This window comes from Castanea sativa, chromosome 1 (assembly GCF_040712315.1).
Source record: "Castanea sativa cultivar Marrone di Chiusa Pesio chromosome 1, ASM4071231v1".
Classification (NCBI taxonomy): domain Eukaryota; kingdom Viridiplantae; phylum Streptophyta; class Magnoliopsida; order Fagales; family Fagaceae; genus Castanea; species Castanea sativa.
Window position 1 is genome coordinate 5434111 of NC_134013.1, and position 251451 is coordinate 5685561.

Genomic DNA, 251451 nt, shown 5'->3' on the forward strand with positions numbered 1-251451 from the left:
AGTGTTCCATTTCCACAAATATATTCTGGCATCAACCTGTAGAGTAACATGAGTACATATAAGCACCAAGAAAATAGAAAATAACAATAATAACAATAATAGTGTGTGTGTGTGTGTGTGTGTGTGGAGTAAACTACAGCTAGAAAAAGAGATTTCCAAGCAAAAGATGCAAAAAAACCTGCTGTTTCCCCAGCATTGCAGTGGAGAATGTGAAGGTTACTGTGTTCTTCCCATCCTTCAAATTCAAGGATGCCAGTTGCTCAGATGTTGGAGTGAGTGCCCTCGACATCCTTTTTAGCACCTTTGGTTTAAGCACATTTTTGTCTCCATCCCTCCAGGTGGTGCTCTCTGAAGCATTCTCAGCACCAGAAACTCTGACATCATTCGGAGCTGGCTGCATACCATTCCTGGATTTTGATCTCCTTAAAGAAAAGGGCCAAATCCTCCAGCTTCCACCAGGGGATACTCTGAATTTTGATGGATCTCCTGAAAGAGGTTTTTCAACTTGGTCAACAGCTATCATGCCTTTTGGTTCAAATATTTGTTCATTTCCAAATAAAACCACCCCTAACACAGTATAACCAGCCACATCCCATGGGAAATATCAGCCACCAAATTTGACTACAAGCCTATCATCCTTAACAACCCCAGGACCTAGAGAGGTAAATTTATTTATATCCAATTTTATAGCATCAATTGCTTGAGAAGCAGCATCAGCCCCCCATCCCTTCATACAAGAAGTGCTTGCAAAGAGATCTCTCTGCATGAAGCACAATACATGTGACTTTCTCTAATCTTCTGCTTATGAAACATACAAAAAAACAAATGAAATCATTCAATTTGTTTTCCATTGCAATTATAGCAATAAGTCTTTATTTGGAGTGAATTAATCTGTAAATCGAAATTAAGTTGTTTCAATATGGACTTTGGATACAATGATATCACGGAAAGGAGATAATATCTTTCTTTTTTTTTACACCATAATGTCACCTTGAACACACTATGAGTGATAAGATGGAATAAGTTCTATTACATTTTTAAAAGGGGAAAAATTAAACTTTCATTACTCTTTGGGGAATTTGGACAAAGCACTGAAATGAAGTCATTTGTTTATTTTTTTCTCAAAATATGTCATGCAAGTGCACATTCAATCTGTCTTACCAACTGCAGGAATGGCAAGAACATTTATAGGCTCCCCTGAAATCTCGGTGTTCTCAGTAGTTGATTGTTCCCCAGCCAATTGTGAATCTTTGTCTGACCTCATACAGCTTGAATCATCTTTACCCTGCATCTTTGAATTCAAGGATATGGATCTCGAGTCCAGTGAGTGTCTGAGTGGACACTGAACATCATGTGCATCTGGATTTTCAGTGTGAGACCACAAATTGGGCAATGATTCTACCAGCCGCCCAACTTCCTTACCAGAAACCTTATGACTTCTAGGTATTATAATGGGGCTTGATGTTACCTTTGATTTTTCTATCTCAAGATCAGTCTGTGGATTCTCTTGAACAAAATTTTCAGAAGACGAATATGACTCATTGTTTTCATTGACTTGCCCATTCACTTCTTCAATGATTTCATGAGAATCAGAACCAAATGAGGGGCTTTCTTTATCTATATTCTCTGGAGATATTGACTCCATGTATTGTACCTCACTGATTTGAAATTCTTCAAGGTCATTGAAGGGAAACTGACCTTCCTCTGAACTTGCTGATGACAATGTACTTATTGCTTTTGGAGGGAGACAGTCACCAATAGACTCCAAAGAAGATTGGAACTTGCTAGTTAATTCTTCATCCTTCTTCTCTACTTCATCTTGAACTTGATGACCTGAGTTACTAAAACTAGAAATGGTGCATATGGTCTGTGACTCAACTTTTTCAGCTGGGCCAAGTGTTTGGTCTGGGGTGACCATTTGGGCATAGGTTTCTGGAACTGTCAGTGGCTCTTCAAGATCCATCACATTGCATTGATGTATGCAAGAATGAGAAGGATTAAGTTGTTGAGAATGATTCTCAGGAACCTCCACTGTTTCTGTCTGCAATTCTTCATCTTCAGCAACTTGAAGAGTAACTGTATCCTGATAAAGAACTTCTAAGACCTCAGTGTCAACAACTTATAAGTCTATAACAATTCAAGAAACAAAATTAGTTGATATGTAATTTCTATTTTAGTTCATAGCAGTTTTTCACTGTCAACTATTTTTGTACCATTCGATAATTTGCAATGAGGCTTACATGCTAAAAAGTCTAGTCTTGTTCAAATACTACTTTATTAATTATAAACCAGATGTTGGTTAAAACAGTACCTTGGATGCTAGTTCAGTTGTTGGATGCAACATTTCAGCATCAATGTGGACTTCCCCATCTTCTTCGCTAACAAGGTACATCGTTTCAGAAGTTTGTTCACTGGTACCATTCATTGCCACTATTAATCTCTCTGATGCTTCACAATAGATAAAGGATTGAGCCCTATCTGTTTCACTCTCCTCCTGGGAAAGTTCAAAGCCTGTTAAAACATCCCCTAAAACCTGTTCCTCATCAATATGCTTTCCAGGGTGTTCTTCAAGCTGAATCGAACATTGAACTTTTGCATTTTCATCATGTTCGATATCCCCATCAATCTTTCTTGATACCATAGAGACCATCTCACATTTCTCTTCCAAAACATTTTCATCTGCCATAGAATTTTCAGTAACTTGTTCTGGAGAGCTAAAGCAGGGCACTTCCATTCTAGCTTCATCAACAAATCTCTGTGTATTCTCAAAGCTGGAGACAGAAATGTCCCCCTTTTGCTCATTGTGGGAACCAGTTTCTTCATGTAACACACATTGGTCCAAACCATTTTCCACGTTATTATCTACAGATGAGTTCACCTGACCTTTTCCATCATTAATCTGCACATCTTTCTCAGCTTTATCTTTCCTCGGTTTATTACCACCAAGATTAGTAGACCACCTCACCTCCAAGAGGTCAGCCGCAATCTCAGCACGCGCTAATGAGTCAGCCCTTGCCGCACCAGCATCCCCATCTTCCTCCTTCATTGATCTCCGTCCAAAAACAAGCCCAAACATCCGTGACCGCCGCGAACCAGACCTTGTCATAACCTTCCCATTCCTCACATCAATCTTATCAACTGAATTTTCAAAATTGTAACTTTTGGACTTCAATGGCTGCCTATTATTCTTGGTCTTGGATTCCCCATCTATCTCATCCCCGGAGGACAATGAGAATGGCACAATTTCCCCTTCTTCTACATCTACCTCACTAAGAAAGTAAGCCTCCCCTTTATGATCCAAATACATGTGGAAATTAGCTTCCACTCCATTGACACCAATGTTGACCACTTTCTCCTTAGACTTCAAAACCCCTTGAAATTTCCCAAACCTGATATACCAAGGTGAGGACTTAAAGCTCCCATCTTGCTGTTCAACTACAATGATATCCACAGCTCCACCAAATGGATGAAATGGGCCAGACACTTTGGTTATGTAGCTACCAAGCCTCCCCACCGCATACATCTTTTCAATACTCAGGATTTCTCAAACAAACCCAAGTAACAAAATCTCAAAATTCAATCATACTTCAAATCTATCTGATTGCACCCCCACAAAAATATGTGAGGCTTTAAAATAAAAATAAATAAATAAATCAGGAACCCACCTTTATTCAATAAAGTATCCTAGGATTCAAAATTACAACGTACCCAGATCACAAAATCAAAAAATTTTGAAAACCCAATTGATAACAACTCAAAAATTTCACAACTTTAGGCTAAAAATCAATTAATACTTACGATTAAAGATATATAAGAGACTAAGATCGTGGATTATAATACAACAACCAGACGTAATTAATTAAGTAAAGAATAATTAAACCTGGTTCAGACTCTGTCTCTCTCTCTAACTTTTTAAAAAGATGACCCTGTGAAAAAGAAGAAAGGCTCACAACTAACAAAACCCAAATAGTTAAAACGAACCGCCAAGAAGAAGACAGCAGTTGGGGCAAGCAAGCAAAAAAAAAAAAAGCATATTCTCTTTTATTTATTCGAATGTGCTAAACCCATCATCATTGAGATAGAAGTGTCCCAGCTTATCAAAATAAATGACAACGCATTTTTCAGTAGACTGGTATTATTCCTTTTATATTTTTCTCATTCAAATTTCAAAGTATAATAATTAAGATTAAGAATAGGAAAAAAAAAATTAAAAAAAGAAAAATGAATGGGAAAATGGGTGTGAGAGACTGAGAATCACGAAACTGACCTGGAGAGAAGAAGAAGCCTATGGCTTATAGATTCGTGAGGATCTATAAGAAGAGAGAGAGAGAGCGTGTGTGTGTTGGATTTGGAAAAGTCTTGCAATGCAATGCATGGTGGGAGTAACACGTCAGCACAGGATGTTTGAGATTTTTGAAGTTATACAAACTACAAAGTTAGGTGGGTGGAACTCTGAAATGGTTTGAATTAGGTGGGACCAACAAAATGTGCCATCCAATTAAGTTCTTTGATGACGTTGCGATGTCTTTGATATTTATTTGTTTGGAGAACGATTTGCGGCTAAAAAGTAAGTCCGTCATTTGTTACTGTTGTTTAATCAACTGTTCTAAGAATTTAAATAATATTACAAGTTTTTTTATTTATATTTATTTTTTAAAAATATAAACAATGTTACAAAAAATTTCTTACCAAACAGGACCTAAGCTGTAGTAGCTCCTATAAAAATACACGTATCAGTGTTTCATATAGATATTTGTCCACACTTATATTTAAATGAAAAATTTTGTGTCAAAATTGAATTTTTCACCAAATAACCACTTTACATATGTACATTTTCTAAGAGTTGCTAAAACTTTCCAAGTGTGAAGGTGTAACATGTACTTAGCTTTTTCTTTTCTTTTCTTTTTTAGGAAATAACATGCGTGTTATGATTCATGAATGGATGAGAAGTTATATTGTTCTCGTGATGAACCACGTCACTTATCTACGATAAGGACTGACTCAATAATTTTTATAAAGTTGAATTTTTTTAGTAGAATGGTAAATAAATGACGTGATCCACGAGAATTATATAATTTCTTTGAATAAATGACTAAAATTTCCTAATTTTTAGGATGAAATTTGGAAAACATAGATTATTACTTTTTTATGGAGTAATTACAATGGAAAATTCTTAGGTACTCCCGGAGTATAGTGAAATGGTGCTCCCTCCTCTCACATTCATAGTGGACCCCACCATGAATTTAATATGCCGACCCCACCATGAATGTGAGAGGAGGGAGCACCATTCTCCGTGTTCCAGAAATACCTAAGAATTACTCACTTACAATAACTTGCTGTTTAGACTCTTAAAATCTGACAGATTTTTCTTTTCTTATAAAAATTTTGTAAAAATATTTCTTTAAGCTAATATCTTTAGGATATTTATTAACTTTTCCCTTCTTTTAATCATCTTTAACATGTGAAATGTTTTAGAACCCTTACTAAGAAAAATGTGAAATGTTTAAAAACAATGTTTCAATAAATCTGAAAATTTTAATGTCAAATACTCCATATATCATATCACATTGCTAATGTCAAAAATTGTAGGCTTTTAAAACTTATATGCAACAGAATATGAGTTATTTCTCTATAGTAAGTTGAAGATACCTTGTTCCAAGGGATTGAACTAAGGCTCCGTTTGGGAGTTCATAAAGAAATGGAATGATCATAGAAGAATGGAATGGAATGTATTTAAGTAAGGGAATGGAATGGAATGGAATTAAGTAAACTTGATTGGATGTTTTAAAATAAAGGAATGAAAATGAATGGATGTAAGTAATCTTGTTTGGGAGTAATATGGAAGGAATGAAGTGGAATCATTTTATAACAATATTACTATTAGACCCCTATTTTAAAAAATGTTGAACATATAGGGGTATATTGGGAGTTTTAGAAAAAAAATCATTAAATTTAATTCTATTCCCTCCCATTCCTCCCAATTTCGGGGGAGAATTAAAATTTGAAGTTTTAAGGGAATAGAGAGGAATGAGTATTCCCTCCTACTCATTCTATTCCCTCCTACTTAAACTCCCAAACAAGAGAATGGACTTTCCATTCTCTCCATTAAAACTCCCAAACAAGGGAAGGGAAGAATATTCTAAAATTATTTTTTTCATTCATTTCCATTCTATTCCATTCCCTCCTCCCAAACGAGGCCTAAAGCTCATCCCTGGAAAGAGCCGGGAAGTATCATTGCACCAAAAGATTCTTGATATATGATTCCATATCATTCTTATCAGTAATTAACTTGTGGATGCACAACAAATTTTATAATAAAAATATATATGAATGGTACATAATCAAATATATATATATATATATATATATATATATATATATAAGATGCAAAAAAATATGTATATATATATATATATATTTATTTATTTATTTATTTATGTAGTAGAGTGAATATTAGGCATTAATATAACGGGATTAAACCCAAACGGAGGAAGCAAATCCAACATAGACTGACCTATTATAATATTAAGTATATGTCCATGGATTATTGGTCAGGCCCAACGCCTTTCCATGCCTAGTGCCAATGTCATGTCCGAGTTACTGAGGTAAATCCCAGAGAAGATAAATTTCTCCAAGGTAGCTTTCTAAAATTTCTAGATGATTCCACAACAAGCTCAGCATTAATGAAAGTCATCTGCCAATCACCACCGCATTTAATACAGAAGGACAAGCCTCAACAGTAAAAAAAAGGCCCCAAAAGTATTCGTTCATAATGTATAACCAGAAAAGGAAAGCCTAACAAGACTAGAAGTTATCTAGGTGAACGCCTGAATAGTAAGAAGAAGCCCTAAAACACTCCATTCATGTTGAAAAACCAAAAAGGAATAGCCCAATAAGGTCAGAAGTTATTCGGGTGGACAAGGACAAAACGTGAAGAAGAAGGAGAAGGCTCATATAAAAGGAAAGAAAGAAGAAAAAGTAAGACAACATATAATATAGAAATAGAGAGAGAGAAAGACATTGTAAACACTTTTGAGAGTCTTATCCTTGTAACAGCATACCAAAAGAAATTAAGAATAGTTCAATTTGATGATTTTGCATGTTCTTTTCTGAATTTCACATTGTGGATCAATATTAGCCCATAATATAAATTAGTTGTATCACGTGTCTTGCTTAGTATCCTGAATCACAAAATTAAGGAACATGTTCCTACAATATATATATAAAATAACATAATCAAATTTATTAAAATTTTCCTCGAAAATACCAAAATATTTAATTATAATTAGTTTCATGTTAGGTTACTTTATTTTATTAAATAAAGCTCATATTCTTCGGTCATTAATATAAAACTAGCTTGTAACTCCATGCATATGCATTAATATATTTAAAAGATATACATTAAGATATATAATATAATAATCTTACGTACATAATTTAAATATTAATGATAGTCATTCTTATTTTTTTTAACTATTTAAAAAGTCATGTAAGAATGTTATTAGGTAGAAAATGTAAATTGTCCATTTTTAAAATATTTTTATGTTCATTAATTCTAGACTCTTTGGTTTTTGTACACAATAACTCACTTGAATGGATATTTATGATATAGTCTCACATTTAATTCCAAAATTAAGAAATAAAACCCTCTCTAAAAATAAATAATTTAGGACATATGGCGCAAAATTGGAGTTCAATTGTAGAATCTAATTGGATTTTTTTCTAAACTTTACCTATTAATATATATATATATATAATTTTTGTGTCAAATGAATTGTTTTTAGTTATAAAAAAAGGCTCATAAATATAAAATCATTCAAATTCTCTCTTCCTCTAATTTTATATTTATTGTTAGATATATGATTATGTTTTTTTTATAATTTATTTATATTTGACTCCTTGTTTTCTACTCTAAAATAACTTATTTTGCACAAAAATTACAAAACTTTGATTAAATGGAACACATGCCGTAAAATTAAAATCTAATTGAAATCCAAATTTTCAACTGAACTAACTAACTTGGTTCAAAATTTTAAAAATTTTGATTAGATGGAACATGTGGCGCAAAATTAGACTCTAATTGAATTCCAATTTAAAATTTAATTGGATTGTCTCTCAGGTTTACTTATTAATATATATATATATATATATATATATGACTTATAAACTTGAATTGCTTTTAGTTATACAAAAAAAGGCTCATAAATATAAAATCATTCAAAAATTATATTTTTTATGGTTTACTTATATTGGACTTCTCATTTTACACTATATTAACTCATTTGGTACAAAAATTAAAAAAATTAGATTAGATAGGACACATGTCACAAAATTAAACTCTAATTAAAATCTAATTTTTACATTGAATTAACTCACTTGGCACAAAAATTTAAAAACTTAAAGATGGGACACATGACGCAAAATTAGACTTTAATTGAATTCTAATTTGAAATCTAATTGAATTTTCTCTTAGCTTTAATTATTATTATTATTATTATATAGATATAGATATGTTGAAAAATACTCAACGCAATTAACACAAAATATATAGATTTTGAAATCAATACCATAATTAAGTAAACGTTTCTTTTGAATATTAATTTCTAATTCCCAATTAACAACAGGTAGATCCATAAGGCAAATGAGTTCTAATTGATTTTAACTAATGAATAAAGAATCAAATTAAAAAATATATAGAATAATGATGATTTGTAAAACTATGGATATTATAGGAAAGAGTAAACAAAAAAGTAAAAGACTTCTAAATAGATTTGTATAGGTTGCTTTATTCCAATAAAATATTAAGTTATAATTGATCTCAACTAACAAAAATCAAATTAAAATAATTTAGAATATATATTCTATAATGATAATGTATACAAATATGAGAACTCCTAATAATTTCTCTTACATCATAAATAATTGACTAATCGACTACACATCAATTATATGACAAAATTTTGAATTTTTTGGAAGCATTATCTTTTTATTCTTTTGATTAGATGGGAGTGGTATCCTTTATCCTCACATGAATGACAAATTTTATCATACATTCATACAACAATAAAATATACCATCATGTGATGAGTAAAGATCATTTCTCTTCTTTTTAATAAGGTTGTTGTCTTTTCATTAAAAAAAGAAAAAAAGAATTATACTTTCATAATCTATACTTACTATATATAAAAGGATTCCCTTCTTTCAACTGGACTTTTATGCGATTCAAAAATACCATCATTAATGAAGAGTAACTTCTTTTAGAAATAGGGTCATAAATGTCAAATAATAAATTTCATTCTGAATTTAAAAAGAGAACTCCTAAATTTAGGATTATTTTCCCTTCACGTATAAAAAAAGAAATTACAGTTACAGCTTATTTCTAAAATTTATTATTTTTATTTGTTTGAAAAATAAAAATATATATTTCTAAATTATAATAAATGCAAATTATTAACATTTACAAAAGAAATAAATAAATAAATAAAAGGGTCTCTGAGCACGCATGTGAGTGTGTGCTCAAAGGCTAATATCTATATAAATATATCCCACATGTATCCTTTTAGTTTCTTTACATAGATTTTTTTTTTTTTTTTGGATTTTTTACTCATTTCATCACCGTCTCCAATTTCAAAAAGGTTTGTTTCCTTTCACAAATTGAAATTATTATTGTAAGGGTTTAGGCTAGATATAGGCAGGTTGTTATCTTCCTTTTTTTTGGTTATATTTCATTTTATTAGGGTTTTTTTAGAAGTCATTTTATTAGTTGTTTTGGTTTGAAAGTGTATATTTGTCTTCTACACAATTTTAAAGTTAAATGTAGAAGAGAAATCATAACTAGCAATGTGATTGTGTTTATATTTAGGAGAGGAATCATTACCATCAATGTGATTGTGTTTATATTTAGGTATGTGTTGATTTGGTTTGGCATATTCATTTCTTTCCTTTCAAGAACTCAGTTTATACACCTTTAAAATTTGGGTGGAACTTAGGGATGGCAATGGGGCGGGGCGGGGCGGGGCCGAAGGATGGGGTCTTCGTCCCCGCCCTGCATGGTTTTGTCTTGCCCCATCCCCACCCCGCCCCGCATGACGGGGAATACTTTCTCACCTCATCCCCTCTCCTTGGGGCCCTGCGAAGCCCCGCTCCACCCCGTAAAACTCTACTTTTTGTTAAATTGCCCTACAACTAGTACAATTTTTTTTAATGAAACCTATTTCATTAATAATAATATACTTGAAATTACAACTAAATTTATCCTATCAAATCAAATCAATTTTTAGAAAAAATTGAATAATATATCCAAGTGTTTAACAAGACAATCATAAATAAAAATAAAATAAAAATAAAAATCTCATAGTATAACACATAACAAAATAAAGGCAGAGAATTACATTGGGTAAAATAAAATATGCTAATATTAATATGTTTGTTTAAATAGTAGGGTTTTAGGGTATGAAAAATTTACAATTATAACCCTTAGTAACGTGGGGCGGGGACGAAGGGGGGCGGGGCGGGATGGGTCTAAAAAGTCTAAATCCATCCCCACCCCGCCCCATGATGCGGGGCTAAAATCTTGACCCATTCTCGCCCCACCGTCTTTGCGGGGCAGGGAAAACCCACGCGGGGCGAAGCGGGGAGGCGCGGGTTAAGCGAGGCGGGAAAAAATTGCCATCCCTAGGTGGAACCATGGGAGAGTGTTATTTTCGCAATAAATGGTTAATGTGGATTTTGCATTGAATTAAAAGAGAAAAATGAATATAAAATTATAACACTAAACCAAAAAATAAAAATAAAAAGTCTCATCACATGCACGAAGCGCATTTGATAAGGCTAGTACTATATATAAGAAGATTCCCCTCTTTCAACAAAACTTTTATGTGGATCAAAAATACTCTCATTAATGAATAATAACTTATTTAGAAATAGAATCATAAATGTCAAATAACAAATTTCATTTTGAATTCAAAAAGAGAACTCCTAAAATTTAGGATTTTTTCCCTTCACGTTAAAAAAAATTACAATTACTGCTTATCTTTGAAGTTTATCATTTTTATTTGTTTAAAAAATTAAAAAAAATCTAAATTATAATAGATGCAAATTATTAACATTTATCCAAAAAAATAAAAGAGCCTCTGAGCACGCACACGAGCGCGTGTTTAGAGGCTAGTATTTAATAATCACTCACAAAAAACCCGGCCTAATTGGTCACTTGTATAATGATGAGTTGCTTCTTTCATTAAAGTCAAAATTGATATTATTTCCCGGTCCCCTTGACACAATTATAATTTGGAAAAAGTATGTTACTTACTTTTAAATACTAAATGAGAAGAGAAATCAACATCATGAGCAAAAGTTTAGTCTTTGACTTTTAGCAATTGACAAATACATAGTCAGCCAAAATGAAAGAAAAACAAAATAATATATGGAAACAATTTTTGCAGTATTTCCAATTTCACATGTAGAAATATGGAGTGTTTTAGAGGTTAAAATATCTTTACATGTCTACAGAATCAACATATATATATATATATATATATATATATATATATATATATATATATATATATATATATGTATGTATGTATACTTTCATTCTTCTCTCATTAGATTAGTGACTAATTGGCTGTCGGGGGCTAGAAGTGGAATGGCGACTGTGTTTGGATTTGAGTTTTGGGAGAAAGCCAAAAAAAACTTTTGTGCATGTTAAAATATATAAAGAAATTATATATTATGTGAAATTTTCATAAATATGTAGACTGTAGACTATGATTTTGTAGAACATCATGAATTACCAAAATTTTACAATATCACGGGCTACCATTGGGGTTACATACTAAATTTAGTAAATTAAATGCATTTTTGCGTCAAAATGTGTATAATAGAAAACTGTGTCAAATTTACAAATTCAAATCTCAAAAGCACTCACATCACTTAAGCAAAAAATGTGTAAATTTGCAATATTATTACAATAACCTTGTAAATACATGGTATATCTTTGTATATCATTATTTTAAATTTTTTTTTTTCCCTCTCCTCTTGTCTCATCAATTTCCTCTCTCTCTCTCTCTCTCTAAGATAATAATAAACAAAAAATGAAAAATGAATACTTAAATAAAATAGAAAGTATAATAAATAATTTGATATGAGTGTTTTTAAAAAGTAGGTTTTTATACTAAAATAGGCAAGAATATTTGCACAAACTTATGCAAATGCTTTTAATGTTGAGTCATACACAATTTAAAATAGTAAAAATTATACTGCAAGCAATGTTTTTTAGTTAAAGCATTAATAGGTCGAACCAAGTCAAAATTTGTTCTCTCTCTCACATATTGATTTTTCTACTTTCTATTTTAACATAGTATTAAAGCCACGATTTTATTCCTAGAAGAAGCTAGAAGAAGGGGAAAAAACCATGTTTCTATGATCTTTAATAGCCTACTTCAATCATTCTACATGTTAAAGTGTTTTCTATGCCTAAGTGCCTTTTGAGATCGTTCTTGCACTTCCCCATCAAATCAAGGTCCTTCTGCTAGCAATACCAAAGCCCACACTTGAAATTTACATCCATGGAAATTCCATCTCTACCTAAACAGGCTAGACTCCCTTATATGCTTTTGGATCATCTCATAAATGATAAATGCCATTTCAACATCACACTGACACACACTAACTTGGTTCCGATTACGTGCTTTCCTTATAATTGCACACATCGTTTTCTACTCTAAAGACGACATCCACTTGTCTCACATGAGTTCTTGTGTCAAAGTCCTTTCCATATTTTTACGTGCATCACGTACTTTTAGTAGCTTCTTCCTCTTTTAATGATTATATTTTTCAAATAGTGATATTTTTAAATTAAACTTTAATATCAAAGTTTTAAGAAATTTAAAATATTACTGTGGTTCAAAAAACTTGATAACCATAAGTTATAAGGACTTTAAAAAACTATTATTTATTTTACATGATTAAAGGAAATTATTATAATTTTGAATTTTTTTTATAAAAAATAGGTTTCACGAAGCGTACGTTCACCACTTTACATAAAATAATTTTTATTCTTCTATATTATCAGGAAAAAAAAAGCTATTCCTATATTTTACTCTCTATTATATTATTTCATTGCAATTATATCATTACTTTACGTATAATTTTTCATTAAACTATGAATTGCAAAAGCATATTGCCTGTATAGCTAGAACAATAATATGTATATTTAACATATTTAAAATTGGGATAAAACCTAGGTACAATATTGCATATTTAACAATAATATGTATATTTGAACTTGGGTCTGATTGGTAGGAGGATTTTTTTTTTCTTCAAAACAGTATAAATAAATAAAAAATTTCAAAAAATTGAACTTGAAGCTAATTTTTATATTATACGTGTTTGGCTCCGACATTTAAGAACAATTTTCAAAATACTAAAAAACAAAAGATAATTGTTTTGGAGATCATTTCTATTTTTGAGATTTTAAAAAATATATGTTTATAAAAAGTAACGTGTAAAATCTGTAAATTACTTTTTTTGTGAATAATGATAAGGGAATAAGCTTACTATGTACTTCTTTTTTTTAATGATATGTTTTAAATTTGAAATGTGGAAATTTTTTTGTGATAAAAATAAGCTTATAAATTTAAGAGATAAAAGAATTTGGACAAATATGTGAAGTTCACCATTTTCAATTTAATTACAACTATGTTATTAAAAATATTTAAAATATCTTAAATCAGAAAATAGGATATAGTTTTTTGAAAACTGTATTTAGAAAATATTAACCAAATAATAAATTCAAATATGAGACCCACCATTTTATGAATTGCAAAACAAAAAACTATATTTAAATACTCTTACCAAACTACCCCTTAAATTCCTTAATTGAATTCAAATACTGAGTTGTTTTGAATTTGATTGTTCTTAGAAAAATAACATTATTTGTGTCTTATTGTTTAAGACAGCCAAATGTTTGAATTCAATTGAAAACCTATGTTCTGTGTTCTGTGTTCTATGTTCTATGTTCTGTATCTACATTTTTTTTCCCTGCCATGTAGGTTGTGAATTCAAAATAGATTTTAATTATGCTTTCATCGTTTGAAGCATGGATAAACTTGTGAATGGGATGTTCGGCTTGGGCCAACTAATCCCGGCCTGAAGTCCCCTACCAACTTTAGTTAGAAAGGCCTGGTCATTGACAAACATGGGGCTAAGCCCAACTGGGACATATTGTTCCCTCTGCACTGGGCCCTTTCATTCAAATGCCAGAGCAATTTCTTAACTTGTTCATTTTGCTAGAGTAAATCTTTATTTTGAAGAAGCTAGAATATATCTTTAAAGCTTTAATTTCAATTTTTTTTGAGTAACATTGTTTTGCATATTCAATATGCTAAGAAAATTTTTTTTTCCAGTCATCAATTTCTATTTTCTTGCTGTCATGGTAGTAGGAAGCTAACTAAGTAATACTAGAAACAAAATTGTTTACAACTTTGAAGATAATAAGTTGTGATTGGAGTATATTATATTCACATGGCCTCACCACTAACATCTACAGTATTTTATTAAAATCATTCACAAAGCATATCATCTTAACAATTGTGTGTGCATATCTATTTTCTATACTATTAATAACAGGATTCTTTATTTGGGTTTTAATATTTTGCGTACTAAAATACTCTCACACAAATTTTTAAACTCTCTAAAATACCCTTATCTTTTAGTTAACTAATTTTAAATTAAAAAACACAAATGGGTTCAAAGAGTAACTTACTGTTCCTAAGTTTTAGACTTTTTTCTTTATCTTTTTCATTTAGCCTAAAACTAAGGCTGTCTACGGGTCGGGCTGGGTTGATTTTGGACCCAACCCGGACCCGACCCGCCGGCGTCAGGTGGAAGGTGGAGAGACTCAAAACCGACCGCTAGTGTCAATCGGTCGAGTCGGTTTCGGGTTTAGGTGATGCTCGAGTCGATTCGGTTGGTGGAGAAAGTCGCCGGATCCTGCAAACTTCGCCGGAATCTGCAAAAGCTTCGCCAGAATCTACAAAAGCTATGCCGGAATCTACAAAAACTCTCTTCATTTGCATTGAAAATTGCCAAAATCAGCTTGGATGTCCTTGAATCTCGCTAGATCTAACCAAATATGATCGAGATCTCGCCGAAATCAACTTGGATCTCACCAAATATGGTTGAGATCTCGCTGAAATTAGCTTGGATGTCCTTGAATATCACCGGATCTCACCAAATATGGTTGTTATCTCGCCAGATCTCCTCGAATTTGAGATTGATCTCTCGGAGGTTGCTGCATTTGTATATATCATCGATCGGGTCAGGTGGCTCGGGTTTTGGAGAAGAAAACCCGCCACTCGACCTGTAGGCGTCGGGTCTTGGGTGTGAACACCCTTCACCGACAGACGAGAGTGTCAGTTCGGGCTGAAATCGGGTGGGGATCAAGCGGATTCTTTGGGCCGGCGGGTCTAAATCGGGTCTGGACACCCCTACATAAAACTTAGGACACTATCTCTATCTCATTTTTAAACATTATTTCACATTATCTTATATCTTTCTTTTTAAAAAATCATACAATTATTTATATTTCACTTTTTTTTTTTAAATAAATAAATTAATAAAAAGCGTTATTGTACGTGCAAATAACGTATGATGAGCATGTGTGTGTGTGTGTGTGTGTGTGTGTGTGTGTATTAGCATTCATACCATTTAGAATGGTGTCCAAACTTCCTCGGCAGGTACTTTTAAATGACTTCTCTAACTAAATTGGAATTTTGTTTGGTTCCTTAGTAATTATCACATATTTTCTGCAAACATGGACTATATAAGCAGTGATTGGAGATAAATTGAAACTCCACAATTTAAACCAAAGATGGCCTTGTTCTTATCTAATGCAATACGCACATTGGCAATCTAGTTTCTTCTCTGATCACTTTTCCGGCATTGGTCCATCCATGGATTCAAAAATGCTAATCGTTGGATTCTGCCTGCTGTGACACAACATGTGAACTTGTTTTGGGGAAAGGACAGTAACAGAAAATCTCCTAAGAATTACATGGAAGGTGTTGAAGGCAACATCTACTATGTGCTCACTGTGGTCAGGGACGGAGCTAGGATTTCGAATGAGGGGGAGGCAAGATACACTCAAACCTAAATGCTTAAAAAAATTGTTATAATCCAAAGACAACCATGTGTTTTATCCAAGCAACTTATAAAAGAAGTTGGTAAACCACGAGGACTTGCTCTAACATACGTTGTAACAATTTGGTCTCCTTCTATATGCTCTATAGAATCAAAGAAAAGCAAGTGAGGAGCTTCGCAAGGATTGTTGGAAGGCCACCTAGTGTTGAACATGTAGAGTGGTGGCCTTGAATTTCTCTTCCATGGCCTAAATGTCTCAAGGGGTCTCCATAAAATGCTTCGAGGGATTATACTTTCATAAATATAAGTTGAGTAGCCCCATGAGATAGAGAGAGACCAGTTGCTTTGCCTGTGATAGCATATGGTTTGTTGAAGAAAGCTTCTTTGGGGAACTTCATCAAACACTTAAACTACAATTATCCTATGCTAATACTTTAAGATAAATTTCATAAATCATTTAAAATCTAGATAAAAACCCACAAAAAGAATCAAAATTTAATGAAAATTTGAATAAAGAAAGTGTAATTTTCGTGAAAACATGGAAGTATTGAACAAAAATAGAACATAAAAATTATAAATAAATAAAAACAAGTTTTATATATTATATAATTTTGCTTTTTTTCATTGGGCTGGGGGGGGGCATTGGCCCCCTGGTCCAAGCATAGTTCCGTCCATGACTGTGGTAGCTTTCTTATTATTGACTGGACAAAATGTAGGAACTAGGAATTACATGGAAGGTGTTGAAGGTAACTTCACCATGTGACTGTATTTGCTAATGAGTCACATGGTTGAACTTGTTTGTTTTTAGGGGATTATAACACATCTCATGGTGCATTAGTAAGTGCAATCACATGGTTGAATTATTTAGAAAACATAAGTACAACACTTAGTGTGTGTTTGGCTCCAAATTAAAAAACCAACTTATTTTACTTTTCAGCTTATATTTGCTACTATTCATGAGTCTCACTGCACTTTTTGGTACTATTCATGAGTTTTACTGTACTATTTCAGCTAACTTTTATCTTTATCTACAGTAAGGGTGTCCAACCAAACCTGCCACCCACCCAACTCGCCCTACACGGCCGACCCGGCCCGAAAACCATTCGACTCGACGCCCGCAATGGTCGGCAGCAAGTCTTCACCCATAAAACCTGAGACCAGCAAGTCGGTTGACAGGTTTGAGCATGAAAAACCAATGTTCAACTGACCCGACCGGAAAACACATCATAATTAAGTTCTCCACCGATTGGAGTGGTTAGCCGGCCTCATTTTGTTCGATCTGTCGAGATCTTGCCTGATTTCTTCGACTTACATTGAGATCTTGCCGGACTTTTTGAGATCCGGCCTGTTCTCGTTGAGATCTGCCGAGATCTCTTCAAGATTCGACCTAATCTCATTGAGATTCGCCAAGATCACTTTAAGATTCGCCAAGATCTCTTTGAGATCCGGTCAGATCTAGCAAAAACTAGAGATTTTGGCAAAATCTGGCAACGATTTATGCAAAATTCGGCGACGATCCACACAGTTTGAAACTGCCCAATACCCGACCGAAAACCAATGACATCTGACCACCCAAACTGCTACCTCCGGCGGGTCGGCAGTGGGTCCAGGTTTAGGAGACCGGAAGTGATCGGGTCGGTTCTAGGTTGGGCACAAATTCGACCTGTGGACAGGCTCAATCTACAGTACTTTGAGTAAAAAAATTTCAATTTCAGTAAAATAAGCATATTCTAAATAGACTCTTAAGTAATTGTACTGAAGTTTTGCAATTTTTAACTTGTCATAAGATAAGAATATAATAATTTATGTTACAGGAAATGGAACTGTTTATATCGTTATCATGAAGCTTTAATCATGAGAAAAGTTTCGGCATTGAGCCCAACAGCCATCACACTTTTGTAGGGGGGCTTCCTCGATGGTTGTGAAGAAGAAACTTGTTAAGTTGTAATTGTCAAGTCCAATGCTTCTGATAAAGAATATGCATCTGTAGCTCATGCAATAAAGTTCAATACAAGTGTGTATCCACGCATGCACAAGCACAAGCACTTGCACTGTTGCACAATGTGCCTTCAGTTCACCAAGGATGAATGGTTTGATGTGCACTTTTTGTGTTCTTTTTTTTTTTAATAGTTGAGTGCACTTTTTGTCTTATTGTAGCTTTAGAATGGTGGTTCAAATATCAAAGAAAGCACTTTCATGTGGGTGGGGTTTTGATAGTAATCATAAAGATGGACCTCAAAAGAGCAAATAGGCACTCAGTCGATTTCACCCATCATCAATATCATGATTAAAATCACAACCATAGCACTACATAAATTTTATGTCTTTCATATGTCAAAGTAGTTTTTGCATTATTTGTAATCACCTATAATTGTTGTACTTGATACTTTTTGTGAATTCTGCAGCTAACGACTCATGAGATGAGTCCCACTGTCCTTGATCCCAATATAGTGAAATACCATCTGTTTTCAAAGCACCAACCACCGTGTTTAATGATCAGGAAAGGTTTCAGTTCCCCTTTTTTTCTTTTCCCCTTTCTTGTGGGGACGAGGACTTGAGGTCAATTAATTCTCTATTTAACTTTATTTATCCATCCTTATGTATGTTGATTCATTAAGCTTATATTACATTACAGTTTCTTGTAATAGTTCGAACTTAGAATGGCATATGTGATACCTAGGATGGTTTGGATTGATTAGAGTATAAAAATGTGTATTGTGAGGACATGCATTAACTCTCATATTAGATATGTACTAGGTTGATTTGAATTGTATGAAAGATTACAAAGAATTCCAATTGCACCTTTACTAGTTCTTTTGAGATATCGGGCAAATATGATTGATGATTTATTTGTATAGTGATAAATGATATCATATTGCGGAAATATGATGAACCTGCTCACTCCCTTTTTAACAATGCAAAGGATTGTGGAACTAGGATCTCATGGGGAGTTCTCAAGAATATTTTAAAAGAAGCATATGTGCTAGAAAAGAGACTGGGCCTGATCAATGATGAATGGGTGTTGGTTAGACTTAACAAGCTTAGATATGATTTGAATACAAGCCCACAGCCAAACACTTGCGAATGTACCTATGTACGTCTTAACTTTAATCTGAAAAGTGCAAAAGTTGCTGTGGCCCATCAATCAATCAATCAATCAATCATATATATATATATATATATATATACACACACACACACACACACACACACACATATATAATGAGAGACCCTATTTGAAAGAGCATGAGGTTTTGCCAAGTGGTGCTCTCCTTGAAGATTCTCTTGCAATAAATGATGTGAACTTTTTATTTTCTTTGGTTCATCATTTCAAGACTATTCATCTATCTCTCACCAAGATAAGTACACTTTGTTAACTAAATAAACACCAATTAAAAGATAATGACTTTTTATTTTCTTAGGTACATCGATTCAAGACTATTTTTTTCCTCTTTAGGTTTTCACCTCTTGCACTTCTACTCCTTTATATACCCATGCCCATAGTCTTTTACATCATCCTAACTCAAATGCACATATGAGATTCTTTACCTAGGAAGGATGTAAACGACTCGTGGTTTTGATGCGGAGGTTAGAGGTCATTGTGGGTTTTGTGAGGGTTGTGATTGGATATGGGTCTTTGATCGTTTGAGATTTTTGGAGCTAGAGCTTTTGTGTTGGATTTATGATGATATGTGACTGGGTTTTTGCCAACAAGCTGAAGCCATGAAGAACCTTTTATGGGTTTTGAGACTTTTGATTTGATAGATATATATGTCATTGTATACTATTTTTTCAAATCTTCAAGCCTTATTTCACTTTTTTTTTTTTATTCTCTACGCTAGTCTTTTTGTTTTTTTTTTAATATTTATTCTCTACAATAGTCTTTTTGTATTTTTTTTTTACTTTTACTTTGATACTAATGTATTGTATTGCACACGCATAAATGAAATAATTTTTTTCCCTTATTAGTGTGAACTATTAGAATTGTATTTAAAATTATGAATGAGGTTTATAAATTAATAGATTTGAGAAAATTTGATAATAGTTAATTTGAAGTTATTTTATATGAATTTAAAAAATTGTACAAAATCTTTCAGATTTCATAATTTGAGACATCACTATATGAATTTTATATGAATTGATTCTGTAAAATTGAGACATCACTATAATTTCAAGATAAGTAAGAGGTTGGTCATATTATTTAAAATCATGATCCTATGTGTCCAATTGTGCAGGAAATTAATAAAGAATTCATAAGAATGCCTTACGAATAAGTAACAAATTCATTTTTTTATTGTACACAAAGAGCAATGGAATAGTTTAATTTCTGTGGAGATTTTCCAGACCCGTGTAACTTTTGAACACGGATTTGATTCCTTAAATAATTTAAGATATTTTAAAATAACCATCAAACCCAATACTGTCTTGCAAACATCAGAGAAAAGAAATCACCTTGATTATCTTTTAAACTGTTTAATCATTTTCAAACTAATCTCATATTTACTTCTATTATATACCATTTTCTACATAGGAATACAAATAAAATATGCAAATTAATAATAAAACTTATATGAAAAAATTTCACTTCATCTGTCTAATTGTCTTAACATGTGATTTTCTCTTCTTTTGCAATTGAATTCTTGCAATGAGCAATTGCAGCTTGAATTGCAGCCTGCAACTCTTCCATAGTGCTGTCACTAGTAGAAGAAGGAAGAGTTGCAGTAGCTAGAAGAAGGCCACTATTTGTTGGAGATGTCCTCATTGAGGCTGGTGCTGAGAATTCTCCTCTTCTTCCTCTCAACTCTTGCTTACTTTTCATAGTTAAATTACCTGAAAACGAATAAGGTTGCTGGCGTAATTGGATATTCTCTCCTCTCCTTCTGAAGAACCATAGAGGCCTGACCAGTCTCACATACCTCTTTAGTACATGACTCACATCAAACCTCAGCTTACTCTTGTGCTTCTCCTTATCATCTTCCTTCTCTCTATTCTCACACTCTTTTCGCCATCTTTTAAAGCCAAATAATGAGAAAGTCTTGGACTTGTTTCTTGCCTTTGTGTCACTAATATTGCTGCTTTGAAGGTGGTTACTATTGTTATTGCTGGTGCTGGTGCTGCAGTTGCTGTTAGTGCTATCTGTATTGGGTGTTTGCTGCTCATCTAATAAGTCTGTGATTGGGATGGTGAAGCTGTCCAAAGAGTTGGTAGAGGAGCGAGGAGAGACAGGAAGGTGAGAGAGGAGGTGGAGGGGAAGCAAATGACCATGGAAGAAAATGTCATCTGCAGGAGTTAAATCAACTGCAAATGAAGGTGGTGCATTGCTTTTACCAGGGATTGTTGTTGTTGAGGAAGAGTGAACAGAGATTGTGAAGCTGAATTCATGAGATGGAGAGGAGGATGCTGAAGGTGGCTTTGGTGCTACTGCTAGGCCTTCTTTTCCTTCTTGTTTCGACTTCCTATCTTCTTGCTGATTGTTTGCTACTTTCTCTCTGGTCTTTTGGTGATGATGGCTGTCCATAACTCAAAGATGATGAAGACAAATCCTAAGATCTGCAAGTGTCTGAAAGTCTCTTACTTTTAAATTTTGGGTTCAATGGATGTTACCAAACCGAGGGAGGGATAAGGCGATCAGGAAGCAGTGGAGAGAGAGAGAGAGAGAGAGAGAGAGGGTATGTCTTGCACTTAGGCTTAGAATGTCTTTTGTGCACAATAGGTACATACATTCACTTATTATTAGTGCATTATTGTTCATGTAGTGAAAGGGTGTGGTGGCCATGACACAACGGAATGAGATGAGAAAATTAGCTTGTATGAGTTAAAAGTTGCTATGTCCTTGTCCAATCTAACAGCTATTGGGGTCCTGATTTGGAAAATAAGATCACAAAGTTCCAAATTTGCCACAAAAAAGGTAGAATAGATAAGCAAGGAAGAATTCATATTGGGTATGCGTCTTTGTATTTGAGTTGTTTTGCCAGTGAAAAGGGTCCCTAGAGAATGTCCTGTTCATAATTCATACACACACAGAAAGTGGCACACACCCATTTCAAGAGGAATCTTTGAATTGAACCAAGGGCTTGTATACTCTTTTGACTGTTATTATGTTCTCTATTTGCACGCAACTACATTGGGGAAAGTGTTCTAAGTTTTTGCGCTTTGTGCCATAATTTTTGTAGGAGAAAGTAGTAATGTGAAGGAGGTTGCACATCTTAACATAGAGGTGATGTCACTTGAGGTTGAGGGTTTGAAATTTGAATAACTTTCGAGAAGATAATTCCAAGGCTGCAATGCAAGTAGTCATTTCTCTCAATCCAAATTGTTAAAATATGGTTTTAAAAGGGTGGATGCTGACATGTCTTTTTCTTGAATGAGTTGTTATATTGGCAAACCAAATTTGATTTTTGAGCTCATCCTCAACATCGGTTCGGTTGCTAGTATCACATGTTCCATTGAACATCAAAATCCATTAAAGAAAACATAAACATAACAAAATGTTGTTGTACATCTCGCTCACTGTCCATGACACCATAAGAAAATTTGTGGCATAAGCATAACATCAACATAATTGCAAATGATTATTTGTTAGGAGGAGAAGATGACCCCACACTGATTTATGATCATAAAGGCAGCTTGAATGACCTCAAACGTGACACACAAGCCAATATTGGGATTTATATACTTCACCGGTCAAACAATCAATGTATAAGAAGAACAATATGTCCAAAAACACATTAATTTTTACAATTTTTTTCACAACTATTGTGCCGTGACTTAATTGGTGTACGATAAAAGTTCTATAACTCTAAATCACAATATATCATATTAGGACTTAGAAGTAGTAAAAAATACTTCTTCTTTTTTTAGTATTAATAGTTTATTATTGTTAGAGTCATATTTTTATGTATCGGCATAATTGGGACGATAAGTTTTAACCCCTCTAATATTAGATCCTACTTTTATGAACATACTATTGCCAGACATAGGCGATAGACATGAAAAGAAGTTTCAGAGTTTGGTGGGAAAGGTAGACCCACACACACGTGTACAAGGTGGTCCTTCACTATAGAGGAATTTTGTTCGTATAGTTAAGGTCAACATCACAATCAGGGATGCATTATTTTTGTGGACTGACTCACCTTCACCACTAAGCCACTCAAAATCCATATATTCATTTAAATCTGTGAAGATAAAGAGTGAAAGACATAGAGGGTATAACAAACATGGTATAAAACAAAGATTTCGCATTCAACCAACCCATATAGACATCTCTCAAACCTTATTAGCGTGGGAAAACTATATCCCTTTGCTGCTTTTCCCACTAGCCACTCAATATTTTATACTTTCTCCAGTGACTTACATACTCATACTCAGTCATAGGAACGAAAACCAAGAATCAAAGTTGGTACATTAGACAAACTTCCTTACTTTTACTCTAAATGTGCGTGCGTGCACTGGGGCCAAGACCATGAAATGGGGCCCCAAGGACAAAAAAAAAAGTAGCCATTAATGGAGCACTGCAACCATTAGTTTCAAACTAGCACTGTTTTTGTTATATTACTGCCCAAAATATGTGATAACAATGACACAAACTATTTTGTATTATATGCTTAACAAAGAAGAAGTCACTGACCATGACTAAGGCAAATAGTTCTTGGCTCCCAATTGGTGTAATTTTATTACTCAACAACTTTAAAACATATTTATACGGAAGAAAGTGAACCACTAACCACAAAGCACTCTGTGTCTTTCCTCTAATATCTATTAAATATGTTCAGTGACTCAGTCCCTTCCTTTCATCTCATAGGGCTAGAATAAATCTTTTCCTTTAATTCTTGCAATGACAGTTCATGTTTGATTTTGACGTGATTAGTGAAGAAAGAGATTTTGTAAATTTATTATGTGAATTCCTAATTGAATGCTTCTTTCTTTTGTTCAAAAAATTATTAAATATTCTGAAAATACTATAAATACACACTTCTCTTTTCCACATGAATTATAAATCTTACCATAAATTTAATTAACGAATTCTACTATAATGTGAGGAGAAAAAATATACATTTATAATACTCCAAGAACATTTTATAATTACTCCATACGTACGTCTCAACCAACCAAGCAAAGCATGAAAACTGAAAACACTAGAGAGGTACCACTGTACCGAAAAGCAAATTAGCAATTTTACACGGAACGTTCTCCTAACAAAACCTCCAGCAGAGCATGTCTACGTTTGGTCCCCACCAAAATCTAGTACCAATGTTATGATTAAGAACCAAAGCTGTGCTCTAGCAACTTAATTATAGGCAAATTCTACTTTTCCATCTTAAACTTTAGCCTCACTCTTAATGTCCCTCAAACTATCAGTTTGTCCGATTAACACCCTAATTTAAGAGAATTGTATCAATACCTCTTGTCTAAATTGGATGGTAAATGAGACGTATTAGTGATTTTTCATTGCAACATGAGATTGGTGGGTGGCATGAGTGGATCATGTATATCCATTTTCATCTCATTTCACGCCCAATTTAGATGGCAAAGGATACATCGATACAATCCTCTCAAACTGGTGTGTCAATCGAGAAAATTAATAGTTTGGAAGAACATTGTACATCTGAAAGTTTATGGTGAAAATGTGTTATTTACCAGAAACAATATATCAAATGCGAGAGAGATTATCAATGGACTGAATTTGTGTTCCTAACTGGTGTCAATTAAAACTGGTCAATGATTGCGATAATTATTTTCATATATAAATTAGAATTACAGAAGGCAGCTCACCATGAATTTCGACATGGCCAGAAACCAAAGAAACAAGTAAAGGTAATTAGCAAAAAAGAAAATAGGGACGCATCTGTTGTAACAGCCTAACAGGGTGAAGTTAGCTATTGATTTATCAAAAACTGAGAAAGGAGACACAGCTTAGCAAAAAATAAGACGTTTATCTTCCAAGAAAAAAAAATCAATGGCAATTTCCTATTCCACACGTTCACCTTCCTACTAGTCAAAGGAAGGATTTACTTTTATGCTACATGACCATATTCATCAGCAAGCAGGTCAAACAAGTTCTCCAAATTTGGAATGAATCTATAAGTGGTCTCATCAAACTCCCTATATGATAATATTACAACAAAGGCCGCTCTAATTGAATGTCAGCTCAATTGAAATGGCAGAACCGGTATACTGTGGAATGGATCCAGAAGGAAATGAATGTCCTCCAATGCGTCATTATGCATTGGTGAATTTATCAAAGCCTTCCACAACTCTTTTTAGGGAGGCAGGCACAGGCACAGTTGTAATATAACTGTGGAAGTCAGAAAACAGGTTTTTAAAAAAGCAAGCACCTCTAACTGTGATCTTCTGACTTGAAGCAACGAAACATTAGAAAAGATATCCGAAAGACCCTGAAGTGAATGCCAAATTGGATCCAATGCTGGACGCCCTCCATGGGAAATTGAAGGGAAACAATATTTTGTAGGAAGATCCAACTTCCCATTTATGATCAAATTTGAAACAATTGTTAGTGCTCTCAAAATATGAATATAGTTGAGGAGCATTGGCTAGTCACTTCCACTACTGTGTCTATCTGGAAAAAAGAAAAGGGAACAAGAATAAAATTAAGACGCTTCACTGCTATAGAATATTAAAGCAGTGCATAGGGGAGAAGAGAGTCAGAGTAAGAGATGCTACACCTGATAATCTTTTGCCTTCCATGGCTTCTTTCTTCTCTTGGCAACTTGAGCAAAGGAAAGGGCCATCCCATGGACGCAATTTTCCTGGGTTTAATGAGCCAGAATGTATTGAAATACCCTCTCCAGGCTTCATCTCTATTTGACAGACTGCACACATGAACAACTTAAACATGTTGCAAAGTGGGTACTTCGTATCTAACCTGCATTCCACAAAGACAATTCCCATGTCAAAAAGTTATTAAGCTACGTTGATTGCTCACACATAGGTAGCGATGCCACCATATTATACAGTAAGACAAAAGCCAAAATGAAAAGAATGCATTAGTCCCATCACGCCATACTTAGAGATCAAAGTATTTTCAGATTAAAAAATACAGTTTTCACAGCACAAACCTTTCAGAAAGCATAGCAGATCCTTCCTCATACATTTCCTCCACAATATCTGGCTCAATGAATTCTTTATCAATTTGAGAAGATGATTCTGAGGACTTTCTACGAAACATGGACTTAAACACGCCTATTCCTTGCTTCTTTGGAGGTGCCAAAGGAGCAGCTGGCTTCTCTGGTGGTAATATATCAATTACAATGCAGGTTGTATCATCTCGTAGTCCTTTAGCTTGTAATGCTTCCTGAAAATAGAACAGATAAGAGTAAGACAAGCAATAATAGATCAGGAGGAATGGAATCTAAATAGCGCATTGGAGTCAGGGCTGTAGATATTGTAATTAATAAGGAATAATATTTAACATCATTCTTTGAAAAAAAGGGTTCCATTTTAGTTGTAGCATACTTTAACAATTTGTGCAGCTGCAGCATCAGCAGGCATCCCGCGACAACAATCAAGAGCTGTTTCTGCAGATAAAGCATCCCAAACACCATCGCTTGCAATAATAAGCCTACCACCCGCTGTAGACAGCTGTAGAAATATGATTTATAGATATTAAAAATAAAAAAAGGTTTGTTAAAAATGAGCATCTTGAGAATTTTCTAACAGAATTGAACTGGGTTCATACTGTAACAACCAAAAGGAATCCGATCAAGGAAGGAAGCATGCACACACAAACACATGAAGCACATCAAAATGAAATCCACGGATCCAAAGGTCCAAACATATGCCTTAAATATCAGCCAATAACCCCCCTGGGAATAAAAATCACAAGGAAACAGTTTCTTCCTAAGTTTCCAGGCAATACGTGTAACATTATACACTACTTAACTAGAAACATGGTAAAATGCGGCTTAGATAACATACAGTTTATCTATGGACCTTCAATCGGAATTTGAATGTTATATGGTAATCTTAATTTAAGATTTTGATATTCTCATTCTACCCTAAAATTTCCTTATTTAAACAAGATTCTAAATATTCTATTGCCTTTCAAAAAGAAGAATTGAGGGAATGCAGGGAAGAAAATTTCCAAATAGCAACAATTATGGTACTGGAACAGAAATTCAGAAGTGCGATGTTTCGGATTGAGTAATACTAAATCCAGTTACTTCTTTTCCTTGGAGAATGGTGTGGCAGTCGAAGGTTCCTCCAAGGGTAGTTTTTTTCTCATAGTCTGCTTCCTTAGGTAAAATTCTTACAACAGATAACCTTTGCAAAGGGCGTATTATTGTTCTTGATTGATATATGTGTAAGAGGTGTGGAGAATCGGTAGATCATCTTCTTCTTCATTGCCCCATAGCATTTGAGTCGTGGTCTTGTTTCGTTTGTTTGGAATTCACTGGGTTATGCCAACAAAAAGGTAATTGAGTTGTTTGAGTCTTGGCAAGGTAAGTTTGGACATCATCGCAATATAGGCTTTTGGAAACTTGTGCCATATTGTTTGATGTGGTGTATTTGGAGTGAGAGGAATGCTAGATGTTTTGAGGGATGTGAACGGTTCTTGCTAGAGATTAAGTCTTTCTTCTGTGATACTCACCTTGTTTGCAGTGTGGCTTTGTCACATTTTACTTGTTTTTTCCATTCATGTTTTACTTGATCATTGTAATTTTGGTTCTTTATTTTTTCCCCCACAGTACATCCCCAATGTACTCGGGTTGGTTTCTTTATTAATAAAAATTTTCGTTACCTATCAAAAAAAAAAAAAAAACCTAAATCCAGTTCACTAGGGTAGTACAGAATTGTGGTAAGGTTGGGTCTTGGTGTGATGGCAAATGCCTTCCAACAAAAGCAATAGGTTGCAGATTTGAGTACGGGAATCATCCTCTCCAAAACAATTGGGGGTAAGGCTAACTACTATGACCTGTACTAGACCCGGCAAAAGTGAGAGCTTTGTGCACTAGGTACGAACTTTTATCTATTCTTTCTCTTGTTGTGGCAAACTACAAGAGATTTTCTCTCCATCAGGATTTTTGTGTCTGCTCAAACTGAGAAAATTTAATCGGCAATTAAAAATATAAATCTAATGACTTCAGCCCATTCTATAAAGCTCTATTCAAATGCGGTCTTACAAAAAGTAAAGTACCAGTTGATCTGCAACCAAAAGGGAAAACAGAAATATCAACATGAATTATGGCAATGAACTAGTCATGAACCTCTCTATAAGCATATGAAAAAACAAATTTCTGAGTGAACCAGATTTCAAAGTACTGGATTTTTTTTTGGGGGGGAAAAGTGATTTCTAAGTGTTACCGATGTAACACATGCAGACAAGGGAATCAATCATGGAGTTCTCTCCTTGAGCTGAAGAATTAACAACCCTGTTAGAAAGTAGAATTAGCATCAAGATTGGTCGAGTAGTCTCAGTTGGAGATGAGACTGCACATGTTTATGGAATGAACAAGAATCAATCTTAGAAAATGGAAAGCAAATAACTCCAACAATTAAAAATGTAAGTCGTCAGCAAAATCAAACCTCAACCATTCTTCTCTAAGCACCTCCAGAGAAGATTAGGTGCATTATTTAGCCAGTAGTCCAACAAAACCTAGTTCATTTTATTTTACCTCTCTCATTTGTCCTGCCCAAACCCCCCCCCCCCCCTTTTGGTAAATAGTCCCAACGATTAAAATCTGGAGCTGTATATCATATATCAAAATGAAATAAAATAAACAGGAGATGTATGTTGCAATAAGGAGGAGTTCCATAAAAAGGTTGCTCACAAGTTGCAACAAAATATAAATAAAAGAGGAGAACCACTACATTTGAATGTTTTATCTAATTCTTTTAGGCATCAATTTCATAATACTTGGAGTTACAAGTGATGCACAATAAAATTTTCAAATAACATAATAATTTTTATTTTCTATAAGAAAGAATAATTTTATTAAATAGAGGCTACTTCATAACATAACGTAATAATTAACATTATCCTTGAAGTTGAATAATACGATTGAAAGCTACCAAAAGTAAAGAGAAAACATATTAGTTAAACCTACAATGGGATGTAAGCATATTGTAACTGATAAACAGAAGTGGAAATGGGAATGTAAAATTGTGATGAACACTGTAGCAAAATTAAAACATAAACATACATACAAAGAAAAAAGAGGGAGAGGGATAGAGAGGATAAGAACACAAACCTTCACTTGCTTTACATAAGGAACAGGAACAATGAACTCGCCAACATCCATATCACCAATTGATCGTGAAAGACACAAACCACCAGGCCAACACCTCAAAGGACCAATCTACAAAAAAATGCATTAGACTAGTTAGACAACCAGCCTTATTCTATGAAGTTAAATCATATATAGAATTCTTCAAATGTGAATGTTCATAGATTCCAAAGAATTTAACAGGAAGATAATCAATCTATCATAATATATGGGCAGATTGATATCATGGATTTCATCTAAACAGCATCATCCATTCAGAAGCCAGTTGAAGATTCTACGATCTTATTTGCTTAAATATCTACACACGTGGTCCTACATCTTAAATATATTTAAACCAAAAATAATATGATCCTTTGGGTTCTATTGCCCGTGTTTTCACCAATGAGTTTAACTTGACTAGGTTTATATTTAAACTTTGAAGTCTGGAAATGAAATCAAGGACAATGAAAACATGGTAGCATTACTTAGCCAGCTTCATATAAATACAAGTATATTACTACTGAATAACATAAAGAATTAATGAAAAAGTGAAGATACCTCTGCACCACCACCAGTATTAAGCCGACCCACCTCACCTCCACTTGCAGTGATACGGTCCCTCCTAATAAGACACAGAAGAGTTAAGCCTAAATAGGGTGGTTGTTAAGTGAGTCACCAAATATGGTATGTTAGTAACTTACTCCTCTTCATTGCATTCAAGTCTGTGATCTGCTGACAAGTAATAAACACCACCCTCAGCAGGTTCAAGAATGCAACGGGAATCACCAACAGATGCAACGGTTACAACCCATCCTTCTATAATCACAAAGGTGACAGTTGTTCCTGATGTTTGTGCTGAGGCACAAAAGAAATACATAAACATCATGGATGCAAATATTAGTCCAAAATAAACAAAACACAGATATTATAGTTAAGAGACTTAGAACTACATAAAAAAATGTCCAACACACACACACACACATACAAAATGTTCTTTTTTTTTTTTTTTTGAAAAAAACATTGTTATTGATATCATACATGCTGAGAAATAGAAGGCAAAACAAAACCAAAATGCATCACAGTCCAAAAACCAAAATACATCAATTTTTCAGGCAAATGATATGAAAAAGCTAAAAGCCAACAAAACCTAAGCCAGTAAATAACACACAAGTAGAAACACAGAACTCCAGAGCTTTTAATGAGAGGATGTACATTATAATTGTATGCTACTTAAAAAACTCCAAAAAAAATGTATCTGGCAAAACTTGAATTCGTGAACGTGCCAAGAATGAAAAAGGTGTTGATTAATAGTGTATATAAGTTGAGTTAGAAACATGGAAGCCAACTTTATTATATCCAGGTTGATCTCACGTAACCTTTTAATATATCTCTATAAAAATGTGCATAATATGCACACATACAACAACAAAAATTGCATTTTATACAATGTAACTCATACCTTTCTCTTGAAAGTCTTTATCCGTTTTAACAAATCCAGCAACCAAAGCCCTTGGAAGTGCTGCTACCCATTCATCTCTGTTAAGATCCGAAGGAATGGCACTTAACACATTACTGAGGAGATTCTCCTTAGAGTATATAGCAGCAGCAGATCCATTGTGTCCATCAAATAGCTGCAAAACAGGTTTTAGTAAGAGCAAGCTACAAAGATAAATAGAAACCATGAAAAATATAAATTTACCAATTATGTAGATGGAATGCAGCCACCTGCTTAACTAATTTTCAATTTTTTTTTTCTCATTAGCGGTGTTCAAACTTTTAAATAAATGTGTTAGTAGTGAAAGACACAAATAATCCAAGAATAAGCCAGATGACAACGAATCACCAAAATACAGATGAACCATGAACAAGTCATATAAAGCTAACTGATGACTTCTTTGAAATACCCAATAATGAATCCTTGAAATGCCTATCTGGATTAAGACACTGTGAAGACCAAGTCAATCTTTTGCCCAAAAAAAAAAAATCCCAAGTACAGGAAATTATCCATGTTCGGCTAATAGCCTACTCGAGAAGATCCACCTTAGCTTTCCCACAAAGCATTCCCTATTGTTGAACACTTACATATTCTGATTCGTCTCAGATATCAACTTGTATTCAAACAGATCTAAATAGACATGCAAAAAATGGATATCACCACTAAGTGACTAAGTATGCACCAAAACTAGACAAACAACAGGATAAAACTCAAACACTCCAGAAAAAACATAGCTTTCCTTGTTTTCGACTCATCGCAAAAGTACCCCCCAGTACTTTGTTTTCACAAGTCTTTAGTTAGTTACTACTCTTGCCAGTGTATCAACCATAAATCCATTCAAATTGCTAAAAAGATCGAGCCTTGACATTCTACAAAACATAACCACATCTCAAACGTAGTCAATCACACCCATAGGTCCCATACCCGTTGGGTACAACTTATTTTTCAGCTTCTTGAAAATGGGATTGTAAGGATTGAAAACCATATAACAAAGATAACTAAGGCAAAACTCAATCAACATATCAAAACAAAACTAGATGCAAATGCAATCCATCACAATGTAACCATCCAAAGTTTACATCGATATCTAATAAATAAACGAATCAAAAAAAAAAAACCATACCCCGAAAACTGAGTAGGTAGACACTCCATCTCCAAGCACCCTCTGTCGCTCTGTCTTTATTAATGTAAAGTCCTCCCCTTTCTTGCTCTGGTAAGCCTGACCATGCACAAGTTCCGGACACTCAATCCTCTCATTCACCAGTTCACGCTTCAGCAGAACCGAAAGCGGCACCGTTTGATGCTCACTCCTTGTTGCCATTGTTCCTCTCCTTCAAAATCCACCACCCCCCAAAATACACCAAAAACGTTGATTTTACTTTCTTAAACAACTAAATAAATTTCAACACCACCTCTCTAATCCTCCCTGAAACCAAAAAACAAAAAAAAAAAAAACCAATCAAAATCTCAACATTTTTTCCCCGATCCCTAAATCATTGATTCTAATAGCTGTATCAAGATCTTCTACAACAACAACAATATTTGTGATCAGAAAAAAAAAAAAAAAAAAAAATTGTTTTCCAAAACGAGAAAACTATTACAGGAAAAAGCACAGCAAATGTACGTGGAAAACAAACAATAAATCTTTTATTAAAAAAAAAAAAAACATGGATTAAGGAAAAACGAAGATTACGAGAAAGAGTATTGAAAATGAAAGAAGCGATTGGAGGCTACGCGCGGCGAAGAAGACGAGATGCGTTTGAGAAATGGGAATGTGGTAATGATCGAGAATTGTGGATCCCGTCGAAGTCGAGTTCCCAAAATTCCATAATTCTTTCTTTCCAAAAACCAAAGTTCCAAAACGAGAAAACCAAACAACCTCAAAACGAACTAATAATACTAATAACTAATAAGCTGTGTTTTTTTTTCTTCGACTCTCTGTTTTTGTTTTTGTTTTTGTTTTTTTTTTTAATTAAATTTAATTGGTGCTGACATGGCAGAGAGCGAGCCGTTTTTGGTTGGAGCCGACGTGTTCGGTGGGTATTGGCGGGACTCAACGACATCAAGATCTGCTTGCGGCGCTTTCTGAACCGTTTGATTTGGGATTGACTTATCTGATGCGATCTGGGCCCACCATTAAATATATTGTAAATAAATGTGGGACCCAGACCCTATAATATTTTATATTTTTTATTATAGGCTGGCGCCGGTTCATATAAGCAACGCGGGTTTTTTTTTTTTTTTTTTGGACCAAAAACGCGGAAACAACAATAAAGGAATCTGGAAGGTCAAATTGACTTAGTCAATTTTAAAAATACAAATTCTTACACTAAGTTCATCTTTAATCTAGATAAAAATTGAATTTTAGTGCTTAAAAGTGACAATTAATGTTTGTTTAAACGGTAATGAATAGATAAAATTTAATCCACAGATTTCACAATAAAATTATGGTAAATTAAGTTTTATATTTAAGGGGAGTTTTCAAAATCAATCTTATATTTTTCATAATAAAAACCTAAAATATAATTTTGTTAATTTGTTACAAATTAAATCAATGGTTTTAAATCATAGGAAAAGTTATTGATTTAGAAAATATTTTTAGAAACTTTTTATAGGAAAAATAAAAAAATAGTTGACTTTTTTAACTGCTTTTTATATCCCTATGAAAGTAGCATTAAAACTTTCCTAAAATGATTTATTAACAAATAACCTAAAACATTTATTAATAGAGTCCTTAAATCAAACTATAAACTTTTAAAATCGTACCAATTTATACTCTAGACATTTGGGTTTAATTTGGGCGCTTAATTACGAATTTCAAATAACAAAATTAAAGTTCAGGTTTGATTTAATCCAATGAAATTTCAGAATTTAATTAAAAACTATCCCTAAAGTACAAAATTTAAAGCATTAATTTCCCTAAACACCAAAAAGGAAATTCAAACATTTCATTCGGTTACTATTATTATTTTTGGGTAAATTCAACTAACATATACTGAGATTTGAACTAATGCCAATAAAGTTTAAGACTTTTCAAAACTAGCCAAATTATTCCCTAAAACCAACTTAATCTCTAAACAGTTAGTTATTTTTTTCTCAATAGTTTTTGGGACTAAATTAGCTTTAAGAACCAAATTCGTTAAGTTTAAAGTCTTGTACCTGGTTAGAATTAGCTCAAACTTCAAAAGATGTGAATGAAATTTATCCTTCTTTTCTTTTTTCTTTTTTTGATTGGTTGGTGCTTGTATTCAAGTACTATTTTTCATCATAATAACAACCGGCTTAAACACTTGTTTCTATTAGGTATTTAATGCCAATTGTGTGTCACGTAGTTGTTTTTGTGAGCCTGTAGAACTTTGGCGCCTAGTACTAACTGGACACCCTTATATTCCACTCTTTTTCAACCACCCCTTTGGCTTCCACTTGGGAGGTCCCGAAATTACCGGCGCCTATTATCAGTGAACAAAATTTCTAACAATCTCACTTGCACCAAAATTGTACCTTTAAATAATTAAAAGTTCATCATATAAGGGAACAAATGTGCTGTAAACAAAAAAAAAAAAGGTTCTTTCTCTTAAAACTTAAAAGGAGGTCAAATTAGATTAGATTAATAGATTTTTTTCAGATTGAGACGTGTTGTCACGAAGCTTAAGCAACGCGTTGGGCTTTAAAAATTAAAATCTATTAAATGTTTTTTATTGGACAATCAAACACCGCGTGAAAGAAAGTTGGAATTTTTATTATTATTTGGGGCTCATCACTTTGAAGAATCAGCAGCTTTTATAGCTCAATGGATGGCTCGGGCCACTGAAACTAGACCACATTACATTATTAGGACCCACAAAAGCTGAATAATAAACAGGGTTTCAGGACAAAATGTTGGGGGGATAATAGTAGTAATTACTAAATAGTTTCTAGGCAATGCCATTGGTATAAAGTCAGAAGCATGTTCCAATCTTTTGCGTTGGGAGCTTTGTTTCCAGCCTTTTTCAATGAAATGTTGCTATCAATTTGTGCCCCATCAAACAGTTGCCCCCACTGTTTTGTTGTCTACCATTTTGCTCTATCAAAGTCTCAATTACAGCTCATAAATGAACAGTCTTCTTGTTGTTTCATTGGCATTGCACCCATTTGCTAACAGGTTGAATTTTGTGTGTGTTTGTGTGTGACTTTCTTTTTTTGAGCGTGACTTATATTCAAGGGAAAAGAAAAAAAAAAATTGCCTAGAGACCTCGTCAACTCATTTATGATTTGTATCTGCCCTGGACTTGTGTTTTGGTTTCTGACTTTACTTCTGAAAGCACATGATTATGAGGTTTTGCACCATACAATAAGTTCTAACCCCCATTTGGCAACTGGGTCAAAGTTTCAATAAGGGGTTAAGCCTGATTTTTATATTATTTTTCGGATAGGGAACGAGATATTTTTGGATTATTGCAAGTTTTCACATCATGATGTAAATTTCGTAACTGCTAAATTGACATATTGTGACTGGTATATCGTGTGAAATTGTGTAATTAATGTTGTACCAATAGGTGTTTAGCATTTTTTTTGCTTCATATTTATTCCCACAAGAAATTCCAAACAGCATGCAATTAGCTGTCTCCACTATAGAGAATGAAATTTAAAACAAAGTTATAAAGAATGAGGAACAAAACAAAAGACTAGTTCATCAATTGACTAGTAGATAGCTCATTGTCTCCTACAAATCCATATTAACAGGAGAATAAACATTAGAAAAACTACCTTGATAAGAGCTGAAACTAAACAGCTTTAGTGGACCAAGTTACATGTACTGTTTCTATAGACACCATGAGTATGGAGGTCCACAAAAAACTCATGACAAAATGGAAAACAGACCATGTCAAGACCCTTTTACCTGCAACCAACAACAGAAAGAATAAAAATACAAGTGGAAGGTTCCAGAGTATAAGCTCAAAACGATACTAAAAAATTAGGAATAATATCATACTTATCTACCACATTTTAGGGGGACACAAGAAAATAGGCCTTTTAATTTTATTTCCTCTTTAGCCCAGATATATATTTATATCACTTGTGGAGAGAGTACGAATTGCAATCAAAAAGTTTAATACAGTTGGTGGGGGAAGGTTGCAATATGCCATATCCACTTGTGTTCAATGTTCTTTAAGGAGACTATTCAAACTTTGTTGGCTCAACTGACACACACACACACATATATATATATATATATGTCAGTTGAGCCAACAAAGTTTGAATAGTCTCCTTAAAGAACATTGAACACAAGTGGATATGGCATATTGCCCATGCCCTTGTGTGGGAACATTGCTATTGCATGCATATGCAAATATATATCTGTCATATATCAGCAACCACATTTCTATATGATGGCTTTATAATTCCCTAACCTTACATACAGTGCCTGTAACAATCTTTGTCCTCCTTTCACTTAAAGACATGACAAAAAGAAAACCAAAACTTCTGTATAGGTTTTAATATATGTTTCCGTAAGTAACAAAAAGGAATATCAGAGAACAATAAGGATAAGTAAAGTGCCTTTCATATAAACTTTTATGCAAAAAAATTTAGGTCACTCCCTCCTTTTGATCTGATACTAAGAGAGTCAAGATAAGTCCTGTGGTTTAATGGTTAAAAAACAGGTTATAGCTGCCAAACACAAATGCCAGTGGAAATGGAAATTGGTTAGTTTGGAAGGAATCAATTGTCTGGTTCATAAATACGTACAAAGACAACTAAAATCCAGTGATTTACAGCATCATCAAAAACAACAAATAGACCTTTCTTGGTCCCATTGGACACAAGGTCTGAACTCCAAACCGATAGGTCTAACATTGTGCAATTGCAATTTAGCCAACATCCAAAATAGATTTCGTCATTAATATTTCATTGCAAGTGTATAGCTAATGATGAGGAAGCAGCTGTATACAAAATTCTAACATATTTATGGATTATACTATTACTAAAACTCAGAGGACCAACAATGGATACAATCTCATACCTGTACTAATTCAATTGGCTCCATCATCCAAGAAAGTAAGACTCAAAGCTTATTACCCTCTTCAGAAACATTCACCCTGATGATGTACACCTACAAAGAAAATAGTACATTTAGTACATATACACATAAGAAGACATAAAATGTAAAAATCCCCCTCGATGACAAGGAGAAGCACAAAGGAAAATCCCTACGAGTTTATTGACAAGGGATAAATTACATAGGTTACAAATATACATTAGTTTGTATAAAAGAAAAAGGAAAGTGATAGTATTATACGTAACAATCTAAGATAGTACATGCCCGTGCGCACACACACATATATAAATGCCCATCATGAAAATTTGGAAGACCATAAACAAATGTTATCACAGCCTAATTCAAACATGAAACTTCACAACAACAACAACAAAATAATTTGATGATTGAGAGGAATAACAATAAGAACAAGGTGCTTAGTTAAATGCCATAGATAAATGATCAATCACCTTAAATGCTGTTCGCCCGATTAATTGAAATACTAATGCATCCCCATATGCCAAATGATGAGCAATGGCGAACCCTTTCCATCCACCACTCAGTCCACTTTTTTTGGCTAGATATTTTGTTGGATATTCATTACCATCTTCGTCTATCAAAGTCATAACAGCATCATGACTTGGAAGGTTCCGCTCGGAGAAATTAGATGGAAGACCCTGTTATCAAATTTTACCAGAATCATTATGAATATCACTCCAAATTCCAGGTATTGTATGGATCAAGGATGACATATTTATGATTATATATACTGTATAAAATCATTATGACCCTGTTATTTTTACTACTTCTACTAATGTTATTTATATACTAATAACAAATCAATACATATCAGAGAAAAAGAAAAGCTTTTTAGTTCCAGTGTCTTAGTTAGATAACATACTAATGAACTTTGAGAAGTTGTTAAATAAGTTAAGTAGAAAAACCAACTCTCTTACCAGCCAAAATCCACCAGCGACATGGGATGGCTGCATTGACTTTTTAAATATTGGACAACCAGGTGGTAGACCCCATAGTAATTTTTCCGCTTTCTCTTTAGCTTCTGCTACGGCTTCAGACGAGGCAAGTACCAGGTTCGATAAACTCCTTTTCCTACCAAAAATCCTACACATCTCAGACAAAAAAATTAAACCTAATCATCTTATTATGTGAAATAGATCATTCTATTTTTGCTAACACATTAACATTTAAATCATATATACCTTCTGGGTATTGCCACGCGGTCCAGAGCAACCTATCAGCAATAACATAATGTTGTAACATAAAATCTTGATATATTGTTGGTCCAAATATTTTAGAATACTGGGCGTTTTTAGTCCTTAAGTTTAAAGTGACCGCTTTTAGTCCAAAAAAAAAAAAAACCATAAAGTGATCGATTTTTAATTCTTGAAAAATTTTAGTTGGGACTAAAAGCGATAACTTTGAGGGCTAAACTGGTTCGTCAGGGACTAGTGTTTGAGGAAATGAACAAAGTGATTCATTGACTCACTTCTTTGTATATAGGTGCAGGCTTGTTGGCAAAGCGAGTGGACCTCCTGACCTCGGCCACTTGTTTCTGTACCACACGGGGTTTGGCCTGCTTCGTCTATGTGAATGTGGGCATCAAAAAGACCAAATGAGTACGGAAGAGAAACACGTAAAACTTACAGAAGAGAGAGAGAGAGAGAGATACAGGAGAGGGTTTGAAAGCTTGAGAAAGCAGAGGGAGATTGAGAGATTCCATTCTCTTCTTATTCTCTTCCACTCTCTTGCGACGGCTATCCTCGTATGATTTCTTCGCCACCACCATTTTCGTTTCTCTCTCTCTCTTTTTGTGCTTTTCTGCGTGTGTGTGTGTGAGAGAAAGAGAGATGGGTTTGTGGTTAAATAGTTAGATTGAAGAACCCTAGCCTCAAGGACCGTTGGGTTGGTTCCCACGAATCCCACTTCAAATTTTGAACGATGAACGCGTAACCGATATGGAAGCAAGCTACCTCACACCCACATTCACAGCTAGAATCTGACTGTACTAGTTTAAATTCCTAAGGTAAAACTTACATTTTTCTTTATATTAGTGAAATATAAAAAATGTAAGGAATTACTTGAAGAAATAAATAAATAGTCGCATGATGGAGAATTTTACCTGTTATGTTAATAACAATTCTGGATTTTTTTTTCCTACCTTTCCAAAGCTCTTGATTGAAGGTCTTACCATATTTGATATATACTATATTTTTATCAATATTCAATAATTACATGGGAGGAAAATTTGAATCCTAATTCCCTTAATAAAATCGAGCAAGAGTGTATTTGAATATCGCTTATTTGTTAAAAGTATGCATTTGCATACTGCTTCTTCAACGTTTGCGTTTGCATTTGGCTGGTCCCATGGCACTGTTCATGGACCAGCCAAGTTGCACAAAACGCGTGAATAGTGTTTGAGTTGTTTAAAAAATATTTTGCTATAGTATTTTCAATGATAAGTTTTTAGCGAATAAGCGGTATTCAAACACACCCTAAGTGTGCATTTGTGTACTGCTCCTTCAGCGTTTGCATTTGCGTTTACGTTTGGCAGGTCCCATGGCACTGTTCATGGACCAACCAAGTTGCACAAAACGCGTAAATAGTGTTTTGATTTTTTAAAAAATATTTTGCTACAGTGTTTTCTGCAATAAATTTTCAGTTTTCAGCAAATAAGTGATATCCAAACACACCATAAATTATAGATATGTATTAAATTATAGATATGTATCCAAACACACCCTAAATTATAGATAAGTGTGTGTTTGTGTACTGCTCCTTCAGCATTTGCATTTGCGTCTACATTTGGCTGGTCCCATGGCACTGTTCATGGAGTCCAAATCTTCTGTCTCACTTTTTCTGCTCCATTCTATACTCCACCAATAAAAACTTGCCACGTGTTCATCTAATTAATTAAATACTACTATTAATTAATAACGGTAGCATTAATAAGTCAATAATGATAGTATTTAATTACTTAGGTGAACACGTGGCAAGTTTTTATTGGTGGAGTATAGAGTGGAGCAGGAAAAGTGGGACAGAAAATTTGGACTCCTGTTCATGGACCAGCCAAGTTGCACAAAACGCGTGAATAGTATTTTGGTTGTTTAAAAAATATTTTGCTACAGTGTTTTCGGCAATAAGTTTTCAGTTTTCAGCAAATAAGTGATATCCAAACACATCCTAAATTATAGATATATATTAAAATTTTCCCACTCTTATCTCTTCTTACCAAGATTTTAAATTATGTCCTACCAACCAAAAAATCATATTTATGGTTTGTTTCCAACTTTCCCAATTATTTTTTTAATCCCATATCTTTTTAAATAATTTAACACAAAACTAAGAATTTACCCTAATTTTAATTTACCTAATTTTTTATAATTTACCTAATTTTTAAAAAAATAGGTAAATTAAAATTAGGGTAAATTCTAGATAACTACCCTAAAGTTTGGGCTAATGTCAAACACAAGACAATTAAAAAGCAACCATTTTAGTGTTTAAACACAAATGGTGTTACAAGCCGTTTGTTCACGTACTCCACCTACACAAAATCTGCACGGCTTTTTTTTTTTCATTTCAAAGACTGCATGTTCAGAAAGGATACCCCACACTCATCTGTTCCCGCCAGCCTAAATGCATTTTGCAAATGCAAAATGCTTTCTAGTTTAGTTCATTTTAGTCCAGCAAGGAACCCATTTGTAGATAATAAATAAATGAAATTTTATTCCAAACAAACTCAAGTGAAATGCAAATGGTCTAGCAAATCACGTGTGATGAATTACTTGGATATATACAAGATTCCGAAGGTCTATATAAAGCAAACTTCTATTTCATGGTATTACATGTGTATATGAGAGATTTAAGGAGATATGTTTTCCTTTGATGAGGTTGTTGTGAACAAGTGTATTGTATTTCCTTGATAGTGGTAATCTATGAGTTGTCCAATTGATTAGCCATGGACTTTGTGTGAGGAGAGGATTCTCCAATCAAGTTCTTAGTTGATCCTAATTTCTTTTCAGTGTTTATTATTTAATTTTCATAAGATCGAGTTCTTTACATACCAAAAACTATAACTCTGAGAAAAAAAAATCTAAGATTACATATCAAAAGGGTCAAAATGACCAAGCAAAAGAGCCAAATTGCTAAAAGTGCAACCTACAAAAGAAACCAAAACAAAAACTAAATCAACTATTTTTCAAGTAATTAATACTTCTTCCATCACAAGAATTTTAGCTATATTTTGATATCAAAAACTAATTTGTACCTCTCTTCAGAATAGAAGTCCTCTTTCTCTTTGTTCAGTCTAAAATCTTTTTTTGAGCGAAAGTCTAAATTCTAACTCTCATGAAACCAACCATGACTTGGCTTACTTTCTTTTGGTTTATATTAAGAGCTCTTGTTACTCTTGGGAAGAGCAAAAAACGATGTAAACCTGTTGGAGAGTTGGACTAAAATGTGATGATTTTGGGCTGGCGGGAACAAATGAGTGTGAGGTATATACCTTTCTAAACATGCAATCTTGAAAATGAAAAAAAAAAAAGCTACGCAGATTTTGTTTTATGTGGAGTTTATGTTTAAGGACCAAAATGGTTGCTTTTTAATTGTATTAGATGTATTTGAAATTAAACCAAACCTCATGGTAGTTATATGGAATTTACCCTTAAAATTATGACCATCTTAATATGTAAGTACATGGAGTTATTTTGTGTTTTATTTTGTAATTCTTTATCTCCTATGTGGTTAGCTAAGCTCTATGAAGGATCTCTTGAGAAGGATGTCCCCCTAAGTTTATTGTCAATTGTACTTCTAATTTTTGTTCATGCAATTAAGAGTGAGTTAGCTTGACAAGAGATCATTAAATGAGATGGTTGGAAGTTGGTACTGTTCGAAGTTTGTTAGTGAGTTATTGAGTTGGTTGTTTCCTTCGAATCAATTTTTTTCCTTTTTGGTAAATAGGAGAAGTTCATTAACTAATAAAAAAAAAACAGGGAGGTGGGGGGGGGGTGGGGGAGAAGAAAAAACAACAAAATCTTGGGGGAGGAGGGCACCTCTCCACAATGGCAAGATTCATATTAATGCACATATTGATTCCATCCCTCAACGCCCACAATTCTGCCACTATGCCGATCATGAATCCAACATCTCTAGCATATCCACAAACATAATTCCCATTGCAATTTGAATTTCTAATGATGCCACCCCCCCCCCCCCCCCCAACTAGTGCGACCCAAGTTTCCTAAAGAAGACCCATTCGAATTCAATTCAAACCAATTGTCAAGGGGGGACTCCATCTCACTTGGATGGTGATCAGAGTGCGTCTCATTTTTTCATTAAAAACAAGGAAATCAACCTCAAAAGTTTTAGGGCATGTTTGGTAGACTGTAACAGTAATTACATAAGAATAGAAATAGGTATTATAAGAAATACAAAACGATGTAATGTAATGTTTATTACTATTCATTTATTTGGTGACAACATAATAATAAAACTCTGAAGACAATGGAATGAAAGCACATTTGAAAGAGAGGGTAGTTATTTTTTTATGATTTTTTATTTTCAAATCTGTTATGTGCATATGGAAAGTTTATTTATTTGAAAATATATTAATTTAAAAATTAATACACCTACTAAGGAATAAGTATTACATCTATGTTAGAGATGAATAGTTATTTCTCATTTTCAAGAATAGTTATTTATAAGGAATGACTATAGCTAAACCCGGTAATAAAAACATAACCAAATTATTAAATAGCTAAACCAAAAGAATAACTATTATATTACGGTGCCTATTACAGTCTACCAAGCATACCCTTCGTCATGGCTTTCAATTGAAGAGGTTTCTGGGTAGATCCATCTCTAAAAATCACCATGTTTCATTCAAATCAATTACGCTTTTGGGGGGATCCAACTTTGAAAATCACCAAGTTTAATTCAAATCAATTACGCTTAAGTAATGAACATCAACATGAAATAAGCCACACAATTTTCCTCTTTCCTTTCCTCATACTTCTTTCCCTCATTCTCTACTACCTCGAATCAGTCAAGTTACCACCCTAAGAACCCAAGAATGCAAATTATTCATTACATCTATATAATATTTAAAAACTAAAACAAAATATTTATTATTGCTAGTTTGCTACACCCTTATTAAGTCACATTAAAATAGGATTTTGGTTCAATTCAGTTTACTTCGATCCATTTCAATTGTAAAATCTATTAGTAAATAATTAAATGAATTAATTTAATTATTTTGTTCAAATCTATTAGTACATCAAGTCATTTAAGCTTTTTAAAATAATGAATGTTACAAATCATTTAAAAAAATTTAATAATAATAAATAATTTAAACGATATCATTTACTAACTAAAAAATTTACAAAATGCCATGATTCGTCAACTCATTTATGATTTGTATTTTCCCTAGACAAATGTTTAGGTTTCTGAGGTGTTGCACCATGCAATAAGGTCTAACCACGTTGGAGCAATATGGGGTTAAGCCTGTTTTTTATTTTATTTTCAAGATAGCGAGCGAGATATTCTTGGATTACTGCAAGTTTCTGCAACATGATATAAATTTCACAACTGCTAAATTGACATGGATTGGTGTATCGTGTGAAATGGTGTAACTAATATATTGTACCAATAGGTGTTTAGCATTTTGCTTTCATATTTTATTCCCACCAAACATTCCAAACAGCATGCAATTAGCTGTCTCCACTATAGAGAATGAAATTTTAAAACAAAGTTAAAGAATGAGAGGATAGAACAAAAGACTAGTTCATCAATTGATCATTAGATAGCTCATTGTCTCCTACAAACCCATTTTAACAGGAGAATAAACATTAGAAAAACTACCTTGATTAGAGCTAAAACTAAACAGCTTTAGTGGAGCAAGTTACATCTAGTGTTTCTATAGACAACATGAGTATGGAGAACAAAAAACTCATGACAAAATGGAAAACAAAATATGCCTCCCTTTTACCTGCAACCAACAACAGAAGTTTGATAAATATTTCAATTGAACAAAATAAATTAATACAAGTGGAAGACTCCAGAGTATAAGCTCAAAATGATACTAAAAAATTAGGAATAATGTCATACTTATCTACCACATTTTAGAGGCACACAAGAAAATAGGCCTTTTAATTTTATTTCCTCTTTAGACCAGATATATATTTATATCACTTGTGGAGTGAGTATTAACATGAATTGCAATCAAAAAGTTTAATACAGTTGGTGGGAAAAGGCTGCATATTGATATATATGTCAGTCGAGCCAACGAAAACAAAATTTGAATAGTCTCTTTAAAGAACATTGAACACAAGTGGATATGGCATACTGCCCATGCCCTTGTGTGGGAACATTGCTATTGCATGCATATGCAAATAGATGTGTCATATAGCAGCAACCACATTTCTACATTTGATGTTGCAATCATATGAGATCATGTCATATGAAGTTACACGATGGCTTTATAATTCCAAACCCATACATACAGTGCCTATAACAATCTTTTTCCTCCATTCACTTAAGACAAGACAAAAGAAAACCAAAACCTTTACATAGGTTTTAATATATGTTTCCATGAGTAACAAAAAGTAAAATCAGAGAACTATAAGGATTAAGGAAAGTGCCTTTCATATAAACTTCTATGTAAAAAAATTTAGGCTACTCCCTCCCTTTGATCTGATACTAAGAGAATCAAGATATGTAGTTTAATGGTTAAAAAACAGGTTAAAGCTGCCAAACTCAAATGCCAGTGGAAATGGCAATTGGTTTGGAAGGAATCACATGTCTGGTTCATGAATAAGTACAAAGACAACTAAAATCCATTGATTTACAGCATCATAAAAAAAATGAATAGACCTTTCTTGGTCCCATTGGACACAAGGTATGAACTCCAAGCGATAAGGTCTAACACTATGCAATTACAATTTAGCCAACATCCTATATAGATGTTGTCATTATTTCATTGCAAGTATTATAGCTAATGATGAGAAAGCAGATGTATACAAAATTATAACATATTTATGGATTATACTAAAACTCAGGGAACCAACAATGAGTATAATCCAATATCTAGAGCTATCATTTCAAAAAAGGTTACCTGTATTAATTCAATTGGCTCCATTATTTCCCTCCTCAGAACCATTCACCCTAATGATGTACACCTAGAAAGAACATAGAAGTACATTTAGTATATACATATAAGAAGACATAAAATGTAAAAATTCCCCTCGATGACAGGGAGTAGCAGAAAGGAAAAGCCCTACCGAGTTTATTGAAAAGGGATAACTTACATAGGTTACAGATACACATTAGTTTGTATAAAAGAAAAAGGAAAGTGATAGTATCATGCATAACAATCTATAATAGCATGCATATATATGCGCATGCACCATGCCCATCAACAAAATTTGGAATACCATAAAAAAAATGTTAGCATAGCCTTAATTCGAACATGAAACTTCACAACAACAATAATTTGGGGGTGTTTGGTAGGATTATTTAAACAACAGTTTTCACCACAACACGTAGTTCCACAACACTTGATGATTGAGAGGAAGAACAAGAAGAACAAGGTGCTTAGTTAAATGCCGTTGATAAATGATCAATCACCTTAAATGTTGTTCGCCCAATTAATTGATATACTACTGCATCCCCATGTACCAAATGATGAGCAACAGCAAACCCCTTCCATCCACCACTCAGTCCTCTTTTACGGGCTAGATATATTGTTGGATACTCATCACCATCCTCATCTATCAAAGTCATAACATCATCGCGACTTGGAAGGTTCAGCTTGCAGAAATCAACTGGAAGACCCTGTTATCAAATTTTACCAGAATCATTATGACTGTTACTCCAAATTTTACCAGAATCAGTATCGATCAAGGATGACATATTTATCATTATATATATATATATATATATATATAGTTCCAAGTCTTCTATGTTCTCAAGAACAGATGGTAACTTGTCCATCTTCATTACTAAAACATCCAGGTGCCCCCAATCCAAGTGAGGGTTAATCTGCCATATGTCAACTTTCACCCTCTAGTCCCTAATTAGTGGATTTCTACTCTGGCGGAACTATTTATACAATTAAATTTTGCTTTAGACAAGAAAATGCAATCAGATTATAAGTTATTCATGGATCAGGTATGTGATTTTACTTACAGGCTAAATCACATAACTTAGTGCTTTCCAAGCCACTGTAAATTAATCCAGAACAACAAACAAGCCTTTAGTTCCCAAATTTTGGGGAACTATAATCCTCAACAGAATAATCATGGTAGCCACATATATTCCTTTCCACCATTCTATTTTATCCAAAGTCATACACGTAAGACACGTTATTTTTACTACTACTAATGTTATTTATATACCAATAACCCATCAATACATATCAGAGAAAAAGAAAAGCCTGAGTTCCAACATCTTAGATAGATAACACATTGATGTACTTTGAGAAGTTGTTAAATAAGTTGAAGCAGAAAAACCAATTCTCTTACCAGCCAAAATCCACCAGCGACATGGGATGGCTGCATTGACTTTGTTAATATTGGATAACTAGGTGGTAGACCCGATACTAATTTGTCCGCTTTCTCATCAGCTTCTGCTATGGCTTCAGGCGAGGCAAGTACCAGGTTCGTCAAACTCCTTTGCCTACCAAAAATCCTACACATCCCCCATATATAAATAAATAAACCTATACATCTAAAATATTATGTGAAATAGATCATTCTATTTGCAAACACATTAACATTTGAATCAAAAATACCTTCTGGGTATTGCCACGCGGTCCACAGCAACCTGTCAGCAATAACAACTGAAAATCTTGACATAAATGAAAGGCCAATATATATTGTTGGTCCTAAACTTTAGAACATGAGCGGTTTTAGTCCCTGAAGTTTAAAGCAATCACTTTTAAGGACTAAGATGGTTCATTAGGGACTAGTAGTGTTTGAGGAAATGAACAAAACGATTCACAGACTCACTTCTTTGTAAATAGGTGCAGGCTTGTTGGCAAAGCGAGTGGACCTCCTGACCACGACCAATTGCTTCTGCACCACACGGGGTTTGGCCTGCTTCGTCTATGTGAATGTGGGCATCAAAGAGAGTAAATGAGTATGGAATAGAAACACATAAAAATGAAAGATTTTTTAGTGGAAAAAAAAAAAACAGAGAGAAAGAGAGAAATACAGGAGAGGGTTTGGGAGAAGAGGAAGTTTTGAGAGCTTGAGAAAGCAGAGGGAGGTTGAGGGCTTCCATTCTCTTCTTATTCTCTTCCACTCTCTTGCGACGGCTATCCTCGTATGATTGCTTCGCCACCACCATTTTCGTTTTCTTTCTCTTTCTTTTTGTGCTTTTGTGTGTGTGTGAGAGAGAGAGAGAGAGAGAGAGAGAGAGTGATGGGTTTTGGGGTTAAATAGTTAAATTGAAGAACCCTGAACCCTAGCCTTAAGGACCGTTGGGTTCCCACTTCAAATTTTGAATGATGGACGCGTCATCATCGATACGGAAGCTAGCTACCTCACATTCACTGCTAGACCAGAATCTGACTGTACAAGTTTAAATTCTTAAGGTAAAATTTACATTTTTCTTGTTCTTTTTAAACAAAAAAAAAAAATGAAATATAAAAACTATGAGGAATTACTTGGAGAAAAAAATAAATAAATAGAGGCATGATGGAGAATTTTATTTTTTTTATGTTGATAACTATTTTGGATTTTTTCCCCTACCTTTCCAAAGCACTTGATTCAAGGTCTTACCATATTGATATATATACTATATTTTTATCAATACTCGATAATTACAGAGGAGGTGAATTCCAAAATAATAATAATAATAATAATTACATAGGAGGGAAATTTAAATCCCGATTTCTTTAATAAAATAGAGCAATTTGTGCCACTAAATTAGAGATATGTATCCAATTCATCTTATCTCTTCTTGACAAGATTTTTTTAAATTATGGCCTACAAACCAAAAAATCATATTTAAGGTGTTTATCCAACTTTTCCAATAAATTTTTTCAATAATTAAACACAAAATTGAGTATTTAAAAATTGGGTAAATTAAAATTATGACCATCTTAATATGTAAATACATGGAGTTATATTGTACTAATACTATATTAGTAATACTTTATCTCCTATGTGTAGGTTTGTACAACCAACTCACAAACCCCCTTAGCCCAACCTGACTCATCTATATATTTAAAATTTAAATTATATTATTAAATATACATTTAAAAATATATTATGTAATTAATAATTTTTTATTTAATTTTTTTCCTCATGTTCGACTATTCTAATATAAAACCCAATTACCTCACAAACCCTAGCAATCTTACCTCTCTCTCTACCACCTCTCACTCCACTCTCTCACTCCATTCATATTTATTTATAACTGAGTTGGGTTTATAATTGAGTTGGGATATTACATTTTTTTTTTTATCAACTCAGGTGATAAGTGAGATATATTTTTTTCGGCTCAATCTAACTATAATAGTAATAAATAAAAAAATTGTCCAATCCATGTGGGTTCAACCCAATCTATGTGGGTAGCAATTGGGGTTACTGATTTTCAGTTTATGGGGGGTAGTATGGGCTCCATAGTTGGCAAGAAGATCACTCGTTTGATCGAGTATGCTATCAATCAGTTTTTGCCTCTTATTCTAGTGTGTGCTTCTGGAGGAACACACATGCAAGAAGGAAGTTTTAGCTTGATGCAGATGGCTAAAATAGCTTCCGCTTCATATGATTATCAATCAAAGAAAAAGTTATTCTATGTATCAATCCTTACATCTCTTACTACTGGTGGGGTGACAACCAGTTTTGGTATGTTGGGCGATACCATATTGTCGAACCCTTATGATAGGTTGGGTTGAGTTGGATTTTTTTAACTCACCATGATGGGTTGGGTCGAAAAATCTCATCATCCCGACCCATGCACACCCTACCTATGTAGTTAGCTAAGCTCTATGAAATTGTCTATTGTACTTATAATTGTTCTACATGCATTTAAGAGTGAGTTAGCTTGACGACACAAGAGACTGTTAAATGAGATGATTGGGAGTTAGTACGATTCGAAGTTTGAGGAAATGAAATTTTATTTTAACCAACCTACTGCAAATTACTCATTACATTTATTTAAAACCAAAGCATAATATTTATTGTTACTAATTTGCTATGCCACATTATAATAGGATTTTGGTCCATTTCAATTGTAAAATCTATTTGTAAATAACTAAATTAATTAATTAAATTCTTTTTGTAAGCGCACAATTGCACCTGGTCCCAAGAACAGTTATGGGCTCAGGCCCAATGAGCCTTAAACAATATGAATTTGTAGAGGGTGGGCTTGAAACTCAGGTTAGAAGTGTTCGTGGATTAAATGACAAGCCAAAGATTGTTAACACTTTGGAAACAACAAGGAATATTACAAATCAACCTGCTCGGACGTAAGCCAAGGGCTGTTCTTATATTATCTCTTTCTCTTTGTTTTCTTTGTCTTTTTAGATTACAAAAAAGTGAGTCCCCCTTCCTGTTCTAGATTGCTCCTTAAATACTCCTCTTTTTGATAATTTGTACACGTGTTGCCCCAACTCCCCCTTAGCCTAGATATTTCTTTTCTCAGTGCCTTTGAATAGTAACCAGAAGTTTCTCTTCCACTGTTCAGGTGTCACTTCCCCATTAATGCGGCCAGGGTGGTAGGTGCAGGGTCTTTAATGTGGAGGTGGCAGCCTTTATCTTTGGTATTTCTCTAACATCGGTGCTTCCAAGACATTCAAGGGTTCACCCCTTTTAACCATTGGTCTTGACCGTGTCATTCCCTAACCTTTACCATGAAGTCCCTGGTTCTCCGGTGTCCATCCGAAGGAAAATTCACCCTCGGTTGGATCCTCGGGTCCTCGGCGTATGGGCCGACCCGTAGTACTGACAAGTTCTAAACCCAAGAGCAGGTCGGCCTTCCTTAGCATGGCCCAACGGCCCATATTCCCATCAGGGTCTTTTTACTCCCCACACTTTTATTTAAGCTATTTTTTAAAATAAATATTAATCAAACAATAAGATTTTTTTAAATAATGCATGTTATGAATGTTTTCATTTAAATTTTTAATAATAACATTCAATTGTTATGAATGTTATAATTGGTTAGTTTCACATCCACAACATAATCAACAAATTTTCAATTATTTTTTTAGTGATTAAGATTTCAATTAAGGATTAAGCCTGATTTATTTTATTTTTAGTGATATATTTTCTGCGACTTGATATAAATTTCAAAACTGCTAAATTGACATGTTATAATAGGCCTATCGTGCGAAATGGTGTAACTAATGTTATATCATGCGAAATGGTGTAACTAATATTTTCAATAGAGAAATGATATGTCCACAACATTTTCACAACATTTTTACAACAAATCCTAAGTGGCAGAATGTTACTGGTTGTTATTGTTGGGGCAAAAAAGTAATCTTAGTGTTAAGTTCAAATTTGAACCAATAACAACTAACCACCTATGATTTGTTGTAAAAATGTTGTGGACGTAGCACCTCTCTTTTCAATAATAGGATTTATTTTTGTATTCATATTTATTCCCACCAGACATTCCAAACAGCACGCAATTAGCTGTCTCTACTGCAGAGAATGAAATTTTAAAACAAAGTTAAAGAATGAGGAATAAAACAAAAGACTAGTTCATCAATTGACCATTAGATAGCTCATTGTCTCCTACAAATCCATATTAACAGGAGAATAAGCATTAGAAAAACTACCATGATTAGAGCTAAAACTAAACATCTTTAGTGGAGCAAGTTACATGTAGTGTTTCTATAGACAACATGAGTATGGAGGTCCACAAAAAACTCATGACAAAATGGAAAACAGAACATGTCAAGGCCCTTCCACCTGCAACCAACAACAAGAGTTTGAAATATTTCAATTGAACAGAATAAATAAATTCAAGTGGAAGGTTCAAGAGTATAAGCTCAAAACGATAGTAAAAATTAGGAATTATGCATGCTTATCTACCACATTTTAGAGGCACACAAGAAAATAAGAAGTGGTTGATCCACAATATTTTCACAACAAATCATAAATGGCAAGTTGTTATTGGTTCTAATTTGAATCCACGACTTAAATTACTTTTTTGCCCACCCATAATAACAAATTACTTATCACCTAAGATTTGTTATGAAAAATTTGTGAACATAGAATTTTTTCAAGAAAATAGGCCTTTTAATTTTAATTCCTCTTTAGACTAGACATATATATATGTATATATAGACACACACATATATATACATATATATATCACTTGTGGAGAGAGTGGTACTAACATGAATTGCAATCAAACAGTTTAATACAGTTGGTGGGGGAAGGTTGCATATTGATATATATGTTAGTTGAGCGAACAGAGTTCGAATAGTCTCTTTAAAAAAAAAAAATTAAACACAAGTGGATATGGCATACTGCGTGGGATCATGCCCATGCCCTTGTGTGGGAACACTGCTATTGCATGCATATGCAAGCAAAAATGTGTCATTTATCAGTAACCACATTTCATGTCATATGAAGTTACATGATGGCCTTATAATTTCCCTATTCGTACATACAGTGCCTGCAACTTCTGTATAGGTTTATGGATGCTTCCATGAGTAACAAAAAGGAATATCAGAAGACTATAAGGATAATAAGGAAAGTTCCTTTCATATAAACTTTTATGTAAAAATTTAGGTTACTCCCTCCTTTTGATCTGATAACAAGAGAGTCAAGATAAGTCCTGTGGTTCAACAGTTAAAAAACAGGTTATAGCTGCCAAACACAAATGCCGGTGGAAGTGGCAATTGGTTAGTTTGGAAGGAATCAAATGTCTGGTTCATGAATAAGTACAAAGACAACTAAAATCCAGTGATTTACAGCATCATCAAAAACAACGAATAGACCTTTCTTGGTCCCATTGGACACAAGGTCTGAACTCCAACCCATTAGGTCTAACATTGTGCAATTGCAATTTAGCCAACATCCAAAATAGATGCCGTCATTATTTCATTGCAAGTACACAAAATTCTAACATATTTATGGATTATACTAAAACTAAAAGGACGAACAATGAATATAATCCCATATCTAGAGCTATCATTTCAAAAACAGTTACCTGTATTAATTCAATTGGCTCCATCATCCAAGCAAGTAAGACTTAAAGCTAATTACCCTCTTCAGAACCTTTCACCCTGATGATGTACACCTAAAAAGAAAATAGAAGTACATTTAGTACATATACACACAAGAAGCCATAAAATGTAAAAATTTCCTTCAGTGACAGGGAGTAGCAAAAAGGAAAAGGCCTACAAGTTATTGACAAGGGATAACTTGCATAGGTTACAGATTCACATTAGTTTGCATAGTAGCTGAAAGGAAAGTGATAGTATTATATACAATAACAATCTATGATCGCACACACATGCCGCATGCCCATCAAGAGTATTTGGAAGACCATAAACAAATGTTAGCACAGCCTAATTCAAACATGAAACTTCACAACAACAACAACAAAACAAGTTGATGATTGAGAAGAATAACAAGAAGAACAAGGTGCTTAGTTAAATTCCATTGATAAATGATCAATCACCTTAAATGTTGTTGGCCGGATTAATTGAAATACTACTGCATCCCCAACTACCAAATGATGAGCAACAGCGAACCCTTTCCATCCACCAGTCAGTCCTATTTTATGAACCAAGTATATTGTTGGATACTCATCACCATCCTCATCTATCAAAGTCATAACAGCATTACGCTTTGGAAGGTTCCGAAAGCAGAATTGGATTGGAAGACCCTGTTATCAAATTTAACCAGAATCATTATGAATGTTACTCCAAAGGTAAATCAGCTTCAATCCATTATAGGTATAAGGATGACATATTTATCATTTTAAATATACATATTCCAAGTCTTCAACGTTCTCAGAACAGATAGTGACTAGTCCATCTTCATTACTGAAACATGCAGGTGCCCCCAAACCAAGTGAGAGTAATCTGCCACATTATTCATCTATAATGCAACCCCATGTCAACTTTCACCCTCTAGTCCCCATTTAATGGATTTCTACTCTGGCAGAACTAGTAATACAATTATATTTTGCTTTGGAAAAGCAAATGCAATCAGTTTTTAAGTGATTCATGGATCAGGTATGTGATTATACTTCCAGGCTAAATGATATAACTTCGTCCTTTCGAAGCCACTATAAATTAAAACACAACAGAAACCAAGCCTTTAGTTCCAAAATTTTGGGGAACTATAAATACTCAACATAATAATCATGGTTGGCCACATATATTCTTTTCCACCATTCTATTTTATCTCTTACCCGTTGTTACCTCCTTAATTGACATGTTATTTTTTACTAATTCTATTAATGTTATTTGTATGCTAATAAACTCATCAATACATGTCAGAGAAAAAGAAAGGCCTGAGTTCCAACATCTTAGTTAGATAACACACTAATTTACTTCGAGAATTTTTGAAGTAAGTTAAGCAGAAAAACCAATTCTCTTACCAGCCAGAATCCACCAGTGACATGGGGTCGCAGTATTGACTTTGTAAATGTTGGATAAACAGGTTCTAGACCCAATTCTAATTTTTCCGCCTTCTCTTGAGCTTCTGCTTGGGCTTCAGGCGAGGCATATACTCGGTTGGACAACTCCCTTTGCCTACCAAAAATCCTACACAAACCCCCCCAAAAAAAATTAAAAAAATTAAAACTATACGTCTAAAACATTATATGAAATATATCATTCTATTTGCTAACAATTAACATTTGAATCAAATATACCTTCTGGGTATTGCCACGCGGTCCACAGCAACCTGTCAGCAACAGCAATAGCATGATGTTGTAACGTAAAATCCTAATATAAATGAAAGGCCAAAATATATAGCTTGTCCTAAACTTTAGAACATGAGCGGTTTTATTCAGTTTAAAGTGACCACTTTTAGTCTAAAAAACACTAAAAGCGATCGATTTTTAGTCCTTCAAAAAATTTAGTTGGGACTAAAAGCGATCACTTTTTATTTTATTTTATAAATGAAGACTAAAATTGAGCACTTTAAGGACTAGAATGGTTCATTAGGGACTAGTATATGAGGAAATGAACAAAAAGATTCACCCGCTTGTTGGAAAAGTGAGTGGACTTCCTGACCACGACCAATTGCTTCAGCACCACACGGGGTTTGGCCTGCTTCGTCTATGTGAATGTGGGCATCAAAAAGTGTAAATGAGTATGTAAAAGAAAGACATAAAGATGACAGCTTTTAGTATAAAAAAAAAACAAAGAGAGAGAGAGAGAGAGAGAGAGAGAGAGAGAGAGATACAGAAGAGGGTTTGGGAGAAGAGGAAGATTTGAGAGCTTGAGAAAGCAGAGGGAGATTGAGGGCTTCCATTCTCTTCTTATTCACTTCCACTTTGTTGCCACGGCTTTCCTCGCATGATTGCTTCGCCACCATCATTTTCGTTTCTTTCACTCTCTACTCTTTTTGTGCTTTTCTCTCTACTCTTTTTGTGCTTTTCTCTGTATGTGTGAGTGAGAGAGAGAGATGGGTTTGGGGTTAAATAGTTAAATTGAAGAACCGTAGCATTAAGGACCGTTGGGTTACCACAAATCCCACTTCGAATTTTGAATGATGAACGCGTCATCATCGATATTCACAGCTAAAATCGGACTGTACAAGTTTAAATTCTTAGGTAAAACTTATGTTCTCTCTTTTTCTTTTCTTTTTTAATAAGAACTATGAGGAAATACTTGGAGAAAAAAAATAAATAAATAGATGCATGATGGAGAATTTTATTTGTTACGTTGATAACTATTTTGGATTTTTTCCCCCAAAGCTCTTGATTCAAGGTCTTACCATATTTATATATACTATATTTTTATCAATACTCAACAATTATATAGGAGGGAAATTTAAATCCTGATTTCCTTTGTAAAATAGAGCAATTTGTGCCATTAAATTCGAGAGAGTCTTTTGGCTAAATATTACAAAAAATGAAGTTTTTTGTTGTTATAGGCACTGTTCAAAGTTATTTGGTAAAATGAGGAAAGAGAATGAATTTCGGCAACAGCGTTGCCGAAATTGCATAAAAAAGTATGAGAGAGAAATAAAATTGCAGGTGATGGCAGGATTTGAATTTCGGTAATCCCATTACCGAAATTCCTGCTGCCCAAACCATTACCCGAGTGAGTGCCCAAATAAAAACAATTGTGGCAATGCCATTGACGAAAATGAAAAAAAAAAAAAAAAAAAAAACCAATTGAGGTGCCATTGCCGAAAATGAGAGAAAAGAAAAAAAAAAAAGAAAAAGAAAAAAAAAAACCAATTGAAGTGCCATTGCCGAAAATGGGAGAAAAGTACAAAAAAAAAAAAAAAAAAAAAAATCTATTGTGGCAGTGGCATTGCCGAAAATGGGTGAGAAAAAAAAATTGTGGCAACCAAGTCGCCGAAAATGGAGGGAAAAAAAATGCTTCGTCCACAACATTTTTCACAACAAATTACAAGTGGTTAGTTGTTATTGGTTTAAATTTAAACTTAAGACTAAGATAACTTTTGTGCCCCAATAATAACAATCAGTAACAACCTGCCAGTTAGGATTTGTTGTAAAAATATTGTGAAAATATTGTAGACGTATCATTTCTCAAAAAAATCGTGGTGCCGAAATAGAAGGAAAAAAAAAGTGGCAAATTGTTTTTTTTTTTCCCTCTATTTCGGCAATGCAATTGCCACAAAACAATTTGCCACTTTTTTTTTTTTTTTTCTATTTTGACACTACGATTTTTTTTAGAAATGATACATCCACAACATTTTTACAACAAATCCTAACTGGCAGGTTGTTACTGATTGTTATTATTGGGGCACAAAAGTTATCTTAGTATTAGGTTTAAATTTAAACCAATAACAATTAACCACTTGTAATTTGTTGTGAAAAATATTGTGGACGAAGCATTTTTTTTTCCCTCCATTTTCGGCGACTTGGTTGCCACAATTTTTTTTTTCTCACCCATTTTCGGCAATGCCATTGCCACAATAGATTTTTTTTTTTTTTTTACTTTTTTCCCATTTTCGGCAATGCTATTGCCACAATTGATTTTTTTTTTTATATATATATTTTCCCCCATTTTCGGCAATGCCATTGCCACAATTGATTTTTTTTTTTTTTTAAAACTTTTCTCCCATTTTCGGCAATGGCACTTCAATTGATTTTTTTTTTTTTTTCCTCCCATTTTCGGCAATGGCACCTCAATTGGTTTTTTTTTTTTTTCTTTTTCCCCCATTTTCGTCAATGGCATTGCCACAATTGTTTTTATTTGGGCACTCACTCGGGTAATGGTTTGGGCAGCAGGAATTTCGGTAATGGGATTACCGAAATTCAAATCCTGCCATCACCTGCAAATTTATTTCTCTCTCATACTTTTTTATGCAATTTCGGCAACGCTGTTGCCGAAATTCATTCTCTTTCTTCATTTTGCCAAATAACTTTGAACAGTGGCTATAACAACAAAAAACTTCATTTTTTGCAATATTTAGCCAAAAGACTCAAATTAGAGATATGTATCCAATTCTTCTTATCTCTTCTTGACAAGATTTTAAATTATGGCCTACAAACCAAGGGAATCATATTTATGGTGTTCTTCCAACTTTTCCAATAATTGTTTTTAATCTCATTTTTTAATAATTAAACACAAAATTGAGTATTTAAAAATTGGGTAAATTAAAATTATAACCGTCTTTTTTTCTTTTCTTTTTTTGATACAAAATTTTAACCGTCTTAATATGTATATAGATGGAGTTATTTTGTACTAATACAGTATTAGTAATACTTTAAAAAGGCATGAGATATGAGTTTCAACATTTAAGTCATTAAAATTGAGCGATAAAAATTAAATTAGAGTGATAGGTGAAATCAAAGCATCTCTCCTAGGTGGTTGGTTGAGCTCTACAAAGGATCTCTTAAAAAGCATGCCCCTTGAGTGTATTGTCAATTGTACTTCCCATTGTTGTACATGCAATTAAGAGTGGGTTAGCTTGACAAGATATTGTTAAATGAGTTGGTTGCTTCATTCAAATCAGTAACACTTAATAATTGTCACAACTCATAAGTGATTAACATCAAAAAGAAATAAGCCTCACAAGTTGCGTCTTTCCTTTGGTCACTCTCTTTTCTACCTCGAATCAGTCCAGTTACTACCCTTAGAACCCAAGATTGCAAATTATTCATTACATCTATATAATATTTAAAAATAAAGTGAAATATTTATTATTGCTAGTTTACTACGCTCTTGTTGAGCTATATTAGAATAGGAATTTGGTCAATTTCAGTTTACTTTGGTCTATTTCAATTGTAAAACCTATTAGTAAATAATTGAATGAATTATTTTAATTATTTTGTTCAAATTTATTAGTACATGAAGTCATTTGTGCCTTTTTTAAATTAATATTAATTAAACAATAAGATTTTTTAAATAATGCATGTTATGAATGTTTCATTTAAAATTTTAAGAATAAAAAGAGCATTGAAATGATGACGTTTACTAAGCATAAAATTTTCAAAGTGCCATGATTGGTTAGTTTCACATCCACAACATAATTTAAAAAAATTTAATTATTATTTTAGTGATACTAACATTGAAGCTAGTAGCATTTTTGACCAATTCGGCTAATTCAGTCCAATTCGGTCCACTTCCATTTATTCGGTCCATTATGGTGCAATTCAATCCATTCGGTCCCTTGGTCCACTTTGGTCTTTTTGGACTAATTTCCTAATTGGGCCTTCTTCTTCTTTTTTGTAGGCAGCCTTATCAATTTTGGGCTCAATTTTTTTGTTTTCATTTTTTTTTCCTTAATTTTTAGGTTCAAAAGCATATTTTATTTTGGCCAAACTATTTAAATTTGAGCTAAAAAATACAAACAAAATTGACATTAAAAATTAGAGATAAAAGCCCTAAAAAAGTAACAAAAATAATAAAATTAAATTAAAAATATTACCTTAAACTTTTCGTTTCGATAATATAGGTATTATATTTATATTTGGAAAGAAAAAAAATGCTACAATTTTAAACTTATATAATAATTCAAACTTAATGTAACATGTTACATATGTTCCATGGAATATAGGTGTACTTTTTTTTTTAATATTCTTGGATATGTTTAAATTAGTCAATTGATTGTAGGTTCCAATTAACTCAGCTGGTAAAATCTCTGATGGTTATATAAGAGATTTGGGGTTCATAGGTTGAAACTCTCTTAAAAAAAAAATTAGTCAATTGATTATAGTATATTTTAAAAAGTCACTTTAATAACATCTTTTCAATTTATATAAAAAATTTATAATTATGTAATTAAATATATTTATTAAATTATGTTTTTCATATATATATATATATATATATATATATATATATATATATATATATATATATATATATTGTAAGTGCACAATTGCACCTGAACCCAAAGACAATCACGGGCTCAGGCCCAATGAGCCTTAAACAATGTAATTTGTAGAGTGTGGATTTGAAATCTAGATTAGAAGTACTGCGAACTTGATAACAGACTAAAAGTTACAAACACTTGTAAATAATAAACGATAATGGCAAATAGACCTCCTCGGACGTGAGCCGAGGATTACTTCTGTATTATTTCTCTTTCTTTCTTAAAGGCTACAATTCTTCTTCTTTTTTCTTCTGTTTTTTGATCCCCCCTCCCTTTGGCCTTCACCCCCTTTAAATACTTCCTTCCTTGATGCCTTTTGGCTAGTGACTAGAAGTTTCAGTCCTACTGTTCAGAGGTCACTTCCCCATTAATGCGGCTAGGAAGGTAGATGCAGAGTCTTTAATGCGAAGGTGGCAGCCTTTGCTCTTGATATTTTCTTTAACACTAGTGCATCAAGAAGGTTCAGGGTTTCCCCCTTTAACCATTAGTCTTTCTAGAGTTGTGCTTTGACCTTCATAATGAAACTTTGAATTCTCTTGGGCTTGTCCGAGGAGAAGCTCGTCCTCGCCTGCACCCTCGGACCCTCGGCTGCACCCTCGAACCCTCGGCATATGGGCCAATTCGTAAAGTTCAATTCTGGAGCAGGTCGGCCCTCCATGCTACAGTCCAAAGGCCCATATGGCCACTTGGGCCATTTTTCACCTCACATATATATATATATATATATATATATATATATATATATATATATATATATATATTCCATTACATAAAACTTATAAAAATAGAAAATACTTTTAAATAACAAGTACACCATTTAACCTACAAATTTTGCATTATATTCATATAAAATGATTACATTACATTACATGAGTTTGTGACTAGTTTAGTATTAAAGCATTGACTCAGAATGACTACAAGAACTTGATTCTCTCAATTAACTGAATCCATGATTTGCATCAAACAAAAACAAAGATTATCAACAAAGGGCCTTTTAGCACAACAAATTAACCAACTCTTCAAAATTCTTAAATTCCTAATTGAAACACAAGGTCAAGAAGCTTAGAACGTCACAAGTGATGAACTTCAAAAAAGAAATAAGTCTCAGACTTTTTCTCTTTCCTTTCTCTAATTCTCTTTTCTTGGAGAGTGACTTATCTCCATTCAGTCAAGTTACCACGAATTTTCCCAAAGAACCCATTTGTGCAAATTATTTATTACATTCTCTCAGACTTGACCAATTCTTGAATAACTAACAAGTTTTAATATAAACTCCATCTCTCCTTAATTGCCCAAAAGAAAATAGCAATCAAGTTTTAGAGTAAAAGAATACTAATATGTAATGATTTAAATTAACATGAATGAAATCTCATCTGAGAATCAATAGAAAAAACAAATTGAGTCTAAATTTGCTGGGTACATCTTGCATTAGAAAATTATACAGATATTAGCTTGTATCCTAACCAAATCATATTAACACCAGGAGATCTATAAATAAAGCAGTAGCAATAATGCACAACATCAATACCAAACAGAAAAAGAAAAAGAAAAAAAAAAGGGTGAACTTATTCTCATTAGAATTTTATCAGGCCCAAATTCTTCAGCCAGGGTAACATCTCTGCTAGTCCATCTTTCAAGCTTCTAGGGTTATAATCCAACTCTACTTTAGCCTTCTCACAGGAATATGCCCACTGATGTTTTAGAACTTTCACTGCCTGCTCCAAAATTGAACAAAGAGTAGTCAGACTGTGTTGCAGACTATGATATAAATGAAGAAAAGTATAGTAAAGAGGAAAAAAGGAAGGAGGCCATTTGGGCCAAATGACACATCACACATTTACTCAAATAAGAACAAGGTGATGGATAAGCTGATAGGTTGAAGTCCAATGAGATGTGTGAGTAGCTTACCAATCAATTGAGAAAGAGAGATGTGCCTAAGGTAAAAAATTCCATTTGCAGTACCTACTTCAAGTGGCGTGAGGAATTGATGTAGTGCAGACAAATAGTTGTTACCAGAGAAGACATATATCCTTGATTAAGTAAATGTCATAATTGATGAATTTGAGCAATTCCTAAAAATCATTTGATTTTGGGATTTAAGATGTTAAAAGGTTATGCGTGGTTCAAAACATTAGGTATTTTCTTTACTATTGTCCATTATATAAAATATTGATAATAATTTTCAAAAGGCTTAATTACCAATCATTCTTTTTCTTCAAAAGGCTTAATTATTACTGAGAACTTATACTTTGATATTAGGTGGTAGATTTGAATATCAAGAAGAATTCTTTTAATTAATGGTCTACTAATGATTGATACACTATATAAGACTAAAAGGCAACTTCAAAAACCATGGTGCATACCGGGGGACTGATCAGAGGAAGCTTTCCTGTAATTCGTGAGATCAAAACTGAGGCCCATCCATATGCATCAATTGCCCAAAAAGGGATATTAAACATAGGCTTTTTTGTCTCAGTGATGATAGCAGCTAAATCAAAAACATGCCTAAATGATGCATTTTCTCCTGTCAGTAGATATCTTTCACCAAGTCGGCCTTTGTTCATTGCTGCAATATGCCCCTCTACTACATCATCAACATGGCTAAAAGAAAATTTGTCGTTTCCAGACCCTATATAGCCAGGTAATCGCCAATTAAAGCGTTCAATAATCTGAAAGGAGAAATATAACATCATCAAATGAAGCTATAAATAAGAATGTGCATCTTGTAGGTGAACATCCAATAGTACTCACCTGACAAAATCCCATATTAAAAGATAATTCCCATACATCTGTAAGTAATATTCTTCCCAACTTACACCAAAGACTGGAAACAAATAAGAATAACAACTCAAGCCATTTTTTTCCAAGTAATTAAGGAGAATGAGAGGAGTAGATAAAGACCTTATAGGTGTAACCCCAAGCCCACCCCAATAGGAGTACTCTCATGACTCAAGCAATTAACATGTCACTTCCAGGGGATGTTTTATAGTAAATTCAACAGATTTTATTTATGAGAATAGAAAAGGCTTAGAGTGTGGATTCCACCAAGAGGGGGATCTGAGATTAGGGCTTGGATAGAGACCTAACCTCTAGGCCATAGCATTTTAAGAATGAAGTGTTAGCACCTAGACTTAATCTAATGCACTTCCACTAGAGCCCTTGATAATCCAATACCTTTTATAATTGTACCAGGCCATGGCATTTGATGCAATTAAATGTTAATTGCATTTTATTGTAAGTTCCACAGAGTGATGACTTGAAAGGCTTAATTAAGGCGCACAATTTTCAAATTCAACATAGTCATTCAAAGCCTCTCCACATGCGAATCTCTTCGGTCATCCAAAGAAAGCAATGGTTGGGAAAGATGAAAATGAGAATAATATTAAAAACATGTCAAGAGCAAATCACCTTGGTAACATGTTCAACCAACTTTCTTCTGTCACCACAAAAACACACCCCCACGATTAGAAATCTCCCAAGGATAATAAAAACCATCCTAACCAACTTCATCGGCCTCATTATATGTCTCGAGGTCTACTACTTAAGTAACAAACATAATAAAAAGAGTGACACAAAGGATACAACAAATTTTACTGCATTAACCTTACAAACTGATATGTCAACTTTTAAACGCAAGACCAAAAATGTAATTCAAAATTATATATTATGTTGTTGACATAACACCAACATAATCATTTTTACGTCTGTTTGTAAGCATTTTGTAGTAAAACAGGTAGTACCTTTCACATTTTCCAGATCATATAATTCAGAAAGTCACAAATGCAGTTACAGGTCAAGTGAAGAATTTGTAATAATATCTCCATATGGAAACCAAAATCATGCCAGCAAGCATCTACTTCCTCTGGATGACAACAAAAAAGGCCCAAAACTAAATTCCACTGAATTGTATTGCATATCTCTAACTCAATGATTTATACACAAAGTGCTACTAATTTCAAGTTTGAACAACATCTATCATTCTATTGCTACAACAAAAGAAACTAGACAGAAGAAAAGGCAACAGTATTAATACCATTTTAGCAACAATATTTCCAGAAGTGACCTTGCCAGTCCCATAAATAACTCCGGGGTAAACCAGCACTATCGGAACCCCCTCCGATGCAGCTTGTATGGCAATCTTATCAGCAATCACCTTCGATTTCTCATATTCTGTACAGAAATACTTCTCATGATGAACCTACCACATCACATCACAATTTTTGTTATTCTAAGAAGAAAATACAAACAAATAACAAAATCAAAAGGCCAATATATCTCCCTACTTGATTCTCATCAGCAACATTTCCACCATCAGTTGGTCCAAGTGCGAAAAACGAAGACGTGTATATAAGCTTTTCAATAGTATTTGTCTCTCTCACTGCTTGTAACACATTCCTCAATCCTCCAACATTCACCTATTAGCCAAAATCAAATTATTCAACTTATAAATAAATAAAAAGCCTCTTTAACTTTCATAATCATATATACTTACATTATAGAAGAGTCCGAATTTGATAAGATGTCATCCAATACACTATTGTCACATCAACTTTTTACTTAAAACGCCTATCGCAACTCATACCATCTCAATAAACTATGAGTTGGGTTGGATTTTTAGATGGGTGTAAGAATTTATTGAGGGTAATTGTGTCGATTCTTTAATATGTGTCGCAATTGGAGGGTGACTAAGTTCTTATAGAATCCAATCATGGGTCTAATGTAATTTTCTTAATTTTGGTGTAAAAATGACACATTCATAGTATTCAACCCGAGAACCACCGAGTTTTTTTTTTTATTATTTATACAAAGTAGAATTTTTAGTCTAGTCTAATCTAATTTAAGTGTACATTTACGTAAAACTTCCTCCTGAGACTTAATCCCGGCTCTCACCCTTACGCCACGCCCATTTATAGGTGTGGAGTGACTATTGCACCAAGAATGTGCAGTATTACCACCGAGTACTGTTGAATGTTTGTTTAGATATAATAAAAAGAAGAATCTTGAAGAAATTGAAAATGAGCTTACGGAGAAGAATTTAGAAGGATCAGGAAGCCAGGGCTCGACGATGGCAGCCACGTGGAAGATGACGTGGCAGCCGGAGCAGGCAGCGAGGAGGGACTGGTAGTCGGTGACATCACCGTAGACGATTTCGATGGCGGCGGCGTCGGCGTCAGTGGGCGGAGGAGGGAGGGAGGAGAGGTTGCTGGTGCGTCGGACCAACACTCGGACAGGGTGGCCTTGTTGGAATAGGGTGTGGCATAGCTTTCCACCTAAGGAACCTGTTGCTCCGGTCACCAGTATCTTCTTCATGCACCCCCTTTTTCAATCCCTTTTTTTTTTTTTTTGCCTGAATAACCTTTTTCAATCTTTCTAGTCAACAAATGTCTTCCTAAACATTATTACATTTAAATAACTTGGAAGGGTAAAGTATAGTAAATACTGCCGAGATTTTAACTAACATCAGTCTTGGTTTAAGACTTTTCTAATCGGACTTATTTAGTCCTTATTTGACTAATGCCATGTCGATTTTAAAATGTCTTAAGCTTAATTGATATTATTTTAAGGTTCATTTTAAAGAGTGTCCTTATAGTATTGGTTAACAATTCATGTTATAAAAATTTTGACATCACTTTTATAAGAAATGTAAAAAAGTTATTTAAACATTAATTACTTTTTTTTTTCTTTTCCCTTAAGAACTTTCTTTAAATAGACTATTAACCAATGCCTTAAGAGCATTCGTTAGCATTTCTCTTATTTTAAATCTCCAAGTGTTAGTGAGTTTAACAAAGAGTGTTATTGATAAAATAAGTGGAAAGTAACTTCCCTCTCTCCTTAGTCCTTATATAGGTAAGAATTTCACACCTTCCACATAATTTTTTTTTCTTATAATTCAATAGTAATAATAATGGAAAAATATGAATTTAACATTGATTTTTTTTATTTAAAAATATTGGAAGGTGCTAATTACTCTATGCATAAGTGCTGCAAATCAATAAGAAATAAGTCATAAACTTTTCCTCTCTCCTTTCCTCATATCTTTTTCTCTCATTCTCTTTCTTGGAAGAATGACTATCTCGAATCAGTCAAGTTACTATTTTACCCTCTTTCCATCCTAGGAACCCAAGACTAGTCCATTCCTATTCGGTCACTTTGGTCCATTCAGTCCAATTCAGCCCACTTGATCTATTGCAATCCCCTTCAATCCATTCAGTCCAATTGGTCAATTTTAGACTAATTGGGCATTAAATTGATTTTTTTGTAAGTTGCCTTTTTTAGTATTTGGCTCAAAAACTTATTTATTTATTTATTCTTAATTTTTTATTTGAAAAGTATAAAATTTTATTCTATTTGGACCAAACTCTTTAGTTTTGGGCTAAAAAATTCACAAAAAAAAAAACTTGGCATTAGAAATTAGAGATACATGTCCTAGAAAAGCAATATAAATATTATTCTTATATTTGGAAAGGAAAAAAAAATGTACAATTCTAAAATTAATACAATAATTTAAACTTAATATAACATGTTAGACGTGTTTTATGGAATGTGGGTGTACATTTTTTTTATATAATATTCTTAGATATGTTCACATTAGTCAATCAATTATGGTGTGTATCTATATATATAGTCATTTTAATATCATTTTCTTCATTTATATAAAACAATATTATAATTATGTAATTTAAATATTTTATTAAATTACATTTTTCATATAAATATATTGTAATTGAATGCAAAAATACATAATATATCCCATTACATTAATTTATAAAAAATAGAAAATATTTTTAAATAATATACGCATTATTTAACCTACAAATTTTACATTACATAATTATAAAATAATTAAATTATATTTTTCCATGCATTGTGTGAGTTTGTGACTACTTTAGTATTAAAGCATCAACTCAAAATGACTACAAGAACTTGATTCTTTTCCATCAATAAATTACAAAAAAAAATAAAAAAAAGAACTTGATTCTTTCTATTAACTAAATCCATGATTTGCAATAAACAAAAACAAGATTATCAACAAGGTCTTTTAGCAAAACAGATTAACCAACACTTCGAAATTCTAAAATTCCTAATTGAAACACAACACAAGGTTAAGAAGCTTAATACGTCTGAGACTTTTTCTCTTACCTTTCCTTGTATTTCCTTTCTCTAGTTCTCTTTTCTTGGAGAGTAACTATCTCAAATCAGTCATGTTACCACTAATTTCTCTATGAGCCCATGTCTGCAAATTGTTCATTACACTCTCTCAGGCTTGACCAATTCATGAACAACTAACAAGTTTTAATATAAACTCCATCTCACTTTAATTAGCCCAAAGAAAAAAGCAATCAAGTTTTAGAATGAAACAATACTAAGTGTATTGATTTAAATTGACATGAATGAAATCTTATCAGAGAATTAATTGAGTCCACAAACTCAAAGTGGGTCTAAATTTTCTGGGTACATCTTCTGTAGAAAGCCACCACTTGGTCATAATGGCTACCATGATTAGAAAATCTTACAGAAATTAGCTTGTATCCCAACCGAATTATATTGCCACTAGGAGATCTATAAATAATATATAGCAGTAGCAATAATGCACAACATCAATACCAAAAAGAAAAAGGGAAAAAAAGAAAAGAAAGAAAAAGGTGAACTTATTCTCATTAGAATTTTATCAAGCCCAAGTTCTTCAGCCAGTGCAGCTCCTCTGCTAGTCCTTCTTTCAAGCTTCTAGGGTTATAATCCAACTCTACTTTAGCCTTCTCACAGGAATATGCCCACTGATGTTTTAGAACATTCACTGTCTGCTCCAAAATTGAACAAAGAGTAGTAAGACTGTTGTAGACTATGAGATGAACTAAAAAAAGTAGAGTGAAGAGAATAACAGGAAGGAGGCCAGTTAGGCCAAATGACACATTCGCTCAAATAAGAACAGGTTATGGACAAGCTCATAGGTTGAAGTCTAATGAAATGTGTGATTTGCTTACCAATCGAGAGAGAGAGAGATGTGCCTAAGGTAAAAAAATCCATTTGCAGTACCTACTTCAAGTGGTGTGAGGTATTGATGTAGTGCAGACAAATAGTTGTTACCAGAGAAGGCATATATCCTGGTTTAAGTAAATGTCATAATTGTTCAATTTGAGCAATTCCTAAAAATCATATGATTTTGGGATTTAAGATGTTAAAAACATTTATGTTTAGTTCAAAACATTTGGCATGTTCTTTCTATTTTCCATTATATAACATATTGATAATAATTTTCAAAAGTCTTAAATACCTATCTTTTTTTCTTTTTCTTTTTTTCGAAAGGTTTAATTATTAACTGAGAACTTATACTTTGATATTTGGTGGATATCAAGAAGAATTCATTTAATTAATGGTCTACTAATGATTGATACACTATATAGGACTAAAAGGCAATTTTTTTTTTTTTTATAACTGAAGCATACCGGGGGGCTGATCAGAGGAAGCTTTCCCGTAATTCGTGAGAACATAACTGAGGCCCAGCCATATGCATCAATTGCCCAAAACGGGATATTAAACATAGGCTTTTTTGTCTCGGTGATGCTAGCAGCTATATCAAAAACATGCCTAAATGATGCATTTTCTCCTGTCAGAAGATATCTTTCACCAGGTTGTGCTTTGTTCATTGCTGCAATATGCCCCTCTACTACATCATCAACATGGCTAAAAGAAAATTTATCGTTTCCAGACCCTATATAGCCAGGTAACCGCCAATTAAAGCGTTCAACAATCTGAAAGGAGAAATATAACATCATCAAATGGAGCTATAAATAAGAAATGTGCATCTTGTAGGTGAACATCCAATAGTGCTCACTTGACAAAAACCCATATTAAAAGATTATTACCATAAATCTGTAAGTAATATTCTCCCCAGCTTACACCAAAGGCTGGAAACAAGTAAAAAGCATGACTCAACCTTTTTTTTCCCAAGTAATTAAGGAGAATGAGAGGAGTAGATGAAGACCTTATAGGTCTAACCCCAAGCCCACCCCAATCAGAATACTCTCATGACTCAACCAATTAACATGTCACTTCCGGGAGAGGTTTTATAGTAAATTCAACAGATTTCATTTATGAGGATAGAAAAGTCTCAAAGGTCCGTTTGGATAGAATTTATTGTTGAAAACTAAAAATACTGTAGAAAAATAATTTTTAAATGTCTAAAAAATTACTGTTTACTTTTTTTACTGTTCATATGCCTTAGTACACTGTTCATGGGACATGTCCATGAACAGTGCACTAAGAGCTGATCTTTAAAAAATAAAAAAAACGCGGAAAGCTTGGACGCAGACGCAGACGTGCTATCCAAACCCTCTCACTCAAAGTGTGGTTTTGACCAAGAGGGGGAGCTGGGACTGGGGATTTGAATAGAGACCTAACCTCTAGGCCCTACCATTTTAACTTTTTAAGAATGAAGCGTTAGCACCTAGACTTAAACCTCACGCAGTTCCACCAGAGCCCTTGATAATCCAATACCTTTAATAATTTGTACCATGCCATGGCATTTGAAGCAATGAAATATGTTGGTTGGTAAGCATTTTGTAGTCAAACTGGTAGTACCTTTCGCATTTTCCAAAATATTATAATTCAGAAAGTCACAACTGCAATCATAGGTCAAGCGAAGAGTTTGCAATAACATCTCTTTAGAAAGAAACCACAATCATGGCGGCAAAAATGTACTTCCTCTCATGAGTTATTGGATGACAACAACAAAGTCGCACAACTAACTTCCACTGAATGGCTTAGATATAAAGTGCTACTAATTTCAAGTTTCAACATCATCACAAGAAACTAGACAGAAGAAAAGGCGATAGTATTAATACCATTCTAGCAACAACATTTCCAGCAGTGACCTTGCCAGGCCCGTAAATAACTCCGGGGTAAACCGCCACTATTGGAACCCCCTCTGATGCAGCTTGTATAGCAATCTTATCGGCATAGGCCTTCGATTTCTCATACTCTGTACAAAAATACTTCTCATGATGAACCTACCACATCACATCACAATTTTTGTTATTCTAAGAAGAAAATACAAGTAAAAGAACAAAATCAAAAGGCAATATATCTCCCTACTTGATTCTCATCAGCAACACATCCATCATCAGTTGGTCCAAGAGCAAAAAACGACGAAGTGTATATAAGCTTTTCAATTGTCTCTGTCTCTCTCACTGCTTGTAACACATTCTTCAATCCTCCAACATTCACCTATTAGCAAAAACCCAAAAAAAAACAAAAAAAAACACTTTAACTATTCATAATCATATATATTATAGAATCCAAATCATGGGTCTAGTACAGTTGAATGTTTAGATATAAAAAAGAAGAATCTTGGAGAAGTTGAAAATGAGCTTACGGAGAAGAACTTAGAAGGATCAGGAAGCCAGGGCTCGACGACGGCAGCCACGTGGAAGATGACGTGGCAGTCGGAGCAGGCAGAGAGGAGAGACCGGTAGTCGGTGACATCACCGTAGACGATTTCGATGGCGGCGGAGTCAGTGGGCGGAGGAGGGAGGGAGGAGAGGTCGCTGGTGGGTCGAACCAACACTCGGACAGGGTGGCCTTGTTGGAGCAGAGCGTGGCATAGCCTTCCACCTAAGTAACCGGTTGCTCCGGTCACTAGTATCATCTTCATTGTAATCACTTTCCAATGTTTTTAGTCAACGAGGGTGAGAACAGTTCAATGGCAAACCACCAAGACTAGCAGTTCACTGTAGCAAAAAGACATTAAAAAATTACTATTATTTTATTGCTTAATTGGGTTTTGTGGCAGAGACGAAGAGAGAGAGAGAGAGAGAGAGAGAGAGAGGAAGTGAGAAAGAAATTAATAAAAAAGTAAACAGTATTTAGCTGATGAGAAAAATTTTTAAATTTAAAATAAATAAAATAGTTTTTTGAGATATTAAATCGTCGTTTGGTACATGTGTTTAAAAACTGAAAATTGTTATTTGAAAATATTTGTGAAAATACGTGTGGGTGAAAAAATATGTTGAAATACGTATAATATTGTTTAAAAACTGAAAATTGTTGTTTGAAAATACAAACCAAACTCCTCCTAAATGCTAAAAATTTTAGCTCTATCAATGTAGATGCTTTTACTACCATTTTAAATAAATGTGTGTTACTGTACTCCATTTTCTCACTTATATGATAAACTCTGCAATGAATTTAATTAGTAGAACATGATTTATTATGAATGTAAGGGAATGGAGCATCATACTCCTAAATTACACCGAATAAAAAATATTATTGAAAAAGTAAGTGGGAAGTGTCTTTCTTGTCCAAGAGTGAAATCAAGTACAATTTCACACATTCTCTGTAAATTGTTTTATTTTATTTTTTATTTTATATGGTTCGATTGTAATAATAGGATAAAATGAATGTGAATTATAGATCTCTCCGTTAGAGATATTAAAAAGTGTCAATCAATTTTTTGCATAATTTATTGTAATGAGTTGGGTCACTTGATATTTAAAACATTTCTAAACATTAGGAAATTATTTTTAACTTTTTTTAAGGTAGTATCTTATGTATTATTTGTGGGGAGTAAAAGGACCTGAGCAAGTATTTGAGCATTGGGCTTTATTGACAGGTGTCAATCCGTTTTTGACTAAAGGCCTTTAAGACTACAAGTTGGCCCACAGGGCGAAGGTCTGAGGATTCGTCCGAGGACGAATCTCCCCTCGGACAGACTCGCGATGACTTTGGGATTCACCAGGAAGATTAGAGGTAGAGTTCTGGAAAAACTGTTGATTAAGAGGAGGATCTAAGTACCCTCTAGATGCAACGGTGTGAGAGAAATATCTCAGAAAAAGGCTGCTACCTCCACATTTAAGATCCTTTACCTACCTCCCTAGCCGCATTAATGGGGAAGTGACCCCTGAACAGTAGAATTGACCTTCTTGCCATTGTTTAAAGACTTCAGGAAGGTGGTGGAAAGTGGAGGAGAGGATCTAAGGATAAAATTTGTGTGACACGTGGACAAAGAGGGAAGAAGAAGATGTATTTAAGAAGAGAAGAGAGTAAAGAATAAGGGGTCGGTCAGTTAGCTAGACATGGACTAAGAAGTGTAATCTTTGAAAGAGAAAGAGAGATAATACATAAATCGTCATCGGCTTACGTCCGAGGAGGTTCCTTTGTCATATTTGTTTATTGTTTGCAAATACTGTAACATTTTAGTCTGTTTATCAAGCTTCCAACACCACTAAACTAGATTTCGAATCCACACTCTACAAATTTTATTGTTTAAGGCTCATTGGGCCTGAGCTCACGTTTGTTTTTGGGTCCAGGCGCAATTGTGCACTTACATTATCTATATGTAGCATCTCTCTCACATTATATAGAACCAAACATGTCAAATAATTATCACATATCTACATCTCAGCAGATCTAGTGGACAGAGCGTTGGAATCAACGCTTGCCCTTGAAAGAGGTGTGGCATGCAGTGACACATATATAAGATATGTTTATATTCAAAATTTCTCTTTATATAACCCAATAAGATTCATTGTATTTTGAGGATAAATTTGCAATAAACTATTAGAAATATTTGTGCAGGACCAAATATTACCTAAGGAAAAATAACCTATAAATTTAAGAAACTTTTTTTTTTGAGAGGGAAATTTAAGAAACTTAAATTAAACTAATATTAATATCATTTAAACTAAATTAAAGAAAAGTAGATGTAAACTCTAGGATTCCCACTTGTAAAAATATAAAAGTAATAAAGCATTTGATAATTTAGCCACAATGCCAACTACCACCACTACCATTTAAAAATGATTTTCTTTTGTTTCACAATTAGCATGCCAATTATAAAATAATGACCCATCAAGCTCAAGATACAATTTTTTGTTAGGAGTACAATATTATATGATGATACTGATATAAAATTAGAGAGGACAATTTTGCCTACTTGTTTGTTGCTGGTTCCCTAGCTTCTTATTAGTGCTTACTTAAACAAATGATTTGGCACATCGTCCATTGAGTGTTTGTTTGGCAAGAGTAGGACTATTTATATGTCAATTGATGTTGACAGAACCGATCAAAATTGCATGTGCCGATCGGTTCTGGCAGTGCCGGCTAGTTCTACTTCTAGCAACTAGTTTTTTGGAAAACCGCTTTCGAGCTGTCAATTTGTTTAAGAGTGAGACAAAAAATGTGACTTAAAACAAATAAATTGGCATATATGAAAAAAATAAAAAATAAAAATAAAACTTTATCAAATACATATTTCATATACATTAATCCTGACAGGGTTGATATACATCGAAACTTCCTCGGTAGAAAAAATTTTTGTATGTCATCTATGTCCGAGAGTAAATTATCTACATTGTTGTTAAAAAGAGGCCATCAGCTCAAAATTATGCAAAATTCTTATTGCCTACAAAAACAGCACATCATACACTTCACATGTCATGGACATACTGCTTTGGACCAAATATTAATCCAACAAATTTTTCATAGACATGCACCGAGAAAGCGAGAACTAGTGCATGAGAGATTATAGTCTAGAGCGGCGTATGCATTTGATGGGATTAAATGGAGTATGCCTCCTTGTGGAAGTAAATAGGCGTCCATTTGAAGAACTTGATTTGATATCCCAATCTTCCACATTCTTGGGTACACACACATCAAAAAGGATTTGACCAAGAACACCATGAGCATTAATGCTTGGTAGATTTTGAAGGTGGATCAAACCTTCCTTACGATCATCTTGCACCGACCCAACGTCTCTCCCATCATAGTACTCCATCGAACTGGGCAAGTAATGGTCACTTGGTCCTAAAGCAAGCCCCTGAAAACTACTTGAGTTTGTTGTTGCTTTCCTCAAGTCGTCAATTGGCTCAAGGATCTCGTCACGTGTTCCCTCTATGCCCATCCTTTCCCCTTCAAGTCGACGAATTCTTTGAGAATAAACTTTAGCTGCTTTACCAAGGAGCTCAGTCACAGCAGCCTTATAGTCAATCGGATAATGCCGATAATGACCTGTGACAGGATAGAGTCACACAATAATCTTTTGAAAATATCACAGCATGGTCTATAGGAGTAAATGGAAACAAAATTAAGATCGATCAAACAATGTCATTTGAATGTACAATATTGACTTATGAGTCTTTTTCTTTTCTTTTTTCAAACATTAATTAATGAAGTGGGCTATTGATCAGAGTAGAGGTATGCTTTAAGGGGTGGTAATCTGTGTATTTGGCATTTCTTTACCACAATTGAAAACAATTGGAGCAATTTTGATTGTGTATTTGAGTGCAGTCAGTATGCAACTAGGATAGTTTCTGTAGTGTTAATTAATACACTTACTAAGGTTAATAGAGTGATGCTATGGCTGCTATGAATTTTACCACACAAATACAAAAAACTAATGTGTTAACTTTCAAACATTAAACAAAAAAGTAATTCAAGGTTTTATTTATTATGTTGTCGATGTAGCACTAATCGCATTCATGCCACGTTAGTTTGTAAAACTTTTATAGTTTAATCGGTAGTAGTTTTAACATTTTCCATGGTTGATATTAACATAGTCAGTAAGTTTAGAAGCAGACCTACGTGAGGAGAGTCATTCCATTTCACTAGCTTAATGTCACCCCCAAGATCTTGTAGTCGTTGAGCAAAATTGCAGATAGTTTCATAATTAGCAAGATCATCATTTTCAGAGCATAAAATGAGATATGGGGCCCGCATGTTCTGCAGAAAACAAAGTTGTATAAAAACAGAAGAAAAGGAAGTGAATACTTTGAATGGTACTAAGTCCTCATATATACTTACAACAGAGGAGTACAGAGTCTGCCAATACTCGGCACGCTGTGATTCAAGTCGGCTGAGGAAGAGGGCATCAAGACTAGAAGCAATGCTGTGGACTATCCATGATGCTATTCTTGGTGGTTGGGACATGTTGAGAATAGTTGGGTGAAGAAGAAATCTTGTACCCACATCGCTGGTAAAGTCTGCTGGACTGGAATCATAGATATGGCCAGATATACAGTCTCTAACCAGTTGGAAGTCATCCTTCATGAGAAAAAAATAATAGTAACAATAGTTAAATTTGGACACCGAAATTCTTAAACTATATGAGCTTTGCAAATATGAGAAAAAAATTATTTTGCCCCCACCATATAGAGACTGCGGGAAATTAAACATAATGAGTTTCACCTTGGAATGTATTTTATTGCTTTTATGCAATAAAATTGGATTAATATATAATGCTATCTGCTTAATTGCAAAAGGGAAGTGGGAGGAGGGAGAAAAAAAGAAGAGCATACCAGATTTTCCAGTCCTTCACACTTTCCTTCAATTATCTGCTAAAAAAGGAAAATCTATTTACATATCTATCACCAAAAGAGAAAGCTTTCTGATACCTGCAATGGTACCGTGTAAAGGGAAACCCTTAAAAAATCACATACTCAGGTCACTTGAAACTTTAGAAGAAATTACCTGAAGGACCTTGTACATGCAAGCTTTAGGACCACCCGAAAAAGAAGCAAGGACTACAGGGCGTGGCCTAATTTTTAGCTCCTAATCAAAATATAAAACAAGGCAATTATTAGCTAACCCTTTCACAAACTTGAGCATGAGTATTCAGTTTTACTTGTGGAAGAGGAACATATAAAGTGCTATAGTACTTTTAAGGAAGGGAAAAACATAGGTATAGTTCCTTAGGTTGCCTAATTAAATTTAACCACATGGTTGCTTTGACAAATGTAGTGTAAACAATGTTATTGTTCCCAAGTACAATTAATTTAATCATGTGACTTATTGATCAATGCAACCACATTTTTTAATTTAGTTGATGAACCTCAGGTACCGCACCAAAGGAACTATACCTAAATTTTACCCTTTAAGTAAATCATTTGAAACCAGAGGAAGACATATGGATGCAAAAGGTAAACAGATACTGCAACTCTTTTCTTTCTATTTGTAATTACGAATACCCCACCCAAATCAATGGCAATACAACTCAAGCAGGATTTCCAATGCATCGAAGTTCCATAAAAATTTCAATAGGAATAGGTTAAAGGAGTAACTGAATAAAAGCTTTTCACCAATGGTAGTTGCAACTAATTTTAGCACTGACCTGAACAAGTTCATTGACAATGTCAGCTGCCAGAGTTGCGGCTTTCTCCGGGAAAAACCTGGGCGGATTAAACATAAAGTCCAAATCAACATATGTGCACAAAAAAGAGGAATTATATAGTGCAACTTTTATTCTGATAGTAGCAATTGAATAAGACCCAGTAGTCATTCTAACAAATACTAATCTTATTATAAGCCTGCAACTGTAAATTGCAAAACAGCCCATTAATTTGTGATTTGTGTTATCTTACCAAAAATACAGTGATTTTGAAACAGTTGAAGATTGATTGTTCAAAGAGACATTAATAAACTACCATTAATACTTATCAAAATAAATAAATAAATAAACTACCTTTAACAAAATCATGGACCAAAATAGCAACAAACTTATCCTAAAAATACAAAAACACACATACATTTGATAGAACAAATTTGGAGCCAATAAAGTAGTAGCACATAAACTTCCATAAAACTAAAGATGCCAACTTTCACTTTATTGGTGCACACAATTCGCAAATCTAAACCAAACCCAGATAGCCGATTTTGTTTAGCCATGATTTCATATATCTCAACCTCGCAAACTCAGTAAAAATTAAATAAATAAAAAAAAACCAATAGAATCAAGAAAAGCTAAACACACATTAAAGACAACAACTTTAAGAAAAATAAATAGACCCAATTCAGATTAATTAAGAACAAAATTGGAACTCACGAATTGAGAAACTCAGGGTGACAGATGAGTGAATTCCAACCCAAACACGAGTAGAGCTGCACGTAGTTCTTCAAGTGCCTCTCCTGGCTAGACAACCAAGCAAACACCACCACTATCCCTTCTATTTTCCCACCCCTTTCCCTTCTTCCCCAATAATATTTACCCCCAAATCCCCACATTTTTTCCTTTCCCAAGAATTCAAATTCCCGGAAAAACAAATATATATATATATATATATATATATATATATATAATTTTTTTTTTCCACCAATACTTGTAAAAATCCTTAAACTTTACGAAAATTTTCAGAAAAGTGACCTCGGATTTGCCTATGACGGAAACTGGACTTTAAATCATCGTAACAAATCGAGAGAAACTCGGGTAGTGGTTGAGCTTAGAGAGAGAGAGAGAGATGATATCATATGTGAGCTTCTGTCTTTTTGTTTTTTCTGTCTTTAAAAATTTTGGAGCTGTTTAAATATTCTTATATCAAAGAAACAAAAATACAAAAGTAAGGATAAGAGGGCCTAAGAACAAGGATTTTGATTCTCTGCAGTCATGAGTCCTCTGATTTCTGTGTTATACTAATACTAATTTGCCACGTGGTTTATGAGCTGCACTTACTGTTTGTGCCCACATTACAAAAGTACCCTGGATTGTGCGGTGGCAACATGTCATTGGCTGTTAAATCGCATCTAATGCGGCGAATCGATTCGTTTGGACGGCATGGATAGAACGTCAAACGCTGTTAAAATTACTGTTTTTTTTTTTTTTTTTTTAATTTTGAGGGTTTGTTAAAATTACCGTTGTGTGTACAATTAAAAGGAAAAATAAAATGGAGTAACACATAAAATTTCTTAATTTTTGCTACAAACATCTTCCGTAAATTGTGACAACTTGTTCGTCACATTTATACAATTTGTTATTTTTTCTTCACCATTCACCATTTATTAAGTGAATAATTATGGTACAAATTGTGACATTTTATGTGGTTTTATAATTTTTTATAAAAATTTTAGTAATACGTAAGAAAACACAATTTTTATCATAACTCAAATAGTGAAAGTCAAATAATGGGTCCATAACTTCATTACTTATAACTCATCACATTATAATACGTGAGTGACGAAAAAAAAGTGATAAGTCCATGTTACTTTTACATATAGCTAGTCATATAAATGTAGAAAAAAATTATAACTTTTTTATATAGTATTAAAATTAAAATTAATAAATAACAATTAATTAATATAAAAGTAACATCCATATATCCTATCGCGTAAGGTAGTTATGATAAAAATGGTAACTTTTTTTTATGTGTTAATAGAATTAGTGAAGATAATGAAATACTAGATTTGTATTTCCTGTCTTTGCAAATTACAAATTAAGGGTCTATCATCGTTATCGTTTATATCTATTTGAGGTTCATCCAATGGTGACACAGCGTGGCAAGTCAGTACACAGTTCCAATAATTGACGTAACGCAACAAAACTGAATTTGTCGAGTCTTTGAAGATAAGATGAGAATGGGTCTTTGAAATCTTCTTAAGACTTCTAACCAGAAATATTAGACTTTCCTTAATTTGCTTTATTAAAGCCGAAGATATATCCTTCAAAAACAAAAACTAGAAAAAGATGTTTCACACGGTTACGAGTTTCACAAGACGAGGAAATGTGTAAACAAATAAATGTAGTGACTAGTCATAGAGATGTTGTGATACAAGTACAACATCGAATATAAACATTAAATGTATATAAATGTTATTTGAGTATATATATGTCATTTGATATCATTTTATTGGTATATGTGTTTCAGTCAACTATATATTAGTATTTTATCGTTAAATGATTATAAAAAAAAGTATTTTATTGTTAAATAAAAAATTTGTAATTCAAACTCTACCTACACCATAAACTAATTGTAGTGACTAGTCATAGAGATGTTGTAATACAAGTACAACGTCCAATTATATGAATGTTATTTGAGTATATGTATATTATTTGATATCATTTTATTGGTACGTGAGTTTCAATTAACTTAACTAATATATCAGTATTTTGTTATCAAATAAAAAACTACGAACTCTACTTATACTTATAAATCGATTGGTACTTTAACCTAATAATAAAAATAATTATTATATAAAAGTTATAGATTAAAATTTTATTGTATCAATAATTTAAAAAAATATATATATAAAAAAAAAGATATATAAGTTTCTCAATAAAGTGTGTGCTATAAAATATATATTCAACTTATATACTATGGTTCTATTCACCTTTAATGATTATCATTTCTTTTTTTTTCTTTTTTTTTTTTAGACGTAAGAGAGAGAATTTCATTGAAACAATATTGTGTTACATCCAGGGGCGGAGCCAAGGGGGGGCGAGAGGGGGCAGCTGCCCCCCTACCTGCCCCATAATTTGTATATAGTAGTTTTTTTTTTTTTTTTTTAGAAGCTTATATAATAATATAGTGATAGAGTTTGATGTTAGAAAGCCTAAATTGCCCCTACACATATCAGAAAGCATGTTACTATAAGAGAAAAAAACAATCACTATACTAGTTTTCGTCTTTTCCTAGTGGACCATTTAAATAGTTAAATTCACTATTATAGAATTTCTTTACTTCTCACAGGGTCACAGTATATAATACAAACTACAAATTACAAATTGGTATTTTTTAGACATAAAAAAGGTCAATGATGAAAAAATTGAAATCACCTTCTTTTTGTGTATAGAGCATTAAAAAAATATACTTTGTGTTCTTTCCATTCAGGATGTAAATCACAATATATGATTTAATTTTTTTTCTAATAACCCACATGTATGAGATGATGTGCTAAGTTGAGGAATGTTGTGAAATTGCTGTGAATTTTTATTGTATCCTTGACATGACTTATATTTTCTTCTAATTTTTTCATAGTTTCATACCCTTTCTATAAATCTTAATTTTAACTACTTAAACAAATAAAGAAACATATGCTTAATTCTACAATTTTTTTTAAAAGAATGCAAGGCACTGAAAAATTAATACAACTTTATAGGTATATTATTATATTCCTAACACTCCTACATTAATTTATTTTCTCAATTTATTTTAATTTCAACATTATGTATTTAGATTTTTTTATTTATTTACTATAATTTGATTATTTTTGTTTTCTTTATTTTAATAATATAAAATACATACACACACATGTAGTTAATTGAGCTTATGAAGAAACATTATCATAATAATGAGTATCGAAATGTCATTTAATCTTGCCCCCCTGAGTTGAAATCCTGACTCTGACACTGGTTACATCGCCACTAGTTACATCACATCCTTTGGACATTGGCTAGACATGTATAGCCAATCCAATCAAATAGCCAGCAAGTCTTGGTCTCATTTCAAAAAAAAAAAAAAAATATTGGTCTCATTTTTTTATATACTATGGTTCTATTCACCTTTAATGATTATCTTTTCATATAACCAAGTCTTGGTCCCATTTTTTTTAACTCGACTATAGATTCTCATTTAATTAGATATGCTCAATCATATTAATAATTAGTTTCTTTAAAAAATTATATATATTAACAACTAGTTTTTTTCTTTGATTTTTATCTCTATTGGGAATTATTTTAGTATTTTCATAATATAATAACATTAATTGAAAAGGTACGATATTTGGATAAACCATAAAATAATTATTTTTGTATCGCATGGGTTAATGTTACTCTATTATTTAATATTTTTGATTTTTTTTTTGAGAAATAGTATCTTTGACTTAATTCACAACTTATGTTATTTTTATCATTAAAGTGATACCACCGCACACTCTTGGTGCGATAGTCACTTCACAAGTATAAATGCTTGTGAGGTGTGGGAGGTAAGGGCCGGAGTTCAATTCTCCAAAAAAGGACTTCACACACATATACATTTAGATTAAGTTAAAATAGAATTATATTTTGTATCAAAAAAAAATCATTAAAGTGACAATGTATTTATAAAACTAAAGATGTTTGGAGAAAATGAGTAATTTATATAGATTTTTTAGGATTATACTAAACATAAGAATCTCACACTCTCAATAATTTAATCATATTCCTAATCAAATCAAAATGACATACTTACATCCCAATTGTCCAAATTCCCAGGTACCACATTTCTAAGAACATATTAGACTCTTAAATGCTATGTTATAGTGGAGTTTTATTTTTATTTTCAAGGTTCAGTTAAATGGCCAGAAATTAATAAATAAATAAAAACCAACAAATTGGATCTTTTTTTTAATTTTGTTTTAAAAAAACAAAGAAATGTTTTTTTTTTTTAATTTTGTTTTAAACAAAGAACTGTTTTTTGATCATAAGAACAAAAATCTATTGATTTCTGCATTAAAATGCGTTTGGAAAAACACCATCCAAGAGGAGATTTTCTTTTGGTCTGAGAGAAGGAAATTCAATCTTAAATTTTTTTTTTTTTCCAAGAGGATTATATAAACACAAATAGGACATGAAAAAGTTATTGATTAATCTCCATTAATAGTTTTTCAAGTGCCTCAGTCATGAGAGGGATGTACAAGCAATCCTGGCCGTCCGAATGCCTTCTGGTCTTGACCAATTCATGATCTTTAAATTCTGTCAAATGGGAGTTCAATGTAACCTGGCTGCTGACCAGGAAACGCTCTCTACAGACTGTGTACAAATTGTTAATTGGCATCCCTGAAAACGAAAGAAAGAAAGAAAAAAAAGACTAAATATATAAAAACTAAAATTCACAGCAAAATTCCTTAAAAGTACGGAGAGCTTCTTGCCTTCTTCATCAGGATGAGACAGCTGATATTCTGCAAGAACTCTGAAAACGCTTTGGGCATTGGGTGTCAAACTCTGCAAAACTATTGCAGCAGTTTTGGCACTTTGAGCGGTACTGCCATGTGCGAGAATTAAAGGAAAGAACATTCCTTCAACCTTGTATGGTGCAAAGGTCGGAACATGATACCAACACCAGTTGAACTGTGTGTGAACCATCTTCTTGTCCCACACTGTCAACCAAATTAGGATATGGTAATTAGGCTCAAAGACCACACAAAAAAAAAACAGTAATATCCAGAATATTCTATCTCTGAAATGCTTCAAATTGGCATATTCTTTCCATGCAGACACTTTGTTACAATGAAGATACGAACATACAAATATACACTACCAAATAGTCAACATGGAAATATTTTGTTATCCACTTGCAGTTGCAGGGAAGGATGACAAATTGGCCAATACCTTTTTGTGGCTTACCACGAGAAAAGTCAGATCCCAAACTAGCCTAAATGAATGACCAATCCCTTCATTTAGACCTTTCCTCTTTCAATGAAGAAATTCAAAACTTTGAAGAATAAGAGAATCGAATGCATATCAAATCCTTCACACCCAACATCAAAATTCTCACTTGCAAAAGACATATTTACCTAAAATAATTGAACAATTTAACTTCAACCACACTAATAGAATTAACAACAAAAATTTGATTGAGATAGTTGAACAATGCAAAAGCACAATGAAGAAAAAAATGTCCTGTGGTATGAAATCATAATACTATTGCTAGTAATTAGACAAGAAATTAACATGCACACTGCTAAGTGCTAACTTAATCTCTCTGAAATAATTATTATAATAACAAAAATACTTACAAAGAGGTGCATTCACATGGTCAATTGAAGCAACAATACGGATGCAAGAACAAGCAGTTATTTGCGCAAGATACTGTTGAGTTTCAGAGTCTCTTAATGCAGGTCCATCAATGTTGTGAATAACAACACATATGAAACAATCTTTATCCTCTGCTTCTGATCCATTCAAAAATGCAAGAAGATCATCCATGGACCGAGAATTAAATGGCTGTTGAGCTTTAGGCAGGTTCCCTGAAGAAGTCGCTCGTTTGCTTTTCAATTGATCCCATAGAACTTCAGCTAAGGCTATCACAACCTACATTTCAAACAGCAGAGATCAGTAATGGAGCATGGGGAGAACAAAAGGTCAATAAACAGTACATAGCCTCCTTAATTTTTTATAGTGTATATTGTGTTCCATTTGCAATTCAGTAGTGGAAACAATTTTTGTTAAATCTATGTCTGCTAATAGATTTTTTTTATTTTTTTTTGGTGAAGGACTAACAGATTTTTTGATTGGTAAGTTATACATGCACTCAATGGGTCATGAACCCATGACCTCACCCTCCATCCATAAAAATGGAAGGAAGAAATACTGATTGAGTTATAGCTCATTGGTTTATTTCTAAAAATAGATACATCAATATAAATAGCAAGCAGTGAAGTAAGCACTTATCACCTTCAAATTGTGTTTGAGCAAATGATACCTGTTTAATATTAATTGCTTGAAGATAGCCATTGATTACAACTACAGAATAGTCAGTCAACGCGGTTGAAGCAAAATCTTCAATCAAAGCTTTCTTAGATCCAAATCCATACATCAGAAGGCCAAAACCACATCTGCTAAATTGAAAAGAACAGCTAAAACACATGAAGAGATTTCCAATAACATACAATATTAGTTACATAACTTTCCAAGCATGACAATAAAAAAGAGAAAACAAGTACACCAACAATAATACATAGTTAACCTGTTAATCAATTCCTCAAAGTCATCTAAGATTCTAAGCAATGTGCAGTTATGCATGAACTAAGTCTCTGCTAGGTGCAAAATTTTTAAAAGTACAAAGTTGGGTTTGCAATGACAAGTGCCTTCCACCAAAAGCACAAGCACAAGGTTGTGGGTTTGAGTCCGGGAATCAGCCTCTCCAATAAATTGGAGGTATGGCTGCCTACCATAACCTCTCTCAGACCTTGCAAAAGTGGGAGCCTTGTGCGCTAGGTACAACCTTAAGTTGCATTTGCTAAGTATGGATGAAGTATCACCTAGAATTATAAATAGAGTACCTATCTTTAAGGGCAACGTAAAATAACATAAAAATAAAGATACTGTCTACTGTGAATACAGCAGAGACACATACCTCAAAAGAAGCAATGTCTCAAACTGAAACTAACCCTTGTGCCAAAGAACCTTTGGAAAAGTCCCTGTACCACATAAAGGTGCAGTAAGGATGCTTATCCTCTCATATAACCATAAATGCTTGGCAGAAGCTTCTCTACTGGTATGCTATTCTTCCCAAAGATAGTCCATTACTTTGGTACCACTGCCAACTTAGTTCAAGCGTTTCTGTTTCCCAGTAGCTTCCATGGTTTTTCGGGAAAACACTTTACCTTCTCTACCCTTCCAGATAATATTTGGTTAATGAGTTAAAAGTTTCCCTCTGTAGTTTTGCTCAGAATAGGCAGGTAAATTCCTTCCCTTAGAACTGTACTTGAGAGTTTCCTACGTCATACAGCTCAGTGGTTAACTCTTTCGGTGTTCCATTTTTTAATACCATTTCTAATTGAATGAGATTTCTCATCTTCCCATGTTGAGCTGGTCAATCAGGGCTAAGCTCAAATAAAAGGTTTACACTTCAGCCTATTGGTAGCCCATCCAATGTTAGAATTCAGATTGATTCTCACCCCTCACCCTGAGACCTTGACACTCGCCGCCTTGCTTGGGCTTTGGAAACCCATTCAAAGTAGAATTCCCATTCCAGACCGTCTTGTTTGCTATATAAGTGAGTCCTAGCCTGGGGCATTGATTTTGTTCCTCATAAGATCAATATCACAACCTATGAGTTCTGCAAGTTTCACATTTAAGTAATAACCTATCCGGCAGTTAAAGATATAAATAGATACATACTTCACAACAACATTTTAAGAAAGAGTATTTTCAGATGTCAGCAGTTGTCTGGTCCTATCAAACAGTAAATATCCAACGCCAAGCAAGAGAAGGGCAGCACATGAGCTATAAAGTCATGCATTTCTCTGAAAGTGAGGACAATGCCCCTGTTATCCTCAATTCTCAAAGGTGCCGGGTTTACTAGGGTAAGGTGACTATGAAATCATAGTTAACAGGTTTCCCTCCAGTACCATCTTGCTTTCCTGAGTAACTATTCAAAGATGAAACCCCTCAATTTTCTTCTTAAAGTATATTTCGTTTTGGGTTGGACCAAGATTATTCTCTAGGTTGAAAATCTACAAATACATGAATCTTCTTGATTTTCAAGTTGAGGTTGCTTCTTTGACACCCCTGCTGTAGCATTATAAACATTATTGTTACTCTTGCTACCATCAAGATAAATATGACTCCTTCCCTTGTTCTTGCCAATGCATATGGGATATTTTAAGTGAGCATCTTTTTTAGTAGTGGGGGATACTACTAGGAAGAAATTTATAGAAGATTGGCACTAAAAGCTAGCCAAAATCAAAATTAATCGGAAGCTTGGTCTAAAATTCCTGAGAAATTAGCTTTTTTCCACAGCTAGTTCTAATCCAATAAGCAAGGCTTCATGGTCAGTTCCATTGTTCATGCGGGGGAAAAAAAGCTGATATAAATGGTGAGAAACTAGACCAATAAGAGAGATAAAAATACACTTGCTCCTGCACCACCTTGCTCCAAGCCCATCAAATTCTTTTCAGTCTATTACTGTTCCATTACTCTGGCTGCTGCTACTATTCTTTTTTAGCAGCAAGACATCAACATCTGATATCATGCCATGCCAGGATAATTATAATCATTTTTCAGCATAAATTTTGTTCTATGCTGATTATTTTCATCCTTCATCTTATCCATTGATTCTATTTTGATTTACTCAATTGTGCTGATCAGTACGCCTCTTCCAGCCTACAGTATTCATCCTCATCGACCAGGACCTCTGGAGTCCGTATTTTAGTCCCATCAGTCATCCAGAAAGAGGGTTCAACCCTTCCCAGCTCATCACGAGGCCTGTAATTCTTTCTCCAAATTCTTTCACACCATCTTCGTTCCATCACCGTAAACACCATACAAGCCCATCTAATATCAATTAACTAAACGTGCACAACTGGCTCCCTAACATAGGTACCAATCATTTGCACAGTTCACGCTATGCAAACTAAAAACCACAAAATAACACACCCATCACAGATTAACAAAAACAAATACTATCCCAATACTAAATCTAGGTATCCATATGAATGAAACAATCTAGGTACTCATACACACACAAACAATTGTAACAATGCTTACCCTAAATTTGTCACAATTGAAGTGATTTCAGCTCAATATCACTCTCAACAAAACAAAACAAATCACTACACACCAAACTATTTCAAACACCACAACTAAACAAACGCACCTCTATTCCATAACATATATATATATATAAAGAACAACTCCTTCATTTCTTGATTAAATAAAGCAGAGCACACACCTTAGCTCGAAAACCCATTTGGAGTACAAACTCTTGTAGCTGTTCGTCAAAGCCACGACCTCTTTCTCGTGCTTTGGCTCAATATTAGACGCCGCTGCCCTCAGTTCCTAAACATAAATTTCACAAAAATAAACTAAATTGAAATTTTTTTGATATTTTTGTGAAGATTAATAACCCTAGATTTTAAGAGCGAGTACCTGTTCGTCGACGAGGTTAATTTCAGAGAGCTTGCGAGTGGATTTCTTTCCCGAGCTTCCCAATTCTTTCGCGAGAAAATAGTTTCTCGAGAATCCGAATTCCTCCTCTTCCTCCATATCTTCAATGTCATTGTTGGCCTCCATTGTCAACGATTTTCTCAAGCTGATTGAAATGCAAGAAATGGCGGTGAAGTCGCAATGAGTGAAGTGAAGAAAATTTGGCTTCTTTTTGTTTGTGCCCTAGAAGCGAATTTTCCCGCGTTTTTTTCCTCACATTCGGGTCGAGAAGTTTAAGTGACATACGGGCCGGGTTGAATAAGGTCCATTGGGCGCTTTCCCATTTTAACTTGTAGGTTGTACGGCAATTACACTCAATAGGACCGCAGAGTTTGCCGTTTGAGGATTCTCATTAAATCTACTAATAAATTTATTTTTATTTTTCAAATTTAAATCACATGCACCCATGACTATATAGTAGAATTATATTTTCCTCCTCAAAATTAATATGAAAATAATCTCTTTACATAAGTTCTTAAAGGCACTTTACATCCCTGACCATGGTTTCCTCCATGTTTAACTTGGACAAAAACCCTCCTATGCTTGGAAAAGTATAATGTCTGCACAGGACATTGATAAAACCGGACATAAATGGCGGGTGGGTGATGGCACTTTGATACAGATTTGGAGAGATAAATGGTTCCCAAAGCCTTCTACATTCCAAGTCATCTCTCATCAAAACACTCTGTCTGCTACTGCAACTGTTTCGGAGCTTATCGATGAAGTCACAAGAGAGTGGAAAATCGACCTGGTCAAATGTGTCTTCCTCCCTAATGATGCTCAAGCCATACTCGACATCCCACGTAGCAATAGATGCACCAAAGACTGCATGATACAGGCTTACACACCTAAGGGCACTTTCACTGTAATCAGCGCCTACAAAGTTGCCTTATCTCTAATCCCGTCAAAGACAATGGAGGGAGCCTCAAATACCAACAACCAAGGTCAGTTCTGGAAAAAAATATGGAGCCTCAATGTCCCGAACAAGTTGAAAACCTTTACATAGAGAGCGAGCCGTAATATTCTCCCTACCAAGTCGAACCTCTACTCTCGCCAAGTGCTAGACGATCCCACATGCAAAGCATGCAGATTGGTGTCTAAAACTAGCGGACATCTCTTTTGGGAATGCACATACGCACGTGATGTGTGGGATGCCACGGGTATCCCCTTTGACAATAAAGGTGTACACTACAGGGACTTCATTGACATTCTATGGTATCTCATTTTCATGCAACAAGTTGGCCAGGATGTGCTTGAGCTAGTCGTCATTGTTGCATGGGGTATATGGTAAACCGAAACAAAGCACAACATGGCTTTCCGAGACAGTCCACCAACGAGATCTTACACAAGGCTCGCACCATTCTTGAGGATTTCCAGGCAGCCTACTTCAGCACCCTCAATTCATGAGCCCACTAGATGCTTGTTGGATCCCACCCTCATACTCGTGGTTCAAGATCAACATCGACACAACACTCTTCAAGGGTCTCGAAACAGTGGGCATCAATTCTGTCATCCATGACCATGAGGGAGTAGTCATTGCCGCCTACACCTACCTCTGGGTCCCTTGGAAGCGAAAGCAAAAGCCTTGGACGTGGTGGTCTCGTTTGCATGGGATGTAGGCGTACGTGACGTGATTTTTGAGACTGACTCCAACATGGTTTTCACTATTCTATCAGGCTCCACCACACCACCAGCTGCAAGACGTCATGGAAGGTATTCAGCTTAAGTTGCATGATTTTAGACGCTCTTAAGTTCAACACGTGCGACGGCAAGGCAACAAACCGACACATGCTTTAGCACAACATGCCAAGGGTATTCAGAGCTTTGTAACTTGGATAAAGGAATGTCCATTTTTGATTGAATCTTTGGTGTTTCATGATGCTGTGTACTTATCCTCTTCATAATAAAAGTTGCAGTATTTCTCAAAAAAAAAAAAAAGAGTTCTTAGAGGCATTTTTTAATAATATATATATATATATATATATTTTTTTTTTTTAATTCACATAAATCTAAACCTCTAGCTAAGACCTTGTAACTTAATTGACATCATTCATAAATTCAAATCCTCCCACAATAGCTATTGAATATAAAAATAATAATAATAATTCTAACCTTCAGATATTTAAAATCCATTTTTAAATAAAAGTATAACAAGTTTAAGATGTTAAAACTTTAACCCTTATTTTTTAAATAAAAAATGGTTGACAAACAAACACTTCTTCACCTATTATCACCCATCTATCTTTTAATTATAAAAATATACAAGTAATTTTTTTTTAAAAGAAATATTAATGATACAACATTTTTCACATCATTTTTTATAATGCAAGTTTTTTGGTCAATGCCCAAAGCATATTTATCAAACACACTCATGGTATATAACAAACTAATGAACTATACAAAATAATAAATTCAATTTTTTTTTTTTTTGTTTAGTATCATAATTTTCTATTTATTCATTTCTTTTTGTGTACAGAAAATTTGTGGTGAGTTTGATTTTACTGAATGCTTAGAAATTTTTTTGTTCAAAATAAAAGAAAAGGTAGAAGAAACAAGAAAAGAAAATAGAGTGTGTTGTTTAAATTTAAAAAATTATAAGAGATGAGGAGGAAAACAGTGCATTTATTTAAATTTCAAAATGGATGAGAGATAAAGAAATTGTAAATTGCTGAGAACATGGGTTTAGTGGGAGGTTTTAAATTGTGAGCTTTCATTTTATGAATTTGCTCCCCTTAGTTAAAAGCCTATAAGTGAGCTAAGAAGGGATATTTTGGGATATCCAAGGGGGTGTTTGGTAGATTAATTCTAACACATCATTTCACATTTTAAACAACATTACATAGAGTTTCACACACTATTTTACCCACACGTATATCAAAAACACTCAAACAATATAACTCAAACTCTTCTTCCAAACACCCCCTACTATTTAGAGTTAACGGCTTAAATAGCTTGAAAGCCCCTTAAATAGTAGTGAAAATATAGATTACTACAATATCACTGGCGATTTCTCATCTATAGAATTCTCTCGTGCATCATAATTATGCAAATCACAATCATGCAATGCGTTTGTTTGTAAATTTTTCCATGGAAAAAGGCAAAACATATTATCATATTGTTGGCTTACTTGATTTGGATTTTTTTTCAAAGTCAATGATGCACTTGGATAATAATGTTTGGGTATGTGGATATGGACTAAGGTGATTAAAATCCAAATATATTGTTCATATAATTTAAATAAGTTAAGGATTTGAATTTGGACTCTGAACTCGCTGAGGACTAAATGTAACTCGTAAAACCTATGTCATGTTGTCGTGTACATGGATTGTATCAAACATTGATACCCCTAAATTTGGTCAAATTCACAAAGGATCTTAAAACTTGAAATTATTGGATTTAAAATAACATTTAATCCTACATAGAATCTCAAATTATTTCAATATTTTAAAAAATTGATGATTTCAAATCCCCCTTTGTTTCAAACTTATCAAAAAAAAATATAATAAAAATTAATTTATTAAAAATATAAATTCAAGTATCCAAATCCAACCTTTGGTTTTTATCTTTGAGAACTAGCTTCTCATGCATCCATTTGTTGATTTGTTCAATATAAAATATGTTTCTTATCATTGCATTGACCCTAAGGCCTCATTTGGGAGGAGTGAATGGAATGAAATGGAAATGAATGAAAAAAATAATTTTAGAATATACTTCCCTTCTCTTATTTGGGAGTTTTAATGAAGGGAATGAATTTTCATTCCCTTATTTGGGAGTTTAAGTGGGAGAGAATGGAATAGGTAGGAGGGAACACTCGATCCTCTCTATTCTCTTAAAACCTCAAAATTTTCATCGAAATTGAGAGGAATGAGAGGGAATGAAATTAGATTTAATGAATTTTTTACTAAAACTTCCAAAATATCCTTATATATTCAACTATTTATTTTAAAATATGGGTCTAATTGTAATATTGTCATAAAATGATTCCATTCCATTCCATTCCCTTCATGTTACTCCCAAACAAGATTACTTACATTCCATTCATTTTCATTCTTTTCCATTCTTTTATTTTAAAACATCCAATCAAGGTTACTTAATTTCATTACCTTTTTTTTTTCATTCCTCCTCCTTACTTAAATACATTATATTTTATTCAATTCATTTCCATTCCCTTATGATCATTGTATTCCATTCCATTCTCTTATGAAATTCCAAACGAAGCCTAACTCTAAAAAAAGAGGAGATAAAAATTAATTCTCAGAAAATACATTTGAAAAAATTCAAACCAATTGTTAGACGAGGGGGAAGGAGAAGATGTTATGTTTCACCAAGAATTGTGAATTTATTGGTGGTTATTACCTTTCAGGTGATTAGATAGGATAAGAATTTGGATGCCATTCTTTCATGTTCAACTTCAAAATGACGCTTGCATTAATTATAAGGAAAACTGATTGATCGCGTTATCATTCAATTAATTTATTATTAAGTATTTAATATTTTGCCACTTGTCAAAATAGTTTTTTTTTTTTTTTTTGAGAAAGAGCCAAATAGTAAAGTTGTAATTCTTTTTTTGATACAAGATAAAAATTATCTTCTAACCTAATCTAAGTGTATATGTGTGTGAAGCTCCCTTCTAGAGACTTAAATCTCGGCCCTTACCCCTTACACCCCAAGCACTTATACTTGTATTTCTAAACATGCAAATTAACTTGCACCTTAATCACATTGCTTTAAATACATAAATATAATTAGTATTTCATTTTGGTGGGATATGTACAATTAGTATATATATAATTTTGGTTGGAGTATTGTAATCCAGTGAAATATGATTGAACAGACCCAACTAGAACTGCTCAACATCAAGCCAAATTGGCCTCACGCTACTATTTCCGATGATTCACGATTTGCAAATCAATGTTTTTTTAATAAATATCAATGTTAAGAGGTGAAATAGTCAATTTTGGTCCTAGAATTTTGACAAATATTTGTACCACATTGTCTATTAGGGGTCTTCATAATTGGACACTATTTCGTGTTTTATTAAGGATTAAACAAAAGCCTCTCCTCCTGCCTTATTGTCAAATTTTCATTATTATTAGCTCTCTCTCTCTCTCTCTCTCTCTCTCTCTCTCTCATACATGTTTCAATGAGGTTCGCATGCCCTAGATTGAGGACCTCTCAACATAGCCCAGCCCTCCATGCGGACCAATCGATTGAGGACCTCTCTCACCTACTTCACCACTTCATGCTTAGGATCTGATCGACAAGATAACTAAATTTTTTTAAAGGGTTTTGATTTTTAGACTTTGTGTTGTCAACATATGTTTGTCTCGCTTACAAAAACAAACAATGATGTCGTATGAATGTTGATCCATGCAATGCAATGACATTCAATTTTTAAGGAAGTCGATCCACGTCGATGTGGCCCAAAAACTTCTCTCAAAAGAGATTGTACATTTGTACTAAACATTGTACACTCTAATTTTTTTTATTTTTTTTTACTGGGCATTGTACACTCTAATTGATACAACTTCAACAACGCATAATTAATAAAGGCTTTTGTTAATGGTTACATGACTTACATTTATGCATTGTTAAGGAATAATTTAATAAGGATTTTGCTAATGTGTGCCTTTAGGGCACACAATAATTAATTATTTTTTGAAAAAATTTCACAGGAATTGAAAAAGTATTGACTGCTTTTTTAATTCTCGAAAAAATATTTTCAAAAATAAATATTTTAATGTATGCTCTTAGGACACACATTAACCAGACTATTTAATAATAGGCTGCATTGTATTGGAAAGCAACAAGAACCATTAAACACATATACTATTTTGACTTTTAACTCATGTGTGACTCCCCAAAAAAGCTGATTAATTTCAATTAAAAAAAATTAACTTTAACCAATGTCTTTAGACACTTAATAATATAACCCATAAATAAATTCATTATTTATTTTAACCCATTTGTTAATGGGTGCGTTTGTACATTCCAAACATTCCTTAATGAAGAATTTAATATGCTGCATTGTATTATAAAAAGACTAAACGATCATAATATAAAGTATAATCTTAATTAATAACTAAAGTCACTCGTTAGTTAGACCCTATATTTAATTGTGAAAAAAATCCACTTCATACCAATAATATCTTCATTAATGTGCACAACTAGACTGCAATAGGGGCATTAATTGCAAGATGTTTATAGATCCAATAAGGTGGAATAAGTAATCATTCGGCTAAAATCATGACCCCTTTTAACAACCAAATGACAGCCTTTTACCTCGTGATGATACATAGATACTTACTACAATAACACAATCGATTAAACAACAAGCAATAAAAACGAATATCAATTACACACGTTTCATCTTGATAAGCAAAACAAGCAAAGTAAAAGAAAAAGCCCAAAAACTCAAGGTTACTTTTTAGCACAGCACAACCACCACCACCTACAATCACGGGAATCACAGATGATTATCTGTGATTATCAGTGGTATTAGCAGAAGTTAACAAAAAAGTGCATGCACTTAAATTATGGTTTAAGTTTAAGAACACAATATTTTGTTTTTTAAGGAAAAAAAGAAAAAGAAAAAGAAAAAGAAAAGCACAATAGGAAAAACAAGGACCAAAAAAAGACACTTTTTTAGAGCACAAGCAATGCGCGTGGGTTGTCAAAGAAAGCAACTTCTAATTCCTGCGATCTAATCTGAAAACTGATCCAGTAGTTGATAGAAGAGGGAAAAGAATCTGAGACTATCTGTGTGCAAATTTCTAGAGAGAGAGAGAGAGATGGTGGGATGAGAGTAAAGAAGAAAGGAGAGAGAGAGGGACATGGCGGAAGGAAGATTAAGGAGGGGGTGTTCGTACAAGAAAACCACTTGGGTTGTTTGCTCTATTAACATTGTAATCGCACTTTATGTTCTTCGTTCTCTATATTCTTCTCTGTACATCTACTCCGGTAACGTTTCTAGAAACAGTAAGTCTCTTTTTTTTTTTTTTTTTCTCAATCCAATTCCATCTCTTGAGCTTGTTTCTATGGCTTTTGGAATACCCACTTGATAGTTTTGTAACTTATGTTGATGTGTTGAGATTCCCAGTTCCAATTTTTGTTTTTGTTCAAGGCTGGTAATTCAAGGATTATTCTTTTTTTGGTTAGAAATTTCAGTTCCAATAGAGTTTGGGGATTTTGTGAGAAACCCAGTCCCAATTTTCTTTATGTTCAATGCTGGTTTAAGAAAAAGATCAAATTTTGGGAATCCCACTTGATAGTTTGGGGGATTTTGTGAGAAACCCAGTTCCGATTTTCGTTTATGTTCAATGCTGGTGTGATAAAAGGATCAATTTTTAGAATACGCTTGGTAGATTTTGTGGGAAACCCAGTTCCAATTTTCATTTATGTTCAATGAACGTTATGATTTTTTTTTCATTGTTCAAAATTTCAGTTCCAATTCAAATTGAGTTTGGGAGTTTTGTGAGAAGTCCAGTTGCAGTTTTCCTTTATGTTCAATGCTGGTTTAATCTGTTCAAAAAAAAAAAAAAAATGCTGGTTTAAAAAATGATAAATTTTTTTTAATAAACATTTTCAGTTGTTAAATATACCCCGGACCAGATGAGGAAAATGGAAGAATCGATTCGGATTCGGAGAGCATCGGAACCCTTGGAGCTTGTTAAATTGGTAAGATCCATTTTTTCACATAGATGTAACTATTTGTGTATTAGTGTCTTTGCTTTGAAATTTGAAACTCAAATTTTTATGGGGCCAAAAGGTGAAGGTAATTAAGGAGGAGATTTCTAGAGTAGAAGACGTGGTTCAATTGCCAGGTCCTTTGAAGCAGAAGATCACAGATGAGATTTTGGTGAGGTTGAAAAGCTTGAATGGGAGTGCCAACATTACTCAACAGCAAGGTGGGTGCACCTTAATTTCACTGAAATTTTGGTTGGTAGTCATAAAGGATTCATTTACATTGCTGAAGCATTTTATTGGTGATGTTATAAATTGTGGTTATATGTGCTTTTTTGAAGCAATAAATATCTTGAGGTGTGAGTAATGCGGTTATATTTTGAGGTGTGAGTAATGCGGTTGTCCAATGCTTTAGTATTCAGATTAAATCCTAAACTCATTTCCTTGTGGGCTTTTGTTGTTTGGTTTTTCCTGAGATATTATGTTGTGCTGGCATATATGATCATGCTTTGCTACCGGTCCACATCTCTTCCCAGTGGTTTCTATGGAGTTACAGAATCATGAGAAATGACACATTAATTGTATCTCTAAAAAACCTTTTTGACTGTATAAATTTCTATTGTCATTCTGTAGGCGCACCTGAAATTAGAAATAAATGGTAATTAAATAATAAGTACATGATCCAAATTCTTACCCTCGTAGATTGAGGGCATTTAGGGTCTTGTTGCTGAACATTTTTGTCATTAATCATCTAAGACAATAAGTAGCCCTTCATTTGCTGAATTCCTGGGAGCTATTCGTGCTTATTCATAGGCTGTTGACAAAATCAGATTATTCTTTCTTTTCTGGGCTTAATATGATCACTTTACTTAGTAGTTGATGGTGTCATGTCTAAAATTTGTAATTTTGTAATTAATTAGATGAGTTGGGATGTGGTGGATAATGTGCATTACTTACATTCTTTAATTCTTCTCCTCCTTTCTCTTCTTGCAGTAACTTGTATTTTGTCTCTCCAGATTTCATAACAACCCAGATTAATTAACGGTGGGAATTTTTTATGGGGGTACATAAGGGAGGGATTTAGGTGTGAAAGGAATTGCTGTTGGTTTATAATTTCTCTTTCTCTATTCTGAAACAATTCAGTATTGTGTTCTGGAATTTGAGGATAAATTGTAAGTGTATAAGATAAGGTTGTGTTGATGCCACTTGGGAAGTTGGAGAAAAAGGGAGGAGGAAAGTCTGTGAAAATGCTTTGTCGATTCCATTAGGAATTAGTATATTACTGATACTATTTAAGTTGTCTTGTTTTCTATGGCCCAATGAGCTCATTCATAGATAGATAAATTATTTTCTTCAATGTCCTCAGGGGCTTTACCCCAATACTGACCCACATGTTTTACCATCCGGTACAGTTACATGGTATAATTCTAAGGATGATATGCTAGAAACGAATTTGTAAGTAATTGCAATACGGGTTGAAGATTGTATTCTACTTGTATTTTGTCTGAGATCAGTTAAGCCAGGTGTAGTAAAATTCACTTTTATTCTTAAATGTAAGCATAAGTGCAACTTAATTATCATTCAATACAGCAAAAGTTGGTCTCATTTCGGTAATGGAGGCTTCACATTCGGGTTCAAGTTTTACCTATCTCCACCACCACTAATTCTTGCAATCCCCTTGGGCACCAGCTCTCTGCCTTTACTGCTGTCTCATCTATCGTGGCCTTTGCTATTGCTACTATCTTTATCTGTACCTCCACAGCTACAACCAAGTCTGCAACTCATGATGCCATTGTTGTTGCTACCATCAATCTTAACGCTATAATGCCAGTTGTAATTATCACCATAAATCCATCAAGACATTGCTGCTAATATGGACGACACTGTTACCACATCCTTGAGACTACCATTGCTCCTACTCCAGTATTTATATTTCCGATGCTATTACCACCAGCAACTGCACTATCACCAAGTTCTATTGTCATATTGTTACTGCCACTACTGTCACACCATTGCCATTTCCTTAGGAGCCCCATTTATGTTGCTGCCACTTCATGACCTGCAGTGGCGGTTCCATGGAGTCTGATAGTAAGTTTATCTTTTGACAAGTGGCTTTAATAACCAGCCTCAGAATTTCTTTCTTCTCTGTCATTGATAAAAGCAATTTCCGTTGACAATTATGAATTTTAATGGGAAATCACTGCCCTTTAGGAATGGAATGGAACATCATTGATTGGTTAGATTGTTGAATGAATGGTATAAACTGACAAAATAATGGATTGACTGCAAAAGAAAGAAGCAAGTGAGATTAGCTGCTGAAATGCAATTTGGTTTCATTTTGTTTCAATGAAAGTTTCTGATGTGATTTTATTTTGATCCCTTTCTGAATTTACTTTGCTTGAGTACCTCTAACCCAAACAGCGTATAAAATTATGGTCAAATGTTCCTTTTTGAAGCGTGATTGATCTATGAAAAATTCAATGTGATGTTGCACCTGTCAAACATGGCGTTTATTAGTTTTCTGCTTACTGGCTCTAAACTTTATGTGCGAGTGTAAACATCACAACATTAGATTTTCCTAGTGTAAACATTATATTTTCTTAGTGAAATTTAGTGCATGATATGCAAATGCGAGAGTGAAATGAACTTGGGACTGGGTTCTGGTGTATAATTGCACCAAACAAGAAGGAACTTGTGATTCAGAGCAACAATTTGTGGAACAATGCAACTGGTTCCTCTTATTCCTAATGATTTTTCTTTGTATAGGTGTTGTGTGGGTCATATGGATAAAGGAGAATCAATGTTCAAAATTTGTATGTAAAAGTGGGATTGTTTTAATGAGATAATTTGTGGTGCAATGTCTAGTGCTCTCTCTTTTAAATTGGTCCAATATGAAATTTGTTCTGGTGGCTGGTCCTACCTTTCCGGTCACAAGTGCTGGTGACTCACAACTACTGTTGGTGGATGTCACCATCTCATGGAAAATCCACGTTCAAAAGCTTATACGTTTCTATGTAAGTGTGAGGTTGTTTAATTGCATATTTAGTGGTATAGTGTTAAGTGCCCTCTTTTTTAAATTGGCCCAATATAAAATTTGCTCTAGTGGCTGGTGCTCCCTTTCCAGTCACCGCTGCTGTTTTCTGTTGATAGACGTCATCAACTCATGGAGACCAGGGAGCCTTTCAGTACTTAATTTTTTAACGTCCATTAATGTTGCACTATGATGCCAGAAAAAGCTGAAAAAAGGAAAAAAGAAAAGTATATTGCTAAAGCAACTGGAACTTTTTTTTCCTCCTCTGTTTCGTCCAGCAATGCCACTGGATTGAAAAAGCCAGTAGTATGTAATAACTTCATGATAATATGATAATAATTTGTATTGTATTAAATAATTTAAATTGTATAATTTATATCCAGTATATTTTTCATCATTATATGAGGCAATCACGTGATTTTCTAATGATTCAAAGGAAACCCTGGGCGTGAAAATTCAAAAGAATGCTAAATGTAGTCATAAAAAGCGTCAAAGCTAATGTTTCTTATGATTAAGTGTGAAAATCACCTGTATGTTACCTTTATATCACAGCATTTGCAGTTAAACAATGAAGTTCAGACCTGCATAGGGAACCCTACTTTTACCAAATTATAACTACATTGCTTCCCCCTCTATCTCAATAACTTTTTCCCCCAAGAGTGCACCGTTTTGATCCCTTGTAAAACTATAACCTAAGGAACATACAGATTTTTACATTTACCAAAGGGTGGTCCTACTTTCTCTTGGAAGAACTTTGTAGCTGCTGGTAATGTAGATAACCAAAATTCATTATGTAATAAGCTAAATAATATGTTTCTTAAATTCCTCAGAGTTCTGTGATGATTAATTATTTGAGTCTGTCTATTATTGGCTCATTCTTGCTATTTATCTTGTCAATATTGTTTTTTTAAATAAACAGAAGCAGTTGAAAGTTGGCGGAGGGAAAAACTAGAAGAAGCTAAGCAGTTAACCCTTAACAAAGGGACTTTGAATCCAACCATCCAATATGAGGAAGCGGGTATTGTCTTTGCTTTCAAAGGCTGTATTCTTTGGTATTTGATTCTATTTGTATGGAAAAAACATTAAAAGATCCCCCATGCTTGAGCCTTTAAACACTGGTAAATCATTGTTTGACTGATGGTTAATAGTCTGCACTGCTTTTTCATAGGGATGATAGTAAGAGCCTTGGAGTCTGATTGGGCAGTGCTATCTGAAGGAATTGGCCTTTGGATACCTGGTGAAGTTATTAACAAGGAGCATGATGATAAACCTGAGGGTGTAGAAGATTTAGGTAATTTATTCTGTTCCTCTCAATCCCCCCATTCCCTCTCTCACACACCAAAAAAACCCAGTTTTCATTGTATGCTAGATTTAAGAAGTGTATTGTACACATTTTTTGTCGGGTGGAGATCTATAATATCATTCACAAAGGTATACTTTCTTCTCCAGAGGATCAAATTTTACCTGGCAGGCCAATACCAACGGAATGCCATGCTGAACTTCATACAGATTATGATGGTGCAGCTGTTAGATGGGGCCTTACCCACCATAAAGAAAGTGCAGCTGACTGCTGTCAAGCCTGCTTGGACCATGCTAAACGTGCCAAGCCAGGTGAAAAGAAATGTAACATTTGGGTTTATTGCCCATCTGAGGCTGGTTGTCATTCTCCAGATATCTATCAACATAAACATCAAGAGTGCTGGCTCAAATCTGTGAGTATTGGGCTATTTCTTTGTTATTTTGGCACTTATTTGCTCAGTGATATTGAGTTTCTTCCTGATTCAGTCTAGTCTAATATTCTTGTTTGTACTTATCAAAACGCAGGCGGAAAAGCCCAGACTGAATTTTAAGGACAAGTATCCTGACTCATATAGAAATTCACACCCAAATGCACCCTTTGTTGTACCATGGGTTTCTGGTGTCATCACTGCCTGATTGGATTGACCAACATTATTTGGCTGACATGGTATGAAATGCGAGCTGCAGCTTAACTTTGTTGTGTTACTATAACATACACGCAAGAAGCTATCCGCTCCTTATTTGTTGTATTTGCGGAACAAAAGAGGAAATAGGGAGAAGAGATGAGGGCAGTGTGGGTGGAGATGGTATAGTCTCATTTTTGTTTCATCAGTCAATTTTGTAACAATTGAGTGTGTTCGTCTTCTGGTGCTAAAGGCAAGGTGACATCAGTTAGACGGTGAAAAACGCTTGCTTTGTGGATTCCATTGATCTGCAAAATGATTCATTGTAGTTGGAATGTGAAGTAATCTATGGAAATAATTTACCTTCATGGGCATGTGAATATCTAGTCAGTGTTTAATGCTGTTTCTCTGTGTGTGACTCACAAGAGTAATCACTTGCTACATAGTACAGGCTATTGAATCAAAGATAGGTAAGCCACTGTAGTATACAAATATCAGATGAGGACTGTCGGCTGCAATTCAAGTGTGTTTGGCTGGCTTTTCTTCTGGGAGTTGGTTTGCTTAAATATGAGGTTGTTATGATAAAAACTACATGAACTTACCTAAATTATATAGATGAAAAGTCTTTAGACCAAAAAGTAAAATGATTTAAGTATTTAGCAGAATTTAATTAGGTGCATATACAGAGCAATATGATAATAATCATTTACGAAGTTTAGTATTAAAAAAAAAAAGAATAATGTTAGAAATACAAACTATTTTATAAATTTTTTTATAAATTGCTGATGTGGTAAGTGATAATTGGTAAATAAAAAAGTAATATTGATAGTGGATCTAGATAAAACCAATAAGAAGTTGGTCACATTAACATGTTGTAAAATAGTTTGTGCATGTAGCATTACTCTTAAAAAAAAAAAAAACATTTAGGGTGGTCTAAATCTGTTGTTTACAAAGAAAGCAAGTTATTAAGGTTATTGCCTTATTATTGTTACATGAAAAAAAAAAAAAAGGAGAGTTAAAATGCTGAAATCCATAAATAGGACCATCCTAAAAGGTTGGGTGAAATGGGTGCATAATGTTTTTGACTTTTTGGAATCACTTGGCTTTCATATACATACCTATTTGGCTATTTTGGAATCAAATGTCTTGGTAAATAATAAAAGCTAAAACAATGTCTATTTTACATAAGGAAAAAGTTAACGAATGTCTTAAGGGCAATGATTTAGAAAATATTTTTTTAGACACTTTTTAAGGGAAAAGAAAAAAGTAATTAAAATTTGAAGTTATTAAGCAAAAAATTAATTGTGAATATAAAGTGTTGTTTATCAAGCAAAAAAAAAAAAAAGTTTGTACTTATAGCATTACTAAAATAAATAAAAATAAAAATTAGAGTGGTCTAAATCTGGTGTTTACAAAGAAAGCAAGTTATTAAGGTTATTGCCTAATTATTGTTACATGAAAAAAAAAAAAAAAAAGAAGAGTTAAAATGCTAAAGTCCATAAATAGGACCAACCTAAAAGGTTGGGTGAAATGGGTGCATAATGTTTTTGACTTTTTGGAATCACCTAGGTTTTCATATAGGTATTTGGCTATTTTGGAATCACAATAATGTCTTGGTAAATAATAAAAGCTAAAACAATGTCTATTTTACCTAAGGAAAAAGTTAACAGATGTTCTAAGGACATTGGTTTAGAAAATATTTTTATAAACTTTTAAGGGAAAAGAAAAAAGTAATTAAAATTTTATGTTATTAAACAAAAAAAAATTTTAATTGTGAATATAAAATGTTGTTTATTAAGCCAAAAAAAAAACTCATAATGATCCTCTAGGAGACTAGGTGTAAATTAGATTTATTGTTTACAAAGTTATTAAGTTTGATAAAATTGAAATATTATTGTCAATTGTGTACATCATAATAATTTATCAAACAATCAACTTTAATATGAAAATCCAATATTTTATTAGACATGATAAAATAGCCTCAATCGGACCACTAGACTCAACTTAAACCCCTTTTTTTTTTTTCGTTTCTTTAAGAATCAACCCAACTCGAACCTATGGCTTGGTTTGTTAGTTTAAAAATAAATAAATAAATATTGGATTATTTTTAAAGTTATCATGAACTGTGTTGAATTAGAGAATTTTCAATCAATCCACCTTGTTAGATTGGATTAAAAAAAACACCTTTAACATAACCAAAACCAATCCATTAACACACCCAAATATACCCACATTTTCCAATCAAAAAAATATACCCACATCTAAATATTTTATCAAACTCTTTTCGTAACTCTTTTTAATTTCTAGTCCCTCAAGTTTCGAGTATGTTTTTCTCTTAACCGTTAGCGTTATAGCCAAGAACAATAAAATGACTTCTTCTTTTTTTTTTTGTGGTTAACTGACGTGGCAAACAAACTGACCCGCTCCAAATTCAAATCTTAATCCCAACCCGGTTCCAAATCAAATTGCAATCTGATTTTGGATTCACAAACGCACAAGAGAGAGAGAGAGAGAGAGTGCGTGAACGGACCCTAGCCCTAGCCGCCGCGACGCCGCCATCCTCCGCTGGAGACGGTGGCCTCCTGCCTCACGCCGCTCGTACAGCCTCGCCGTTCCTTCCTCGTCCCCTCTCAGGTATTACACTTTTCCCCTCTGGTTGTGCAACCCAGTTATATATATATATATATATATATATATATATATATATATATATATATATATAGTTTGTACCCTGTAGGCCTAATCTGCTATTGATTTTTTTTAGGATGCTACTTGTGCTAGGATCTATATGAGAATTTAAATTATGCAATGGTTAGAAATCTTGAGTCTTGGAATATTTTTGTTATGTGGAAATCTTTGAAAAGAGGAAATGGGGTTTTAGGATTAGAAAGAAAGTATGTTGCCTTTCAATGACACTGTATAATAGGCAAAAGCTTAGGTACAGATTTTAGATGTGGTGTTGTAAAACAAAGTGGTTTATTGATCAATACTCAATACTACCGCATGGTTGAATTTAATTGGGAACTTAATGGCCTGTTTGGAAGTTTAGAGAGGGAGGAGAGTAGAAGAGAGTAGTGGAGATGAGAGTAGAGGGGAATGGTTACCCTTCACCTTGTTTGGATATTTTTAAAATTAGTAAGGAGGAAAGAAGTAATTAATCCTTCGTTTTGTTTGGATATTTTAAAAAATAAGATACAAATGAGATGAAATGATTTAAATAGACAAATTTACCCCTATTTAAAAATAGACTTACAACATTTGTCTATGAATTTTTTTTTGAGAAAATATTGGTATTAATTTGTTAAATTAAATAATTATTTAATCAACATTCTCGTTACATCAAATACCACTAACTAATAAAATAATAAAACTACTATTAATTATTATAAAATAATTTTTATTACCTTAAAAAAAATTATAATAAAAATAAATAAACCTTCATAAATTTCTACACTTTCCTCACATTTCCCATCAATCAAACATAAAGCTAGCTCCACCTCAGTCTATCATATGACATCCAAAAAGTAAAGTTGAATTCAAAATTTTCTGAGCAACCAAACAAAGACCAAGAGAGAGAGATTGAGACCTCCGGACCAATCCTTCTCGGTAATTCAACATCTCCGGCTTCCAAAACCCTAGCACCACCAGCTGAATCCTCGCGAGCAATCGAATTCGGCGCCAAATCGAGCTTGACGGCTTCGCGAACAGGCTCCTTAAGGCGCAGTGGAATTAGAGTGAGGAGCTCCGAAAACGATCCCATCGTCATCGTTTCTACTCTTTAGATTGAGATCGATCGGACTGTGGAGAGACGGTGGCGCAGGCGACGGTTGGTGAGGCTGCGAAGCAGAGGATAACGACGACGAAGAAGCAAAAGGTCTGAGCACGTCCGTGTACAGATCTCCGAACTCGCCGTCATCTTCCATGAGAGAGAGAGAGAGAGAGAGAGAGGTGCGTTTCTTTCTTCTTCTCTTTCTAGAGAGAGAAATAGAAAAAGGGTTGTTTAGCTTCAGTGTTGAAATAGTGAGATTATTTATTTATTTTTCATTCAAACTTAAATTTTCTCGGGAAACAAACAAAGGTTATTTATATAATCTATTTGTAATTTTGTTAATTTAGAAAGGATAAATTAGAGATTTTATTTGGTCAATAATGTATGTATTTTACTCTCCCTCCAAATCTCTCCAATTTAGAGGAATTAAAAATGAGGAGTTAGAGCAGGGTAATTGAATCACTCTCCCTTCCTTTACTCTACTCCCCTCCTTTTTTGAACTCCCAAACAGGCTATAAATGTACAATGGTATCGAAAGAACTGTATCTATGTTTTGCTCTTGCGTAATTGGTGTGTTTTCGATGTTGCCCTTTGCATAAGTTTGGGGTATCTATTGTATTAGATATTGAGAGAAGTTGTGGATTGCAACTTTTATGAACTTTGCTGATTTAAGCTGCGTGGATCATTATGTTAAAAGACCCTTGTTTACATCTATGTGACTAGATTAATTAAGTTACTTGTATAAGGATCAGTTGAAGCCTTTATCTGGGACCACTTTGCATGCAAGTGGCTGCTTCAGTGATGAGACTTGAGAGTATTTAAACAAAGGAGGAGGATGAATTGTACAAAAATGATAGAAAAGTCTTGTAAATAATCATCATACCAGCAGTAATAGTAATGAAGTGTAGCTTAAAATGGCATCTCCTCTCTTTGTAAGAACAAGGTGTAGGTGAGTGTAGGTTCAAAATCCACTGGGTGCGTGTGTAATTATCGATAAAATTTTAATCATTATGCCTGCAGTTGGGTAGTAACATCTTTCTTAACTGTGTAAACCAGAATATTTCACCCAATGTTATGTTAGGCTTATGGCTTTCAGTCTTGGTTGTACAAAATTACCATGCTTTATGATCAATAAGTTGGACTTTGTGGTACTCTCGTATAGAAGATACTATGGTTGATAGCTGAAGCCCCTCATTAAACTGAAGTGGTTGGGGAAATAATTGAAAACCTTGCTAAGGCAAAACTCCCTGAATTTCAGAAGATTCCCATTTCCCAAGCTTGTATGGAATTTCTTTTGGCCACTGAGTAGTGCATAAATTTCTGAATTCAGCTACTCTTATTAGTGCTTGATATAGAAACCATTTGCTATTGCTATGCTTCTTATATCACAAATAAATATAATTTAATAAAATCTTTTCATTGCAGTTGCAGTGAAAGATATCTGATAGCAAGCAAGTTCCAACCATGCTTCTTGGTGAGAACTCCATTCTGGAAACTCACTACGATGTTCTATCTGTGAAGGAGGATGCAAGCTATGAAGAAATTCGCACAAGCTATCGATCTGCCATCCTAAATTACCATCCTGATAAATTACAGAAGAAATCTGAGACAGCCAGTCCTGACCATGAGTTAAGGGAAAGATTTTTGAAGGTACAGAGAGCTTGGGAAATCCTCAGCAATTCGAACTCACGAGCTATTTATGATAGTGAGTTGCGAGCTTCAAGACAGGATACTGTAGTTGCAGATGATATCAGCTTGGAGGATATGACAGTTGAAGATACTGGTGAAGCGATGGAGCTCTTTTACCAATGTCAATGTGGTGATTACTTCTTTGTTGATTCCCTGGAATTGGGTAAAATGGGATATTCATTGTTGAGAGATGGGAATAAGATTTTATTACAGACACTGGATGCTTCACCGGCATCAGTGATTCTTCCTTGTGGGTCTTGTTCTTTGAAAGTTCGTGCATTGATCAATTCAGATATTATTCTTTCAGTTGATGATCATCTATGATAGTTATTGTCATTGGCACTTTGTTTGATTGTGTAGTGCTTGATATCCATGTCATAATTTCCTTCAATGTCTTCTAGGCAATCAGTTGGAGGGTAAGATACACTAAAATTGCCACTGTATGCTGTTAAGAAGACAATGAAAATTTTCCAGAATCTTGACATTATTTTCTGGACATGGTTGTTGTCTTGTTGACATGATAGAGTATGTTATTGGCCAAGAGCCTTGTAACCTAACCGGTTGGCACCTAACCGGTTGGCACTTAACGGCGTCTTCAACAGTGACATCAAGAGTTCAAAATAAAAAGAGAGTATGTTATTGTTATTTACTTATGCACATAATGTATACCATCAGTTATACATGTGCATATACCTGTAAGATCCGCTTGTTGACATTTTTTCCCCCACTGAACTATTATTTGGTGATGCTGTTATTTTTTGGTTAATCTACAAGGCCCAAAAATGCAGCCTTAGAAGTATACGTTTTTTGCAGTTCAGTTAGACTAAATTGGCTAACTAGTTATTTACCATAGAAAACCATAGTCTCAAATGTGCGTGGCACTATCCCACCCTGACCGGAACAGTATTGTTGATCCCCTAGAGTGGCTATTTTTTGCGGGGACGGATTTTGCTTGCCCTACCCCTTTATACATATCTTATTACCTTTCCCAAAAAGACTAGTTTCTCTCTCACATTCTTTTGAGAAAGCTCTCTCGCTTCGTTAAGAATGATCATATATATTGTTGATCTAATCTTGGTTTTTCTTATGATATTTTTTTATTATAAAAATGGGATGAAAATAGGACACCCATAAAACAAAGGAAAAGGTGAATGGATCTTCTAAAGACATTAGTTTAAAAATTATTTTTAGAAACATTTTAGGTGAAAAAAAAGTAACGAACTTTTTTAAAGGAGAATCTAAGAAACTGTAGTTAAGGTATAGTACTTAAGTTTTGCTCTTTTATAAAAGTAGTATTAAAATTTCTTTAAATGATTCATTTACAAATGAACTAAGGGTCTTCATTAATCCAACCCTAAAACAAAACTAATTATGGTGGTATTTTATCTAAATTGACTTGGTCAATTGGGCTCACTAGACAGACCTTGCCCATTTATATTAGAACTAGTATTAGTGCTAAAAGTCATATTGCTATTTTTAACACCATAAATACTAAAAGGTATGCTACAATGGTGGAGGAAAGCCAAAAAAATTGGCTTTTGAGCTATAGTGCACAGCAAAAGATGGCGGTGCATCGTAGCTAAGAAGGTAAAAAATATATATATTTATTGTGTTGATGGTGGTAGTTGTTATTTATTGTAGTAAATATATTATTTTATTATATTAAAAACTAAAACAAAATCACTTATGTTAGGCGTTTGGTAAAATAAGATAGTAATATAGATAAAGTAGTTTTTTTAGTCCAAATTACTAAATTTATGGCTTTACCCCCCTTAAAAAAAAAAACTTATTTTTCTGTCCAATACTCCAAAATCCAAGTAGAATTGTCTATCAGACTTTTTTTTTTCGTTTTCTTTTTTTTACTGATAAGAGATCATAGGAGTCTGGATAGAGATCTTAATAGTAGTATGTTGAAGAATGGACTAACAAATACGTACTTAGAGCATCCACACCAGCTCAGTTAAAAATTTGTAAAATAAAAGAAAATACAATTTTTACACATTTTATGCAAAAAAAATACCCACATCAGTGGGTGTATACATAGCCAAAAATGTGGAAATCCATACACGAGCTACAGTACCGTGTAAATATACACGAGTACTGTAGCTCGTGTATGGATTATTTTATTCATTTCCGTTCGCTCCATTTTTCCTCTCTCTTCTCCGTTCTCAATGAACTCAACAAACTCAGTATCATCCACAGAGAAATTAACACAGATACACAGTAACAAACTCAGACATACACTTACTCCAAAAAAAAAACACACACACACAGATACGCAAACACACTCATGATGCTTTGGTCGGTGGAGCTGCGGATCGGAGCTGGGATCGGTGGTGCTGGGGATTGGAGAACGCGGCTGGGCTCGGCGATGCGTGGATTGGAGATCGCGGCTGGGCTCGGCGGTGCGAGGATCGGAGATCGCGGCTGGGCTCGGCGTGGATCGGAGATCGGTGCTGTAGATCGAAGATCGGAGCTGAAAAATGGGTAGAGAGAGAGAGAGAGAGAGAGAAAGAGAAATGAAGAGAAGGAGAGAGAGAGAGAGAGAGACATGAATCAGCAATGAAGAGAATAAATGAAGAGAAGGAGAGAGAGAGAGAGAGAGAGAAATTACCAAAAAATAAAGAGAAGGCGCGCGGTAATTGGAGAGATATAATTTAAAAAAGTGAGAAAATTATTATTTAATTAATAGAGGTGGTAGGATAGATGAACTGAGGGTAATTTATAAAAATAAAAGTGTAAAATTTTAAAAAGAGATTTTTTGCGTAAAATATATGAAAATTTTACACGAATGTGGTTGCTCTTACGAGCTTATCCTATCTTTCAATGATAATCAATTTAAGCGATCGACAAAGCACAGAGCCAGGATATTTGCATATGCTTCCGCATGTATTCATGAAACCTTGGACGCTTGCTTGCTGTAACTCCTGAGGTAACACTTGTTCTTATTCATCTATTTCAATGAAACACAGGATTAGAGTTCATTCTATATTTTTCTAATTAGGAATTGAATGCCAAGGTTGGATCAGAGACTGAGAGAGAGAGAGAGAGTTATCTTTTCTGGGTAACAAATAAATTGGGACCATTTCCAATCTTTCGTTTGCTTCATACATTTTGATTTTGTTCCCTCTCAACTCAAAGGCCATGAAAATCTGTAGTTTTTTAATTAATAGAGTGCGATTCTCTGTTCAAAATTGAAGCTTTCAGGGCTGATATTGGTGATTATCTTTAGGTTTGATTTGGGTTTGTGTCACATACATCTGGGTATTCATTGGGAACAAGTTCTGGGTCTAGTTTGCTTAAGCTCAAATTTTTTCTATTCACATCAAAATATACCAAGACGGATAGTCAAATTATTTTGTGCTAATATGTTAGGAGTATTGTAATTCATTCTTTGAATACATGTGGCTGACTCTAACTAGTCTGTTGAGGATTTATAGCCAACCCCTAAATTTTGGGACTTGGGATTGGTTGTGGTTGTTGTTGTTGTAGTATTGGCAATCATAGTCAAGAAAAAAAAATTGAGATGGGTTCTGGAGAACAAAACCACAGGTGGAGTGTTTTTGATGGAGTTAAGGTTATTCCAGCAGCACCTGAGGCTCTCATGGCAGAGATTGATATAGCCATTTCTAAGCTTGAGTATGCTCGTGCTACTGCTAGGCTTGAGTCACCAACTTCTTCTTCTTCTTCTTCTTCTTCTTCTGTAATAAAGAATATGAGCTCGGATTCAAGTCCAAGTCCTCAATATGATGCCCGACTGGCGGATGAAGCTTACAGAGCAGGATGTGCAGCCTTGGCTGCAGGCAAGCTTGATGAGGCTTTTTTCTCTTTGAACATTTCTCTCTCTAGATGCCCACCTGATAAGACTAATGCCGTTGCTAAGCTTCAGTCTCTCATTGCTCTTACATCTCAGCAACTCTACAAGTCTCCCATTTGAACTGCTAGGTACCTTTTTTTTATGCTTTAAATTTCTGATTTTTATACATTTTTTTTGTTATTTTAATGATGTTGTATGACATATCTCTTTGAACTAGTAATGAGTACAAGAACTAAAAGTTTATTTTTTTTGCTTGATTGTTCTGATTTTTTCTTCATGTCTCACGGTGATGTTTACGCTCTATTTGCATATTAGGAAAGGTGAAGGAAGTGGAAAGAAAAAGTAAAGAAAAGCTTAAGCAAGGAATCTATTTTCTTAAGCAATTCAACAATTTCCTTTTCTTTTACTTACCCTTTACAAGAGCTAATCAGGTCCAAACGTTTTATACTTTCCACTGCCTCTATAACCTTCCTGTATTAAGTTAAAAACAAGGAAAGCAGTGCACAGAAATATAGGTTTGCATCCATTAATCTTATGTATTATTGTATAATCTCGCAAATCTAGGTCTTTAATATGCTTCCATAATTCTAAAATAGTGAGGTTTATAAAACAATTTGAACGTTAATAATTCAGTGAATCAATGTGCTTGAAATTAAAATGGAGAAAACTTTAAGAGGCACTTTTGATCTCCCAATATTAATAATTAACCTGGACTTCGGTTGTTATTAAGCTAAAGGCATTGTCTCTATCATTTTAGGAACTCAAGAAATATTCTAACCGGATTATTTATTGAACTTTATACTACAAATTCTGGTATAAGGTTTTTATTTTTCAAAGTTACTTTGATCGGAAGACTGCTTGATGTTATATGAGATGTTTCTCTAATCTAACTATTATTAACACTTCAGCATTTTAATTGTTTCTCATTTCCTTGTTTCTTGAATTTGTGTGGTTGTCAACCTTTGCCCTTTTTCCAATTTGTCTCTGCCTGGAGTGACTGTTTTTGTTTTTGTTTTTATGAACTTGATAAATTGCAGATGTTGGCTGCAGATCTTTTTATTAAAAACCTGTGCAATTGATTGGAGACCACTTTCTGGTTCAATAATGGAAGAAACATGAGGGAGTGCTCATAAAAAAATGCTGCAGGATCTAATTGCTTGTGGATATGGTTTGTTCAGTTGCGTTTAAGTCACTAGTGGGCACTGGGAAAGCAGGTTTTGCTGCTTTGGTGGACATCAGAATCAGACAGCATGTCAGCTTGACAAAATTTTCTATATGTGGCCATGTATTGTCAGTAAGGTGTGTAAAAAATTTGTATGTTATGTGATTGTGTACAAATTCCCACATATATACGTGGTCGTTGTACTGAAACAATTTGGCAACTCAGATTTTTGTTTTTTTTGATAGGTAACTTGGCAACTCAGATTATATTGTACGGCTCCTTGCATTCTTTTGTTTTGAACCTTTGATACATCTTTCACAACAGTACCCAATCTCCAGAAAAACAATAAGAATAGGGACACGACGTTTTTTCATAACTATTGACATGGTTTGTTGTGATTTGTGCATAATAAAAGTGATGTCAATGTTACATCCATATGAAAGTGATGTTATTTAAAGCATACCTCCAAAAAAAAAAATTTATGTTCCTAAAATTGCTTTCTGAAAAGAATGATGCAGTGAAGCTGTTTAAGGTGCATAGTAGATATAATGGATGGTAGGCTTAATTTCAGGCCTCACACTTTGTTTCTATGCAAGCAGTTCAATCATTTTAATCGTATGGTAGAGCTGAATAATATCCTGGAAAAAGTGAATATTAGACTGCGTTGAGGAAGTTCAGCTATCTTTAGAGGCTTGAAAGTTGAAAGTTGAAAGATGAAAGTGAAAGAGATTACCTCTTCTACCAAAGAAAGAGATGACCTCAATTGATCCATGTATATGAGTTTGATTTGCTGATAGTTCTAAGATCACAAATTATTTCACTATTTTTTTGTCACAACTTTAACGTGGCAGAATGTGAGTAGTTAACTATCGCTTACATATGGATCTACTATTTTTTCTTTACCAATCACATTTGGTTAAGTTACAGTTGTGATAAGAAGTTGTAAAAAATTATGTGGTGATAAACTTTTCCTGATTTGCTAGTCCTACTGGGTCACTGGCCCTCTCAATTTTCACTCTTCCCAAAATCCTGGAAATCAGTTCTGCGTAGATTAAAAGATAAGAAATTAAAGCAATCAGTAAGATTTGGTCAAGGATGGCTGTTTCAGTAACTGGAAAATTTGGGTCTATTGACAATAGAATGATGCCTCTAGTCTATCTAATTGGCAGTTTACTAGATCTCGACCACTGTTTTAGATTGTCTTCTCTCTCTCTCTCTCTCTCTAAGTGGGAAGTTCTAAATGTGCTTTCGAAAATGCACCCTCCCTCATTTTTTTTTGCCAAAGTAGTTTTGACATCATTTCTATATTGATATTTGTATTTTAGAAATTACAATTTACATCCTTAAACTATCAAAAGGATATCAATGTGTCTCTTCCATTATGATCTCTCACATTTTCAACTTTTCACTATTAGCTTACTTTAAAACTTATATCAATTTTTTTTCTTTTTTTAAATCCAAAATTACAATACTGTGTGTGGGGATAATATCCAGATTTAACAAATTATTCTGCCTCAATATTTTTGGGATACATCGATAATTGGAAGTGGGGAAATTTGAATATTGAATGTCTCTATTGAAATACCAGAACATGCCAACTAGTTGAGTTAAAGTGTCTTTATTTATTTTGCCTCAAATTTGAATATTGTAAATAGTATTTTAGCATTTTTTACAAGTTTTACAAATTGTAAGTATTTTACAATTTACACCCTTTAACTATTAAAGGATATCAACGTGTCTCTTCTATTATAATATGACTACTAAAGCATATCAATGTGTCTCTACCATTATAGTAGAACTACTAAAGGACCTACCTAAAGCTTATATCAATTTTCTATTTTAACTTTTCGCTAATAACCTTAAACATCAGATTTAACAAATTATTCTACCTCAATTTATTTTTTTGGATATTGAGAGAGAGAGAGAGAGAGAGAGTGAGAGATTTAAACATTGGATGTCTGTATTGAAAATATCAAGATATGTGAGGTTAGATGGTCTTAAACTACTCTGCCTCAAATTTGAATAGTGTAAATAGTATTTTAGCATTTTGGTCTCCCAACAAAAAAGTCCCACCATAGGATATGGTCACTTATTAATACATTTCCATCGACATCTTGGTGGGTGGTGCGTGTTTTCCCATCCCGCTAGGCTTCTTCCATAATAAGGTTTGAAATGGGAAAACCCAAAAAAAGAAGTCACACAAAATGGCCGTTAGAAATAAATTTTCTGTTAAAATGTTGTTGAAATAAATTTGGGTCTTCTCTCTCTCTCTCTCTCTCTCCTTTCTTTTTTTTTTTTTAAGTGGGAAGTTCTAATGTGCTTTTGAAAATGCACCCTCCCTCAATTTTTTTGCCAAAGTAGTTTTGACATCATTTCTATATTGATATTTATAATTTGGAAATTACAATTTACATCCTTTAACTATCAAAAGGATATCAATGTGTCTCTTCCATTATGATCTCTCACATTTTCAACTTTTCACTATTAACTTACTTAAAACTTATATCAATTTTTTTTCTTTTTTAAATCCAAAATTACAATATTGTGTGTGGGGGATAATATCCAGATTTAACAAATTATTCTGCCTCAATTTTTTTGGGATACATCGATAGTTGGAAGTGAGGAAATTTGAATATTGAATGTCTCTACTGAAATACCAGAATGTGTCAACTAGTTGAGTAAAAGTGTCTTTATCTATTTTGCCTCAAATTTGAATACTGTAAATAGTAAAGTTAGCATTTTGGTCTCCCAAAAAAAGCCCTACCACAGGATATGGCCACTTATTAATACCTTTCCATTGTCAAATTGGTGGTTTACCAGACCATTGATTTAGGTTGTCTTTTAGAGTGAAAAGTTCTAAATGTGTTTTTTAAAACGCACCCTCACTTTTTTGCCAAAGAAGGTATTTTTGGCATCATTTCACGGTATCTTATGTGTTGACACATATAATACAAGAATTATGCTTTAAATTTATATTTGTAAAACTTACAAGTTACACCCTTTAACTATTAAAGGATATCGACGTGTTTCTTCCATTATAATGACTACTAAAGCATATCAATGTGTCTCTTCTATTATAATAGAACTACTAAAGGACCTACCTAAAGCTTATATCAATTTTCTATTTAACTTTTCACTAATAACCTTAAGCATCAGATTTAACAAATTATTCTACCTCAATTTATTTTTTTGGATATTGAGAGAGATGAGCGATTTGAACATTGGATGTCTGTATTGAAAATACCAAGATGTGCCAGCTTAGATAGTCTTAGCTACTCTGCCTCAAATTTGAATAGTGTAAATAGTATTTTGGTCTCCCAAAAACAAAAGTGCTACCATAGGATATGGCCACTTATTAATACCTTTCCATCGACATCTTGGTGGGTGGTGCGTGTTTTCCCATCCCACTCGGCTTCTTCCATAATAAGGTTTGAAATGGGAAAACCCAAAAAAAAAAGTCACACAAAATGGCCGTTAGAAATAAATTTTCTGTTACAATGTTGTTGAAATAAATTCTGTTCATTTGGTTTATCAAACCTACCCTGATTATAATGTTGTGTCGCATTAATGACATGATTTTGAAAGTCTGAACGTTATAGATGGAGCAATAAATAATGCTGTTAAATCAGATTAGTTGCCAAATGGTTTCGATGTGACCAGATCTTGGTCTTGATCCACGAAATTTCTCAATAAAAAGTGTCGCTTTTATATCCAATTCTTGAGGATTTGATTGTAAGTTTTTACTATAGTATTTTCTTTTTCTCATTATGTATAATTGGATTTCTTCTAAAGTCAGGTAATTATTTTTGGTTGGAATGTGATACTGAGATGGGGGTCCCTAATGCCCAATAATTTGTTTCTTTGTTATTATTCACTTTTTGCCCCCTAAAACAAGTTACATGGGAGTGTCATTCTTAGCAAATTTGTTCAACAGCTTTTGTGTTTAGGTATCATGTCCTAGTTGATCACTAGGTCTTAAGGTTAAATTGAAACATCAAAAACTATGATTGTATATATATATTTTTTAAAAGAATTCTGGGGTCCTTAATTTTTGAGATAATAGTAATAGTCACAGCAGCATGCTTGAATCTCAAATGGGACTCTGTAGTGTGTTTTGTTAGAATGTCCTATGCTTGTTTACCCTTTGTGACTTTGTCTTTACCCCAAAGGATGCAAAGCAGTATTTTCAATAAGCTGCAAGGCCACTATCAGAAAAGCATTGTCAACTTGAAACTCAATGCGTGTGTGGATTAAATAAAGCTTTAGTTCTGTATATATTTTTATGTCCACAAAAATTCTACCCAACTAGTCCTCCACCATGAGTGTCTTTTATCATGACTCTTCACCACCAAACTCTTCCAAGGGATGCAAATTCCTCACTGCAACTTTGAAGGACAAATTTTCCAACTGCCATATTTTTGGTAAACGGCTTTCGACTTCAAGCTTGGAAGAGGAGTATGCAACAATTGATTTTAATGAAGAACATGAAGTAAATACCATTAACATATGCATATGTATATTTTGTACCAACTATTGCTAATTTCTTTCCTACCAAACTAACTTGTTCTTGGGTTATTGTTATTATGTTTGATCTTTCCTCAGGTTGTTGTTTCGGCTATTAGAAGCCAAGCCATGGAAAAGTTGAAGCGCAAGCCTAGCACCTTGAAAGATAGCCTTTCCTGGGTTTACTCTCCTATGACTGGAGAATTGTACATGACTCCAGAGGGAGGACAAAGAAAGGAGGGTTTTGATGATGAAGATGATGACATGGAAGAATTTGTGACTGTTGGAAGTTGTTTCTCTTGCTGCTCAAGTGCTATGAGTAGGGAAGCATATTATTCCATCAAGTCCCACTTTTCCCGCAGTTCCAGCTTGAATGACCTTGATTTTCAAGAATTTTGGAGGCGATCAATAATCAGAGAGTTGTGCCACTGTGAGGGGTGGCCATTTGGTCTGTGCCGTAAGGCTGTGTTACTTCCTCCCCTGCCTAAATCTCCATCTGAATCCTGGAAATGGCGTAAAGGCTCCAGAATAGTTAAGATGCCTTGAAAGGTTCTAAGTTAATCTATACGTCTCTCTTCTTTTTCTTTAGTCCATGGATTTAATAAAGTGATAAAATAAAAGAGAAGATTTACACTTTAAATGTTGCTACTCTCTTTAAGTAGATTTCATACTGTATTAGCAGTGCTTCAATCCAGAGGGAAGCATTTGATAGTCATTACTTCAAGAGTTTTCAGCCGCCCATCCCCGGGGGCAAGAGGTGGCTATTTATGTATAATAATGTGAGAGATCAATAGGCCAACCAAGCACCGGCCATTAGTTATGGAAGACAACAATTTCAGAAGAATAAATTTTGTTTTCAACCTCGAATCTCATTGCTTTCCTAACTTAAGAAGTGAGCATGCCATTTTTTGGTTTTTCCACCATACATACGTGTTTGGAAATTAGATAAGCCGCTCAAGTCCATAAATGAGGCAAAATAACATCATAATTTCTGCATTCAAGATAAAATGTATCAATCAAAATGTATCAACTTTTCGGCTTTGGCTTGTCCTTTTATGTAAGGTAGAAAACATGTAGAAATTTTCTTTAAGAATTAGGTAGCTTATGATTCTGCAGCACTACCTTTTAAAGCTAAATGACTATAAGATCAAACCATGAAATGACAAAAGATTTATTGCTGTGGATGGTATCATGCTATTCATTTTGTCGCACCAGGAAATCAGAGCCCGAAGAACCTTTGTGACAGATTAACAAGGATCATTGAATATTACAGATGGCCGTGTATACATTAAGGATGGATTGAACATTTCAAAAAATCATAGAGCTTATTTTTCTGAACAATTTTCCTATTTTTTTAATTGACTTGAAGATGTACAACATCATAGAAAGGCCTCAGATTTTTTTTTTTTAAATTTTCCTATTTTAAGTCATGGGAAAAATGTGGAGTAAGTCCCTAATTTAATTAGTGTTGTCAGAAGAAGCAAAATGAAATAGATCAAACTCATTTCAGTCAAAATAAATAGAACTGACAGCATCATGGGGTCGACTCAAAAGCATAAACATTACAAACTTAGTGCCACAATGTTCCTTTCCTTGTAGTTGACAAATAGCACTCTTATTTAACTGCCATTAAACCCTAACCATAAAGATTTTCAAGAAGAGAATATACCAGCCTGTCTCCAAATCTTTAAAAAAAAAAATTCCAAACATAACGCTCACAATTACATTAAACCTCTCAGAAACTAAGGGTCTAAGCTCTTTGTTCAACGTATGATCCAGAGAGTCCTGAAGTTCCAAGAACTGTAACCTGCAGTCAGAGCCAAATTGTATTAGTAACTCATTTATAGGACAAGAGCCACACTAGAGTTTTGACGTGTTATGTATATGAGCTAAATATTTGTTATGGAGCTCGACTGATATATGCCAATGCCACATCCCGCAGATGCAAAGTAGAAAAGCTAGAAATCTCATGGCTGATGAATCATTTATATGCACTTTCTTCTTTGAAAAGAGAAAGGAAAGGGGGTGTTTATCAGTTAAATAAATAATTTTTCTTCAGACAGGTCAATCCTTGGCCACGAATACTCCTCCTAGGTTAGCCCAAATAGTTAGGAGAAAATTTTATTTATGCTACAAGACTACAATGAACCAAAATTAAATAGTATATGTTACTTCACATAGGCCTTTTTGTTTGTTTTTGGATGCATTTCTCAAAAGTTAGAAACTTAGAATGATACATGATTCATCAATGTTCTAAATTTAAGAAATTGGTCAGGTGTTGCAATAAAGTGTTTTATGGCACACCCACTGAGTTCCATGAAGTATGTAAGTCAGTAGTATCTACTCTAAGCATTGCCTAACTAAAATAGTTTAGAAAACTCTCAAAGGTATTTGTAAAAATTATGATTACCTTTCCCCACTCGGAATCCAGGCCACTGCATCTCATCTTTAAGTGTATCATCTTTGTTCCCAATTCTGTCTCTACTTTCTTCCGCAAATAGGTCTCATCAGGCCCAAATGCATCCAAATAAGCAGTGTAGCGATTGAAAGCTGCCTGAAGGGCATTCTTAAGCTCATCTGGCATGGGCTTTACATCCTACAGAAAATCTCAGATCATCAAACTACAGGAACTGGAGAGACAGAAGGATAAAAAGTCCTCAATTTCACAGACAGACTACATTACCTCCCCACTTATCCCAACACTGTCATCAATTTCCATCTTCAAACTTACAAGAATACCAGAAAATTCCTCAACTGCTTCAGCGGCACGGAAAACATTGGCCAGAATCTCTTTGCCAGTTGTGTCATCAGTGGTTTTAGACAATGCTGCCTTTGCGTCATGGATGAGAGCATCAGGAAGATGATCCCAATTTCCAGCCAAGAAATCCTTGAAAACATTATGAAGCTCAGGGTCTTTTATGGTGGGCATGTGAGTTACATCTTCACTATACAGTCTCTTGCTTCCAATACCCATTGAAAAAGGAGACACGCAATCTGTGGAGTTGCACCACGAGAAGTTCAGTACAAAAGAGCCATCCAATAGCAATCATATATCACACATCTAAGCCCAACTAAAAGTTAACCCACTAAGCTAACTGTGTGGAAACACTGCTGCTAACTGTCCACTTGCTGAGAAGGAAGCACAAGCACAATCAAGACAAAATTACTTACACATCATAAAATATTGTTCGAGTCTGGCACATATGATACAATCTATAACCATTTATTGTGCAGTTTAATAAAGTACTATCATGTTTTGGCCAAACTCCAATCATAGAGCTTTCACAGGGCACACCTCAGCCCTAGCCCATGAAGTTCATAGATTTTCTCATGCCTTGGAGACCATTTTTATGGCACACTCTCATTAATACATATTGTTTTTACTGTCTAAAAACATATTATTGTTGACCTTAACATAACCAAAACAGCGTAAGGCTGATTACAAACTATCTACCCTAATATCTCAAACTCTTATTGAAATACTTAGCATTGTACATACAATTATAACAATAACTCTAGTGAAAACTATTTTCACAAATTACAGAAATGTCATGTTCTGACTGGTGCCAATGGTGTTGATCACAACTTACCACTTCAACAAGTGGTGAAATGTGTTGTCCCTCTGGCACTACTGATATTATGGATGCAAAGTGCCCACAATGAACTCATGGTTAGGAATCCAACCACAACATTAGAAATGTTAAATTACATAACAATGCTCAGGTGCTTAACACCATGTACCGAGGACAAAATTCTAAGATATATAACTGATCCACCACTTGAAGATAGACACTCATTACGTAGCCTGTGTTACTTCCTGCCTACCTAAATCTCCATCTAAATCCTGGCCATGGTGTAAAGGCTCTAGAATAGTTAAGATGCCTTAAAAGTTCAAAGCTACTCTATGTCTCTATCTGTCTCTCTTCTTTTCTTTTCTTTTTTGATAAGTATAGGATTTTAGTTATATAGATTATCTTACTCTCTTTAAATAGATTTCATACCCTATAATCAGTAATTGTTTTGCCACTATACACTCATGTTTGTGAATTAGATACGCCGCTAAAGTCCAGCAAGAATAACATCACAATGATCGCAACTTTCAACCTCAATAAGTCTCTGTGTCCCTAGCATTACTGAAATCATAAATGCAAAGGAAGGAACCACCATGACCTCATGATCAGGTTTCGAAACACAACATATCAACATTAAGCATTTCAAATTACACAAACATGCTTTTCACTAAGCTCAAGTGCTTGCCTTGCATAACACCATGTACTAAGGACAACATTTTAAGACATACAACGGATCATGTATCACATAATACCAGGTACAACACATCTGTTTACCAAATCCTAAGACCCCAAAGACAAGATAAAAAGATTCCACCTAAAAAACAAAAGACCCAAGTTTTGACTAATTCTTAAAGTTTGCGATTTCATCGAAAAATAAATAAAAATTGATGAAAAGTGAGAAATGGGTTTTGGGATTGATAGGAAGTAGATCAAAAATAGAAAAAGAGAAGAGTAGTACCTGAGAGGAGGCGATTGGGAGATGGGGATGAGAGATTGAAGAGGCTTCGAGAAGGAGAAGCCAAGTGGTGTTGGTGGTGGTGGCGGAGGAGGGTGTGGCTGACGGCGGCGACATGATAAGATCTGGAGCAAAGTGAGCGATACAGTGATCGAACAATCAATTTTTTATCCATTTTCAACTCTCTCTCTCTCTCCCTCTCCCTCTCTCTCTATCTGCGTATCTCTGTAAAGAAGAAGAAAAGTGTGAGAGAGTAACGAGCGCAGAGGTGTATTTTTTTTTTTGGTCTTGTTTGAGGTGAGCACGTGGCATTTGTCGTCAAAACTTGGTTTTATTTAATTATTTATTTAGCTAAATTGCAAACTTTACAATTTTAGAATTTGAATTTTATTCCAAAAATTTTGGGTAATTGAATTTTACACTTTTAGAATTTGTTTGATTTCAAATCTGTTTTTCATTTTCTTTATTTTATATTCAGATATTGAATTTAAATATAGAAAAAATACTTATTTTTACATTTGGTAGTGTTTAGTAAATTGTTTTGAATACATAATATATGTATAGAATATATTATACTGAGTTTGGTCATTGTTTTATATTTTAATAAAAAGTAACTTTTTTTCACTCACACACTTCACATTACCTAAAAAAAAAGTAACCTTATATTTTCAAAAAATTTACGAATATGCTAATGTATTCATAGAAAACAAAAATACTGAAAATTTGTATTTATTTTTTGTATTCAAATCCAACTCTTAGGATTCTGAAAATGAAAACTAAATACAAATGCTAAAACCCAACTAGTTTTTAGTGGTGAGACCCACTAAAAACTGAAAATGAATACAAAAAAACAGTGCTTTTTTTTTTTCAACTAACTAAATACACCTATAAATTCTAAAAAATTTTGTTGTAAAATCTAATTACCTTCGAAATTTAGGTTATAACATCTAAATACCCTCAAATTTTAGAGGATAAAATTCAAATTATGAAATATCAAGGTATAAAATTTAAATACTCTCAAATTTTAAAAAGTAAAATTTAAATTCTGAAATTTTAAGGTGTAAAATCTAAGGGGTATTTGGTTTGTGTTTTCAAACAATAATTTTTAATTTTTAAATAACATTACACATATTTCCACATACTTTTTCACATACACGTATTTTCACAAATATTTTTAAACAACAATTTTTAGTTTTTAAACACATGTATCAAACGGGCCTAAATCACCTGCCGTAATTTACAATAGAGCCTATTTAATTTTAAATATCGTTGGGCTTGATTTTCTTTTTCGGGTAAGGATAAAAAGAAGAAAATGGGCTTAAGCTGGACGTGGCTGAAGGCCCGGCAGTTGGAGAATTAAGCAAGTTCTTCAGAGCTTCTCTCTCCCTTTTTTATTTTTTATTTTTATTTTTTATGGATTTGTAAAGCTAAAGAAAACGGTTCATAAAAATATCAGACACAAGCAGGAAGAAGTGATTTAACAAACACTTCTCCATCAGCTCTAGATAAGATTTTAGCCTTCCAATTCTATGTTCTTGTGTCAATTATTCTTACCTCAACCTCCCACAATGGGAATACACAAGTTTGGATTAAAAACCATGTGCTTTTTTTATGGCTAATAATTTTGTAATAGCAACTTGCTGTCAAAGTTGGTTCAATTTTCATGTGAGTGTTTCTACTTTACCTCTAATTCCAATTTTTTTTAAATGTTTAGAAATTTATATTGTTTTTAATCAATTAATTTAGAGTTTCTTTTGTATGTATGTGTGTGTTGCAGTGAATTTTGCTTTCATTTTTTTTAATGTTTATAGATGTGGATAGTTCTTAATTTGTAAATTCAAGAAGGTTTCTTGGGGTTAAAGTAAAAATATTATTGCAATTTTAATCGTAATTCATGCAATAGTAGGGTGTTAATTTTAGGGTTAGACTTAGATCTAGTATCTAGTAGTACTGGACTCGCTGAGATGATGACATGTGTTTACTTTTATACACATGTCACCATCTGACTAAGTTTAGTGCACTGGACCTAAGTCAAATCCTTAATTTTATGTTTGCATACATTAATTAACACAATCATCTTATCTTTTTTATGGGAAAAAGAGAGAGAACATCTTAGCATGGTAAGTGTTGATATTAGTTTGACAAATAAAAATGTCATTATGTCAATATGTTATAATTATTATTCATTGTTCTTGACCCCACTTCACCTTAAGGCTTCATTTCATTTGGGAGTTTAAAAGGGAATTGAATGGAATGGAAATGAATGATCATAAGAGAATGAAAATTAATGTATTTAAGCAATAGAAATGAATGAAATGGAATTAAGTAACCTTAATTGGATGTTTTTAAATAAATGAATGAAAATGAATAAAAATAAATGGAATGTAAGTAATCCTATTTGAGAGTAATAGAGAATGAATGGAATGGAAACATTTTATGACAATATTACTATTAGACCCCTATTTTAAACTAAAATGTTAAATATATAGTGGTATTTTGGAAGTTTTAGTAAAAAATTCAATAAATCTAATTTCATTTCCTCTCATTCATGCAATTTCAGAGGGAATTAAAATTTGAGATTTTAAGAGAAATGAGTGTTCCCTTCTACCTATTCCATTTCATTATCTAGTTTGGGAGTTTAAATGTGAGGGAATGAACTTTTTATTCTTTCCATTAAAACTCAAAAACAAGAGAATGGAAGAATATTATAAAATTATTATTATTATTATTATTTTTCATTCCATTATATTCTCTCGTTCCAAACGAGGGCTAATTGTTATTTGAACACGTACAATATATGACTTAGTTAGACCATGTATTGCATTTCTCTTTAATCATTAATTAGTGTTTTTCAATAAAATTATAAGTGCTATAAGTTTAGGACTAAAATCGTGCAAGGCACAGGATTTGAACTAATGTTGGGCTTAAAAGTAAGGGCTTTGCTCTATCTCACACGGCCTATTTTTCTAAACATTATCTCAAAAAATCACTCATTGATGTCTTGAACACTATTTTTCTTTTTAGTTTTCTTGGATTAACTTTAAAAAAAAAAAAAAAAACACACAATTTAAAGTGGTGGTTCTAGTTTGATATTAGTAACAATTTGTTGTCAAAATATTGTGAATGTAAAAAATAGGGTAAAATATTATTGAAAATATCATATTTCGTCCCTAAACTATTAAAAATGTTATATTTTTGTTCTTAAACTTCACTAAAAGTTTGTTTTTCATCTCTAAACTATTGAAAAAGTTTTTTTTTTAATCACTATTTTTGTCTCTATACTATTCAAAAAAACTCTTTACAAAGTTTATGGATGAAAAAAAAAACATTTTAAAATTTAGGGATGAAAAACAAACTTTTAATAAAGTTTAGGAACAAAAATAATATTTTACCCTAAAAAATAATATAATAAAATATAAGACTGAGACTGTGGGGAGTAAAATGACCTAAATGGGCATATGGGCCTTTGGACTGTAGCATGAAGGGCCGACCTGCTCCAAAATTAAACTCTACGAGTTGGCCAATACGCCGAGGGTCCAAGGGTGCAGCCGAGGACGAGCTTATCCTCGGACAAGCCCAAGATAATTCAAAGCTTCATTATGAAGGTCAAAGCTCAACTCTAGAAAGACTAATGGTTAAAGGGGGAAACCCTGAACCTTCTCGATACACCAGTGTTAAGGAAAATATCTAGAGCAAAGGCTGCCACCTCTGCATTAAAGACTCTGCACCTACCTCCCTGGCCGCATTAATAGGGAAGTGACCCCTGAACAGTAGGGCAGAAACTTCTAGTCAGGGTCCCAAAAGGCATCTAAAAAAGGGGTATTTAAGGGGGAGGAATGCAAAAGAATGGGGGACTCTCTCTTTCTCTCTCTCGCTTACTCTCTCTCTCTAAAGAAAAAGAAAAGAAATTAAGGATTGTAACCTGTAAGAAAAAAAGAGAAATAATAAAGAAGTAGTCTTCGGCTCGAGTCCGAGGAGATCCATTTGCAATTATCGTTCGTTATTTACCTGTATTTGTTTATAAAAGCCTGTTATCAAGCTCCCAACACTTCTAACCTAGATTTCAAGCCCACACTCTACAAATTTTATTGTTTAAGACTCATTGGGCCTGAGCCCATAATCTTCTTTGGGTCCAGGTGCAATTGTGCACTTACAGAGACCTAACACAATTGAAAATAAAATGTCTTGTGAAAAATGTGGTGATATTTTGTTGTGTTTGTAGACTTCTTTTTTGGTTTAGTCAAATTTGGTGAGCCAAAATTCATTGTTTTATGCACAATTTTCTTGATTTGCAGTTTTGTTTTTTTATAAAATTTTTCTTTTAAATGCACAATTTTAAGTGGTTGGCTTAATTTAAAACCAATAACAATTTGTCACTTAGAATATTGTGATAATATTGTAGACGTAGTATTATTCTAAAATAAAATAATTAAATATCAGACCAAGACCCACCATAAATAAAGATAAAACATATTGTGAAAATATTGTGACATTTTTTTCTATTCCTAGACTTCTTTTTTGGTTTAGTCAATTTGTTGAGCCAAAATTTACAGTTTTACACACAATTTTCTTAGGTTATTTTTTTTTTTTTGAAACACATTATTTAAAGTAAAAAAAAAAAACACATAGTTTTACACAATTTTTTCTTTTTGTAGACTTTTCCTCTTTCTGTTTGAGTGAAACTAGGTAGTTTCACTCTCCCAAACTTTTTTTTTTGAGAAACACACACACATACACATATATAAAGGAATGTGATGAGATAAGAGAATCACTTACATGCCAATACCAAAACTGCATGCCACTCTCCCAAACTTTAAAGTTGAATAATTTCATCATTCATATTTGGTTATTATTCTTTGTAGAATTTTAAAGTGAGTAAAATATTCCCTTTAGTATATACATTATAAGAAATTGTTATAGTAAATAAATATTTATACGTTAAATACCTATTTTACGTTTAAGTACTTTCTTTAAAAAAAAAAAAAAACTTATCTTAATTAGTTAATTAATTTTAAAAAAAATCTACTTGCACGTGCAAGACACGTGCCACCCAAACGAGTTATATTAAAAAAAAAAAAAAAACACGCGGAATGCTTTAATTTGAATTTTATATATTTATTTATTAAAAGCGTTAATTTTAAGCCAATTCATTTTACCGAGTTAGAGCCGGAAAGGGTTGGGTATAAATATATCATCACCCCAACGCACATATTTCTTCATTACTTGTATTTTTTTTTTTTTTTCTTGCGTTAGGTTTTCCGATTAGGTTTTCTTCGTCTCTGCTCTCAAATTTCTTGTTTTTGTTTTCCGATTAGGTTTTTGGTGGTGCGACTGGCGTTGTTCCCCAAATTCTCAATCTTCCGCTTGTTTTCTTCTTGCACTGTTGTTGTTGTTGTTGTAAATTAGTTTTTCTTTCAATACCTTGATCTATCTTTTGTTTAATGTATATATGTTTTGTTTGGGTCTGATACTGATAGTGATGCAATGGGGTTCTCACTTGTGGTGTTTTAATTTTAATCTTAATTTTTTGTTCTCTTTTCAATCATACATATGATTTTGATTTTGTGTTTTGAGTAGTGTTGCTTGTCCTGAATTGTAGCTTTGTAATGCATGTATTTTTCAGTTTTCTGTTGTTATTCTCTGCCTTTAGCGATTCTCGCCCCATATCTAATTTGGATTTTAATGGAAGTTTAGGAAGCTTAAGTAGTGTAGTTGATTGGGCAATAAGCTCTCTTTTCCTACTGTTTTCATTAGAATTATAGGGAAGAGCTTCTTCTTGATTTTTAATGCTTTCTAATATTTGGGCCCGTGATTGATTTTCTTGGCTTCAGTTTCCGACCCAGATGCATCCCATGTTGAACCAAATTTTTTATTATACTTCCCCTTGATCATGATCCTATTCCATTTTAATTTATTTTAGTGATTTTGGTACTTGGCAGTTTTTAAGGCATTTTTTTCTGCAAAGTTGGTTTTATAGATTATCTGGGTTTGTCTTCTTTAGTGCCACAAATATGTAAATTTTCCTTTCCCTTATTGTTGGGTGGCTGATTCTAGTGTTGTGTGTATTTCAGTCTGCATTTCTGCAGTCTTAACAGATTCCATCATTGCTTAGCATGTTTTTACTCCCATCTACTTGAACTTATTACAACTTTTTTGAATTTAAGATAATTGATTAGTTGATTTATCTTTAAATTTGTTGCAATCTTTGAAATATAGTAGTTCTTTCATTTGTTGTTTCGCAACTCCTGTGATTCTTTGTGCATGTAAAAAATATATTCCTTATATGTCTACTGGAGCTGGTGTTTGTTTTTTCCTGTGTCTGGCAGCTTAAGCAGCCAAGCTTGATTAGGTGATAATCTCTTTTTTCCTCCTGCTTTAATTATTCTCTTTTGCAATTATGAGAACTTAAATACTTTTTCCTTGTTTTAATTTCTTTTGAAGTATACAGTTCTTTCATTTGTTGTTTCGCAACATATGCAATTTGCATGTTAAAAATCTGTTCATTGTTTGTTTACAGGAACTGGGTGATGAGCCCTCTTCTCCTCCTGCTTTCACTATTCTCTTTTGCAATCATAAGAATTATAATTTTTTTTTTGGCTTGTTTTGATTCTTTCTAATACTTGGGCCTGTAACTTCTTCTCTTAGAGTTTGGTTTCCTGAACAGACAGTCATAGATTCACGTCTCACCTAGTGAGGGCTTGAAATTTCCCTTGCAATTCTTCTTGTTTCTTTGTCTTCTCTTGTTTGAAATTCGGTTATTCAGTTTGATTGTGGTAATGCCTCCTGACGTTGAGGGACAGGTAGATTAACAAAGACCGTGACCTTAATATGGTTGCTGAGGGAAAATAATACAGTTTTTTGTTTCATCCTATCGTTATTGGTGTGAGTTAGGCTTTCTAGGAATGACTTGGTGCACGGTTTCTTTTTAAGGCATTTGTCGAGGGACAGGTAGATTAACAAGAGTCAAGGAATGACTTCGTTCCATTTATTTAATAGATTTTGGTGTGTGGGGTTTATTTATTTATTTTTAAAAAAAGGTGTTTGTTGTAGCAAGCTTCTGTAGACCAATTTGTTTCTTCTATGTGAGCATAAATGTGTAAAGTTTCCTTTCCCTTGTTGTTGGCTGGCTGGTAATTATGGGTCTGAAATTTGAAACTCTTCTCTTGTTCTCTTGATTTCACTTTTTGCGCATACGTCTTCTAATGTATTGTTCCCTTGAAAGTAATACTAGTTCCTTGTTCCATCTGTTATATAGATTTTGGTGTGGTTTTTTATTTTTATTAAGGTTTTGTTGCAGAAAACTTCTTTATAGATCGATTTGGTTCTCTACTAGGGGTGCATAAGTATGTAAATTTCTTTATGTGTGGATGATGATTATTTTTTTTCTTTTGTGATGAATAATTTCATAGTTCCTGCAATTCTTTGTTTGCTGGTGAGGACAAAGACAATTTTAATCTTGATATGTCTATTGAAGAGGAAATTTTAAAATTTTCTTTTGTTCTATTATTCTGCTTATAAGTCTTTTAATATACCATTTCCTCAAACAAAGTAATTTAAAAAGTTTCTCTTGATCTCGTATTTTATTTTTTAAGCAGTACTTGAGCAATGTAGTTTTTGTAAATGTCTTACTTCAGAAATTGTGCTTGGGCTGTATAATTGAATTTGACAGTAGAGAAACTCCTTTTATTCTCTTGACTTCACTCTTCTCTTATATATATATATATATATTTTTTTTTTGATATACTATTCCTTGAATGTGTTTTACTATTCTTGGTTGTTCAATTTTTTTTATAGATTTTGGTGCTTGGCTAATTTTCAAGGCATTTTTTTTTCAGTAAATTCGGCATCTGGTTCAGTTTGGTTCTTTTGTATAGGAGGATAAATATGTAAACTTTCATTTCCCCTGTTGTCAGCTTATCCCAACTTTTCAAAAATTAATATTATCAATTTGTTAAATTACAACCTATCTATTTTTGAGCTTGTTCAGTATTGTGATTTATTTTCATTTAGAAATTGTTGGTGCCTTTTCTCGTTAAATATCTGCTTGAATTTTTTATTTCTGTTATGTTTTGCTCTTTTTTTTTTTGACACATTTCAATTTGTATTCTTTTAATTTGAGACTGTATGTATTGTCATTTTGCATTATCTGGATTTATCTATTTGTATGGGTCTGATGTAATGTGAGTGTTTTAATCAAGGCTAATCTGATTGTCTCTTTTCAATCATACATGATTTAGTGTTTTGAGTAGTGTTGCTCTTGTTTTTCTCATCTTTTAAAAAAAATATTTTTTAACTTGAGTTGTCCTAAATTGTAGCTTCGAAATGCATGTATTTTCAGTTTTCTCTTCTGGGAAATTAATGCCTGCACCACTGAGTGATTTTACTTTCATTCAGTGCTTGTGCAGCTGTCTTTAGTGACTTGTTTGGTTGTTATCCGCTGCTTTTATTGATACTTGCCCCATATCTAATTTGGATTTTAATCTGGCATTGCCTACTTATTGGTTAGAGGAAGTTTGATCTTTTTTACCCTCTGGGCAGCTTAAGTAAGTGGAGTTGATTTGGCAATGAGCTCTCCTTATCTCCTGTATTTGTTGTTCTGTTCTATAATTATAGGGATTCTTGATTTAATCCTTTCTAACATTTGGGCCTGTAATTCCTTTTCTAGGCTTTCCGAGAGGATTTATAAAGCTTTTCTTGGAATTACATGGATTTAACTTTTGTCTCTGGATATCCTAGATTTTTTTGATTGATATCCTTGGTACTGAATGTGAGTTAGCCAGATGCATCCTGTGTTGAACCAAGTTTGTTATTAGTTTGAAGATTTCACAACTATCTACTTGAGTGACAGAACCTTAAGTTTTTCTCGTACCTTTTCACCTTTTGTTTATAAGTATTTGAATTTTTTTACTTTAGCATGATCCTATTGCATTTTAATTTATTTTAGTGATTTTGGTACTTATCAGGTTTTTAAGGCATTTTAATAAGTAAACTTTCCTTTCCCTTATTGATGGGTGGCTGATTCTTGTATTTTGTGTATTTCAGGCTGCATTTCTGCAGTCTGAACTGATTCCAGCACTGCTCAGCGTGTTTGTTACTGCCATCTACTTGAACTTCTTACAACTTTTTAGAATTTAAGATAATTGATTAATTCATTATACATTAGAACCTCTTATGGTTTTTGGAGCTTTGGTCGATATGGTGATTTATTGTCCTTGGGCAGTCATGGAAGATAACAGTAGCTGTGCTTTAAACATGTCTGCTCTTTAAATGGCTTAAAAGTACCCTTTCAAACTTTTTTCCCCTTTTATTGTGAGCTGGCTGGTATCTGTGGATTTAGAAATTGAAATTCTTGTTGTAAATGACAATTGGTGCTTCTATTGTGGGTATGTGAGGCTGCATTTGTGTGGTTCTAACTAATTGCCAGCACCCTCGACATGTTTTCTTTGGTTCCTTTTTGTATTGACATCCATTTGCACTCATCACAACATTTTAGAACTTAAGATTTGCAATTTTGGATTTCTCACTTTCTCTTACAACCTCATGATATTTTTTGCTTTAGTCAATGGTGATTTATTGTCATTTTCGACAGAATCTTAGGTTTTTCTCATAACTTTTCACCTTTTGTTTATAAGTATTTGAATTTTTTTACTTTAGCATGATCCTGTTGCATTTTAATTTATTTTAGTGATTTTGGTACTTATCAGTTTTTAAGGCATTTGATGCTGCAAAGTTGGTTTTATAGATTGATCTTGTCTTCTTTAGTGGCACAAATAAGTTCCTTTCCCTTATTGTTGGGTGGCTGATTCTTGTATTGTGTGTATTTCAAAGCATTTCTGCAGCCTGAACTGATTCCAGCACTGCTCAGCATGTTTTACTGCCATCTACTTGAACTTCTTACAACTTTATAGAATTTAAGATAATTGATTAATTCGTTATACATTAAAATCTCTTATAGTTTTTGGAGCTTTGGTCGATATGGTGATTTATTGTCTTTGGGCAGTCATGGAAGATAACTGTAGCTGTTCTTTAAATGGCTTAAAAGTACCCTTTCAAACTTTTTTCCCCTTTTATTGTGAGCTGGCTGGTAACTGTGGATTTAGAAATTGAAAATCTTGTTGTAAATGACAATTGGTGCTTCTATTGTGGGTATTTGAGGCTGCATTTGTGTGGTTCTAACTAATTCCACTCTCAACATGTTTTCTCTGGTCTCTTTTTGTATTGACATCCATTTGTGCTCATCACGACATTTTAGAACTTAAGATTTGCAATTTTGGATTTCTCATTTTCTCTACAACCTCATGATATTTTTTGCTTTAGTCAATGGTGATTTATTGTCATTTTTGACAGAATCTTAGGTTTTCCTCATACCTTTTCACCTTTTGTTTATGAGTATTTGAATTTTTTTTTTTTTTACTTTAGCATGATCCTATTGCGTTTTAATTTATTTTAGTAATTTTGGTAGTTATCAGTTTTTAAGGCATTTGATGCTGCAAAGTTGGTTTTAGAGATTGATCTTGTCTTCTTTAGTGGCACAAATAAGTAAATTTTCCTTTCCCTTATTGTCGGGTGGCTGATTCTTGTATGTGTGTATCTGCAGTCTGAACTGATTCCAGCGCTGCTCAGCATGTTTGTTACTGCCATCTACTTGAACTTCTTACAACTTTTTAGAATTTAAGTTAATTGATTAATTTGTTACTGCTCAGCATGTTGATTTATTGTCTTTGGGCAGTCAGGGAAGATAACAGTAGCTGTGCTTTAAGACATGTCTGCTCTTTAAATGGCTTAAAAGTATAGGTTTATGCCCATTTCAAACTTTTTTTTATTCCTTTTATTGTGAGCTGGCTGGTTTCTGTCGATTTAGAAATTGAAATTCTCGTTGTAAATGACAATTGGTGCTTCTATTGTGGGTATTTGAGGCTGCATTTGTGTGGTTCTAACTAATTCCAGCACTCTCAGCATGTTTTCTTTGGTTCCTTTTTGCACTGCCATCATGACATTTTAGAACTTCTTAAGGGTCTGTTTGGTTGGAGGAGTGAAAAAGTGGGAAGATAGAAAATATTTGGTTTTTCCTCTTGTGTGTTTGGTTGGAGGGCTGGAAAAGTGGAAGGGTGGAAACTCTTTTGTTTGGTTGGAGAGAGAAATTGAAAAATGAAAAATATAATTTATATAAATTGATTATTATACCCTTGTTACATAATATGTGAGGGGTAGGTGAGAGAGTATTTGTGTAAAATGGATTTCTCATCACTTTTCTCTACTCATTTTCCTCCTAATTTGGGAGGATAAAAAAAGTGGGTCCAGGAGGGAAAACTTTCTCCCTTATTTTTTGTCTCTCCTATTTTCCTTCCTCAACCAAATAGTAAAAAACGTCATTTTTCACTCTTTTTTCTTCTCCTTATTTTCCATTCTCCCTGTTTTCACCCCAGCCAAACACACCCTAAGATTTGCAATTTTGGATTTCTCATTTTCTCTACAACCTCATGATATTTTTTGCTTTAGTCAATGGTGATTTATTGTTATCGGCAGCCATATAAGATAAGATCTGCATGCTTTAAACATGGTTGTTCTCTAAATACCAGGGAAGTTTAGGCCTGTGCATCTTTATGTGCACTCTACAGGTGAGTTGGTAGGGTTTCAAAGTTATGTAGTTTTCTCTTGTATTGTTGGATCATGCTCTGGGATACGAGGGTTTTTATGATTTTTATTACCCCTAAATCAATCTGTTTAATATGTGTAGGTATGGTATGTCTACTTGGGATGGAGTTTGATGAGCACATAAGGCAATAATCTCTCTTTATCAATTGATTTCATTACGTCTTGCTATTTGTTGTCTATTTCATCATTGATGTCATTTTTTGGCAGCCTGCAACTAGAGTTTTATTATGTCTTGCTATTTGTTGTTAGTCAGAAGTCTTGAATCTTGATGTGTCTACAGAAAGTGAAACTGTGACTTACAATCTTGACGTGTCTACGGGACTGGAAATGGTGACTTACTTGTGCAACAGTGCGTAGAAGTCTTGAATCTTTCTAAAAGGGCCTACGGCAATAATCTCTTTTTATCAATTGATCTCATTATTCTCTCCCCAGCATGTGAAGAATAGTGTTTCTGCTTGAGTGTTTCTTTAGTTTATTTGCTTGCAACTTCATTTCTGCTAAACACGGAGTTTCATTATGTCTGGCTATATTGTTAGTTTGAAGACTTTATCATGATGTGGCTATTGGAGGAAACATTGTGATATACTTTTATAGCTTTTCTTGTTCTTAGGCAGTAAGAAAGCCCTTATCATTCTTTTTTGATTTCATGTTTTTTACCCTTGAACATGATCTTGTCCCTTGTTTAATTTATTTTATGGATTTTGTTTCTTGGCAGTTTTTTTAAGGCATGTATGTTGGATCGATGTCTGCTTTTCTAGATCAATTTGGTCCCCTTTATTCGGAGTGTAAATATGTAAACTGTCTCTTCCCTCATTGTTGTCTGGCAGGTTATTATATGTTCCAAGAATATAAAATTCACTTTGTAAATGCAAAATTGGTGCTTGCATTGTGTGTATTTTAGGCTGCTTTTGTCTGGATTTAATAGACTCCAGCATTGCTCATAATGATTGTCCTAGTTCCTTTTTCTATTGCCATCAACTTGCACTCATGAAAACTTTTTAGAACTTAATATCGTCAGTTTGTTGCGCTTATTATTGTGTCTTTTGGAGCTATGGTCTATAGTTTGTGATTCATTGTTATTGGCATGTATAAAAATTAATAATAAATTGTGATTCATTATTGGGCAATCTTATAGGGTGAACATTTGCATTCTTTAAACATGGCTGCTCTTTAAATTTCAGAACAGTACAGGTTTTTGCTTCCTTGTATGTTCTGTATAGCTTTCAAAGTAATAACTTCTGCGGATGTGGTTTGTATTGTTGGACTGGGGGGGGGGGGGGGGGAATTTTGGGGCTTATGTCTCCGCTACCCCAATTCTTGTGTTTGAAAAATTGCATGCTGTATATCAACTTGAGTGACAAAATTTGATGGGGGACCTCAGGCAATAAGCTTTCTTTATGTCTTGATTATTCTTTTCTTATAATTTGCAGTTTTAAGTATTGGAGTAAGATATGTATGAGTTAGAAAAACAATTTCTTGGACTGCCTTTGGGTTGAGAACAAGCTTCTATTGCCACTGTGTCTTAGTTTTTGCTTTTGATCCTAATACTCCCTTAACTGCTTGCTTGACCCTTCAGCGGTTTTTGGTTTTCTGTTATCTATTTTCTTTTCTTTCTTTGTAATCTTTAAAAAAAAAAAAATAGTATTAACAATAATGACACTTATTATTTTAATCTACATTTTATTACTGGAGATTGAATGTCTTCTGAGTTAGTGTTGTCAGGTTTTATTTAATTTAAGTGGTAATGCATTTGCGGTACTTTAGCTAGGGTTGATTTTGTTTTGTTGCCTTCTCGATGAAACAAGCTTCTGAGTAGTCTTGCTCTTTATTATTTATTATTTTTTCCTTAAAATGAAAAAAAATCTTATAATTTAAATTTGTTCTAAACTATTTAGCTGGATTTCTGTGTTTTTCATTTTTCTCATGTAGGAGGTCAATGTCAGGAACACAAAGGGTTTGAGCTTTCATATAATACTTGTGCATCTTTCTTCTTGTCTTGATTCTATTGATGTTTTCTTGCTTATAATGGAGCCTAGTTATATTGTGTTAGCAACTCTATTTCTAGTTTCGGTTGTCACATTGTGTATGCAGGAAACGATATATTTTTTCTTGTACTTCACAGCTTAAGCAGCTGAGTCTGATTTTGAGATAAATTCTCTTTTCTTCCCTTTTGTTTTTCTCTCCTTCAAGCATAAGAATAATAAGGATACATTCTTGTTGTTTTCTAATACTTGGGTTTGTGACTGAATTTCCTAGGTTTCATTTTCGAGAAGGATGATAATTCTTAGTCTTGCGAAGTGTGGGTTTGAAATTTCTATTGCAGTTCTTCTCCCTTTGTCTTGCTGTCTTATTTCATTTTTGGTCATTATCTGTTGGCAGCCTCAATAATGAATTCAGAGCTTAATCAGTCAATGCCTCTTATTGGTGTTGGCCAGAATTATAATCATAATGCAACCTGAGTATGGTTGATGTTGGAAAGCTTTGCTTTCTCTTCTCTTGGCATTAGTTGGGCTTTCTAGGAGTTCATTGGTATGCATCGTAATTTGTTTGCTTGGATTGTTGCTAATTTATTTCCTTGTCCCCCAATATCTTGGCAACTAAGAAGAGCTAGGCTTTTTGAGTTAGAAGGATTTATCTCTAAATTTGTTGCATTCTTTGAAATGTAGTGGTTCTTTCATTTGTTGTTTGGCAACTCTTGTGATTCTTTGTGCATGTTAAAAATATATTCCTTATATGTCTCTACTAGAATTGCTATTTTTTTTTTTGTGCTTGGTAGCTTAAGCAGCCAAGCTTGATTAGGTGATAATCTCTTTTTTCCTCCCGCTTTCATTATTCTCTTTTGCAATCATGTGAACTTAAATACTTTTGCCTTGTTTTAATTTCTTTTGAAATATATAGTTCTTTCATTTGTTGTTTTGCAACTTATGAAATTCACATGTTAAAATTCTATTCTTCGTTTGTTTACAGGATCTGGGTCTTTTTTGGGTTTAACAGCTTATGAAACTGAATTTCATTTGGTGATAAGCCCTCTTTTCCTCCTGCTTTCATTATTCTCTTTTGCAATTATAAGAATTAAAATTTTTTTGGCTTGTTTTGATTCTTTCTAATGCTTGGGCCTGTAACTTAGGGTTTGGTTTCCTGAACAGACAGCCGTAAATTCACGTTGCGTCTAGTGAGGGCTTGAAATTTTTCTTGCATTTCTTCTTGTTTCTTTGTCTTCTCTTGCTTACAATTTGGTTATTCAGTTTGATTGTGGTAATGCCTCCTGATGTTGGGGGACAGGTAGATTAACAAAGATCATGACCTTAATATGGTTGCCGAGGGAAAATGATACAGTTTTTTGCTTCATCCTATTGTTATTGGCATGAGTTAGGCTTTCTAGTAATGACTCGGTGCATGGGGTCTTTTTAAGCTATTTGTCGAGGGACCGGCAGATTAACAAGAGTCAAGGAATGACTTTGTAAAGGTATTTGTTGTTGCAAGCTTCTGTAGATTAGTTTGTTCCTTCTATGGGAGCATAAATATGTAAAGTTTCCTTTCCCTTGTTGTTGTTTGGCTGGTAAAGATGGGTCTAAAATTTAAAAAGTCTTCTCTTGTTCTCTTGATTTCACTTTTTGCACATGTCTTCCAATATATTGTTCCCTTGAAAGTAATACTAGTTCCTTTTTCCATTTGTTGTATTGATTTTGTTGCGGTTTTTTATTTTTATTAAGGTTCTGTTGCAGCAAACTTCTGTATAGATCGATTTTGGTTTTCTACAAGAGTTGCGTAAGTATGCAAAGTTCTTTACGGGTGGATGATGTTTATTTTTTTCTTTTGTGATGAATACTTTCATATTTCCTGCAATTCTTTGTATGCAGGTGAGGACAAAGACAATTTTTATCTTGATATGTCTACTGAAGAGGAAATTTTAAATTTTTTCTTGATCTCATATTTCGTTTATGAGTCTTTTAATATGCCATTTCCTCAAACTTGATCCTATTACTTGTTTGACATATGTTTTAGGTTTTGGTCCTTGGGAGCTTTTTTCAGACGTGTTGGTGTAAAGTCGGTTTTTCTAGTTCAATTTTGTTCTCTTGAGCCCAAATATGCAATTTTTTCTTTCCCTTATTGTTGGTTGGCTTGGTATATATGATACTAAAAACTTGAAGTCACTTTGTGAAAGAAATAGGGTGCTTGGATTGTGGGTATTTGATTCTGCTTTTGCATAATTTAAACTAATTACAGAACTACTTGGCATGTTCATCCTGTTCCCTTTTTCTTCTGCTTTTTGCTTGCAGTTATCGCAACTTGTTAGGACTTGAAATCCTCAATCTGGGCATTCTGGATGGCTACCTCTATTCTCTTTTGATTAATTTTTCTAATACTTAAAATTGAAGTATATTGTTTCTGCTTGTACATATATTTTTTAGTTCATCAGCCATTTCTTGGCATTGTTTTCTGGAAGGAGAGATAGATCTAAATTTTCTTCTTCATTTGAGTGGAGGAGGTTTAAGTATTAGATTATGGTATTTTTGAATTCCTATTCATTGGGTGACCAGGGATTTCGATCGTGCTTCTTATTGTCTTAGTGTTTTGTTTCTAATGTTATTCTCTGCTTTTTGTGATACTTGCTCCATATCTAATTTGGATTTAATCTGGCATTGCTATTTATTGGTCACAGGAAGTTGGATTTTTCCCCCCTTTGGGCAGTTTAAGTAGCAGAGTTGATTTGGCAATAAGATCTCTTTTCCTCCTATTTTTGTTTTTGTCTCCTACAATTATTTTGATTTAATACTTTCTAATAGTATGGCCTGTGATTGCTTTTCTAGGCTTGGGTTTCCAAGTGGATTTTAAAGCTTTCTTGGAATTACATGGATTTAAGTTTGTCTCTGGATATCTTAGATTTTTTTAATTGATATTTTCGTTACTGAATTGGAGTAGCCAGATGCATCCCATGTTGAACCAAGTTTGTTATTAGTCTGAAGATTTCAAAACTATATACTGGAGCAACAGGTTCTGTGTAACATCTTATGTCTTTCTTGTACCTTTTCACCTTTTGTTTAGTATTTGAAGTTTTTCCCTTTAACATGATCCTGTTCCATTTTGATTTATTTTTGTGATTTTGGTACTTGGCAGTTTTTAAGGTGTTTATTGCTGCAAAGATGAGTAAATATTCCTTTTCCTTATTGTTTGGTGGCTGATATTTGTAGTGTGTGTATTTTAGGCTGCATTTCTGCAGTTTTAACTGATTCTAGCACTGCTCAGCATGTTTGTTACTGCCATCTACTTGAACTTATTACAACTTTTTAGAATTTAAGATAATTGATTAATTCATTATTCATTAAAACCTCTTATGTTTTTTGGAGCTTTGGTCAATATGGTGATTTATTGTCTTTTTGTAGTCATGTAAGATAACAGTAGCTTGCTTTAAACATGTCTGCTATTTAAATGCCTTTAAAGTATAGGTTGATGCTTCCTTATGAGTTAAGTTTTCTGGGAATTACATGGAGAACTTGCATCATAATTTGTAATCTTAGGTATTGTCAATTTATTCATCATAGAAAGTGAGTGGGCTGATCCTGTAAATATTGAACCAAGTTGTTAGTCTTCAGTCTTTTTTATTCTGGACTCTGTTATTTGAGCACTGAGAAACACTTGTGACTTTATAAGCTGGTGATGTTCTCTTTGTGGTTTTAAAAACACAATGTTGATAATTTAATTTTGATTGTTTACAAGTGGCAAAACTGATTTCAACGTTATTGTATTTATCTTGTAGAAATGAGTACTTCCTTCAAAATTTTTTTTTGTCAACTTCTGCAATTTTGGGAGTGTGTTAAATCTCAATCCTTACATGTCTACAGGAAGCAGATATTTTTTGGACTTGTGGCGGAAGTTTGATTTTGCAATAATATCTCTTTTCCTCCTGTTAGTGTCAGCCTGTGACGGTATGAAACTTCCAGTGTAATTCTTTTCCCATTGTACACCTGTCTTGTTTAGTTTTGATGATTCTATGTGGGACAACTCATCTCTTATTCAAATGTGGGAACTCATTCTTACTTGTATGGGACAGGTAGATTGACGGTGATAGTGACCCAAATTTGGTTGTGGAGATAGAATCATACAGGTTTCTGCTTTGTTGTGTGATTGGCAATAGTTTGCACTTTGGCTCCAGGAGAATTAAATGGTTTTAGCTTAGTCTTTGTATTTGCATCAAAGTTTATAACATTAGCACTGGTTCCTTTTTCTACTACCATCTACTTGAACTTATCACAACTTTTTTGAACTTGAGATTTCGATCATGAATTTGGTTATTTGCTCTACCTCTTTATGATTTTTGGAGCATTTGTCAGTATGGTAATTTATTGTCATTGGCAGCTTTACAAAATATAAGATCTGCATGTTTTAAAGACTTGCTATTCTTTAAATGCCTGAGAAGTGTGGGGCTGTGCTTCCTTACGTCTGCTCTATAGTTGAGTTGGTAGGGTCTCACGGTTATACACAGTTTTCTCTTGAATTCATGTATTGCTTATGAGTATTTTAATGTAATACTCCTTTTAGCATGATCATGTCCCTTTTTCAATTTATAATGGATTTTGTTGCTTGGCAGTTTTTGAAGGCCTGTATGTTGCAGCAATAGCTCGATTTGGTTCCCTTTTTTAGGAGTACAAAGATGTAAAATTTACTTTGCCTCGTTGTCTAGCAGGTTATTATGTGTTCAAGAATTTAAATTCATTTTGTAAATGAGAATTGGTTATTGCTTTGTTTGTATGTGGAAACAAAAATGTTTGATTATTTAAACTAGATTTGCATGCTGGAGGGAAACTTGTTGGGCTTTGTGGAGCCTAGTTGTGTTTGATCAGGATTATGACCCGACCCAAAGTAATATTGTTACAATTTTTAATGGGAGATTTTTTGTTGTTTTGGAGATTAGGGTTTTCATGTTGTTTTGAGAGAGAAAACTGTACTGCCACACTATATTTTTTTCCTGAGAATAGTGAAATCTTTGCAACTCTGTGGACGTAGGCAAATTGCCTAACCATGTAAATACTGTCTTCAAGTGTCTTGTGTGTGATTATTTTTCTTTGGTGCATGTTTTTTTTCTATTTTTTGTATCTCACAGATTTGGGAATTTCGTGGATATTCCCATCAAAACTATGATTTGGGCTTTCTTGTACTTGAGAAACAGAGTTTTTGTAAAAGTTTTACTTAAAAATTAAAAAAAAAAAAAAAAAATGAAGAAGAGTTTGTGTGGATGTCTTATCATCTTTATCATGCTTGGGCTGTGTAATTGACTGCGACAATTGAAAAACTCTTTCTTTTGTTCTCTTGATTTTACATTTCTCTTATATATCTTTTGATATACTATTTCCCTCAAATGCGTTTAATGTTCCTGGTTGTACAGTTTGTTTTTATTGATTTTGGTGCTTGGCTACTTTTCAAGGCATTTGTTGCAGTAAATTTGGCATAAAGGTCAAGTTTGGTTCTCTGACATAGGAGGATAAATATGTAAGCATTCATTTCCTTTGTCAGCTGTCTGGTAATTATAGTTTTAAAAAGTTAAAAATTTACTTTGTAAATGAAAATTGGTGTTAGCATTGTGTGTGTATTTCAGGCGTTATATATATGTGGTTTTAACTAACTTAAACTTTCTTTTCCCTTATCGTTAGCTGACTGGTTTTGTTATCTTAGACTGTTGCTGATTGATTTCCTCATCATAGAATGCACTGTGTAGACCAGTCAATATCTGACCAAGTTGTTATCCTCAAGCTTTTGTTATTCTGGAGTTGTATTAGTTGGGCACTGAGTGGCACATGCTTCTTTATAAGCTGGCTGGCGATGTAAACCAGTAACACATGTTTCTTTGCATTTTTCTAGTAAGTAGTTTATTGTCCTATTCCCTCAAACGTTATATTATACTATTTGTTGTTCAATTTGTTTTATAGATTTTGCTCCTTGACAGTGGACACTCTCTTAAGGGCACATTTGTTGTAGTGAAGTTGGCTTTTCTAGATCAATTTGATTTTATTCTAAAAGAGGACAATCCATTATTGTTGCTTGCCTTTACTTCTGCCATCAAACTTTCCCTTATCATAGCTCTTTAGAATGTTTTGATCTTGTAAAGAATTCTTCAATTTTTTTTTACGCAACTTTTGCAGTTTTGAGTGTGTTAAAATCTCTATCCTAACTTGTCCACATTAAGCAGACTTTTTTGGGACATAGAAAACAAATGGTTTGGCGTGTTTGATTATGTGATATGATCTCTTTTCTTCCTTTTTTCATTATTCTCTCTTACAATCATAAGAGTTATAAATATAATTTCTAGCTTGATTTTACTTCTTTTTAAATTGGGCTTGTGTGTTCTTTTTGAAGCTTTGGTATCCATGAGGATTATAAATCCTAGTCTCACTCTGTGGCAGTTTGAAACTTTCATTGCAATTGTTTTTAATTTGTGCTGCAGTCTTGTTTAGTTTTTGTTCATGCTGTGTGGGAAAACTAATCTTTTATTCAATGGTAATGCCTCTTATTTGTATGGGACAGGTAGATTGGTGGTGATTGTACCTAAATATGGTTGTGGAGATAATAATGCAGGTTTTTGCTTTGTCCTGTGATTGGCATGAGTTCATCTTTCTGGGAATTAAATGTTTTTAACTTGTGTCTTTGGATTTGCATCATAAGTCATAACATTAGAATGTTATTGATTGATTTTTTTGGTCATAGAAAGTGATTGAGCAGATGCCACCCATTTCCAAGCAAGACTTTTTCATAAGTTGGTGATGTTAGTTTTGTATGCTTGAACGGAAAATGTCTGATAATTTTAATCTTAATATGTCTGCAAGTGGGGAGTTGTGATTCGGGCTTTTTTGTACTTGATTTCCAAGTCATAGAAAATGAGTGAGCAGATGCCATCAAGACTTCTTTATAAGCTGGTGATGTTTGTTTTATGGTTTTGTGATGAGTACTTTCCTAGGTCCTACAATTGTTTGTGTGCTGAGACAAAAATGTTTGATTATTTAAAGTTGATATGTATGCTGGAGGGGAAATTGTGATTATTTAAACTTGATATGTATGCTTGAGCAACAGAGTTTAAGAGCCTGTGAGTTTCTTTCATTTTTTTGCTAGTTAAGAACCATTTTTTCTTTTAAAAGTCAATAATTATGAGATCTATTAGTGCTATATGACCAAAATTAACAATATTATAGGTCACTGTGCAACATGAAGTCAGTATTGTATTGTTAGTGCTGTTTTTGTGAATCTTTATAGGATTCTGACTTGTGTGTAAAGATGAGCACACACATAAATGAACACACACTTTTTAGAACTCTGCCACATTGGTCTTTTTGTAACTTAAAACCTAGTTCACGTTTGCAAAAAAACATTCCCGGGTTTGGTTTAATCAAGTTTTTGAAAAGCTAGCTCCAGCTAGTCAAGTTTTGTCAAATCACTGAGGCTGTTACAAGGTTCCTAATCATTGATTTTATTCCCCCTTTCAAAGGACTTGTGTATATTACATAGTTGGGTAGGATAGGACTTGAGTCTTCAATTGACTCTCTTGTCCCATCCTTCTAGAATTTTTGTACTTAAAAAAATATTAATTTTCATTATGATTGCAATTAAGTGATGAAACCCACTCATTATCCGTCTTGAGTAACTTTCTAAAGAAATAATGTTTTTTTCTTTTAATTTCAACTTTAAAAATTAATAAATAAATGGTTCATTTTCTAAAAAATTTACCCAGGCCAAGATATGAATATCTATTTATTTCTGAACATTCTTTTTAGATATGGCCTCTACATCTGCACATACATTAATGATGGCAAAACTATAAGCACTTACTCAAGTAGTATTTCTTATTGGTTGCCATTAGCAAGACATATATCTTGCCCCTCGTATTTGAGTAATATTAATACTGTCAGAAAACATGGAAATCTATACAGCATAATATATAAAAACTTGGATTTGAACTGGTTTTTCTTTTGTTAATTTGTGAATTTGATATATGATAGTATCAAATAATAGAAAGGATAAAGAAAGTAAATTAAAATCAGTAAAAGGAAGATGTAAACATTATGTTGACTCTGAATTATGTTTTCGTCATAATCGCCTAGAAAGCAAGTCATCCAGTGGGTGAGTCCACTCAGGATCTCTATGGTATGCGTGATCAGATCTATAACTTTATTATTTGGTTGATTGGTGAATGATATAAGATCATTATATTCGTAGTATATGGGTCCAACTGTGATGTAGTGAGTTACTAAGTGCTAATCAGTATTCTCATGGAAGCACTCAAATTAAATTAAAGGGAGGGAGGGAATAGTATTAGTAATAGTCATAGTATAGTTTACCCTTGAAAAGGGAGAGTAGTTAGCCCTGAGGTTTGAGACAACACCAAGGTGATGAAGAGCAAGCCAACCATTTGGCCGGGTAGTGATATCTGCTCAGGTTGCTCCGATTTTTCTAATACCACACTTTTAATACCCTTCCTACACAACACAACACAACACAGCACAAATACATATTTCATTTTTCTTTCTTTGGTTGCTCACTATGTATTAATTTATAACAATATGTCTGATAACTAATGGAATGGTAAAAAAGTCAAGTAGTGAATGGTGAATATTAAGTATCTATGAATATTAAGTGCCTGTGCCAACTATTACAATCTCTATCTCTTCCACTTCTTCCATTTTCTATTGTCTCATATGATTTAATGTCTCTGTGGATTCAGTATTTGACGCAGAAGAAGAAGGAATAATAATACATGTTTTTAGATCAAACTCAATAGTCAACATTGTAAATATAAACTGATTAAAAGATTTCCAAGTTGAACCCACTAGCACTAGTATGCGTGTAGACTTTTAATTGGTTTAAGAATAAGAGCGTTAACTAATTACAAATGGAACACTATATAATAACTTCTATCTTTCTCTTTTCTTTCTTTAAATATTATTAATATAGAGCGTTAACTAATGGTTAGATTGTTAATGTATGGTATACACTGTCAAGCTAATGGATTGACTATGAAAGAAAGAAGCAAATGATTAGTTGCTAAAATGCTATGTTGTTTCATTGAAAGTTTCTGATATGATTTTATTGTGATCCTTTTCTGAATTTACTTGGTTTGAGTGCCTCTAACCCAAACACTGTATACAATTTTGGTCAAATGTTTTTTTTTTTTGGAAGCATGATCTATCTATGAAAACTCCAATGTGATGTTGCACCTGTCAAACATGGTGTTTATTAGTTTGCTGCTTGCTGGCTGTAGACTTTGTGTCTGTAAACATTGCAACATTATATTTTCCTAGTGTAAACATTGCAACATTATATTTTCCTAGTGTAGACATTAAAACATTATATTTTTCTAGTGAAATTTATTGCATGATATGTGAATGTGTGTGAAATGAACTTGGGACTGGGTTATGGGGTATTCATTGCACCAAACAACAAGGGACCTGTAATTCAAAGTGACAGTTTGTGGAACAATGCACCTAGGTCATCTTATTCCTAATGATTTTTTTTTTGGTTTTTTGTTTTTGTTTTTGTTTGTATAGGTGTTGTGTGAGTCATATGGATAAAGAAGAAAACATTGAGATGGGTTCTGGAGAACAAAATCCCAGGTGGAGTGTTTTTTATGGGGTTAAGGTTATTCCAGCAACGCCTAAAGCTCTTATGGCAGAGATTGATACGGCTATTTCTAAGCTTGAGTATGCTCCTGCTACTGCTAGGCTTGAATCCCCTTCTTCTTCTTCTGTATTAAAGAATGAGAGCTCAGATTCGAGTCCAAGGCCTCAATTTGGTGCCCAACTGGCGGGTGAAGCTTACAGAGCAGGACGTGCAGCCTTGGCTGCAGCCAAGCTTGATGAGGCTCTTTACTCTTTGAACATTTCTCTCTCTAAATGCCCACCTGGCAAGACTAATGCTGTTGCTAAGCTTCAGTCTCTCATTGCTCTTACGTCTCAGCAACTCCACAAGTCTCTCATTTGAACTCCTAGGTACTTTTTTACAGTTTTAAAATTTTGTGATTTTTATACTTTTTTTGTTAATTTAATGATGTCATATAACATGTCTCTTTGAACCAGTAATGAGTAAAAAGGACTTTTTAAGTTTATTTTTTGCATGATGGTTTTGATTTTTCTTCATGCCTCATGGTGCTGTTTACAATCTATTTGGATTAGGAAGGGGGAAGGAAGTGGAAAAGAAAAAGGTAAAAAAATGCTTAAGCAAGGAATCTGATTTCTTAAGCAATTCAGCATTTTCCTTTTCCATTACTTTACCCTTTCCAAGAGCTAATCAGGTCCAAACGTTTTTATACTTCCCACTGCCTCCATAACCTTCTGTATTGAGTTAAAAACCAGGACAGCAATGCTTAGAAATATAGGTTTTGTATCCATTGATCTTATAAATTATTGTATAATCTCGCAAATCTAGGTCTTTTATATGCTTCCATAATTCTAAAATAGTGACTAGTGAGGTACATTTTATTAAACAATTTGAACATTAACAATTCAGTGAATCAATGTGCATGAAATTAAAATGGAGAGAACTTTAAGAGACACTTTAATCTCCCAAATAAATAATTAACCTGGACTTCAGCTGTTATTAAGCTAAAGTCATTGTCTCATTCATTTTAGGAACTCAAGAAATATTCCTACTGATTAAATGTTAAATTTATACTTGAAATTTTGGTGTGAGGTTTTTTATTTATTTATTTATTTTAGTTCGATGGGAAGACTGGTTCATGCTATATGAGATGTTTCTCTAAACTAACCATCAACATTTATTAACTCACACTGCATTTGTTTGTGTTTCTCATTTCCTAGCTTGTTTCTTGAATTTGTGTGTTTGTCAACCTTAGCTCTTTTTCAATTGGTGTTTGCCTGGAGTAACTTTTATATTATTTTATTTTATTTTAATGAACTTGATAAATCACATATATTGGTTGCGGATCTTTTTATTGAGAACCTGTGCAATTGATTGGAGACCACATGTTGGGTCACTAATGGGAGAGAGATGAGGGAGGGCCCTTAACACAATGCTGCAGGATCTGATTGCTTGTATTATCTAAGGTGTGTAAAATTTGATTGCTATATACTTACCGTTTGTTAACGAATTCCCACATATATACTTGGTCCTTGTACTGAAACAGCTTGGCAATTGAGATCATATTGTACAATACTTGTATTCTTTTGCCTTGATACGTCTTTCACAACAGTAACCAATCTCTAGAAAAACAGTTAGTACATGGACACAACATTTTATACAGAAGACCTCTTCTTTCATTTTGAATTTCAAACCTCAAAAACATTTTGCTTCCAATGTGTGAAATGTGACATCATGATGATACTAGCACAATTTTCTGTGAAATGTGACATCATGATGATAACTAGCACAATTTTCTGCTTCAAATATGCGCTTCTCCTATGCAACTGGCAGTTGAAAATTCTGATTCTACGTTAGAATTTAGATAATCTAGTACCAACACAATCTCATCTCACTTCAACGTAGTTGCCACGCAAAACATGACTACATTTTCGATGCACGTTTTGTAGAAATATTAATCTTTTTTCACTTTGGGGGAAAAAAAAAACAGAGAGATAAAAACTTGATGAAGACTGAAATGACCTTGAGAAGAAAGCCATCTTTGACTATTCCATGATAAGAAGAAAAAGTCAACATACCATCAGCAAGGTCCAAAAATCAACTAACTAGCTAGCTAGCATTCAAAGACCAATGACCAAGTGAAAGTCGTATATGTCCATAGGCACAAACGAGAGGAGGAGAAACAACTCAAAACTCACAACACACTTCCTCCTGTCTCTCTCTCATTCATCATCCATGGACTCAAGCAAAGCAGAAATAGCTCAAGAGCTTCCCGGAATGATACGAATCTACAAAGATGGTCATGTAGAAAGGTTAGTAGAAACTGATTTTGTTCCAGCATCAAATGATACCATATCAGGTGTCACATCCAAAGACATAACAATCCTATCCAAATCCAATATCTCTATCTCCGCTCGCCTTTACCTCCCTACAAAAGTTGCCAATCCAAACCAAAAGCTTCCTCTACTTGTTTACTTCCATGGTGGTGCTTTTTGTCTCTCTTCCCCATTCACTTCCAAGTACTACAACTATGTTAACACTCTTGTATCTGAAGCTAACGTTGTTGCAATCTCAGTGAATTATAGGAAAGCCCCTGAACACCCAATTCCAGCTGCATACGAGGATTCTTGGGCTGCTTTACAATGGGTTGAGTCCCATTGTAACAATGGTGGGCCTGAGGCTTGGTTGAATGAGCATGTGGATTTTGAGAGAGTGTGCTTAGCTGGAGAAAGTAGTGGTGCTAATGTTGCTTATAATTTGGCTATGAAGGTTGGAGAGACCCAGGCCCAGGCTCAATTTGGGCTTAAGATGGACCTTCTTGGGGTTGCTTTAGTCCACCCATTTTTTTGGGGTTCGAACCCTATTGGGTCAGAGGCCCAAAACCCAAGTAGGAAGGCCTTGGTGGATCGGTTGTGGCCATTTGTGTGCCCAGCCCAACCAGATAATGATGACCCATGGGCTAACCCGGTGGCAGAGGGTGCACCTGGCTTGGCCCAGTTGGGGTGCAGGAGGGTTTTCGTGTGTGTGGCTGAGAAGGATATATTCAGGGATAAGAGGGTGTCTTTTTTATGAGGCATTGAGTAGGAGTGGATGGATGGGTGTGGTCGAGATTGAAGAAATAGAAGGGGAGGATCATGGGTTTCATTTGTCTGATTTGAAATGTGAGAAAGCTAGGGATTTGATCAAACACTTGGCTGATTTTTTCAATAGGGACATGCCTCCACTGATTTGATTTGATTTGATTTGATTGTGGGCTCTTGCAGTTGAGGAAAATCAGAAGCTGTAGTATCCTTTGTGCTTTTTTTTTATTTTTTATTTTTTTTATTCCATTTGAAGCTCTAAGCTTTGTCGTTTTTGTTTTGTCTCTGTTAGGCTTTCTTCACGTAAAGCTTTGTCATCACTACAACATGTGTGGTATGTACAAATAATAATATTGTTTTTCTTTTCAAAAAGTGGGACAAGAGTATTTAGGTTCAATATCTGTGTGTGTGAGACATGGTGGTGAATACATGCTGTAAGTGCACAATTGCACCTGAACCCAAGAATAGTTATGGGCTCAGACCCAATGATTAAACAATAAGAATTTGTAGAAGTAAACCTGCGTTAGAAGTGTATGAGGATGAAATGACAAACTAAAGATTCCAAGATTTGAGACAAAAAGGAGTAATGTAAATAGGCACTCCTGACGTAAGTTCGAAAACTGTTCTTATATTATATCTCTCTCTTTTTCCTTCTTCTTTTTAGGTTACAAAAAGTTCCGTCCCGTTCTCGTTCCCGTCCCTCCTTAAATACTCCTCTTTTTAATACTTTATCCACGTGTTGCCCCCCAATTCCTCCCTTAGCCTAGATATTTCTTTTCTTAGTGCCTTTGAACAAGAATTCAGTTTCCCTTCCACTGTTTAAGTGTCACTTCCTCATTAATGCGGCCGGGGTGGTAGGTGCAGGTCTTTAATGTGGAGGTAGCAGCCTTTACCTTTGATATTCTTCCAACATCGGCGCTTCTAGGACATTCAAGGGTTCTCTCCCTTTAACCGTTGGTCTTGACCGTATCATTCCCTAATCTTTACCATGAAGTCTCGTGTTCTTTGATGTCATCCGAGGGGAAAACCATCCTACCGGATCCTGTGATCCTCGGCGTATAGGCCGACCCATAGCACCAACAATCTCTAACCCTGTGGTCGTCGGCCTTCTTTAACAAGGCCCAAAAGGCCCACATTCCCACCAGATCCTTTTGCCCCACACAATAGCCCCTCAAAACTCTAATTTTCGACATCCGAGGAGAAAAATAGGGTTTTGATCCGACGAGAACTCGCTCTACACACTTTATAAGTGACGACACGTGTGGAAATCGTTTCGCGTCCCGTAAGATGACACTTGGCGGTTTCATTTTCGAAAACGCGCGCATTTATTACCGTAAGTTACTCTTTGTCTCCCACGCTCAACGGTGAGATGGGCATCCAACGGTTCTCCTCACTCCACGAAATTTTAGGCGGGACGTACATAATTTTCGAGGCCGCCTTTTCGCACGTCGTGACGCTTCGGAACCTCGCGCCTTCATTTAAGTCATCGTGGATCAATCCCATCAAAACAACAACAATCATTCTTCACCAGCGAAAAACGTGGAAACCCGTACCTTCAACCTTGTAAGTTCTTGCTCTCTCTAGTCTTGACCTTTTCTCCTCGGATACATCCTCGGCTACCAATACAATCACTCTCCCTTTTAAAGTTTAGTCTATCGTCTCTCCGTAATGGGAAGATTCAAGTGTCTAGTTGATACCGCCGCCGGGATGGAAGGCTTTAGAGCCAAATACCATATTCCCGCCGACGTAGGGTTAGAATACCGCCGCAATGCCGTGGCCGGTTCTAGGAAAGAGGGAGAGGTTATCATTCCTATGATAGCCTTCATAGAGGGTGGGATGACCCTACCAATGAAACCCGTAATGAGGAGTATCTTCGCAACCACCGGTTGTGCCCCGACCAATGCCTTCCAAATGTTTTTAGAGTTTTAGGTAGTGTAGATGCTCTAAACGAGCGTATGAGTTTAAACCTCACATGGCACGATGTCGTGTTCCTATATGAGTCCCACAAACTCTCTAAGGTAGGCTATTATATGAAATCTCGGTCTAGCACCGTTAGGCTAATCTCCCGTCCGCCCAAATCAAACAAAGGCATGAAGGACGACTACCCGATCGTGTCCGGAACCGGCACGACGGCCTCCATCGCCCCGCTCGGGGGGGGATCCAGGTGCGACACCATAGGATTAATCTCCCCACAACACAACTTCTCCTAACACACACACGTAAATGCGTATTTGTATTTACTTAAATTCGTTAAATATTTGTGTGAATCGACCAGGTTTGTTTGTTTGATGTCTTTTTTGCGTATAAGCAACACGTGCGTCCTCGTCTAAGTCACCGTAACGTTGCCGATCTAAACCGAGTACTTCGCTCCGAGGTATTCGTTAGTGCGTACCTACAACTCCGGGCTGCTCATCTCATTCTAGGATACACCCCCTTTCCAAAGACTTTCAGAGATAGAGGACGCCATTATTGCCGGCGACCGAAGACGGAAGAGGATAAACGTAGCTCGGCCCCATTTTTTGGACGACCGTGACCTCCCGACGCTCCCGACACTATTTTGTACAACCGGCCGATAGCAGCAGTCCCCTCGCCATACATTCACAAACAACTCGTCGTTCCAGAAGAGGAGGTATCTTCTTCACACACTCTTGACGACGAGATAGACCAATTCCATCTTGAAGACACCGAGAGACCTCGCGGAAACCGCTTCGTGGTACTTTCCGACGAGGAGGAAGAAGCCACCGAGGCCTCCGGAATCGCAGGGTTTGTAGTTGCCCTTCCCGAGGACGAATCCGTAGAAGGCATGGGACGAATGGAGGGTCTTCTCACTAATAGGGCTGCCAAAGTTGCAGAAGAAGAAAACAGGACGTCCCAAGTTCCCCAGCCTTACCTCCTCCTCCTCCTCTAGCCGAGCCAAAACTACCACTCGAGGATCCCAAGAAGAAGAGGAAGGGAGATAATGAGGGGACGATTACTAAAGACCCCAAGAAACCACGCCAACAACTCCCACCGGCCCAGCCAGAAGCCGGACAAAGGCAAGGGTAGAGCCCGTTCACCGAACTTGGGGAAATCGTGACGAGGCCGTAGTGCACCGAGCACCGGCCACTTGGTCCCCCGATCTAAGGCCGGACGGCGCTCCTATCTCCCGTCGGGCCGCATAAGGGCAGCTCAACAAGGCCACGCCCACCACCCGGCCGAGGTCCTAGAACGCCCTCTTCTCGCCGCCCAAGGACATGGAGACCTTGGAAAAGATGGGCCAACCACAACTATTCCTCTCTCTAAAAAGAGACTTAGCACCGGTAAGTGTTTCTCCTTTTAACAATATTTATAAGTAAATTAGTTTTTGTTATTCCTAACTCCATCATGCTTTTTTACGTGCTATTCAGAGGTCTTTGTAGCTGAAAAGTTTATTGAAGACGCTCGGAAAGTAGCCGTGGCCGAGCTCGAAATTAGGGTGGAGACCGAGAAGTCCTTGGGTACAGCCCCTTGCCGAGAACGAAAAGCCGACCTCGGAGGTAGCAGAGCCGAGGAGAGAGAAGAATGGGGTCGAGTCAAACTTGAAGACAATGAAGACCCGGATAGAAGGACAGCGCAAGCTCCTTCATGCAAGAGATGAAGAGCTCTCCCAAGCTCAAAAGGAGTGCTCGGATCCGAAGAAGCAGCTTGGCGCCGATGAAAGAAGAAGCCAGCTCCTTCCAACTCTCTCTTCAAGCCGCGAAGGTGCAAGTTTTGATGAAGGGGTAGCCACTACCGAGGAGCAAATGACAGAGGAGTTCGCGGCTTTATGCCGCGAATACCGTCAAAAAGTATGGGGGAAGCTTTAAACGTAGCAGAGTTCCCGCCTTCGGATTTGAGGAAGTCCGAGAACGTTTGGCTTCCCCTAGAAATACAGGAGATTGAAGAGGCTCCCGCCGCTATTCCTACCCCCGAGACAACTCTTCCCGTCCTACCTCCGATGGTCCCACAAAGAAATTCCTGATCCTACGTAACCTTCGGTTCCAATAAAGAAAAGGAAGGAGGGGTGGATGCAGAGAGGGACTTGAACCGAGATAGTGGAACCCAACGTCCTTCCACCAAAGACAACGGATAAAGGAAAGCAGGTTATGACTCCTTTTGAGCCGGAGTTGAGAAAGACCGAGGGCACTAGTACCTCTCGAAGATCCTCCTCCAACAGCTTAGGACTTAGCTTAGGGCTTCTTTTTTCATTTTTTTTTGTTTTTGAATTATATATTGTAATGTATATTCACCTTGATTAATGAAGAACAATTTCGTTTGCTTTTCACTTGGATTGTGTCCGCTTTTTCTTTATTCTTTATGTACTTATTACAAAAGTTTTCCCATTAAGTCATATCGAAGTTTCTCGTAGCATAAAAATCTAACTCCAAGGATTGCATAGTCATAACTTTCACATAATCATGCGTATATTATTAAAGATTTAATACAAGGTGACATGGTTAATTCCTTTGAATAATACCTCGATTAAAAAGGAAAGAGGACTTCATATAACAATTAAGCCCTTATAATGCATAACACCGTTTTTAGTAGGTTGTAAGATCCGAGTTAATAAACGGTAAGGTATTAACATCCAGGCATAATCGAAGTTAAGTTTAATCAAAGTCATAGTCCGAAGATAAATCTTAAGCAATCTTTCGTTTAATTCTTCAAAATTGTAACCGTAAATGGTAAGACATCAATTTCCTCAAGGTTTGTGGTCCGAGGACTACACTTAACCAAGTTTCGTTTGATTCTCAAAAATTGTAACTTCAAATGTTAATTTTCCCAAAGTAGGAGGTCCGAAGACCCGCATAACTAAGGTTCGTTTAACAAATGACAAGACATCAATTTCCGCAAGGTTTGTGGTCCGAGGACTACACTTAACCAAGTTTCGTTTGATTCTCAAAAATTGTAACTTCAAATGTTAATTTTCCCAAAGTAGGAGGTCCGAAGACCCGCATAACTAAGGTTCCGTTTAACAAATGACAAGACATCAATTTCCACAAGGTTTGTGGTCCGAGGACTACACTTAACCAAGTTTCGTTTGATTCTCAAAAATTGTAACTTCAAATGTTAATTTTCCCAAAGTAGGAGGTCCGAAGACCCGCATAACTAAGGTTCTGTTTAACAAATGACAAGACATCAATTTCCACAAGGTTTGTGGTCCGAGGACTACACTTAACCAAGTTTCGTTTGATTCTCAAAAATTGTAACTTCAAATGTTAATTTTCCCAAAGTAGGAGGTCCGAAGACCCGCATAACTAAGGTTCTGTTTAACAAATGACAAGACATCAATTTCCGCAAGGTCCGTGGTCCGAGGACTACACTTAACCAAGTTTCTGTTTGATTCTCAAAAATTGTAACTTCAAATGTTAATTTTCCCAAAGTAGGAGGTCCGAAGACCCGCATAACTAAGGTTCGTTTAACAAATGACAAGACATCAATTTCCGCAAGGTTTGTGGTCCGAGGACTACACTTAACCAAGTTTCGTTTGATTCTCAAAAATTGTAACTTCAAATGTTAATTTTCCCAAAGTAGGAGGTCCGAAGACCCGCATAACTAAGGTTCCGTTTAACAAATGACAAGACATCAATTTCCACAAGGTTTGTGGTCCGAGGACTACACTTAACCAAGTTTCGTTTGATTCTCAAAAATTGTAACTTCAAATGTTAATTTTCCCAAAGTAGGAGGTCCGAAGACCCGCATAACTAAGGTTCTCGTTTAACAAATGACAAGACATCAATTTCCGCAAGGTTTGTGGTCCGAGGACTACACTTAACCAAGTTTCGTTTGATTCTCAAAAATTGTAACTTCAAATGTTAATTTTCCCAAAGTAGGAGGTCCGAAGACCCGCATAACTAAGGTTCTGTTTAACAAATGACAAGACATCAATTTCCACAAGGTTTGTGGTCCGAGGACTACACTTAACCAAGTTTCGTTTGATTCTTAATAATTGTAACTCCAAATATAAGAGCTAGCCATAACTTTAAAATATTAATTGACAAAAGCTTATTTGATTAATAATAATACCTTCTAAGGTTATTTACATTCCATGGACGTGGTACAACTCGTTCATCTAGGTCACTTAGCCTATACGACCCTATGCCTCGCTATTGAAACAATGCGATAGGGGCCTTCCCGCTAGGTCCTAGTTTACCCCATGCCGGGTTCTTAGAAGTGCCTACAACTTTCCTTAATACAAGATCACCGTGTGCAAGTGGCCTTAGCTTCACGTGAGCATCATATCCTCGTTTTAGCTTTTGCCGATAATAAGCCAATTGGACCATAGCCGCCTCACGCCGTTCCTCAAGTAAATCAAGATCTTTCTCCAAAAGTCCCCGGTTATTCTCGGGCTAAAAGAACTTGTCTTTAGAGTAGGAAAACCAGATTCTAGTGGTATCACCGCCTCGGCTCCATAAGTCATAGAAAATGGTGTCTCTCCAAAGGACCCGCGTGGTGTGGTCCGATATGTCCACAGAACATGAGGGAGCTCTTCTACCCATCCGCCTTTCGCATCATCCAACCTCTTCTTGAGCCCATTGACTATGACTTTGTTAACGGCCTCGGCCTCGCCCATTCCCTCGAGGATAAGCTGGGGTAGAATATCTATTTATGATACCCATGTCACCACAATATTGCCTAAAGGCGTTGCTGTCAAATTGAAAGCCGTTGTATGAGACAAGAGTGTGCGGTATACCAAATCTAGTAACAATGTTTTTCAATATAAATTTCTTGGAATCAACATCTCGGATATTGGCTAATGGCTCAGCTTCAACCCATTTAGTGAAATAGTCCGTTCCCAAGAGCAACCATTTTTTGTTGCCATCATCTCTCGGAAATGGACCGACAATGTCCAGGCCACATTGTGCGAAAGGCCAAGGGATAGACAGTGGGTTTAGAACCCCTCCATGTTGGTGTATATTTGGAGCTAACCTCTGACATTGATCACACTTTCTCGGCATAGTCCCGAGCCTCCCTCTCGCATATCGGGCCACCAATAACCCCGAGTAAGGGCTCTATGAGCTAAGGACCTTCCCCAGTGTGACTCCCACAAATTCCTTCATGCAATTCCTCCAAGAATGATTCTCGTTGATTCAGTGGTGTACACACAACAAATACGGTCCCGAAAAGGATCGTTTGTATAGCTTCGGTCCTCGGACAACCGTAAACGCGGCGCCTTTCGACGTACCTTTTCTCGCTTCAACTTTGTCTTCGGGAAGGATGTCATTTTTGAGAAAAGATATGATCGAATCCATCCAACTAGGACCAGGCCTTATTAGATGGACGCGAGGTGCGTTAGCAGCTATAAGAGGAGGTTCTACCAAATCCTCAACGAGAATAACCCTTGGTAGACCTTGAGCCGAGGATGTTGCCAACGTAGCCAAAGAATCCGCATGAGTATTTCCACTCCTAGAGACATGAACTAAGGCAAAGGAGTCGAATTCAGCTCGCCGACGCTCGACTCCGCCAAATATTCCCGCATTCGGAATCTCTAGCCTCCATGGTCCCCATGACTTGGCCGACCACTAATTGAGAGTCCGAGAACTCATGGATTTCCTTGCCACCCATCTTATGTACCATTCGCATGCCTACCAAGATCGCTTCATACTCGGCCTCATTATTAGTAGCCGAGAAAGCCAATCTCAAAGATTTTTCAAAGACAATTCCTTCGGGGACATTAGAACAAGTCCAACGCCGTACCCTTTATGATTAGCAGCCCCATCCACATAAACTTTCCAAGCCGAGGGCGATACGGCCGTGATCACACCAACCGATTTTTCACCCATGTGCGCTACCTTTGAAGTTTCTTCTAACAATGGCTCAAGCAAACTCGCCACCAAATCAGCGAGGACCCGACCTTTCACCGAGGTGCGAGGCTTGTACTTAACATCAAAGGCTCCCAAAATGGTTCCCCATTTTGCCACTCGCCGAATAATCAGCACTACGCAACACAAACTTGAGCGGCAACCGGGTCAAAACAACCACAGTATGAGATTGGAAATAATGAGGAAGTTTGCGCGTGGCGTGGACTACAGCCGAAGTGCTTTTTCCAAGGGCAAATAGCGCACCTCGGCTTCATTCAAGGACTTACTAACATAGTAGATCGGCCTCTCGCACTCCATCTTCATTCCTTATAAGGACTAGACTCACCGCATGAATAGCCACGGCAAGATAAGCGAATAAAACCTCGTCCACCTCGTGGCGAGATAAAATGGGTGGCCGAGATAGATATTGCTTAAGCCGTTGGAAAGCCGACTCACAATCCTCGGTCCATCGAAACCCTTTCCACTTGTTCAACAACCGAAAGAAAGGACGGCACCGGCCCGACCGAGAAATAAATCTGCTCAACGCAAAGAATCATTCCGGTCAATTTCGAATCTCCTTTGGGTTCCGAGGCGGCTGCAAATTTTGAATAGCCCTAACTCGCACCGGGTTCACCTCTATGCCCCTATGAGTGATCATATATCCTAAGAACTTTCCAGATCCCACTCCAAAAGAACACTTGGAGGCGTTAAGGCGCAACTTATACTTCCTCGCATTTGGAAGGTGTCGGCCAAATCCGTGATGTGCGAAGGTACCGTCTTACTCTTTACCACCATGTCATCCACGTATACTTCTATGGTTTTCCCCAGTTGCTGTTCAAACATTCGGGTCATCATTCTTTGATAAGTAGCCCCGCATTTTTTAACCCAAATGGCATGACTTTATAATGATAGTTCCCCGTTGGAGTAATGAAAGCGCCTTTTCCCCGATCCTCTAATGCCAAGGGGATTTGGTGGTAACCCCGAAAGGCGTCCAGAAACTCATCCGAGGATGTCCGACAGCAGCATCTACCGCCTGATCAATCCGTGGCATTGGGAATGAATCTTTAGGACAGGCCTTGTTCGTATCGCAAAGTCTACACATACTCTCCACTTGCCGTTCTTCTTCTTAACGACAACAAGATGAGCCAACCATTCGGGTAGAAAACTTCTTTGATAGCCCCCGCCCTTTTGAGTTTAAGAACCTCTTCCTTCACAGCCTCGAATGTTCTCGGGAAGATCGCCGAGGTGGCTGCCTCCTCGGAACAATGGCCGGATTGACGTTTAGATGATGACAAATAAAGTTCGGATCCACACCGGAGCCTCATAGGGGTCCCATGCAAAGACATCTAGATTATCCTTCAGAAATTTCAACAACTCCATCTTCTCTTGGTGTGGCAATCGTATGCCAACTTGAAAGAACCTCTCTGGATCATCGGTTATTACACACTTCGCTAACTCCTCTCAAACAGCCTCATCTTCTCGTCATCGCTCCAGTGCCTCCGAGCCGTTAATTGCTATGACTCCCGGATGGGCAAGGTTGATAACTCGACTTCGACCGACGAAGTACCGCAGCGGAGATGCATTGCTCGGCCACTACTCGACCGCCGAGGATTTCCTCAACATGTTCCCCCGAGGGGAATTTAACCTTAACGTGCAAGGTAGAGGAAACGGCTCCTGTGGCGTGCAGCCATGGCCTCGGCGAGGATGGCTGTATATGGAGAGTACGCGTCAACCACAATGAAATCTACTTCAACCGTTTCGTGCCGGATTGAACGGGTAAACGGATCCGTCCTTTTGGCACAACGGCTCTCCCTTCAAAGCTAATAAGAGGTGAGTCATAAGGAGTTAAATCTTCCAACTCCAACCTTAACCCCTTAAATAGATCGGGGTACATGATATCCGCACCGCCGCCCCGATCTATCATTACCCTCTTCACGTCATAATTACCTATTCCGAGGGTAACCACAAGAGCATCGTCATGGGCCGGATAGTCCCTACTTTATCCTCCTCGGAGAAACCCAAGACAGTAAAGTGCTCTTTAATCTCTTCGGCCTGCTACCCACATCCTCGGCCTGCGAATGGGAAACCGCCATAACCCTAGTAGGACCCGAGCCCGTCCTACCAGTGCAGCGAAGATAACATTAATCGTCCCCAATGCCGGCCGAGATGAACTATTCCGCCGGTTGTTTGAACCAACTTGACCGACTTGCCCGGTGGGCCGACACAAGTGCCGCTTTAACTTTCCCTCACCGACGAGCTGCTCTAGATGGTTCCACAGGTTCGACGGCTCTCGCAGTGTGGCCCACATCCCGATGGTACCGACAAAAGGTTTTGATTTCTTCTCGCAGGTCACCCGCCATTTTGCCGGCCACCCGAAGAAGGGCTCTTTACGAACTTTTTCTAATAACCGATGCACCGGTTCTCGGAACACGCATTTACAGCTGGGTGCCGCCGAGCCGGATTGTCCGAAGTAATCCCTCCTCGGCTTGTTGTTGTGATATCCGTCCGACCCGAAATCCCTTCTCTCCCGCGGGATAACCTTCTCCTTTCCTTTTCCCCGTTGCCGGTCTTCCTCTACCTTTTTATATTCATCAATACGATCCATAAGACGACGTACACCGCGGACGGGCTTTTTCGTCAAAGACTTTCTTAGGTCGTGATCGCAGGGAGGCCTACCTTAAAGGTATTTAGCGCCACCTCATCAAAGTCGCCGTCTATTTCATTAAACATCTCCCAATATCCGTCGGAGTATGCTTTCGTTGTCTCCCCTTCCTTCATGACCATGGATAGCAATGAGTCCAAGGGCCGAGGGACTCGCTACAAGTAATGAACCGAGAAGCAAACGCCCTAGTTAGTTCCCCAAACGAGCCTACGTACCCCGACTTGAGACCGTTGAACCATCTCATAGCCACAGTCCCAAGCCGGAGGGGAAGACTTTACACATCAAAGTCTCGTTATGAGAGTGCACCGCCATCCTTTGGTTGAAGTGACTCACGTGCTCCACCGGATCAGTCCGGCCATTATAGATGGTAAACGTGGGCCGGGTGAACCTCCCGGGGAGCCTTCCCCTCTCAATCCTTCGTGAAAACGGAGATTTAGAGAGTTGGTGCAACGCCCTACTCATGGTATCGTTGCCTAAACCCCTAGGACGAAGCTTCTTACGTCCGCGGATTGGCCGGTCGTTCTCCTCACCGCAGGATGTTGCACCGGTGGGGGAATATGACCTTGAACCGTAGCCATGTCCCCCATCCTTCTCTGAGGAAGAACTAGATGAGGACGGGGAAACCTTACGTTTAGCACGGCGTAACTTCCTCTTCAAACGATTGATTTCCTTCTGCATGGATTTAGAGCCCTCATCGTGGGTAGTGCTACCCCCTCCATGAGTATGGCTAGCCCCTGGATATTCTGTATGGACGCTTCCCTCACGATCCCTACGTTGTTCAAGACGTTCGAAATGATCTTCAGGTTGTGACCCCTGTGACTCTGCATGATGAGAGCCTAAGCCTGCCATAATATCCCTACTACTTCCAGACTAGATTCCCACAGACGGCGCCAATTGTAAGTGCACAATTGCACCTGAACCCAAGAATAGTTATGGGCTCAGACCCAATGAGCCTTAAACAATAAGAATTTGTAGAGTGTGGGCTTGAAACCCAGGTTAGAAGTGTATGAGGATGAAATGACAAACTAAAGATTCCAAGTACTTAGAGACAAAAAGGAGTAATGTAAATAGACCTCCTCGGACGTAAGCCGAAAACTGTTCTTATATTATATCTCTCTCTTTTTCCTTCTTCTTTTTAGGTTACAAAAAGTTCCGTCCAGTTTCTGTTCCCGATCCCTCCTTAAATACTCCTCTTTTTAATACTTTATCCACGTGTTGCCCCCCAATTCCTCCCTTAGCCTAGATATTTCTTTTCTTAGTGCCTTTGAACAGTAACTAGAAGTTTCCCTTCCACTGTTTAAGTGTCACTTCCTCATTAATGCGGCCAGGGTGGTAGGTGCAGGGTCTTTAATGTGGAGGTAGCAGCCTTTACCTTTGATATTCTTCCAACATCGGCGCTTCTAGGACATTCAAGGGTTCTCTCCCTTTAACCGTTGGTCTTGACCGTATCATTCCCTAATCTTTACCATGAAGTCTCAGGTTCTTTGATGTCAGTCCGAGGGGAAAACCATCCTCGGCTGGATCCTAGGATCCTCGGCGTATAGGCCGACCCATAGCACCAACAATCTCTAACCCCAGGGTCAGGTCGGCCTTCTTTAACAAGGCCCAAAAGGCCCACATTCCCACCAGGATCCTTTTGCCCCACACACATGCAATTGTATATACATTCGAATTATTTACTTTATTTAAAAATTTTACTAACTTCTAATGAGTAATTACCAAAAATAATTATTAATTCATCTAACTCTTCATTCAATTGGAGTTCAAATTATTTGTATTTCGTGACTATTTGAAGCTTATAGGGCTATTGAATGCCTGTAAATATTATTACATTCATATTATCATAAATTAGTATGTAATTCACACAAAGGCATTGATGTGTTTAAAATTAAATAAAAATTTTATCATAAAAATATAAATAATTACTCAAATTATTATTAAAAAAAATAGCATGTGACACATGCATATGTATAGATACATTTAAAATTAAATACAATTTTTATCATACAAATATAAATAACTAGTCAAATTATTTTTTTAATAAAAGTAAACGTAATTAGTTACATATTAAAATTTTTACCTAAATTTAATACTACTTATAATAATTTTTGTTGTGTGATTTTTGTTGTGTGGTAATTTTTATTGGGTATATGTGATTGGTTTTTAAAAAAAAAAAAAATTATAGTTCATTAATATTAGATTCTTAGTATTTTGCACTATTAATTCACTTGACACAAAGATTAAAAAATTTAAGTGAACACATGACACAAACTTAAGTGGATAATTATGGTGTAGTCCTCACATAAATTTAGATACATGATACAAAATTGGATTCTAATTGAATTTTCTCAGAGCTTTACCTATATATATATATATATATATATATATATATATATATATATATATATATATATATATATCCAAAAAGTGGGCAAGAGCACAGCTATAGAAGAAGTGCAGGATGCGGAAGCACAGATATAAGAAAAAAATGAAAGTAATGTAAAATGAAGTAATGTAATGTAAAACCAGCCAAGAAGGCGGTAGCACAGATATAATAAGAAAATGGAAAGTAGATTGAAAATACTGAAAATATATTGAAACACTTACAGGATAGTAGTAGATAAAGGTTACAAGATTACAAGCTTGGAGCAGGCTTCTAGAGTGATAAGAAAACTAGAAGGGATAATTGGTACTACGAAAACAAGGTGTTGGAAAACAAGTATACGTTTTTCCTAAGGAACAACCCCCTTATAAGTAAAATAAAGCATTGTTTAAATAATGAATAGTGACCAGTGACTTTTACTATTCATATCAAGTCTGTGAGAGACCACAGGAGCAAAGCCCAGACCGTTAGCAATTTGGCATTTTGTAATGGGTTGAGTCCCATTGTAACAATGGCGGGCCTGAGGCTTGGTTGAATGAGCATGTGGATTTTGAGAGAGTGTGCTTAGCTGGAGAAATTAGTGGTGCTAATGTTGCTTATAAGTTGGCTATGAAGGTTGGAGAGACCCAGGCCCAGGCTCAATTTGGGCTTAAGATGGGCCTTCTTGGGGTTGCTTTAGTCCACCCATTTTTTTGGGGTTCGAACCCTATTGGGTCAGAGGCCCAAAACCCAAGTAGGAAGGCCTTGGTGGATCGGTTGTGGCCATTTGTGTGCCCAGCCCAACCAGATAATGATGACCCATGGGCTAACCCGGTGGCAGAGGGTGCACCTAGCTTGGCCCAATTGGGGTGCAGGAGGGTTTTGGTGTGTGTGGCTGAGAAGGATATATTGAGGGATAGAGGGTGGCTTTTTTCTGAGGCATTGAGTAGGAGTGGATGGATGGGTGTGGTCGAAATTGAAGAAACAGAAGGGGAGGATCATGGGTTTCATTTGTATGATTTGAAATGTGAGAAAGCTAAGGATTTGATCAAACACTTGGCTGATTTCTTCAATAGGGACATGCCTACACTGATTTGATTTGATTGTGGGCTCCTGCAGTTGAGGAAAATAAGAAGCTGTAGTATCCTTTGTGCTTTTTTTTAATAAAAAAAAAATTTAAATTTAAATTTTAAGCTTTAAGATTTGTTGTTTTTGGTTTGTCTCTGTTTGGCTTTCTTCACGTAAAGCTTTGTCATCACTTGTCACATGTGTAGTATGTACAAATAATAATATTATCTTTCTTTTCAAAAAGTGAGAGCGAGTATTTGGGTTTTATATATATATATACACATATATATTTGTGTGTGCGCATTTGTGACATAGCGGTGAATATACGCAATCATATATACATTGTAATTATTTACTTATATTTAAAAATTTTACTAACTTCTAATGAGTAATTACCAAAAATAATTATTAATTCATCTGACTCTTCATTCAACTGGAGTTCGAATTATTTGTATTTCCTGACTATTTGAAGCTTTTAGGGCCGTTGGATGCATGTAAATATTATTACATTCATATTATCATAAACTAGCATGTAATCTATACAAACGCATAGATGCGTTTAAAATTAAATAAAAAATTTCTTATAAAAATATAAATAATTACTCAAATTATTAAAAAAAAAATAGCATGTGACATATGCATACATATAGATACATTTAAAATTAAACACAACTTTTATCATAAAAATATAGATAATTAGTCAAATTATTTTTTTTAAAAGTTAACATAATTAGTCACATATTAAAATTCGTACCTAAATTTAATACTACTTATGATTTTTTGATTTTTTTCTTCTAATTTTAATAAAAGAGAATGTGTGGTGATCTTTGTTGTGTGGTGATTTTTATTGAGTATATGTGACTGATTTTTTTAATTTTTAATTTTATAGTTCATTAATATTAGATTTTTAGTATTTTGTACTATTAACTCACTTGGCATAAAAATTAAAAAAATTAAGTGAACACATGACGTAAACTTAAATGGATAATTATAGTGTAATTTTCACATAAATTTAGACACACGACACAAAATTGAATTCTTATTTCAAATTTTAATTGAACTTTCTCTGAATTTATATATATATGTGTGATGTTCTACAGTATTATTTTGTAATACAATGAGAAATTGTGATTTGTGCGTGGTTATTTGTAATACACCATTTTAATATGCTAGATGTAACTGTTAATTATTTTTCGTTGTTGATATAAGTAATCATCACATCGAATCACGTTAATTATTTTATTTCTATTTATATTATTCTATCTGCTTCTTTCCACTTTAACATAAATCAATAAAATAACTCAGGAAAATACAATTGGCATCAAATTCCTAAAAACAAAAGGACAAACTCTAATAGTTGTTTTTGTGGTGAAAGTTGGGGTTTCCACTTCTAGTTGAGAAGCCAAAGCAACCGATTTGTTTAGGCATATTGGCATCTCCTTTAGAAACTTCCACTGAAACTCATCTTATGTCCGTGCTTGAATTTTTTTCTGCTTTCTTTTTTTATAATTTTTTTTAATAAGTTGAATTTGCTTTGCTTGGATTGTTATTAAGTGCTTTACAAGAAATATATCTATAGTCTATACTATTATGGAAAATGTTATGTTCACAACATTTTTACAACAAATCCTATGTGGAAGGTTGTTACGGGTTATTAATGGTGGGGTAGAAAAGTAATTTCACTGATAAGTTCAAATTTAAACCAATAACAACTAACCACCTCTGATTTGTTGTGAAAATGTTGTAAAAATATTGTGGACGTAGCACCTCTCTTATTTAAGGGGCTTCCTCTGCTTGGATTTATCATTTTTTAGTTCAAAAATACCCTTACACCTCTATGTTTAAGTATAGACAAAACTAAAAGACAATTTGGTAAAAATGTAACTCTAACTCCCACTAAAACATTGCCTAAAAAATAGGACCACTCTCCTATTAATTTTCAAATTGTTTTATCCACTTTTAAATTAGATTTTCAAAAAAAAAATTATATATATAAAATAAAAACACAGAGTTTTTTCTTTTGGCTTAAAAAAAGTATCATCGCACGCGTGTGATGAGACTAGTCTATACTACTATTTAAGAGACTTCCTCTGTTTGGATTCCTCATTTTTTAGTTTAAAAATATGCTAACATCCCTATGTTTAAGTAGAGACAAAACTAAAGGAGAATCCGGTAAAAATGCAACTTTAACTCCCACTAAAACATTGCCTAAAAAATAGAACCACTTTTTTTAATTTTCAAATTGTTTTATCTACTTATAAATCAGATTCTCAAAATAAAAATTATATATATATATATAATAAAAACACAGGTTTTGTTCTTTTTTGCTAAAAAGCAAAAGCCTCACCGCACGCATTTTTTTGCTAAAAAAGAAAGTTTCATTGCACGCGCGAAGCGAGTGTGATGAGGCTAGTCTTCTATACTATTATTTAAGGGGTTTCTCCTGTTTGAATTCCTCATTTTTTTAGTTCAAAAATGCTCTTATACTCCTATGTTTAAGCAATTTTAAAACTACAGGAAAGTCTGGTAAAAATGCAATTCTAACTCCATTAAAAAAAAAATTATGTTTTTTATTATATACTAACCTCATTACACGCGCTTCACGCGTGTGGTAAGGCTTTTTTTGTGGTAGTAGCAAAAAAAAAATTATGTTTTTTATTATATACTAACCTCATTACACGTGCTTCGTGTACGTGCGATGATGCTTTCTTTCTTTTTTAGTAATCGTAGCTGTAAGTGCACAATTGCACCCGGACCCAAAAACGAATGCTGGGCTCAGGCCTAATGAGCCTTATACAATAAAATTTGTAAAGTATGGGTTTGAAACCTAGGCTTGGGATGTTGGAAGTTCGATTAACAGGCTAGAGTGTTACAATTTGTGCAAATGACGAACAAATATGACAAATAGATCTCCTCGGACGTAAGCCGATGATGATTTGTATAAATATTCTCTCTCTAGGCCAAAGTTTACAGTCCTTAGTTCCTATTTTATTCTTAGCAGAAAGTGCCGATCCCCTTCTCTTTCCTCTCTCGTCTCCTTATATACTTCTTCCTCTTCACTGTTCATTCACGTGTCGTACAAATCTTTCCCTTAGATACTTGTCTCATCCACCACCTTCTTGAAGTCCATTAAATAATAGTAGGAAGGTTTAACTCTATTGTTCAGAGGTCATTTCCCCATTAATGCGGTCAGGGAGGTAGATGCAGGGTTTTTAATGTGGAAGTAACAACCTTTTCCCTAGATATTTCCATCACATCCTTGCGTCTAGAGGGTGCTTGGATCACCCTCTTACCCATCAGTTTTTCCATAACTCTGCCTTTAACCTTCTTGGCAAGTCTCGGGGTCATTTTCGGGCCTGTCCGAGGAGACATTCCTCCTCGGACAACTCCTCGGACCTTTACGGTGCAGACTGACTTGTGGGCCTGGAGGTTTTAATCAAAAAACAAACTGGTACCCGTCAATAAAGCCCAAAGCCCAAATGTTTATTCGAGAATTTTTACCCCCCACAGTAGTAAAAAAAATGTGTTCTATTTATTTATTTTATATATATAATTTTTATATTGAGAATCTAATTTATAAGTGTATATATCTATTCAGTAATTTAGTTTTTATTTTATTTTATAACTATTAGTAGTTTTTTTTGGGATATTTTGTTTGGTTTTTGGATAAACATAAGTTTTTTTTTAAAGGAATAAAATAGTAGCAAATGTGGGTTGTTTAACTTATTTTTCTATTTAAAAAAAAAAAAACATATAGTTAATTTGAAGAAGTGGGTTAGTGGATAAATGTATAATTATTTTGAAGAAGTGGGTTAGTGGAAGAGTGTTCCTATTTTGTAGGCAATGTTTTAGTTCAAGTTAGATATGTATTTTTACCAAACTATCATTTAGTTTTGGCTTTACTTAAACCTAGGAGTGTAGGGGTATTTTGGAACAAAAAAAATCCGGTCCAAACAGAGGAAGCCCATTAAATAGTAGTATAGATATATAATTTTTATTCTGAGAACCATCAGGAAAGTGGTCCTGTTTTGTAGGCAACATTTTAGTGGAAATTAAATATGTATCTACTTATATAAAAAAGTGTTTATATTTATTTAGTTTAGTTTTTTTTATTATTTAGTTTTGTTTTTGGATAAACATGGGGTTTTTTTTTTTAAGGAAAAAAAACACATTTAACTTATTTTTCTATTTAAAAAAAAAAACGTATAGTTACTTTAAAGAAGTGGGTTAGTGGAAGAGTGTTCCTATTTTGTAGGCGATGTTTTAGTGCAAGTTAGACATGTATTTTTACTAAACTATCCTTTAGTTTTGTCTTTACTTAAACTGAGAAAATTAAGGGTATTTTGGACCCCAAAAAAATCTGGTTCAAACATAGGAAATCCCTTAAATAGTAGTATAGATAAATTAAAATTTCAAAATAAAAATTATATATATATATAAAATAAAAACACAATTTTTTCTTTTGGCTAAAAAAAAGCCTCATTACAGGCATGAAGCGCGTGTAACGAGGCTAGTATAATACTTGTATAGTATGATTTTTTTGTTGCATGTGATTCTAAGTGCTCATAATAACTACCCTATAATATTTACAATTGATTCTCAACAAAAACTCAAAAAAAGAAAGAAAGAATGAGATGTGTGCAATCTTATTATATTTATATCTCTGGAAATAATTTATATATAATATTTACAATTCTAGGATGAGACGTGTCTAAATCTTATATTTATATATCCGGAATTTCCCTGTTACCTATCTCAACAAACACAAAAAAAGAAAAAAGGAATGAGATGTGGGCAATCTAATTATATTTATATCTATGGAAATAACTAACATATAATATTTACAATTCCAGGATAAGATGCGTCCAAATCTTATATTTAAATCTCCGGAATTTCCCTGTTACCTAACCTTAAGTGCTTTAAATATAGGAGAATTTGAGAAGGAAAGTAAACAGAACAATACACACACACACAGGGAATGGGGACATTTTAACTCACTCTTAGGCTTTGTCCCCATTCCCTGTGTGTGTTGTTCTGTTTACTTTCCTTCTAAAAATATATATATATATATATATATATATATATATATATAGAAGAATTATTGTGTACTTCTAGAGTATCATAAATGTGTACTCTTTTTTTTATATGAATGATAGGTCCTACTAATTAAATTCATGGTGGAACCTATCATTCATGTGAGAGGTGAAGTACACATTTATGATATTGCGAAAATATCTAATAACATTCCTTAAATATAAAGGTGAGTCCTACATAAAAAGTAATACCTAGGATGATTCTATGATTATATGCATGATCTCTGCTCAACAAATATTATACAGAATAGTCTCATTTCATTTCCACCACACAAACAATTGGATTGGGTCCATCATCAATCGTCGGTAATAAGAGAACATATTTGTCTCCTCTCTCCTCCGTTGACAAAAAGACTTGTTTTTCGTGTAAGTCGTCAGAATACAGATAATATTTTATCATTTTTGATAGGAAAATGCTTACGGATTTTACTTTTATGTTGAAATGTCATATATATATATATATATATATATATATATATATATATATATATATATATATATGTGTGTTGTTTTTTAGATTCTCTCCTTAAAATTTAGTCATGTGACTATTTAACTGAAAAATACACTTTCATTTTATGAAAAAAATCTACATGGCAAAATCTTAAGAGACCTAAAGAACAACACATAAGTAGCGTGTACCTAATTCTTGGCCTAAGTAGTGTACTGAAGTTTTGTTCAAAATTTAAGTTATCTATCTGTAGTTTAAAATTTGACACGTACCCACCTGAAGTTAACTTAGTTAGAGTTCCGTAACATAGATTTATTAAAAACATGACTAAATATGTAATTTTGTTATACTTTTATGTCTCTCTCCTTCAAAATCACAAAAAACATAAAAATACAAGATCAAGTAAGATAAAAAATGATCTAAAGAACACTTTTATCATGAAATTTCAAATTACTGGGAGGCAATTTAAATTTCGGTCAGACCTTAGGTAAGTAAGTGTCAAATTTCAAACCATAGGTAGACAACTTAAATTTCGGCCAAATTATAGGTAGATAAATTGTAATTTGCCCACATACATACATACATAAATTCTATAGTTTTAGAATCACGGTCTTTAAGTGGTGGAAAAAAAAAGTATTTGTTAAAGTAGAAGATAATCAATTATAATTTACTACATAAGATAATTGTGGCAAAAAATATGTAAAAGTGTATGGTCCTAGAAGTATTATTTTTTATTTTAAATTTTGGCTATTTTATAAAAAATTCAAATGAATTCATAATAAGTTGTAATAGAAAAAAAATAAAATTGAACCCAAAAAATAGGATAGGTTTGTGTTTGATTTTTTTATTTTTATTTTATCCTTTTAAACTTTAGTTATTTTAAGAAGAGTCAAACAAATATGTGATAAATTGGGACAGATGAAACGAGTTAAAAGCGTGACAAATTTGTATTCCAAGCTGTCCGCATGTGATGTTGGAAGTTGGAACCGTCTAGTTCACTCCTTTTATAAAGGAACACATCCAAGTCCAACCCATCCGATTCCTCCTCACCGCTTCCAATCTCTCTCTCAAAGCACGCGACTGCACACACACAAACACACAGATGAATCCAAGTAACGCAGATGTATCTCTTGAGGTACCTCCTTACCTTAGAGTATACAAAGATGGAACCTTGGAAAGGCTTGCTGGAACCCAAGTTGCCCCTTCTGGGTTAGATCCTCAAACTGGTGTTGTATCCAAAGACATAGTGATAATACCACAAACCGGTGTCTCAGCCAGACTTTACTGTCTCAACAAAGAAATCAATGACCCTCAAAAGCTTCCCATAGTTCTTTACTTTCACGGAGGAGCATTTTGCATATCATCAACCTCTGATCCCTTCTACCACAACAGCCTCAACGCACTAGTTGCTGAAGCTAACATCATTGTTATCTCTGTAAACTACAGGATAGCCCCTGAGTTCCCACTTCCAACAGCCTATGAAGATTGCTGGGATGCGCTCAAGTGGGTGGATTCTCAAGCTGTGGGAAACGATGGCCTTGAGCCATGGCTCAAAGACAAAGCTGACTTTGAGAGAGTTTACTTGGTTGGAGACAGTGCCGGTGCTAATATTGCACACCACATGGCCTTGAGGGCTAAGTCAAACTCGGACTTAAATCTCATCAAGCTCAATGGGATTGGTTCAATTAATCCTTATTTCTGGAGTGAAAAGCCAATTGGGTTAGAGGTCACAGATCCAGTAAGAAAAGCAATGGTGGACAAGTGGTGGAACTATGTGTGTCCATCTGATAAAGGTTGTGATGATTTACTTATAAACCCATATGTGGATGGTGCACCAAGTTTTGCTAACTTGGCCTGCCATAAAATACTTGTTCTTGTTGCTGAGAAAGATATATTGAGGGATAGAGGTAAGCTTTATTATGAAAAATTGGTGAATAGTGAGTGGAAAGGTACGGCTGAGATCTTCGAGACTGAAGGGGAAGATCACGTGTTTCATATCTTTGATCCCAATTGTCAAAAAGCGAAGATCTTGATTAAACGCCTGGCTTCCTTCATCAACCAGCGATACTAGTCTCTGATCTCTCGTGTCAATGTGTGATGGAGTATTAAATTTCAAAGTTTGGAATTGAAAAATAAAGAGAAAGCTGACTTTCTGCTGTTTGCATTTAATTCTTAGCCTGTCAAAGTTTCCAACCTCCATCTAGATATGATTCACTACACCATTTAATATTGTATCGCAAATTGTGTCCTTCAGTTATTGTCATGCAATATATAATTATAAGTTGCTTCAAATTTTCAATCCTATTGTCTTCATCAATGACGAAGGCAGTCTTGTAATATAGGCTATATTTTTACAATTTACTTTAAGATGTTATTAATTTTCATGTGGCTGATTACTGACAAAATCATGTAATTAATTGACATTATCCATTTCTCTCGTAGATGAGAAATTTGGATTTAAACAGCCTTCTCACTTAAGTCAGAAGACAGACCCAAATTCATTGGAGTACTGTGACAAATACAAAATTTTTTATATTTAGCACACTAAATATAAAAAATTATTTTCATAAAATGTATCAAATATCAAATAAGGGGCTGTTTAGTAATGTTATTCTAGTAATATTGTTTGCATTTTTAGAAAATACATGCGGGTGAAAAGTATAAAAAATATGAGTAATATTATTTAAACATTGAAAATTAATGCTAAAAACACCGTACCAAACTGCTCTTAAATTTCACAAATTACTATAGTATTCAAAAAATATTTTCGCCCTGCCTACCCTTAGTGCAATAGTTATTTTACAAGTATAAGTGTTTGTGGAATGTGAGAGATAAATGTTGAGATTTAAATTTTCAAAAGAGGAATTCACACACATATATATATATATATATAGATTAAATCAAGATAAAATTTTTATTTTGTATTAAAAAAAAAATACCACTTCCGTAAAATGTGTCAACTAACAAATAAATTTGGCATATAGCTTGTGCCACATAAAGTGGCACAAGTTGTGCAGCATAGCTTGCTGCAGTAAGATGTGCCCAACTATTTTTTTATTCTATCTCAAATTTTTTTTTATTTATTTATTCAACTCTCTCTTTCCCACGTCACTTCCCACTTCTTATCACATCCCATGTCCTATCACTATGCCTCACTCTTTGGCAGTCCGATGTGCTTAACATATTCGTTTTTGTAAATTTTTTAATACAAAAAAGTTTAATCACAATTTTGTCACAACTGACTTCGGTGACAAGTCGAAATTTTAGGTTGCGTTCGGTTAGGTATAAAATATTTTTTAGGTGTAAAATAATTTCAGCTAAAAATATTTTTAGGGAAAAAAATATATTTTTAGGTGTTTGGTAACATTTTAAAAAATACTTTGAAAAATATTTTTAGGTATTTAGTTGTGATCTTGAAAATATTATAAAAAATATATTTTCTACTTGTTGCTCACATTTTTTCACATTTTTTCAGCTTCCAAACAAATATCATTTCTCAATACAGAACAACAAAACCCCAAAAAAAAAAAAAAACTCATCAAATTTTCTCAATAAGACAACAAAATCCAAAAAAAAAAAAAAAACTCATCATCAAATTTTCTCAATACAGAACAACAAAACCCAAATCCGGTCAGAGAAGAATGAAGAGAGTCTCAATACAAAACAACAAAACCCAAAAAAAAAAAAAATCATCAAATCCGGTCAGAGAAGAATGAAGACAAAGAGAGAGAGAGAGGTGACTGGGTTCGATGTTAAGGCGAGATCGCGCGGCGAAGGCGAAGGTGAGCACGATCAGATCGAGTTCATCAGAGATCGTGTGGCGATGGCGATGGCGAAGGCGAGATCGCGCTGGCGCGGGATGGCGAAGGCGAGATCTTGCGGTGATGGTGATGGCGAAGGCGCGATCTTGCCGGCGCGGGTTGGGGCGCGATCTCACTCACTTTCTCTCTCTCTCTCTCTCTCTCTCTCTCTCTCTCTCTCTCTCTTTATGCTCTGTCTCTCTGTTTTCTGAAAAACTTCTATTTGAAGGTAAAATAGAGATGGAAATTGTTTTACAGGTGGGAATGGGGTATTTTACAGTCAATGCAAGTGATTTTCAGTTTGACCAAGTTTTTAGTTGTTGCCAAACACACGCAAACGTGTAAAATATTTTCTGAAACTTATTTACTGTCCAACCAAACGCAGCCTTAGAGTAAAAGGGGTGAGTTTATGTGGGTTGTCATCTTCATCACTTACGAATTGTTATATGGGCAAGTTCAAAAGTTGTACTCCTAGCATTTTTTTTTATATGCCTAACATTACTCTTTTAATATAAAAGATGAGCAGTTTGTTTTAGATAATTTTAATATGTTGTAATTTTAAAATAAAAAATGTGATATAAGGTATATTGTAAAGTGACGTATTAAAATATATAAAGTAAATTTTTAATATGTCAAAATAACAATTTCTTAAATTACCAAATGTTAATGCTCTAACATAATTAAGTTTTACCCTGTGATTAGTGTACTTAAGATATATTTTTTTCTTTCAAGAAGTACTTGTAGTGATCTCACGTGTAAGTACCGAGATCCAATCACAAGGACCTTGACGAGTTGTGAAATAAGGTATAAATTTGGGTGCAAACTTAATATAAATAAAAAAGACGTCCTTTTATTGTCCATATTAACAATTTCACACCTCAATGGATTGTGGAAAATGTAATGGAAAAGATTAAATCATAAATGAAAGTTGGAAGGTAAAGGCAAGCAAGATATTGACAGTTTGTATCTTTTTAATCTTGGAAAAGTAAAAGCAAGCAAGACATTACAATCCTATCCAAATCCAATATCTTTATTTTCACTCACCTTTACGTCCCTACAAAACTCACCAATCCAAACCAAAAGCTTCCTCTACTCGTCTACTTTCCATGGTGGTGCTTTTTGTGTCTCATCTCCATTCACTTCCAAGCAGTGGCGGAGCTAGAATTTTAGTTTAGAGGGGGCAAAATTAAAAGACGATATTAAAAGTACAATTTATCTAAAAAATATTAATCAACAATAATAACAAAATAAATAAATAATTGTAAGCAAATATGAATATATTTCATATTATTAAAATAAATAAACAAAAACAACCAATTCATAGCTACTAAAAAATTTACAAACTGATAGAGTAAAAATATGATTAGTGTTACTTAAAAAATATAATGAATAAATGTTTAAAATTATTTTTTGTAATTGGTGACATGCCAATTTGTAAGATATAAGTAGTAAAATTTGTAATATCTCTAGCATCATTCAAAGATAAAATGTTGTGAAAAATATCATAAATAATAAAAATAGTGTAAATAATGATATAAAATAAAAATAAAAATAGTGAAATAGGTGGTTTGGTCCCTTCAAGTTTCAATAAGTAGAAGTTTTTTTTTTTTTTTTTCTTCATGTGACTGCTAAAAAAAAAAAAAAAAAAAAAAAAAAGGAGTCAGGGGGGGCAGGTGCCCCCCCTCGCCCCCCTCTGGCTCCGCCAGTGCTTCCAAGTACTATAACTGCAAAGCGAACGTTGTTTCACTCTCAGTGAATTATAGGCAAGCCCTTGAACACCCAATTCCAGCTACGTACAAGGATTCTTGGGCTATTCTACGATGGGTTGAGTGCCATTGTAACTATAATAGGCCTGAGATATGGTTGAATTATGAGCATGTGGATTTTGAGAGTGTTCTCGGCTGGAGAAAGTTCTACTGCTATTGCTTATAATCTGGCTATGAAAGATGAAGAGGCCCAAGCCCACTTTGGGCTTAAGATGGGCCTTTTGGGGTTTCTTTGGTACAGGATTCATACTATATTGGGTTGGAGGCCCAAGATCCAAGCAGGAATGCCTTAGTGGATTGGTTATGGCCATTTGTGTGCCAGAACCAACCAGATAATGACGACCTGCAGGTTAATGCGGTGGCAAAGGGTGCACCTAGCTTGGCCCAATTCAGGGGTGTAGGAGGGTTTTGGTATGTGTGGCTAGGATAGATGGTGCCATTTTTATGAGGCATTGACTAAGAGTGGATATATGGGTATGGTGGAGATTGAAGAAACATAAGGGGGAGGATCATGGGTTTCATTTGTATGATTTGAAGTGTGAGAAAGCTAGGGATTTGATCAAACACTTGGTTGATTTCTTCAATAGTGATTTGATTTGATTGTGGGCTCTTGCAGTTGCGGAAACTATAACATCCTTGTTTCTATTGGGCTTCTTCATGTAAAAGTTTTGTCATCATTTATCACATATATAGCACCTACAAATATATTTATTACCATTTTTTTTTCAAAAAGTGAGACCGAGGCATTTGGGCCAAAAAAAGCCAATTATATGTACCAAAGTTCTTGTTAAGCACAATTAGGGGATGTCATTATCAAATTTAATTAACATAGAGATGGGCCAACAAAGTAGGTTCCAGTTAACTCAACTGGTAAAGTCTCTGATGGTTGTATAAGAGATCTGGGGTTCAATCTCTGCCTACACCAAAAACTGATTGATGTCTTGGTCTAATGATAAAGAGCTATTATTAGGAGCGGACGTCATTGGTTAAAACTCTCTAAAAAAAAAAAAAGAGATGGGCAAAAAAAAAAAAACCAATTATATATACCGAAGTTCTTTTTAAGCACAATTTGGGGATGTCATTTTCAAAATTAATTAACATAGAGGTGAATCCACGCATTCATGCATGTATATATTGGAATTATTTACTTATATTTAAAATTTTTATGAAATTCTAATGACCAAAAAAATTATTTATAAAAAAAATTGGTAATTTATCCGACTTTTCATTCAATTGAAGTTCAAAATTATTTTTATTTCTTAATTATTTGAAGCTTTTAAGCCGTTTGAGTGCATGTAAATTGTTAGAATAGATTAATAGCTTCGTATTATCATATATAATTAAATCATGATTTTGTAATATCATCGAAATCTATGATTTTGGGTTATTTTTAATACACAATTCTAAATAGTAGAGGTACGGTACTCATCAATGGTTTTTCATTTATTGCTGTAATCATGTAAGTAATTGTTAGGAAGAATCACGCTAATTCTTTTACTTTTTTTTTTTTTCCTTTCTTCTCTTTATATCATTCTATTTTTTTTCTTTCCATTTTAACATAAATCAATAAAATGACTCAAGAAAATATAATTTGGTGTAAAATTCCTAAAAACAAAAGGACAAACTCTAATAGGAATAGTTGTTTTCGGGGGAAGGTTGGGCAGCTCGTTTCCCAGTTGAGAAGCCAAAGCAACCGTTTTGATTTTTTTTTCTTTTAAATTTATTTTTTAAATTAAAAGAAAATTTAAGCTAGAAACTTTTAGTGAAATACATCTTGTGCTTGAGCTTGATTGTTGTTTTGCTTGGGTTGTTGTTGCCTTGTTGGCTGCTTTACAAGCCAGAAATATGGTACATGTATGGTATGATTTTGTATTGCTTGCGTTGTCGAGTGCTTACAATAACTAACATAAAATATATACAATTTGGAATGAGACTTGTCCAATCTTTATATTCTTGTATCTCTGGAATTCCCTGTTACCTAACCTTAAGTGCCTTGAAATTAAGGAAAAGGGCTTCAAAAAAGTAGAAGAAGGATGATTCTATCCATGATCCGCGATAAATAAATATTACACAAAATAGTTCTTATTTCATTTTCCACCACACAAACAATTGGTCCTATCATCAATGGTCGGTAGTAAAGAAATTTTTTGTCTCAAAAAGGAAAGGTTTTGGTCCAAGTGTTTGGATCAGTGTTATTAAACCTGGCCTGGCTCAGCCGGTTGAGTCGGTGACCCAGCGTATTGATTGGGTCGAGTGATCAAATGGATTAGAAAAGTATGTGATCCGGTCAAAATCAGTGTAATGCAGTGGGTTTTAAGCAACCTGTGTGATCCAGTTGGGCTTTATTAATTCAGTTAGATTTGTGAATTGTGTAAAATTGCATTAATAGATCCACTTTAATAACTCTTTTATTATTTAAATGTGTGATAATATGGTAATTTAAATAAGAGAAAACCTAAAAAATCCAAAAAAAACATTGTTCCCTGCACCTTGTTTTACGGATTCACACTTTGTACTTTGTAGTTGTACGTGTACCTTCACTTTTCAATTTTCACAATTCTCAAGACCTAATGCTACAGGTTGCTACTATGCATAAATTTTTTTTATACTTTGAAGTCTAAACAAATGTACTTGGCCAACAATTAGCATGTTAGTATGACCATATAACTCTACACCACCATCTTCTTTTGTTTAGGTTTTTATTTTTATTTTTATACTTTATTTCTTGATTGCTTTTTAGTTTAAGCATCTTTGGTTTAATTTTTTTTTGTCGTGTACAGTGTGAGTGTGACATTGTTTCTTTTTTGAGTTTTGACTATTTTGTTACGTTGAATTTGTTTGTTGCTTTAGGTTTTAACTGACCTTAACTTTACTGGCAAATATAAATTAATTTGTTTGTTTCTTCTAATACTATTGCTTATGAAAAATTGATTTTGAATTATAATGACAAGTTTAGTTTAGGCATATGCCTATTTTTTTTTTCTTTTTTTAATTTAAATATTTAGGTTTGATTTCTCAAACATAATTATATATATATAATTTTTAAAATTTTTTTATTTGACCCTGCGGTTTGACCAATGACCCATTGGTTGAACCAGTGACCTAGCTCATAGACTGAGTCAACGTCTGGTCTAGGTTTAAGAACTATGGTTCGGAATAAAGATTATTTGTCTCATTTTTTGTGTTTTACTTTTTCTATTTCATCAATTATAGAATGCTACATATATATATATATTATTTATTTTAAACTTAGGTCATTTTATAAGATAAGTCCAATAAATTCATAATAAGTTGTGATTGATAAAGGACAAAGTTAAACACAAAAATTAGGATAGCTTTGTGTTGGATATTTTTTGCTATTTTGAAAATAAGACAAAGTCAAACTAATACATAATAAGTTGTGATTGATTGAATATAAAGTTAAACACAAAAAGCGGGGTAGGTTTGTATTTCAAGCTATCTTGAGAATGCTATTCCTAGTGAGTAGTGCTAATAGTGTGTAATGCTATTCCAGGTGAGTAGTGCTAATAGTGTGTAATGCTATTCCAGGTGAGTAACTCACTATTCCAGGTGAGTAATGCTATAGATACAAATATTTTACAAACTGTTGATGTAATGTAATTTTAGCATTTTCCTTAATTTCCTAGTTCACTCCTTTTAGAGCACTAGCATTTGGGAATGCAAAAAAAAAAAAAAAAATATATATATATATATATATATATATATTCTACATCGTCAAACACTACTTTATCTATTTTATCATTTCATTTTACAACTCACCCAACATCTCAGTTTTTATTTTTACATACAACTCATTAAAATAATATAAATTATCCCATTTAATAATAATATAAATATTAAATAAGTGAGACAAAGGGAGGGAGAAAGAAATGAATAAAATATATTATTTTAGTTTACAAACTCAGGAATAGTAAATTATAAATATAATAACTTACTATTCACAGGTTGTATGATGTTTTAGGTATATATCGCCAGATGGAGCACTCTATTAAATGGTCAGTGGCTATTTTAGCAACTGGCTACTAACTCTTATAAACAAACAAATCCAAGTCCTCCTCGCCACCTCCCAATCTCTCTCTCTCTCTCTCTCTCTCTCTCTCAAAGCACACGAGTGCACAAACACAAAAACATACAAATGAGTTCAAGTAAAGCAGATGCATCTGTTGAGGTACCTCCTTTTCTTAGAGTACACAAAGATGGGACCTTGGAAAGGATTGCGGGAACCCAAGTTGTCCCTTCTGGGTTCGATCCTCAAACTGGTGTTTTATCCAAAGACAAAGTGTTCCAACCAGAAACCGGTCTCTCAGTCAGACTTTACCGTCTCGACAAAGAAAGCAGTGGTCATCAAAAGCTTCCTATAGTTATTTACTTTCACGGGGGGGCATTTTGCGTATCATCAGTCTTTGATCCCGACTACCACAAAAGCCTCAACACGCTAGTTGCTGAAGCTAACATCATTCTTATTGCTGTGAACTACAGGCTAGCCCCAGAGCACCCTCTTCCAACAGCCTATGAGGATTGTTGGGCTGGGCTCAAGTGCTTGAATTCTCAAGTTGAGGGAAATTATGACGTTGAGCCTTGGCTCAAAGAAAAAGGTGATTTTGAGAGAGTTTACTTGGTTGGAGACGGTGCTGGTGCTAATATTGCACACCACCTAGCCATGAGGGCTTTGAACAACTCGGACTTCAATCTCATCAAGCTCGCTGGGATTGGTTTAGTAAATCCTTATTTCTGGGGTGAAAAGCCAATTGGGGTAGAGGTCACGGACCCAATTAGAAAAGCAATGGTGGACAAGTGGTGGAACTTCGTATATCCATGTGATAAAGGTTGTGATGATTTACTCATTAACCCATTTGTGGATGGTGCACCAAGTTTTGCTAACTTGGCCTGCCATAAAATACTTGTTATTGTTGCTGAGAAAGATATATTGAGGGATAGAGGTAAGCTTTATTATGAAAAATTGGTGAATAGTGAGTGGAAAGGTACTGCTGAGATCTTCGAGATTGAAGGGGAAGATCATGTGTTTCATATCTTTGACCCCGATTGTCAGAAAGCGAAGAGCTTGATTAAACGCTTGGCTTCCTTCATCAACCAGTGATACTGATTTCTCTCTCGTCGGGAAAGTGTTGCTAATGCTATCAATGCTGATGTTTTATGTAATGGGAGTTAAAATAAAGGGAAATACTCGTTAATGCTCTTGAGAGTTGAGGCAATGGTTGGCATTCATTTAAAGGAGATTTTTATGGGAAAAGAAAAAGAAGTCATTAATGTTTTAACAACTTTTTTCATTTTTTATAAAAGTGATATTAAAATTTTCTTAAAATAGATTGTTAACTATTATCCTAAGGACACTTGTTAACATAACCCTAAAATAAAATAGACAAAAATCAAAGTTGTCTTTTGCAGTACTAGTTAGCTATCAAATCTTAGCTTAGCATCCATGTTGGTGGAGCTATAAATTTAGTAATTTGATATCACAAAAAGTTACTTTATCTATTTTATTATCTCACTTTACAAAATACTCAACATCATGGTTTTATTTTAGCTTTCAACACAATAAAATAATATAAAAAATAAAATAAAATAATATATCCACTACAATAAACAACAACCACCATCACCAACACAATAAAATAATATAACTTTTAATAATTTTTTTTTACCTTCTTAGCTACAATGCACAACCAAAGAGCAATAGTGCGCAGTTATCTTTGGCTGTACTAGCCAAATTTCTTGGCTTTCCCTCCCCCATTGCAACATGCTTCTTAGTATTGTTAGTGCTAAAAATAGCAGTATAGTTTTTTAGCACCACCAATACTAATGCTTTAAAGTTTTTAACTTTCATTTATGATTCACTTCACCATTGATGTATTGTCAATTATGCACTTGTCATGCAATAAATAAATAATAAGCTGGTCAAATTTCCAATTTTCACATCCTGATCCATGATCATGACGAGGCAATCCTGTCGTGTAAACTATATTTTTACCATTTAATAAGATAAGATGTTGAGTTATTATTAATTTTATCCGGCTAATAACAACTGAGATGATCCCATTGTTGTTAAGATGCTTATACTTTAATTAGACTCATAATATGTGTTTTATGCGTGTAGTAATGTTCTTTTTTATTTTTAGTGTTATAATATTTAAATAACTGAGTATATATATATATATATATATATATATTTTTTTTTTTTTTTTAATAAGGAGTGAGCTTGAATTTGTGTGAAATACAAGATCTTGTTTAGACTTCCAATTAAAAAATACGATTTAATTGCTTTTACTCTAACTTATCTAAGTGCGGAATAAGAGTAAATCTAGCGCAATCACTAGATCTACTCTAGTGCATGCATATGGACAATAAACAATAAAAGTAAAGCATAAGAGTAAGGGAAGAGAGATGCAAACATAAGATAACACCAAAACATGTTATCGAAGAGAAAACTGAAAAACTCAGCCAAAAACCTCTTTGCAACCCTTCAAGTCGAAATTGATCTACTATTGAATAAGTTGGAGTACACGAATAACAAAAGACCCACCAAGCCTAATCTACCCAATGTACTTGAGCCCTCTAAACTTCTACTACTAATGGACTTCTCGGAGTCTTGTTTTCACTAGCTTTTCGGATCCCGCAATATGCCCGATTACATCTGCCAAACCTCACCGGCTTCTTTTGGCAAATTCTCAAAGCTTTCTAAGCTCCAAAACACTCTCTACACTTTGAAAATGTGTGAGTTGTGTTTGGGTACAAATCTCTTCTTAAGGTATGACAATCGGAGAGAGAAGGAGAAGAGGATACAATGATTTCTCTCTAAAGGATGAGTAACTCTCTCTCTAAAATGGTGTGTGTGTTGTGTTGTAGAAACCTATCTAGGGTTTTCTTATTGAATATTCTCATTTACTTTTGTGGGTAATAAGGGTATATATAGTATTAGGACTGTGCAAAAGGAAATTGGAGCTGACCTTCCCGACTGGCGTCAACCTTCCCGCATGGCATCTGCAATCGACCGACAGGGCCGACACCGGCAATCGGAAGGCGAAGGGACATTTGACGTCGGTGTGGTGCAATCATTGGAGCTGCAATCCCTCACCAATGAGGCGCCGAACCGAACCGATATAAGCAAATCGTTTATTAGTTTTTCAACCTATGGATATGGCGTCGTTTTATTGAATATGGATTATAATTTTTTTTTTGTACTTAAACAACGTCGTATTGGGTATTATTATAAAAGAAAAGAAAAAACACAAAACGACACCATTTGGTTGAATTGGTTCTAGGTTTTTAGATTTCCCTCACTATAAATACACTATATTTCTCTCTCAGAAGACTTAACTCTCTCTCTTACTCTTGCCAGACTGCCACCTCATCGCCTCATGTCTGAGCTCGCACCGGTTCACTATGGATAGGCGCCCATTGTCATCAGTAAGCCATCTTTGTGTCTTGGGTTATTTTTTTGGTTGTTTGTAGTACAAACTTTACAATGTTTACATGCTGGGTTTGTGTTTCTTTGTGAATGTTTGCCTTACATGGGTTTGTCACGTTTGTGTTTCTACTTTCTTGTTGTCCTGGGTTTGTGTTTCATTGTTTCTTGTTATTTTACTTACATGCTACAAGCTTTGTATTGTACTCCGTTTTAACTTTTATGAGAAAACACGTTGTTGGCCCAACTTGTCTAATAGAGTTAAATGGACCCAGCAAATATTAAGTGTCTAATAGATATTAAAAGTGTTAAAACTATTAAGTGTCTAATAGACCCAGCAAAGAAATGTTAAAAATTAAAATGACCCACTTAATAAGCTGAATTTGTGGTTTCAATTGTTGTTTATGTTTCATCTATTGCAGTTTGTCAGATCTCTACAATTTTTTTTTAAATTTTTCATTCACTCTAAAAAGTTAGATACATTTTTATTCTCTTAAAGTAACTATAAATTTATAATGAAAAAAAAAAAAGACACATGACATATTTAAATTGAAAGAATATAAAGTAAAACGCTATGAATGAAATAACTTCAAATTTTTATTGGATATCAATGGGCTGCTTAAATATTTTTTTGGAGGTTTATCTCTATCAGTTATGTCTTGTTAAGTGTTAACTATAATAATTTATAAGTAACATGCATCCATCTCTGTCTTTTCTTTTCTATTTTGGATTAGTTTCTGAAGAGTAAGATGGGTTGATTTCCTTTAAACTTTTGTTCTTCCTCTAAACTTTTTTTATTATAAATTTTTCAGCACTTGTTTGGACTTTGGAGTGTTACATTGTTACTTTAGTCTCACTTAATTATTTAAGTAACTTATTGCATTGCATGAGCCAGCTAATTAGTGACTCAGTGTGTCAAAGACTAAGTAGTAAGTACTAATCTTTTTTTTTTTCCTCCAGCATTTTAATTTTTGAGGGAGACGAGATTGAGAGAGTTCACGCTTTTAATCCTTCACCGAGAGGTAATCACTAAACACTAATCACTCACTATATTTAGCATTTTCATTTTAAATTTTTAGTACTCAGTAACAACTGCTTTAAGTTTATATATATAAAATTTTATTTTATTTTATATTTATATTGAGAATAATATGATGAATTCCTTGTTAATTTCAGTGACATGAATTGTTGAGTAATTTTTGAGTAATGACTAATGATTGTTAGTCTATTATTGTTGCCTTGTTGTAACTAAACTGATTAGTTATTGCTATTATTGGATCTGGTTGTGACATTCATTGATTGAGAGTGAGCTATTTGATATTATATTTGTTGAAAAATTATAATTTGACATTGTTGTGGAAACTTTGTTTTTTGGTTGGTTGGAAATTTTTTTATTAGATGGATGTCGATGCTCCACCTAGATTTGGTGCTCCTAGGGACCCTAACTCACCTCCTCCTGATCCTAATCCACCTAAATCTGTAGCACCAATTAGACTTGGGGCATCACTTTCCCCACCGTCACCTAAACAAGGTGGTAAGGACCCATCTATAGTATGGCAGCACTTCATTAAGTTGGTTGGTTTTGGTCCCAATAATCTTAGGTCTCAATGCAAGTATTGTAAAAATCAATATAAATGTCATGGTAAGAAAAATGGTACTTCGGGAATGTTGCAACACATGAAGGTGTGTAAAAAGTGGCATTTTCCCCATGATGATAAACAAAAAACTTTATCTTTCCAAGCCAAGAGAGAAGGGGAAAGTGGTTCAAATGTGTTAGTGGTTGCAAACTATAGTGAAGAGAGGATAAGGTTGGCGTTGGCAAGGATGATCGTCATTGATAAATTGCCTCTTAAATTTGTGGAGCATCAAGGCTTACAAGAATTTATGGAAATAGTTGAGTCTAAGTTTCCTATTCCATATCTCATTACCATTGCAAGGGCTTGTATGAAGATTTTTTCTAATGAGGTGGATATTTTGAGAAGGGCTTTTGTTGGGCAACGGGTTTGTGTGACAACGGAGACGTCCATACAAAACTTAAACTACATGGTAGTCACCGCACACTTCATTGATGGGGATTGGACTTACAAAAAGAAAATCTTAAACTTTTGCCCTATAGCTAATCATAAAGGGGACGCCATAGGTAGAGCAGTTGAGTCATGTTTGTTGAAGTGGGGTATAGACTGGTTGTTTACAACACATTCATGCATATGTGTTGGCAATTGATTCATGCTTCTCCCGCAAGGTTTGAGAAATTTCAAGAATTTGTTGAAAATGAGAAAATCAAAGCCAAATGTTTGTTGTCCCTTGATGTGCCAACAAGGTGGAATTTCACTTATCTCATGTTAGATTGTGCTTTGAAATTTGTGAGAGTATTTGATAGGTTAAAAGAGAAGGATGGACATTACAAACTTTATTTTTGTGAATCGGATGGGAATGGGAAAAAGCTCATTGGCCCTCCTAACTATCTTGATTGAGAAAATGTCAAGACCTTTGTAAAATTTCTTGTCATATTTTAGGAGACAACACTTAGATTTTTTGGGTCTTTGTTTGTCACTTCTAATAAATACTTCTATGAGATAATTAGCATTGAAAATCAATTGCAACAGTTGTGTAGTGTTGATAGGGATCCACTTTTGAAGAGTATGGCGGTAGATATGAAAAAGAAATATGATAAATATTAGGGAAGTATAGATAATATCAATTTGATGCTTTTTGTTGTTGTTGTTCTTGACCCAAGGTATAGATTGAAGTATGTAAAGTTTTGGTTTAGGGAGTGGTATGGAAAGAACAAGGGGGATGCGATGAGCTTTAAGGTTCGGGATGCATTGAGGAGGTTGTATGTGGAGAGAGTGGGTCAAAATGGAGCTTCAAGTTCTAGTGGTAGTGGTGTTTCATTGTCTAGGGACTTCAGGTCAAGTATTGACAATGCTTCATTGTTTGATCGCATCAAAAGTTATAATAATAGGTTTAAACAACACTTGGCGGACAAGGACAGTGTGGAAAGCAAATCTAAGTTGGATAGGTATTTGTTGGAATCTTCTGAGAACCCTGATGTGGAAGATTTTGACATCTTGATGTGGTGAAAAATTAATTGTTCTAGATATAGAGTCCTTTCCCAAATTGTCCGTGATGTGTTGATTATTACTGTCTCTACAGTTGCATCTGAGTCTGCTTTTAGTAAGCGCGTGCGCGCGGGGGGGGGGCGTAGTTCACTATCTTTTAATACAGTTGAAGCCCTTATTTGTACCCAAAATTGGTTGAAGGATGCAAAGAAAAAAAGACCAATAAAGCTTCGGGAGTGCATGGATAATGCGGAAGATATGGATGATTTTGAGATTGACACTGGTAAATATATGTTCATTTTGTTTGTTGTATACTTGCTATTATCATTCGTTTGTGTTAATTATAAATATTCTATTGTTCATAAACGTTTTATTGTTATTAACACGTGTTTATTTTGTTTTGTTTAGTATTTTGTATGAGTTCTAGAATGATGCATAGTGCGCAGACTTACTGGATAAAGGAGTTACAAGAATTAATATTCTTTTGCCTATATGCTAATTATATCTGTACATGTTATTGGTAGTGGACTTTTCACTAATGGTAGTTATTTAGGTATTCATGGGTGGGATTATTATTGAAGATACAAGCAATTAACATTCTTTTGCCTAAATGCTAATTTAATTTGTATATCTTTCTTTTGGCATTTATGGACACTGGACAGTGACAAATAGTTCTGTAATACGTTATTAAGTGGATACATTAACACGTATTGTCATTGACACTGACACACACAGTGATACTAATGATATTATATGCCAAATGATAGTATTTTAGGAGTTGAACTCTTATTGAGGTAATTTCAAATTATTTTTGCATGGTGAATGAAATGAAAAAATTTGGATTATTATGTGAACAGATTTTTTGCACAGGTTTTGGAATATGTTTTTGTGTGTTGGCTGGAAGTAGAAAATTATTATTTGACATTTTTACTTTTTTTTTTTAATTTGACTTTTCTTTTGCTTCTGTTTTATGTGTGACTAGATTTTTGATGGCTTGCTAAATAAAAAAAACTGTTTGTATTTACTTGAAATCTTGAATAGGTTGATATATTGATATTGGGCTTGAAAGCCCAATTTTTTTTATTATTAAAAAAAACAGTTTTTTTTTCAATATTTCAAACCGACTAAACCGCACCGCAAAAAACTACACTACTATAGGTCGAAAAACCAATTCTAGGTGGTGTGCATTAGTTCCAATTATGAAAAAATCGATCTCTATCGGTTCGGTAATAAATTTGGAAAAAAATTGCCTCTACCAAACTGCGCACACCCCTATATGGTATGTTTGAAGAGTAAGAAAGTCACACTTAAAATCCTCCAAGCAAAGAGTTTTGCGGGTACCTCGCGAGATGGCCTATCTCGTGAAGTACTTACGAAATGCAGCCTGACACTTGACTCTTCAACTTCCAGCATGTGCTTCTCACGTGGCATTTTCGCGGGAAGCATAACTCGTGAATTTCTTGCGAGCTAGTCGCGAAACTACACTAATCTTTGTTGCATGCTTAATTATTCACTAACTTAATACTAAACCCAATACAATAAAATCCCACAAAATACAAGGAACAAAATTAATGCAATTACAACACTTTTTTATCATGGAATAAAGCCAACATAAAACATAGTTATAAATCACAACTTTACAATCTCTTCATTTGGCTATTCCGTGACAAAATACCCTAGAATAGACTCTAGACTTAAATGTGAGTTTGAGAACAATGACAAAACTTACTCACATGTAAATCTAAAACTTGTGATGAAGTTGGAACAGAATACCTGTAACTTAAAACACTTGCACAAAACACATTAAACCCTCAAGGTAAAACAAGTAATAAAAGGACAAGTATAATGTAACAAGTAAATGTGCAATCAAGTAAACATGATGTGAAACATATGAGTAGAAAGCAGCTTGATCAAACACAAAACAGTCATATGGAAATGACTACAATGATCACATAGCAAAGCAAATGATCATCCAAACATGCAATCAATAAATCATAATGGCATAAATATGTATGCATGTCTAACACATAAACATGATGCGATAAGAGCAACAAAGCATAGATACTAAATGTAACTCAAAGCACCATAAAGCAAAACAAGAAAACAAACAAAAAGTAAAACAAGCAAAGCAAGATTTTCTTGAAAAGAAATGTCTTCTCCCCCTTGGTATATGCATCTCCCTTATGGCTTTCTCCCCCTACGAATGTGCACAAGATAGAATTTCTCCACCTAAGAATGTGTATAAGAGTCATATAGAAATGACAATACATTCCGGTATACTCTCTAGTATACTCTCTCCCTTTTTGTCATGAATAGACAAATGAATCAAGAGGTAGGAGGGAAAGAAAAGAAGATATGAACAAGAGTAATGATACATAAGGGGTGCAAGATGAATGAGAAAATGAAGCTCAAACAAAAGATAAAACATCTAAAAAAAATGCTACAAAGCATAAATTAAACATGATATGCTAAGGATGATGGAACAACATATAGATCAAGGAATGACATAGACACAAGAACATGTTATATGTGCTAAAAGGTCTAAAAAGACTTAACTAGCATGGGTGAATGCAAAACATGTCAAGTGTTAGAGTGTGCATCAAAGGTGCATCTAGTGTGCATGTGAGATGCATGACCAATGCATAAGCAAGCACTGATGGGGCAAAGTGTTTAAACCACACAACCAATGATCAAAACATGATAAACATGAATAATTATGGTGATTCCCAAAAATTGGTACTATCGGAGTCCAAAAGAGTGAAAAAAATACCATAGAGACATTTTATAAAACACTTAGAGTGCACACACTACACATATATGTTAAACAATGCATGACCATATGAAAATCTATCCTTAAATACATGTTATTTTTGCCACAAGGAGCCACCATCCAACGCAAATAGACATTTCAAACAAAACCCAATCAATAAGATTGACAAAAATTAAGTTTTCCAACCCCCATTTGAGAAATTCCCAACTATGACCATGAAACCCCTCCAAAACATAATCTAAGGGTCAAAATCAATTAAAAGTGTCAATATTACTTTAGAGATGTTTATGAAGTGTAAAATACTTGAAATTAGTTGGATTTTGATGTAAAGGCTTTGAAAAAGGGGGTTTGGAGAGGATAGAGTCATAATAGAGACATATGAGGAGTTTTGGACCAAAAACTCATGAAATATCCATGTAATAGTTGATCTGGGAATTTCATGAGATAATCTACTCGCGAGTTACTTGTGAATGAGTTGCAAAAGACACCGACCCTGTTTTTAAACACAAAAACAAGCTTGAAATATTGAAAAACAAAGTAAGTACAAAACTTAAAGACAAAGAATGATAAAAACACTTCCAAATACAAATAAAATGATCAAAAATCTTTTTGGTTTGATCCACGTATGGTTGAGCACACATACATCACATTTGAACATGTACAATCAAATGAAATAAGCATTCATTGAACATTAGTCTTATGTGTTGTTTGTGTGAATCAAGTATGAACTAGTTCATAGTCTAGTATGAAACTTCAATGATCAATTCAATCAAGTCATACACAACTAGCACGAAGTCAAGTGACCCATCTCACTAGTAGAAACGAACATATATGACCCCCACCAAAGTGTTTACATTTACTTGAAAGCTTTTCATTTGGCTTCCATTTTTCATACTTATTGATCTATACAGCTCAATTTTTTGATAAGCGATGCCATGAAATTTTTTATATTTCTTTGAGGAATAAGCATTTGGCTTTGGCATCATACATTTTGAATTAATTTTTGCTCCACCTTTTACTAGTCAAACTAGCTTTTGAAGCAAGACTTTTTCAACTCTTTCTCTTTTAGAGATTGATGTTTGTAGAGCTTTTTGACATAAGAAAAAAATGTGAGGAGATGTATAGGCACAAGTCTACGCGTGTATCAAGATCAAACAAGACTATTGACTAATTATTTATAACAAGCTTGTAGATCTATTTATAACAATCAAACATAGATTTCCATATGTCACTTACACTTAGAAAATGTGCACATATAACAAGCTAAGCTCGTAAATGCACTATGTCATTAATACAAAGGTTCTAGGACAAACTCACATGTGAAAAGTGCTCAAACATATACGATCAAAATTGCATCTAATGCATGGAGAGTCCTACAAATATCGAAAGAATTAGACCAAGGACCAAAAGAGCATAAGCTCCACCATAGGAACTCTTCTTCATCCAAACAAAATAATTGTTTGGAATGAGTGTCTCATGAGAAGTGAAATGAAGGTCAGAAGAATGAGAACTAAAGATGCACATAAACAAGGAGGTAGGAGCATTAACCACATGCTTCAACAACTTACCACTTTCAATCAAATCTATTTAATTAGCTTGCAAAGCAGAACTTCCAAGAAGCTCAAGTTTCTCGTTTCTTTTGATTCTTTTAAGAGCTTGAAACTTAGAGCAACGAGGTCTTAGATGGCCAAAGGCACCACAATGGTGACAAATAATGGGTTTAGGTCCACTAGGCTTTTTAGGGAGGGATCTAGTAATATGATTTTGTTCTTTCTTCAACATGGAACATTGAGGTCTTACGTGATCGATCACACCACAATGGTGGCAAGTAAGAACAAACTTAGATCCACTCCAATCCCTAGGATGAGACCTAAACAAAGGCTTAGGCTTAAGAGCCTTTCTCTCCACTTTTTGGTTTTTTTTTTTAATTTTTATTTTTATGTGGAGGAATGTACACTAATTTGTCTTTAGAGGTAGAACTCACAATAGGCATGAAATTAGGTAACACAGCATGATTACAACAAATATTTTCTTCCTTTTTTAGTAATAGGTTCAGCAATCAAACAATTGGCATGCATATTAAGAGATTCATTTTCACTTTTAAAATCATCAACAAGTTTGTTAGAAAAAACAAGTTTAGCATCCAAGTCCACTTTCAAACATTCAAACTCCTTTAGTTTTTCAAGAGAATGTTCAGCAAGTTTCTTATACTTTTCAACAAATTTGTGGGACTTATTGAGCTTAGCAATCAAATCATCCTTTTCACAAATGAACTTGCTCAAATTCTCATGAAATTTCTTAGCCTTTTTCTTCAAGAGTTTGACATTTGGAATATTAACAACACCCATAAATTCATGTAACATGTCATCACAATTATGAGAATTAACACTCATAGAGGCATTTTCACAAACACATGGCATCTTACAATCAACATCATTCAAAACATGCAAGGAAGCATACAAAGCACTATCCATGGCAAAACAAATAAAGGGTCAAGGATCACACTTTGGTAATTAAAGCAGTACAAGTGTACTCGCTCTAATACCACGTGAAAGCTTGGATTTGTGTGAAACACATAAGCTTGTTTAGACCCCCAATTAAAAAATACGGCTTAATTGCTTTTACTCTAACTTATTTAAATGTGGAACAAGAGTAAATGAAGCGTAATCACCGAATCTACATTAGTGCATACACATAAACAATAAACAATAAACAATAAAAGTAAAGTACAAGAGTAAGGGAAAAGAGATGCAACCACAAGACAACACCAAGGCGTGTTATCGAAGAGGAAACCGAAGAACTCGGCCAAAAACCTCTTCGCAACCCTCTAAGTCGAAATCGATCCACTAGTGAATAAGTTGGAGTATACGAATAACAAAACACCCTTCAAGCCTAGTCTACCCAATGTACTTGAGCCCTCCAAGCTCTTGCTATCAACGGATCCCACAATACGCCCGATTGCATTTGACAAGCCTCACCGACTTCTTTTGGTAAATTTCCAAAGCTTTCCAAACTCTAAAACACTCTCTACACTCTGAAAAAGGTGTGAGTTGTGTTTGGGTACAAATCTCCTCTCAAGATATGACAATGAGAGAGGGAAGGAGAATAGGCTACAATGATTTCTCTCTAAAGGATGAGTAACTCTCTCTCTAAAATGGGGGTGTGTTATGTTGTAAAAACTTATCTAGGGTTTTCTCTCTGAATATCATTCTTTACTTTTATGGGTAATGATAGTATATATAGTATGGGTGAAGGTAATAATGTCATACTTAAAACTCTCAAAGCAGAGAGTTTTGTGGGTATCTTGCGAGATGGCCTGTCTCGCGAAGTACTCGCGAAATGCAGCATAGCACTTGACTCTTCCACTTTCAGCATGTGCTTGTCACGTGACCTTTTCGTGGGAACCTTTACTCGCAAACTTCTTGCGAGCTAGTCGTGAAACTGCATTGATCTTCATTGCATGCTTGATTCTTCACTAACTTCATACTAAACCAAATACAATAAAATCCCACAAAATACAAAGAATAAAATTAATGCAATTATAACACTTTTTTGTCATGAAAAAGCCAATATAAAACATAGTTGTAAATCACAACTTTACAAAGAGTTAAGGTAACATTAAAAATGAGATTGAGATAGTATAGTAAACTCATCACACGCATTTTGTGCATGCAATAATGCCATTATTTTTTGTTTAGTGTTATAATGTTTATAAGTGATATATAAATAATTGTGTTTTTTTTTTAAAGAAAAAGATAAGATAACATGAAATAATGTTTAAAAACGAGATAGAGATATTGTCCTAAGTTTTAGGCTGAATAGGAAAGATAAATGAAAAAAATCTCAAACTTAGGAACAATAAATTAATCTTTTAACTAGTTTGTGTTTTTTAATTTAAAATGATTTAACTAAAAGATAAGGGTATTTTAGAGAATTTAAGAATTTGTGTGAGGGTATTTTAGTACGCAAAATGTTAAAACCTAGATAGAAAATCCTGTAATTAATAGTATAGATAATTTACTAATATTATTCATTTTACTAAAAAGAGAATTTGAATTTGAATCTCCCCTTTATCACTTAATAGGATTTTTGTCTCACATAATAAAAAAAAAACAATTTGACAACTTAATGAATTGTGAAAAATGTAATGAAAAATGGTAGTAAGGGGGGGGGGGGAGTGAGTATCAATTCTTGTGGGGGGTAAGAGTCGGGATTTAAGTGCTCAAGAGGGAATTTCACCTCTCACACATACACTTAGATTAGGTTAAAGTATGAATTTTATCTCACATAATAATAATAAAAAAATAATTTCACAACTCAATGGATTGTGAAAAATTAAATGTAATGAAAAAGGGTAGCTTGGGGGGAGGAACTAAGGAATGATAATTTTATTATTAAGACTTTCGGTAACCAATTTTATAATAATAAAAATTAAAAAGTCTTAATTTCGATCATTGAATCAGAAAGAAGGAAAAGAAAAATTCAAGTAGCTTTTTCCAAAGCATGAATCAATTATAGGAATCAATGTTCATGAGCTTTTTTATTGAAACAACCACCATTTCTTTGGCACTATATATAGCTGCAACACAACCAATAACAATATTTTTTGGCATATTTCAGGCGCATATATATATATATATATATATATATATATATATATATATATATATATATATATATATATATATATATATATATCAACACAACCAATAAAAATATTTTTAGGCATATTTCAAGCATACATATATATTGACACACAGGGACAGAACCCTGTGTCCAAATTTTTATTTTATTTTATTTTATAGTTATCCCTTCCAAAACCTTAAGCCCCTTCTCTCTAATCAACCTAACTAACTTAATCCAAATAGAAATTATCCAACCCAAAAATTTAACAAAAACAATGAAAACATTCACAATGGTGATTGTATTTTGACAAAAAAAATATTTTACCACTAAAGAACAAAAAAAAAAACGTGTTATTGGAGAAGTTAAAGCTAAATTTTTTGCAACTAAGTAAACTAGTATAAATACTAATTGACTATATCAAGTTGTTACAAATAAAATAAAATATTTTATTAACATTTTATCTCTTCCTTCAATTAAAAAACTCGAATTCTCTTCATTTATTATTTTAATGAGTTGTTTATATTATTTTAAATGAAGTGATAAGAAAATAGAATATTTGGTATTAGGTGAATTATAAAGTGAAGTGATAAAATAGATAAAGTAGTTTTTTGAAGTGTTAAAAGTTAAAATTTTTAGTACTACCACTGTGAATGCTTTAACTTTAACCAAAAAAAAAAAAAAAATATATATATATATATATATATATATCCTAGCCAGCCTAGTATTAAAAAAATATTATTTTGTTTTTATTTATTTATTTATTTTATATATTTGTTGGTAAATGATTGCATGTTAATGTATTTAAAAACAATAATTCTGTGTATTTATAATTTTTTAATACTATATGGATGTGTATTTAAAGTTTTTTTTTCTTTATACTTTGGTCTCCGTGAACTTAAAATTCTCTCTCTCTCTCTCTCTATATATATATATATATGTGTGTGTGTAATATATCTTTTAACTTATACAAATATACAATCCATAAATAACAATATACTTCTACAATTGTACTTAAAAAAACAATATTAGTAAGAATATTTTGCATGTAGACCGGTAAGAATATTTGATTTTTTTTGTTTTGGATAGAATCGACTTGGGTAATGGTAATTATTTATTATAAGTTAGGACCACATCTTAATTTTCATCCATAATAATCTAATATGTTGATAGTTTTCAAGGGTGTTTGGAAAAAGCCCCACGAAAGAGGAACAAGAGAGTGGACAAATACCAAGTCTCCATAATCCATTTGAGCATTTAGGGATTCCTTGAATTTCATATGATCATTTATCTAAGAAACTAAGGTTGAGTTTGGTATTGGCTTAAAAAACCAGTTTTTTTTTTATATAATAATTTTTTGCAACTATTCAGTTTTTTTTTTTTTTGGCTACTATTCATAGAACCCATTGTACTTTTTGGTACTATATATTCATGGATTTTAATGTTCTATTTTAGTTACATTTTAGCTTTATCTATAATACTTTTAACAAAAAGTTTTCAATTTTAGTTAAATAAGTTGTTTCTAAACGAATTCTTGTTGTCTAAAACACTAAATTTAACGCTAGAACTTTGACCCCCTTGGCATCATATCTTCAACAGTAGTACTAACTACTGAAATTTTAATACTATTTTCCATTAATTTGTACAAACTAAGTTGTTAAGTTTATCAATATCACATTCCTTATTGGTAAAACAATAATCTAGTATCTATAATCTATAAGACTATAACAATATTTAAAAATTGAAACGTAGTATTTATTGTTGTTACACTCTTATTAAACCACATTAGTGTAGCATTTTCGTCCAATTCGATCTAGTTCAGTCACTTCGGTCCAGTTTGGTCCCTTCGGTTCATTTAATTTGGACTAATTGGCCCTTAAATTTATTCTTTTTGTATGTTCTTTTTCAGTGTTGGGCTTAAAAATCCATTTTTTCTCCTTAATTTTGGGTAAAAAAGTATTAAATTTTATTCTATTTGGAACAAACTTGTGAGTTTTGGGCTAAAAAATACAATTAAATAGACATTAAAAATTAGAGATACAACCATATAGGCCCTAAAGAAGCAATAAAAATGCAAAGTGTAACAAGGGTCATATTTTAGAGTGTAAAAAGTGTATTAGAAAAGTTTACAGTGTAAAGTGTAACATGATGTATAGTTTAGGGTAGTAGAGTATAATTTCCCTTATATTATATTTGAAAAGAAAAAATTCTATAATTCTAAACTTATATAATAATTTAAACTTAATGTAACATGTTATATCACTGAGAGCAAGACTTAGGTACAGTACTAATATGTTATCCCTTAAGTTCATTTCTTAAGATTCTACCATGTAACTTATTTCTCATTGATGGAAGTGTATTTTTTAAATTAAGTAGCTACATGACAAAATCTCAAGAGAGGAACCTAAAAATAGCAACTAAGGTACTGTACATAAGTTTTGTCCTATCACTTATATGTGTTCCATGGAATATGGGTGTACATTTCTTTTTTTTAATATTCTTGGATATGTACAATTTTTTTTTTTTTTTGAAAAACAAATATGTTCAAATTAGTTAACCGATTGTGGTATATTTTACAAAAATTGTTTTTAATAACACCCTCTCTATTTATATAAAATAATGGCTAAAATACAAAACTGACCTTTTAAGTTTCACATTTTATCATTCAGTCTTCTAAGTTTTAGTTTTGTCATTTTAGTCCTCTAAGCTTTAAATTTTGTCAATACAGTTGTGGGGAGTAAAAGGACCCAAGCAGGCATTTGGGCCTTTGGGCTCTAGCAAGGTGGGCCAACCTATTCTCAAAACAAGAACTCGTTAGTACTGCATACCGGCCCATATGCCGAGAGTCCGAGGACACATCCGAGGATGAGTTCCTCCTCGGATAGACCCAAGAAAACTCGGAGATTTATTATAAAGGTCAAGACAGAATTCTGGAAAGACTGTTGGTTAAAAGGGGGAATTCCTGAACTTCTTAGATACACCGGTGTTAGAGAAATATTTTAGGAAAAAGTTGCTACCTCCACATAAAAGACTCTGCACCTACCTCCCTGACCGCATTAATGGGGAAGTGATCCCTGAACAGTAGAACTGAAACTTTTGGTTACTATTCAAAGGCACTACGAGAAGAAATATCTAGAGGGGAGGAGATTTGAGCAACACGTGGATAAAGCATCAAGAGGAGAAGTATTTAAAGGGGGTGAAGGCCAAAGAAAGGGGGGGATCGATCAGTTATAAAGAAAGAAATTATTAAGAATTGTAACCTTTAAGAGAGAAAGAGAATTAATACAGAAGTGGTCTTCGGCTCACGTCCGAGGAGGTTTATTTACAATTATCATCTATTATTTATAAGTGTTTTCACACCTTAGCCTGTTATCAAGTTCTCAGTACCTCTAATTTAGATTTCAAGCCCACACTCTACAAATTTCATTGTTTATGGCTTATTGGGCCTGAACCCATAATTGTCTTTAGGTCCAGGTGCAATTGTGCACTTACAATAGTCATCCATTAATATTCTGTTAAGTGTTGTTTACTAACCAAAATGATATCGTTTTGGATTGATTTTTATCTATTTTAATTTCTTAATTTAAAAAAAAACGTTAATTACAAAGGGAAAGAAAAGAAAAGAAACTAAGGGCACAGGGAACGACGCTGTTCCCCTAGCCACTGAAAGTCAAAATCTAGATAGTACTCGGTATTATGATTCAACTCCCAAATTCCTGGTTATCCAAATAAACTCCCAAATTCATGATTTTTTATGAAAACATTGAAGAATGATAAAGAGATATATACTATCACTTTTATTCTTCTGAACAAGTGATTCTTTTTTGTCTTCTTGCCAAGCCAAAAGTCTTCGTTCTCACCTCTATGCTGCTTCACTTGATATGATTTTTGAGTTTACACATTAAATTCTACTCTATAAAGTTCTAACAAAAACCAACTTGGTGCATTGGTAAGCCACAGACTGAATGTCGACCAACCTTATGTTTGAAATCAGGACTCTTTGGATTTACCTGTAAACAACAAAATCAATCGGATAACACAATTACATGAAGAGAAGGGTTCACACCGATTCACTACGCTTACTATAATACTATCACTGTTATACCACCATTGTTTCGGATCATCAAGAAGATCTCTCCAAGAATTAATTTTAGAGTCCTCACTTCTCTTTCTCTCTCGGTTTCTCCCTCTCCCACTCCCGATCTCTTAGTCTCTCTCTCCCCCTGTCGATCTCTCACTCTCTCTCTTTCTCCCCCAAAATTCTCAGTTTAATCAGGTTAGGGTATTGGTGGGAGTGGAGATAGTTTTTGACTTTTAGTGGCCAAGGGAACAATGTCGTTCCCTAGCCCTTAGTTTTTTTTTTTTTTTTTCTTTAAAAAAAGAAATTAAAAAAAATCCGGTTTCAAAAAAAAAATAATCCAAAATAGGGTCGTTTTGGTTAGTAAACGGCAACACTTAACAGTACTAACGGAGATCTAAATTGATAAAACTTAAAATTTAGAGGACTGAAATAATAAAACTGAAATTTAAAAGACTGAAATGACAAAAGATGAAATTTAGAGGGTTAGTTTTGCATTTTAGCCTAAAATAATATTATAATTACGTATTGCAATTGAATGCAAAATAGTAACATGTTCTATTACATAAAACTTATAAAAATATAAAATAATTTTAAATAACACATGCACTTTTAACCTAATATTTTATAAAATAATTATATTACATTTTTTCTCATGCATCGTGCGGATTTGAGACTAGTCAACCTTAAAATTCCAATCAATGTTGTTTTATCACTATCAACAAATTCATATCAGGGATAATAAGGCACCATTTATCAACCCATGGTTCATTTGATACCTTGAAATGAAAAGATCATAGGCTTTTAAATAATTTTTTTTATCCAAGAATCATAGCTAGATTTAGGCCTGTCCATGGGTTGGTCTAGGTCGGGTTTGTGCCAAACTCAGAACCGACCTGACCAAATTGGGTGGTCAAAATTTCAACTCACCGCCGACTGGAGTGGTTGATCGGATCAGACGGGTCGGAGCCTCAATAGATGTTGGGCAAATCGGTCAGGATTTGGATCTAGAAAATGGTAAGAATCTCGCCAAGAAAAGATGAAAAAGGCAGAAATCTATCAAGAAAATTTTGAAAAATGACTAAAACTTGGCAAGATATCACTAGATCTAGTGAGATCTCGGCCATTTTCAGTAGGATAAATTTTGCCAAATCTGGCCCAGATCTTCTCGAAAAAATCCCAAAATTCGCCGGATCTACAACTTCTTGCCGAAAAAATTGATGGGTCGGTTGGTTTAGGTTTCTCGGATTTGAGAAGAGACCCGATATTCGACCCGCCAATCTCAGTTTTTGGAAAAAGAAATCCATCACTAACCGTTGGAGCAATCGATTTAGTCAGCTGCATGTCAAGTTTAGTTGGCAGTAGCAAGTGGGTCGAGTCCTTAAACAGCCTTAGTTAGATTGATATATTTGTTTATACATGGAAAAACAAGTGGGTCAGGTCGGTTCAATCGGGTTGCGGGTCGAGTTGACCCGTATTTTTCACATGAATTTTTTTTATAATTTTTTTTTTTATAGAAAACAACATGTATTTGCCATTTGAAAAGTCATGTAACAAATTACTTGATATAAAATTCATCACTTTGAATTCACCACTTATATCAAGAATGAATTAAGTTAAACTTATCAATATTTATCCAATAGTTTTAAAATTATACAAATCCTAACATTGCTATCTAAAACAGAATAACACAAAGATAAGTAGAACAAATGCGCAAGTTTTATTTCTACACAATATCAACATCCCAAAATATAAAACAAAATTATAAATGACTTATTAGATAACTCATTTGACAAAAAATAAAAACATATAAGAAATTTACAATCTTGAAAATTAATTTTATAATTTATTGTCAATTGTGGTTACACTCTTTTTCATTTTGAGATATACATTAAAGTTTGATTATTTACTTATTTATTAATGATCTTTTTTATGAATATCATATCATTTTTAAGTAACACACACTTTAGGAAATATCATAATTTATTTTGAAAAGCCGTTTATTTTGGACATAAATTGTTAAAAAATAGGTTTAAACTTTCATAATTTATGCTAATTCGATACTTTGACTTCACTATTTTCACACTTGTGAATATTTCTCAATTATGTCTACAATTTTAAATCTATGTTTTTAACTCTACTGTAACCAGATTATCTTGACATGTACTTTACTATTTGATATTTAAAAATCTTTACTCATTACAGAATGCTCAACCATTCATTTTTCAATTAATTTGCATGCAGTTATGTAAATATCTCAATTGTTTCCTTAAAACTCATAACAAACAATTGAACCAATATTGTCTAAATTTTACTCTTTTTTTTACCCAAAAAAAAAGTTTTAAAAATGGTTTAGGTTTTGGTCGGGTCGCGGGTCGAGTTGACCCGCAAAAAACACAGATTTGGTCACGGGTCAACCCGTTTTTGTTTCAGGTAAAAAAAAAATCGGATTCGTTTTGCCATATCTATATTTGTTCCGCATTAATTGCATACATCATTCCCCCGCCAATAAAATTTTCCTAAGATGTTTTGCCATACAACCTAATATTACATCCATGCTAATTTCTAATGTCGGAAGACTCAAAACCACCTTTATGCTTAGTTAAGACTTAAAAAGTATAACTATAAACTTCTCCTATAATACCTAGGCCTTAAGCTTTCACTCTCTATCATTCTACTGAAAGACAGTTCGTCAGATTCGGCTCTTCCTTCTAATCATTCTGCTGAAAGCAAGTTCTTCATAGCTCCTCTATTTTATCCTGGACTTTTAATGCTAAAGAAAACAGTTCATAACATATTAGACACAAGCAGGAAGAATTGATTTAACAAACACTTCTCCATCAGCTCTAGATAAGATCTTAGCCTTCCAATTTTATGTTCTTGTGTCGATTTTATTTAACTAAATCTAAACATATATTATTCTACCCCAACTTCCCACCATGGGAATACCCAAGAGTTTTTATGAATTTCCTAACAGCAACTTGTTAACGAGTTAATAGTTAGTACATTCTTAGAAAAGGAAATATAAGATTTATCAAAATTCAATCACCTAGGCTGATGCTCTACCAAACACATTTAAGAATTTTGGAACAGATCTTAACACTTTGGATTAGCGACCAACGTATTTGAATGAAGAATCAAATTAGACAAAAGTATAACTGATACAGGAATACAAGAAAACCAGAAATCATATGATGCTAAAACTTCCATTCATCACTTTCTTGACCGGCATTGGTCTTTCTAGCAATTATAAGCTGATTGCCAAAATGTTCACAGAAAACAGATCCATCTGATGCAATAGTTTCCTAATTGCCTCTAGATATATCTAAAAGGCTAGGATTTGAAATGATGAACTCTAGAAAACAACTGTATCGAGCATGGTTCCCAGGGTTTGAATTATATTTGAAGACATCAAGTTGGAGACATGTTCTTCAAGGTGCTTCTTGGCATCTTGCCTTCCCACATTTGCAATTGCAAGTTTTTCTGGTGGTAACTCATCTTCCTCCTGCACTGCCTTGTTGTATTTGATTGCTAAGTTTAGCATCTCCTGCACATCCCAAAACAAAAGCCACAATGTCATGAAATTTGGCAGTATATAACAAGTATATGCACAAACATATCAATAAAAATCAACTCATATTTGAATCTTAAAGAAAAAAATTCCTATGGTCATTCTAACACATTATTACTGTGCTGATGAATTGACAGGTCTAATGGAGGACCCAAAAAGCACAATGGTTCAGATCCGATACTTTTCCCAAAAAATTGCTTTCATTCTCCTTTAACCACAGCCTCAGTATAAGGATAGCTTATCATTTGCAGGGAACATATACAGATCAACATATGCAAAACCAGGAGATTTACAAAGTTCCCATGGATAAAGGATGAAATCCAAAAGTCCAACCCGGAACAAGTAATAACATAGAATTAAAGATATTTGGTAGGAAGAGCACTTCAGTGGGCATCTATGGCAGACAGTGTAACAAGGACCTTAGCTGTCTATAAAACTTTGTTTAAAGTTAAACACAGACAACTATATCTTTTACTTAATTGCAACAAAACTCAGGTGCTTTCCAGTCTTTCTTCTATAATTTTTGATGGCAGAGGATTGGAAAGGAGATGCTAGGTCATGAACATTATGAACCTTCCATCCATGTTAGACATGAAAACTAGTATCTGCCTTTGCCATCATAAGTGTGCTATGTAAACACAAAATATCAAGACAAAACAAGTAATGTAAGCAACTTTGAAATACAATAAACCTTGACTCACCTGAACAGTTTGCTCATTAGTTTTAGAATGGGTATCAAATCGCTTAAGTGTCAAGCCATCAGTCCATTTCTTCTTGTGAAGGTTAAGCAACATCTTCTCCTCGAGCTCATTCTTTCGGTAGTTAATTGCTATCGAATAATAATGCCGATTCAACCCATGGATCAATGCCTGAAAAACAATGCCACCAAGAGAGTCAAAAGCTTGAAATGCAAAGAAGTAAAGAGCAGCTAGACTACCATTTGCGAAGCACTCACTTGGATGGATGGTTTATTAAGATGCCCAAGGTTGGATGTTGTCTGTCGTGGTTCCTGACCAAGCATCATGGTTTGAGGGTTAATCAGACGAAAGGCATCAATCACCACCTTCCCTTTTACACTCTGAATTGGATCCACCACCACAGCCACAGCTCGTTGATTTAAAGCTTCAAAACTCTGAAGAGAATAACGGATTTGAGCATTTCAAGGATTTCGATAAGATAATGAAAAACACAAGCCAACCCTTAGCCGCCAATAAAAGAAAGGAAAACATTCATGTGAACTAAAGTTACATAGATTAATATTCATAGTAGTGGCCCTAATCATTCATAATAGCAGATTCATAGCTTTTTACAGATTCTGAATTAAGTAACATCAAACTCATTCCACACACGCACACATATATATCATATTTCTGCACATGACTATCAGATTCAGAGGTCTGGTCAAACATCATCCAAATGATTCATTAAAGTCCACAAGATGCAATATTTTTGTAAACATGGTATCCATAGATCTTCTCAAATTCTCATTCTACTGGAAATCTTACTGCATTTCCCAGTTTGACCTTTTTAGGTCTCAGACATCTTACAATCATGTCTAATGCTAATGTCGAATTACATGTATGTTAAATTTCAACATTTCGGAAGGACATACAAACACTGTCATTTCACAACATTCCCATGTCTGTGTTCAAAGCTTGGCTATCTCCTAAATGGGTGCTACCTCTTCTCAACAGCGAAGGGTCTAGGTATCATATGGTAACTTGGAAATATTCATACTTATATATATATATATATATATATATATATTGATAAGTGATAAGTTTATTGATATAAAATAGGGGAGCACCCTAGTACAAAGGGAGTGTACAAGGGGTCAAACAATCAATATTCATACTTATATATATACAAACGAACCCAAATCATAACAATCCTCCATAAAAAGCATCAAATTTATAATCTTCAAAGACATCCTATGTGTGTGTTTGGCATTGGCTTATTTGGCTTTTGGCTGATTTCTTTTTGCTGAAAGTGGGTTAAAAAGTGAGAAAATGCAAGGTTTTAAAAAGTTATACAAGAGCCAAAAAAGAAGAAGCTAAAAGCAGAAGCTACACCTAACAAGACAACACTTTTTTTATTGATAAGCTAACACAAGCATCCAATGGGTCTAAAATCCACAAACTCACCCTCCATTCCAATATTGTGCGAGAAGGAAGTGCCAATTGAGCTATAGTTCTTTGGCCATCCTAACAAGCAAACTACTGCAGGAAATCTCTCAAAAGTGATAATATATCCCTATCATTTGACTATAGGTTAAGAATAAATTCAGTAGTAGCAAAGTGAGTGTGGTTGATGAGTAGCACTTATTTAATTAAAACGATGGTCTTCAAAAAAGTAATCCTATAAAAAGGTGAAAATATTTTATGAAATTAAAGATCTTCTAATTAACAACACATGTTTCAGATCAGGTGGGGAAAGCCAAAAAAAATACACAAGTGAGAAACCATTTGTACAAAAAAGCTGAATGAAACTGCCGACATACAAAAGATGTTAGGCAAAAAATATATGAAACCCATACCATTGCCTTCATAATGAAGACACATGTTCCCTGGTTTGGAGTAAAACATAAGATATGTACCATAAAAAAACTTATTGATTATTTAACAAAGTGCTAAATACCAATGCAGGTTAAATGAGTACTACACTACTACGTGAAATAATAAAGAACAAAAATAAACTCACTTGCCAAAAAATTAGTAAAAAGAAATACATAAGAATAAACTACCCAACCTGCTGTGTATTTATGTCCACTCCAGAGAGCCAACATCCAAATCCAGGATGTGAATGGTACCACCCAACAACCATCTCTGGCCTGCAATACCAAGCAAAAAAATAATAATATAAGGAAGAAGTAATAACAAGGTAAGCGAACCAGAAAAAGTTTCAATTATTTATGCATGTTAACCATGGTAGCACTAACATATAAATTAAAAATCTAAAGCAACTACTTCACAAAAATATGACATCTTAAGTATTGATTTGGATATCATAATTACACAAATGTAGCAATTAAAAATGAATGCCAATGCAATATGCTATATTCTTCACATATAGAGTTGCAAAAATGAGTGCCAATACAAAAATGCTAAATTCTGCACATATAGATTTGTGGCACACAATACACAGAACACCTTAACAAAGTTTATCTCCCAGCCTTTTTCCTTCAATAACTATAGTTAAAGTGATACAAACCTCTATTTGAAAAGTTCAGAAGGTTGTCAGAGTGGAGGAAGTATTGCAAAATTCTACCCTTTGTTTCATAAGCTAAGATAATAAAAGTGTATTTTAAAACCCCACCAATCCACAGCCACAAATTCTAATTATGGAAATAGAAGTTTCATAACTTCCATGTTTCTACAAAAAGCCATTAAATTTTTATGGTTCTTAATTAATTTTGAACAATGGTTTCACACAATTGCAATTCTTTTAACCATCGTCTAACCTTTAAATCCTTTATAAATCCAGTGCCCAATTGGACAAAATTCAGCTACATTCTCCCAAATTTCAATTTAAAAAGAATAAGCAAAACACAAAACACCCATAACCTACAAATCTACCAAGCAAGCTTAGGATTTCACATTCCACTAATAGCTAGCAATAACATAACAATCAAATCACACATACAAAAATAGAAACACGAATTACCGTCCAGTCTGTTTAAGCATATCGAGCATGTTAGTCTGGAATACATGATCGACAGCTTCAACACTAACACCGGTACCACTCTGCGGCATCGCAAACACATCGACAACACGAACAGTGTACTCATCCACAAACTCCCCAAGCATCAATCCCATAACCTCCATGGGAACCCCCGCTCTCCCTATATCATTCACAAAAATACATAATTATTAACAATTTTGGTACTCATCCGATACAAAACCCTAAAAATTGAAATAAAACACACACAAACAGCTAAACCTAGCTCAAAACCCTAGAATTGAAAACAAAAAAAGAAAACCAGAATAACCAAACAGTTAGGGTTTAAGATTCCATGTAATTACGATTAGAGTCCTCAATATATACAGAGAGCTAGAGAGACAGAGAGAGAGGAGTACCGTGTTTGAGCATTTTGAGGAGAGCGAGGGAAGAGATATAGACTTGCTCCGACGAATCGAGAGTCGGTGAATCTGGTGGCGGATGGCCCAAACCACCACCGGCGCCGGCGAACATTCGCTGCAATCTCTCCATACCTGACATATAGGGTCTCTCTCTCTCTCTTCTGAGTTTTCTTTCTTCTCAAGATATCTGATGCTCTTTCTCTCTACTCTGCTTTTGCTTCGGCTTCGGCTTTTTATATATTGGTTCGGATCCAATAACATTTATATATGAAAGTTTTTTGGGCCTGATTTAAATATGGCCCATACTGGAAATAAATGGGCTTACGTTTTGTGTTTCAGCCTATAGGGATATCTGGGCTAGGCCAGTTTTGAATTCTTTTATTGCAGATCTGGGCCCAAATATGGGGGTTTGGGTTTTTTTTTTTTTGGGGTCATGATAGGGCATTAAAACTAAAAACCCAACAAATCCATGAAATTTCCCATTTGGTAAAGAAAATTTAAAGAGATCCTGTCCTAAGCAAATTTTAGCATCTTATTATAAGCCCATCCCACATGTGTAGGGAATCTAAACTCAAATTAGTTTCAAACGGTCTAATATGGAAAATTATTAGGTACGGAGTATAGTGACATGATGCTCCATTCTCTTGCATATATAATACGAGTTGAAAGAGTATGGCATCACTATAATATGAGTTGAAAGAATATCACATCACTATATATAATATGAGAGTATTTAATAATTACTTCTCAAACATATGCATTTACGGAAAATTATTGTGTACTCCCGAAATACTATAAATGTGTTTTCTCTCCTCTAACATGAATGGTGGGTTCCATTAATTAAATTCATGGTAGAACCCACCACTCATGTGAGAGGAGAAAATACGCATTTATGGTATTCCAGGAGTACCTAATAATTTTTCTGCATTTACTAGCTAATAGTTCTTGTGTATCCAAGAGTGCAATTATTAAAAATAACTAAAATTGTATGTGTATCTATGGAGCTTTTTTGTTTAAATAAATAATATATTGTATACATTCATAGTATTACATAGAAATATAAAAAATTCAAATTGCGTTTTTTTACATTTTCTAAGTTTAGGCATGAATTTGAGTGTAAATATAATTGATACAAAACTAAATGGAATGAAACTTAGCATGCAAGTGGAATGCATTAAACATTTAAAGACACTTGGCATCAAATAATTGTTCAATAAGAAATTCTAGATGTTGTTTTATGTATTTCAAAATTCCAAGCTTTTAAATTGGAAATCTTTAATTAGTTCAATTTGATTGAAAAAATGCAAAGGATATTATATTCAAAGATGTTAAAAATTTACCCTCTAAACAAATTTGTGCAATATGACAAGCTTCTTTAAGTGTTTTTTTTTTTAATTGAAATTGTATATATCAAAGGAGAATCAAACTCTATTCCTGAATTTTAACCTGTGAATTTTTATACTGCTGCTCCCTGTCATTGAAAAGTCCACATATTTAGTAGTCCCCTGACTCCCGCGCGAAAAGAAATAAATACCCATAAATAAAAGAAAATTACAAACTAGTGACATAGATTATAGAATAATTTGTTCAATCACAATCACAATCACAATCACAATCACAATCACAATCTTAAAAATAAAAAAAGGTACTCCATACTATTCCATCAAGTAAGTATCTGTTCCATCACAATCACAATCACAATCACAATCACAATCACAATCTTTAATCCTGATTCTGGAAAAAAACTCTAAAAAAGTCCTAATTATTCTAAAAATCTAACCCAAATTAATTAACATCACACACGTCGTCTTCTTTTTTTTTATAAATATCACACACGTCTTCTTCCATAGGGTGAGATATTTCCGCATGGGACAAAAACTTTTCCCTTTCACCAAAAGAATTTATTAGGCAGAGGAATTGAAAATTTGTCTCCTACGAATAGGTCAGTACTCTTGGCAATTGGCATCTTTTTTTGAGAAGCTACTCTTGGCATCTTGCACTCAAAAAGTCAACAACATTTTTTTTTTTTAAAAAATGGTATGAATTATATTAATCTTTATGATTCTTAAAAACGAATAATTTTAGACTTTTTCAGTGTTCTTATCAATCATATTTGATGATGTTGAAAATTGTCAGCAAGCTACATGGTCTTCACGTGCCTTTGATTAGAACCTGCACAACATAAAAGTTGAAAACCTTAAGAGATGTACCGGTGTGGTACTGGCCAAATACTCTCCGACGGTCAAGTTAGAGAAATCTCTTATTCACAACTCTAGAATACCAGAGCTGGGGTGAATCATGCGTACCTTACTTTGTAAGGGTTTGGGGTATTTATAGTAGTGTATAGCCGAAATTCATGCCTTGGTCAAGAAGTTCTTTCCTTTTAGGAGAGTAACTTGTGGATTTTGCGTATCTCTTAGAGTTTTTTTCCTTATAGAAGTCTTCTTAATTAGGGTTAGGCGTGTAGTGCAAGAACTCTCCTTATGCACGTATGTGTGGAGATCAAGTAAGGCTATGGATGGAGGTTTAATTGACCTCTTCAACTTATTCTCGTCAGCCTACAACATCGTCCATTTTCCGGGTCGTCAGCTTATAATTAAAGTCATCAGCTCTATTATGAAGCTGTAGACTTTGAGATGCAATCCCTCGCGACAAGCAAGCCCAACGGAATCATTGGGCTCGACGTCAGACTCATCTGAGATTCATGTGTCCCCTTCAGCTTACTGCTTTAGCTTACTACCTTCAGCTTGCTATCTTCAACTTATCCCTTCAGCTTGATGTCTTCAGCTTACTACCTTCAGCTTGATGTCTTCAGCTTATCCTTCAGCTTACTATCGTAAGCTTACTGTGCCCAAGATGCTGCTGTCATGTATGAGGTGAAGCTGTAGACTTTGCAAGAAGGTAGTTTCATAGGAGTGAAGCTGACGACCTTATTATATCCGTCGCTCTTTGTTTCGCCACGGGCTAATTACAAAATTATCCTTATCAATATTCATGTCAACTTGTCAAGTGGAGACGACAAGTACTCACATGTTCTTATATATGTAAATGCTTACATTTTGTTTTATTTTATGGCATATATATCATCAATCCTTTTTTTTTTCTTTTTTGCTTTTATAAAATAAAACTTTTTAATTTCAAACATGACTTAATTTTTTTTTCTCTCCTTCACCAATCTTATTATTATTATTATTATTATTATTATTATTATAATAAATTCTGAACCTCTCCATTCATGCGCAAACATAATTAAGATTTTTTCTCTAGAATAAAATAAAATTAAGATCTTTGTTTTTAGATTTTTGAAGCACTGTTTTCTGTAGTTAAACTGTCGTTTTCCTTTTAAAACTTTATAAAATCTTGGTAATTGATTTTTCTAAGTCCGATAACATTCATGATGTTGATGGATGGAGCTCAGTAAGAGGATGGACTTTATATCTATGATGAATAGTCGGCATGGCAATGTGGTGGGTGTCCGTGTTGTAGAGGTTGGCTTAGTTTGTGAGTCTTGTGATTTATTATATGGAGTTGATAAGGTAATATGGAGATTTGGTATGTAAGATAATGTCTAAAATTCTAATTTGGCTTTATCATAGTATTTTTGCTTTGTCCAAGAAAAGTATTCATTAACTACCAAGAAAATATACTCTTTCCCCTCAAAAAAAAAGAAAAAAAAAAGAAGAAAATATACTCTTTGACCACCCAAAAAAATAGGTATTAAAATCTTATAATTAAATAGACAATTGAAATAAAGTTTGGTGGCTTTACTCAAGAGTCATCCCACATAAGAAGGGACTTTGAATTAATTTGAGAGAGCCTTATAGAGACTTTATTATTTGTGGGTCCTATTTGAGTTTGTATACACTTAGTAATATCTTTTTGATATAGTGAATTCATCTACTACTACTACTTGTGGATGTAGATTATTGTCAAACTATGTAAATCACTATGCAAATCACTGGTATTCTTCTCATGTTTGGGATTTTTTTTTTTGGTTTTTTCTTTGTTCCTATTAATTATTAGGAAATCTTTCAAAAAATTATAATAATTTTTATAATTAATCTTGTGTGGAAGTTGTGGGGAGTAAAAGGACCCAAGTGGGCATATGGGCCTTTGGACTGTAGCATGGAGGGCCGACCTGCTCCAGAGTTAAGAATTTGTTAACTCTGCGAATTGGCCCATACGCCGAGGGTCCGAGGATACAGCCGAGGGCGAGCTTCTTCTCGGATAGATCCAAAGGAACTCAGAGCTTCATTATGAAGGTCAAGGCACAATTCTGGAAAGACTAATGGTTAAAGGGGGAAACCCTGAATCTTCGAGGTACACCGGTGTTAGAAAAATACCAAAAGAAAAGGCTGCCACCTCCACATTAAAGACTCTGCACCTACCTCCCTGGCCGCATTAATGGGGAAGTGACCCCTAAACAGTAGAACTGAAACTTCTGGTCACTATTCAAAGGCACTAAGAAAAGAAATATCTAGGGGGGAGGGGGTTGGAGTAACACGTGGATAAAGCATCGGGAGAAGAAGTATTTAAGGGGGATGAACGCCAGAGAAAAAAAAGGTCGGTAACTAAGAAAGAAATTAAGGATTGTAACTTTTAAGAGAGAGAGAGAGAAATAATACAGAAGTATTCCTCGGCTTACGTCCGAGGAGGTCTATTTGCAATTACCATTTGTTATTTACAAGTGTTTGTAACTCTTAGCCTGTTATCAAGTTCTCAGTACCTCTAACCTAGATTTCAAGCCCACACTCTACAAATTTTATTGTTTAAGGCTTATTGGGCCTGAGCCCGTAATTGTCTTTGGGTCCAGGTGCAATTGTGCACTTACAGAAGTGTCACCTAGAGACGCTTTCCCGCAACAGACTGGTATTTGATGTAAAAATTATAGTTAAATGATTAAATTCATCATTTCTTAATAGTTTAAGCTTTTGAGATTATTGTTAATTTAATATACTATCAAAGTAAGAGATCATAAATTTCATATTTGGTTTTACTCTACATTCCATTTAAAATATTAAAAATCTCACATATTGGGCCACACTTATTAAGGGGGGGGGGGGAGTTTAGAGCCACATGTGAGGAGAAATATTATAATTATGGTTAAATTATTAAATTCACATTTTTCTAATAGATTAACCTTTTAAGACAATTGATAATTTAACATTAGAGATGACAAAATATCTAAAAATGAGAAAAAATTGTATAATATACTCTAAGTAAAGAGAGTATGCCCTCACTCTTGAGTAATTATTAGGTACTTTTAGAAGAATGAGCACCACGTCATTGTATTTAATATACTCTAAGTAAAGAGAGTATGCCCTCACTCTTGAGTAATTATTAGGTACTTTTAGAAGAATGAGCACCACGTCATTGTATTTCAGGAGTATCGAATACTTTTCCCTTACTCTTGATGCAAAAAAAAAAAAAAAAAAAAAAACCCTATCCTACTCAAGCAATGAGTATAATGTTGTTGCAAGCCCTTACTTTCGTTTAAAATTTAAAAAAGTGTGTTGAGGATAATAAAAAATATACTAAAAAAAAAGATTAATATACATATACATACATACACATATATATATATATATACACACACACACACACAATGAAGTAGGATTAAGAAAGGAATTTACATTCATTTGGGTATCATGTAGTTTCTAGTAGCTGATTTGCATAGTCTATGTCATAAGTGAGATAAAGCTAAAAATTTATTTATTCATCATATAGAAAAATTACCATCTACCACATTTAGTATCTGTTTGGAACAGTTTATTTAGTTGAAATTAAAAACTTTTTGTTTTTTTTAGAAGGGAAAACTTTTTGTTGAAAGTGTAGAAAAAAGATTAAAAAATAAGTTGAACAGTACAGTGAGACCCATTAATAGTATCAAAAAGTGTAATAGGACCCATGAATAGTAGCAAAAATAAGCTGAAAGTGGAGATAAGCTGAAAAATTTAGCTTATCTCCACTAATTCAACTTATTCCCAAATGCACACTAATTTCAGTTGACAAAAAAAAAAAAAACCTTCCACTAGTGTAATGCCCTGACTTTGATTATATGGAAATGTTAAAAAATGTCATAAAGTATTGGTTTAGGAACTATTGTATGAGAAAATAATAAAATAATTAATTTTATTGATAAATTTTTATATTTCCAATAAAAATGATGTCAAAACTTTCCTATTAACAATGTGAATTATTAACTAATGCTCTAAAGACATTGGTTAGCCTTAAAAAAAAGGCATTGGTTAGAGCATTGGTTTATGAATTATTTTTAGAAACATTTTATTAAGAAAATAATAAAATAACAATAAATGTTATTAACAGTTTTTTATATAGTAGTGTCAAAACTTATTAATTATTATAAACTCATGCGCAGTTTATTCTTTTATGATGTATTTATTTGACAATGTTAAACAAAATCAATTGATGGACTCGACTATTGTATTCGGCGGGATTATTATGGGCCCGTTTGGTAAAGTGGTTTAAATATACATTTTCAATTTTTAAACAATATTATACTTATTTTCACACTTTTTTACCTACACATATTTAAAAAAATTACAAATAACATTACTCACACTTCTCTACCAAACATGACCTATGTAGCTCAGTATTGATTATTATAGATCTTTAATGAGTGCTGTGTACATTCCTAGCCAGAGGGCATTCCCATAATATATGCTTCACTGTTTCACTCTGCTGTTGGCACACCTCGCAACGAGGGTCTATCTGTATTTTCATCTTTCGCAGGGTGTCTCGGGTTGGCAAGATATTCGAGCATGCTCTCCACAGAAAATTTCTCACCTTTGGTGGGGTATTTTGGGACCACATTGACTTCCACAAGCGTTCATCTGCAGCAGCCAAAGAGTACTCTCCTTTTGACGGGTAAGCAACCTCAGTGCTACTCCATATGCCGACTTTACCGAGAATGCCCGAGATTTGAAAGGTTGACTAATCTATTAGTAAATCACTTTCCTGGTTGATTCAACAAATTCATCATTGCTAAAGTCATTGTTGATTATTTCAATTTCCAACCACTAATGGTGAAATCAAGGACTAGAGTTTTATTTTCTTGGTCAGTGGTCACGCAATTGTGGAAGTTCGATCATATTACCATTTATTGGAAGCTCTCTCTTCTTCTCTTTCCTCGTAAGTCGCAACCCATATACAATTACACGCACGAGCCAAGAAAAATAGTACTACAAAACAAGGACTAAAGTGTTCAAAAATTTGACTAAAGAAATGAGATTTAAAAAATATACTTTTGAATTAACAAAAAGAATACATGGAAGCTACATTGGCTTTCATTTATCAATTACAAATCACCCACCAAAAAAAGAAAAAAAGAAAAAAAAACATTTGTGTCAGTGTCAAGTTATCTTACCCAACATTTTATTCAAACCAATAGAATCAAAAGGTGGGATTTTTGTGTCTTATCCTCAATGTCACAACACTTTAATATAAAGACAAGGCTTATGCCAAATGCATTAATATACTAGACAAGTTGGGTTACAAACACGTGTCCGCATTTTAATATGTCCTGTGTATTGATGCATTAGATATAATCTCAACCCTTAACACAATATTAGCAAAAGAATTATATGCTTAGTCTACTAAGACCATTTGATTTGTGAGCACTGGTGGCTTGATGAGCACTGGTGGCTTGATGAGCATGTCCAGCGGGGGACCTTGCATGGCGAAGGTGCCTTTCTTGGGAGAGTAATTTTGCAAACCTGCAACAACATTAATTATATGCTTTTGCATTAGCCTAATGTGAAAACTAAAAAAAAAAAAAAAACTTTTTTCTAAAGAAATTGTAGAATATATATAATAACAGTTTGATATATTTATTTTTAGTACCTTGTGAGGGCAGCTTCATTAGTTTCATGGTCAAAAGCCTCACAAACTCCTGTCTCCAAGTTCACCCTAGCAACTGGTTTCTTTAGCAACTCTTCGCCAACTTTCATAAGATCATCCAAATTTTGTTTTGTGGCCACGTCCACAGAAGTTACTGTCCCAACCAAGGTATCGTCCTGCATTGTTTTGATTCAAACTTGTCTATGTTAATTATGTGAACAAGAACTTTTGATTTTTATAATAAGACTTGCATAACAATGTGTAAATTCTTAAATACAAAACATAAAATCTAAGAAATATATTAAAGTTTTTATTAATTTTACTATAAATGTTTCAAACTAATGTTGTAATAATAAATGTGATCATTGTCACTTCAACACATAATAAATAAATGTTTAAATCAATTTTTTATTTCATGAAGAGAAAGTCTTAATACACAATAAAAATCTCACAATATTTTTATGATACCTTTATTTTTAGTTGTAGTAGATCTGTGTATAATCTTATTTTATTTTGACCTATGATGAATTGACGCAACTTGTTGAATTTTTTTTTTTGAAATTTTGTTGTGCCTGTAAAAGAACTTGATTGGTGAACATCGATTTATAGGATTTGTGTGATAAAATATGTACTAACCCCTAGTCTCACCCAAAAAGTAATTAAAAAATTTATTTATTACTATATTATTGATGTGTCATTAATTGCATTCACTGACAGTAAGTTACTAAATTTTTTTTGGTCATAAAATTGGTAATAGTTGTAGTATTTTCTTATGTATTTCTTTTGATTATGGAAGGTTTGAATGATATATATGTACCTGAATCCGTAGATAATTTTTCTCAGAATGAAGGGCTTGAAAAACCACTGAGAGATGGACATCAACCATATCTGCACTTGCGTGAGAATATACATCAATAATTGGGGTGGAACCACCACTTGTTAACCAGTCTAGCAAGCCCCACTTAGCTGCCTTGTGTGCCCTGTATTTTCCTTCGGCTTTTTGTGAGCCAGTTCCTAATGATATCACCAGAAACCTTCCATAGTCCATTGGTTTTATTGGAAAGAAGTCAGAACTTCCTCGAATGATCTGCTTTGTTACTTCACCAATGGCAAGTAAAGCCTGAAATTGCACCAATTTAGTAATATTAGAATAACGGTTAAATGATTAAATTTATTATTTTTTAAACAGGTTTATAATTAAAAAATATTAGGAGATTAATTATATATTATAATCATTAGGAGTCATGTGAAGTTTGAAAAAGACAAATACCGGATTATTAGCAGCAACACCACCATCTGTAAGGTTAAATTCTCTCACATTCCCCTCAGGGTCTACTGTTTCAAAGTAATAAGTTGGAAGATAAGTTGGGGCAGCTGAGGTTGCTATGCAAATATCTGAGAGTAAGGCATTCATGCTTGGGTTTTTCTTTACCTGTTTTCATGACCAAATCAAAGTAAATGTTAGTACAATTCAGCTCCATCATTTACAGTCACTTTCTTATCCAGGGTTAATCTGAACCACTACATATATTGTGGAAATTAAAGGAAAAAAAAGTATTGGGTTAGAAAACCATTTTAATGAGAGGAAGACAAACCTCATAGCTAGAAAAAATGGTTGGCTGGAGTCTTTTGATGTCAAATGTTGGAATAACAACATTAGTCAATGTCTTTTCCAATTTTGTATGTCCTAGTTTTTCCTTAACAAGGTTATGCAGATATTTCCCATCATACTTTGGTCCAGCTAGAGCTTTAACAATCTTTGTAAGATGAGGAAGTACTGGACAACTGCAATTTGGAAAAAAATATCATGTTAAAAACCAAAACAAATGGGGTCAAGTCAATAATCAAACAGATATATATATATATATATATATATATATATATATATATTATTGATATTTTTATATCTCATACTCTAATTTTTACCTGTTCTGTGGGAAGATATGAGGGCAGTGGTTTAGGTAGAAATCCTTGATATCCTTGGCAGCAAAGACAGGTCGGTTATTTTCATCTGGAGCAGATAGCATGGCAGTGACAAGACCACCTGTGCTTGTTCCTGAGATAACATCAAAATAATCTGCTATTCTTGCATCTTCACCATCCAGTTTCTGCAGCATACATAAGCAAATATAGAGTAAGTACTTGGAAAGATTGCATGTTGAACCCTTATAAATGATTTAATAAAGCAGAACTTCACTAGTGAATGAAAAAAAGTGTTGAATTTCTTTAGGTTTGTGGCATGAAACATGTATGATTAATATGTGATATATTTTTCTACCTGAAGTTCAGATTCTAAAAAACTAAGGATAGTTCCTGGGATAACCCCTCTTATTCCACCACCATCAATGCTGAGAACAGTGATTAGGTTTCCATAAGTTGGAGGTTGTAGTGGTACATTTGTTGAGCCCATTGGGATAAAGATGCAGGTAAGGAGAGAGAGAGAGAGAGAGAGAGAGAGAGAGAGAGAGAGGATTTAAGAGCTTTAGAGAAACTATGAACTAAAAAGGAAGTTAAAAAGAGAGGATTATGTGACTTGATATGTCTTCTTAATTTTCATGGAAGTATGTGTATTTATTGTACTCCCCAGTCATCTCCTTGTCCAAAGATTCAACCGCGTCATTGGATTGGGCCATAAGCCTTAAAAGAAAGTCATCGGATCAAATTGTTTCAAATTTGACCAATAACTTGTACCTTTTCTGATATTGTTTACGTACATATATACATCCAACCGTTGATCATATCATTGAAAAGTCATTTGGGGTACTAATCAGAATTCAATATTCAAACAAATGTGCACAATTCATTTACATCTAATGCTTAAAGGAAATGTGAAAAACTTAGCAATACGGATCTGGTTAGGCAACAGGCCTAACAAAGGCACTCATGAATGGCTACCCCCAAGTTAATCCCTACCTAGTGGCTAAAATTAAATTTAATATTATTCTCAAGCTTTGCTTTTGCTACGTACAATGGCTGCAACATTCAAGAATAACAAAAGAATCAAACTTTGCATTTTACATGTTAATTTGATTCGCAAAAGGCGGCACCTCAAGTAACCAAAAGATGTGTTGGATATATACGTGTGAGTAGAATGTTCATATAGAGAAAAAGAAAGGAAGTTGAGAAATTAATATAATATAGTAGAGCTCCTATGTCATATTAAGGACTCAATTGAAGTTTTCACAATAGAATTATCTTCCCAACAGTATTATCTTCCCAACATGATGATGATGTTGGGGAGATCACTACCTTAGACTCAATTGGAGTTTTCCTAAGTATTATCTTCCCAACATGATGGTGATGTTGGGGAGATAAAAAACTTTAAGGAGACTTTTTGAGTAGTTAATTTACAGAGACACACTTGACTCAAAAGGTCTAACTATGAGTTCAACTATATTATATTAATCACTCATTATTATTATCATTATTCAATTTAGGATTTCAATAATGCGTATACACCCAACTGTTGATCATATCATTGAAAAGTCATTTGGGGTACTTATCAGAATTCAATCTTCAAACAAATGTGTACAATTCAATTACATCTAATGCTTAAAGGAAATGTGAAAAACTTAGCAATTCTATTGGCCTTATGCATTTAGTCTTCAAATCGTGTTGAATTATTGACCCTATGTATCTATACCATTTTCCAAATCCGACATGCACGGTTATTCATTCTTAAAAGATTTGATTGTTCTGTCAAAAAGGAAAAGAAGTAAGTCTTATAGCTACGATACTTAGTTTTGGTAAATTTCTCGGTTCACATAGTCAAACTTTTGAGAGAGTTGTCTAGGTTATGCTTCCTTTTCTCTTTGGCTAAAACAAACGTGAAGAAAGGGCAAATGGAATTTTAAATGTGAAGAATATTATATCCATTATCAGAGGATAACTTGCAAAGGCAATTCTAGTAACTGTGTACTTGTTAGAATTCAACAATTCAACATATGTGTACCATTCAATTTCAAGCGCTGCATAAGAGAAATGTAAAAACTTGATCATTTCTAGGACCTTCAGTAGAGATTAATGAAAAAAAAAAAAAATTACAGTAGAGATTAATGAAAGAACTGCAGCACGAAATTATGCGACTTGTCTCTAAAACTTAAGTTATTAGGAAAATGGTGAATTAAATCAATTAACCATTAGAATTTTCTATAGCAGTATTTGACTTGCTTATGCAAGACATTTTTTTTATGCATGGCTGAAGGCTTGAAGCCAGAGCAAAGACAATACAATTCACGTGGATGGCTATAGATCCAACTCAGGATAAACAAATCACCAATTAGAATAAATACTAAAAACAAGAACAAGAACAAGAACAATAATAAATAATACATTAAAACTTAAAGCTCAATCTGTCTCTCACAAGACTAGCTGATATCTTTGCCTCCTCCACTAAGATGTTTTCGGACATTAGCTGCCAAATTCAAGTTGGTCTCCACACACCCAAATGAGTTTGTGAGAGGCTGTTAGATTATAAGCCCAAGGCGCTTAGGCCAATTATTCTAGGTTTCTTGTACTACACTTATATTACTTATACAATGTATGTTGTCTACCTATATAAAAGGCAGACCTTTGTACTTTATTCTATATAGTTTAATACACAGTCTTTTAGACTTTAACAAGAGGACTCAAGCAAATTACTGACTAGGCACCATGTCATTGCACTGGAAGCTTGTTCAAAGTTCCATGGAAATATGTTATATTAACTTTATATGATTTCTGCAGTTCTTAGATTAAATCATTTGCTAGAGGGAGAGAGAGAGAGAGAGAAGTACCGTGCTTGAGCATTTTGAGGAGAGGGAGGGAAGAGATATAGACTTGCTCCGACGAATCGAGAGTCGGCGAATCTGGTGGCGGATGGCCCAAACCACCACCGGCGCCGGCGAACATTCGCTGCAATCTCTCCATACCTGACATAAAGGGTCTCTCTCTCTTCTGAGTTTTCTTTCTTCTCAACATTTCCGATGCTCTTTCTCTCTACTCTGCTTTTGCTTAGGCTTCGACCTTTTTATATATTGGTTCGGATCCAATAACATTTATATATGAAAGTTTTTTGGGCCTGATTTAAATATGGCCCATACTGAAAATAAATGGGCTTATGTTTTGTGTTTCAGCCTATAGGGAAATCTGGGCTAGGCAAGTTTTAAATTCTCTTATTGCAGATCTAGGCCCAAATATGTTTTTTTTTGGGGGTCATGATAGGGCAATAAAACTAAAAACCCAACAAATCCATGAAATTTCCCATTTGGTAAAGAAAATTTAAAGAGATCCCGTCCTAAACAAATTTTAACATCTTATTATAAGCCCATCCCACATGTATACTTCATTTTCTTACCTACACAATAAACTCACAATAAATTTAATTAGTGAGACCCGCTAGAAATGTGAGTTAAAAGAGTATCATATCACAATATATAATATGAGAGTACTTAATAATTATGTCTCAAACATATACATTTACTAGCTAATAATTCTACTACCGTGCACCATTGGTGCAGTGGTCACTTCACAAGTATAAATGCTTGTGGAGTGTGGGGGGTAAGAGCTTAGGTTCAAGTCTCGAAGAGATAATTTTACACACATATACACTTAGATTATGTTAGAGTAGAAACTCTATCTTGTATAAAAAAAGAAGAAGCTAATATTTCTTGTATATTCATGAGTGCAATTATTAAAAATAACTACAATTGTATGCGTATCTATGTAGCTTTTTTGTTTAAATAAATAATATATTGTATACCTTCGTAGTATTACATAGAAATATAATAATTTCAAATAAAGCTTTTTACATTTTCTAAGTTTAGGCATGAATTTGAATGTAAATATAACTGATCCAAACCAAATGGAATGACACTTAGCATGCAAGTGAAATGCATTAAACATCTAAAAACACTTGGCATCAAATAATAGTTCATTCTAAAGACACTAGTGGTAAACTGTCGAAATTGATGCCTCTGATCTTGGTTATAGAAGTATTCTTAAACAATTTTTTTTTTTTGGTGTCTAAAGAACAAGTTATTTATTTCCAATTAGGTTTATAAAATGTTGCGCAACAAAATCATAGTACAATCAATAAGAAATTCTAGATGTTGTTTTATGTATTTCAAAATTCCAAGCTTTTAAATTGGAAATCTTTAATTAGTTCAATTTGTTTGCAAAAATGCAAAGGATATATTCAAAGATGTTAAAAATTTACCCTCTAAACAAATTTGTGCAATATGACAAGCTCTCTTTTAAGTGTCTTTTTTTTTTAAATTGAAATTGTATATATTAAAGGAGAATCAAACTCTATTCCTGAATTTTAAACCTATGAATTTTTATGCTGCTGCTCCCTGTCATTGAAAGGTCCACATATTTAATAGTAAAATTACAAACTAGTCTTATAGATTATAGAATAATTGGTATCAATCACTATCTACGTTGACTGGTAGAAATCCTGTGTTTTTTAAAGTCAAAGTCAAGTCTCTTGCTCATTTCTGCCACCAAACCCTAAAAGTAGAAGAAGAAGAAAAAAAAAATGTGAGGAGAGAAGAGTACAACTGTACATGTAATACCCCGATTTTATTTTATGATCATCACCATCATCATCATTATTAATATAGAGTTGAGGTACTTTATGCGTGTGCATAGTAAGATGGGAGTAGACAATTTTGTGGTGTTACAAAATAGGTGAGAAGATTAAAATTTTAATGCATACAATTTAGTGTGATAGTTTAAATAAATAAATAGAAGAGGAAGATGTTTATGGGCCTCTTGGAGACTAAAGAGATAAGTTTAAGTGGGTTTTAAACTATAGCCCACTACTCCAGTAAGCCCACATCTTTGATGTGTTGTATATATAAAGTAGAGGAAAAGATAATTAGGGTTTTGATAAGAAATGTTTTATCACTAAGGAGGTTAGAAGATGTATTATTTCCTTGGAGTTAACCAAGAGGCAACCAAAGAATTTCAGGTATGATTTCTCATCAGTTAGAATCAAAGAATTAAAAAGTTAGAACCTTATCATGGAATCAGTAGTGATGGGTAGATTGTTAAAAAGGGTGTTGTTTACACTGTAAATCTTAATTCGGGAAGATGATTTTTTGTTCTTCATTGGGTTATATATATATTGATTCCTAGATTACAAATCCTAATTCAAGGAAAACATGGCTTTCACGTTCCTGGTGGTTATATAGATTGGCTTAACGATTTTGTTATTTTTTCTTTTATCTTTGGGATTATAAAGCCGCGGATTTCATTTAAGAATAAAGCCATTGGATGTATCTAGATAAAAGCAATATATTACAAAATTGCTAGAGTAAAGCCACGGGTTACACAGTTTGACTATGTAAATGGCTTTTATGTTTCTTTGGGTTTTATATATTTACATATATTAAATCCTAGGGCCCCTACAGCTTGTATTCTAGAACAAAAGTCAAGATTTTTAAAGCTTATAAATAATGTATAAGGGTTTACTTTTCATAGGGGCTTATATCAAATCCCGAGTTTACAATATATGGGTTACCGCCTCTAAAGTTTGATAAACTCAAGGAAACATTTTGGGCAGAGATTTCTTGCATTGGTATTATTAATAAGTTCAACAAAGTATAATCATAGTGAGTTAGTTTGTATAGCTCTAGAAGCTTTATAGCTATAGAGAATATTAAGTATGATTTTCATAGTTGATTATAGGTCCTGTTTAAGAGTGTCTTGAGGCTCTTTGGAGGTTATTTTGGCTGGACTTTTAGAGTGATTCGAGTGTGGTAAGTAATTATGCAAATATGCACAAGTTTTGTTCTTTAGGTTCTTAGAAGTTAAAGGTTTTCAAAAGTTATATTTTTTTAGCTTACATTTTAAAAGTTTATCAAAAAGTATTTTTACACTATTGAAAGAGAAATTTTAATTGACTTTTAGATAATGTTTTAAGAGAAATTCGAATTTTAATAACGTTTTGAATGTCCAAATCCCATTTAAAAGATGATTTTGAAACTAAACTATTTTCCGAAAATAATTGAGTTTCAAAGTAAGTTTTCTAAAAAGATTCTTGTTTTTTAAATTTGTTTCAAACCAAGTGATTTCGAAATCATATTCTTGTTTTTCAAACAGTATTTAAGACACTTCTTCTAGCAAATTGGATTTTCAAACTTACTCAAGAATTTTAAAAAAATATTTATATAAACTCTTCGGTTCCTATTTGTTCCCTAAGAGAGTCAAGCATATTTTGATTTATGTTTCAATTTGAATAATTGTTAATATTAAGAAGATTATTTTATTTTGTATATATTTTATTTTGTGTTATGTGACTCAAAATGATTATTTTAAGAATTGATCAGATGTATGTGTAAATCCGCTCATAGGATTGTATGTGAGAATATGTGTTGATCCCTCATCAACAGGGGTTAGATGTTGGTATCCGTTCACAAGATTGTATGTGAGAATATGTGATGTGTATATGTGACATTGTGCTCTGATCAATTATATGTATGTATTTTCTAATAATTTTAAGATGTGATTACATATGTATTAAGTGATTCATTATATTTTTTGGAAAGCTATATCAGATATTTTGAGTGAAATTGTGAAAAAATCAACATACTCGTGCCTTGCTTGACTCTATTTTGTTGTGTATTAAGTATAATTACTTACTAGATGTGTGGCTTACCCCATCAATTATTATTTTCAAATTAAAGTGTAGTTGGGAATATAGAATCTTTGGACCGCTTTGTAAGGTGCGAGGTAGAGCATGGAAGTTGTAGGCGACTTCAGTATTACTTGAAGACTCATAGAAGTTTAGTTACCTTTGTTTTGTATTTACGTTTCATATAGTGGAGATTGTTTCCAATTTGTGGAGTTTTGAAAGGATTTTTTTTTTCCGCTTTAGACTTCACAGTATTTTGGAGATTATTATTATAAATTGTGGATTTTAGTTATTGTAAGGGATTTATCAGTAGCATTGTTTATTTGGAGTTTTATTGAGCTATGTTTAAATGAATTATGTTTTTTTGAGATAGGTAAGGTTAGCAAGTTAGTCATGTATCTAAATTCATGTTCCATAGAATTGGGTCGTGACAGTACAAGTCTCATATATACCATCAGTGGCACGGCTCAGGGTTTTTTTTTTTGAGGGGTCAATAGTATTGTAATTTTTGTGTGTTAAAAGTTGTGTAATTTTTTGTTAATGAAGAAGAAAAGTGTTGGAAAAACAACTTTATTTTGTGGCCATCGGCAAAGTAAACTAGAGCCTGGATAGAGGATTTATTTACTTATTTATTTATTTTAAAAATGAATTAGCAGTTTTAAGAGTACAACTAGCTACTACACAACACTTTCACAACAAAATTTATGTGGCAAGTTGTTAAAGATATATAAAAAAGTGATGTCATTTGTGGGTTTAGATGAAAACCAATTAAAACTTACCACTTAACTTTTATGGGAGTATGGGTTGTAGGGCCATGTATGGGAAAAACTAGTGTAGCATGCTGTTCTCCTTTGCTATCTGGTTGATATGGAAAAGTAGGAACCAGGTTGTTTTTTCGGGCAAAACTCAGAACACGAATCTTTCGGCTGAAATAGAGAACCACTTCACTGAATTCCTGTATTGTGCTAGCTCTCCAAGGTGCCCCACTCCAAGGGTTGCAGTGATGTGTTGCTAGGAGAAACCGCCAGAGGGATGGATGAAGCTAAATACTGATGGATGTATTGTAGGTAGTCCAGGCTTAGCTGGTTGTGGAGGTGTTGTGCGAGATAGTCATGGGAATTGGGTCTCTGGGTTTTCAATGCATATAGGGGCTACAAATAGCTTTGTGGCTGAATTATGGGGTCTAAGGGATGGGTTAATGTTGTGCAACAATTTGAATACACCCTCTCTTATCGTTGAGCTGGACGCTAATTCCATAATGGATATTTTCTGTAGAGATGGCTATGTAAATGAGGTGATCTCTCCCATTTTGGATGATTGTAGGATGCTTATTACCAAGTTTCAACAGGTGCATTTTGTTCACTGCTTTCGGCAATCAAACCAATGTGCAGATGCCCTTGCTAGAATAGGAGCTGGTCAAGATTTAGATTTTAGATCCTTTGAAAGTCAGCCTATGGACGTTTTTGATTTTGTTGAGAGAGATAATTGTGGGTTGTTCTATACCAGGCTATGTCTTGTTCCTGGTTAGTTTTCTTTGTTTAATGAAATCATATTTTTCACCAAAAAAAGAAGATGAAAACCAGTTAAAACTTGCCACTTAAATTTTATTGTAAAATTATTTTGAAAATAGCACTAAAATAATTATATTCAAACTTATTTCAATTGGGATCAAACAAAAATTAGGGTTGGAATGTTCAAAATTTTATTTTAAGGGGTCAAAAAAAATTAAAATATTTTATATATAATTTTTAGTTTTTGACCCGGTTAAAGATTGATTTCAACCCTAGCCGACTCAGTAACATGGTTTTGAAACTCAGACCATTCAAAGAACCGAAAAATGAAAAGGTTCAAGGTTTTCAAGGTCAGACCGAGGTCGAACTGTGATGATGTCATAATTAATTTAATAGTTATTTAAAATATAGATAAATATAATAAATTAGTATAAATAGAAAAACTGACTAAAATAATTCAAATAAATATAAAGACCATCATTCAAATGTATTTTTTATATTATAACTTTCATTATGGTGTTTCAAAAATCAAAAGAATATTATTATTAATTGTTGAAAATAATAATAATAAAAATTATTAGTTTACATTATACTATAAAGATAAGATAGATTTATATTATAAACAAAATGAATGTCTACGATATATATTTTTATGCAAATATGTATAATATCATACACTTTTTTTTATTATAAATTTATGTAATACTAGTTAGGGCAGCACGTACAAGGCACGTGTTTGTCGTGGAAAAAAATTACTGTAGTAATTCAGGTCAATTTTAGATTTTATTTGTATTACAAAATAAAGATATGAATCATTTGATTTTTAAAGTTGTAAGGGCACAATTTGTACCCGATCCAACCACTAAATGGATCAAGGCCCAAAGAGCCTTATACAATAAAAATTGTAGAGCGTGGGCTTGAAACCTGAGTTTATGGATATTGGATAACAAACAAACAGACAAACAGGCTAGATTGCCGCAACTATGCAATTAGAATATAAGAATAACAGAAATTCTCCTCGGACATAAGCCGAGGATGAGTGAGATTGCTTTTCTCTCTTTTTAATGAAGTATCTTAATCAAGAAGCAAAAAAAAAAAAAGTCCCTCTCTCTTTCCACCTTCCTTTTATTTTATATCCCTCCTTCTTCTTTCATTTATCTTCCACGTATAGCACAAATTATCAATTAGGATACTTGTCCCATCCACCGCCCTCTTTCAATCTACAAATAATAACTGGAAGATTGAACCTTACTGTTCAGAGGTCATTTTCCCATTAATGCGGCTAAAGAGGTAGGTGCAGGGTCTTTAATGCGGTGGTGGTAGTTTTTCCCTTGATATTTCTCATACGTTACTTCTCTCCACAACTATATGAAACACATCATTACCCACCAGACTTTCCAGAATTCTCTCCCAAAGCATGATGACACATCATACGGTCTTTAACTGACTTGGTCGAGAAGACGCCTCTCCTCGGACGACCTCACCAATCTATCTAGCACGAATCGACTTGTGGGCTTCGAAGGCTCTACTTGGACAGGCTTGTACCGCCAAACCAGGCCCAAGGCCCAAATGTATATTTTAATCATTTCACCCCCACAAAAGTGTATAGAGATTTACATTAATCAAAAGAGATATTAATTTTAAAAATTTTGATAATTATGTCGTAAAAAGTTAATCTCATTCGTTTAAAATTTTTGATCAATCACAAAGTTAGGGTAGCTATTTAACATATAAATATTTATTTAACTATAATAGTTTTTTAGTACTTACTTGCTAAAAACAATATATCTATTCTCTAAAAATTTCTAAGAATGATAACGAATATAATCATCTTCCAATAATAAACAACTGAGTTTTGCTAAGAAATAAAAAATAAAAATAAAAGATAACAAAAGGCATGTGTCATCAAATATCATCACTCTAACTTTCTAAGAATTTTTATCATTTAAAACTCAAAATACGTAAAGAAAATTTTTAAGATATTAAAATTTAGCAGGAGTAATTTAGACATTACACAATAAAATATTTTAAGAATCATAAGCTTTCATTAGGGTTTAACTGTGAGAATAACAATATGACATATTTGCTTTTTTCCAAAATATTAAGGGAAAAATTGCTTGATTTAAAGTTTAAGGAAGAATTGTAAACTACCCCAAACATAAAGGATAAAAATGTTTTTTTCCTAAGTTTTTGTTTTTGTTTTGTGTGCAAAACTATGTGTTTTTACTTAAAATAGTGTGTAAAGAAAAAAATATATACAAAAAGTCAACCCAAGAAAATTGTATGTGGAATAGTGAATTTTGGCTCAATAAAATTGATTAAACCAACAAAATTTCTAAAAACACAACAGAATGACGCAACAGTTTTTTATATATTTTATTTTAACTTGTAAAGAATTGACAATTCAGCAGTTTTGAAAATATTGTGACAACATCAAGATGTCTTAACATTTTTCACACAAAAAAATGTTATATCCATGACATTTTTACAATAAATCATAAGTAGTAGGTTACTACAAGTTGTTATTGGTGGGCAAAAAAGTAGTTTCATTGGTAAGTTTAAATTAGAACCAATAAAAATTTACCATATTTGATTTGTTATGAAAATGTTGTGAAAATTATTGTGGACAAACCAAAAATAATATAACAAATATACTACAACTTTATGCATTCACCAAAAAAAAAAAAAAAAGAGCCAGCAAAACAGTAAAAGTTAAACAAACCAAAACTACTGTAGCGAAATTACCGTAACTTTTCTCATTCACTCTTTTTATAATATATATATATATATATATATATATATATATATATATATATATATATATAGAAATATACATTTCACTTACAATGTAAATTTATATTGTAAACACATAAAAATTGGTAAATGTTGTACATATTTGTAAAATTTGTACAAATTTTTTTTTTTTGCAAATATATATAATATTTGCTACTTTTTGTGTGTATATAATGTAAGCTTGCATTACAAGTAGAAAGTAATCATATAAAGATCCTTTAAAAGAAAGAAAAAAAACAAGCTCAAACCAAGTTGATGAACTTGAAGGAAAAAAAGGAAGAAAAAGGCAAGTCACTAAACCAAAAATACTGTTTATAATACTATTCATGAGCTTATTCGCTCTTTTTATATAGAGAGGTGTTACGTTCATAACATTTATACAACATTTTCACAATAAATCATAGGTGGTTAATTATTATTAGTTTAAATTTGAACCTAATACTAAGATTACTTTTTTGCCCTAACAATAACAACCAGTAAAAACCTGCCATTTAGAATTTGTTGTAAAAATGTTGTGAAAATGTTATGGACATATCATTTCTCTTTTATATATAGAAAAAAAGAGCACAAATCGATGATTGAAAAAAAAAAAAACGATGAACAATATATATTGAACAAATCAAAAGTACTGTAACTTTTACACATTCACCTAACAAGTATTACATCATTTTCACAAAACATTTATTTTCAGTTGTGGTTGATCACAGTTTCATATTTTATTATTTTATTTTGACTTATAAAAAATTGACACATCAATAATTTGTGAAAATATTGTAAAACTTTACAAAATCTTGGTAATTGATTTTTCTAAGTCCTGTAACATTCATGATGTTGATGGATGGGGCTCAGTAAGAGGATGGACTTTATATCTATGATGAATAGATAGGCATGGCAATGTGGTGGGTGTTGCCGTGTTGTAGAGGTTGGCTTAGTTTGTGAGTCTTGTGATTTATTATATGGAGTTGATAAGGTAATATGGAGATTTATTATGTAAGATAATGTCTAAAACTCTAATTTGACTTTATCATAGTATTTTTGCCTTGTCCAAGAAAAGTATTCATTAATTACCAAGAAAATATAATCTTGGACCACCAAAAAATTAATATTAAAATCTTATAATTAAATAGACAATTGAAATAAAGGTTTGGTGGCCTTACCCAGGAGTCATCCCACATAAGAAGAGACTTTGAATTAATTTGAGAGAGCCTTATAGAGATTTTATTATTTGTGGGACCTATTTGAGTCTGTATACACTTAATAATCTCTTTTTGATATAGTGAATTCATCTACTACTACTAGTGGATGTAGGTTATTGTCGAACAATGTAAATCACTGGTGTTCTTCTCATGTTTAAGATTTTTTTTTTTGGTTTTTTTCTTTGTTCCTATTAATTATTAGGAAATTTTTCAAAAACGAATAATAATTTTTATAATTAATCTTGTGTGGAAGTGTCACCTAGAGACACTTTCCCACAACAGACTGGTATTTGATGTTACAATTTTAGTTAAATGATTAAATTCATCATTTATTAATAGTCTAAGCTTTTGAGACTATTGTTAATTTAATATAGTATAAAAGTAAGAGATCATAAATTTGATATTTGGTTTCACTCTATCTTCAATTTAAAATATTAAAAATCTCACATATTGAGCCACATTTATTAAAGGGGGGGGGGGGGAGAAGTTAAGGGCCACATGTGAGGGGAAATATTATAATTATGGTTAAATGATTAAATTCACATTTTCTTAATAGATTAAGCTTTTAAGACAATTGATAATTTAACATTAGAGATGACAAAATATCTAAAAATGAGAAAAAATTGTATAATATACTAAGTAAAGAGAGTATGCCCTTACTCTTGAGTAATTATTAGGTACTTTTAGAAGAATGAGCAACACATCATTGTATTTCAGGAGTATCGAATACTTTTCCCTTACTCTTGATGCAAAAAAAAAAAAAAAAAAAACCCTACTTAAGCACTGAGCATAATGTTGTTTCTGGTAGCTGATTTGCATAGTTTTTATGTATCATGTAGTTTCTAGTAGCTAATTTGGAGAGTCTATTTCATATTTGAGATAAAGCTAAAAATTTATTTATTCATCATGTAGAAAAATCACCATCTACCACATTTAGTGTTCGTTTGGAACAACTTATTTAGTTGAAATTAAAATTTTTTTGTTAAAAGTGTAAAAAAAGGTTAAAAAATAAGCTGAATAGTATAGTAGGACTCATTAATAGTATCAAAAAGTGTAGTGAAACCTATGAATAGTAGCAAAAATAAGCTGAAAGTGGAAATAAGCCACTAATTCAACTAATTCCCAAATGCACACTAATTTCAGTTGACAAAAAAAAAAAAAAAAAACCTTCCACTAGTGTAATGCCCCCACTTTGATTATATGGAAATGTTAAAAAATACCATAAGGTATTGGTTTAGGAACTATTTTATGAGAAAATAATAAAATAATCAATTTTATTGATAACTTTTTATATTTTCAATAAAAATAATGTCAAAACTTTTTTAATATGATTTACAAACAATGTGAAATGTTAAGTAATGCTCGCATTGGTTAGAGTATTGGTTTATGAATCATTTTAAGAAACATTTTATTAGGAAAATAATAAAATAATAATAAATGTTGTTGACAACTTTTTATATTTTCCATGAAAGTGGTGTCAAAATTTTTTCACTATAATTTATTAACAATTGTCCTAAAAATATATGTTAATATGACCTATTAACAATTGGCCTAAAGTCACCGTTAATATGAACCTTATTTTAAACTCATGCGCAGTCTATTCTTTTATGATGTATTTATTTGACAATGTTAAACAAAGCCAATTAATGCACTTGATTATCGTATTAGGTGAGATTATTATGTATCTCAACATTGATTATTATGGTTGGCTAATGAGTTCTGTTCACATACAGTTCTCTGAATATTTCTTGGCTCATATATGTTCGTACACAAAATTGAATGTACAATGGGTATGGATAACGGTCTCATGACAAAGAATTGAATGCATAATAATAGGTAACGGATAACGACGCTCACTATAAACTACGAAGTAGAAACAACTTTTCAAAGCTGACAGCATCCTTACATAATTTCAACTAGTTTTGGAAGGATTCATATCAAGTGCAACCATTCCTTTGAATGGCTGAGATTGAGAGTTGCAACCATTATTTAAAACTCATGTGTAGGCTATTCTTTTATGATGTATTTATTTGACAATGTTAAACAAAGCCAATTAATGCACTCGATAATATTATCGTATTAGGCGGGATTATTATGTAGCTTAGCATTGATTGTTATGGTTGGTTAATGAGTTCTGGTCACATACAGTTCTCTGAATATTTCATGGCCCATATATATTCGTACACAAAATTGAATGTACAATGGGTATGGATAATGGTCTCATGACAAAGAATTGAATGCATAATAATGGGTAACAGATAACGACGCTCACTTCAAACTACGAAGTAGAAACAACTTTCAAAGCTGACAACATCCTTACATAATATCAACTAGTTTTGGAAGGATTCATATTAGGTGCAACCATTCCTTTGAATGGTTGAGATTGATAGTTGCTAAAAGCAATTTTCAATCTCAACCGTTGATTCAAAAAATTTAATAAAAAAATTGAAAGAAGTTAAAAGTGAAAGTTAAAAAAGGTGAAAAGTGAAAAAAATTTGTGAGGGAAATTTAGGTATTGCATGGGATATGAATCCATTTTGGAAATATCTGGACTTGGTAATATTATTAAAAGGTTGATTAATCTATCAAGTAAATCGCTTTCCTGGTTGATTCAACAAATTCATCATCCCTTGTTGATTATTTCAATTTCGAACCACTAATGGTGAAATCGAGGACTAGAGTTTTATTTTCTTGGTAACGCAATTGTGGAACTTTGATCATAATACCATTTATTGAGAGCTCTCTCTTCTTCTCTTTCCTCGTAAGTCGTAACCCATATACGATTACATGCACAAGCCAAGAAAAATAGTGCTACAAAACAAGGACTAAAGTGTTCAGAAATTTGCTAAAGAAATGAGATTTTAAAAAAATACTTTTGAATTAACAAAAAGAATACATGGAAGCTAAATTGGCTTTCATCTATCAACTACAAATCACCCACCAAAAAAATAAAAAAAAACATTTGTGTCGGTGTCAAGTTATCTCACCCAATATTTTATTCAAATCAATACTACCAAGGAATCAAAAGGTGGGGTTTTTGTGTCCTATCCTCGGTGTTACAACACCTTAATATAATGATAAGGTTTATGCCTAATGCATTAATGCACCAGACACATTGAGATACGAACATGTGTCTACATTTTTATATGTCCTGTGTATTAATGCATTAGATATAATCTCAACCCTTAACACAATATTAGCAAAAGAATTATATGCTTAGTCTACTAAGACCATCTGTTTTGTGAGTATTGGTGGCTTCATGAGCATGTCCAGCGGGGTACTTTGCATGGCGAAGATGCCTTTCTTGGGAGAGTAATTTTGCAAACCTGCAACAACATTAATTATATGCTTCTGCATTAGCTTAATGTCAAAACTAAACACAAAACTTTTTTCTAAAGAAATTGTAGAAATTGTAGAATATATATTTATTTTTAGTACCTTGTGAGGGCAGCTTCATTAGTTTCATGGTTAGAAGCCTCATAAACTCCTGTCTCCAAGTTCACCCTAGCAACTGGTTTCTTTAGCAACTCTTCACCAACTTTCACAAGATCATCCAAATTTTGTTTTGTGGCCACGTCCACAGAAGTTACTGTCCCAACCAAGGTATCGTCCTGCATTGTTTTGATTCAAACTTGTCTATGTTAATTATGTGAACAAGAACTTATGACTTTTATAATAAGACTTGCATAACAATGTGTCAATTCTTACATACAAAACATAGAATGTAAAAAAAATATCAAAGTTTTTATTAATTTTACTATATATGTTTCCAACTAATGTCGTAATAATAAATGTGATCATTGTCACTTCAACACATAATAAATAAATGTTTAAATCAATTTTTATTTCATGACAAGAAAGTCTCAATACACAATAAAAATCTCATAATATTTTTATGATACCTTTATTTTTATGATGAATTGACACTCAACTTGTGGAGAAAATGTTGTGAAATTTTGTTGTGCCTGTAGATAGACTCGATTGGTGACCATCATTTTTATAGGATTTGTGTGATAAAATATGTACTAACCTCTAGTCTCAACCAAAAAGTAATTAAAAAATTTATTTATTACAATATTATTGATGTGTCATTAATTGCATTCATTGATAGTAAGTTATTAATTTTTTTTTCTAAATAAAATTGGTAATAGTTGTAGCATTTTCTTATGTATTTCTTTTGATTATGGAAGGTCTGAATGATATATATGTATCTGAATCCGCAGGTAATTTTTCTTAGAATGAAGGGCTTGAAAAACCACAGAGAGGTGGACATCAACCATATCTGCACCTGCGTGAGAAAATACATCAATAATTGGGGTGGAACCACCACTTGTTAACCAGTCTAGCAGGCCCCACTTAGCTGCCTTGTGTGCCCTGTATTTTCCTTTGGCTTTTTGTGAGCTAGTTCCTATTGATATCACCAGAAACCTTCTATAGTTCATTGGTTTTATTGGAAAGAAGTCAGAACTTCCTCAAATGATCTGCTTTGTCACTTCACCAATGGCAAGTAAAGCCTGAAATTGCACCAATTTAGTAATATTAGGATAACGGCTAGAGGATTAAATTTATTATTTTTTTAAACAGGTTTATAATAAAAAAAATATTAGGAGATTAATTATATATAATAATCATTAGGAGTCATGTGAAGCTTGAAAAAGACACATACCGGATTATTAGCAGCAACACCACCATCTGTAAGGTTAAATTCTCTCACATTCCCCTCGGGGTCTACAGTTTCAAAGTAATAAGTTGGAAGATAAGTTGGGGCAGCTGAGGTTGCCATGCAAATATCTGAGAGTAAGGCATTCATGCTTGGGTTGTTCTTTACCTGTTTTCATGACCAAATCAAAGTAAATGTTAGTTCAATTCAGCTCCATCATTTGCAGTCACTTTCTTATCCACGGTTAATCTGAACCACTACATATATTGTGGAAATTAAAGGAAAAAAAAAAGTACTGGGTTAAAAAACCATTTTTAACAACATTTGAGAGACAAACCTCATAGCTAGAAAAAATGGTTGGCTGGAGTGTTTTGATGTCAAATGTTGGAATAACAACATTAGTCAATGTCTTTTCCAATTTTAATTTGTACGTCCTAGTTTTTCCTTAACAAGGTTATGCAGATATTTCCCATCATACTTTGGTCCAGCTAGAGCTTTGATAATCTTTGTAAGATGAGGAAGTACTGGACAGCTGCAATTTGGAAAAAAATAATATCATGTTAAAAACCAAAACAAATGGGGTCAAGTCAATAATTAAACATGTGTGTATATATATATTATTGATATTTTTATATCTCATACTCTAATTTTTACCTGTTCTGTGGGAAGATATGAGGGCAGTGGTTTTGGTAGAAATCCTTGATATCCTTGGCAGCAAAGACAGGTTGGTTATTTTCATCTGGAGCAGCTAGCATATGCTAGCTGCTCCAGATGAAAATAACCGACCTGTGCTTGTTCCTGAGATAACATCAAAATAATCTGCTATTCTTGCACCTTCACCATCCAGTTTCTGCACCATACATAAGCAAATATAGAGTAAGTACTTGGAAAGATTGCATGTTGAACCCTTATAAATGATTTAACAGAGCAGAACTTCACTAGTGAATGAAAAAAAGTGTTGAATTTCTTTAGGATTGTGGCAAGAAACATGTATGATTAATATATAATAAATTTTTCTACCTGAAGTTCATATTCTAAAAAACTAAGGATAGTTCCTGGGATAACCCCTCTTATTCCACCACCATCAATGCTGAGAACAGTGATTAGGTTTCCATAAGTTGGACGTTATAGTGGTACATTAGTTGAGCCCATTGGGATAAAGATGCAGGTAAGGAGAGAGAGAGAGAGAGAGAGAGAGAGGATTTAAGAGCTTTAGAGAAACTATGAACTAAAAAGGAATTTAAAAAGAGAGGATTCTGTGACTTAATATGTCTTCTTTTCATGGAAGTAAATGTATTTATAGTACTCCTCAGTCATCTCCTTGTCCAAAGATTCAACCGCGTCGTTGGATTGGGCCATAAGCCTTAAAAGAAAGTCATCGGATCAAAGTGTTTCAAATTTGACCAATAACTTGTACCTTTTCTGATATTGTTTACGTATATATATACTGAAAATTCATAAACCAATGTAATGATTGGAAAGTTAGGGTGAATTTGCCTCTTACTTTGTCACAAAAATTGTCCCTTTAGGCTATGGTCACTGTAAGTGAGAATTGTAGGTGAGACCACTTCAAAAGAATTGTAGGTAAGAATGAAGTTAATCCCTACCTAGTGGCTAAAATTAAATTTAATATTATTCTCAAGCTTTGCTTTAATTTGCTACGTACAATGGCTGCAACATTCAAGAATAACAAAAGAATCAAACTTTGCATTTTACATGTTAATTTGATTTGCAAAAGGCGGCTCAAGTAATCAAAGATGTGTTAGATATATACGTGTGATTAGAATGTTCATATAGAGAAAAAGAAAGGAAGTTGAGAAATTAATATAATATAGTAGAGCTCCTATGTCATATTAAGGACTCAATTGGAGTTTTTCCAACAGTATTATCTTCCAAACATGATGATGATGTTGTGGAGATAAACACATTGGACTCAATTGGAGTTTCATAAGTATTATTTTCCCAACATGATGGTGATGTGGGGGAGATAAAACACTTTAAGGAAACTTTTTGAGTAGTTATTTTTTAGAGACCCACTTGACTCAAGGTATAACTATAAGTTCAACTATATTATATTAACCACTCATTATTATCATCATTACTCAATTTAGGATTTCAATAACGAGAATACACCCAAGACCCAACCGTTGATCATCTCATTTAAAAGTCATTTGGGGTACTTATCTAAATTCAATATTCAAACAAATGTGTACAATTCAATTACATCTAATGCTTAAAGGAAATGTGAAAAACTTAATAATTCTATTGGCCTTGTGCATTTTGTCTTCAAATCGTGTTGAATTATTGACCCTATGTATCTATACCATTTTGCAAATCCGACATGCATGGTTATTCATTCTTAAAAGATTTGATTGTTCTGTCAAAAAGGAAAAGAAGCTAGTCTTATAGCTACGATACTTAGTTTTGGTAAATTTCCCAGTTGACATAGTCAAACTTTTGTGAGAGTTGTCTAGGTTATGCTTCCTTTTCTCTTTGGCTAAAACAAACGTGAAGAAAGGGCATATGAAATTTTAAATGTGAATAATATTATATCCATTATCAGAGGATAACATGCAAAGGCAATTCTAGTAACTGAGTACTTGTTAGAATTCAACAATTCAACATATGTGTACCATTCAATTTCAAGCGCTCAATAAGAGAAATGTAAAAACTTGATCATTTTATTGGCTGCTTTGTTTTCAAAACTTGATCATTTCTAGGACCTTCAGTAGAGATTAATGAAAAAAGAAAAAAAAAAAAAAACAAATTGCAGTAGAGATTAATGAAAGAACTGCAGCATGAAATCATGCGACTTGTCTCTAAAACTTAAATTATTAGGAAAATGGTGAATTAAATCATTTAACCATTATTCTAAGCGTAAGTAGTTCATGTTGAGAGTTTATTAAGTTTTTTCTTGACAGCTGGAACATTGATTTTGCACCACCTGTTTAGAATTTTCTATGGCAGTATTTGACTTGCTGCATTTCCAATCTAGTATTAACTAATATTTGTATTGCTGCAATATTTTTAAATCAATTATTTGCAGTTTACTAGCAAGGTGGGAAGAAGATTAATTTATGTTTTTAGAGGGAACAAATTAAGTATGAAAATTGATAATATCATTCCTGTTAGACCTTATCACATTAGGAATAAGCATGATGACAACATTTGGTAAAGAAAATTTAAAGAGATCCCGTCCTAAACAAATTTTAACATCTTATTATAAGCCCATCCCACATGTATAGGGAATCTAAACTCAAATTAGTCTCAAACGTTCAAATATTATTAGCTTCTTAGGGAGTACGATGACATGATATTTCATTTTCTTACATACACAGTGGACTCGCAATAAATTTAATTAGTAAGACCCACTAGAAATGTGAGTTGAAAGAGCACAATATTACAATATATAATATGAGAGTTCTTAATAATTACATCTCAAACATATACATTTACCAGCTAATAATTCTACCGCCGTGCACCCTTTATGCGGTGGTCACCCTACAAGCGCTCCACAAGTATAAATGCTTGTGGGGTGTCGAAGGCAAGGACTTGGATTCATGTCTCTAAAAGGTAATTTCACACACATATACACTTAGATTAGGTTAGAGTAAAAATTCTATTTTGTATAAAAAAAAATAGCTAATAATTCTTGTATATTCGTGAGTGCAATTATTAAAAATAACTACAATTGTATGTGTATCTATGTAGCTTTTTTGTTTAAATAAATAATATATTGTATACCTTCATAGTATCACATAGAAATATAATAAATACAAATTAAGCTTTTTACATTTTCTAAGTTTAGGCATGAATTTGAATGTAAATACAACTGATACAAAACTAAATGGAATGACACTTAGCATGCAAGTGAAATGCATTAAACATCTAAAAACACTTGGCATCAAATAATAGTTCATTCTAAAGACACTAGTGGTAAACTGTCGAAATTGATGCCTCTGATCTTGGATATAGAAGTATTCTTAAACAATTTTTTTTTTTGGTGTCTAAAGAACAAGTTATTTATTTCCAATTAGGTTTATAAAATGTTGCGCAACAAAATCATAGTACAATCAATAAGAAATTCTAGATGTTGTTTTATGTATTTCAAAATTCCAAGCTTTTAAATTGGAAATCTTTAATTAGTTCAATTTGATTGCAAAAATGCAAAGGATATTATATTCAAAGATGTTAAAAATTTACCCTCTAAACAAATTTGTGGAATATGACAGGCTCTCTTTTAAGTGTCTTTTAAAAAAAAAAAAAAAAATTGAAATTGTATATATCAAAGGAGAATCAAACTCTATTCCAGAATTTTAACCAGCGAATTTTTATGTTGCTGCTCCCTGTCATTGAAAGGTCCACATTTAATAGTCCCCTGACTCCTGGGTGGAAAGAAATAAATACCCATAAATAAAAGAAAATTACAAACTAGTCCTATAGATTATAGAATAATTGGTATCAATCACTATCTACGTTGACTGGTAGAAATCCTACTTTTTTTCAAGTGAAAGTCAAGTCTCTTGCTCATTTCTGCCACCAGACCCTAAAAGAAGAAGAAGAAGAAAAAGAAAAAAGTACATAGGGGAGAAGAGTACAACTGTACAAGTCTCATATATACCATCAGCTCAGGATTTTTTTTTAGGGGTCAATAGTGTCTTAATTTTTGTGTGTTAAAAGTTGTGTAATTTTTTTGCTAATGAATAAGAAACGTGGAAGAAAAAAACTTTATTCTGTGGCCATTGGCAAAGTAAACTAGAGCCTGGAGAGAGGATTTATTTATTTATTTATAAAAATGAAGCAGCAGTTTTAAGAGTACAACTAGTTACTATAAAATATTTTCATAATAGAATTTATGTGGTAAGTTGTTAAAGATATATAAAAAAGTGATGTCCTTTAGGGTTTAGATAAAAACCAATTAAAAGTTGCCACTTAACTTTTATTGTAAAATTATTGTGAAAATAACATTAAAATAATTATATTCAAACTTATTTCAATTGGGATTAAACAAAATTTAGGGTTAGAATGTTCAAAATTTAATTTAAGGGTCGAAACAAAAAAAAATTATATATAATTTTTAGTTTTTGACCATGTCAAAGATTGATTTCAACCCCAACCGATTCAGTATCATGGTTTTGAAACTTGGACCGTTCAAAGAACCGAAAAAGGAAGATGTTTAAAGTTTTTGAGGTCAGACCGAGATTGAACCGAGGTCGAATTATGATTATGTCATAATTAATTTAATAGTTATTTAAAATATAGATAAATATAATAAATTAGTATAAATAAAAAACTGACTAAAATAATTCAAATAAATGTAAAGACCATCATTTAAATGTATTTTTTATATTATAACTTTCATTATGTTGTTTTAAAAATCAACAGAATATTATTATTAATTGTTAAAAACAATAATAATAAAAAAATTATTAGTTTACATTATACTATAAAGATAAGATATATTTATATTATAAACAAAATGAATTTCTACAACGTTATATATTTTTATGTAAATATGTATAATATTATACACTTTTTTTTTATAAATTTATGTAATATTATACCTATTTATTTAATTTATAATATAAATCCTAATTTGAAAATAACAGTACATAAATAGTTGTTGAGAAGCACAGTACATGAATTTAATATACGAATATGTACCAATAAATAATGCAATTAAATGAAAAAAGTTTAAAAAAATTTAAAAGCAAATGAATGGTGGAAGCGTGGCCACATGTCCAACTATTTCATGGGGAAGAGGTAGTGTCTGCCATATTGGTGACAACTTTATTGGAAAAGAAAATATCTTAGACTTAATTTCTTTTAGTTTTGGGCCCCAGTGACAGAAGAAAAAAGGAAACGCCAAAGAAGCAAGAAGAAAAAACCCATAAGAATGGAGAAGAAGGAAAAATTGGAAAACGCAGAAGAAGGGGGTAAAGATAAGATTTGTGCTTTTCATTTCTCTTTTATTTTGTGGACTTAGTGTATTTTGGGACTGCATTGTCGGATTTTGGGTGAGGATGAGAGTTAAAAAGACAAAGTTCAACAGAGAATATGGCACAACGCTCCTTTTTCTTATTTTTTTCCAGCTTCGGCTTGACCCGTGAGACCTGGCCACGGTTCCCAACCCGGATGGTTCAACCACGGTTCGAACAGTTTACTATGTTTTTTTGTGTATAGCGGGTTTTGGGGTTAAATGAATCGTCTTAAGAGGTGGTTATCAGTTAACCGAGTCGGACGGAACGGTCCGGTCTAAATTTCAAAAATCCAATAGTATTTACTCTTTAGTCTTTACTATAGGAGTAGAATGGCTTATCAACGTACGAACAAATAAAAAAGTCAAAGTTAGGTCATCATTAAAAAAAAAATAAAAATAAAGTACACCATGCTATTCCATCAAATAAGTATCTGCTCCATCACAAATAAAATAACTCATGCTCTTTTGTTTGATTTTCTATCAATAATCACAATCTTAAATCTTGATTCTATAAAAAATTCTAAAAATGTCCTAATTATTCTAAGGGTCCGTTTGGATACAGCTGAAAACTAAAAATTAAAATATTGTAACAAAATAATTTTTAAATATATAAATAGTACCGTAAAACTTATTTTTAATGAAAAAATAATTGAATAGTGCATGAAAGTACATAAATAATGGGTAAATAGTATCTTCAGTAGGTGAATAGTAACTTTTGTACTCTTAAAAGCTGAAATGCTGCAACAAGAAAAAAAAAGAAAGAGAGGCTGAAAACATAATTTCACAAAACGTGGATGTGTTCTGCCTCATCCAAACATTACCTAAAAATCTAAAGCCATCACACACGTCATTTTGGAGGTCTCAGAGGGTGAGATATTTCCGCATGGGTCAAAAACTTTTCCCTTCCACCAAAAGAATTATTAGGCAGAGGAATTGAAAATTTGTCTCATATGAAAGGTTCAATACTCTTGGCATCTTTTTATTTTTTTATGAACAGAAAATTTTTATTAAAGGGGAGGACAGCACTACAACACCTTCTGAACTCTTCCAAAACAGTCAAGTTAAAACTCACAATCAAAAGATTTAAAAAAATTATAAGATAAGCACCACTTAACTAAGGACTGTGCACCCAAAAAGTCACCAAGATTTTATTTTTTAAAAAATGGTATGAAATATATTAATCTTTATGGTTCTTAAAACGTATAGTTTTAGACTATTTTAGTGTTCTTATCAATCATATTCATGTCAAGTGGAGTAACCGACAACTACTCACATGTTCTTTTATATATATATATATATATATATATATATATATAAATGCTTACATTTTGTTTTATTTTATGGCATTTATATCATCAATCTTTTTTTCTGTTTTCCTTTTATAAAAAAAAAAACTTTTCAATTTCAAACATGACTTAATTTTTTTTTCTCTCTCCTTCACCAATCTTTATTATTATTATTATTATTATTATTATTTTAAAATTCTGAACCTCTCCATCCACGCACAAACATAATTAAGATTTTTTCTCTTAAAATAAAATAAAATAAAGATCTTTGTTTCTAGATTTTTGAAGTACTGTTTTCTATGGTTAAACTATCATTTTTCTTTTAAAACTTCGCAAAATCTTGGTAATTGATTTTTCTAAGTCATGTAGCATTCATGATGTTGATGGTTGGGGCTCAGTAAGAGGTTGGACTTTATATCTATGATGAATAGATAGGCATGGCAATGTGGTGGATGTTGCCTTGTAGGCTTAGTTTGTGAGTCTTGTGATTTATTATGTGGAGTTGATAAGATAATATGTAGATTTATTATGTAAGATAAAGTCTAAAACTCTAATTTGACTTGTGGGTTTCAGTTAACTCAACTGGTATGGTCTTTTATGGTTGTATAAGAGATCTGGGGTTCAATCTCCGCCTACACCAAAAACTGATTGGTATCTTGGTCTAATAATAAAGAGCTATCATCATGAGCGAACACCATAAGTTAAAACTCTCTCAAAAAACTCTAATTTGACTTTTTCAGTATTCATTACCCACCAAGAAAATATACTTTGACCACCAAAAAAATAGGTATTAAAATCTTATAATTAAATAGACAATTGAAATAAAGGTTTGGTGGCTTTACCCAAGAGTCATCCCAAAAGGGACTTTGAATTAATTTGAGAGAGCCTTATAGAGATTTTATTATTTGTGGGTCCTATTTGAGTTTGTATACACTTAGTAATCTCTTTTTGATATAGTGAATTCATCTGCTATTACTTGTGGACGTAAGTTATTGTCGAACCATGTAAATAATTGATGTTCTTCTCATGTTTGGGATTTTTTTTCTTTGTTCCTATTAATTATTAGGAAATCATTCAAAAACCAATAATAATTTTTATAATTAATCTTGTGTGGAAGTGCCACCTAGAGACACTTTCTTGCAACCGACTGGTATTTGATGTTAGAATTATAGTTAAATGAATAAATTCATCATTTATTAATAGTTTAAGCTTTTGAGACTATTGTTAATTTAATATAGTATCAAAGTAAGAGATCATAAATTTGATATTTAGTTTTACTCTACCTTCCATTTAAAATATTAAAAATCTCACATATTGGGCCACACTTATTAAGAGGGGGGGGGGGGGAGAAGTTTAGGGCCACATGTGAGGGGAAATATTATAATTATGGTTAAATAATTAAATTTACATTTTCCTAATAGATTAAGCTTTTAAGACAATTGATAATTTAACATTAGAGATGACAAAATATCTAAAAATGAGAAAAAATTGTATAATATACTAAGTAAAGAGAGTATGCCCTTATTCTTGAGTAATTATTAGGCACTTTCAAAAGAATGAGCAACACGTCATTGTATTTCAGGTGCATCGAATACTTTTCCCTTACTCTTGATGCAAAAAAAAAAACTATCCTACTCAAGCAATGAGCATAATGTTGTTGCAAGTCCTTACTTTCGTTGAAATTTTAAAAAAGTGTGTTGAGGATAAAAAAGATATACTAAAAAAAAGATTAATATACATACACACGTGCACACACACACACTATGAAGTAGGATTAAGAAAGGAATTGCATTCACTTGGGTATCATGTAGTTTTTGGTAGCTGATTTGCATAGCTTTTATTTATCATGTAGTTTCTAGTAGCTAATTTGCATAGTCTATGTCATATTTGAGATAAAGTTATTTATTCATCATATAGAAATATCACCATCTACCACATTTAGTGTTCGTTTGGAACAACTTATTTAGTTGAAATTGAAATTTTTTTGTTGAAAATGTAGAAACAAGGTTAAAAAATAAGCTGAATAGTATAGCAGGACCTATTAATAGTATCAAAAAGTGTGGTGGAATCCATTAATAGTAGCAAAAATAAGCTGAAAGTGGAGATAAGCCACTCATTCAACTTATTCCCAAATGCACACTAATTTCAGTTGACAAAAAAAAAAAAAAACCTTCCACTAGTGTAATGCCCCCACTTTGATTATATGGAAATGTTAAAAAATGCTATAAGGTATTGGTTTAGGAACTATTTTATGAGAAAATAATAAAATAATTAATTTTATTGATAACTTTTTATATTTCTAATAAAAATGATGTCAAAATTTTCTTAATATAGTTTATAAACAATGTGAAATGTTAACTAATGCTCTAAGAGTATTGGTTAGAGCATTGGTTTATGAATTATTTTCAGAAACATTTTATTAGGAAAATAATAAAATAACAATAAATGTTGTTGACAGTTTTTTATATTTTTCAATGATATCAAAACTTTCTTACTATAATTTATTAACAATTGCACTAAAAGCATATGTTAGTATGACCTATTAACAATTGGCCTAGAGACACCGTTAACATGAACCTCATTATAAACTCAACGCAGTCTATTCTTTTATGATGTATTTATTTGACAACATTAAATAGAGCCAATTAATGCACTCGATTACCGTATTATGCAGGATTATTATGTAACTCAGTATTGATTGTTATGGTTGGCTAATGAGTTCTGTTCACGTACAGTTCTCTGAATATTTCATGGCCCATATATGTTCATACACAAACTTGAATGTACAATGGGTATGGATAAGGATAACGCTCTGACGACAAAAAATTGAATGTATAATTAATGGGTATTGTTAACGCTCACTACAAACTACAAACTAGAAACAGTTTTTCAATGCTAACCGCGCGCTTACATAAATTCAACTAGTTTTGAAAATATCTGGATTTGGTGATATTATTAAAAGGTTGATTAATCTATTAAGTAAGTCACTTTCCTGGTTAAGTCAACAAATTTCATTATCACTAAAGTCATTGTTGATTATTTCAATTTCCAACCACTAATGGTGAAATCGAGGACAGGAGTTTTGTTTTTTTGGTCACGCAACTGTGGAACTTCGTTCATAATACCATTTATTGAAAGCTCTCTCGTATTCTTTTTCCTCGTCAGTCGTAACCCATATACAATTACATGCACGAGCCAAGAAAAATAGTGCTACAAAGCAAAAGACTAAAGTGTTCAGAAATTTGACTAAAGAAACGAGATTTAAAAAAAAATACTTTTGAATTAACAAAAAGAATACATGGAAGCTACATTGGCTTTCATTTATCAGTTACAGATCACCCACACAAAAAAAAAAAAACATTTGTGTCAGTGTCAAGTTATCTTACTCAACATTTTATTCAAACTTTTCTCAAAAAAAAAGAAAAGAAATTAAACCAATACTACTAAAGAATCAAAAGGTGGGATTTTTGTGTCCTATCCTCGATGTTACAACACTTTAATATAAAGACAAGGCTTATGTCCAATGCATTAATACATTAAACACGTTGGGTTACAAACATGTGTCCGCATTTTAATATGTCCTGTGTATTGATGCATTAGATATAATCTCAACCCTTAACACAATATTAGCAAAAGAATTATATGCTTAGTCTACTAAGACCATTTGTTTTGTGAGCACTGGTGGCTTGATGAGCACTGGTGGCTTGATGAGCATGTCCAGCGGGGGACCTTGCATGGCGAAGGTGCCTTTCTTGGGAGAGTAATTTTGCAAACCTGCAACAGCATTAATTATATGCTTTTGCATTAACTTAATGTGAAAACTAAAAATAAAACTTTTTTTTAAAGAAATTGTAGAATATATATAATAACAGTTAGATATATTTATTTTTAGTACCTTGTGAGGGCAGCTTCATTAGTTTCATGGTTAGAAGCCTCATAAACTCCTGTTTCCAAGTTCACCCTAGCAACTGGTTTCTTTAGCAACTCGTCACCAACTTTCACAAGATCATCCAAATTTTGTGTTGTGGCCACGTCCACAGAAGTTACTGTCCCAACCAAGGTATCGTCCTGCATTGTTTTGATTCAAACTTGTCTATGTTAATTATGTGAACAAGAACTGTTGACTTTTATAATAAGACTTGCACAACAATGTGTCAATTCTTAAATACAAAACATAAAATGTAAGAAAAATATCAAAGTTTTTATTAATTATACTATAAACGTTTCACACTAATGTCGTAATAATAAATGTGATCATTGTCACCTCAACACATAATAGATAAATGTTTAAATCAAAATTTTTATTCCATGACGAGAACATCTTAATACACAATAAAAATCTCACAATATTTTTATGATACCTTTATTTTTAGTTGTAGTGGATCTGTGTATAATCTTATTTTATTTTGACCTATGATGAATTGACACTCAACTTGTTGAAATTTTGTTGTGCCCGTAGAAGAACTTGATTGGTGAACATTGATTTATAGGATTTGTGTGATAAATTATGTACTAACCCCTAGTCTCACCCAAAAAGTAATTAAAAAATTTATTTATTACTATATTATTGATGTGTCATTAATTGCATTCATTGACAGTAAGTTATTAATTTTTTTTTTTTTGGTAATAAAATTGGTAATAGTTGTAGTATTTTCTTATGTATTTCTTTTGATTATGGAAGGTCTCAATGATATATATGTACCTGAATCCGCAAGTAATTTTTCTCAGAATGAAGGGCTTGAAAAACCACAGAGAGGTGGAGATCAACCATATCTGCACTTGCGTGAGAAAATAAATCAATAATTGGGGTGGAACCACCACTTGTTAACCAGTCTAGCAGGCCCCACTTAGCTGCCTTTTGTGCCCTGTATTTTCCTTCAGCTTTTTGTGAGCCAGTTCCTAATGATATCACCAGAAACCTTCCATAGTCCATTGGTTTTATTGGAAAGAAGTCAGAATTTCTTCGCATGATCTGTTTTGTCACTTCACCAATGGCAAGTAAAGCCTGAAATTGCACCAATTTAGTAAAATTAGAATAACGGTTAGATGATTAAATTTATTATTTTTTTAAACAGGTTTATAATAAAAAAAATATTAGGAGATTAATTATTTATAAGAATCATTAGGAGTCATGTGAAGCTTGAAAAAGACATATACCGGATTATTAGCAGCAACACCACCATCTGTAAGGTTAAATTCTCTCACATTCCCCTCGGGGTCTACAGTTTCAAAGTAATAAGTTGGAAGATAAGTTGGGGCAGCTGAGGTTGCTATGCAAATATCTGAGAGTAAGGCATTCATGCTTGGGTTTTTCTTTGCCTGTTTTCATGACCAAATAAAAGTAAATGTTAGTACAATTTAGCTCCATCATTTGCAGTCACTTTCTTATCCAGGGTTAATCTGAACCCCTACATATATTGTGGAAATTAAAGGAAAAAAAAGTACTGGGTTTAAAAAACCATTTTATTGAGAGGAAGACAAACCTCATAGCTAGAAAAAATGGTTGGCTGGAGTGTTTTGATGTCAAATGTTGGAATAACAACATTAGTCAATGTCTTTTCCAATTTTGTATGTCCTAGTTTTTCCTTAACAAGGTTATGCAGATATTTCCCATCATACTTTGGTCCAGCTAGAGCTTTGATAATCTTTATAAGATGAGGAAGTACTGGAAAACTGCAATTTGGAAAATATAATATCATGTTAAAAACCAAAACAAATGGGGTCAAGTCAATAATCAAACAGATATATATATATATATATATATATATATATATATATATATATTATTGATATTTTTATATCTCATACTCTAATTTTTACCTGTTCTGTGGGAAGATACCAGGGCAGTGGTTTAGGTAGAAATCCTTGATATCCTTGGCAGCAAAGACAGGTCGGTTATTTTCATCTGGAGCAGCTAGCATGGCAGTGACAAGACCACCTGTGCTTGTTCCTGAGATAACATCAAAATAATCTGCTATTCTTGCATCTTCACCATCCAGTTTCTGCAGCATACATAAGCAAATATAGAGTAAGTACTTGGAAAGATTGCATGTTGAACCCTTATAAATGATTTAACAAAGCAGAACTTCACTAGTGAATGAAAAAAAGTGTTGAATTTCTTTAGGTTTGTGGCATGAAACATGTATGATTAATATATGATATATTTTTCTACCTGAAGTTCAGATTCTAAAAAACTAAGGATAGTTCCTGGGATAACCCCTCTTATTCCACCACCATCAATGCTGAGAACAGTGATTAGGTTTCCATAAGTTGGAGGTTGTAGTGGTACATTTGTTGAGCCCATTGGGATAAAGATGCAGGTAAGGAGAGAGAGAGAGAGAGAGAGAGAGAGAGGATTTAAGAGCTTTAGAGAAACTATGAACTTTTAAGGAAGTTAAAAAGAGAGGGTTATGTGACTTGGTATGTCTTCTTAATTTTCATGGAAGTATGTGTATTTATAGTACTCCTCAGTCATCTCCTTGTCCAAAGATTCAGCCACCTCATTGGATTGGGCCATAAGCCTTAAAAGAAAGTCTTCGGATCAAAGTGTATCAAATTTGACCAATAACTTGTACCTTTTCTGATATTGTTTACTTACATATATACTGAAAATTCATAAACCAATGTAGTGATTGGAAAGGTCGTGTGAATTACAAGCATTGCCTCTTACTTTGTCACAAAAATTGTCCATTTAGGCTATGGTCACTGTAAGTGAGAATTGTAGGTGAGACCTCTACAAAAGAATTGTAGGTAAGAATGAGTTTGGTTAGACCATAAAGGCAATACGGATCTGGTTAGGCAACAGGCCTAACAAAGTTACTCATGAATGGCTACCCCCAAGTTAATCCCTACCTAGTGGCTAAAATTAAATTTAATATTATTCTCAAGCTTTGCTTTTGCTACGTACAATGGCTGCAACATTCAAGAATAACAAAAGAATCAAACTTTGCATTTTACATGTTAATTTGATTCGCAAAAGGCGGCACCTCAAGTAACCAAAAGATGTGTTGGATATTATACATGTGAGTAGAATGTTCATAGAGAGAAAAAGAAAGGAAGTTGAGAAATTAATATAATATAGTAGAGCTCCTATGTCATATTAAGGACTCAATTGGAGTTTTCACAATAGTATTATTTTCCCAACATGATGATGATGTTGGGGAGATAAACACCTTGGACTCAATTGGAGTTTTCCTAAGTATTATCTTCCCACATGATGGTGATGTTAGGGAGATAAACACCTTGGACTCAATTGGAGTTTTCCTAAGTATTATCTTCCCAACATGATGGTGATGTTGGGGAGATAAAACACTTTAAGGAGACCTTTTGAGTAGTTAATTTACAGAGACATACTTGACTCAAAAGGTCTAACTAAGAGTTCAACTATATTATATTAACCACTCATTATTATTATTATCATTATTCAATTTAGGATTTCAATAACGCGTATACACCCAATTGTTGATCATATCATTGAAAAGTCATTTGGGGTACTTATCAGAATTCAATATTCAAACAAATGTGTACAATTCAATTACATCTAATGCTTAAAGGAAATGTGAAAAACTTAGTAATTCTATTGGCCTTATGCATTTAGTCTTCAAATCGTGTTGAATTATTGACCCTATGTATCTATACCATTTTGCAAATCCGACATGCACGGTTATTCATTCTTAAAAGATTTGATTGTTCTGTCAAAAAGGAAAAGAAGTAAGTCTTATAGCTACGATGCTTAGTTTTGGTAAATTTCTCGGTTCACATAGTCAAACTTTTGAGAGAGTTGTCTAGGTTATGCTTCCTTTTCTCTTTGGCTAAAACAAACGTGAAGAAAGGGCAAATGGAATTTTAAATGTGAAGAATATTATATCCATTATCAGAGGATAACTTGCAAAGGCAATTCTAGTAACTGTGTACTTGTTAGAATTCAACAATTCAACATATGTGTACCATTCAATTTCAAGCGCTGCATAAGAGAAATGTAAAAACTTGATCATTTCTAGGACCTTCAGTAGAGATTAATGAAAAAAAAAAAAAAATTACAGTAGAGATTAATGAAAGAACTGCAGCACGAAATTATGCGACTTGTCTCTAAAACTTAAGTTATTAAGAAAATGGTGAATTAAATCATTTAACCATTAGAATTTTCTATGGCAGTATTTGGCTTACTTATGCAAGACATTTTTTTTTATGCATGGCTGAAGGCTTGAAGCCAAAGCAAAGACAATACAATTCACGTGGATGGCTATAGATCCAACTCAGGATAAACAAAACACCAATTAGAATAAATACTAAAAACAAGAACAAGAACAATAATAAATAATACATTAAAACTTAAAGCTCAATCTGTCTCTCACAAGACTAGCTGATATCTTTGCCTCCTCCACTAAGATGTTTTCGGGCATTAGCTGCCAAATTCAAGTTGGTCTCCACTCACCCAAATGAGTTTTTGAGAGGCTGTTAGATTATAAGTATGGTCAATGTACTACACTTATATTACTTATACAATGTATGTTGTCTACCTATATAAAAGGCAGACCTTTGTACTTTATTCTATATAGTTTAATACACAGTCTTTTAGACTTTAACAAGAGGACTCAAGCAAATTACTAACTAGGCTCCATCTCATTGCACTGGAAGCTTGTTCAAAGTTCCATGGAAATATGTTATATTAACTTTATATCATTTCTGTAATTCTTATATTAAATCATTTGCTAGAGAGAGAGAGAGAGAGAGAGAGAGAAGTACCGTGCTTGAGCATTTTGAGGAGAGGGAGGGAAGAGATATAGACTTGCTCCGATGAATCGAGAGTCGGCAAATCTGGTGGCGGATGGCCCAAACCACCACCGGCGCCGGCGAACATTCGCTGCAATCTCTCCATACCTGACATATTTTTCTTCTCAAGATTTCTGACGCTCTTTCTCTCTCTGCTTTTGCTTCGGTTTCGGCTTTTTATATATTGGTTCGGATCCAATAACATTTTTTTATGAAAGTTTTTTGGGCCTGATTTAAATATGGTCCATACTGAAAATAAATGGGCTTATGTTTTATGTTTCAGCCTATAGGGATATCTAGGCTAGGCAAGTTTTAAATTCTTTTATTTCAGATCTAGGCCCAAATATCTTTTTTGGGTCATGATAGGGCACTAAAACTAAAAACCCAACAAATCCATGAAATTTCCCATTTGGTAAAGAAAATTTAAAGAGATCCTGTCCTAAACAAATTTTAACATCTTATTATAAGCACATCCCACGTGTATAAGGCATCTAAACTCAAACAAACGGTCAAATATAAAAAATTATTAGGTACTTAGGGAGTATGGTGACATGATACTCTATTTTCTTACATACACAGTGGACTTGCAATAAATTTAATTAGTGAGACCCCGCTAGGAATGTGAGTTGAAAGAGTACCACATCAAATATATAATATGAGAGTACTTAATAATTACGTCTCAAACATATACATTTACTAGCTAATAATTCTACTGCCGTGCACCCTTGGTGCGGTAGTCACCCCACAAGTATAAATGCTTGTGGGGTGTGAGGGCAAAGGTCAGGGTTCAAGTTTTCAGGAGGAAACTTCACACACACATATACTTAGACTAGGTTAAAGTAGAAATTCTATCTTATATATAAAAAAAAATATAGCTAAACATTCTTGTATATTTATGAGTGCAATTATTAAAAATAACTACAATTGTATGGGTATCTAAGTAGCTTTTTTGTTTAAATAAATAATATATTGTATTACTTCATAGTATTACATAGAAATATAATAAATTCTAATAAAGCTTTTTACATTTTCTAAGTTTAGGCATGAATTTGAATGTAACTATAACTGATACAAAACTAAATGGAATGACACTTAGCATGCAAGTGAAATGCATTAAACATCTAAAAACACTTGGTATCAAAAAATAGTTCATTCTAAAGACACCAATGGTAAACTATCGAAATTGATGCCTCTGATCTTGGTTATAGAAGTATTCTTAAACAAGTTTTTTTTTTTTTTGGCGTCTAAAGAACAAGTTATTTATTTCCAATTAGGTTTATAAAATGTTGCGCAACAAAATCATAGTACAATCAATAAGAAATTCTAGATGTTGTTTTATGTATTTCAAAATTCCAAGCTTTTAAATTGGAAATCTTCAATTAGTTCAATTTGATTGCAAAAATGCAAAGGATATTATATTCAAAGATGTTAAAAATTTACCCTCTAAACAAATTTGTGCAATGTGACAAGCTCTCTTTTAAGTGTCTTTTAAAAAAAAAAATTGAAATTGTATATATCAAAGGAGAATCAAACTCTATTCCTGAATTTTAACCTGTGAATTTTTATGTTGCTGCTCCCTGTCATTAAAAGGTCCACATATTTAATAGTCCCCTGACTCCTGGGTGAAAAGAAATAAATGCCCATAGATAAAAGAAAATTACAAACTAGTCTTATAGATTATAGAATAATTGGTATCAATCACTATCTACGTTGACTGGTAGAAATCTTGTTTTTTTTCAAGTCATAGTCAAGTCTCTTGCTCATTTTTGCCACCAAACCGAAGAAGAAGGAAAAAAAAAAAAAAAAAAAAAAGTAAAGAGGTGAGAAGAGTACAACTGTACAAGTCTCATATGTACATCAGTGGCGGCTCAGATTTTTTTCTTTTTTTTAGAGTAAATAGTATTGTAATTTTTGTGTGTTAAAAGTGTGTAATTTTTTGCTAATGATGAAGAAAAGTGCTGGAAAAACAACTTTATTCGGTGGCCATTGGCAAAGTAAATCACAACATGAAGAGAGGATTTATTTATTTATTTTTATAAATGAAGCAGTATTTTTAAGAATATAATCAGTTACTACACAATATTTTCAAAACAAATTTATATGGCAAGTTGTTAAAGATATATAAAAAAGTGATATCATTTGTGGGTTTAGATAAAAATCAATTAAAACTTGCCACTTAACTTTTATTGTAAAATTATTGTGAAAATAACACTAAAATAATTGTGAGGCGCCGAAGACCCAAAAACCCGAGGATCCGAAGAACCGAAGACCTGGAGATATAGTAAGCAAGGGAGAATAAAGGAATAAGGAAATATACCCAAGGATACCCGAGGATGAAGTGGCATGGGTGTGTAAAAGAAGAGAAAGAAGTCGATGACATAGGGGACATATTGCAAATAGCTGAACGTGGCTGGATAACTTTGAGTGTTGCATTAAATATTCGGCACCAACCTTTCTGGCCGCATTAATTAGGAAGTACCGACTTTGTTCGTTGCATTAATGTAGACGTGACCTGAACAGTACAAAACGCAAAGTTAGGGTTTTGCTCCATTATCGACGGACAGGTGTCGGGGGAAGAAGCTGAATAGATGGCAAGGTGTAGGGCTGAGATGATAAGAGCCAAGGATATAAATAGGAGCCAGAAAACACAGAAAGGGGACTTTTGTTATTGGACCCTCTCTACAAATATATTGTATTCAGATCTTTAATAAAGGATCAAATTGTGATAGTCTAGTATGGTTTGTGATTTTTGGTCCTTACAATTGGCGCCGTCTGTGGGAACAACAACGTGATACATTCTGTTTAGAAATATATGGCTGAGGCACATCCAGAAAGAGAGGAATCAGTGAGTTCACGAAGAAGGGACTTAACCGTAAGTCTCCAGCGGGGAATAGGGAAGGGACATACCTCAAGGGTGGCGGAAGCACATTATAGCGGTCAGGGGGCTGAACAACGATCACCAACTGAGGGGCAGATGTCTCGTGATGATGTATTGCAACAAATGCAATCCGAGATAGCTTACTTACGCAAGTGTTTGGATAGTAGGAAACGGGGACGGAAGAGTTATGCTTGTTCTTCCAGTGACAGTTCTGAAGCAAAACTTGGAGGAAATGAGCCCCCAGCATTTGAACCTCTTCGCAGTGAGACCCGTGTCAGTGCGTCTTCGGGTGTTAGGACGAAGAAGCAGAAGGCGATGGAGATGCAAGGTAATGATGGGATGTATCATGATGATGGAGGTGATGCAATGGGTAAAGCCCTGAGGCAAATTGAAAAATCCCCTTTTGTGACCAGGATAAATAGGGCAAAGCTACCTCGTAGGTTTTCTCAACCCATTTTTACTATGTACAACGGAAGGACTGACCCTGTAGAACACGTCAGTCATTTTAATCAAAAAATGGCCGTCTACTCGAATAATGAGGCACTGATGTGCAGAGTTTTTCCTTCTAGTTTGGGGCCCGTAGCCATGAGGTGGTTTGATGCTCTGGCAGAAGGTTCCCTGAAGTCTTTTGAGGAGTTGACTAGGGCATTTGGGGCAAGGTTTATAACTTGTAGTAGGATCCCAAAACCCTTGGATGCTCTACTATCTATGCCTATGAGGGAAGGTGAAACACTCAAAACCTATTCTGACCGATATCGGGAAATGTATAATGAAATTGATGGAGATGTGGAAAATGTGGCCGTGAGAACCTTCAAGATGGGGCTTCCCACAGAGCATGGGTTAAGGAAGTCCTTGATAATGAAGGCCGCAATACATATGCATCAACTCATGGACCGGATAGATAAGTATAAACGGGTGGAAAAAGACCAGATGCAAAGCAAAGGAAAGGTGAAAGTGTATCCGGAGAGGAAAGATCTTCGAGGTGGGGGGTTCCAAGGTAGCCGGCCTAAATGAGACTTTTCAAGTCACCCGATAACCGCCGAAACTCCTCTAGTTAATTCATTGTTCAAGGAACCCGTGCATCACATATTGGAGAAAATTCGGCATGAACCATATTTTAGGCCACTGAACAAAATGAGTGGAGATGCATCCATGAGGAATCAAAACCTCCACTGCCATTATCATCAGGACAAGGGACACACCACGGAGAATTGCCGGACATTGCGCGATCACTTGAATCAATTGGTTAAAGTTGGGAAGATCAATCACTTATTGGCTAAACCGGACGGGAAAGGGGGACAACAAGGCACTCGGAAATATTGGGGTCATGCTCCTTAACCATCTCTAGGCACTATTAACGTCATTCTAGCACAGCTGAGAGGAGAGTTCGGGAAACCTTTACGGATCATGACCGTTCAGAACGGTTTTGGAAATGAAGTCATGGAGGAAAGTAGTCAAACAGTTAAAAGAATGAGGTTCTCGGAGACGCCAGTATTGGGATTTTTCGATAAAGACAAGGAGGGCACGTATCAACCCCACGATGACGCATTGGTGGTAGCAATTCGTATCGGGGGATATGATGTGAGACGAGTCTTGGTGGATGATGGAAGTGGTGCAAAAATCATGTATCCTGATCTATTTAATGGTTTAAAGTTGAGAGAAGAAGATTTGGAGAAATATGACTCTCCATTGGTAGGCTTTGATGGAAAACAAGTAATTCCACGGGAAATGATTAAGTTACCTGTGCAGGTGGAGGGTACCGAAGTACAAGTTAACTTCATAGTCGTTATGGCATACTCACCGTACACGGCCATTTTGGCCAGGCCTTGGCTCCATGCAATGGGGCAGTTTTATCTGCTTTGCACGTAATGGTGAAATATCCTATCTAAGGAAATGTGGGAGTACTACATGGTAGCCAGTTGGTAGCCAGGCAATGTCTGATGTTTGCCACTATCCGAACAGGTCAAGGTTCATTAGCAGGGGAGACTCTGGAAACATCATAGCAATTAAAGAAAATTGCTCGGGAAGTCGGTGAAGTTAAGGATGGAGGTTTTGCCGAGGAGATAGACAAAGTATTTATAGGGGAAGATAAAGAGAGATATTTTCAAGTGGGATCAAAGTTACCAATACCGGAAAAGGAGGAGCTGGTTCAATTCTTACGGGATAACATCGATGTTTTTGCATGGACGACCTATGACGTCCCAGGAATTGATCCTGAAGTCATTTTCCACCATTTGAATGTTAGTCCCCATGCTACGCCACGAAAGCAGCCCCCTCGGCGTGCGTCTCAAGAGCATGCGGAGGCAGTCAAGGAGGAGGTTAGCAAGCTAAAGCAAGCTGGGGCAATCAAGGAGATTTTTTATCCCTAGTGGCTGGCCAACACTGTAGTGGTAAAAAAGAAGAATGGCAAATGGAGAGTTTGTATTGACTTTACAGATCTGAACAAGGCATGTCCTAAGGACCCCTTCCCTATACCCAGAATTGATCAATTGGTGGATGCAACTGTTGGGCATCCCCGAATGAGTTTCTTGGATGCTTTCCAAGGTTATCATCAGATCCCTTTGTCATTGAATGATCAGGAGAAGATGGCCTTTCGCGCCCCTAATGGCAATTACCATTACCGAGTGATGCCCTTTGGTCTTAAGAATGCAGGCTCCACTTACCACTGGATGGTGACCAGAATGTTCGATTCACAGTTAGGGCGTAATATAGAAGCTTATATCGATGATATGGTGATTAAAAGTAAAAAGATGGGAGACCATTTGAAGGATTTACATGAAACCTTCTCAGTATTAAGGAAGTACAAGTTACGCCTGAATGCATCAAAGTGCTCTTTTGAAGTGGGCTCGGGAAAGTTCCTCGAGTATATGATAACTCATCGGGGAATTGAAGTTAATCCCGACCAAATCAAAGCCATCTTAGGCTTGCATCCTCCTCGGAATCCCAAGGAAGTGCAAAAGCTAGCTGGTATGTTTGCAGCTTTGAATAGGTTCATATCCCGGTCCACGGATAGGTGCCGACCTTTTTATCGTCTTTTACACAAGTGGAAAGATTTCCAGTGGACTGATGAGTGTAACTTGGCTTTTGAAGATTTAAAACAATACTTGACTAACTCCCCGATACTATCAACGCCAGAAAAGGAAGAAGTGTTATATGTTTATCTAGCTGTTACAAATCACGCTGTAAGTCTTTTCCTAATACGGAATGATGGTGGGGTTCAAAAACCAATATATTATGTTAGCAAGTCCTTACAGGAAGCTGAACAGCGATACCTACCTTTAGAAAAAGCTCTTCTAGCCGTGGTACACGCAACGAGGAAATTGCCCCATTACTTTCAAGCTCACACAGTAGTGGTACTCACCCAATTGCCCTTACAGGCTATTATGAGGAAATTGGATTACACGGGTCGTGTGGCCAAGTGGGGAACCAAGCTGGGAGCCTATGATGTCAAATATATGCCTCGGACAGCTATTAAAGGGCAAATTCTTGCTGATTTCGTGGCTGAGTTCACAGAAGGTGAAATTAACCAAGAGGATACCATGGTGACAGTGATGACTATCGGGATGGGAAACGTCACTCTTTGGGAAGTCTATACGGATGGGGCGTCAAATCGAAAGGGAGTCGGGGTTGGAGTTGTGTTAATTACTCCCGAAAAGTTAGTTATCGAAAAATCATTGAAGTTGGGATTTCTAGCCACTAATAATGAGGCCGAGTATGAAGCTCTCTTGGCGGGTGCCCAAATGGTTAGACACCTGGGAGGGAAGATAGTGAAGTTGTATTGCGATTCTAGACTAGTGGTCAGGCAAGTTAATGGAGAGTTTGAGGCAAGAGATGAAAGAATGAAGAGTTATCTTGAACGAGTCAAAGGTGTGTTAAGTTTATTTAAAAGTTTCCAAGTACAACAGGTCCCAAGAGGGCAGAACGCTCATGCCGATTCATTGGCGATGTTAGCCACATCACTGGGCTCGAAATTACCACGAATGGTAATGGTGGAGGATTTGTTGACCTCTATCCTTACAAGTATCTCGGCAGTAAGGGTTCACAACATTCGTGTGGGCCCAAGTTGGATGGACCCAATCATAACTTTCTTGCAGCACGGAGTGCTACCTGAAGATGGAACAATGGCCGAGAAGGTACGAAGAAGCGCTCCCCGTTACTGGCTGTCAGAGGAGCATAAGCTGTATAGACGCTCTTACGCGGGGCCGTATTTGCTTTGCGTACATCCTGAGATTGTGGAACCTTTGTTGGAAGAATTACATGAAGAAGTATGTGGGAGCCACACCGGAGGAAGATCATTAGCTCACAGAGCCATGACCCAAGGATATTGGTGGCCGAACATGCAGAAGACCTCCCAAGAGTATGCCAAGAAGTGTGACCAATGTCAAAGGTTTGCGCCAAACATTCATCAACCAGGGGGTGCTTTAAATCCATTGTCCAGTCCATGACCCTTTGCTAAGTGGGGTTTAGATATCGTCGGACCTTTTCCTCGAGTAGTTGGTAATAGGAGTGGCTCATTGTCGGCACGGACTATTTCATGAAGTGGGTAGAAGCCGAACCATTAGCTAATATCAGGGATGTGGACGCAAAGAAATTCATTTGGAAGAATATCATAACTCGCTTTGGAGTCCCTCACACCTTGATTTCTGATAACGGGCTTCAATTTGATAGCAAGGCTTTCCGTCGGTACTGTGCAGGGATGGGAATAAGGAATGGATATTCAACACCGGCCTATCCCCAAGGAAATGGTCAAGCTGAAGCAACAAATAAGGTTATCTTGGCTGGATTAAAGAAGCGTTTGGATGATGCTAAAGGACGCTGGGTAGAAGAGTTGCCTCATGTATTATGGGCCTATCGCACTACGCCCTGAAGATCGACAGGCGAGACACCCTTTTCAATGACCTATGGAATGGAAGCTGTAATACCCTTAGAATCGGGTTTTCACACCCTGAAATCCGACCAGTATGACGATATAAGTAATCGTGACAGAATACATGATTGTTTGAATACCATCGAGGAAAGAAGAGAGGTAGCTAGTGTGAAGATGGGAAGCTATCAACAGAAACTCAAACAAACATATGACAAGGGAGTTAGGTCCAGACCCTTAGTACCAGGTGATTTGGTGCTGAGAAAAGTAGTAGGAACAGCAAGAAATCCTGCCTGGGGAAAATTGGGACCTAACTGGGAGGGGCCGTATAAAATTACATCAGTAGCAGGTATAGGGGCTTATCGTTTGGAAGATCTGGATGGGAGGGTGATTCATCGCCCTTGGAATGTAAATAACTTACGACGTTATTATTATTAAGAAAAGAGCTGCCTTTTGTACTAAAAGTGTTGCCTTGTCTTTTTTGCTTTGTTTCCATTTGTATCTTTTCAAATCTCGCATTCATAAGAAGACAAGTGTTAAACTGACCTTAGTTCTTGTTCGGCTCCTCGGGCCACAAGTCTAAGAGAAATTAACCACTTATAAGAAGACAAGTGTTAAACTGACCTTAGTTCTTGTTCGGCTCCTTGGGCCACAAGTCTAAGAGAAATTAACCACTTACAAAAAGACAAGTGTTAAACTGATCTTAGTTCTTGTTCGGCTCCTCGGGCCATAAGTCTAAGAGAAATTAACTACTTATATAAAGACAAGTGTTAAACTGACCTTAGTTCTTGTTTGGTTCCTCGGGCCACAAGTCTAAGAGAAATTAACAACTTATAAAAATACGAGTACTAAACTGACTTTAGCTTTTATTCGGTTCCTCGAGCCATAAGTCAAGGAAAAACTGACAACTAAACGAACGAGTCAGATACAACTTGGAGTCATAAGTCTAAAGATTAGCAACCTCTCAAGAGACAAGGTAAGTGCTAACGTGATATAATCTAGATCTCAAACAATTAAGTGTTAGTTTAAGCAATCTTTAGAGACGTTAGGATAGCTTTGCTTCATGCTTCGTTTCTCAAAAGTTGCAAAAAGTTAAGCGTTTAATTTATAGTTCTCAAATTAATCTTGCTATGGTTCTCAAATCACAAGTGTAACTTCGAACAACCTTTAATTTATATCACGATTCTTGGTTAACATAAGCCAATGTATAGATGCATGAAAGATAATAGTTGAACGGCAAAACATGGTAGTGACAAATGCATAACAGTAAAGCTGATACTAGTTTCTTGTAAAATATTCGTTACAAAAAGGATGGCAGTTATGCTGCCCCTTACATCCATCCACAAAAAAAAAAAAAAAAAAAACACAACAAGAACAACAAAAAAGTAAGTAAAACAAAATAATAATAACAAGACTAAGCAATGGGTTGCTTGTCTTTTTTCTTTTCTGATTCTTTCTCTTTTTTCTTCTTTTTCATTGGCTCTCCTTCAGCCAAGTCGCCTTCAATTACTGCATCCACGGGCTGGGCTGTAGGAGAAGGGTTTTTAGTTGTTGTCACATCAGACAAATCAGGAGCAGGAAGTGGCGCAGCTGATTCACTTGTTGGCTTGGGGGGAGCAGGAGCTAAATGCAAGGCCGGAGGGTAGTAAACGTTGTCCGGAGTTCGGAGTTCAGAGTCGGTGGCTACCCCGGCAGCATCTAAAGCCCGACCCCACACCTCCAAACAAAATGCTCTCGCAACCCCTTTGAGTTGGGCGGTCAAGCTATCAGCTGCCTTCTTCATACCGGAGTCATATACTGCTTGCTCAGCATCGGCCTTCTCCTGCTACTTAGCAGCCAGCTCTCCTTTCACTTGTTTAAGCTCAACAATAGTAAGAGCAAGCCTGTTTTGAGCTTGCTTCTGGGCCTCAAGAGCAAGATTCGCCTGCGATTCGTAACTCTGCAGGGCAGCTTTAGCATTTTTGTGAGCTTTTTCTACTTTAGATAAGCGAGTGAGGGTCTCTTTTAAGTTTAGCTCAGCTTCTTTTTGGGCCCTCACAGCCACCTTGGCATTATGCTCAGCTTTCCGGGCAAGGTCCAGTGAATGGTCTACCCATTCCTCAGCCATAAAGGAAGCCTGGACTGCCTACAACACATTAGAATTAACAAAGTTAGTAGTAATAGAGTTAGAGAAATTAGGCTCTTGGATGGAATGTTAAAGACTTGGGAAAATACCTTAGCTAAATTCTGTTTCAAGGACAGGAAGACTTCCCTCTTGCGGAAGGACCACAATTCAGCCATGTCTTTGGGAAGACACAGAGCCTTCTCTAAACACTCAGCCACCAAGCTTGAGCTTCCCTTCTTCGAGTCCCTCAGATTGGCGTCATCCAAAACGGGACTACCCGAACTAAGAGTGAAGTTGGGTCGCCAGACTAATGCCTTTCTCGTAGGCTCACTACTGGGGTCCTTGGAAGGACCAGTAGGAGCAGTTTTTTTGGAAAGGGTTTTTTCAGCCTTGGTATCTTTAGAAGAAGGGTGGAGGTTCTCCCCTTTTTCGATTTCTATGACATTTTTACTACTTTGGCCCCGTTTTCGTTTTTTATCCACAACCTTCGAGGAAGGTGCACGTGTCACGGCCGGGGTAGTTGGATGAGGATGGACCGGCATCGCAGGGGAAGAATCGCCTGCATGTGCTTGAAGCAGGGCCAATAGGTCGGGCTCTTTCTCTTGAAACCCCATTATGCTGGTTGAGGGATTGGAGCTGCACGGAGCGTCTTCGCAGTAGAAAACTTTAAAATCTTTCTCCGTCACCTCGGGTTGATTCAGCTCGGGAGTGGAAGCTCTTTCTTCGGTGTTCCGGGGGGTAAAGTAATCTGGCGGCAAGAGGGGCAGGAAGTTGTGCGTCTTGAGTTCCTGCGGGCGGAGGTGTAGGTAGTATGAATCCAGGGACCGCAATGTCAATTTGAGCTAGCTGAAGATCCCTGGCTCGGATTACATTCTTCGGACTTTGGAAACGTTTGGTAGATGGGGTGTAGCCGAGGAGGTTGTGGGCTGCTCGGAGCTGTCCGTCTCTATGTAAGAATATTTCTGACCGGAGAATCCTGTTTAGATCTTGACGGTTCACAGCAGATAGGTTTGGAGCGGTATGGTAGTCATCTGCAATAAGGAATAAAATCGTTAGAATGAATAGTTAAGCAATGCTAATCACATAAATGGAAAATGGTTATTCCTAAATAC

At 34.0% G+C, this 251451-nt stretch overlaps 24 protein-coding genes and 2 pseudogenes across 35 annotated transcripts in view; 11 read left to right on the forward strand and 15 right to left on the reverse strand.

The window, feature by feature from the left end:
- Window positions 1-4397, reverse strand: part of LOC142610355 (phosphatidate phosphatase PAH2-like) — a 13705-nt gene extending 9308 nt beyond the window's left edge. For 3 of the 4 annotated variants that reach the window (XM_075782168.1, XM_075782176.1, XM_075782185.1), the window contains exons 1-4: window positions 2312-4259; window positions 1162-2083; window positions 179-486; window positions 1-36 (exon numbers count right to left, since the gene is read on the reverse strand). The exon at window positions 1-36 is cut by the window's left edge and continues 38 nt beyond it. In XM_075782168.1, coding sequence (XP_075638283.1) covers window positions 1-36; window positions 179-486; window positions 1162-2083; window positions 2312-3523 — 2478 coding nt within the window. In that variant the 5' untranslated portion in view covers window positions 3524-4259. The other variant, XM_075782162.1, reaches the window with a different exon arrangement.
- Window positions 4398-20580: 16183 nt separating this feature from the next.
- LOC142643962 (BRI1 kinase inhibitor 1) lies at window positions 20581-22204 on the reverse strand. The gene has a single exon (XM_075818664.1). The coding sequence runs from the start codon at window positions 21656-21658 to the stop codon at window positions 20744-20746; it is 915 nt and encodes a 304-aa protein (XP_075674779.1). The 5' UTR covers window positions 21659-22204; the 3' UTR covers window positions 20581-20743.
- Window positions 22205-25053: 2849 nt separating this feature from the next.
- Window positions 25054-32740, reverse strand: LOC142619738 (putative protein phosphatase 2C 12). The gene is made up of 10 exons (XM_075792995.1): window positions 32552-32740; window positions 31982-32284; window positions 30823-30994; window positions 30065-30218; window positions 29922-29985; window positions 29349-29456; window positions 26614-26739; window positions 26217-26452; window positions 25824-26023; window positions 25054-25717 (listed from the first exon to the last, which is right to left on the reverse strand). The coding sequence occupies exons 2-10, from the start codon at window positions 32177-32179 to the stop codon at window positions 25692-25694; spliced, it is 1284 nt and encodes a 427-aa protein (XP_075649110.1). The 5' UTR covers window positions 32180-32284; window positions 32552-32740; the 3' UTR covers window positions 25054-25691.
- A 2783-nt stretch (window positions 32741-35523) lies between these two features.
- On the reverse strand, window positions 35524-38806 carry LOC142608657 (B3 domain-containing protein At5g42700-like). 2 transcript variants are annotated; one of them, XM_075780357.1, is made up of 7 exons: window positions 38565-38806; window positions 38382-38477; window positions 38095-38126; window positions 37831-37984; window positions 37345-37551; window positions 36860-36949; window positions 35524-35737 (listed from the first exon to the last, which is right to left on the reverse strand). In XM_075780357.1, the coding sequence occupies exons 1-6, from the start codon at window positions 38679-38681 to the stop codon at window positions 36902-36904; spliced, it is 654 nt and encodes a 217-aa protein (XP_075636472.1). In that variant the 5' UTR covers window positions 38682-38806; the 3' UTR covers window positions 35524-35737; window positions 36860-36901. The 2 variants fall into 2 exon arrangements, with proteins under 2 accessions (XP_075636472.1, XP_075636469.1); XM_075780354.1 differs by having other exon boundaries at window positions 37831-37996.
- Window positions 38807-43656: 4850 nt separating this feature from the next.
- LOC142608649 (B3 domain-containing protein At5g42700-like) lies at window positions 43657-47466 on the reverse strand. Its single transcript, XM_075780350.1, has 7 exons — window positions 47102-47466; window positions 46897-46992; window positions 46680-46711; window positions 46411-46576; window positions 45515-45721; window positions 45003-45066; window positions 43657-43877 (listed from the first exon to the last, which is right to left on the reverse strand). Exons 1-6 carry the CDS (start codon window positions 47234-47236, stop codon window positions 45013-45015), a joined length of 690 nt encoding a protein of 229 aa, XP_075636465.1. The 5' UTR covers window positions 47237-47466; the 3' UTR covers window positions 43657-43877; window positions 45003-45012.
- Window positions 47467-50582: 3116 nt separating this feature from the next.
- On the reverse strand, window positions 50583-54483 carry LOC142608697 (B3 domain-containing protein At5g42700-like). The gene is made up of 7 exons (XM_075780394.1): window positions 54277-54483; window positions 54072-54149; window positions 53741-53772; window positions 53465-53630; window positions 52538-52744; window positions 52064-52153; window positions 50583-50814 (listed from the first exon to the last, which is right to left on the reverse strand). The coding sequence occupies exons 1-6, from the start codon at window positions 54409-54411 to the stop codon at window positions 52112-52114; spliced, it is 660 nt and encodes a 219-aa protein (XP_075636509.1). The 5' UTR covers window positions 54412-54483; the 3' UTR covers window positions 50583-50814; window positions 52064-52111.
- Window positions 54484-59786: 5303 nt separating this feature from the next.
- LOC142643028 (uncharacterized) lies at window positions 59787-63935 on the reverse strand. Its single transcript, XM_075817554.1, has 5 exons — window positions 63415-63935; window positions 62673-62804; window positions 62423-62587; window positions 60753-61058; window positions 59787-60104 (listed from the first exon to the last, which is right to left on the reverse strand). The coding sequence occupies exons 1-5, from the start codon at window positions 63697-63699 to the stop codon at window positions 59964-59966; spliced, it is 1029 nt and encodes a 342-aa protein (XP_075673669.1). The 5' UTR covers window positions 63700-63935; the 3' UTR covers window positions 59787-59963.
- Window positions 63936-65803: 1868 nt separating this feature from the next.
- Window positions 65804-69150, reverse strand: LOC142622007 (uncharacterized). The gene is made up of 5 exons (XM_075795415.1): window positions 68762-69150; window positions 68482-68613; window positions 68232-68396; window positions 66834-67139; window positions 65804-66188 (listed from the first exon to the last, which is right to left on the reverse strand). The coding sequence occupies exons 1-5, from the start codon at window positions 69038-69040 to the stop codon at window positions 66048-66050; spliced, it is 1023 nt and encodes a 340-aa protein (XP_075651530.1). The 5' UTR covers window positions 69041-69150; the 3' UTR covers window positions 65804-66047.
- Window positions 69151-71594: 2444 nt separating this feature from the next.
- Window positions 71595-75668, reverse strand: LOC142628658 (uncharacterized). Of its 2 annotated transcripts, none has more exons than XM_075802709.1 (7): window positions 75203-75668; window positions 74492-74549; window positions 73852-73932; window positions 73680-73718; window positions 73186-73425; window positions 72963-73104; window positions 71595-72393 (listed from the first exon to the last, which is right to left on the reverse strand). In XM_075802709.1, the coding sequence occupies exons 1-7, from the start codon at window positions 75379-75381 to the stop codon at window positions 71909-71911; spliced, it is 1224 nt and encodes a 407-aa protein (XP_075658824.1). In that variant the 5' UTR covers window positions 75382-75668; the 3' UTR covers window positions 71595-71908. The 2 variants fall into 2 exon arrangements, with proteins under 2 accessions (XP_075658824.1, XP_075658830.1); XM_075802715.1 differs by having other exon boundaries at window positions 73680-73715; window positions 75203-75667.
- A 3945-nt stretch (window positions 75669-79613) lies between these two features.
- LOC142622297 (origin of replication complex subunit 2) lies at window positions 79614-84979 on the reverse strand. Its single transcript, XM_075795748.1, has 6 exons — window positions 84719-84979; window positions 84522-84628; window positions 81549-81681; window positions 80863-81157; window positions 79996-80223; window positions 79614-79903 (listed from the first exon to the last, which is right to left on the reverse strand). Exons 1-6 carry the CDS (start codon window positions 84860-84862, stop codon window positions 79704-79706), a joined length of 1107 nt encoding a protein of 368 aa, XP_075651863.1. The 5' UTR covers window positions 84863-84979; the 3' UTR covers window positions 79614-79703.
- Window positions 84980-85331: 352 nt separating this feature from the next.
- On the forward strand, window positions 85332-86501 carry LOC142636862 (uncharacterized). Its single transcript, XM_075811181.1, has 2 exons — window positions 85332-85719; window positions 86452-86501. The coding sequence occupies exons 1-2, from the start codon at window positions 85332-85334 to the stop codon at window positions 86499-86501; spliced, it is 438 nt and encodes a 145-aa protein (XP_075667296.1).
- A 4925-nt stretch (window positions 86502-91426) lies between these two features.
- On the forward strand, window positions 91427-97785 carry LOC142621993 (uncharacterized). Its single transcript, XM_075795394.1, has 7 exons — window positions 91427-91753; window positions 92364-92452; window positions 92544-92682; window positions 96409-96507; window positions 96658-96780; window positions 96939-97201; window positions 97314-97785. The coding sequence occupies exons 1-7, from the start codon at window positions 91609-91611 to the stop codon at window positions 97422-97424; spliced, it is 969 nt and encodes a 322-aa protein (XP_075651509.1). The 5' UTR covers window positions 91427-91608; the 3' UTR covers window positions 97425-97785.
- A 2123-nt stretch (window positions 97786-99908) lies between these two features.
- Window positions 99909-103205, forward strand: LOC142640525 (uncharacterized). Of its 3 annotated transcripts, none has more exons than XM_075814668.1 (2): window positions 99909-100045; window positions 102606-103205. In XM_075814668.1, the coding sequence occupies exon 2, from the start codon at window positions 102645-102647 to the stop codon at window positions 103191-103193; it is 549 nt and encodes a 182-aa protein (XP_075670783.1). In that variant the 5' UTR covers window positions 99909-100045; window positions 102606-102644; the 3' UTR covers window positions 103194-103205. The 3 variants fall into 3 exon arrangements, with proteins under 3 accessions (XP_075670783.1, XP_075670775.1, XP_075670791.1); XM_075814660.1 differs by lacking the exon at window positions 99909-100045 and adding an exon at window positions 100880-101359; XM_075814676.1 differs by lacking the exon at window positions 99909-100045 and adding an exon at window positions 100880-101359 and having other exon boundaries at window positions 102612-103205.
- A 2472-nt stretch (window positions 103206-105677) lies between these two features.
- On the forward strand, window positions 105678-108171 carry LOC142640141 (uncharacterized). Of its 3 annotated transcripts, XR_012845176.1 has the most exons (3): window positions 105678-106814; window positions 107737-107985; window positions 108094-108171. XR_012845176.1 is itself a non-coding variant. In XM_075814241.1 (2 exons), the coding sequence occupies exon 1, from the start codon at window positions 106396-106398 to the stop codon at window positions 106804-106806; it is 411 nt and encodes a 136-aa protein (XP_075670356.1). In that variant the 5' UTR covers window positions 105678-106395; the 3' UTR covers window positions 106807-106814; window positions 107724-108171. The 3 variants fall into 3 exon arrangements, 2 of the variants coding, with proteins under 2 accessions (XP_075670356.1, XP_075670349.1); XM_075814241.1 differs by having other exon boundaries at window positions 107724-108171; XM_075814234.1 differs by having other exon boundaries at window positions 107737-108171.
- A 3903-nt stretch (window positions 108172-112074) lies between these two features.
- On the forward strand, window positions 112075-113218 carry LOC142609008 (uncharacterized). Its single transcript, XM_075780657.1, has 2 exons — window positions 112075-112337; window positions 112451-113218. Exons 1-2 carry the CDS (start codon window positions 112167-112169, stop codon window positions 112895-112897), a joined length of 618 nt encoding a protein of 205 aa, XP_075636772.1. The 5' UTR covers window positions 112075-112166; the 3' UTR covers window positions 112898-113218.
- A 624-nt stretch (window positions 113219-113842) lies between these two features.
- On the reverse strand, window positions 113843-117183 carry LOC142615870 (succinate dehydrogenase subunit 5, mitochondrial). Its single transcript, XM_075788787.1, has 4 exons — window positions 116882-117183; window positions 115035-115345; window positions 114762-114947; window positions 113843-114158 (listed from the first exon to the last, which is right to left on the reverse strand). The coding sequence occupies exons 1-4, from the start codon at window positions 117051-117053 to the stop codon at window positions 114102-114104; spliced, it is 726 nt and encodes a 241-aa protein (XP_075644902.1). The 5' UTR covers window positions 117054-117183; the 3' UTR covers window positions 113843-114101.
- Window positions 117184-135903: 18720 nt separating this feature from the next.
- On the forward strand, window positions 135904-140653 carry LOC142639040 (uncharacterized). 2 transcript variants are annotated; one of them, XM_075813135.1, is made up of 3 exons: window positions 135904-136021; window positions 136205-136389; window positions 140065-140653. In XM_075813135.1, exon 3 carries the CDS (start codon window positions 140081-140083, stop codon window positions 140495-140497), a length of 417 nt encoding a protein of 138 aa, XP_075669250.1. In that variant the 5' UTR covers window positions 135904-136021; window positions 136205-136389; window positions 140065-140080; the 3' UTR covers window positions 140498-140653. The 2 variants fall into 2 exon arrangements, with proteins under 2 accessions (XP_075669250.1, XP_075669255.1); XM_075813140.1 differs by having other exon boundaries at window positions 135952-136021; window positions 136234-136389.
- Window positions 140654-142224: 1571 nt separating this feature from the next.
- LOC142622006 (putative carboxylesterase 2) lies at window positions 142225-143607 on the forward strand (annotated as a pseudogene).
- Window positions 143608-156529: 12922 nt separating this feature from the next.
- On the forward strand, window positions 156530-157327 carry LOC142636955 (putative carboxylesterase 2; the record flags this gene model as incomplete). Its single annotated transcript, XM_075811275.1, has 1 exon — window positions 156530-157327. A coding segment is annotated over one exon (585 nt), but the record flags the coding sequence as incomplete, so codon positions are not given.
- A 6276-nt stretch (window positions 157328-163603) lies between these two features.
- On the forward strand, window positions 163604-164922 carry LOC142606432 (putative carboxylesterase 2). The gene has a single exon (XM_075777787.1). It carries the CDS (start codon window positions 163728-163730, stop codon window positions 164694-164696), a length of 969 nt encoding a protein of 322 aa, XP_075633902.1. The 5' UTR covers window positions 163604-163727; the 3' UTR covers window positions 164697-164922.
- Window positions 164923-172347: 7425 nt separating this feature from the next.
- On the forward strand, window positions 172348-173310 carry LOC142609118 (putative carboxylesterase 2). The gene has a single exon (XM_075780746.1). It carries the CDS (start codon window positions 172348-172350, stop codon window positions 173308-173310), a length of 963 nt encoding a protein of 320 aa, XP_075636861.1.
- Window positions 173311-193250: 19940 nt separating this feature from the next.
- On the reverse strand, window positions 193251-198055 carry LOC142618086 (26S proteasome non-ATPase regulatory subunit 14 homolog). The gene is made up of 6 exons (XM_075791082.1): window positions 197816-198055; window positions 197403-197580; window positions 196488-196569; window positions 194695-194871; window positions 194441-194608; window positions 193251-193715 (listed from the first exon to the last, which is right to left on the reverse strand). The coding sequence occupies exons 1-6, from the start codon at window positions 197955-197957 to the stop codon at window positions 193524-193526; spliced, it is 939 nt and encodes a 312-aa protein (XP_075647197.1). The 5' UTR covers window positions 197958-198055; the 3' UTR covers window positions 193251-193523.
- Window positions 198056-205346: 7291 nt separating this feature from the next.
- On the reverse strand, window positions 205347-210659 carry LOC142618092 (patatin-like protein 2). 2 transcript variants are annotated; one of them, XM_075791093.1, is made up of 7 exons: window positions 210454-210659; window positions 207605-207786; window positions 207274-207463; window positions 206949-207110; window positions 206496-206798; window positions 205682-205854; window positions 205347-205554 (listed from the first exon to the last, which is right to left on the reverse strand). In XM_075791093.1, the coding sequence occupies exons 2-7, from the start codon at window positions 207703-207705 to the stop codon at window positions 205419-205421; spliced, it is 1065 nt and encodes a 354-aa protein (XP_075647208.1). In that variant the 5' UTR covers window positions 207706-207786; window positions 210454-210659; the 3' UTR covers window positions 205347-205418. The 2 variants fall into 2 exon arrangements, with proteins under 2 accessions (XP_075647208.1, XP_075647217.1); XM_075791102.1 differs by lacking the exon at window positions 210454-210659 and adding an exon at window positions 207957-208220.
- A 13126-nt stretch (window positions 210660-223785) lies between these two features.
- LOC142643970 (patatin-like protein 2) lies at window positions 223786-225580 on the reverse strand (annotated as a pseudogene).
- Window positions 225581-234978: 9398 nt separating this feature from the next.
- On the reverse strand, window positions 234979-238164 carry LOC142618110 (patatin-like protein 2). The gene is made up of 7 exons (XM_075791104.1): window positions 237894-238164; window positions 237542-237723; window positions 237205-237394; window positions 236879-237040; window positions 236424-236726; window positions 235617-235789; window positions 234979-235495 (listed from the first exon to the last, which is right to left on the reverse strand). Exons 1-7 carry the CDS (start codon window positions 238023-238025, stop codon window positions 235360-235362), a joined length of 1278 nt encoding a protein of 425 aa, XP_075647219.1. The 5' UTR covers window positions 238026-238164; the 3' UTR covers window positions 234979-235359.
- A 7792-nt stretch (window positions 238165-245956) lies between these two features.
- LOC142637124 (uncharacterized) lies at window positions 245957-248238 on the forward strand. The gene is made up of 2 exons (XM_075811429.1): window positions 245957-247758; window positions 248040-248238. The coding sequence occupies exons 1-2, from the start codon at window positions 245957-245959 to the stop codon at window positions 248236-248238; spliced, it is 2001 nt and encodes a 666-aa protein (XP_075667544.1).
- Window positions 248239-251451: the final 3213 nt, after the last annotated feature.

What these genes read in the sequence shown, in the direction of transcription:
- LOC142643962 (XM_075818664.1), bottom strand. Translation starts at nt 21,658, where the DNA reads ATGGACAGCCATCATCACCAAAAGACCAGAGAGAAAGTAGCAAACAAT.
- LOC142619738 (XM_075792995.1), bottom strand. Translation starts at nt 32,179, where the DNA reads ATGGCAACAAGGAGTGAGCATCAAACGGTGCCGCTTTCGGTTCTGCTG. An exon ending in TAAAGACTTTCAAGAGAAAG is followed by an intron (nt 30,219 to 30,822) that starts GTATGAGTTACA and finishes TTTGTGCCTCAG; the next exon opens with CACAAACATCAGGAACAACT. An exon ending in TCTGCTATGCTTTCTGAAAG is followed by an intron (nt 26,024 to 26,216) that starts GTTTGTGCTGTG and finishes TGTGGAATGCAG; the next exon opens with GTTAGATACGAAGTACCCAC.
- LOC142608657 (XM_075780354.1), bottom strand. Translation starts at nt 38,681, where the DNA reads ATGGTGGTGGCGAAGAAATCATACGAGGATAGCCGTCGCAAGAGAGTG. An exon ending in TCGCTGGTGGATTTTGGCTG is followed by an intron (nt 37,552 to 37,830) that starts GTAAGAGAGTTG and finishes ATTTGATAACAG; the next exon opens with GGTCTTCCATCTAATTTCTC. An exon ending in TCGGGCGAACAGCATTTAAG is followed by an intron (nt 36,950 to 37,344) that starts GTGATTGATCAT and finishes TTTTCTTTGTAG; the next exon opens with GTGTACATCATCAGGGTGAA.
- LOC142608649 (XM_075780350.1), bottom strand. Translation starts at nt 47,236, where the DNA reads ATGGTGGTGGCGAAGCAATCATACGAGGATAGCCGTCGCAAGAGAGTG. An exon ending in TCGCTGGTGGATTTTGGCTG is followed by an intron (nt 45,722 to 46,410) that starts GTAAGAGAATTG and finishes ATTTGATAACAG; the next exon opens with GGTCTTCCAGTTGATTTCTG. An exon ending in TTGGGCGAACAACATTTAAG is followed by an intron (nt 45,067 to 45,514) that starts GTGATTGATCAT and finishes TGTTCTTTCTAG; the next exon opens with GTGTACATCATTAGGGTGAA.
- LOC142608697 (XM_075780394.1), bottom strand. Translation starts at nt 54,411, where the DNA reads ATGATGGTGGCGAAGCAATCATGCGAGGAAAGCCGTGGCAACAAAGTG. An exon ending in CTTCTCCCAAACCCTCTTCT is followed by an intron (nt 54,150 to 54,276) that starts GTATCTCTCTCT and finishes ACATTCACATAG; the next exon opens with ACGAAGCAGGCCAAACCCCG. An exon ending in TCACTGGTGGATTCTGGCTG is followed by an intron (nt 52,745 to 53,464) that starts GTAAGAGAATTG and finishes ATTTGATAACAG; the next exon opens with GGTCTTCCAATCCAATTCTG.
- LOC142643028 (XM_075817554.1), bottom strand. Translation starts at nt 63,699, where the DNA reads ATGAAGAAGATACTGGTGACCGGAGCAACAGGTTCCTTAGGTGGAAAG. An exon ending in ATGTTGCTGATGAGAATCAA is followed by an intron (nt 62,588 to 62,672) that starts GTAGGGAGATAT and finishes GTGATGTGGTAG; the next exon opens with GTTCATCATGAGAAGTATTT. An exon ending in GAAATATTGTTGCTAAAATG is followed by an intron (nt 61,059 to 62,422) that starts GTATTAATACTG and finishes TTCTCCTTTCAG; the next exon opens with ATTATTGAACGCTTTAATTG.
- LOC142622007 (XM_075795415.1), bottom strand. Translation starts at nt 69,040, where the DNA reads ATGAAGATGATACTAGTGACCGGAGCAACCGGTTACTTAGGTGGAAGG. An exon ending in ATCCTTCTAAGTTCTTCTCC is followed by an intron (nt 68,614 to 68,761) that starts GTAAGCTCATTT and finishes TTTTGCTAATAG; the next exon opens with GTGAATGTTGGAGGATTGAA. An exon ending in TTCCTCTGATCAGCCCCCCG is followed by an intron (nt 66,189 to 66,833) that starts GTATGCTTCAGT and finishes ATTTTGGAGCAG; the next exon opens with ACAGTGAATGTTCTAAAACA.
- LOC142628658 (XM_075802709.1), bottom strand. Translation starts at nt 75,381, where the DNA reads ATGTGGGGATTTGGGGGTAAATATTATTGGGGAAGAAGGGAAAGGGGT. An exon ending in TTGTCAATGAACTTGTTCAG is followed by an intron (nt 73,933 to 74,491) that starts GTCAGTGCTAAA and finishes TATTTTGATTAG; the next exon opens with GAGCTAAAAATTAGGCCACG. An exon ending in GCATGTACAAGGTCCTTCAG is followed by an intron (nt 73,719 to 73,851) that starts GTAATTTCTTCT and finishes TTCCTTTTTTAG; the next exon opens with CAGATAATTGAAGGAAAGTG.
- LOC142622297 (XM_075795748.1), bottom strand. Translation starts at nt 84,862, where the DNA reads ATGGAGGCCAACAATGACATTGAAGATATGGAGGAAGAGGAGGAATTC. An exon ending in AAATGGGTTTTCGAGCTAAG is followed by an intron (nt 81,682 to 84,521) that starts GTGTGTGCTCTG and finishes TCAATTTAGCAG; the next exon opens with ATGTGGTTTTGGCCTTCTGA. An exon ending in AAGCAATTAATATTAAACAG is followed by an intron (nt 81,158 to 81,548) that starts GTATCATTTGCT and finishes TTTGAAATGTAG; the next exon opens with GTTGTGATAGCCTTAGCTGA.
- LOC142636862 (XM_075811181.1), top strand. Translation starts at nt 85,332, where the DNA reads ATGTCTGCACAGGACATTGATAAAACCGGACATAAATGGCGGGTGGGT. An exon ending in CTCAAATACCAACAACCAAG is followed by an intron (nt 85,720 to 86,451) that starts GTCAGTTCTGGA and finishes CTATTCTATCAG; the next exon opens with GCTCCACCACACCACCAGCT.
- LOC142621993 (XM_075795394.1), top strand. Translation starts at nt 91,609, where the DNA reads ATGGCGGAAGGAAGATTAAGGAGGGGGTGTTCGTACAAGAAAACCACT. An exon ending in CCTTGGAGCTTGTTAAATTG is followed by an intron (nt 92,453 to 92,543) that starts GTAAGATCCATT and finishes TGGGGCCAAAAG; the next exon opens with GTGAAGGTAATTAAGGAGGA. An exon ending in TGAGGGTGTAGAAGATTTAG is followed by an intron (nt 96,781 to 96,938) that starts GTAATTTATTCT and finishes TTTCTTCTCCAG; the next exon opens with AGGATCAAATTTTACCTGGC.
- LOC142640525 (XM_075814668.1), top strand. Translation starts at nt 102,645, where the DNA reads ATGCTTCTTGGTGAGAACTCCATTCTGGAAACTCACTACGATGTTCTA.
- LOC142640141 (XM_075814241.1), top strand. Translation starts at nt 106,396, where the DNA reads ATGGGTTCTGGAGAACAAAACCACAGGTGGAGTGTTTTTGATGGAGTT.
- LOC142609008 (XM_075780657.1), top strand. Translation starts at nt 112,167, where the DNA reads ATGAGTGTCTTTTATCATGACTCTTCACCACCAAACTCTTCCAAGGGA. An exon ending in ATTTTAATGAAGAACATGAA is followed by an intron (nt 112,338 to 112,450) that starts GTAAATACCATT and finishes ATCTTTCCTCAG; the next exon opens with GTTGTTGTTTCGGCTATTAG.
- LOC142615870 (XM_075788787.1), bottom strand. Translation starts at nt 117,053, where the DNA reads ATGGATAAAAAATTGATTGTTCGATCACTGTATCGCTCACTTTGCTCC. An exon ending in TCCCAATCGCCTCCTCTCAG is followed by an intron (nt 115,346 to 116,881) that starts GTACTACTCTTC and finishes GCAACTCCACAG; the next exon opens with ATTGCGTGTCTCCTTTTTCA. An exon ending in TGGATTCCGAGTGGGGAAAG is followed by an intron (nt 114,159 to 114,761) that starts GTAATCATAATT and finishes CTCTGACTGCAG; the next exon opens with GTTACAGTTCTTGGAACTTC.
- LOC142639040 (XM_075813135.1), top strand. Translation starts at nt 140,081, where the DNA reads ATGGATAAAGAAGAAAACATTGAGATGGGTTCTGGAGAACAAAATCCC.
- LOC142606432 (XM_075777787.1), top strand. Translation starts at nt 163,728, where the DNA reads ATGAATCCAAGTAACGCAGATGTATCTCTTGAGGTACCTCCTTACCTT.
- LOC142609118 (XM_075780746.1), top strand. Translation starts at nt 172,348, where the DNA reads ATGAGTTCAAGTAAAGCAGATGCATCTGTTGAGGTACCTCCTTTTCTT.
- LOC142618086 (XM_075791082.1), bottom strand. Translation starts at nt 197,957, where the DNA reads ATGTCAGGTATGGAGAGATTGCAGCGAATGTTCGCCGGCGCCGGTGGT. An exon ending in CCTCAAAATGCTCAAACACG is followed by an intron (nt 197,581 to 197,815) that starts GTACTCCTCTCT and finishes TGAATGATATAG; the next exon opens with GGAGAGCGGGGGTTCCCATG. An exon ending in ATGCTTAAACAGACTGGACG is followed by an intron (nt 196,570 to 197,402) that starts GTAATTCGTGTT and finishes TTGGTATTGCAG; the next exon opens with GCCAGAGATGGTTGTTGGGT.
- LOC142618092 (XM_075791102.1), bottom strand. Translation starts at nt 208,088, where the DNA reads ATGGGCTCAACAAATGTACCACTACAACCTCCAACTTATGGAAACCTA. An exon ending in CATATCTTCCCACAGAACAG is followed by an intron (nt 207,464 to 207,604) that starts GTAAAAATTAGA and finishes TCCAAATTGCAG; the next exon opens with TTGTCCAGTACTTCCTCATC. An exon ending in CCATTTTTTCTAGCTATGAG is followed by an intron (nt 207,111 to 207,273) that starts GTTTGTCTTCCT and finishes TCATGAAAACAG; the next exon opens with GTAAAGAAAAACCCAAGCAT.
- LOC142618110 (XM_075791104.1), bottom strand. Translation starts at nt 238,025, where the DNA reads ATGGGCTCAACAAATGTACCACTACAACCTCCAACTTATGGAAACCTA. An exon ending in TTTTAGAATCTGAACTTCAG is followed by an intron (nt 237,724 to 237,893) that starts GTAGAAAAATAT and finishes TGTATGCTGCAG; the next exon opens with AAACTGGATGGTGAAGATGC. An exon ending in GTGTTGCTGCTAATAATCCG is followed by an intron (nt 236,727 to 236,878) that starts GTATATGTCTTT and finishes GTGCAATTTCAG; the next exon opens with GCTTTACTTGCCATTGGTGA.
- LOC142637124 (XM_075811429.1), top strand. Translation starts at nt 245,957, where the DNA reads ATGGCCTTTCGCGCCCCTAATGGCAATTACCATTACCGAGTGATGCCC. An exon ending in AAGTGTGACCAATGTCAAAG is followed by an intron (nt 247,759 to 248,039) that starts GTTTGCGCCAAA and finishes TCAATTTGATAG; the next exon opens with CAAGGCTTTCCGTCGGTACT.